The 244,590-nt window shown below is 39.2% G+C and overlaps 4 protein-coding genes and 2 long non-coding RNA genes across 19 annotated transcripts; 2 read left to right on the forward strand and 4 right to left on the reverse strand.

The window, feature by feature from the left end:
- Nucleotides 1–15,273: 15,273 nt before the first annotated feature.
- LOC138741672 (uncharacterized) lies at nucleotides 15,274–27,685 on the reverse strand. 2 transcript variants are annotated; one of them, XR_011343656.1, is made up of 5 exons: nucleotides 27,580–27,685; nucleotides 22,221–22,323; nucleotides 21,373–21,530; nucleotides 16,662–16,755; nucleotides 15,274–15,512 (listed from the first exon to the last, which is right to left on the reverse strand). It is a non-coding gene; the product is annotated as an uncharacterized lncRNA (long non-coding RNA). The 2 variants fall into 2 exon arrangements; XR_011343655.1 differs by having other exon boundaries at nucleotides 15,274–16,755.
- A 51,634-nt stretch (nucleotides 27,686–79,319) lies between these two features.
- Nucleotides 79,320–91,103, forward strand: LOC138740400 (uncharacterized). Of its 4 annotated transcripts, none has more exons than XR_011342888.1 (4): nucleotides 79,348–79,506; nucleotides 81,296–83,017; nucleotides 87,199–87,275; nucleotides 91,089–91,103. It is a non-coding gene; the product is annotated as an uncharacterized lncRNA (long non-coding RNA). The 4 variants fall into 4 exon arrangements; XR_011342890.1 differs by lacking the exon at nucleotides 91,089–91,103 and adding an exon at nucleotides 89,092–89,106; XR_011342889.1 differs by lacking the exon at nucleotides 91,089–91,103 and adding an exon at nucleotides 87,893–87,907.
- A 6,320-nt stretch (nucleotides 91,104–97,423) lies between these two features.
- LOC138741673 (CD276 antigen homolog) lies at nucleotides 97,424–121,549 on the reverse strand. 4 transcript variants are annotated; one of them, XM_069896010.1, is made up of 7 exons: nucleotides 121,389–121,549; nucleotides 116,780–116,938; nucleotides 114,646–114,696; nucleotides 111,013–111,054; nucleotides 106,003–106,116; nucleotides 104,227–104,248; nucleotides 97,424–98,594 (listed from the first exon to the last, which is right to left on the reverse strand). In XM_069896010.1, the coding sequence occupies exons 1-7, from the start codon at nucleotides 121,438–121,440 to the stop codon at nucleotides 98,441–98,443; spliced, it is 594 nt and encodes a 197-aa protein (XP_069752111.1). In that variant the 5' UTR covers nucleotides 121,441–121,549; the 3' UTR covers nucleotides 97,424–98,440. The 4 variants fall into 4 exon arrangements, with proteins under 4 accessions (XP_069752111.1, XP_069752108.1, XP_069752109.1 ...); XM_069896007.1 differs by having other exon boundaries at nucleotides 116,588–116,938; nucleotides 121,389–121,546; XM_069896008.1 differs by lacking the exon at nucleotides 111,013–111,054 and having other exon boundaries at nucleotides 116,588–116,938.
- A 9,539-nt stretch (nucleotides 121,550–131,088) lies between these two features.
- Nucleotides 131,089–202,485, reverse strand: LOC138740401 (non-POU domain-containing octamer-binding protein-like). Of its 6 annotated transcripts, XR_011342891.1 has the most exons (15): nucleotides 202,378–202,485; nucleotides 201,819–202,185; nucleotides 197,153–197,454; nucleotides 193,001–193,096; nucleotides 190,214–190,410; nucleotides 188,005–188,089; nucleotides 185,675–185,783; nucleotides 180,710–180,764; nucleotides 179,419–179,505; nucleotides 175,087–175,125; nucleotides 174,728–174,855; nucleotides 137,884–150,403; nucleotides 136,564–136,620; nucleotides 133,813–133,926; nucleotides 131,089–133,161 (listed from the first exon to the last, which is right to left on the reverse strand). XR_011342891.1 is itself a non-coding variant. In XM_069892975.1 (12 exons), the coding sequence occupies exons 2-12, from the start codon at nucleotides 202,179–202,181 to the stop codon at nucleotides 168,677–168,679; spliced, it is 1,590 nt and encodes a 529-aa protein (XP_069749076.1). In that variant the 5' UTR covers nucleotides 202,182–202,185; nucleotides 202,378–202,484; the 3' UTR covers nucleotides 167,819–168,676. The 6 variants fall into 6 exon arrangements, 3 of the variants coding, with proteins under 3 accessions (XP_069749076.1, XP_069749075.1, XP_069749078.1); XR_011342893.1 differs by lacking the exon at nucleotides 137,884–150,403 and having other exon boundaries at nucleotides 202,378–202,484; XR_011342892.1 differs by lacking the exons at nucleotides 136,564–136,620; nucleotides 137,884–150,403 and having other exon boundaries at nucleotides 202,378–202,484.
- Nucleotides 201,871–209,972, forward strand: c1galt1c1 (C1GALT1-specific chaperone 1). 2 transcript variants are annotated; one of them, XM_069892979.1, is made up of 3 exons: nucleotides 201,871–202,870; nucleotides 208,032–208,149; nucleotides 208,340–209,972. In XM_069892979.1, the coding sequence occupies exon 3, from the start codon at nucleotides 208,406–208,408 to the stop codon at nucleotides 209,357–209,359; it is 954 nt and encodes a 317-aa protein (XP_069749080.1). In that variant the 5' UTR covers nucleotides 201,871–202,870; nucleotides 208,032–208,149; nucleotides 208,340–208,405; the 3' UTR covers nucleotides 209,360–209,972. The 2 variants fall into 2 exon arrangements, with proteins under 2 accessions (XP_069749080.1, XP_069749079.1); XM_069892978.1 differs by lacking the exon at nucleotides 201,871–202,870 and adding an exon at nucleotides 207,719–207,831.
- Nucleotides 209,973–218,814: 8,842 nt separating this feature from the next.
- mcts1 (MCTS1 re-initiation and release factor) lies at nucleotides 218,815–234,882 on the reverse strand. Its single transcript, XM_069892980.1, has 6 exons — nucleotides 234,728–234,882; nucleotides 233,244–233,396; nucleotides 230,247–230,344; nucleotides 224,873–225,006; nucleotides 220,882–220,949; nucleotides 218,815–219,843 (listed from the first exon to the last, which is right to left on the reverse strand). Exons 1-6 carry the CDS (start codon nucleotides 234,736–234,738, stop codon nucleotides 219,762–219,764), a joined length of 546 nt encoding a protein of 181 aa, XP_069749081.1. The 5' UTR covers nucleotides 234,739–234,882; the 3' UTR covers nucleotides 218,815–219,761.
- Nucleotides 234,883–244,590: the final 9,708 nt, after the last annotated feature.

A 244,590-nucleotide genomic window follows, 5' to 3' on the forward strand; every position in this document is an offset into this window, starting at 1 on the left:
GTGCGATGTTGTTCAAGCACCTCGAAAAAATTAATGTGAGCGTTAAAACCACGCAAAGTTGTTCTTCTTCAAGGAACAAACATAACATCTTTTTCTTCTACTATTACTGGGATCAAAGACAACTGGTCCTCACTCCACTTCTATGGGTTCTGAAGTGACTGGACTGAAGATACCTGACATGATGGATGGTTGGGTAGCATGAGATCCTTTTATGCTTGGCTTCTAAAAGGTCTTGACACATGGATTGAATGTTCTCAGTGCCATCCCAGATGTTCCCGATTGAATTGAGCGTTCATGGTCTAGGGATTCCCAGGAGGCAGTAAAGATGTTGCATTATCTTTAAGGAAACTTTTAAGAACATCTTTCATTCCTTTTTATTGATTCAACAGGTTATGGTCAGATTCAACAGCAGACTAAATATAGTGTCAGGAGTGTGAATGGTGCGTCTTGGGCAAAGAGCTGACAGTCTCAACATTGAAGACATTAGCCTGGGAGAGAACAGAGGCATTGATTGTTTATCCTTTTTGTAAATTTGGAGAACTTATTAGCTTACTATTAGTGATGACATCTATCCAGTACATTGAGATGTATGCAGTAGTTAGTCTAAGTCTCTGAAGAAGATAGGAGGATTGGCCTTATTGGTGACCTGTATATCAAGAGATTGTGTTGGGTTTGTGGTCTTCATCCTCAAACATCCTTTTCCTTAATCAGCTCAAGACCTAAATGGCAATTGAATGTGATATGATGTCTGCCTTCACTGAGACATGACTCCTGAGAAACAAAAAGTGATCCATATTTTCAGTTTTCCCATGAAAATAAAGATTATGCAGTGGGGACAGTTTAGTAGAGGACATTTTCTTGTGAATATCGAGTTTAAGACCCATCCTTTCATCTCACAGAGTCATAGAGAGATGTATTAGGTAAACAAACCCTTCAGCTCCTCAAGTCTGTACTGACCCTACATTAATATTTTTTATTCTTTTCACATTCTATTTAAACCTTTCACATTCCACCACTCACCCACACACAAGGGGTGATTTACAGTGGCCAATTGACATACCAATCTACGTGGCTTTAGAATGTAAGAGCAAACCAGAGCGCCTAGAGGAAACACAAATACTCACATGGAGAACATAGAAACTCTGCATAGAGAACACCCAGGCCAGGTTTGAACCCCGATCTCTGGCATTGTGAGGCAGCACTTCTATTAACTCTACCACTGAGCCCACACAATGTTTCCTTCAATGCTTGTCATCTGTACAAGCTACACTCTACACAACATACACTCATGAAGGCATGATTACCATCTTTGTTTCTGGAGTGAAGGCAATGTTGGTTGAACAATTTTGCCTTATTGAGTTTCCTGCTCGCTTTCCACCCACCATTAGCTCGTTAGACCAAGGTTTCCTGTTGGATCTGCTCCTCCAGGTGCAAGTGGAGCTGATTCTTTTCCTTTCAGGCATGGCGGAACTATCAATCCTGACACACCTTGAGTTTCGAGTTACTTAGCTCTTGATTCTTGATTATTCTCATCAAACCAATTCTGCTTCTTTTTTTGGTTGAAGTCAAATGTCTCTAATTGTGGGAAGTGGAGGGGAAACGGGACTAGGATATTCCAGACCACTGGATGTCCTGCAACTTCTGTTGGCTGGGACCCAGCAGGCATTATCATGTGAATCAATGAGAAAACTATAACTTCTTCTCCTTTAATATCTGGCTGCTACTACTCCAATTTCTGGCATGAATGTAGCTTTGGAAGTTACCGTATTATTTGTTTCTGGACCACAATAGGGAGCACATATCATGTCTGTTATCTCTTGGATGTGTTATTAGATTGAGTAACTTCTGTTGATTAAAGAGGGAACATTTGTTGCATCAGCCTTTTGTCCTCTGTCAGAGTCAGTGAAGCCTTGTGGAGATGACATTTCTGGAGTGTGAGTGTGGGTGTGATGGAATGAGGTTTTCAGGTACTCATCACTTCTTCATTGATTCACAGAATTTTGCAGCATAGATACAGGCCCTTTCGCCCAACCTTTCCATACTGTAGTGGGTTCCATTTGCTGGCAACTGGCCCATAGCCCTCTAAACTTTTTCTATCCATGAGCTCGTCAATATTATCCATTATTTTTGCTCTTTGGAATTAAACATTGTCAAAAACACACTCGAATCAGTTTTTAATTGGCCAAGTCTTGCCACAAAAAAAGAAGATTTGGGAATTATCCAAAGCAAGCATCCTTTTAAGAAAGGATGAAATAAAATGAACATTGATTTTGATTTCAAGGGCAATATGTTTGATCTGGGCATAGACTTGCTTTCCAGAGAATGATCTGTAACACAGGAAATGGAACCAGGTTCCAGTCAGCAGTATTCACAATCATTAGAAAAGTATGTAATTAGATGAGTAGAAGTCAGATTGATACGTAAATCAAAATAACTTTGGAAATCCACAAAGTCAAACTGTGCTCCATTGTGAAGCATTTACAAGTGTCTTAATGCAAACAAACTCTGATAAATGTCCATGGCATTAAGTGATTTAATTTTTTTAAATTTAGAGATACAGCACAGTAACAGGTCCACCCAACCCACAAGCCCCTTCTGCCCAATTGCATCCATGTGACCAATTGACCAACTAAACCTTACATCTTTGGAATATGGCTGGAAACCAGAGCACCCAGAGGAAACTCGTGTAGTGATAGGGAGAAAGTACAAATTTCTGAAGTATTCTTTGAATGTTTTCCCATATTTTGTGCTCTCATTGTTCCAAGATCATGGAACACACTTCAGTGTTTCATCTCACTGCCCACTTGAGTCAAGAGGACAAGTATTGCAGGCTGTTTGACAAGGTTGCATCAAATTGAAATCTAATCTCTCCTTTTGGGTTGAGATATCTAAATACATCAGTTGGCAAATGATGTTGAGCATTCTGGGCAATTTTCTTTCACCTCCATCGCCCACGAAAACCTCAGGCTAATTGTAGATTAGAAGAGATTGATTTAGATTAGCACTTGACAAGGGCTTTGTGTTCTGTTTGGTTAGACTCAGCAATACCTGCCCTTGTTAGACTTTTAGTGATAACTCATTTTGTGCACATTATTTGAAAAGAACAACTTCACGAGCATTAGATACGATACTTATGCCAAATGTCCATCAATCATTTCCTTATCTTAACAACTCTACAATGACACGACAACCAAATCCAGTCTTCTTCCACTAAATACATGCATACTTGGCTTCAAGATTCAGATGTCCAATTTAATTTTCTTTGACAATTGCAGTTCATTGGCCAGAAAAAATAAATTTTATGCTTCCCTCTGCTTGTGCCAGAACAAATTCAGATCACGATTTCATACATCGCTTTCACCTTATAGCAATATACAGATGCACAAAAATTGTGTTTATTATAGGAGAAAGTCCAAAAGAGACAACTGTTAAGAAAAAGTATGTCACTCCTAGAACAAGCATGCTTTGCACTAGGACCTCACTAATACAAGTCTCAATATTGTACACCAAAAATCTCCATCTCCCTCAAAACCAAACTCTTCTTCTTCCACCAATCTCTGCCACTGATATTCCAGTCAGCCAGGACCCAAATCCCAAATCCCCCCTCCAACCCCACTCATTATCCAACAGGCCTCCAACCCCAGAACAATCCAATCATTGGAGAGCCCTAATGGAAACCCCATTCTCCATCTTTGGTAAATCTTGGATCTTCATACTCAAGAGGTCTGTGTAAATCAGAACACAAGAATGATACTGATAGATATTCCATTCAGGAACAATGGAATTCTTAAAGGAAAATGGTAAAAGGTCGACTGTAATCTTATCACATGGAATTTGTGAGGCCCTGAATAGCCTACTCCTGTTACTGTTTCTCATGTTCTAATGTTCAGCTGAATCTACAAATAGGACTTGTATCCTGGTATCTTTTCACAATCACAAAACACCATTAGAATTAAAACAAATTGGAAATGGTGTTTGAAAAATTACTTCTAAAGATTGTCCAACAATAAAGAATAGGGTGGAGAAAGCAGTAAGGTCTGATTCATGTCCAATCCATTGACATGATGCCATTGGCAGGGAAGATTGTGAGAACTGTTTTCCTGAAAGCTAAGATATGATTTGCTCTCACAAGCCCACCCTCCTGTTTCCCTCCCTCCACCTCATAGTTTGTTACTAAGCGATGCAAGTAAGTCCTGGGTGGAGTCTCTAATCTATAGAAGGAATTCAGCAGACCACTGAGTCATTCCATTCCTTTACAATCAACGTAGTTATTGTGATTAATAATTCCACAGACTATTTCAAGAGTCTTGAAGTTTTCTTTTAAGTGAGAGATTATCAACATTACTGAAGATGAAAGGAGGCACCAAACCTCAACACAGCGATCAGAGAGAAGGGAAGTGTGAAAACACATCGAAGCTAAAAATGAAGAGCTAGACATAAAGAGAAAAAAAAAACAACAGACATGTGATAGCAATAATATAGCCCTGATAGAGAATCAGACACATCGATATACAGTAGAAGTCCAAAATTCCAGACTGCTCAGGGATTGGAACAGTCCAGATTTGTGATTTGTCCAGATTGACGGGCGGTACTTCTAAAATTCAAATTTAAGGAGGAATAAAGAAGAGATGAATAAGTAAATTTTGATAGTTTATTCATTAAAATTACAGCTTGCTTTTTTATGAAAACCAGCTGTTTTAAAGAAAAATAAAGTGGTCACTTGTTGCTGCTGTACATCTGTGGCGCTTACGCATGCACACATGCACACAAAAGACCAATAAATTTAAAAACTTTGAGAGTTTTGTTGAAGTCCAGATCCTCGGGTGGCCCAGATTTCTGGCATCCAGATTTTTGGGCTTCTGCTGTAAGAATCTAAGAGAGTGCAGTGTTTCAATATCATTATGGAAAACTTCAGGGGTAGTCTCCTGGGAAGTCTCAAACTGAATGGCAAATTCAGGTTCATTGAGCATAAAAGAAAGAGAGAATCACACAGGAAAACAGTCTCCAAAAATCTGGTGACACTAAGGACTGCAAATGCTGGAAACTGCAAAAATTCATGTTATTGTGAGAAATTTTGAATGATGAGAGAAAATGTTGGAAATACAAAATTTCATGCATATTTTTCAGTGCCACAGTTGGCATAGCGGTTAGCGCAAAGCTGTTACAGCGCCAGCAATTTGCGTTCGAATCCGGTGCTTGTAAGGAGTTTGTACGTTCTCCTTGTGTCTGTGTGGGTTTCCACTGGGTACTTTGGTTTCCTCCTGTCGTTCAATTGGCTGTAATTGGGAGCCACGGGCTTATGGGCTGAAAGGGCGTGATACCATGAAGTGTGTCTAAATTTAAAAATGTACATTTAACATTTTTAAGTGCTACAAGACTAAATGAAAATGAAATAAAAGTCAGTTAACATGGTTAATGCTTCTCTGGGACACATATGAATAATAAGGAATTCATATGTTCACATCAACACAAGTGATGTGCATGTACAATAGCACACAATAATGTCAGTCAGAGAGCAATGCATGCTTGACTTTCTGCCAACCATTTCAATTCTGCACCTCTCTCCCATGCTGACATGTCCGTCCATGGCCTCATGTACCGTCAAACTAAGGCCACCTGTAAATTGGAGGAGCAGCACCTAATATTCCATCTGGGCACTCTCCAACCAGGTGGCATTATCCAGTTTCTATTAGCCTCATCCCTGTTCTTCCCCTCTTCTCCATCCCTCAGTCTTCTTTCCTCCTGCTTTCCATCCCCTTTCCTCTCCATTCGCAGAGCCATCCCTTCCTTCACACCTCCCCTCCCTCCCTTATCCACCTACTGCCTTTAGGACTGTGCTCCTCCCCCCAACCTTTTTTCCATCCCTTGATGAAGGGCTCAAGCCCAAAGCATTGTTCTGCCTCTTTATCTTTGCTTTGTAAAGTACACTGTTTCACCTCCTGAAATTCTCCAGCAATGTGTTTTTACTCTTTGCTGAGAGTATGTTTAAACATGCCTCCCCCTGAGGAGTTGAGTAGAACCTAGAGAGAGCTCACTTCGCAGTACGTCTGTGCTCTTCCACTTCTTACAATCTCTAGACATGTTGTCTGAAATATCATTATTGACCTTTCTGTACATCAAGTATTGTCAAAAATTCAAAACATTTAAAAATTTTTAACTTTTAAAAAATATGTAGACATACAATTATGCTAATCGTGTCGTTAATTTTAGTTCTGTGAACTTTGTTAAAGGAATGCTGTACTAGAACTGCACAACACTTTTAAGATTTTTTAATTAAGTCTTGTTTACTTAAGAGGACCAATATTTAATAGAATTAATTTTGATAGCAAGTCTGAATGTTAAATGGATAGTCTCAGTAAGGATATAATTGTCAGTTTCAAATGCTTTATCGTGTTCAAATAATATTATCAGAAGGTAAATGAAGGCAGAGCATTTTCGTACATTTATACTGCTATGACCATCAGTTGAGTGCTTTTGTTGTACTCTGAGTGAAGCTGAAACCAGGAACACATTGTTACAAAGCCTAACGATGACAAGTCGGAGGAAATGCATGAGTCATTGTCTCAGTATTTCTATTGACAGTTTTAGATGAACGTGTCAAAATACAAGCTGAATTAAATCTCACTGTTGGGTATAGGAAGTGTTGCATTAAAAGTAATTTGGTGTGTTGAAATTACTGGGAATATTGTATTTAAAGAGCCACTTAATGTGTTATTGGTACTGTATGTCAGAGGAAATAGAATCTATGCTTATTACATTGTTGAACTTCAAGATGTACAGATTTCTCAAAAGCCTTTATAACTCGGCAACACAATCTTTCAACAATGAACAATGCTGGTGCCTGTTTTTTGGCAAAACCTGATTGCAAAGCTATAGATACATTCACACAGACTTCATTTAAAAAATACTACAATGGGGACATCTCATATTTGTCATCTGGAAATTTCTATAACTTTTGACCCCAAACATGACCGGCAAAACAGAGGTAGACAAGGAGTTTGCAAATGCTGGAAAACTGGAAGAACACACAAATAAAGTGCTGGGAGAATGCTGGTAAATGTGAGGTTATCCACGTTGGAAGGAAAAATGGAAGATCAGATTATTTTTTAAATGGCAGACGATTGCAGCATGCTGCTGTGCAGAAGGACTTGGGAGTGCTTGTTCATGAATCACAAAAGGTTGGTTTGCAGGTGCAGCAGGCTATTAAGAAGTCAAATGAAACATTGGCCTTCATTGCTAGAGGGATTGAATTTAGAAGCAGGAAGGTCCAAGGTACTGGTGAGGCCGCATCTGGAGTACCGCGTACAGTTCTGGTCTCTCTTGAGGAAGGATCTACTGGCTTTGGAGGCGGTGCAGAAGAGGGTCGCCAGGTTGATTCCAGAAATGAGGGGGTTAGCCTATGAGGAGAGATTGAGTTGTCTGGGAAAGTACTTGCTGGAATTTAGAAGAATGTATAAAGAAATGTATAAAATTATGAGAGGCACAGATAAGATAGAAGTAGATCATTTGTTTCCATTTCTGGGGGAGACTAGAACTTGGGGACATAGCCTCAAGATTCAGGGTAGTAGATTTAGGATAGAGATGAGGAGGAACTGCTTTTCCCAGAGGATGATGTATCTATGGAATGTATGCAGTGGAGGTGACCTCAGTAAATATATTTAAGACAAGGTTGGATAGATTTTTACACAGTAAGGGAATTAAAGGATATGGGGAAAAAGAAGGTAGTTAGAGACGAGCCTATCTTCAGATCAGCCATACTCTCATTGAATGGCAGAGCGGGCTTGAAGGGCCAGTTGGCTGACTCTTGCTTGTATTTCTTCATGTTTTTCCGTAGAACTTAGCAGCCAGTAGTCTATTGCTTTCCATGGATGCTGCGTTCCTCCAGTACTGTATTGCACATGAGCAACAGAATCTTTAAGGATTGGCCCTAAGTTTACATGCCCTCAGTAGACATTATCATTACTGGCTGAAAAGCAGTGGCAATAACAGTGATGTAGACTGGTAGCAAATTATGGAGACAAATAAGCCCTAATGTCACATTAAATCATAACAATGTGCATTTTTTGTTTGTGAAGCAATATAAACATCATATATAATGGGTTGACTGGTCTCATTTCATTTTAAATGGACCACATTTCAAAGGAGTGTTGCACTTCATCCAGAAAGGATTCCTAGTATGCAGCTAGTGTGTGTCCAATCATAGCATATCACATATTCCAATGTCCAATACCTACAGCTGTAACATTCCATCATTTTAATTAAGCAGAGGATGATTACTGGGTGACACTGACTCCTTGACTCCAGTGAACAATTTCCTTAAAATAAACAAGTAACACTACATTCACCTCCACTCTGATACAGCAGACATACTCAAACTAGCCAACTAGCTGAAGCACTTTGGAGGAAATTTTCTTCATCTGCAGTACAGGACTCAAGATTTATGTAAATAGCCACGGCACTAGGGGTAATTGGCCTTCTTGACCAAATCCAAGAATTGACAAAGATGGTGAAAGAGTCTATCTCTACACTCTGGCAGGAGATTGAATGGAGTTAAGTCACTTTGACTTCATCCCAACTTGTTTACAATGGCTTACCAATAGTCTCTCCACAGAGTTGGTGACAGCTGCTGTGGGGACACCAAAGGGTCTTCACAACAGCTTTCTGCTTCAATTACATCTGATTCTGATCCAACTAGAGGTCTGGTCTCCACCTGTTGAAGGTCTACACAGGTTAGCATAGCAGTTAGCGCAATGCCATCACAGAGCCAGCAAATGTGGCACTGTCTTTAAGGGGATTGTACCCTGTTAACTGTCCGCGTTTCTGCCAGTTTCCTCCAACTCTCCAAAAACATATGGGGTTTGTCATTTATTTAGTATATTTGGGTGGCACTGGGTCATGGGCCAGAAGGGACTGTTACCAAGCTGCATCTCTCAATGTAAAAAAATATTAAATCTCACATGTTTTTCTCATTGAGTTGAGAGATGCCATTCTTGAGAAGATTTCTGATCCCACTACACTCACATGAATAGCTTTTCCAGATACAAAAGGGCTCAGTGCATAACGAGCCAATAGTTCTCTATGAGCAGAGAAATATTACAGGTCACCAGCCTGCTCTCCTGCATGGGCAGAGAGGTGCTATGTTGAATCAGATAGCATTTCTATGGGAACATAAATATACACTAAAACATATCTCCCACTTGTAAGAGCCAAGATCTACGCCTGCTATTCACAACTCTCTCAACAGCAGAGCCCGTCACATAAATGGCTGACTCTGCAGAGAAGAGTGAAGTGAGAAGGGACCAGGCACTTGGGACACATGATATGTCAGCACTGGGTCAGGAGGCTAAAAATACAATTGGGCAGTAGTGACATCTGCATGCCAGAAGATTATAGAGCCATCGTCTACTCAACTATAACATCTGACAAAGGGAGAGTCTCTTTAAGGGCTATTCCTTTCATTGATTGGTGCCCAAGAAAGTGTTGGCAGCTGCAGTGAATTTAATGTGTCCAATCAGAAACTGTGCAGGCCCTGTTTCTCTGGGTGCAAAACAGTTCATTGCTTCCACAGACTTATTTTGGAGGTGAACACAATTTATGCAAAAAATAGATTCAATCCAATCTCTAGGCTTTCCTGTGTTAAAACCTTTTGACAGTTTCTTTCCCAAGCCTTCAAATCCACGCTGTGCCTTATCTGCCCAAACCTTCCTTCCTTTTGCAGTTTGCACAACCACAACTAAGAACAGTTTGTACATTTTGTCAGCACATATAATGAACAAACACTGTTAGCGCCTTGAAACCACATCCCTGATGCACGTACCATTTTCTGCACCGTGCTGTATCTCTGAGTATTTAAAACATTGAAATGTATTTCTTCTATTTTAATTGCTTTTGACATAACTGGAGCAGAAATCAATCTCTTGGGATGGAACAACTTTGGCAAGAGAAGGCGATTGAAAACAAAATACTACCTCCAAAAATGGAGGAAGCAAAATAAAAATCAGCATAAACCAAGAGAAAGGAAATCACTCAAAAATATAAATGTTGTGAGGCTTTTTCCAATGAGAGTAGGGGAGATTCAAACAAGAGATTGAGGGGGATAAGTTTGGGGGAAACATGAGGAGGAGTTTCTTAACTCGGAGGGTGGTGGGAGTGTGGAATGAGCTTCCAGACAAAGTGGTAGATGCGGGCTTTAATATTTAAGGAAAGGTTGGATAGATATATGAACGAGAGAGGTATGGAAGGTTATGGGTTAGGTGCAGGTCAATGGGACCAGGAGGGAGAAGGTGTTCAGTATGGACTAGAAGGGCCGAACTGGCCTGTTTCTGTGCTGTAATTGTTATATGGAAAAACTTGGTTGCTGTTTTCCAAGCTTTACTCAACTTAATTGTACAGTTACAGTTAGAATTTTAAAAAAAGGCAGCTAGAAACTGGGGGAAGAAGAACAATTAAGAATAATTTGTAATATTACACTCTTCCCTCCTAAAAAAAAACACTAGCAGTATCAAGCAACACTTTATGGGACTACTCACATCCATATCAATTGGGAGGTTTTGGTACATAACCGGATCTCCTTAGTTCTCGTGGAGCTACTGTTCCATCATCCTCCACACTATGGCACGTCATATCTTTCACCTCCTCCAGGAATGGTACCACCAGATTTCTTTTACCTTGTTCCACAATAGGAGATGTGGGAATTGCCTGGGCTTCTGGACAAGGTGCCACGTCTTGAAAATACACAGTAGACTCCCGTCCATCTGCGTACCTAATGTTTGGATATGTTGGATTACTGTCAAGGAGTTCAACTTGATCTACAAGTGTTTCATTCTTGTTACTCCTCACGAATCCTCTTAGTAGAATAGGTCCAAGGGTCATTAGCCAGGAGGGCAGTGAATTTCCATGGGATGAGCAGCATTGGAATGCAAAAAGAAAGTTAATGGGGTGTAGTACTTATTGAAGTACAGCAATCTTTAGGACTGTAGTACCTCAGGAAGCACCAGTTCCCAATGCTTCTCAGGTAGATTAAGTGATCTAAGGGCCAAACGGACTGCCTTCCATATGATGCCATTGAACCTCTCTTCCTGTCTATTCCCAATTGGGTGGTATGGAGTAGTATGACTTGTGGCAATCCCCTACTGGGAGAAATAATCTTTCAGATCCTTAAACACGAAGGTGTTGCCTCGATCAAAGTGTATGTAATTTGGCATTCTGCATAGGCTAAATAGCAGATCCAGGCATCTGATCACTGTTGTAGTATGCATATTGGGACATGGAAAGGCAAAGAGGAAACACAAGTATTCATAAACTATTGTATATAGATATGGGTTATGCAAAGTTGTAGGCAAGGGTCCCTTGAAGTCAATAATAAGCTATTTCATAAGTTTTGTTGCTTTGATAAGAGTCCCTCCTGGTGGGTGGTAGAACTGAGGCTTTAGTTCAGCACAGGCCCTGCATGAAGCACAAGTCTCCTTGACATCTTCTGTAGAAAAGGGGAGATTCTTTGCTCTAACAAAATGCAACAGCCAAGTTATTCCTGGATGACAACATCCGCTGTGAATGTCAGTGAGTGTGGAAGTAATATATGTTGAATAAGTGTACGCCCAACTAAATGGCCACACTCTCTCTCCCAGGATGGTACTTTATTGTGGAACTAAATCCTGCAAGTTCCAGTCTCCATTCTTGAATCTTTGCGTTCTTATCTTTGTATGCTTTTTACTGTCAAACATAAAGGCTACTGACCTCTGATCAGTAACCAAGCTAAAGTGGCACTGTGCCAGGTAGTGGCTCCATTTGCGCACTGCCTCAATGATGGCAGTCGCTTCTTTCTCTACAATGTGGTGGTGCAATTCACTTCCTTGTATCGTCTTTGACATGAATGAAACAGGCCATCCTCCTCGGTTAAGGACAGCAAAAATAGCCACATCAGATGCATCACACTCTACCTCAAAAGGTAAGTTTTCATCCACAGAGTGCAGGGTGGCTTCTTTCAACTCTCTCTTTAGAAAGTTAGTCATTCAGGGCCTTTTCCTCCACTGGAAACTTCTCTGTGTTTACCATCGGTTGAATCTTGTTTAAACCCATGAATCTATTTGGCGTCATAAGCAAACATCCCGAGGGCCCTTTTTGAGGATCACAAATTTTCTGATGGAGGAGGCTCTTGGAGTGGGCAATCCATCAGGATCTGGCTGAATGAGACCCTTCCCCACACAACATCCAAGGGCATTAATGCATTGTTCACGTCAGCTAAAATTATAGCTTTCAAATTCAGTCAACTCTTCATCATCTTGAAAATAGTTTTGCTTAATCTATCTTAGTTTGTGACTGCCCTTTCACTTCCCTTCAATCTTCTTCTGAAATCTTCAACCCCTGACAGAACTTCAGTTTTGTTTCACACATTGCAATGGAGGCTAATGCTTCTTCCACGGGTTTGAGCAGTGAGAAAGGGCATGGTTTTAGACTCCCCACTCTAAGAGAGAAAACTGACCATCTATGCCCCTCATAATTTTGACAACCACAATGAGGTCATTCCTTTCTCCCCCGAAGTTCCAGTGAGAAAATTCCTGGCCTGTCGAATCTCTCCTTAGGAGTAAAACCAACCTTCTGGTGGATTTTTTTTTATGGTCTTTCTAATGTCCCTGCTTCCTGTAGTGTGATAACTAGAACTGTACACAATGCACGAAGTATGGCTTGCCTAATGTTGTGGACATGACCCAACACTTGTACTCAATGCCTCGGCCTATGAAGGCAGGCATGCCAAATTCCTTCACAGTGTCCTCATTTTCAAGGAGCTAGGAAATTGTATCCTCTGTTTACTCTCCACATCAATAATCCTGAGTCTGCCAGTTATTGTAAATGTCATGTTAGTATTTGCCATCCCAAAATGCAATACCTCACACTTATCTGGATAAAATTCCACCTGTCATTGCTCTACCTCACTTTCCAATTGATATACATCCCTCTGTATCTTTTCACAATTTTCTTTGCTATCCACTAATGCACCAGTTTTGGTGTCTTCAGCAAATCCTATGTTCTGATCCAATTCATTGATATATCTGACAAACAAAAATAGGTTCCAGAAACAGTCCTATGTGATACATCACTAGTTGCAGACTTCCAGTCGGAAAAAATAATTCCTCAACTACCTCACTTTACATCCTTTCCCAAATCCAATTTTGAATCCACCTTGGATCATTTTAATTTTTAAAAATATTTTAATATACAGCATAATAACAGGCCCTCTGGCCCACAAGCCCTTGCTGCCCAATTACACCAAATTTACTTTACAACCCCCTTACATTTTTGAAAGGTGGAGGAAACTGGAGCATGGGGATGGAATCCACGCAGACATGGGGAGATTGTACAAACTCCCTACAGGAAGCATGATGACCGAACCCAGGTCGCTGGCGCTGTAACAGCGCTGCACTAATTACTACGCTAACCCTGCCGCCCATGTACACCCTAATCTTTTATCAAAAACTTAGCTAAAGCCCATGCAAACCATTTCTACAGTTTTGCCTTCATCTATTTTCTTGGCTACTTCATTAAATTACAAACTTCTCTGACTGATAACTCATCCTGCCGACTCGATTGCAAATTAAAGTGAACCTTCCTCCCTAGGGTAGGTTATTATGTAATGACATTGGAATCAGGACTAGGAGGCATAACTAATGGATTGCCTGTCTTCATCCACTGCAATGGATCTGAAATTGCTTATAGGGAACCATATAGCAATTCTTCTTAAAATCACTCAGATCTTCAAACTGAATCAGGAAGATCTGTAAATCTGTTTAATATAATAATGGGTTAATTGGAAATAGGAAGCAGATTTTAAAAAAGATCATTGTAAACATTTGAGAAGATGAACTAGAAAAGAATTATCTGAATTGCTAACAGAGGAAAACGGAAAACAGTCCCACCCATCTCACATTCCACAAGGAATTTAAATTTTAAATTGTATTCTCAAACTCTCATAAATATGTGCCATTGAAAACTGTGCACAAAAGCCCAACATCAATCACTCATCAATTTTATCTACAACTATAGCAAACAGTGCCAACAATTCAGATGAAATTGTATTCTATAGTAATGTATAAATAGAAAAAAAGGTAGCTTGGCATTGTTCAAAACAAAGGAAGTAAAACAGTAAAATATTTTCAAAATAATGCATCTAACCTTTCAAGGGATACTTTCCTTTACATTTGCTTAACAAGCGGACCTTGTGAATGATAAACATTTTGATCCTGATATGTCTGCTTCTGAAAGATTCCCACTCCAAAATTCAAGCCCATGATCAAGATTGGCATTTCAGTCCAGTCCTGACAATGTGTCAGAAGTGCTGGTTTTTGGATGCCATCATAAACCAAGTGAGTGTTAATTTATTCAGAGGACATAAGAGGTGCCGTACAACTACTCAAACAAGGGCATGCAGTTTGTCCATAGAACCACAGCTGTGATATCTTCCCTGACAAGCAAAGCCACTCCTCCCCCATTCATCCCTCCTGCTCTATCACATCTGAAACAATGGAGTCATAGATTAATACAACATAAAAACAAGCCCTTCAACCACTTAATTTACAGGAAACCAATCATTCTCATTTTAGGTTATGGCTTCCTCATGGAATCATCTCAAAGTTATGGGCCCCCTTCCTTGTCAAGCCTTTTGAGCTTCTCACCTACCAACTACTTAAAAAAAAACATAAAAATATTAGTGTTACATGAGGTGAAAAGAAAACAAGGCTTTTACTTAAATGTGCTGTGAGCCCCATTGAGAATAACTGCACTAAACTACATTAATCCCCATTTTTTTCCCACACATTCTCAACAACTTGTCCCAGAATCTAACAGTCTACAGACTAGGGACAATTTCCAGTGCACAATTTTGACTGCCAACCCCTGCATCATTGGGATGTTAGAAGAAATTGGTGCCAAATGAAACCCCCACAGTCATAGAGAGAACATGGAAACTCCTCACAGAGAGTACCTGAAACCAGGGTTAAATCCAGGTCTCTGGCACTTCTTTGTGCTGTTCTGCATCTCTCAGATATCAGCACTAAAACAAAATATCTGGATGTGTATCTCATTTGTTGTATGTGGCCTCATGCTCTGGATCATTTTGCAGCAATATTTCTTCCAAGCCAATAGAGACTATCCTTCAAGAATAATAAAGATTGATAAATGCCTTGAGATGCCTGAGGAAGTGAGATGTGAGTGGGTGGGAAGTGAGATATAACCAGGTTTTCCCCCTCTTTCAAAAAGAGCTTTATCTATTTCTGGCCCAGTGCAGCTAAAACCATCCATGGTAAGAGGGAGAAAAACTGCTTTTTTTTCTTAACTTTTATTCATCATTACTGGTTGCTCATTGGCATTTGTACAGGAACTGGCTGCTAGTTGGCCAGCTGAAGCATCTCCCACCCTGGTTTGGAGAAGGACGCGTGTTTATTAGAAGTCAGGCCGTCCTGCCCAACTGCCCAATCAGCTGCTCCATTCTGGCTTGAGGAAAATTGGTTTTAAGAGGCCTACAGGGGCAAAAGCAAGAAAATTAACAGAGATAAAACAGAAAGTACAGCCAAGATTTTATTACCTTGAACAGGATTGTTATGGGAAAAGTGAAAGAACTTGTTGTCTTGCTGTAGTTCAAGTTTGAAAGATAATTATTCATTCTTTGACCTGTAACACTTCAACACCACTTGAACATGGATATTGAAAACTAAAGTATATTTACTCTCTATAGATTTTAGCTGTTTCTTCTTGGTTCAGTTATAAAATTATTAGGGTAAAGTATGTATCTAAAGATTTCATTGGGCTCAATACACACTGACTGCTGGTGTGCTTTCAGAAATTCAGCGGAGCACAAGTTTCTTCCAGGTCTTGTACAAGGCATGCTTAGTCAGCACATGGCTTTGTATGATTGGACTGGGCCACCACCACTCAAAGGAGACATCAGCAGTGGTGCCTGATGCATAATTGAGTATTGAGAGCAGTTGTGGGACCTTTCATCATAAAAACTGCTTTAAAAAACTTCAGTTTTATCTTAAATTCCTCCCAAGCTGATTGAGTTCTCTTTGAGATGACCATATATTTCAGTGTTCAAGTCAAATGGCATATGTCGACCCCCATTTATCAGCCTCATTTTAAGGGTTTTATGGTCCACATCGATAATAAAATGTCATGCTGGAAAGATTTGATATTAATTCTGATTTATTTCAAAGGTTAAGTCCAATACACAAACTCACTGTAATTTTTTCCCGGCCCTGATTCTGTCCCATTTCCTATTCCTGCAATTTTTACATAAGTCTTCATTCCAAGGGATGTGCATTCAGCTTTACTTTTTGTGTAAGTTTACCTATCAATCTAGAATTAAGAAATTAAAATTATTTTATGCTAAAATTTTATAAATTCTTTGTTGTCCTCCAATTGCCTAATTTAAAACATGATTTGGAGTTGTGGCTCACTAAGCTATTTGTTCCAATCATAATAATGTTATGGATAGGAGCTGAAGCTTTAAATAGTACTATATTATGCATTCTTATCACTTAGCCAAAGTGTACTTTGGCCACAAGCTGTCACTGCATTTTCCTGGTTGAATGTAAGTACCAACAATGAAATAATGTTCTCTTCACAGATGTCTGGATACCCAGAGTATTATCCTGAAGTTTGAACTTCACCTATTTTTTTAAACTTTTTCTCATAAGTCACATAATGGAACCTTCAGCTGGCTTTTGTCATTCAATGGAACGATGACATCATTCATCTGTTGATCTGGGGGAAGACAATCGGAGGAAGAAATGGTGAGGCAAAACAACACTGGAATACTGGCAGACAACTGGCTGCGTGGCAATCAGAACCAATAAAGAGAAAAAAGCTGGTTGTAATGATCAGAGGTACAGCATCATCCCAAAGGTTTATCAATCACCATATTATTATTGGTATTAAAGAAAAAGCATATTTATATTAATTAATAAAATTGATATCCTTCCAAGGATCCAGGAATTGAAATCTGGTCCCACTGGTGCTGTTAGATGTCTAGGAGGGGGAAAAAAAATAATCTACATAAAAAAAGAAATAAACATTTGCATGAATATGATGTCATTCTCTAGCTTTGCACTGTTATACTGTAGGAATCAATCTTCACACAAGCTCCCTCAAAGTGCAATGAGATGAAGGCCAAGCCATTTTTTTATTTTTTATGATCATATTTGAGAAGTCAGCCTTTGTCAGCATTTGTAGATCAGTTTCCTGCTATTCTGTAAAAATTGCCATGAGATATTTTTGTTTGCTCAGGGAATAGGGTGGGACCCTATTCCAATATTGTATCCAAAATCGGAATTAATCCTAGCCAGTAAGAGGATTAGTCTAGAATTTTGGCCTCAAATCTTTGGAGTTGAATGAGAATTGAAGATCTTCTGGTTTGGCGGCCACCCAGGGACCCAAAGGTATCTCTCGGCATTTGGTCCAGTGGGGAATGTAGAAAGTATTCCATTTCTCCTAACCTTGGTCAAAAAAAAGATAAATGAAACATTCAAAAGATCATATTAAAAATCTTTGATCCAGGGCAGAACATTACTAATTGGGAGACCATTTCTGACAGTTGGATACCGTTCCCTCAACCCATCTAATTTTACATGCCATGCTCAAATATTGCATGCATTAATTCCATAAATCTATTGCAGATACTAAGGAGTAGTCACCTGCTAGCAATCTGTAGAGCTGTATTACATGTACATTTGACCTACATACAGTAAAAGACCAAATATCTGGACTGCTCGGGCATTGGGTCGGTCTGAATTTTTGGATTTTACAGATTCTTGGGCAGTACTTTTAAAATTCAAATTTAAGGAGGAATAAAGAAGAAGTGAACAGGTAAATGTTGATAGTTTATTCATTAGCAAATACAGCATGCTTCATTTAACAAAACAAGCAGTTATAAAGAAAAATAAATTCAACACGACAAAAATGTTAATGTAAAAATATTTCAATGCATGTACGTGCGTAAAGCTTGAAATTATGTTTAAAAATGTAGATTGCAACAGAAAAATACAGTCTACAAATGAATTTATTTGTGATAAGATTATTGGTATTAAGTCATTTGTTGCCGCCGTTAATCTGTGGGTTTACACACGTATGCACACAAAAGCCCACTAAATTTAAAAGTTGGAGATTCCAGATTCCTGGGTGGTGCAGATTTCTGATATCCAGATTTTTAGTCTTTTACTGTATCTGAGATTCCAGATTCCTGGGTGGTGCAGATTTCTGATATCCAGATTTTTAGTCTTTTACTGTATCTTAACTCTGCTCTACTTTCATTGGGAGACTAATGAAGACACTTTTTCCCAGAAAAGTATGATTTCAAATTGGGAGCAGAGCAGTGTACAGATACATCAATTATTAGCAATTAAATAGATTTATAGGAACATTAAATGGCAAACAAAGCATGGGTCTCCAATAAAAGAGAAAATTAAATGAAGAATTAAGAAGTTACGTTAACCATGTACAGAACTTTGCTTAAATAATATTCAATGTACTTTAAACAGATTTCCTCTCCATGTTATAGAAAGGTTATGATGGACACTTGAAAATATGCTGAGATGACAGCGAATGAACTAAAATTGAACGATCAGGTCCTTCAGAAAATGTAGAGACCAAGGGGTGATGGAAGACTTTAAAATTATGAAGGGGTTTTAGAGGGTCACTTGAAAATATTTTGAGATAGCAGCCAGAACGAAGGAGCAATAGTGCAGCATTAAAGAACAGTTTATTAATTTGGATTTCCTAGATTCAGAAATATATCATATTTCTTGTTCTTTCAAACTTATTCCTCTATTTTAGAAGACAGTTGACAAGATCACATATGGCAAGTGGTCAAAAAAGTAAAAGCTCATGGGATCCAAGGAAAAGTGGTACATCTGATCCAAAATTAGTTCAGTGTTTGGTAGAAAAGAGTAATGTTAGGTGTTTATTTTTGTGACTGAAAAGTTATTACTCCTAAGGGTTCAGTGCTCAGTCCCTTGCTTTTTGTAATAGTTTTAATGATTTAAATCTTAATATAGGAATCTGCTTGCAGATGTTTCAAACATTGGCTTTTGGTTGACAGGGAGAAGGAAAGTTTTATACTGCAAGCAGATGGTCTGGTCTGTTGGGGAAGGAAAACAACAAATGGAATTCAATCCACAAAAGAATGAGGTAATGTATTTGAGTCATGAAAGGGTGATCGCTAACAGGAAAAGGAGGTGGAGTAGCTCTATTGATAAAAGATGAAATCACTGCAGTACTGAGGCATGATAATGGCTCAAAAGCTCAAGAATAGGATTATCTTCCAAGTATCAGGACAGTTCAGTGATACAGCTAATAGAAGTGCTGCCTTGAAGAGACAGAGGCACGGGTTCAAACCTGATCACAGGAGTTGTCGCATGGAATCCACATGCTCTCCCTGTGACCCCATGGGCTTCCTCTGGCTTCCATTCACCTCCCATAGACCTCCCATATGTTGTTATGTTACTTAACCTCTGTAAATCCCCCTGAGTGTGTAGGTTAGTGGTAGAAACTGGGAAAGTCAATGAAAAGGTGGGGAGAATTAAAAAAAAATAGAGATTAATGTAAATGGGTGGATGATAGTCACCTCAGACTCAGTGGATTCAAGGGCCTATTTCCATCCGGTTTCTCTCTATCACTCTTAAGTTGGTGGAGATAAGAAATAATCAGGGTAAGACGTCATTGGTGGAAGCAGTATAGAGCCTTCTAACATTTTGGCTATACTGTAGAACAGAGTATAAATAAGGAAATAATGGTTTATGTAGCCCCTGCCGACAATTCAACACCTCCAATTTCCTGATGTCCTTCCGATAGCTGGGTGTCCAGAACTGTACTCTAACTGTTGGCTCACCAATGCCTTGTAGAGCTGAATCATGAGTTCCCAATTTTTGTACTCTATGCCCCTCGACCCAATGAAGGATGAAGGTCAGTGTGCCAAACCCTTTCTTCATGACCTTATCCACTTGAGTTGCCACTTTCATGAAACTATGCACCTGTACTACTAGTCCACTCTGTCCTACAATGCTCTTCAAGGCCCTACCATTCATCATGTAAATCCTGCCCTGGTTTAACTTATCAAAGTGCAACATCTCACACACATCAGAGTTAACATCCATTTGCCACTCCTTGGCCCACCTTCCCAACTGATCTAGACCTGTTGTAAACGTAGATATCCTTCCTCACTGGCCACTATGTTGGTGTCATATGAAAATTTACTCATGAAGTTAACTACATTCCCATCCATATCATTACTCAGCCATTCTCGACATTTTTATTTGGCTGCTCAAAATTTATGGGGCCCCTTCCCTGTGAAGCTGTCGAGCTTAGTTGGTTTCTTCTGTACTTCTCTCCCACTAGCTGCATAAAAATGAGTCTTATTAAGGACTTCAATCTGCAGCCCTTTCCCCCCCCACCTCCTTAAATGTACTATGGCACCCAGGGGGAGATTCAAGCCTCCTGTTGAGAATGGCTGCTCCAAATGACAAACAGCAGTGGACCCAGCATCAACCCCTGTGGCCTCCATTGTAGAGAGGCCTCCATTCAGAAAAAAACATCCTACCATATTACTGTCTGCCTTCTTCCACTAAGCTAGCTTTGAGTCAAATGGGCCAGCTCACTTTCGATCCCATCTGATTTAGCCTTCCAGACTTAATCAAATATCTTTCTAAAGTCCTTGTAAACAACATCTATTGCCCTGCCCTCATCAACTCTTTTGGTCACCTCTTCAAAAAACTGTCAGATTCTATTTAGTATTATGTAGTGGAAAAAGATTACTCAAGGAATTGTTAGAAATCCCAAATGGTTTGACAGCCAGCTCATTTAGTGCTGATGTCCACACTCCATCACTTTTCTGTTGATTTTCTTGTCCTGAAAGAGTCGACTCCTTACTGTAGAACCTTCTTATTGGTACCACTTTCCCACCCAGAACTTTCTTGTATAATTGAGGTCATGCAGAACTGCTTAGGGGCAGAAAAAAACAGCTACTTCTTCTCTGCATGGCACTAGCTGTGACTTATTAGTGGCATGCTTCACTCAGAGTCGAGGTTGTGGGCTCAAGTCCAAAGTTTTGGCCACAGAAGCTATTGCTGTCAGAGGTATTAACTTTCAGAAGGGATATTAAATGGAAGCCCTTGCTACCATCTCAGCGAGATGGTAAAGATCACATTGGAAATATGTGAAGATGAGTTCCCCGTCACATCCTGGGTCATTGCTATTTGTGTAATCTTACTGTTCAAAGATGTTTCTCGCATGACAATACCTATTGAGCTTTAAAACTACGTGATTTGCTGTCAACCACTCTGTCATCTTCTGAGGTTGTGAAAGATTCTATGTAAGCACAAGGGTTACCTTTTCATGAACCAGGAACATGCTGACATTGGTCTTGTAATATGAATGCCTAATATGTGTGGAGACCCTCTTGCTTGCAGAAAAGCAGGCCTTTCTCTTTCAGCACCCCGCACCCGTTTCATCAAAAAGATCTCTGCCAGTGAACTCTTGCCAGTTCCCTGTAATGGATTGAATATCATTTCCAACCAAGGCTGTGATTTTATAAAAATTAGAACAGCCAAGAAAATAAACTTCTGAAGATATGTTTGACATATTACAGTCTCATTTCATAAAACTCGGTATTTATTTTAAGAACAGTGCTTAGAGAGTTCTTAAGTGAAGTTTCCCAAGCCAATCATTTGCTTAGCAGCTTAACATTCAATTGTTTTATTATATGGCTTGCCTAAAGATTAAATCTCAGTAGAACATTTCTAGAAATTGATACAAAAAGATTTGAATAAGACTAACAGATAAGATGATGAAACCAGTCATTTTAAAATAAATATTTTTCATTTTCCCAAAACTGGAGCTATTTTATGACAATTGAGGAAGTTGTGTTCATCAAGGTAGTCTATCGTAGATCACAAAAACTTCCCACTTTACGTTTCCCGTAGCAGTTCCAGTCATCCAAATTCATTAGAATTCAGTTAAATGAAGAGTAAAATGCTTTTACCCAAATTCAAAAATTATTTGCAGCATCAAAGTCAAGTCACATTTATTATCATCTGATTACACAAGTACAACCCAATAAAATAGTGTTCTCCGGTCCTCGGTGCAAAACATGCAGACACACAAGCAGACAATACACACACACAGACAAACAATACATATTCAGGACAGGTATTTAATCTATACATATAAATACCAACCAATTTTCCCTTGCAACCGTTGCAACCGTGCCTGCCTGTCCCGCATCGGACTTGTCAGTCACCAATGAGCCTGCAGCAGATGTGGACATACCCCTCCATAAATCTTCATCCGCGAAGCCAAGCCAAAGAAAAGAAAGAAAAAAGAAAAGAAAAAAATAAATACATAAATATTTGTATACAAGAATACACCGTGGATCAGTCTCAAAAGGGCAGAAAATGCAGACCACAAAGCTGTTATTCAGGTCAATGACCCTTCATCATAACAGGAAAGGAAATAAAAGTAGCGCGTTGAGGCCAAGGAGATGTTTCTGAGTAAAAACTGAGTCATGACTGGAATAATCTAGGCTTCCTCTTGGATGAGTAAATGGGAGCAGTTAAATAATAAGGACAAGAGAAAAACAACATCCTTCCCAGTTCTGATGAAATGTCTTCAACCTGAACATTATTTCTCTTCCCATAAATGCAGCCAAATTTGTTGAGTGTTTCCACCATGTTGGTTTTATTTTAGATTTCCAGCATCTGCAGTTTAGTTTATTTTCAGTCTCAATAGGGGAGCTGCTTCTTCTGAGATTTTTATATTCATCAAGGCAAATTGAGATACATCCTCTGCAGATATTTTCTACAAACCTACCAACTCCCACAATAGCATGACTACACTCTGTCCCCTGTAAGAGTCCCATTCCTTTCCCTCAATTTCTCCACCTCCATCATCTCTGCTCCCAGGATGAGGTCTTCTGTTCCAGAACATTCGCGATGTCTTCCTTCATCAACTCACCCTCTTACCCACATCTCCTCTCTATTTTTCATACATCTGTCCAGACCCCCTCTGCTCTGAAATACCACAAGGACAGGATTACCCTTGTCTTTACCCACCATCACACCACCCTCTGGAGTTTCCATCTGCAATGTGATCCCGCCACCAGACACATCTCCTCACCTCCCCTCTCCACTTTCCTCAGCACCACTCTCTCCGGGACTCCCTTGTCCACTCATCCCTTCCCACTAATTGATCCATTGGCAGCTACACCTGTGACCACAAGAATTGCTCCTCTTGCGGCCACACTTCCTCCCTCACCACCATTCAGGGTTCAAAACAGTTCTTCCAAGTGAAGCAACACTTCACCTGTGAATCTACAGAGCTCACCTACCTTATTCGGTGCTCCTGTTATGGCCTGCTCTACATCAGAGAGACCAAAACCAGACTGGGAGACTTTTTTTGAATATTTTGTTTTTCATCTTCCAAGACTTGGACAAATCCAGAACAACACAATCGTTCTCAACAATAATATATTGCATTCAGAGCCCTTTATGCCCCCCCCCCTCCACCCACCCCTCTCCCTTCCATCCCATACCCTTATATCACAAGGAAAAGATAATTTAAATTAAACAAACACAAAAAAAATCTATAGAGTTACGGACCCTTAAAGGAACCAAATATAAATGAAAACTAACATGAAAAATTAAAAAGACACAAAACAAGAGCACGTCATCTGTGCCATGATCCACTCATTTATCTCAATCGTTCCACTATTAGTACGGATTTTTACCTCTCTTCTATTTGGAAGGGGTGTAACTATATCTGTGAACCTATATGCTGCCATACTCCAATGAATGTGTCATATTTCCTCCTTAAATTATACATGATTTTATCCAGGGGAACACATTCCATATTCCATCATGCAATATTTAGTTGGGATTGGGAGTTGGACTTCCAGGTGTACATTTCCTGGCTACCGCAAAGGCAACCTTCACAAACTGAATTTGGTGCTTAGACAGTTTAAAACTAACATCCATAAAGTTTCCCAGAAGGTACAATCCCGTCCCTGTAGAAAAATCCACCTTTGTTATTTTTTTCAGAATGTCCCCCAGGTCCTCCAGGAAGGATCTCACCACAGCAAGGTGGAGGAGACCATATTGTTGAATACTTTTGCTTTGTCTGCCTCAGTAAGAGTGGCCAAGCATTTTAGTTCGATATACTATTCCCACACCGACATGTCTATCCATGGCCACATGCATTTCCCTACTGAGGCCACAGGCAAATTGAAGGAACAACAACTAATATTCCGTCTGTGCATTCTCTGACCATGAACCGATACGAACCGATCTCACCATACTCTGCTATATGCCCCCCCCAAGACTCCCTCTTTCCCTATCCCACTGTCTCCTTTCCTCTAGTTCACCACCCCCCTTCCCTTCCCTCTCTAATTCAGAGACCTAACCTTCCCCATGACTTCCCATCATTTTTTCTTCTGAGCTTCCCACCTATATCCTCTTCTTATTCATTAGGCTGTGCTCCTCCCCTGCCCCTCCCCCCACCTTTTGATTCAGATGTCTGCCTGCTTTTTGTTCATCCCTTGACCAAGGGCTCAGGCCAAAAATATTGATTATTTTAACCTCCTGTAGATGCTGCATGTGTTTCTCGGCACTCTTGTGTATTATGCAAGGAATACATCATGAAATCGAGGTAGCAAATGCATATAGCTAATTTGTTGCAAGACAACCCCAAATGCAGGGGCAAGCCCAGTTACATTTTAATATATTTTAAGAACTAACTTCAGAAATGTACTTAATGCTGTTAATTCATGCAATACTTTGAGAATGCTCAGTCCTTCCTGAAAGCTATGTGGGAGATTTTTTAGAAATGCCACTTCAATCCAGCACGTAGAAAGTCACCACAAACATATCAGAAACTTCCGGACCATCTGCAATAAAGTCACAGAAGAATCCAAGGTGCAGATTTTATTTCTCACAAACACTTGAGAATAGAGTTTTGAATGTATAAGAAGGGGAGAATTAAGGGAATCAGTTTGGGAAGATCTGCCAGAAGGTTTCAGGGTTCTAAATAATGGGATATCATCTCTTCCCAACTGTTTAGCTTCATCACGGTTTGGTAAGGGGATACTAATACCCCTGAGCATAAAGCCTTGCAAAAGGTAGTGGACACAGCCCAGGTCATCACAGGCAAAACCCTCCCCAATATCCAGAACATCCACAGGGAACACTGCCATCGGAGAGCAGCAGCAATTGTCAAGGATTCACACCACCCAGCCCATGCTCTGTTCTTGCTGCTGCCATCAGGAAAGAGGTCTAGGTGCCACAAGACTCTCACCTCCAGGTTCAGGAACAGCTGCTTCCCCTCCACCATCAGACTCCTCAACAACAAACTCAATCAGCGATTCATTTAAGGACTCTGACTCTTACCCTTTATTGGTTATTTTTCCTCCCCATATTGCATAGTTTATTTACATTTCTTTATTTGTTTAAATGCATACGTTATGTACAGTTTTTTTTTCAACTACCAGTAAGTGGTAATTCTGCCTTGCCCACAGGAAAAAAGAACCTCAGAGTTATATGTGATGTCATGTATGTGCTCTGACAATATATCTGAAATCAGAAATCAAGGGATGTCTATCAGCCAGGGAGGCAAGAACAAGGATGGCTGGGATTATCTTACATGTAACAATACCCTTAGCTCCATGTCCAGGGGCAGACCAGACTTGGAGAACTCAAAACATTTTCAAATCAGAGATAGGAACAGTTCTTGTTGTAGCTCAAGGAGTAATTCATGATGCAATTATGTAAAGAGGCTGGCTTTGGGGAGGAGAAAAATGCCAACTTTATTATACTTCCCACGAGGTACACAAGAGAACACAGGAAATAGGAACAGGGCTAGCCCATTCAGCCCATCAAGCCTGCTCTGCTGTTTAATAAGATAGAGGCTAATCTGGCCTTGGACTCCACTCCACCTACCTGCTTTTTCTACGTGACTTTCAACTCCCCTTCTTTTCAAAAATCTATCTATCTGTGTTTTAAATGTATTCTTTGAAGCTGCTTCCTCCTCTTCCCAGGGCAGAGAATTCCACAGATTCACTACTCTCAAGGAAAAGCAGTTCCTCCTCATTCCATTCTCATCATACTCACTCAAATCTTGAGGCTATGTCCCCAAGTTCTCATCTCACCTACCAGTGGAAACAACTTTCATTCCCCTGTATTATCAATAGGTTAACCCACTCATCTCTGGAATCAACCTGGTGAACTTCCAAAGCCAGTACTGTACATCCTTTCTCAAGTAAGTAGACTAAAGCTGAATGCAGTTCTCCAGGTGCATCCTCACCAGTACTTTATACAGTTACAGCAGAACCTCTCTTAAATGTCGCGCTAGATTAGTTCAAATTACAGACAAAATGCCAAATTTACAACATTCTTAGCAAAGGTAAACCCAAAGGAAGCAAATGGTAAGAGCTGATTTTTTAAAAAAAAAGGATAGAATAGATAATATTTATGAAATTTCTTTGGGACATAAGGTGGAAGGTTTGTTTAAAGGATACAAAAGAATGTAGCTGGCAAGGATTTGCAATAGAAACAATGTTGATCAGACAGAGCTTGCTATTTATATGACTACCATCAACAATCCTGTGGGATTCCACCCAGGTTAGATAATTTAAAAACAAGGTCATATTTACATAGAAATCAACCCAAGATATCTCATTGAAACAATCCAAGGAAAGTTAACAATTCTGCTTGAGTAGTTCTGGAAGCAGAACCTGCCCTGATTGCTTGTTGGATGGGCAGCCCTGCACATAACTTGGTCTCTGTGTGTGGGGAGAAACCTATACCATTATGGGGGGCACTGATTCAATGACAGTAATAAATCTTAACAAAAACAAAAGGACTTTTGAGATGTGGCTGTTGGTGCACCTAAGATTTGATATACCGGAGCAGCTTGCTGCTCCATCTCAGGGAACAATTAGACATCAACCATATTGGCGGTGGACTGGTGTCATTTACAAATACAGCTGGCCAATACCTTTCTCTTACAGGTCAATTGTAATCCTTCAAGCTGAAGGTGAAGCAAATTTAAGAGCATGCTTTTCTTGACATCATCTTTTTATTTTTTTAATTTGAAATTAAACACGCCTTCTGGGTTATGGGATGAAAATCCAGTAAAATAACCTCCTGCCACACTTCCAGAATCAAGTTTATCCGTGAACTCGCAATCTGAAGCTTCACACGAAAATATTATGTGCATTCTTGCCACTATTTTCCATCCATGAATTATCAGGTCCATATTCAAATCATTATTTCATATGCACAGCAGCACAGAGATTTCAGATACGAGGTTTAATTTGTTACTGTAACTTTAATAGACAATAACATTCAGGAAACAAAACCATCTGTACTATCCCAACAGCAAAGCTCCAAATCAGGAGAATGCATTCAAAAAATGAGTCCATGGAGAATTAATTTGCCTTTAGAACTAACCCTGTGTACAATGACCTCAAGTAGTAATCACTGTGTTCAGTGCAGTTTAAACCTGCCTCAACAACAGGATGCAACTATCACACAAGGTCTTACTCACAGCAGCTGTGTACAAAAATGTATGAACTGTGGTCGCATCCTGTAAAGCCTTCCACATGGTGTTCCAAAAATAACGAAAGCTCCTTCATAAAATTTTACAAAGAACAGATTTATCTTTGTCTGTCATAATAAAAAGCAGAACCAGATGGGATAGATTCTCACTGTTGCAAACAGGTATATTGACCAGAGACTTTAGTGTTCCCAAGACACTGTCGTCATCTCACACTGAAGAAAACGTTTTCCACAATATTTTGTAGAATGCATGCTTAAGCTATTCTTTCTCACAAATAAACTGCTTTGTGTATCATTCTAATCTAGCAATGTTTTTATTTAAAGATCAAAAAGTGGAAATGGAAATACAGCTGCTTCCTGGCTGCAGCACATGGTCTGCATTCAAAATGTTCAGTTCCTCTGAATTAACAAACATCGAGTTTCCCTGTCATTTGAAGAAGAGAAAAAAGTTATAGGGTGGCTTATATCCACATTGAGCTTTCCAGAGAAGATATACTCAAAAAAGGAAACACATGATTAAATGCCTAATATTTTAGATTTATTGTCAGAGTACACACATGACATCACATACAACCCTGAGATTCCTTTCTCCTGCAGGTGCGGCAGAATTACCACTTATTGGTCGAGCAAAACATAAATTGTGCACAACATAAACATATAAGCTAATAAAAGACCTGTAAGCAGATAATGAATGTAAACAAACTGCGCAATACAGAGACAAAAAAAGAAAATCAATAAAGTGCACAAGAGCCCTTAAAAGAGTCTCTGATTGAGTTTGTCATTGAGGAGTCTGATGGTGGAGGGGGAGCAGCTGTTCCTGAACCTAATCATGCAAGTCTTATGGCATCTATACCTCTTTCCTGATGGCAACAGCAAGAACAGAGCGTGTGCTGGGTGGTTTAGGTCTTTGATGATTGCTGCTGCCCTCTGACGGCAGGGTTCCCTGTAGATGTTTTCAATAGTGGGGAGAGTTTTGCCTGTGATGTCCTGGGCTGTATCCACTCCCTTTTGGAGGGCTTTATGCTCAGGGTTATTGGTGTTCCCACACCAGACTGTGATACAGCCAGTCAGCACACTTTCCACCACACATCGGTAGAAATTTACCAGGGTTTTAGGTGTCATACCAAATCTCTGCAAACTCCTGAGGAAATAAAGGCGCCATTGGTGTGCTGGGTCCATGAAAGATCCTCTGAGATAGAGACTCCCAAGAGTCTATATATGCTCACCCTCTCCACCTCTGATCTCCCAATGATCACGGGATTGTATATCCCCAGCTTTCCTTTCCTGAAGTCAACAATCAGCTCCTTAGTTTTGGTGACATTGAGAGCACCATTCAGCTAAGTTTTCAAACTCCACTCTGGATGTCTGACTCATCCCCATCTTTTATACCACCCACTACCATGGTATGGTTAGCAAATTTGTAGATGGTGTTATTGTCATACTGAGCTACACAATCGTAGGTGTAAAGTGAATGTAGCAGGGGGCTAAGAACACAGCCCTGTAGTGCTCCAGTACTGATGAAGATTGTGGAGGAGAAGTTCTTACCAATCTTCACTGATTGTGGTCTGGAGGTGAGGAAATCCATGATCCAATTACACAGTGTTAACTCCAAGGGCTTGGAATTTGCTGATCAGTTTTGAGGGGATGATGGTGTTAAATGCTGAACTGTAGTCGATAAAGAGAATCCTGATGTATGTATCTTTACTGTCCAGGTGTTCCAGGGCTTTAAATAGAGCCAGTGAGGTGGTGCCCACCATAGAGCTTTTAATACGATAGGCAAACTGGAATGGATCTGTGTCATTGCTCAGACAGGAGCTGATCTGCTTCATCACCAGCCTTTCCAAACACTTCATCACTGATGATGTAAGTGCTGCTGGTCCATAGTCGTTAAGGCAGGTTACTACACTCTTCTTGGGCACCGGTATGATTGATGCCTGTTTGAAACAGGTGGGCACCATGCCCTACTGGAATGAGATATTGAAAATATCCATGAATACCTTGGTAAGTAACTAGTGCCACCCAAATTGAAATAAAATGAACATTCTGTATAAGAATGAAAAGCAGAATGGACATTTATTTGCCATCCTTATGAAATTATATTCTATACAGCAATTTCCCCTTTTTTTACAAATATTTATTCCATCTATTTTCATGAACTACTACAGACACCAAGAGTTGTTCTTGGACAGCACTTTGGACTTGAACAAAGCTTACTTTCACTTCAGTTTTGTAGGTTCTGATGTGACTTATCAGGCCAATGTGGGATGGGCAGATTCTGCCCTAGCTGTGCCTCTTCCATTCTCTTTGCTGGGGTTCCATTTGGATCTGGCAATAAGATTCAAGATTCTCAGCACCATATCAAGAGCTCCTTTTCCATTCTGAGTAGTCAAGGAGATGGAATCTCATGAGTGAAGATATTACCTCTTTTAAGAAAACGTTGAGAATGTCCTCAAAATATTTCCTGTGTCTACCTGGTAATATCTCGCCACACTGGAACTATGGAAGTTACAATGGGGCCAAATGGTTTCACTGTGTATTGTAATTTCTTTTTAATGCTTGTTACATGACCTTCTGATTCTGAGTATTTGTTAAGTAGTTCAGTCTATTTTACCAGTTTTATCTGCTCCATTCTTACTCTACTAATAAGTGCTGGGAGGAATTCCGCAGGCACTGGGAGCACTTTCATATTTCACTAAACAATCATTTCCTCAGACATTAACCTCGACTCTAAGCTTGAAATGATAATTTCACCATCAAACCTACGTACGACCGATTCTGTCTTCAAATGATATCCACAAATACACAATTCTGACTGCCCTGTGATAGAGAAACAATCCTCTGGGTAATTTTACCAAACAATGAGATTCATTGTTTCTTCATCTGAGATCAGCTTTTTTGGAATCAATCCCAAGTCCTTTAAGACCATGTAAATCAACATCATATCAAATAGTGCCTGGACCCACCAGGACAATGAGGAGCTCTTGAAATTCTGTTATTTTTTTAGAACCATAGAACATTTCAGCACAGAAGCAGGCCCTTCAATCCTTCTAGTCTGTGTCGGAATATTATGCTCTTTCATTCCACTGACCTGCACCCTGACCATAGCCCTCCATACCTCTCCTATCTGTTTACCTGTCCAAAATCTTCTTAAATGTTAAAATTGAGCTTGCATTCACCATGTATGTCCTTTCTTGGTTTGTCCTTCTAAAGTGCAACACTCCATACTTCTCTGCCATTTGCCATTTTTCAGCCCATTTATCCAGTTGCAAGAATGGTGTTGCTAGAAAGTTGTTGAAGATGAATGTGCTTTCCTCTCCTGGACAGGAATATGCTCCTTCGCCAACCAACTACGTGTCCAAGATATACCCTCTTCTCATGAAAGAATAGAAAAAAATCTGAGGATGTCTTTTCACTAATCATGTCACTTGTAGGGTAGGGAAGATTAAATTCATAAAATTCCTGTTTCAAATAATCCCTATTTTATGTTCTATTAGAATGTAATATTATCATAAAGTGGACGAGGAGGAGTTGATAGTGAAAGTTCAATGGTCTGAAGAGCTTGTTCTATGCAGTATAACATTGACTCATTGAAATCTAGATTGCTGGTATTGTCTCATTGCTTATGTCTACTTGGCTTCTGCCGAGAGGCTAAAAGCTCAACGTTTGTGGTCAGGTGGCCAGGTAAACAGTCCAGATCAATTCTCCATTGCATACATAATAAAATGAGCTTCTTTTAATCTCTGATGTCCCCATCTACCTTTGAAGTTATTGACAGATTAGAGCATTAAACCAAATTGTTTGAAATATGCCGTGAATAAACAGTTCCCTTTCATCCAAGTATCTCGTCTATTTATTAATACTGATGGGCTTTTCCAATGTTCAATGACATATTCATCTTTAAACTATGTTTCTAATGAAATGTTTAGATTAAATGTGAAGGAACAGGCAATCTTTTATTTTGGAAGCCAATAGATTTCAAAAGAAAACAATGCAACAAATCCAGTCAGCGAAACTCTCAATCCCTAATTTAGGTTTTAGACCTGGAATGCCATGGTTCAGATAGATATAAAAGAAATAACTGAAACAATACTAAGAATGTAATAAGAGTTGTACAAAAAGAAACAGGAAATTAAAAATTTCAAAGTTAATTGCAAACATTTTTAAAATATGTTGAGAATAAGGGAATCATAAATAGGAATGAGGGACTATTAAAAACAGATGCTATCAAGACCATAAGAAAAGGAAATATTGTACATGTTAGGCAAACATTTTGCAAGCATTTTCATGGTGAAGGTGTATTTAAGCTGAGGAAGCATAGCCCACATTTTATGGTAATCTTAAAAAAATGTCAAGAGGAGATGATACTTAATATGTGTAGAATGCTAAAATAAAATGTATTTTGTCACTGGGAAAGTCATTGCCAGGGTCCTTCTGAATCACTTCCTGCCAATGGCTGAGCTACTCTCTGAACTGCAGTTCGAGTTCTTTCTATTCAGAGGCATGGTGGATGTGATCTTCACTTCCTGCCAATGGCTGAGCTACTCACTGAATTGCAGTTTGAGTTCTTTCTATTCAGAGGCATGGTGGATGTGATCTTCACTTCCTGCCAATGGCTGAGCTACGCACTGAATTGCAGTTTGAGTTCTTTCTATTCAGAGACATGGTGGATGTGATCTTCACTTCCTGCCAATGGCTGAGCTACTCGCTGAACTGCAGTTCGAGTTCTTTCTATTCAGAGGCATGGTGGATGTGATCTTCACTTCATGACGATCCAAAAAATGCTGGGATCTACACCCAATCATTATGCATGCCCTTTATCATTGGAAAAAGCTATGAAATGCTCTTTGCATATTCAACCACCCAAAGAAATTCATCTCCCTCTTAGATTTGTTCTGCAAGACATAACATGTCATATACTGAATATTGTGTAATGTACATATGCACTGAAATTTTTACTTGAAAAAAGTCTAAAATAGTACACATAATTTGAATGAAAAATAGATAATAAATACAAAAGATATAGATAATAAATTCACAGTTATCCTAGTACAAGAAAATAGTGACTTTGCTACAACAAACCTTTTGGGCTATTAGAGCAGTTCAGAACAAGTGGAGGTTCAAGAGCCATTTTACTAATTTACAGGTTAACAATAATCCTAATCTCACTGAAGAATGGTACCAGGCAAGGCTGCATCATTGTCGCAGCACATTTCTCAATCTTCCTCATCTCCAACAAATAACCTATGGGACTGTAGCTCATCTTGAGATGTAAATGTTCTCTACGTGAACTTTAGTAAGGCATTTGACAAGGTCCCACGTGGGAGGTTAGTCAGGAAGGTTCAGGCACCAGGTATCCATGGAGACGTTGTAAACTGGATTTGAAATTGGCTGAATGGACGATTGCTTCTCAGACTGGCGGCCTGTGATTAGTAGTGTGCTACAGGGATTAGTGCTGGGAGAACTGTTGTTTTTTGTCTATATCAATGATCTAGATGAAAATGTGGTCAATTGGATCTGCAAGTTTGCTGATAACACTAAGATTGGAGGCATTGTGGTCAACGATTAAGGCTTTCAAAGCTTGCAGCAAGATCTGGACCAGCTGTAAAAATAGGCCAGAGAATGGCAGATGGAATTTAATGCAGACAAGTGTGAGGTGATGCATTTTTGAAGGAGAAACCAAGATAGGACATGTAGAGTAAATGGTCGGGCACTGAGGAGTGCAAAGGAACAAAGGGATCTGGGAATACAGATACATAATTCCTTGAAAATGGTGTCGCAGGGAGACAGGGTTGTAAAGACAGGGTTGGCATCTTGGTCTTCTTAAATCAAAGTGTTGAGCAAAAGAGTTGGGATGTTATGGTGAGGCTGTATAAGACGTGGGTGAGACCAAATTTGGAGTATTGTGTGCGGTTCTGGTTGCCCAACAGTAAGGATATCAGTAAGACTGAAAGAGTGCAGAGAAGATTTACTCGAATATTGCCAGGTCTTCGGGAGTTGAGTTACAGGGAAAGATTAAATAGGTTAAGACTTTATTCCTTGGAGCGTAGAAGAATAAGGGGAGATTTGATAGAGGTTTACAAAATTATGAGGGGTATAGACAGAGTAAATGTGAGTAGGCTCTTTCCACTGAGATTAGGAGAGATAAATATGAGAGGACATGGCTTTAGGGTGAAAGGGGAAAGGTTTAGGGGGATTTTTTTGACTCAGAGAGTGGTGGGAGTGTGGAACAATCTGCCATTTGATGTGGTAAATGAGGGCTCAATCTTGTTTTAAGAATAAATTGGATAGATACATGTAGGGGAAAGGTCTGGAAGGTTGTCAAATGGATGCAGGTCAATGGGACTGGCAGAATAATATTTTGGCACAGATTAGAAGGGCTGAATGGCCTGCTTTTCTGTTCTGTAATGTTCTATGGTTCTAATGGGAAACTATTCAACTGACATTGGCTACATTAAGAAATGAGGACACCCTGAACCTAGTAGGTGAGCTGCAATGTGCAGATGTTGCTTGGATCTGCACACAGTCAATGGCAGAGCTCCGCGCCATTATAGACTTCATCACTGATGCTTATGAGGGGATTATTCACCTTGAAAACTCTTGAATTTGGTCAGTTTCTGGTCAGAGTAAGGCATTCCCCGTGGTAAAAACTACATTGAACAGTAGCTGAAGAGAATGGAACAGGGAAAAAAAATATGCCCAAGTCTTTTTTTTCACTGTGCCAATGCCCACAGCATGTCTTATCTGCTGGAACAAATCAACTAAAGTGAGCACAGCCATTTATATTAACATGAACCAGAATTAGGTGCAATTAATTATTAAAAATTCCACCAAGTATTCTGCCTTCAGGGGTAAAAAAAAGCAAAAATCTGAAAAAACCAAAGCAAGTTTTCATTCAACTCCGCTGCTCCACAGCCTGTGGACCGACTGGCATTTGCTGCGATATAGTTGCAATAAGTTACTATAGATCTAATCAATTTGTAGAACACAGTCAGTTTCGCCCAAAAATTTAAATGTAACCGTCCTTTTTTGTTCCATCTTCTGCTGAATCTTCTCTGTAATTTCTGGAGTTTTATTTGTGCTTTGCTTTCAGTTTGTGTTAATCTTTCAAGGAAAGCAAATTTAACTCCTTGGATCTTCCTCAGTGCATTTATAATCTCTTATATTTTTACATTTTAATTTAGAGATGCAGCATGGGGTTACAGGCCCTTCCGACACGAGGTCATGCTGCCCAAATACATACGTGTCCAATTAACCTACTAACCCTATACATCTTTGGAACGTGGGGAGGAAACCCAGGTGGACAAGGGGAGAACATACAAGCTATGTACAGACAGCGGCGGATTCAAACCCAGGTCTTAGGTGCTGTTTTAGCACGTTGGGCTAACCACTACATTAACTTTACCGCCAAAAAAAACTTTGTTTATATGTTTCTCCAAGTCCAAATTATTTCAAGTTGACCTCAGTAAAGCCAAGTGTTTAGCAAAATAAGGCTTAAAGCAATCAGCTCCATTTAGATTAATGCTGATAATATCGGCTTGATAAAATATTGTACTATCAAGCGTATAAAATGTTGATTAGTAATTTCCTTTAAAAGTGCACTGAAGTGGGTAGCCTTTCTGATTCACTTTCCAAAATTAATAAGCTTAAACTCACTGGGGTAATAGGACAAGACAGCTGCTGAAACATTCTTTCAATCTCTTGAGTCTTAGCATGACATGTTAGCTATTGAAATAATTAAAATTGGAGCTGATGCAAGGATAAAATATGTACCCCCTCCCTATAAAGGAAATGGTCAACAAGAGGAAGCATGAATAAACTACTGAATTTGCACAGTGGAATTGAAGGCTGCCCGCACAATTCCTGAACTAGGGGTTTCCTTTTCTCTGCGTGAGGTGGGATGGGGGATTTGGAGCAAGGGAGAGGTAGAGAGAACACAGAGAGAGAGAGAGAGAGAAAGGAAGATAAATAATTACTAGCTTTAATTCCACCTGCCTATTAACATTTTATTCTTTTGTTCTCCATAACACTATCTCAAACTTGAATTTACTTAATGAAAGACCATCCCTAACTCTCTGGGGCAGAGAATTCCAAAGAGCTTTAACTCAATGAGGGAGGAAATTTCTCCTCAATTAAGTCCTAAATGGATAAGCCTTTTGAGACTAATTTCACATCCCATTCCTCTTACAAGAGAAAATAGCAAATACCTTTCCAAGCCCCTCAAAACTTTGTATGTTTCAATTAATAACTCTCTTTCTTCTAAATTCCAGAGAGTATGTGCCTAATTTACTTAATCATACTTCCAGAGGTAGTCCTTTTAACTGTAGAATTATTCTAGTGTATTTTCTCTTTAGTGTCTTCAAGTAAGAAGACACTAATGTGGCCCAACAAAGCCCTGAATAGCCATAACAAGATCTGCTTACACTTTCAGTCCATTCCTCTTGCAACATCCAAAGCTTACAATATTCCTTCAGCAGGCCTACCATCCTGGTCTTAAGCAAACAGATCTACAGAAGAGAATTTTCAGAAGAAATTACACTCTGCTAATCACTCCTAACTGTCTAATGGCTAGGAACAGGTTGTTTGATATCCCAAAGTAAAACTTTGCTTTAACTGCATGCCTTAACCTACCCTTGCCATCCTGAGATTATTTTTTTAAATATTTTATTTTTATTTTTTTTAAACTTAAAAAATATTTAGACATGGTAACAAGCCCTTTCGTTTCACGAGTCCTTGCCACCCAATTACACCCAAACACCAACAAGCCCAGTATGTTTTTGAAGGGTGGGAGGAAACCAACTCACTGAGAAGAAACCCACGCAGACTTGGAGAGAACGTACAAACTTCTTACAGACAGCGTGGGTTTCGAACCTCTGTCGCTGGTGCATTAACAGCGTTGCGCTAACTGCTACGCTAACCATTCCATCCTACTGTGTAAACTAGACATGGCCTTGGCAAATGATCAAGTTCTACAGAGGACATATCTTTCTCTTTGGCTTGGCTTCGCGGATGAAGATTTATGGAGGGGGTAAAAAGTCCACGTCAGCTGCAGTCTCGTTTGTGGCTGACAAGTCCGATGCGGGACAGGCAGACACGGTTGCAGCGGTTGCAGGACATATGATAATTATTAAATCCAGTCAAGCCCAACACTTACATAAAATATTATAAAACTTGACAGATGAATAACATATCTGGAATTTATGCATAATAAATGGGTCCATGAGGTTATTTCTCAATGTTTAGGGCTGATTGTAATATTTTGCTCTGTAAGTCCACTTTGAATAAGCTTGAGGGAAATGCAATCAAAGCAAAGCAATAACAAAAAAAAGTTTCTAAACTGTTTTTATCCATTTTTCCTTTTGAAATTAATAATTCATTTGCTTTTAATATTATTTAATTTGGTGATCTGCTAATTGTGCCAATCTTGTGATAAAGTTTCTGGTGGATTCTTTGAACTTGGGGTGGATAATATCTGGATAGAGAAATAGTTATTATGGGTGAAAATAAAAATTGCAGCGGAATTATATAGCTCAGTTATTGGTCTAACAATCTCCAGAAAGCTGTTTCCAAGGGTTGCTCACAGCAAATGAACAGATAAAAGGTAGGTCACATGAAAATCACTTCTACAAACCTAATCAAGGTTACAAACCATTTCAATAAGAGCAGTCTTGGTTATTTGCAAGTCAAAATAGTGGCTAATGAAGATGTTTCCCATATACTGCTGTCACTACATTGGGCAGTGTTGGGCTCATTTATTTGGACAATAAGTAACAATTTGCATCCAATTTCATTTGCCAATTTTAAGTGCCCCTGGCAAATTGGAAAGAGTGATACCCAATGTGAATGGACAAGGTGTGTCAGTTGGTGAAGGCAATCTTTGCAATGTCAGACCTGATAAATCTGTGCCACAATGATCAAGTCAATTCCATGTTGTATTCATAAATAGAAAACACAGAATTTATCAGTGAGGTTAATCTTGCAGATGTGTTTAAAGGATCCTCATTGTATTTGCAGATTGAATTTGACTTGAGTTTGCAGACTTTGACTGACTTCTTTAGAGAGAACGGTTCTTCGTCAAGAGATAATCAAGTGGCAATCTGAAATTATACTTTTAGCCATTTATTTTATTTGAAAGGGGTAATGCATTTTTGCCACGTTTCTTCCATGGTTAGAGGGAGAGAAAAGAAACCACCACTGAGTGAATTCTCAGAAGAAGCAGGAAAAATAGAGGGAGAAGTTGCTCTTTCTGAAGAATTTATCCTGCATTAATGTTCAAGAAAACTTAGTGAATAAGCAACACATTTGGGTTTTCCTGTGCATTCCAGTTGATAGGACAGTCTTTGAACTAATCCCACTTTCTGCCCTCAGTCCACAGACTTGTATGTTAGAACACGTCAAGAATGAAGTCTGGTACAATTTAAATGTGATGATGTTTCTGCCTGCACCATTTTATCAGGCAGTGATTCCAGGGCCTTCAAGACAATAGACTGAAAAAAAACTTTAAATCCCCTCTAATTCTTCAACTTATTATTTTTTTATTCTTTACACCATTGGTATTGATGGCTGTGTTCTGATTCAGACTCCAAAACAACACTCATTCAGAGACTCAACTAAAGACTCTGACTCCACATTATTTATTACTGATTTTTTTGTATTGCAAAGTTTGTTTACATTTCTTTCTTTTTTTTAGATGTTTCTCACTTCATACCTTTCTTTTTCTTGTGTATAGTTTACAGTTACCAAAAAGTAGAAATTTTGCCTGGTTCCTAGGAAAAAGAATCACAGGGTCATGTGTGTACTCTGGCAATTTGAACTTTGAACTTTGTTTTGGGAGTTAGATAACCCCTTTCTACCCCACCAAGACCCCTACTAATTTTATATACCTCAAATGAATTTACTTCCAAGAACATATTTGAAACTAAATAACCCAGCCCCCAAACATACTAGTTTACTAAAATCTCCAGCCTCGAGACCCATTTAGGCAGGGATGGAGATGGAATGATATTGACCATATGTGGGCAATACTGATCCATGTACCAACACATTTGGGTCTTCCTGAGCATTCCAGTTGGTAGGACAGTCTTTGAACTGTCCTACATTTCCTCTGTATCTTTTATAATGCCATCACATCCTTCCTATAATATGGTAAATGAACATCAATGCAGGTATATGCTCAATGTGTCCTAACAATTATTATATTTAGTGGTTGCAATACCTCCTCAACATTGCTCTGTTATTCTCTTGATATGGGCCAATAAAGGAAAGAATTCTGTTTATTTTGTTGATCATCTTATCCAGCCAATCTACTTCAGCAATCTGAGAACATACATTGTGAAGTGTCCTTTTGTGAGTGTCCCTTTACATAATTTTCCTCATCAGAAGCATTACATCAGATTTCTCTGGCATGAGTTCCATTTGTTTCTGGTTTATCTACCTGCCCAAATTGATATCTTACTCATAATCAACATAAAACATTGATACACCTGCCTCCCGGATCTGGAAACCTGGGGAAATGGCTTAAAATTCTAAATGGTTGCACTTTATTACTTTTGTGTAGTTTGAATTAAAATAAACTTGCAGCTCTGCAGATTTGATTGATGCCAGGCTGAGGAACAGCTTCTTCTCATGGGCGATGAGAATGCTGAATGACCAAAAAGAACTGCTTACATTAACCATCCAAGTCATGAAACAATATTTGATTATGCATTGGTTTATATGAATGAATACTTGCCCAGCATATGTATTGTTGGTACTCGTTTTATGTTTGGTTTTTTGTCTTGCAACAAGGACAGGAGAACCCTGTTTTGTCAGGTTGTACATGTGAAATCAGATGACAATAAACTTGAGGCCTGGATATCACTCAGGGTGTTCATCCTCATTGAGGGTCTGTCGGTTAGATTGCTTTCTATAAACTCCTGTTATATGAAAATTGTGAAGGAACACATGGCTTGCCTCTCCACAATATTGTGGATCCCTGTCTGAAACTTATTTGGAGGTCACAACACCTGCCAATCAAGGTTGGATTCCTGTCATCCATCAGTGCACACCTCACCATTGCTCATTTAAATTATTCACTTTCGTCATTGGCCAGACGCCCAGTTCAGAACATTGATGCATACCACACTTCTCTCTCTCTGCCTCTTGCTCCAAGTCCCGGTCATCACTTTATGCCAGGACGCTCCTGTGGACTTCGCTGGAGGAGTCCTGGATAAAGTGTGCACTACACTGAGTTGAGCTGTAGTACTCCAGTGCTTGCAGAGAGCTGCAGCCCCCCTTGGTACAGGGAATCAGGACTGTGCTTGAAAGTCCCTGTCTGTGAAGTGTGTACATGTCCAGGAGAGTATGGTAGGGTAAGCAGCCACTGGTATCAGATCCCTTGAGTCCAATGTGCCTGCTTGCACCATTAGAGTTTTTGTCTCATAACATGTAGAAGATAGGTGGCTACTGGTATCGAAGTCCAACCTGAGTCCTATGTGAATGTCTATATAGTTATTTAGTACAGGTGTAATTAAGCATCTTTTGACATCTTCCCCTATTTGTCTCCCATGTGTTCACTAATACTTTTGATTGTAACATTTGTGTCCAGAGTCATCTCTCTGTGAACCCATCAAACCTGATACTTCACACCCCACCTGATGGAAACAGGAGGGAATGGGTGTTTCTTATACTGGGTTTCATTCCTCCAGATCTCTGAACTCCAATCATTCTTTTGTTTTGACTTGATTTGACTCACAGACTTCAAGAATTAGGAGATCCTTCAGCCAGTAAGTTCAGTTCCTTTGAACTTCTGAAATGTAGGTTATCTTTCACAACGTTTTTAAACCAGTTAATGATCTTAAAGCGGTTCAAAGAATAACATTGTGAAATAATTGGAAACATTCTTTGTTTTCATGTCAAGTTATATTAATGCCAGGATAAATAGCAGCAGATTATGATTTGTTCAGGATTACATAAACAGAGCCCATGTGTAAATGCTAAACAGCTAACCGCAGTAGTAACAGCTGAACTTGAAAATATAACTTCGAACCCCATTGTTGGGATAAACTAATTCCATGTTGTTTCAGGTATTTAGCTTCAGAATGTTTGGAACAATTGTTATAATAGAATCCCCTTCACGCCAACTGTTCATTTTATTTAATTTATTTTGTTCACCCTTGTGAAAACTTTGCTTCCTACTAAATTGGAGTTCCACAGGTACTGGTAGCTGTCCTAGCCTCCCAAGACTCGTGCTTCATTATACACAGCCATTGGCCTCCCAAGTAATACGCCGATTGAAGATCAAAACTTTACAATAGGTGCAAAGCACATGGTTATCCTTCTGTACTTTTCTAAAACATAGGCTGTACAGCAGGTAGCTATGCACCAGGAGAGGATCCATTAATCTTGTAGGCACAAACTTCTCCATGTCAGTGAACCATCAGGATGTGAGCCAACATTCCTAGTTTTGTTACATGTTGCTGGGGATCAAATGTTGCTTGACAAAGGACTTCCAAACGGACACCCTATCCCAAGATCGGGCATGCAAGAGATTATCAGGAGGATAGAGGAAACAAAAGGCTCCTTGGAAAATTATAACATTTCCACCCTGCCCCCCCCCACCAAAATTTCACGAATGTTCAAAGTGGAAGAAGGGCATCTGGACAAAACTAAGATCTTTGAATTTCTTGATCAGGGCCAAGCAGAAGCTCAGAGAAAGCAGTGAAAGAATTGTACCATTTCCTATGTCTCATCTGTCCACTTCATCAAACATCTGTAACATTATGGAGATCACCTAGCTCCAAAGAAGGTGATTCATTATGTAAAAACCCCAGAGGAGATCATGAAAATTTGAACATGAACATTTCACATCAAGATTCGTAAAATATTCGCCAATTTACCTTTATAACACAGTAATGATGAGGGTTTTTTTGTGGGTGGCAAAGGGGATTAAAAATGATGATAAATCATTTCCCTCCTCTTTTCCACTTATAATAATCTAAATTGTTAGTGTGGATGAAATCAAAGGAATTCCACTCACGGCATCACAGAATGGTTACAGAAGAGAAGGAGCCCATTCAACCTATCAAATCTTAGCAAGAGTAAACCAACTGGCCCCACTAATCCTCCTTTGCCAAATTTGCCATGTCATTTTCTTTTTCCTTTCAGATACTTATCCAGTTCCCTTCTGAATGGTAGATTTGAATGCCTCTACTACCACCCCTGGCAATGGATTCTCGATCCTAGCCATTCAATGAATAAAAATATATTGATTATATTTAGTTCCCTTTATAATTACATTCATTCTATGTGTTCTAATAGGAACAGTTCATTCACTCGACTTTAAGAACTTCCATTAAGTTAGCATCCACAAGTGTCCAGGGCGTCGAATACTATCACCTTTTGCATGAAGCAATATCTCAGATCTTGATTATAAATGGCCAGCCCCTTATCTTTGTTCAACAGTCACATACTGGTGAAAATATCTCAACACTTTACATACTTCAGTGAGATCACCCTCCTTCTAAACTCCAACAGATACAGACACAACCTATTTGGCGTTTCTTAATGGGATGATAATTTTACTTAGTAGAATTAGCCAGGTGAATTTCTTTTGGACTACTTCCAATCCTACTGTATCCTTTCTGAGGTAAAAGGATCAAAACCATGAGCTTACCCCAGGTGCGCCTTACGAACACCTGTACAATTGAGGCGACCTTTTACTGAGGATACAGATCAGACTTTATGTGGGACTTTAATTATGTGGGATTGAAGAAGTGAGGATTGTTCTCTTGGAACTGAAAAGATTGTTAGACATATTTAAGATCATGAAGGTTTTGGAAAGGATAAATGGAGAGAAACTTGGGAAGCCAGTATTATAACGTGCTGTTCTCTGTGTATTTGTGAGTGAGCACAGACCTAATGTTGCTGGACTGGAGAGTCATGTGGTGTGTCCACTTTGTAACATTAACACTGTCTGGAACACAGTCTGTCACAGGAGTTTGACCCATCATACACAGTAGAACTCAATCTTGCACCCTGGGGATTTTGGCGATGCGAGAACTGGCAGATTTTCCAGACTATTGGATATTTCTTCTATTGATGCACCAAATTACTTTTAATTCATTTTTTAAATTAGATATCTCACTGTATCTTAATAATTTTCTGGTGATATCGGTGTTTAAAGGGACTGTGGAAACAGGCATTAATTATTTTACAAAGACCATGGGAAATGGGTTCCCATTGTGTTTAAAGTGAGTGTGAGAACAGGTCCCTGGTATGTTTATGTGTGTGTCAGAGAGGAATCTAGGTAAAGTTAAAAGGTGCATGAGAAGCCAGTCCTGGTGTTTTTAAAATGAGTTCTGCCAAACTAGACCCTGGATTGGCAAATGAGATATAGGGAAATCAGAATTTTACTGTGATTTGGTTACCAAAAAGAGAAGAAAAAAATGCATCTACTTGATGTCTCAAATAAAGAAAGAAATCAATCCCTGGAAATACTGAGGCAGGTCAAAAAACAGTTCTGACGAAAAGGTTACAGATTCCAACCTGAAATGCTAGCTTTATTTCTCCATGAATGTTATCTGGCCTGCTGTGTATTTCCTATCATTTGTTTTAGTAAAATATTGTATGTTCAGATATATTCTCTGTTTAAAAGCTTCTGTAAGGATACTGCAAGGCCAAGCCACACCAATTCCCCTACCCCCCCCCACCTCGGAGTGGGGGATGTGGGGTGGGGGGGGGGGGGTCGTGAGTCATACAATTGACCGTCTGTATTTTTTTAATTAGGGATTTTAGTAAGACTTCACTTTACTATAATAAGTTTATTTTTAGATGGTAGAATAATGCACAAGTTGGTTGTTGGTCAATTAAAAAGGGAGATAGCACATTAAAAAGTCTTCCTGAGATCCCAATGCAATATAATAGTTTATGTTAACATAATTTTCCAATTCCATCACAAGGAGATGCAACACTTTGTCTTGGTTGTTAAGGCCATTTGTTCAATCCTACAACAATTATTCCTACTTGGGATTTCAGGAATCCTATGAATCAAAATTGGAGTGTTCCATAGTTTTGAGAATCCAGAAGAGGCTCAAACTGAAGCTGCAAAGGAATTTCAACATTACCAGATTCAGAATTTAGGAGAGAATTGAATCATTTTACAATGATATAGTTCCTTTAGTACAAATATTTATTTTAATAAGAACTAAATACCTGAAGAGTATAAAGGATTGCAAAAACACAAGGACAATGGAGCAATGTTCTCATGTCAATAAATGATTTACCGCCAAGCCATCAGGCTCCTGAACTCCCAAAACATATGAACTGTGGACTTTTACTGTCTATGTCTTAATATTTTAATATTTCAGTGTGTTTAATATTCTAACTTATATTTATGTGAATATGATCTGTGTTCCTGGAGAAATACTACCTCGCTGTACTGTGAGAATATGAATGATAAATAAAGGTGACTTGACTTGATGTCCTAAAGTAAATACATCATGGCTCAGCAGGGCAATAACACCATCTACAATTTGCTGACAATACCACGGTAATGGAATATATAAAGGTGATGAGTGAGCATACAGGAGGGAAATTGAAAACTTGGCCAAATGGTGCACCAACAACATCCTTGCACTCAATGTCACCAAAACTAATGAGCTGATTGTTGACATCAGAAAAGGAAAACCAGATGCATACAATCCAGTGATCATTGGGGGGATCAGAGGTGGAGAGGGTGAGCAAGTTTAAGTTCTTGGAAGTCACTATCTCAGAGGATCTTTTCTGTACACAACACACAAATGGCATTGTAAAGAAACCACGTCAGTGCCTCAACTTCCTCAGGAGTTTGCGGAGGTTTGATATGACAGCAGAAACCCTGCAAATGTATGGTGGAAAGTTTGCTGACCGGCTGCATCAAGGTCTGGTATGGAGACACCAATACCCCTGAGCTTAAAGCCCTCCAAAGGGTAGTGGACACAGCCCAGGTCATCTCAGGCAAAACCCTCCCAATATCCAGAACATTTATAGGGAGGATCCACACCACCCAGCACATGCTCTGTTCTTGCTGCTACCATCAGGAAAGAGGTCTAGGTGCCACAAGACTCACAGCACCAGGTTCAGGAACAGCTGCTACCCCTCCAGCATCAGACTCCTCAACAATAAACTCAATCAGGGACTCATTTAAGGACTCTTACTTGTACAGTGAATTGATTTTTTTTATTCTCTCTGTATTGCACAGTCAGTTTGTTTGCATTTGTTATCTGTTTATTTGCTTACATGTATAACTGTATACATTTTTTTTGTACTACCCTCTCCCGCAGATAGAATCTCAGGATTGTACAGTAATCTGATAATATATCTGAAATCTGAAATTGAACCACAATATGGAATTCAAAAGTTGAGTTCCAATTGAATGGAAGAATTCCTTCAGAGTCTGCCCTGTGGATCTAAATAAAATCCTACAAAATCACCCTCACCTATTTCCTATCATGTTCCAAAATCCTTTCTTTCCTTGTCAATCTGTCAGTTCTCTATTCTTCAGTTTGGTGATCTTCCCTGGTAATTCATTCCATTTTTAAAAAATTTTATTCGCTTTCACTGAAAAATTCAGCTGATATCCATTCTTACTTAATATTTAGTTCTTACTAGGTTGTATCCCTACTATTAGTTTTCTTTACTTCTCCTTGCGGGTACATTCATTGTGATTGGGGATGACTTGCGTCCAAACTGTAGTTTTTAGGCTGACAGATGAAGCCAGTGTGGAATCAACAAATTCTTTCACAGATTGGGCAAGAAGGCCACGCAGAATTGGCTTTTTATTGGTTTACACGGGATTTCTGTGTGCTCTTGCCCTATGGACTCAAGGTTCTCAGGTCCCCAATTCTCCTGCGTTTAAGTAGCCATGGCTCAGGAATTCACAGAGGTGAGAGGGGAGTTTAATGTATTAAGGGGGGGCATGGGTTCAGAACACCCTTGCATCATTTGCTCTATCCACCTTGCCATTTGTTTTGCTGTGACAGCGCCCAGCAGGGCAGAGTGTTTGCTTTGGGAGCTTGGGGACAAATGTACAAAAAACTTGGCCTGTCCAAAGGAGCCTTCTGAAAGTAATTAGGGTCTGAAGATGGAGATAACAAATTTCGTGAGATATTCATGACAATAAATTCTGATTCTGATGGTGGACCAGAAGAGGAATTTAACATTGGTTCACTTATCAGTCAATTCAATGGGCCTGAAATTCCTTGCCAGAAGCAATCCAAATCTCAGAGGCATCTAGAATTGCATGGAATTCCTTGTTAACTTTGAGTTTTATTCCAGATTTGAGGTTTTGATCTTCAAACATCCTTTATTCTCATTTGACCAAAGGTTGTGCTGGTATATTGAAGACAGTTGACCTTCATTGAGAGGTTCATGTTTCCCAACGTACATTATTGTGGGACCGTGGGTTAATAGAAGACCTTTGCCTTGCAGTGGTTGAATATCAGGACCATTATCCCGTATGTAACAATAAAGGACATGTCAACAGTTTGTACATCAGCCTCCAAGCACTCCAAATGCAAGAGCTGCAAACTTGGTTTTCTGAGGTGCCAAAAAGTTTGGTTCTGGAGTATCAAGGCATTCATCTTATTTTTCACAGGTTCCACCCATTGAATTTTACCTCTCATTTTGCAAATCTTTCATTTTATTTGTATTAAGAAGTCAATGTTGCTACTTCCTTTGATTTTCAGAGAAGTGCTTTTCAAATTGCATTCCCTGTGGCTATCTCAGATATAATTCAGAAGTAACCTGTGGGACTCAGGGCTTGATGCTGCTGTGTGATGTGTACTAAAATCGACAAGCTGCTTCGAACATGTTTTGCATATTGAAATGTGTGTCCATTTCTAAATTCTGAATGCCCAGATAGCGTGAGATTCGTGCAGTTTTTGTTATTGTTTGTATCAGATACATAATTATGATTTAGAAGTCCCATGGCTGAAGCTGCTCCAAAACTAAACCTTCTAAGGCTAACTCTATCAGTTGATAATGTTCCTTGCAGGATTATGCATATGCAACGCATCTACAAGCAGGAAATAATTAAACTCCTTTCATCTTTGTACAAACAACATCTACTTGATTTACCAATCCACTGCCATTTATTGTTGGATGACGGATAATTCCCATTGCACAGTGACGTGCAATGTCTATTTCCTGCATGTTAATTAGGGACATGCTCTAATTAGAAATTTATAAACTGCTTTAAGAAAAAGTTAGGATCACATAGGACTAAGGGCTACAATATATTTTGCTGGTTTCTCGCAGTCTTCGTACAGCATAGAAATGTCATTATTCTGTGATAACCATATAACCGTTTACAGCACGGATTTATATCTAAATGTTTTTACTTAAGCTCATTTTTAAAACTCCAAACCATTTATTTGATATAAAACAAAATATTTGAAGCTCTCAGCCTTTCAGACAGCATCTGTCCAAAAACAAGTTACCATTTTGGGTGACTCTTCATCAGAATTGGGGATCAGTGGAAACAAATGAGCTTTCAGTAGCAGAAAAGGTGAGGAAGGGACAGATTCTATCTCTGATAGAATGAGAGCAAATGAGTTCACATATCAGAATCAGGTTGTGCTTCTTGGTGTGGTGAAAATAACAGAGCCATGGGGCAGACACTGCGGGTCAATCTACATTAATGGAAAGAGAAAAACTGAGGCAAAATCACAGATGATCGACTGCCAGAAAGGGCCAGTTCTGACACAGACAGCAAGCCACCCATAATTGGAGAATTTGATATTGAGTTAAATTAAAATATGCCCAGATGGAAAACCAGATGTTATTCCTCCAGGATTTTGTGAATTGCTCCAGTTTTCCAGCATCTGCAATCTTTTTTTATTTACCTCGTTGTTTCTCAGGGTTACATTGGTTCACATTATAATGGGGCAGGTAGCCACACAAAATAAGTTAATAAGAGTGGATGGCCAATAAAAGTAACAGGCAACTGAAAGCTATGAATCACTCCTACTGTCTGGATCTCTGTAAAATGACCACCCAACCATATTTGCTTTTCTCCCATTGCAGAGGAGACCATGTTATCAACAGCAAATGTAATGCATTAGACTAGAATACATTCAAATGAATTTCTCCTTCACCTAGGAAAGGTCTGTGGGTGTTGAGAAGGAAAGAGGTGAAAGGACAGGTGTTACATTCCCTGTGGTTGCACAGGGAAGTTTTAGAATTATTATTACATTCACTTAAATTGTTTAAAACAGATTCCTGATGAAGGGCTCAGGCCTGAAATGCTGGTTACCCTTTACTTCTTATAGATACTGTGTAAGCTGTTGAATTTCTTCAGCACTTTTGTGTATTGCACTCAACCCCAGCTTCTGTAGATTTTTTTGCTTAACATGTTTATAACAGACATTTGTTTATTTTTGTCTCTTTTCCTGCAAGTATTGATTCCTTCTGAGATATTCTTCTACCAGTACTGCAGACCTTAGGTGTGACTCAAGGCAGTGATCGTTGGCAATCCATGTTTGTTCTGAGAACATGGAGACTAGCCACATTGCCAGCTGGAAATGTGAAACCCCATTATAATGCAATTGTTTGAGTCCATAAAATGCCCTTGTGAGAAAAGCAGGGTCGCGCTAAATCAGAGTTACTTACATACACAGCAGGAATATCACCAAGCAGCGTGGAACCGGGTGCCTTTGCAATTTATTCAACCTGCCTCGCATCCATTTTGGCTAAATCCCTGTCCTACCTGGGCAACCTGGCTGCACTCTGGCTGTGATACCTGGGCATCAGCTCTCTGCAGGAGCAGAACCTGTACAAGCTGAGGGAGGTGGCCACACTGGAAGAAAGTGTACTGCGGCTGGCTGTGCTGCACCTGGACAACAACCATTTCCCCATCTTCCAACAACCTTTAAAATCTCAGTCTTGATGTTAATGATTGGTCTCATCTTCTTGCCCAATCTTTTCCGTCTTACATTGCCGAATATTTTTAGTTTTACTGATACCCTTGCCCTCCACCTTGGTTTTAGAATAAACATATTATTTGCTGCAATGATAAATAAAAAGAACAGGCTGATATTAATACAATGAACAAACCCGTGATTGCAGATACTAAATGATTGTTTCCTCTTTTAAATACTTGTGCCCTTAATATCCTACAGTTTCTTCAAAACTCTGATTTACCACACTAACTTGTCTCAATATCATCATGTATTGGACGCAGACCATGCAAAACATGACCTAAGACTTCAAATTACACACTATTTAATTACAATGACAAACGTGAAGAATGATTGCAATAAACAATTTCCTTGAAAATAACAAATTTCCACCATTTGTAACATATTTGTTTACAGTCAAACAAATTTAATTTAAATTATTTGCCTAACAACAAGCATAAAAGTATTACTTTAAATTCAGATCACATGCAATAGAATGGGATTTGATTCCACAGGGTATTAATTAATTAATTAATTGGTGCTTTTGTTCAGATATTCCAAGGATTTGTATAGCACACTATACATGTTAAATACTTTATTTTCAATTGTCCATTTTTGTCCTAGACTGAGATCCAACTCTAACCAAAAAAATTGTCATTTAAACACATTTATTGCATTGAATTATTATTTGATATTGCCTTGATGTAGACCAACCCCTTGCTGCAAAACCTACCTAATTTATGGTATGGCCAATGAGATAATTAACTGTCTTCTTTCTTTCTTTGGCTTGGCTTCGCGGACGAAGATTTATGGAGGGGTAATGTCCACGTCAGCTGCAGGCTTGTTTGTGGCTGACAAGTCCAATGCGGGACAGGCAGACACAGTTGCAGCGGTTGCAAGGGAAAATTGGTTGGTTGGGGTTGGGTGTTGGGTTTTTCCTCCTTTGTCTTTTGTCAGTGAGGTGGGCTCTGTGGTCTTCTTCAAAGGAGGTTGCTGCCCACCGAACTGTGAGGTGCCAAGATGCACGGTTTGAGGCAATAACAGCCCACTGGCGGTGGTCAATGTGGCAGGCACCAAGAGATTTCTTTAGGCAGTCCTTGTACCTCTTCTTTGGTGCACCTCTGTCACGGTGGCCAGTGGAGAGCTCGCCATATAACACAATCTTGGGAAGGTGATGGTCCTCCATTCTGGAGACGTGACCTACCCAGCGCAGTTGGATCTTCAGCAGCGTGGATTCGATGCTGTCAGCCTCTGCCATCTTGAGTACTTCGATGTTAGGGATGAAGTCGCTCCAATGAATGTTGAGGATGGAGCAGAGACAACGCTGGTGGAAGCATTCTAGGTGATGCCGGTAGAGGACCCATGATTCGGAGCCGAACAGGAGTGTAGGTATGACAACGGCTCTGTATACGCTAATCTTTGTGAGGTTTTTCAGTTGGTTATTTTTCCAGACTCTTTTGTGTAGTCTTCCAAAGGCGCTATTTGCCTTGGCGAGTCTGTTGTCTATCTCATTGTCGATCCTTGCATCCGATGCAATAATTAACTGTGCCTTGGTCACATTTATACATACCAAAACAAATAAAGCAAATGCTTGAAATCTGAAATAAAAATAGAAAATTACCCAGGATAATCAATTTGAACTCTATGTAGGGAAAATAAACTACAGAGAGTTGTGAACTCAGACAGCACCATCATGAGCCCCAGTCTTCACTCCATCAAGGGCATCTACAAGAGGCGGTGTCTTAAGAAAGCAGCCTCTATCCTCAAGGACCCCCCACCACCCAGGTCATGCCCTCTTCACGCTGCTCCCATCAGAAAGGAGGTACAGGAGCCTGAAGATAAACACTGAGCAGCACAAAAACAATTTCCTCCCCTCTGCCATCAGATTTATGAATGGACAATGAACCACAGACACTGCCTCACTTTTCCCTTCTTTATTACACTAATTTATTTATTTTTAAATGTAATTTATAGCAATATTTACACTGTAACGTTGCTGCAAAACAATTGATTTCATGGCGTTCATGACAATAAATTCTGACTCACTTAATATGCTACCCAATTTGCTACTTATTCCATAATTTTCCTTTTTCTTTGCACATGCAAACTTTATTATTGAGCAATCAAAATAAAGAGTAAAGACCTATATTGGGAAAACCAACAAAATTGTAAAAAAGAAACAAAAGAACTGCAGTGAAACAATAAAGTCTGCAGACTCTGTGATTGGAGTAGATACACAAAAATGCTGGAGGAACTCAGCAGTGCAAGCAGGACCACAAAGGAACTGCAGTTTGAGTGAGCAAACAGCAGATCAATGGACTCTGCTGACCAGGAGGCATCATAGATTGAAATAAAACACAGTGGTTAATTGAAAAAACACACGAATCCTGGAGAAACTCAGCAGGTCAAACAGTGTCTTTATGTAGCAAAGGTAAAGATACATCATCAACGTTTTGGGCTTGAGCTCTTAATCAAGGTATGGGAGAACATGAGAGATGTCCGAACAAAAGGGGGAAGGGGAAGGGGGGAGGGGGAGGGGGGCGGAGAGGCCCCCTCTCCTTTGGCAACAAAGGCAACTTCCCCGTAGCCAACCATTTCAATTCTGAGTCACACTCTCACACCCCGCCTTGACCACCCGCAGATTAGAGGAACAAGACCACATTTTTTGTCTGGGCATCTCCAACCCCAGGGCATGAACATTAAGTTCATTGCATTACACTAATCAGCTTGCTTTCCCACCCCCCCCCCCCCCACCTCATCACTCTTTAACTAGTTATCCCAGTTCCTACTTCCTTTCTCTCTCCACCTAGCCTAGATTCCTCCTCCCCTCTTCCTATGGTCCTCCCCATCATCTCCCACTTTCACCATCTCCCCCCTTTCGTTCAGACACCTTTCATGTTGCCCCAAACCTTGATGAAGGGCTCAAGCCCGAAATCTTTACCTTTGCTACATAAAGACACTGTTTGACCTGCTGACTTTCTCCAGTATTTGTGTGTTTTTTCATAGATAGAAATGGTCAGACAACATTTTGGGTTAGGACCCTTAATCGAAGTTGCGAAAAAGATGTGGGAAATTAGAGATTAAATTAGATATTAAGAGACAGAGAAGTAAATAGTTTCACAGCTTTGAGGTCTTGGCAAAAAAATGTAAACTGAAAATGTTCAAGGACAGAACTAGGACCACACACCTATATAATTTGCATTACACTGATCAATGCCCTTTCCACAATGGAAACTCTGCCATGTATCATTGGTAATACTGTGTTCCAAGAAAAAGTAGCTATACGCAGTGCCCAGCGAAGCATACTATTCTTAAGCAAAAATCCATTTATAATGGATATATGGTCATCTTGGACCAAAGAAGATTTGGTGTGATGAAATGTTTATTCTAATGAACTGTGAACCCACGCTTCATGAAGTGGACATTGACAAATGTGGTCATTTTTTCTGGCTTTGGGAGAGTGACCTTTTCTTAGGTATGCACGTTTTTCATTATTTGCCTTGCGTGCCAGCCTCAGAAGCTGGAATCTTATCTCATCAACAAACGTTGATAAGATCAACAGATCACATAACCAGTCTGCTAGAATAAAGGTTGCACCCCCCCCCACTACAGCATAGGTCTCCAAATTATTATTCTGAGAATGACCACTTACTGTTCACTACTAAAGACTTGGCTACCTTCTATAATCATTAAATCAAAAGAACCAGTGGAGTGAATTTACAATTGGACAGAAAACAAGATGAAATTGTTTCCCTTTAATCTCAATTCTTTTTCCAAACTTAGTTGAGAAAGCTAAGTGTCTATTTTCCACAATGTTTTAACCCTCATATCTGGAGTACCCAGGAGTTATTGCTCTAAACAACCGTGAAGACATTTCTGATAGTTGAAGCAATAATGAGTCTGCATCACATTTTACAATTTGCCGATTTTTTTTTCACTGAACTTTGAAAGTGGCAAACAATTCTCTGTGAACACCAGATGTATCCCAGTACCTGTCATGTGAAATTCTATTGAGGACAAAGTAATGTTTCTAGAAAAGGCTTCCTTCTGCTTCTCTAGGTATGGGCGTGAGTTCATATCTCCGTTATCTGATTGGGAACTTGAACCGCCTTTGAAATGCTACAAATCAAATCATGGGCAATGGATGTCTGGCTTTGTTTTTTCCTGGCAGATAGATGTCAAAGAATGCAAGCTTTTGAAAGCCATTGCAAACCCTATGGGACAAAAAAAATAAACATTTACAAATAACAGAGCAGAAAATTTTTCTTGTAATCAAGCAGATGAGAGGAAAGGGCATGGCAGTTAAACATTCCCTGGCATTTTTCATTGCCTGTTGAGAAAGGATAAGGGTATCTTCAAAGAAACTTGTTGAGGAACTTTTGCTTTTGAGCAATGAGAAACTAAATGGATTACTTTTGACTGAGGAGCAGTGTGGACTCTTCAATTCCATTATTCACCATATTTTACTAATGTGAGAACGGTGTGGATTTATATGAAAGCCCATCAAACAAGGTTGAAAGAAAGCTAAATTGTCAAAATATTTTTTTGGGAGGGGGGTTGAACTCCAAAAAAATGAGTTAAGCAACATATTGCTACTGTCACTTGTGGCTGTATATTTTTCCTTTCTCTTAATGTAACTTCACCTGATACACAGAGATTATAATTTTTGACTTGTGGATCATCATAGATTGGCTTAGCGGTTCATCCTAAGTTATTACAGTGCCAGTGGCCCAGGTTTGAATTGGGCGCTGTCTATATGGAGTTTCTACATTCTCCCTGTGTTTGCATGGGTTTCCTCCAGGAGCTCCCGTTTACCCCCACCCTCCTAAAACATATGGGGTTTGTAGGTCAATTAGTGTATTTGGGCAGCACGGACTTATGGGCCAGAACCTGTTACTGTGCTGTATGTCTAAATTAATTTAAAAATCCAAATGTAATGAAGCAACAGATTTCCTGCAATCCAACTAATTTTCTTCTACATAAAAGTCAAAAATGATGGAAAGTTCAGCATTCTTTCCATATTAGACTTCCAACAAATGCAGTTTTTTTTTTCATTTTCATTTTCTTTTAATCCATTGAAACCAATGCAAAATAAATTGGATGGAGTGTAAAGCAATCACAAGTTTTACAAAAACAGACAAAACTATTTTTACTCCCATTGTTCGGTAACAAACTATTTTCTGCCCAGCCGTGCTCAGGAAAACTTTTGAGTTGGAAACTGATGAATTAGATTACACTTAATTCCCCACACATACAAGTTTTATATTTCGTTCATAATATTTGTAGGCTAGATTACCATTACCAAGATAAACTGCAATATTGGCCATTTTTTTTCCATTGCTTCAACCAATCCCCAATAAAATTCTTATCCATGACTTCACAATGCTCTCTCTCGTGCTGGAATTCCATCTACAACCTTTATAAACTAGGTGAATCAAAACTCTTTCAACAGCATCTTAATTGCTATAATTCATTTTGTACATCATCTTTATGTTCACTACTGTCAATTCAGTTCTGATCCAACTACATGATAAATTTAAACTTTTCATTCTTGAAATCATTGTGTGGCTTCACTTTTCTCTGAGCAACTTTTCTACCATTACCTTGCTCCAGATACCTGAGTGATGCACCATCAATAACTCCAAACGAGTGAAGTTATGTAAAACTGATGGGCTTTTATTCAAGATAGGATGGAGTTGCATCCATGATGGTTGACTGTCCTGAGCTGGGGTGGGGGTTGTGGAATAGTCACCTTTATTCAGTAGTCTGTGGGAGGAGCCACAGGTACAATCAATGTGCCCAGGCAGAAAAACAGAGTTCGGCCGGGTGAAGTGCATCAGAAGTTACATAAATTAAGTCTTTCAGGTGGTCTGATCTGCTGCTGCGACCATCGTAGTGCCGGCTGTGGCTGACTCGCTGCAGTGGGATCCTGGACAGTCTGGGGCATCGGTCTGTAGTTGTCGGCATCAGTTTGATGGATGCGTGGCAATGAGTCTGGCGTGCTGTCTGTTGGGGCTGAGGTTGGGGCTATGGCTCTGGTGAATCATGGGTGAAGATAGGAAAGGGGGTATTTATCCACCCTTATTTGTTTTAAGGCAGCAAGCACTTCCTCCTCTTTAATCTGTATAGGTTCCATGTCCTCACTGCTTGTTTTCCTTACTTCCCACAACTCTGTGCATGTTTCCTGAATGAATTATGATGAAAAAAACATTTAAGATCTCCCCCATCTCTTTTAGCTCCAAACAAAGCCAACCACTCTGATCTTCAAGGGGACCAATTTTGTCCCTTACTATCCTTTTGTTCTTAATAAACCTGTAAATCCCTTAGGATTTTCCTTCACATTATCTGTCAAAGCAACCTCATGTCTTCTTTTAGCCTTCCTGATTTCTTGAGGATTTTCTTGCATTTTTATACTCCTCAAGTACCTCATTTGTTCCTTGTTGCCTATACCTGTTATACACCTCTCTCTTCTTCCAAACTAGATCCCCAATATCCCTCAAAAACCATGGTACCCTTTTCCTGTTAACCTTGCCTTTGATCCTGACAGGAACATACACACTCCAAACTCTCAAAATTTCACCTTTGAAGGTCCTCCACTTACCTCACACATCCTTCCCCAAAAACAACATCCCATTTCACGCATTCTAGATCCTTTCTCGTTTCCTCAAAATTGGCCTTTCTACAATTTAGAATCTCATCCTAAGGCCCAGACCTCTCCTTCATAATTAACTTGCAACCAATGGCATGATCACTGAACCCAAAATGTTCCCTTACATGTACTTCTGTCACCTGTCCTGTCTCGCTTCCTAAAAGGAGATTGATCTTGTATTGTATTCTCTCTAGTTGGTACCTCCATATATTGATTTAGAAAAATTTCATGAACATATTTGTCAAACTTCAAGCCATCCAGCCCTTTTACAGTATGGAAGTCCCCGTCAATATGTGGAAAATTAAAAACTCCTATTTTCACAACGTTGTGTTTCCTGCAGCTGTCTGCTATCATTCTACAGATTTGCTCCTCCAATTCTCACTGACTATTGGTTTCTGTTAATGTTTGAAACTGTCATTCATTTTACAGACCGGCAGCATGTGGAGATTTTTTAAGGGCATGACGGATTCCACCTGAATTGTTCCATCATGAGCAAATTTTCAATAAAAAATGTTGGGATGATTTTGATCGATGAATAACCAACCATGTAGGGCATTGGATGACCAGAGTATTTGTTAGGGACTAGGTCTTTTGAGATTCCAACCTCGGTTAGATGTTCCGAATGAACTCCAGGGCAGCAAGCAGTATCAGTCCTGGTGCAACATGAGCACTTAAGACCTGACCAGGGCAGCTCTGAGCAAACTAAGGTTTGGGTAGGAAGAGTTTCATAATTGAACAACAACTTCCTTCATGCTTTCAGTAATGATGCATCAATATTCAACAAAAATTATGTGTCATATTTAATCCACTGCCTCCCAGACTCGCAGAGATCCGATTAACAAAGTACAGATGGTTTAAATTTGCACCTCTTACTTTTTCCACCACCAGCACCACAATATTTGTTCTTCGTGGTTTCAGCTTCATAGATCACTTTCTCCTAAGCTGAGCATCCAGTAATTTCCAATTAAAAAGGACCTATGTCCCACATTTGTGTTTTTTGTGGTTCTGGAGATGAAGAGATCAAGAGATTTGAACATTGCCAGGTCAGATTTGACCCACAACATGTTTGGATAATACCAAGCAATAATAAAGCTGAAGATCCCTTTCAGTATGTTACTGCTATTTTTGGAATTAGATATTTTTTACATGTTATATATAAACCTGTTGCCATGACCTAAGCCATACAAGGTCCTAACCATTGACCTTTGCATCTGGAATATATAGCAATTCACAGATGCCCTGAACCAAATCATACTTCAAACACAAAATTCACATTGGGCAAAAGAAAACTACATTCATGATGGAACTAATTTTCATCCCAATTTGATGTCAACTCAACTGAGTGGTGGCAACCCCACCTCTATATCAAAGATTATGTATTTGCATTGCTCTCAGAGATTCGAGCACACAAGATAATCTGATAATGATAACCTGATTGAAAGAGATATGCACTGTGGAAAATGTTAATTTAGCCTTAGATGTCCATCTGAGGCCCAAAATGCCATGTAAGGAAGATCCTATCATGTTAATTATAGAAAACATTTTTACATTTCTCACATAATGGATCAATATTTGCATAAAAACAAGATCATTTAAGTTTGAACATGTGAGCACCTTAAATCGTAATAAGTAGAGTCTTGCACAAAATGAGGATTCATTAATCAAGCTGACAATGGAGAATCAATCTTCATCTGAGAATGGTAAACTCAAATCTCGTTCCCAATCACTTTTAATCCCTGCCCTAGGAACTGAATTTAAATCCAATAAATTATTATAAATACATGATGTTAACCCACCATGAAAATAAAACCATAAATTAAAAAACATCAAAAATATCATTTGGAAATTTGCAGAAAACTCAAAAGCTTAGATTGAACAAAATGTCTAATTTGTAAATACAGATGTCTAACCTTTCATCCAGAATCATCAGGACTGGACACCTGCCGTTGTTTGGGATCTTCTGGATTTCGGAATCATTTTAAAATGAGAGTCCCTTTAAGTAAATGCAATGTTTCAAAATCACACAAAATTGCACAAAACAGCGGGGTGTAAAATGAATTTAGATAAATAAAGACCATAAAAGTCCATAATATCACCAGCACAGGCAGATAGCCAGTGGCAGGTGGGGGGCCAAGGGCGGGGGTACAACCGACAGACGGCCGGGGGCAGGGGGCAACCGACAGGCAGACACTTAGGGGTGGAGCAACCGACAGACAGCTGGAGATGGGGCAACCAACAGACAGCCAGGGGTGGATGACAAGGGCTAGGAACAAGGCGGTCAGGCATTTTCATTGCTGATAAATGTTCCATTGGAGGTTCCCGGTGTTCGGAATCCTGGATAAAAGGTTAGGCACCTGTATCTAAAAATGTGTCTATTGGAAAGATTAAATGTAACTGATAATTGTTTGAAAGAGGCAAAATTATCTTGAATAAAGAGATCATTAAAACTTTGAATACCTATTCTATGCCATTCCTTAAAACCTGGGTCCAACAAAAACTGTTGAAAAAGGTGGTTATCTATAATTGGACTAGCCAGTGAAAAACCATTAATTCCAAAGAATTTCCTAAATTGAGCCCAAATTCTTAATCTATATCTCATTAACAGATTGTGTGTTAATTTGGAAAAGGAAAATGGTTTAAAAAAAAAAGTCCTAAAATTGCCAACATTGAAGTTGTTTTGGAGAATTCCAATATCATTTCTATCCAAGAGGGGCGATTCACAAACTTATCAAAATGAAATTTATGTAATTCCCTCATCCATATGTTCTGGGAGTGCCCAAATTTAGAGAGATTCTGGAAAGGCATTTTCAAAACTTTATCAACGATTCTTGAGATTAAAAGGTTTAGGGGTCTTGGTGACATAAGGTACAATGCTTCTTGAAGACCATAATTAGGCTTCTTTTTATCTAAAGTTTTTGGTAGTCTTGACCATATTCATATGTAAAAACACAATGCTGGAGAAACTCAGCAGGTCAACAGCATACTTTAATTAATAAAGATAAAGATACATAATCAATATTTCAGGTTTGAGCCCTTCATTAAGCAAAATGAAGGCTGGCTTCTGAATAAAATGGAAGGGGCGGGGGGGGGGGGGTAGCAGAGTCCCGTAGGCAAGAATTAATAGGTGGATAAGGGAATGAGGGAACAACAACATTCCACCCCATCACCACCATTTTGCTTAGGTGCCTGCCTACATTTTGCTCATACCTTAACTAAGTACTCAGGGCTCAATCCTGAAAAGTTATTTATGTATCTTTGTCTTTACTATATAAAGGCAGCTTTGGACCTGCTGAGTTTCTCCAGCATTGAGTTTTTACTTCAATCACGGTGCCTGCAGACTTTCATGTTTTACTACAGTCATGTGTCAAGTTCATAGATCCATGCAATCAATCCCTCTCATGCCATGTAGATGCCAAACATGTTAAACCTCCTTGAACCGACCTGTATCATTGCCACATGACATCCAACCATCAGATGGTTCAAATTAATCAGAGTTTTAATTCCCCATTTGTCTAATTCCTCTCCTTTGAATTGATTGTTCACAAAAATCTAATTCAGGATTTAAACTCACCTTGGATACTAAATGTCAGCTGAAACTGAAAGTTCTGTTTTATGTTTGCTACTCATTATTCATGGAAAAAACTTATTACATTAATTCAATTCCAATGGTCCAGAACCAGGATGGAAAAAAATGTAATGGTGTCAGCATATAATGATTTGTTTCATGCCATCTTCTGAGACGATGACCATTTATATCTGAGAGCTCTGCTTAACACTGATAAAGAGAAATATTATTCTAGGCCTCAACAGTTCTATGTTTTCCTGTTGGGTTTTTGCAGCTGTGTTATGTTTGTGACACTGAATGTATGAAATATTTTGAGTAACTGTATTGTCCATAAACCTCAGCCAAATATTTTACAACCTTTTCATTAAAAGGTCAACAATTAAAGTTTAAAAGGATACTTGTTTTAATCTGCAGTGAATTAAACTGTTATTCTTTTCCTAGAGATCTCCACTAATCTATCAAACACATTCTTGGTGAAGAAAATCAAAATAAATTTCCATTCTCTGTTACTATCATTCCAACAAAACAAAATATTAATAGGAAAACCTCCCCCCTTTTAGCTTTGTTCAGGTATTACATCTATTTTGTGTTCTTGGAACAACATGACTTCACAATTTTATATTAATATATATTCTTTTGCTCTTTAAAATGGGTAATATTAAATGGAATTAGTGTCAATAGACATCATGGTTGGGATGGACAAGTTGGGCTGAGGAGCCTGTTTTGGAATGAAAAAACTCTTTGACAACCTACGGCTCGATTTAGGTTTATTTCACATGTACCAAGATACAATGAAAAGCTTCATGTGTGTGCCATTCCAAGATTAGCAAAGAGTTGCCATGCTCCAACACCACCTTACAAAAAGTGGAAAGGAAAGAAAAGAAGATCCCTTAAGAGGCAGTGAGTGGTTGGAGATAACACTGCCTCGTCCAATGTGGCCACTTCAGCCGTAACCACCATGGCAAGTAGATCTATAAACTATGGACATGCACTCCAAGGTACTTGTATTCCTTTATATGATTAAAAAAGTTGTTGTGAATTTCTTTGCACTAATATAGCCACATAAAATCACTTATGTACATGATTTCATCACATTATAGGAAAGATATGGGAGGTTAAGAGAGGATATTTATCAGGATGCTGGTAGAGAAAATGTCTATGTTGAGCACGCCAGTGCTTTTCCCTTGGGAGCAATGGAGGTGTTTAAAATTATGAGAGGTTATAGGTAGAGTGGACTCCAACACCTTTGCCAGATAACATCTTTTTAAGATGAGTGGAGGAAGGTTTAGGGGATATGTCAGAGGTAGGTATTTTTACAAAGAGTGTGGTGGGTGCCTGGAATGCAGTGCCATGGTTAGTGTCAGAGTGGAACATAATAGAGACATTTTAAAGACTGTTGGTAGATAGTCACAAGAATGCAGGAAAAATGGAGGACTATGGTTTGAGAGGGAGGGAAAGTTTAGATTGCTGGTGAGTAGGTTTATGTGGGTCAGCAATAACGTGAAGGGCCGAGGGACTTGCACTATGCTCTGTTGTTCTATGCTCTAGGATCACAAACTGTTTATTGCAAGTATTCATTTCTCACCATTAACAAGATTCATCTGTTTCTATTTAATTTAAAGAATGTTCTTCATTGGGTAACATGGACTACATCTATTATCATTTGCTTTCACTTGTGAGGCCTAAACATTCGATAAAGGTCAGTTTTATTTTTTTCTTGCCGAGTTGATTCTCTTTGGGTGGTTGAGCTGCTGACCCAGTGTACTCAAGTCACTCAGTTCTGTATCAACAAACCCGCGACCTTTTGGACAACAGCTACTCTCACTTCCTCTGCCCAGCTCTCGATGAAGTGGGCTTGTACTGCCATTTTCAGGGAATAATTCAATGTAAAACAATTGGAATCAAAAAGGCCTTCATCTCAGGGGAGTTTTAATACAAAAATAAAGAAGTTATGACATTGTCAGAGCCCACCAGTTGGTGTCAGATGAGATGTGTGTGTTTTTATTCTCAGTCTTTCCTTCCCTGAACGTGCTAGGGTACAATTCCATGGGCACTGTTAACAAGATGTTCAGTCAAGTAGAATTTCACAGTCAAACCAAATCCGACCTCAGGTCAACATGTAGTCAGTCATTCCATCAAAGATCATTTGGTGTTAATTAAGAACAGATGGATCAACATTGGGTTATAGAATCTAATTTTATCCCCTCACCTCTGACCAGCAATCAAACGTGAAACTTTCTCATCAGCGTAGCCCATGATTCCAACCAGCACTTTTACACTCTGAGTCAGAAGAGGAAACTAATGTCTTGCTTTTTATTGTTTGATTTATACCATCAATGAATAGCTTAGTGTGCATTTGTGATAAAATTTCAGATATTGCAGCAGAAATTTAAACTACCTTTCAGCCTTTACATCATACCATAAATTGGACTCAAATCTCCAGATTTTATATCACAGGCTGTTACACCCAGCCAGACTGGACGTTTGGTGGATGCCAATGAATTATGTCCATTTCTCTCCATGAATGCTGCCTGAACCACTGAGTCCCTTCAGCTTCTCTGTTGACTCAAGATTCCTGCATCCATAATTTCTTGCGTCTCGAGCGCACGTTTATCTCATGCTTGTTCCCCATGTTATCCAATTCACTAAGGAAAGCCGAAGCACTGTAATGAAATCTGAAATAAAATCAGAAAATGCTGGGAGTGTTCAGCAGTCAGGCAATGTCTAGAGAAAGAGAAGCAAAAATAGCCTTTCAGGTTTATGAAGTTCTACTTCACCGTCTATTTCCAGCTCTCTCTGTATTCCATTTAATTCATATAATTGCTGAATTTTTTGTGCAACTTAAATGCATCCACATCGCCAACCTATTATCTGTATGAGGCATTAAACTTAATCTTCAAGTCAAATATAAACAACCTCATGATGCTGCACAAAGGAGAGAATGAAGTGCCTCCATTGTCCAGAATGTGGGTTCCATTTTGGCATTTTAGGGTCGATTGGATAGATACATCTGCCTAATTTATATGACTGCATTTTCAGTTGTATTGGGGTGGGGAGGTGGGGTGTGATAAATACAGACTCTGCATGTTATATGAGTATTGAAAGGGATTGTATTGTTTGTTTGAATCTATGAAAATCAAAAATAAAATATTCAAATAAAAGAAGATAGGAGGAGTATGGGGGGTGCGGTGGGTAGCTATGATCGTGGTGCTGGTCAATGGGTAGAGGAAGAATACACAGTTCAGCACGGACTGAAAGGCCCAAGGAGCCTGTTTCTGTGCAGTAGAGTTCTATGGTTCTACATGACTGTTTATGCACCTTTCCAACATCACAAATATGTTTCTTTCTTAAAGCTATTTGTTTATTTTCACTGTTTATGGAGTTTGAGATCAGTAAATACTCCTACTTTAAGATAAAACATGACCATGTCTAGTTACTTACAAGAAGTCAATGTACATTTCTCTCTCCTTTAACTTCAATAATGTGAATGTTATGCACATGTTGTCAAGATACACGATACTCTATGCATTCTTGTGCTCCACACTGTGGATTAATCAGAGTATTACATCCTTACTTTGTCCTGTCATGAATAACATTTCCTTCCTAATATGAGTAGAACTATCAATGTGTGTATATTTTACAACTGGAGGAAAATGTGCACAGTTACATTTTCAATGTCAAACATCTGAAATATGTTTTTTGCATTAGACAAATGACTACACTTCAGAATAACTTAATTGGTTGTAAATGCTCTGAGTTTGAAGGGAAGTAGTTTTCCTTTTTATTAAGGTTGGGTTGAGATCATTGAAAAGTGATTTTAATGTGTTTCTTACTAAAAAGAAAGTATTATACAAAAAGTAACAGGTAACTTTAGTGTTTAAAATATTTTAAGTGCCAACTGCAGAGTTCAAATTGGATGTGAGAAAGTTACTCCGGTGAGAACTCCTTTCTTATCTGTTCTTAGAGCTCATGATATGGTATATGTGCTAATTCAATCCATGATCTGCTTGCAAGACATTGTGGAACAGAAAATCGGCCCATACATCTATGAGGAGAAGGTATTATCTTTGTCCTTTCATAAGTTCGCAGCTACTACCCATCACAGCTGAAAGAAATAACTGTGTTTAGGAACAAACTCTCACAAATTCCCAGCTCCTCCATCGCAAACGTGTCTGCCTGTCCCGCATCGGACTTGTCAGCCACAAACGAGCCTGCAGCTGACGTGGACATTTACCCCTCCATAAATCTTCGTCCGCGAAGCCGAGCCAAAGAGAATGTATTAGCCCCTTACATTCTCCTTAAGTAGCACAGTCTCAGAGAGGTTTAGAAGGAGGAAGATGTGGATACTGAGAAAAAAGTAAAGAAATTATGCATTTGGAAAGAAAGGCTTAACTTCATTAAAGAACATAAATTATTAATAATTTTTGGATTAATTAATTGAAGCATAATGTATAAAAGAGAATGCATAAAAATGAAGATATCTTACTTTAGATGGAATTGCATTGAGTTTTAGTTTCTAGACCTGCAAAAATTCAAATACTTCTATACTCTTAACTCCACTGTTTGTCTCTACTGTGTACATTGACTGCAAACAGCACATTCCCATGACTGGTATCAAAAACTCCTGCATGGGAACATTCTTTCGGAGCAAAACATGTTTCCCAGAGGAGTAGAGAGACAGTCTTCCAAACTTCCAACTGATTTCATAAAAAGAAAAGTTTAGAAAATAGGAGTGATTAAAAAAAAATGAATGCTCTTGAGATTTCTTAGGACTAAAATTTGCAAAACTATTTCATACTGCTGTCAGAGAATCAGAAGTCTGCTTCTCTTCCCACCTCATATCTTATATGATTTGTCATTGAATAACCATTATCTTAAAGTTCTTTAAAAGTATTTTACTTCTTCACGCAAAGGAAAATAAATTGAACTGTGCTGATCTAAAAGAAAATTGCCATTTATATGGAAATTTTGGTCCTGTAGAAAACATCTCCCTGAGTGCTTTTGGTTTCAGTCTTTATCAAGTACTTGACACTTTTCACTTCCTCAGCAATGAAGGCTAAATTCCTCAAGGCAGGCCTGGTCTGCCTCTGAACAATGCAGAGTTCAAGGATTATGTGCAGTGGCCTTTGTATTCCATTGTCTCTGGAGCCGTGATTTCATTATCCTTGAGCACATTGCATTCTTCCTGCTATTATCAATGAGCTTGACTTTCAGGAAAGGTGGACAATATAGCTGAGTGAAATTCAAATTCTTTGAGAATTTCAAGATAATGTTTCTGGCATGCAAAGGGCATTGGAGGTTACAGGAAATAGGAACAAAATAGGAGGTGCAGAATGTGATGTTAGAAACTCAGGGGGTTGAAGTGATGCGTAATAAAACCAGAAAATGCTGGAACACTCAGCAGGTGATTCAGCATTTTGAAAGAAGGTTCACTAGATCCATGTGTACGATGAGCGAATTTAACCATAAAAAGAGTAAAGTAGACTGGGCTTATGTTCACTAGAATTTAAAAGAATGAGAGGCGATCTCATCAGGATGTATAAAATATTTGTGTTGCTGAACAGGCTGGCTGCAGGGATAATATTTCTCATGGATGAAGTATTTAAAATCAGGGGTCACAGTTTCAAATAAGGATCTGGCCATTTAGAATGGAAAAGAGAAGAAAATTCTTCATGCAGACAGCAGACAATTTTTCAAATTCTCGACCCAGGAGGGTTACGGCGTCTCAGCCACTATGTTTATTCAGACATGTTTGGATGTTAGGTTAATGAATGCTGGCAAATGGTGCTGAAATAAATGATCAGCCAAAATTTGACTGAATAAACTATTGCTGCTTCAGTTTATTATATTTGTACGCTACATGACGGCTTCTGATACTTGGTTACCTCAATTATGCTGCTAACTGAATATTGTCCATTGTTGTTTCAGATAGAATAGAAAAAAGGCTTTTTCAGGTGCATCCTACGCCAAGAATGCGTCTGAAGAAGCAGAAGCGGCCCTTTAAATTGCCATTCAGGTAGCAGCGTTTAAAGCGCAACGCTGGCCACCTGAAGGACGCAGCTGCACCGGATGCGGCTCTGAGCCCACTCCGGCTCCTGCCTAGTGTCAGCTGTGATCAGCAGCCTGAACTTTTAGCATCTGCTTTCAGCCAGCTGCATTCAGGTGGTTGGGGGAGCAGCTGAGCTGATTATCCCTCTCAGAGGAGGGTTACGTAGCTCACCTCAAGAGCGTCTCCTGCACATTCAGGTGGCCTCAAAACAGCCGCATATTGCCTAAACATGTGGCTTTACATGCGGGGCAATTGGCCACCTGAAAGTGCCTATAGAGATGCAAGCGAAGTGGAGTTAGAGCAGTGCTCATCAGGGAGAATGTCACAGCTGCAGGCAGAGAAGACATCATGGTGGTGGGCTCAACTATTGAGTCAGTGTAGGGAGTGATCAAAAACAAGAAAGGTGCAATCACTCTGATAGGGCTAACAGGAGGGTGGGGGAACAGGTGTGTAGATGAAACATTGCAAAACCAACAGGGTTGTCATAGTGGGAAACTTTAATTTGACTGGAATATTCCCAATGCCAGAGCCTTAGATAGGGCAGAATTTGTAAAATGCATCCAGGAGAGTTTCTTGAAGCCACATGTAGATAGTCCAACCAGCAAAGGGGCCATACTATACCTGGTAATGGTCAATGAGCCTGGCCTGGTGATTGGGGTGTGGGGGAACATTTTGGGAATAGTGATCACTCTTCCTTAAGTTACTGGATAGAAACATTGAAACCCTACAGCACAATACAGGCCCTTCAGCCTACAAAGTTGCTCCAAAACAAGTCCCTACCTTAGAAATTGCTTGGCTTACCCATAGCCCTCTATTTTTCTAAGCTCAATGTACCTATCCAAAAGTCTCTTAAAATACCCTATCGTATCTGCCTCCACCACTGTTGCTGTCAGCTCATTCCACATACCCAGCACTCTCTGCGTAAAAAAAGTTACACCTGACATCTTCACTGTGCATACCCCCCCCCCCACCCCCTTTAACCCATGTCCTCTTGGGAAAAAAGCCTCTGACTATCCACATGATCAATGCCTCTCATCATCTTATACACCTCTATCAGGTCACCTTCCATCCTCCGAGCCGCAAGGAGAAAGGGCCAAGATCACTCAACCTGTTTTCATAGGCATGCTCCCTAATCCAGCCAGCATCCTTGTAAATCTCCTCCACATCCTTTCGGTAGTGAAGCAACCAGAACTGAGCACAGTACTCCAAATGGGGGGTCTGACCAGGGTCCTATACAGCTGCAACATGACCTCTCGTCTTCTAAATTCCACAATTAATGAAGGACAATACACCGCATGTCTTCTTAACCAGAGTCAACCTGCGCAGTTGCTTTGAACGTCCTATAGATTCGGACCCCAAGATCCCCCTGATCCTCCACACTGCCAAGAATCTTACCGTTAATACTATATTAATACTATATTCTGCCATCATATTTGACCTACCAAAATGAACTACTTCACACTTATCTGGGTTGAACTCCATCTGCCACTTCTTAGCCCAGTTTTGCATCCAATCAATGTAACCTCTGACAGCCCTCCACACTATCCACAACACCCCCAACCTTTGTGTCATCAGCAAACTTACTAACCTTCCAGTTCCTCATCCAAGTTATTTATAAAAAAAATCATGAAGATTAAAAATCCCAGAACAGATATCTGAGGCACCCAACCTTCATGCAGAATATGACCCACCTACAACCACTCTTTGCCTTCTGGGCAAGCCAGTTCTGGATTCATAAAGCAATGTCCCCTTGGATCCCAGACCTCCTTACTTTCTCAATACACCTTGCCTGGGGTACCTTATCAAATGCCTTGCTGAAATCCATATACGCTACATCTACTGCTCTTCCTTTATCAATGCGTTTAGACACATCCTCAAAAAAATTCAACAAGGCTCGTAAAACACGACCTCCCCTTGACAAAGCCATGTTGCCTATTCCTTATCACATTATACCTCTTCAAATATTCATTAATCTTGCCTATCAGGATCTTCTCCATCAACTTACCAACCACTGAAATAAGATTCACTCGTCTATAATTTCCTGGGATATCTCTACTCCCTTTCTTGAATAACAGAAAAACATCCACAACCCTCCAATCCTCCGGAACTTCCCCCTCACCATTAATGATTCAAAGATCATCGCCAGAGGTTCAGCAATCACCTCCCACAGTAGCCTGTGGAATATCTCATCCTGCCCCAAAACCTCCAGCACATCCTCTCTCTTAATATCTACATGCTCAAGCTTTTCAGTCTGCTGCAAGTTATCACTATCTAGTGAATAGAGAAGTATTCATTATGTCCCTCTGCTATTCCCTCCAGTTCCACACACACTTTCCCACTGCCAAACTTGATAGGTTATATTCTTTCATGTCTTATCCTCTTGCTCTTCACATACTTGTAGAATGCCTTGGGGTTTCCTTAATCCTGCCCGCCAAAGCCTTCTTATGGCCCCTTCTGGCTCTCCTAATTTCCTTTATAAGATTCTTCCTGTTAACCTTATTATCTTCAAGATCTCTAACATTAGGCTCTCTGAACCTTTTGTAAGCTTTTCATTTCTTCTTGAACTAGATTTATTACAGTCTTTGTACACCACATTCCTGTACCCTACCATAACTTCCCTAGCTCATTGGATCGTACCTCCACACACATATCCCCTGAATATTTGCCACATTTCTTCCATACTTTTCCCTGAGAATATTTGTTCTCAATGTAAGCTTCCAATTTCCTGCCTGATTGCTTCATATTCCAATTAAAATCTTTTCCAACTTGTCTGTTCCCATCTCTCTCCAATTCCATTGTAAAGGAGATAGAATTATGATCACCATCTCCAAAATCCTCTTCCACTGAAAGATCTGACACCTGACCAGGTTCATTTCCCAATACCAAATCAAGTATAGTCTCTCCTCTTGCGGGCTTATCTACATATTGTGTCAAGAAACCTTCCTGAACACACTAAACTAACTCCACCCCATCTAAACCACCTCATCACAACAACTGTTATCATTACACTTTTCCAGAATCTGTTTCCCTATCTGCTCCTTGATATCCCTATTCGTATTGGGCAGCCTATAAAAAAAACACCAAGTTATTGACCCCTTCCTATTCCTAACCTCCACCCACAGAGACTCAATAGACAGTCTCTCCATGACATCCATCTTTTCTACAGTTGTGACACAATCTCTGATCAACAGTGTCACACCCCCATCTCTTTTACCTCCTTCCCTGTCCTGACTATAACATCTAAAACCCAGTATTTGAGTCATCCAAGTGTCTGCAATGGCCACCACAAACATAGCTCCAAGTACTGATCCTTGCTCTAAGCTCATCCGCTTTGATCACAATATTCCTTGTGACCCCAAACCGTCCATCTGAGCGCGCCCCTTCTCTACCACCTGCCTATCCCCCCCTCACACACCGACTCCAAGCTTTCTCTATTTGTGAGCCAATCACCTCTTCATAGTCTCTTCAGTTCAGTTCCCACCCCCAACAATTCTAGTTTAAACTCTTCCCAGTAACCTTAGCAAATCTCTCTGCCAGGATATTGGCCAAGATTAACCTGTTTCAGAATGATGGCAAGAGCAAAGTGTATAGGACCAAAGGAACTGCATACTATCTCATCTGTGAAACGTGGCAGGGGGGGTTATGACTTGGCCATGTCTGGCCACCACAGGTACTGCCGCACTTCTCTTCATCGATGATGAAACTGGTGAGGGCAGTGGCAAAATTAATTCTGAGGTGCATATAGAAACATCTTATCTGCTCAAGTTTGAGCAAATGCTTCCAAACTCATTGGACATCTTAGGGGTGCTTCATCCTACAGCAAGACAATGATCCCAAACTTACTGCTAAAGCAACAGAGGAGTTTTTCAAAGGTCAAAACTGGAAAATTCTTGAATGGCCAAGTCAGTCACCCGATCTAAATCCAATTGAGCCTGCCTTCCATAGAGAAAATTTAAGGGGACAAACCCCTCAAACAAGCAGGATCTGAAGATGGCTGCAGGAGAGGCCTGGCAGAGCATCACCAGAGAAGATACTCAGCACCTGGTGATGTCTATGAATCACAGACTTCAAGCAGTTATTGCAGGCAAGGGATATGAAACAAAGTACTAAGTATGACTACTTTAATATACTGTACATACCTTTGGTATGTCCCAAATATTATGATGCCCTAAAATGAGGGGGCTATGTATGAAAAGTGCTGTAATTTCAATATGGTGAAACTAAAATGTGTACAAATAGCCTGAATAAAATTGGAACATGCACTTTAATCACATGTGAATTGTTTGATTACAAATTTAAAACTGTGGAGCACAGGGGCAAATAAAGAAAAAAGTGTCTTTGCCCCAAACATTTATGGAGAGCACAGTATCTCAAACTCCTTTCATAGAACTTTAAGGCTAAAAAGCGAATAAAAAAATATTAACCACACTTAAAAAAAAAAAAAAAAAAAAAAAAAATATTAACCACACTTGAAGCTTAATTTTTTTTACAGGGATAGTCACCTTCCCTCCATCAATAAACTTAACTCCTGCAGTGAAGGCATTCTTTCAAAATGTCTAATTTGTAATTAACTGCAGAAGTATATATTCTACACTCTTAATGTTAAGAGGTCAACTAATACTCCATATATGGAGCTGCCATTACTGTTTCAGTGTTGTTAGCAGTTTTCAGAGATCACAGGAAAATTATTTAATTTAGCTTAGTGATACAGCACGGTAACCAGGCCGTCTGGCCCACGAGCCTGTATCACCCATTTACATCCATGCAACTAATTCACCTGCTAACCCATCCATCTTTAGAATTACACTTCTCTCAAAATAGATTTAATTGTAAAAAACAATTAAAAATCTTTTCGTAAAAATTTAAAATATAAATTAAATGTAATTCCCTTTGTTGGTCACATTCAAAACAGCTGTTGAGTTGCCAAAAAAAAAGTGGTTTCTGCATTTTGAGGGTTTACAAATTGAATCTTGTGCTACATCGAGATCAACAAATATTTGACAATCTACTATCCATAGCAAACACATTTCCTATCTTGCACATACAGAGTGGGGAAATATTAACGGCTGATCATCGGCAACTTCAAGTATCAATGTGCAAGAACTGCCCAGTAGCGGTTACATTAGAGCTGCTACTTCCCTTTAACTATGACTTTGCAACCCAAGGCAGAATGTTGAAATAACCCTCCCTTTGTTAAATGTCATTAACTCCTAAAGTTCACGTTCATTTCAGAGACATTATCAAAGAATATAAGATAAAAATGCAGAAAGATACCTACTAAAAATATTTTATTATATTTCTCTGACCTGCTCTCCGTTCTTTTTTGCTTCATATTCCTGACAATGGGTTGCCTCATCAATAGCCTATCACTCAGAGAGTTATCCAATAATCTTGACAAACAAGGAAGACTTCTGAGTTTAGTTTCTCATCTGTGTTTTATTAGCTGACTCTACACACAATATGGCCAAAACCTGATAAGCAAAACCTTCCCATCCAGATCCAAAGCCAGAAACTGAAACCTGGCTCATAAATGCCTTCTCTGGAGTTAATGGGATGTGGGGAAATAAAATAGGGTTAGGGTAGGGTACGATTAAGGTGAATAGGTGTTTGATGATCAGTGCAGATTCAGTGGGATAATGGGCCTTTTTCCATGTAGTATGGCTCCTAGAACGCTTCCACCAGCGTTGTCTCTGCTCCATCCTCAACATCCATTGGAGCGCTTACACCCCTAACGTCGAAGTACTCGAGATGGCAGAGGTCGACAGCATCGAGTCCACGCTGCTGAAGATCCAGCTGCGCTGGATGGGTCACGTCTCCAGAATGGAGGACCATCGCCTTCCCAAGATCGTGTTATATGGCGAGCTCTCCACTGGCCACCGTGACAGAGGTGCACCAAAGAAAAGGTACAAGGACTGCCTAAAGAAATCTCTTGGTGCCTGCCACATTGACCACCGCCAGTGGGCTGATAACGCCTCAAACCGTGCATCTTGGCGCCTCACAGTTTGGCGGGCAGCAACCTCCTTTGAAGAAGACTGCAGAGCCCACCTCACTGACAAAAGGCAAAGGAGGAAAAACCCAACACCCAACCCCAACCAACCAATTTTCCCTTGCAACCGCTGCAATCGTGTCTGCCTGTCCCGCATCGGACTTGTCAGCCACAAACGAGCCTGCAGCTGACGTGGACTTTTTACCCTCTCCATAAATCTTCGTCCGCGAAGCCAAGCCAAAGATGGCTCTATTACATGTGCCAATAACACCTAACTGTCCTTTCTGAGAGCACCAATGATTGCAGGGCCATTGCTGGATGAATCTTCTCAACTTTACAAAAATATAAATCGTCCACTTTTTACCTTAAATGGTCATGTTCCATTAATGTGGCCCCAGCTTTGATATCCAAATATTTGTGGTGGGTCACCTGACCTCTAACATCTGACTTTGGGTCTCTACACCACATTCTTTGCAGACATAAGTTTCCTTTCTTTCATTTCTGGAATATTTCCAACTCACACTCCACACTATTGCCTTGGCTACAGAAACATCCATCCAGCCATTTATTCATCGCATAATCAAAAATAATTATCGAGAGAGTTGATGTGATTTGTGCTTTCCTATTCTGTAAAAAGCATGCAAGGTAATGAGTTGCGGTTCCTTTTAACAGTTGGAACCTGGTTAATGGAAAATAAAATATAAACTTTCATTACAAATTATAAATAGTAGTGAAGGCAGATACGATTTAAGAGGTTTCTAGGTGGACACATGAACATGTAGGAATAAAGGGATCTAGATTTTGTGCAAACAGCAGTGTTTTGATTTAATTTGGGCATCATGTTCAGCACAGAGATCTAGAGTGCCCTCCACAATGTTTGGGACAAAGACACTTTTTCCCCTTTATTTGCCCCTGTGCTCCACAGTTTTAAATTTGTAATCAAACAATTCACATGTCATTAAAGTGCACATACCAAATTTTATTCAAGGTTATTTGTATACATTTTGGTTTGACCACGTAGAAATTACAGTACTCTTTAATACATAGTCCCATCATTTCAGAGCACCAGAATGTTTGGGACATTTGGCTTCACAGGTGTTTGTCAGTGCTTGGGTGTGTTTAATTGCTTCATTGGTGTAGGTATAAGAGAGTTAGGCTTGCTTCTAAATTTTTGATCACCTTTGGAGTCTGTAGTTGCCATTTTTCAACATGGGAACCAGAGTTGTACCAATGAAAGTCAAAGAAGCCATTAAAACCACAAATAAAACAGTAAAAGGCATCACCCAAACTTTAGGATTACCAAAATCAACTGTTTGGAAAAACATTAAGAAGAAAGTACATACTAGTGATCTTAGTAATTGTCAAGGGACTGGTATCCAAGGAAGATCTCCCCTGCTGATGACAGACGAATTCCCATCATAATGAAGAAAATTCCCCAAACTCCTGTCCAACAGATCAGAAACACTCTTCAAGAGGCAGGTGTAGATGTGTCGAAGACTATGAACTGCAGAAGACTTAATGAACAAAATTACAGAGGCTACACAGCAAAATGCAAACCATGGCAAAGGTGGTATGCTTTGAATCTTGGGCAGTTCCAATACACTTCCACATTTTGCTCTTGCCATCACTCTGATACAGGTTAATTTTGGTCTTATCTGTCCTTAAGATCTTTTTCCAGAATTCTACAAGCTCTTTTAAATACTTCTTGGCAAACTATAACCTGGTCATCTTATTAATATGACATCTTGCAGTGCAACCTCTGTGAAGCCAAATGTTCCAAACATTATGGTGCCCTGAAATGGGGGAACTATGTATAAAATGTGCTGTAATTTCTACATGGTCAAACCAAAATGTATACAAATAACCTTGAATAAAATTTGGAATGTGCACTTTAATGACATGTGAATTGTTTGATTACAAATTTAAAACTGTAGAGCACAGGGGCAAATAAAGGGGAAAAAGTGTCTATGTCCCGAACATTATAGATGACACTGTAGGTTGAAGGGTCGGTCTCTGATCTGTATTATTGTATGTTCCAAGTTCTGTATTTTGCAGAAATGTGATTTTGTGAGGGCCTGATAAACCTATGTTATTTGACATAACAATCTTTATCTGGTGAAGGTTCTCTACTTTTGTGAATTGTTCTGGCAGTAAGTTACTGTCTCGCTATGGCTCCTTTTGAATCCATCCAAAGTTGTATTCATGCTTCAATGAAACTTTCTTAGCCATTTGATCCATGTGAAAAAATATCCATAAGTAAGAAAGAAAAGCCTCCATGGGTGCCTGAATGGCACTTCCCTGTTTCAGTCTTCTCTTCTTCAAAATATATATTGCAAAATTCTTGTCTTGATTATCAATTCAATGGCTTGGTAGATCACATAGGTACACAGTACAGGAACAATCCATTTGGCCCAATCATTCCATGCAGATATTCATGCAGACTTTAATGCCATCAGCATTAATCTCCCTCAGATACTTTCTTTAAATGCATCAATAAATGTATTCATTCAGCTCTTATTACTGAAGCAATGATTATGTAAGCAAGGTAACAGCATAGCAAATAGTCTCCTCCACTGGAAGTACTTGTAGTGGAAAGGAAGCAGAATTGGAGGGGATTGGGCAGTGGTGATAGTCCTGTCCATTTAGTCTAATTAAAAGGCTTTGTGGTCCCTTAGAAACAGTCATGGGAAAGGGAGATACTGTTAGTTTTTTTTTCCAGTATGCTTAGAAACACTTTCAATCTGTTCACTGCTCAAATTGTTTAGATTAGAAATTATAGTGGCATCACTCTTACAATTGTTTGAAACAAACACTCTGCTAATTAAGGATAAGGGTGTATATTCTGTACTTGGGGAACTTGGGGCCATCTCAGTAATTCCCAGGTCAGAAAAATGCAGAATCAAGTTTCCTCTGTCCTACCCCAGGTTTCAGCCACAGACCCAACCTCTGATGTTCTTCCAAACTGCATACAAATTACATTCTACATACTGTGCAACTGGTGGCCATTAGTAATAGGCTTGGCCAAACCACTTATAATTACAGGAATATGATCAAATATTCCAATCAACGACCAGATTACAGGATATAATCGTAATTTACAGGCAGAGCATGTGCTGAGGGCCCTGCATATTTGTACCAGCCAGTGAATGGGTGAAGTAGAAGTTCAAATGAGGACCTGCAATCTACTTATCTTTGCCTCAGAAACAAATTCCAGCTTCCATATATGAGGTCTTTCACTACCAACCCACCATCCCCACATTGCTTCAATCCTTTTCACCGTGGGTTGGCTGCTCCAGTCTAATGTTTGACACTGACAGTATACCAATGGCAGCTAATGAAACCTGAACAAGAACATTTAAGGTCTCCTGAAGCCAATCCAATTTTGGGTTTTCATCCTATGAAGATTCATATTCACCTCTTTGTTAGTTCAACCATGAGCAAGTCTCATCAATAATGGAGTTAGCATAAAGAACTCATTAGGTTATTAATTCCTCCTTTCCTGGAAGTAATGAACCAGGTAGAAGAAACACAAAACTTGCCAGATTAAGACAGCAATAATTCTTTGGCTTGGCTTCGCGGACGAAGATTTATGGAGGGGGTAAAAAGTCCACGTCAGCTGCAGGCTCGTTTGTGGCTGACCAGTCCGATGCGGGACAGGCAGACACGATTGCAGCGGTTGCAAGGGAAAATTGGTTGGTTGGGGTTGGGTGTTGGGTTTTTCCTCCTTTGCCTTTTGTCAGTGAGGTGGGCTCTGCGGTCTTCTTCAAAGGAGGCTGCTGCCCGCCAAACTGTGAGGCGCCAAGATGCACGGTTTGAGGCGTTATCAGCCCACTGGCGGTGGTCAATGTGGCAGGCACCAAGAGATTTCTTTAGGCAGTCCTTGTACCTTTTCTTTGGTGCACCTCTGTCACGGTGGCCAGTGGAGAGCTCGCCATATAATACGATCTTGGGAAGGCGATGGTCCTCCATTCTGGAGACGTGACCCATCCAGCGCAGCTGGATCTTCAGCAGCGTGGACTCGATGCTGTCGACCTCTGCCATCTCGAGTACCTCGACGTTAGGGGTGTGAGCGCTCCAATGGATGTTGAGGATGGAGCGGAGACAACGCTGGTGGAAGCGTTCTAGGAGCCGTAGGTGGTGCCGGTAGAGGACCCATGATTCGGAGCCGAACAGGAGTGTGGGTATGACAACGGCTCTGTATACGCTTATCTTTGTGAGGTTTTTCAGTTGGTTGTTTTTCCAGACTCTTTTGTGTAGTCTTCCAAAGGCGCTATTTGCCTTGGCGAGTCTGTTGTCTATCTCATTGTCGATCCTTGCATCTGATGAAATGGTGCAGCCGAGATAGGTAAACTGGTTGACCGTTTTGAGTTTTGTGTGCCCGATGGAGATGTGGGGGGGCTGGTAGTCATGGTGGGGAGCTGGCTGATGGAGGACCTCAGTTTTCTTCAGGCTGACTTCCAGGCCAAACATTTTGGCAGTTTCCGCAAAGCAGGACGTCAAGCGCTGAAGAGCTGGCTCTGAATGGGCAACTAAAGCGGCATCATCTGCAAAGAGTAGTTCACGGACAAGTTTCTCTTGTGTCTTGGTGTGAGCTTGCAGGCGCCTCAGATTGAAGAGACTGCCATCCGTGCGGTACCGGATGTAAACAGCGTCTTCATTGTTGGGGTCTTTCATGGCTTGGTTCAGCATCATGCTGAAGAAGATTGAAAAGAGGGTTGGTGCGAGAACACAGCCTTGCTTCACGCCATTGTTAATGGAGAAGGGTTCAGAGAGCTCATTGCTGTATCTGACCCGACCTTGTTGGTTTTCGTGCAGTTGGATAATCATGTTAAGGAACTTTGGGGGACATCCGATGCGCTCTAGTATTTGCCAAAGCCCTTTCCTGCTCACGGTGTCGAAGGCTTTGGTGAGGTCAACAAAGGTGATGTAGAGTCCTTTGTTTTGTTCTCTGCACTTTTCTTGGAGCTGTCTGAGGGCAAAGACCATGTCAGTGGTTCCTCTGTTTGCGCGAAAGCCGCACTGTGATTCTGGGAGAATATTCTCGGCGACACTAGGTATTATTCTATTTAGTAGAATCCTAGCGAAGATTTTGCCTGCAATGGAGAGCAACGTGATTCCCCTGTAGTTTGAGCAGTCTGATTTCTCGCCTTTGTTTTTGTACACAAAACTTGCCAGATTAAGACAGCAATAATTACAGTAATACCAAAGACGGGGAAGGGTCCATTAACACCAGCATCATATAGACCAATATCTCTACTTAACTCAGACTATAAGATAATAGCAAAATTATTACCAACACACCAATGGCATCATGAAGAAAGCCTCTACTTCCTCAGGAGTTTGCGGTTGAGCTAGTGGAGTTGTTCAAGTGAACCGGTACGGACTTGAAGGGCCGACATGGCCTGTTTCCGTGCTGTAAACGGTTATATGGTTATTAGCAAACAGATTGGCCAATTGTGCACCTAAAATAGTAAAACAAGATCAAACTGGATTTATTAAGAAAAGACGAACAGCGGACAATGTCTGTAAACTTATTAATCTAATCCACTCAGTTCAAGGAAATAAGAAACCAACAGTGGCTGTTGCTCTAGACGCAGAAAAAGCCTTTGACAGAGTAGAGTGGAACTACTTATTTAAAGTATTACAAAAGTTCACTCTACCAGAAAAATATACAAATTGGATTAAAGCATTGTATAATGGACAGTTGGTAAAGGTAGCAGTAAATGGCTATTTATCGAGTCACTTTAAATTAAGTAGGTCAACTAGACAGGGATGTCTACTATCCCCTTCATTGTTCGCCTTAGCAATAGAACCTTTGGCAGAACTGATAAGAACAGAAAATAAAATAAAAAAAGGAGAAATAGTATAAAATCATCTTATTTGCAGATGACATCATAGTATACCTAACAGAACCAGAGGTATCAGTAAAAGAACTACATAAGAAATTGAAGGAATATGGAGAAATATCGGGGTACAAGATCCACGCAAATAAAAGTGAAGTGATGCCAATGGGTAACGCAGACTATACAGAATTTTTTTAAAAATCATCATTTAAATGGCAAGCGCAAGCAATCCAATACCTAGGCATTAGTTTAGATAATAACTTAAGCCACTGTACAAACTAAATTATCAGCCACAAATAAAGAAATTGCAGGAAGACTTAGAACATTGAAAAGAATTACCACTAACGTTGATAGGGAGGGTAAACTGCATTAAAATGTTCCCAAGGATACAATACTTATTTCAATTGTTAACAATTCCTTTAACAGAAAAATTCTTTAATGAACTAAAGAGAATAATAAGAAAATTCTTGTGGAAAGGGAGGAAACCAAGGGTAGCGTTAGATAAATTAGCAGAGAGGTATAATCAATGTGCTTTGCAGTTACCAAATTTTAGAAATTATTATAGAGCTGCACAATTAAGGTATTTATCAGATTTTTACCAAACAAGGGAAAAACCAGACTGGACTAAGATAGAACTGGATAAAATAGGGCAGAAGGTACCAGAACATATACTTTATAAGTGGGATGAAAACTGGTGCAATATAAAAACTCACCAGTACTGCATCATTTACTTAATACGTGGAAGAAGATCCACTTAGAAAGGAAAAATATGAATTATCAAATACCAAAATTATTATTGATGCAAAATCTGCTAATCACTTTTACAACAGACAACCTTTCCTTTAGAGAATAGGAGAGAAAAGGAATCAAAAGAATAGAAAATTGTTTTTTGGGAAATAATTTATTAAAATTTGAACAGTTGAAGTACAAATATGGAATAACTCATGGTACAATGTTTGCAAAGCATCAATTGAAAGCTTATTTAAAGGATAAATTGGGAAACAGCTTGAGATTACCTGAAGGAAGCAGCTTTGAATATGTGATTACAGACACAATGATAATTAAAAGATTTATAACCAACATGTACATTAAGCTGCAAGATAAGGAAAATGAAATAAACTATAAACCTAAGCAGAAGTGGGAAAAGGATCTAAACAAAGATAAAAAATGAAGTACGGGAAAAGTTAAGTTCTGGAACTATGAAAAATACAATAAACACAAGGTTACACATGATACAGTATAATTGGTTACACAGGGTATATATCACTCCTCAAAAATTTTTAAAAAATGGATTCAACATTATCAGATAGATGTTTTCGCTGTAAGAATGAAATGGGAAGAACATTACATGCAACTTGAGCATGTACGAAAGTGAATACGTTTTGGAAAGAACTAAATTGGATACTAAATAAAATTACAAAAAATAACATACCAAAAAAACCAGAGATATTTCTTTTAAGTAACATAAGAAGTAGAGAATTAGGCCTCAAATTGGATAAAGTGCAAAAAAAATTCATTATGATAGCCTTAACGATAGCAAAAAAATGTATAATGTCAACTTGGAAAATGGAAGAGAGCATGAATATGGTACATGGAAATGAATAAATGTATTCCATTGGAAAAAATAACATATAATTTAAAAAATAAAGTCACAATGTTTGAACAGATTTGGGAACCATACATGGAACATATCAGAGAGAGATTGCCAACAACCTCCATCCCTAAAATGAAAATGAAAATGATAAGAAGACAAAACAACTAGATTCAGTGTGTAATAAATAGATGACGCATTTTTCTTGTTTATATTCCTTTGTGTGAAGATATTGTTTTATGGTTTTATTGTATTGTATATGTTAAATATTTATGGGTTTTGGTGGGGGGGTGGGTAGAGGGGAGGGAGGGAAAGGGGGAAAAAAAGGGAGAAAAGACCACTGTAAATTTAATGAGAAACATTTGTACATATTTTGGTTGATATGGTTCATAGTGTGAAAAATAAAAAATTATATATAAAAAAAAGAACTCATTAGGTTTATTTTCTGTTGCTATTTGCAAGGTATCATTTAAAAAAATGGTTTTGCCACACTCTCTACTTTAAGAGACCAGATGGTCGTAAGATTACTCAGGCCTGTTTTCCAAAGACATGCTACAATTGGGCTAAACAAGGTTTCCACTCCCTGTCAGTGTTGCTGTGCTGTGGGATGTGCACAGGGTAATGTCTGGCTTGATATTCTGCACAGTTGAAAGTCGGCCGACAGCCACTGTTCATGGTCATGAAGTGTAGCTAATTTGGACTAAAGACCTCTTTTACCTTTCATATATTTAAGAAATACTCCGCATGTTTATGGAAGGGGACCAAAAAACTGACCAAAAAATCTTCAGCAGATGTAATCAAAATACCTTTCATATTTGATGTACACTAAAGTACAGCAATACTCAAACACACCGCTGCAATCAGACAAATCTGCTGACCTATTTTAAAAACATGAAAGAAATATTAAATTTAACTGCTTTGCTATTTATTTTAAGATGGGAAAAGCTAAGGAAACAGTTATACTGTGTTAAGAAGACAACATTAAAGCCACTAAGACAATAAGTACAATTTTTAACATTAAACTCTTTCAACTGCAAGTTTCACAATAGGCCTTGTCATCATGTCACTTCTCATAAAGAGATTTCCTGCAAACAAAACCTCAAAGTTATCTTCCTCATTCTGAGTTTCCTGCACAGGATTTATGGGTTCGATATGACCAGCCTTCTGTATTTTAGAGAACCAATAATATTGAAGAAGTTGAAAATGTTTGCCTCATTAACCAGTCAGTTGTCTACTTGTCTTCACTGTCGACATATTGAACACAGAAAGTGAAACAGGTGCTGTCTTCTGGTAGGTTTGACTGTTGGCCACAGTCAAAGAGGTATGAACTTAATGGTTATTTCCAAAACATGCTTTTTTTTTAAAAAAATTATGATTGAAAATATAATTGTCAACTAAATGTTTTTAAAATAAATTTAACTGAATGTTAATCTTTCTCTGAAGTAAATGCTTTATGGGGTCAGAGATATAAGTGCTGGACCATGGAAAATTCCCAAGATCAGTATGAGGCATTCCCAAATTTGGAATAATGCAGGCTGGATCCGGAGTAATGTTTCAACAGCAGGCAATCGCCTTAAAATTATGCTTATAAATGAATTTTGTGGTTCACTTAAGATGGAAGTAAGCATTTATTTCATCACAGGTTCACTATAAATGGAAACAAGGAGTAGAGGTTAAGTTTTATCTGCCAAAGAAATTTAACTCAGCCCTTCACAAAATGTACATGAGAGGAAAATGAGTGAAAAGGCAACCAAAGGCTGGTACAGGCAAACTGTTAGTTTGGTTTTATCATTGCAAAATAAAACTTTTATCTTCATTTTAATATTTTAACTAAAAAATAAGAAAACAGATGATTTTTGGAAAAACAAAAATTCATTAATTGTGACACTGATGTCTACAAGATACAGAAGTAGTGACAGGTTTCCTAAACTATGCTAAGCCATGTTATAACACTGAAGTATCTATAACAGTTAAATAGGTATTAGCCATTCCTTCCATTGTAACCTATATTTTCTTCCTTTTGGAAGAGAAATAACAAACTGATGATTCAAATCACACATTAAAAAGATGATAAAAGATCACTGATGAAATTTAAAACACTTCAATGTTTGAGTTGCAATTAGAATTTAAAAGAAAAGAAACGTGCTTGACTGATAGACCAATACATAAAATTTCCATTGCCCACCGCAGAACAAGAGTTTGTAGAATTTGACAGTGTTTCCAGCAGCGTAGGCTGAGAAGTAGAACTATTGCCAGAGTCAATCCTGATCAGCTTCCCTGCTGGATGGAAATCATGGTAATAACTGAATAAGGGTGGCATCCAGCCTGTCACATTTGAATGGCCTGGCAATTCTCACAATTAAGGCTGTAACCTGTACAATGGGTGCTTTTAGATGAGAACCAAACAGCTACACACACCAAAAAAAGAATTGCTGAAGATGTTTGTAGAACTAGGGAGCATCTGTGGAAAAATAAATATTTCAGGTCAAACCAAACCACTAATGTGGAGCTCCATCCCAGTAAGAATGCTGTTTACAGAAAAAAAGAACTGGAAAGCTTCTTGGAATCAAATGATTTTCAGATCTTCAGATGATTTTTGGACTATACCAGAAAAACATTAATACATTTCCTTCGGGGCAGTACTTACTGTAAAGCATGACCAGCCAATGTGATACAGAGTGGTTTTGCATTTGCTATATAGAAACGATATAATTTCTTCATTGTTTTTAATTTATATTATTATCCATGTTTCATATGTATCGTCACATATGATTCCATATTTCTCTTCAGGATTCTTAGTTGCTACATTTTTGCTTCCACGCCTTTTTTTAAACTGATACATTAACTTGATTAATTGGCCAAATTTAATGTGTCTGTGCAAAGATTTACTCAGAATTTTCTCATAATTATATATTTTTTAAAATAATAAAATCTTTTTAAAATCAAAATTTAAACCAATGCCTTAAAGTTTAATAAAAATTCAGAGGCATGTATAAATTTGTAGGCAATCAGATTCCTACGAAGTCATCTGTATGCATCTTGCGCTTATTTTTTTTCTCTCTAAAGTTGGCAGTATGATGTATTTTACATGATTTGTCTGCTTATTTTAGGTGCAAAGGAACCAAAAATGAATTCGCTGTAGCTTGCAATGCAAGTGATCACAGTTTCTACACTGAGTGTATTTGACAAGCTGAATTCAGACACTCAATTCAAAACAGTGTCAGTTTGTCAAATACCCCAAGTGCAGAGCTGAAAAGCAACTCAACAATACTCCAGGGCTGAGCAAAGATTGAAGACACAAGCACACGACTGACAAGGTTCCATTACCTGCATGTGGGTGCATACAAGCATAATTCGAGTGTGAACTAAACATTCTATGTAAATTAGATAATAAGAGTTACATTGAGTTAATATGTTTAAATAGGAAGTCTATTTAAATTGGAGATGGCAAAAGATTGGTAGATTAAAGGGTATCATGGATGGTATAAAGAGATAAAGTTAATGCCGCATGAAGGGTGCAAAAACCCGAGACTAAATAAAAGCTCTCATTGAACCTTTCATCCAGCGCCTACCTTCCACAACCTCTGCTGCACTCAATAATGACCACACTGGATCTGTCCCTTCCCAATGAATGGCCCAAGTGGCTGAGGTAATCCCTGGCTCATCCAGTTTGGGAGAAAATGCCATCTAATATTCTCCAAATATTCTTCCCCATCTGTTGCTATCAACACCACTATGGAGAATGCGCTGGGAAATGAGCATGACAAATAAAAAGGCATTTATGTGTAAAGATTTTAAAAAAGGACATTTATTCCATTGTAGAATTTATAATAGAGAATAGTGAAAATTTAAAATATTTTCAGGGTTTTGTCTCTCAATTATCTGAAATGTAATTGCATTAATCACCTCTTGGATGATGTGAATAAAGTGGCTTTGAATAATCCTGATTATTTTTTTCCACAATCTCTCTTTGTTTAAGGCATTGATTCTCAATGTGCTGTGCAGTGAGTGTATTTAAGTAAATATAACAATCAAATTTTATTCTTCATCTTCTACTGAAGCATTCCCTATCCAACAATATGCAATGAATTATAATAAAGAGCAGGAATTTTGGTTTGATACTCCTTTCTAGCCTCTGGTACCAATTACATTGTGCCATTTGTCTATAGGCAAGTGTAGAAATCGCTTTGCACATGGGATGTTCCATGAACAGCTAATTTGTGCTTCTTAATGATGTTTGTCATAAGATAATCTTCAGTGAGACATCAAAGAACTTCACCACAAGTCTTGTATGGAATCTTTTAACAGCCAGCTGAGGGCACAGACAATCCTTCAATGTGCTTTGCCTGAAAGACAACATCTTTGAAGGTGCAACCCTCCCACAAGAGTTGGCTAAATTCTCAGGATAAATTCTGTCTTGAATCTTTTGATTGAATCCACAGCCTTTTGACTGAGAGAACAAATGTTGCTATAGAGCAAAGGCCATTACCATAAACTGGAACTGGAAACTTTGAGTTAGTCCCACTCATAGCCTGGAGGGGGTAGGCCTAGTTGTCAGAGCAATGAGGTTTTATTTTGTCTGTTGTCATCTGTTAACTTTAAGAGCTGTGATGCTATAACTGATAATTCTGTCTTTAGAAAAGATCCAGCTCAAAGTTCCAAATTTCATCTTAATCTCTTTCTCCTTCTATCCTTTTTTGCTTTGGCCAATCCCTCTGGGTCTAGTTTATGAAATGGCTGATGATGAGGGCAATTCAAAACTCATGGAAACCAGCACAAGTGGGGCAAGAGGTGCTTGATAGAACACTTGCTGAAGCCTAGGGGTCTGGAAGGTAAGGGTGCCTGTCACAACCACTGGTACACCAATGTAACCATTTGTCAATTTGGGCTCGTGTCAGTCCTGAGTCTACCCATCAATCAAGGCTCCAAAATGCCAAACCAAACTCAGGAAACCTGGGGCACTTAGTCTTTTGAAAAGTAACTGGGGCAAACATCACAGAACACCAAAAAGTGCAGTGGCCTGTTTCATGGCTGCCAGAAATACCCAGAAACTCCATGCAAGAAAGCACCTCATCTCCACTGAAGCAGCCGAGCACGCAGTCGCGACTCAGAAGTGATTTAAGGAGCAGGTGTGGTGTTCTCCAACACCCCTGACTGGCAGTGGAGGGAGCAGAGCTGCACAGTAGGAGGCCACTGCCATTTTCTGTACTTAAAACTCACATTTCCTGCATTTTCTCCTTACAAATTAAACTGTTCATCTGATTTAAACAAAGCTTCTTGTAGTTTTCATTGGCAATGCTTTAGCAAATGAGAATTAAAAATATTAAACTTCTAGATATTGCAAAACAAATCCTTATTTTATATGGAATTGCCAGTTATTGTACATTGAATGTTCGTCTGTGAAGCAAGGCATAAGATGACCAGTTCCTTTAAAAGGAATTAACCCAGGCAATTTTGCATAGACAGTACATATATTGCCATAATGTTTCTTAAATTTGTTTTTATCTGTCTAAAACTTTGTAGTTGATATCGCTGCTGTGGTAAGTTTTGGCAAGTTGTATTTGTTAAATTCCACAGGTTATGTCATGGTCAATTAAATTAGTTACTTAGGTTGGCAAAGAAGGGTAGCAGTCTAGAGAAATTACCTGTAAACTGGGTGTGTTTACTTTGGATGAAGCATATAAACGAAAATTGAAACCGAATCTTTAGGAAAGAGCTTCGTGTTTCCTTCAGCTTGCAGCAGTGTGGACCAGCCCATGCTGATTAAATGGATTCACTACTTTATTGACAATAGAGTTGCCAACACTTGTCTTGCAATTAATACAAATATAATTTGAGAGGAAGTACTGGTACTAAACGGAATAAAAATCAGACGAACATTTAATTATCAGACAAAGCAAAATATTTGAGGACTTTGGAAGTCCAAGTGACAATCTGCATCCCTGCGTTCATTCCTCAGGAACGTCCAAAGTGTGTGCTCAGCATTCACTTCAATGCTGAAAGTGAAATGGAACTAAATTGTGTTTTAGTTGTAAAATGCTGTTTGTTAAAGGCAGAACTGAAATCAAAAATAAAAGTGGCTACACATCATGTCTTTCGGAATTTAGTAGAAAACCAGACTGACAGAAAAATCCTCACTATTTAGAAGACAAGTATTGAAATACACAAACGAGTCTGCAGCTGACGTGGACTTTTTACCCCCTCCATAAATCTTCGTCCGCGAAGCCAAGCCAAAGAAGAAAGATTGAAATGAGGTGTTTTTAATTTCCACTCCCTCCCTTATACAATGTGGCCGCTGTTAAATTCCTCACTAGTTATCATTCCCCACTTGTTTATTTTGCCTTTTTTTTTTACAGAGGTGCCAGAGTGGCATTCCAATGAGCATCCCTGGGGGGTGGGGGGGTGCATGGCCCACGAATGCCCCCCTATGATGCCACCCACGAATGAGTATTTTCCCAGCACATACCCGGAGATAAATTTAGAATATGTGAGGGCATTATGCCAAGGGCTAATAAATGGAATAATTTCACTTTATTCTATTCAACGAAGGGTGGGGGCCATGGGGAAGGGGGGCCTTACTAAAACTCAGCCTAGGGCCTGGGTGGTAGTTAATCCACCATTCTGGGTGGTAGTTAATCCACCATTCTGGGTGGTAGTTAATCCACCATTCTGGGTGGTAGTTAATCCACCATTCTGGGTGGTAGTTTGGGTGATGGTGCATTCTGTTCAAGGTTTGTACCGAGTTTATGCCTGCTCCTGACTAACGTTGGACACCAAAAAATGTGGAAGATATCAGAAGCACTCAGGAGGCATCTACAGACAGCAAAACAATGTCCATGTTTCAGGCTTGACCTTTCATCAAATGAAAACTCATCAGCCGGAAATGTTTTCTTCTCCACAAATGCTAGCTGGCCTGATGTGTATTTCAGTATTTTCATATGTTATGCTCATAATGAACATAACTGGAAAATGTGACTGGACATCAAATTAACTTTAGAAAGGGCTCTACTGGGGTGCTCATTAATTAAATCATTGGGCACTACATAGGTTTACTCTCGATTATTAAAAAGTATCTTTTCCTTTCAATCATACTTACAGGGTAAATAGATATTGAACAACATCCAGTTGCTCTAATAAACACAACAGTGCTTTTGCAAAATATCTTAGGAAGTGACGGTGCAATGCTATAAATATTTCTCACTTTTCAGTGGAATTTTGTCAAGGAATGGGGTCATGTTGTTCAGTAATGCAAGCCTGCACACATACTGGGAAGTTTAAAAGTGATGGACGTTAGGAATGGACATCAATGTTCAAGAAACAAAATCAAAATCATTTATGACCATAGTCTGGGAGGCTCCACAATTTTAACCTTATCTTTTTGGAGATAATCCCAGCAAATAAAGTGTTACTTGAGAAGGAAAGAGCAATTCTTCAAATATATGTTTATATACATATATGTTTACATTCAAAATTTCATCTGGAAGGAGTTTTTTTTGACACTTAAACCTTCACTTTCATTGACCTATTAATTTACAAATTTAATTCTTGGTCGGTGATAAAATTGGAATTTTACAATCAATTTCAGCAATTGCAGACTGGGGAAGTACAAGATGAGTTAGAACTCCCACTCCTTTTGCAAACTAACACAGGAAAGTACCGACAGTGTATGTCAAATTATGAGACTAAAACTGGCGAGTTTATAATCCCATCCACCACCAAGAAAATCTTATGTAATACTTTTAACCTTCCAAGGAGCTTTAAGGTGTAGTGATATTGTAAAATATGGAATAATGTGAACAGATTGCTAGATCTGTTACAGAGCATGACTGAAAGAAAGAAGGGAAGAAAATTAGAAAACAGTTGTGCATTCAGAATTTTGCTCACTAATGCAGACTTTCAATTCAATATATTTTGCATATCTACAGTTACACTGCATGTCCAGTTGCAAATCAATGGTCCAACTCTCCAATTTTTAAATCTCATGTTAACACTTTTTTCCCCAAAATGAACTTTATTTCAGAATTAAAAAAAATACAAAGGAAAATAATCCAAAAATCCCTTTACATTCCTTATTTCATATTCCCGAGATCTAATCTGAATTTAAATTGTTTAAAGCAAGACAAAGTATAGGAAAGCTGATGTAATAAATTCAGCAGAAGGAAAAGCTGTGGCTTTCTGCATTCTGTGTAAATTGCTCAATATTTTCAATGACCTAATCCCACTGAAAATTGAGAAGTGTTGAGAGCATTGCAATCATTTCCCAAGATATTTTGCAAAAGCACTGTCGTGTTTATTAGAGCAACTGGACATCATTCAATATTCTGTGTAATTTAAGGGGCTCTTCACAGTTGATGATAACATTTATTTGTAACTTTTTCATTTTGTCAAAGTATGAAGCCTTAAACAGGATAATGCTCTCCCTTCATAATTGAGATAAACTATTTAAGTTAAGATATACCTACAACTAATAGGAAACTAAAATAAATTCCTATTCCCTGAAATGTATATGATTGCATAAGGGTCACATTATTGGACTAGCCAACCAGTTGCTTGCAATTAATAATTTTAGTTAATGTCAGTTCAAATCTCATCATTGGAACCCACTTTTATTCTTTTCAAAATTGAAAATATTACATCTGCTGAGTGAAAATAGCCTTGATGCTGTTGAGTTGGTGTTAAATCCAAACTACTTCACCAGGGAAGTAAGGCTTTTGTCCTAATTCAGTTTGAACCATATTGTTGCGTTGATAAAAGCTCACACTTGACTGGAGGGAGAACTAATGCTTTTATTAGCTTACAACACAGTTAGGGTTCATGGACAGGCTTCAGAGGGGTTCAGGCGGGAAACCAGGGTTATCTACGGGACCCCAGGGGAGGAGCTGGGAGGCAGGACCAGTCGTCAGTGCAGGACACTTCTAGTGAATCCCAGTTCACTCCACATATATGACTCCATTCTGAACCAATACAAGTGATTCTTAATGAAGTGGTCAAATAATCCTTTCCTTTTGTTCAGTGATCAACTGGAAATGAGGAACATACATGCTGAAAGAAAGCATACAGATACAGACCCAGGATAAAAACTACAAAAATGTAAGACTGCTGAAGCACTTTACTGTATGGAATCTTTTACTGCAAGGAAGATCCTGTAATCTGCAGCAGATGGCAGACATGGCAGCATCTTAACAGGAGGGAGCTAGTGTAAAGGCAACAAAATCTCCTGAATGTCTTGAACACTGAACATTCTGTTAGCTCTGAGTGAGTCTGTGGGTGTCATGAGAAATGTACAGACGTGAGGCTCTCTTCTTACTCCCTTGAATAATTTCTTCTTCCTGCCCTTAGATGTCCATGCACCCACTGCCACCACCACCCCCAGCAGCCAGTATTAGTCTAGATGTGGGTGGCCAGTATGATGACATCAGAGAAGTCAGCTCCATTCTCAATCTATGGACAACAAAACATCCAAAATGTAACAACATTGCAGCTGAGGTTCCTGCTGGTAGAATTGGTGGAAAGGGTATGGTGGGGCTGGGTGGAGAGGCTCTGTGTGACATTAGAAAGAGTTCAGGTTCAGGAGCAGGCACCCCAAAAGTGGACAGTTTTCCATGTGCAATCAAACATTTTCTGTCCCTTAGGTGCTGGCAGTATTAATACAATGAGAACTGATTTCATTTCTTATATTTTTTTTCCATTCCTGCCTACTTCCACAGTGAAGACTGAGTTTTAATACCGTGAGTTTCCTCCTGAAGATCACCATGGGAGTACATGCCATTCCTATCACCACCGATCTATCTTCTTCACCACAAATTTCCATATAAACTTCCTTCAAAATTATATTTTGGAAGATAGAATTACATAGGACTAGTTGATAAGAAAGGGCTTTGAGGACTTGAAATGAATCATTTTGACTTTTACCAACATTATTTAAAAAGTAGTATGATCCTGGGTGTTGGGACAAATAGAAGCTATTTTGGGTAGGCTCTCATGGAAAGCAACACAAATGGATAAACCCTGAGCACATATGTTCACAACAAAGAGAAGAAAACAGCTGAGAGCGTTTACCGAGTTTTCCTGCGAGTGCTTCAACCCCTTCAATTGCAATACCTTCCTGTTCTGACTTCACAGTCAAGTTAGAAGAGCCCAGAAAATACATGGTAAATTTCAAAACCTTCATTAAATTTGATGAAATTGAGTGATAGGCAGTTTGGGAAGGATAGTGTCTCTTCTGAGGAGATTGAACACAAGCTGCCTCGCAATTCAATCAAATGCAGAAGGAAAAGTGCCAGTGGTGATTTTGCCATCATTTCATCCCCTCACCTCATTAAAATTACTTCATAATTACAGCCTTTGCAAGTTGTCAGTCTTTTTTTTTTGGAATATTTTATTTAGAATCAACACGTATATAACAATTAGTAAAATCATATATCACATTATTATAAAACATAAATACATGTTGATTTATATAAAAAGGCAAAAAAAAGGAAAAACCTACAAAAAAAAACCTAAACCCTCCCTCCCACAAAAAACTAATTGCTAAAATATAGAATAAACATAATTATATATTGAATTGAATTGCTTCAGAAGATGCTCAAAGATCCAAAACAAACATTCTTCTAAAAAAAATATACATTTTAAGGGAAGACTTCACCACAAAGGAATCATTTATAATTTTAATCCTTTTTTTTTGAACAAAAATACAGAATATTGACCCCTCAAATTAAATGTAATTATTTTCTAAAAAGTTGTCAATCTTCCATTTGAAATTTATTATGGAAAATAATGTTAAATATTCTACTCTCTAATGTGGCTTAAATTAGATTTGTGGAGAACTAGTGATATCCATCGACTTTGATTTGTTAGTCTGCTGAATTCCTACTTTTGGTTTAAACCTTCATGTACCCTCGTCCAGGAAACACATTGCTGTGAATCTCCCCTCCTCGGCATCTAGATTAGTCACTACAGGGTCTGCTTCAAAGTGACAAGATAATGCCAATAGGCAAGTTATAATATTTCATGATTACCAGGTAAGATTAAGCATGCATTTCAAAAAAAAAGTGGATTTGATCAGTAATTTTTTCACCTCTTGTAACCTATTCACTTGTTTTGGCAGCATGTCCTGTTTTTTCATTTGTTGTGAGTTGCATTTCCCGCCGGTCATTACCACAAATATTCGTGTATAATGCATTCCTTGTATAATGCGACTCCCCACTTCTGAGGAGGGAAAAGTTTTACCCCCGTGTATAATACGACCACCCTCCCTTCACCCGCCTGAGTCGCACTGCCATCTCTCCGCCCGCTTGCCCTCCCGAGTCGCGCTGCAGTCTCTCACGAACCCCCCCCCTCACCTGCCTGAGTTGCACTGGCGTCTCTCCGTCCACTTGCCCGCCCAGCTGCCCAAGTCGCGCTGCCATCTCTCATGACCCCCCCCCCTCACCTGCCTGAGTCGCGCTGGCATCTCTCTGGCCCAAGTCGCAAGTTGCAGAAAAAAAAATTTACATTTTACTCCCGTGTATAATGCGACCCCCCTATTTTTGAGGGGGAAAATTTTTGCATTATACTTGAATATTTACGGTACTCCTTCACTGTTCTTTCTTACTCATCTTCAACTGAAAGGACTGTAACCTACAAAAATCTTCCACCTCCAGCAAGTCTCATTGTACTGCCGTTGTTTCTATTATTTCTTCCAGGGCCTAAAAAAAACTGTGGTGGTCTTTTCTAGCTCCTGTAATACATGGGGTCAGCAGGTTATATAAAGACACCATTCCTGAGGACTGCTCATAAAGTAAATCTTCTTTCAATGAAAAACTAATAATATTCCCCAAACTCATAATTTGAAATCTTGAGCCTTGACAGCACCTTGGTGATTGGTTGGCAGAGAGTGACTGGAAAAACCATGAGCTGCTGGAAGAGCTCAATGGGTCGGGGGTGGGGAAGCAGACTGGAGAATGTTAGACTTTACCAGCAAGCGAATTGTGACAAATGTTTGTCTGAATGGAGTCTGGGTAGAGTGACAAGTGGAGTTGATCTGCTAATCAGCACCAATACTACTGGCAGTTTAATAAAAGAAGGTGTGCACCAACGAGAGGTGGCTTAGGGTTCATTATGTTTGATCTTACCTGAAGGAAAGTTTGGATAGGGTTCATTATGTTTGATCTTACCTGAAGGAAAGTTTGGATAGGGTTCATTATGTTTGATCTTAACTGAAGGAAAGTTTAGATAGGGTTCATTATGTTTGATCTTACCTGAAGGAAAGTTTGGATAGGGTTCATTATGTTTGATCTTACCTGAAGGAAAGTTTGGATAGGGTTCATTATGTTTGATCTTACCTGAAGGAAAGTTTGGATAGGGTTCATTATTTTTGATCTTACCTGAAGGAAAGTTTGGATAGGGTTCATTATGTTTGATCTTACCTGAAGGAAAGTTTGGATAGGGTTCATTATGTTTGATCTTACCTGAAGGAAAGTTTGGATAGGGTTCATTACGTTTGATCTTACCTGGAGGAGAGTTTGGATAGGGTTCATTACGTTTGATCTTACCTGAAGGAAAGTTTGGATAGGGTTCATTATGTTTGATCTTACCTGAAGGAAAGTTTGGATAGGGTTCATTATGTTTGATCTTACCTGAAGGAAAGTTTGGATAGGGTTCATTATGTTTGATCTTACCTGAAGGAAAGTTTGGATAGGGTTCATTATGTTTGATCTTACCTGAAGGAAAGTTTGGATAGGGTTCATTACGTTTGATCTTACCTGGAGGAGAGTTTGGAGAAGGCAATGTTTCATGATGATGTGAGTTGATGGAAGCAGGCCATATTGATGTAATCTTGAAGAAGGCTTGCCGGCGGCTGTACTTTGTGAGGAGTTTGAGGAGATTTGATACGTCACCAAAGACTCTTGAAAACTTCTACAGGTGTACCGTGGAGAGCATTCTGGCTAGTTCATCACTGTCTGGTTCGAAGGTGCCAACTCTCAGGACAAGAAAACCTCCAGAGGCTTGTTAGCTTGGCCTATGACATCACGGGAACCAGTCTTCACTCCATCAAGGACATCAACAAGAGGAAGCACCTCAAGAAAGTAGCCTCTATCCTCAAGGATCTCACCACCCAGGCCACGCCGTCTTCATTCTGTTACCAGCAAGAAAAAGGTAGAGGAACCCAAAGACGAGCACTCAATGACACAAGATAGCTTCTTCCCCGCTGCCATAAGATTCCTGAATGAACAATGAATCAAAGACTGCCTTACTTTGACTTTTCATGCACTATTTTTTTTATTTCATTTTTGTAAGGTGGTTTATATGAACGTTTGCACTGTGACGCTGCCACAAAAACAACAAATTTTATGACTTGTTCATGACAATAAATTCTGATTCTGACTGCTGTACCTGAAGAGTACAGGAGAATTTACATAAAGCCAAATTTTCATATGTTCGGCCTTCTATCTCACAATTAAAACCCAGACTTGGTAGTTGGCTTACAATTATTCAAGACAACTCTATTCTTTTCTTAAGTAATAGTTCAGAATATAAGATTTTATAGTTTGGATCAAAACCAGTGATGTTGGGGGAACAAGAGCACATTTTAAAAAAGGTACTGAGCCCACAGCTGTGAAACATGTGCGAGCACACACAGGCTTTGCAACCAGCGCCCAAAAACGCTACGCCATCCTCCTCGCTCCAACCCCTCCTCGCCACCACCCTCTTCTCCTCCCTCCCTCTCCCCTACCTTCTTTCCCTCCATCCTCTCCCCTTCCCCTCTTCTAGACAGTCCTCTTTCCCCCTCCTCTGCCCTTCCTTGAAAGAAACAATGAATGACTTTCCTTTTACACCTCTCCCAACTCCTTCAAGCTGGTGAACAACCATTGGTGTTCCTGTCGAGGGCGGGAACTGAACTGATGGAGGAAACATGAGAGCAAGTTCCCACAAAAGAAAATGACCACACATGAGTGTTTATTACATTGGTCATGGGAAGCCCTGGCATTATCTTACATTGAATGGTCTATCATACAGGGCAAAGCAATCATTCTGCAGATTCCTTGAGCCTGAGGTCTAATGGGTCCAATAACAAACATCCACACAGTGTGCTTGTGCAGCAGGCCAAGGGGACACACAGGAGGGTTCAGAGTTGGGAGCTCCTGTGTCGGCTGAGGGGAGTGTTTGGAGTTGGGCATCGGGAACTCCGGTGACCAGAACTCCAGACACCCAATTCCAAACCCTCCTCTCGGCTTACCTGAACCGTGGGGCTCAATTTGCAATTCAGTTTTTAAATCAAACAAACATTTTACTCACAGCTCTCACTTCTTGGGCTCTCTGTCTCCGATTTACTGTTTGAATATAAATATTGAATTCTTTTCACACCTTGTGTTCGCGGTCATTCACATATGCGCGGCTTGCAATCCATGCCAGCTAATAGCCCAATCAGCAGGGACTGCACACAAGGAGATCAGTGGGGCCTGTTTTTGAACTGTGAGACGACTCAAGAGGTTTGAGGGCTGCGCTTTCAGCTCAGGATTAAGAGTGACGGCAGGTTGAATATTCCATTTTTCGTAGGAGATATTAAATTGAAACACTTTCTGTCCTGTTGCGTGTGCATTAAAAGATTCAGTGTTGTTTAGCAAAGGTAAGCAGAGGGGTTCTTCTGAGGCCATTGTGTGTTCCCTGGCTGTCACCTAAAAAAAGATTTATAGTTTGCTTTTTTATCAGGCCTTGTTGTGCTTTAATAGACCACAACGTTGCTACATTGTAGCTGTGAATCTATTTCAAAAATACTTCACTGGTTATACAGCATTTTAGGTTATAATGGCAAGTGTTGCTTTTCCTATTCTTTGCAAACTAAATGGGGAGAAGACAGGAGATTGGAGCTAAAAGGAGAAAAATCATCAGCGAGGATTTCAATGGCAGAGCAGACTTGATGAGTTGAATGGCCTAATTTTGTTACTAAGTCATGTGGTCTAAATAATGCCTTGCACAATCAGTCTTACCACAAAAATAATTTAATAGTTACACTTAAATACACATACAAAAACGAGTTTTTAATTTGAAGTGCACCAATTATCATATACTTCCTTTTCCTGTCAAATTAACATTTTAATGGATCCAAGAAAATTTCATTTCAGTGTAATTCATATAAAATGTTAACTGCTTCAATGATTTAAAAAAATTATTCATCAAAAAAAAGGCAGTGCTTTTATGGCCTGTTAAAGGAGCCAACAGTGGTTTATTTTAAAATCCTGCATCCATGGGGTCTGGGCCCAAGATGGTGGCGTCTGTGATCATGGGGTTTCAGGCTCCAGGGAAGTAGAGGACCACCCGTGAGAAGAACCAGCATAGGAGATGACTCTACCGGACAGTAACCATGATGGCAGGCCAGTGAGGGGCTCGACTGCTGAAGAACACACAGGTCGTTGGTGATTCGAGGTGAGGAATCAACTCAGGCTGTGGGCTGCTGGCGGCAGTAGTCAAGGGACTAACACCAGGCTGTGAAATGCCGGAGTCTAACTCGAGACTGGCTGAAGGGGCTACCATATATTGGAACCGAAACGCGAGAGGATGTGAAGTGCGCTGAGGTCTTCCCGATCCCATCCGAGGTTTTGATCTAGAGCTCAGGTTGCCAATGCTTTGTGCTGAAGGATGTGTGACTGTAGGAGGTGAATCCACAGACACTCAGTGACTCTGGGGGTGAAACTCTCTTTTGCTTTGCTTTCTCTTACTGTAAGGGGTGCTGGGCAATTTCTGCTGATGGCAAATCTTTGCCCGCCTTCTGGCAGACTAAAGTCTATTTTGTGTAATAGTGCCCCTGTTTTATTACATAATAAAGGAATCTGATAGCTGTGGCATTTTCTGTTGGCTTCAATTCCACTTTGTCAAATATATTTACATTAAAACTTACAACAATGTGTATTGAGGCAGAAGTCATGTTTGGCTTAGAACTAATCTAAAAATGTTATTTCACAATCAACCAACTGTCCCATATTATGAAAATGGCAAACAGTGAAAAAATGTGTAACTCTGCATCAGGAGCAGGTCCATGTCATAATAGTTAGTTTCTGCTATCTGTCCATTGCAGTGTATTCAGAACTTCCTCTTCTAACAAAAAAGTGTTTCAACAAAAAGGGATGTGTGTTCAACTGTTGATATCGATAGCTAAATTTGGAAGTCATGTTGGAAAGTTGGGCAATCCACAAAACAGTTTTATTTCTCCTTCTCAAAGAGGAGATGCCTGAAACTTTACATCAGTGGTTCTCAACCATTTTCTTTCCAGTCACACACCACTTTAAGTAATCCCTATTCCATAGGTGCTCTGATTAGTCAGTGATTGCTTAAGGTGGTATGTGGGTGGAAAGAAAAAAATTTGAAGCCACTGTTTTAATCGTAACTAATTGACTCGATAATGTGCACAGTTTCCTAACTCCAAAGGAAATGGGCCAATGACAATTTTTCTCAAGCAAAATATTTCAGTAACAATTGGGTCTAGAGCAGTGATTAACCCTAACCCAACCTTCCCTTCCCATCCACATACCACCTTAAGCAATCCCTTACTAATCACGGAGCACCTATGGCATGGGGATTGCTTAAAGTGGTACATGTGGAAAGACTAAGGTTGAGAACCACTGATTTACAAGTTTTCTTTTGATGTAAAGGATCTGCAAATTTTCATCTATTACACGGTCTTGGCTTTCAAATTAATCCAAAAGGGTGCCAGATTTATGGTCGTATGGCAGTTTGGTGCCTTGATTAAGTTGGTGAGGCTCCCTGTGCAAATTTAATAAATCCAGCACCATGAGCTTTTATTAAGGAATTTAGTAAACCCAGTGCTTACTTTTAAAGGCTTTTAGACTTGAAAAACTGTGGAAAAATATAAACAGATAATTCCAAAATAAAAGGCTTATGTATTTAGCAGCAAAGTCCTAGAGTTTGTGATCCAGAGGAAATGGCCCCCTGAGATTTATTCTCCTGAGAAAATAGAAATGCAAGATGATGTTTACCAATGATTGTCCAAATCTGTTGGAGGAACTCAGCGAGTTAAGGAGCATCAGTGGACAAAAAAGATTTGTCAACATTTCAGGCTGGAACCCTTAATCAAGACTGCTGTCTCTCTGGGAGCAAAGGAAGGAAGCAACCCCTAAAGAAAGTACAGGTGTCACAGGATACCCATGGTAAGCCTACCTGTCTTTATACAGTATATCAGGTTTCCTTTGAGGCAGTAGCATAGGTGGGACAAAATTAAGTTGAACCCTCGGTAATATCTGAGCCAGGCCAAAGAATGAGGCAGATTGTGAGATAATTTGCATTTGTGATGAGAAGAGGTGATTCTGCTTCTGTTGTTCCAAACAAAATCTGGAATTTGTCCATTCTTTCAACAAGCCATACTCTAACCCTCAGGAAACCAAAATTCAAAAGATTGATCATATTCTACATTGGAGAAAGATGTACATCAAAATATATAATATTCACAGCACAGAAACAGGCCACTCTGCCAAACAAATCCATGATCATGTGAGCCTCCTTCTCCCCTCTCTCTACCAACCCCAATCTGCCTATCCTCTAAGTCTCTCATGTTGATCTAACTTCCATGATCTGTGCATCTCCTCTGCTTGTCATCATATTTTCTACACTATGACCACATTCTGAATAAAATCCTCATGCAATATTTTAATCGGGCATCCAAATAACTTGCATTGTGATGTGTAGTGCTAGAATGCATGTCTTGAATGAAATGCATTCAGAACTGCAGTGGTCTCAGCGAATGAAGAACTTCATTCAGAAGTTCATTCTGAACTCATTCAGAAGTTCAGAACGGCAGTGATCTCAGCGAATGAAGGGCACAGACTGATCCATAGTGATTAACCAGGCAGCACACTGACACCAACCATCATCTAATAGCTGGCACATTTTGAAGGGACAACAGTGGGGAACCCTCTTCTCTAGTTCGATTTTCTTTTGGCTCCTTGGTGACATAATACTATTCAAAGGAAGCAATCAATGGAAATAAGCCTTCAATTTAATCTTGAAATCCTGAAAATGTCCAAGCAAGGCAAATTATTAGTTCTGTACCCGTCGTCTTCAAGAATAGAAGTCTGAAGCAAATACAGGTCATGAAATTAGATAACGTCAAATGCAAAGGCAAATTTTAAACCTGCTGTGTCTGCAAAAAGTGGAAAGATCATACCATGCAGGGATATATGACTGGGACAAGCTGCATCTGTGAAGGCAAAGAGATGGCCAAACCTTCATGTTAAGACCTTGCATTAGGACTGACGTATAGAGGAAAGATGACGAGTATAAAGAAGTGTGTGTGTGAGAGAGAGAGAGATGAGATAAGGGTTGGTAGATGAAAGGTGGAACCATGAGAGATGAGGGTTAATAGGCAGATGAAGCCAGGTGGGGATTGGGGAATGGGAAGGGGGGAGGTTTGAGAGATTCATGACTTAAAATCAACATTTTTTCATCTCATACTCACCCTTGTCTGTGTTTACTGGTATCCCCAAATGTCTCTCCTTTAAAGCTGCAGTAAAATTCCTTCAGGGTCTCATTTCTCCCTATTTCTGCAGCTTCTTCCAGCCTCACAACCTTCTGAGGATTTCACATTGCTATGATTTAGAGCCTGGTGCATCTCCAGTTCCATTGCCCTTAACATTTGTGCCTTCCCTTTCAGATTTCTTGGCCCAAAATTAAGGAATTTTCTTCCTTAATTTCTCTTCATTCTCTTCTGGAAAAACAACTCCTCTGACCGAGCTTTCAATCACCCCGTCAGGGTAGGCAACGTGTCTGGATGAGGACATGGTCATTAAGCTGGAGAGCAGCAGGGATTACAGATGAGGAGTAGTGAGAAGGAATCCCACAGAACTCCCTTCGGAAAGCAAAGGAGAACTTCTTCAGTGTTGGAGTTCTGTGGGATTCTCTCTTCTACCCTTCTTGCTATCTTTTTCTGTCTCAACTTCATTCATTACCCAATTGAGATTCAGTGAAGCCTGGTCAATATAGAGCAGAAATGTGTGCTCATCCTTAACAACTCATCCACGCTGAAAAATGTTGGCTAAGTGCACGGTTTGAACTTCACGGAAGTCAGTTAGACAACCATATAAAAACATTCAACATTGGAAAAGATGTTCTGATTTGAGAGGCAAAGTGGATAACAAATGTCTAATTTCATGCAATAAATGTGCAACTCTGGATTAATGTGTATTGATATATTGATATATATTTTACTGCATAATATTGAGGCCAGTTTTATTGAGATCTGAGCAAAATCAAATTATATTGAGTTTAATTTTAAAATCCATATGCAAAACACAATTAAATGCTTGATGAAAATGTATAAAATGGTTATCATTTCACACAAAACAGCTCATGTAAAGAAGCAAAAAAGTACTTGTTACAAATTAAGTATCAAGGTAAGAAAATAATGAATATAATAAATTAGAGACTGAATGTACAAAATAAAACAAAAAGTACTTCTCATAATTAGGAGATTAAGCAGGGTCAACGAGAGAGAAACCACATTAATGACCTTTCACCAGGCAACATTTTAAAATCAACAAATGGCCAGGATTAGACAAGGAAATCAATCACATTCCTGCTCCTGGCGACTACTATACGATAACTGCATGTTTAATACTGTGCACAATACCTGCCAAGTACACAAATCATTCTGAGTTATGACTGTAAAATAACTATTTGAGTATAACAATTATAAGGAACCAGGGTTGGCATTAAAAAAAGGGAACTAAGATAGGTAGTGGAAATTTCATTTCATTTAAATTTAGAGATACAGCACGGTCCACCCATGAGCCCATGCTGCTCAAATGCACCAATTAACCACCAAAGTCCATACATATTTGGTGGGAGGAAACTGAATCCATGCAGACGGGGAGAAAGTACAAACTGCTTACAGACAGTGCCCAATTAGAACTCACGACACTGGTGCTGTAATTGCATCTCACTGACCAAAATAAAAACAGATAATGCTGGAAATACTCCGTAAATCAAGCAGCATTTGAGTGCAGAGAAATAAGGGTAATATTTCAGTTCAATGACCTTTCATAAGAACCCAAAGGAGTCAGCAGTGTCTCCCAAGGGCAGTAGATAAAATAAGAGAACAAACAAATAGGAGAAATAGTGTGGATTGCAGAACTACTTGAACTCAGGGCTGTTTATTTGAAAACTTCAAATCAGAACAATTGTTTATGTCATTTTGTTCAGTTAAGTACTGCAATAAATAGAATGCAATATGCAGATAGATCGGTCTTCTGCAGAAGTAGCACATATTATTCTTCTTCAAACTGAAGCATGTGTTTATCCACAGGCAGATCCCATTTGTAATTCTGAATACTCAGCTGATCCAGTTTCGACATTATTTCATATTCATTATTTTCATTTGAATTCAGATTGACAGGTTCCTGCAGTGAAAATCTTTCCGTTCTAAAGTTTAAAGCAAAATGAACACATAAACTAGTTTGCACAGTTGGTAAAAAGCTGTTTATGACACAATCAGCATGAATTAAGCTCCTCCTATCCACTCAGTGCTGAAACTTAGCCAATTGTCCATCCAACTGCTAACTATAACTTCACATCAGAGAGACACAAAAGCAGAAACAGTAAAAAGTAATTCACTTTGAAAAAAACTGCCATTCCTTTCTTTATAATTATTAAATATGTTCCAGGATTGTCTCTTCCCAACTAGCTGATAATTTAGCTCTGTGGTGATCCAACCACTGGACTGTTGGTGACTGCCTGCGACTGTCCGCCCTCCTGCACTGCCCACTGCAGGCGGTAACCCATTGTACCTGCAGGGAGGTAACCTGGGAGACTGCCTCCACCAATCACAAGGCTCACATCGGCCCTTGGACAGGAGCAGAATGTGTGGAGCCAGAAGGGATACTGAACCTCGTGTGCAAGTTTTAAGCTAATTAAAGCCTGTAGTCCAGCCTTCGTAGTTTGTGCTTGTTTGTTCGCACTGCAGTGCACCACAAGCTCACTACTGAAAATGTCTATGCTCATGACAAGAGCCAGATTGTGCATATCTATAAGCTGGGCCCATTACAATAGAATCACAGTGAAAATCGAACTATGACAGATAAAGAGAGCATACGAGGAAAGATTAGTCCCTACTTAAATAAATTCAAAAGTGTTCTATAGGCTTAAATACTGACCATAACACATCACAGAGGGGATCAATAAAGGACAAAAATGGAAACCTGTACATGGTTGATATGATCCTGAAGTTCACTAATCAACCTGAATTATGTATATAAAATTACTGAGTACTTTGCATCCCTCTTCACCAAGGAAAGGTTAAATGTTCCATTATTGTCACGTAATACTACATTTAGATTGTAACATACATGAAATTCTTTAACTTTGTCAACTGAATGGAAAACAGACAGTCCCATTGTTTGTCCAGCATCCCTCACAGAAATGAGGCCCCCGCAAGGAACAAACTCAAGACCCCTGGTTTACAAGACCAGCGCTCTAACCACTGAGGTGTGGAGCTATGACGAGGGTGCTTTCAAAAGTATTAGTGAAGAAGAAATGTTCGAGACACTAATTATGTTAAATATTTCAATTATATTACCTGCAAAATAATTTCAAGCTGTAGATCTGTGGTTCTCAACCTTTTTCTTTCCACTCACACACCACCTTAAATAATCCCTTACGAACCACATCTTATGCTTATATGTTAGTAGGGGATGACTTAAGGTGGTATGTGACTCGGAAAAAAAGGTTAAAAACTACTGCCTAGACCTACTATCCCCTGCCGTTTGAAAAGCACTTTTTTTTTTTTAATTTGAAATATTTCAATCACATTATCTGTAAAATAAATAAGTAAAATAATGCCTAGTTTTCTCATAAGCAAGAGCCCCTTAGCACTATCTCAGAAACCATTCCTATGAGAACACACTTTAATGCAGAGATGGCAGTATTCATTCGGAAAGCATTAAGAGAGAAAGGCAGCTTGCTTGAAGCATTGAGTGAGAAGGTGAGTCTGAAATATTCAAAATCTATGTCACAAAATCTATTGCACTGAAACAGACTCAAAAAACTAACTAAGCATCTTTAATTTTCCATTAGATTTCCTAATTACGCAAGGGAGAATGACTAAGACACTTAATGGATGAAATAGGAACACAAGGTGCTGAATATGTCATTTTCCAGAAAACCACTAGCTAACTTTTCTCCTGGATCTGTATACTTGGAACTGACCATGCAAGTTCCACTTCCCAATTCAGCCTGCAGTGAAAGCTTCTTTGAAAACTGACATAGGTTGTTGATGCCAGGACAAAGAACTCACTGGTGAACAAAATTTCAATAGAAAATTGGTTCTTCAGAATAAATCAATGACACGTTGTTAACTCTGGCTCCCTCTAGTGCATTTTCTTTGAATCCTCACGTGGTTGTGATTTTGTAGCTTTCCTCCTGCCTTTCTCTTATCAGTGGTTATCAACCATTTTCTGTTAGATTAAACCCAGCCTCCATCCAGTCTATTCCAATAGTTTGACTGAATAATATTCAGATCTTATCTTTAACCCTTATCTATTTTAAAATAATTTCCCAAACTTGCCTCACAAGTGCCAAGTCTAAAGTTTTCCATCTTTTCCTCACTTCAGGTCTTTGGAATTAGGGATCAATCCTGTGGCTCTTCTCTACACTGCCTCCAGTATCTGAATTACTCTTATTCCTAACTAACCAGAACAGCCAGATTAGTAAAAAGAATAAATATTACTTCAAAGTCATTATATTCTAAATTTTTAGGCTCTATAATCCAACATTTCTTTGGCATTCTTGACTGAAGGCTTAAGTGAGCTGTTTAGCATCAAATCTATTCAGACTCTTGGTGGAGGACTCATTTACTATTCATTCAAGCAGCATTTTTTTTTAATGCCTCACTGTCTGCACCATTTTAGCTGCTATCATTCTACAGGGTCAAATCATTCAGTTATGTTTGAAATGGTTATTTAGATTCCTCTCAGTTTAATCTCATTTGTGTAGGGTTCCTGAAACGAGGTCACTTGTTCAAATTACTAGAAGTTTGGCACCAGCACTTCTTTGGCTTGGCTTCGCGGACGAAGATTTATGGAGGGGGTAAAAAGTCCACGTCAGCTGCAGGCTCGTTTGTGGCTGACAAGTCCGATGCGGGACAGGCAGACACGATTGCAGCGGTTGCAGGGGAAAATTGGTTGGTTGGGGTTGGGTGTTGGGTTTTTCCTCCTTTGCCTTTTGTCAGTGAGGTGGGCTCTGCGGTCTTCTTCAAAGGAGGTTGCTGCCCGCCAAACTGTGAGGCGCCAAGATGCACGGTTTGAGGCGTTATCAGCCCACTGGCGGTGGTCAATGTGGCAGGCACCAAGAGATTTCTTTAGGCAGTCCTTGTACCTTTTCTTTGGTGCACCTCTGTCACGGTGGCCAGTGGAGAGCTCGCCATATAACACGATCTTGGGAAGGCGATGGTCCTCCATTCTGGAGACGTGACCCATCCAGCGCAGCTGGATCTTCAGCAGCGTGGACTCGATGCTGTCGACCTCTGCCATCTCGAGTACTTCGACGTTAGGGATGTAAGCGCTCCAATGGATGTTGAGGATGGAGCGGAGACAACGCTGGTGGAAGCGTTCTAGGAGCCGTAGGTGGTGCCGGTAGAGGACCCATGATTCGGAGCCGAACAGGAGTGTGGGTATGACAACGGCTCTGTATACGCTTATCTTTGTGAGGTTTTTCAGTTGGTTGTTTTTCCAGACTCTTTTGTGTAGTCTTCCAAAGGCGCTATTTGCCTTGGCGAGTCTGTTGTCTATCTCATTGTCGATCCTTGCATCTGATGAAATGGTGCAGCCGAGATAGGTAAACTGGTTGACCGTTTTGAGTTTTGTGTGCCCGATGGAGATGTGGGGGGGCTGGTAGTCATGGTGGGGAGCTGGCTGATGGAGGACCTCAGTTTTCTTCAGGCTGACTTCCAGGCCAAACATTTTGGCAGTTTCCGCAAAGCAGGACGTCAAGCGCTGAAGAGCTGGCTCTGAATGAGCAACTAAAGCGGCATCGTCTGCAAAGAGTAGTTCACGGACAAGTTTCTCTTGTGTCTTGGTGTGAGCTTGCAGGCGCCTCAGATTGAAGAGACTGCCATCCGTGCGGTACCGGATGTAAACAGCGTCTTCATTGTTGGGGTCTTTCATGGCTTGGTTCAGCATCATGCTGAAGAAGATTGAAAAGAGGGTTGGTGCCAGAACACAGCCTTGCTTCACGCCATTGTTAATGGAGAAGGGTTCAGAGAGCTCATTGCTGTATCTGACCCGACCTTGTTGGTTTTCGTGCAGTTGGATAATCATGTTGAGGAACTTTGGGGGACATCCGATGCGCTCTAGTATTTGCCAAAGCCCTTTCCTGCTCACGGTGTCGAAGGCTTTGGTGAGGTCAACAAAGGTGATGTAGAGTCCTTTGTTTTGTTCTCTGCACTTTTCTTGGAGCTGTCTGAGGGCAAAGACCATGTCAGTAGTTCCTCTGTTTGCGTGAAAGCCGCACTGTGATTCTGGGAGAATATTCTCGGCGACACTAGGTATTATTCTATTTAGTAGAATCCTAGCGAAGATTTTGCCTGCAATGGAGAGCAACGTGATTCCCCTGTAGTTTGAGCAGTCTGATTTTTCGCCTTTGTTTTTGTACAGGGTGATGATGGTGGCATCACGAAGATCCTGAGGCAGTTTACCTTGGTCCCAAGAAAGCTTGAAAAACTCATGCAGTTTGGCATGCAGAGTTTTGCCGCCAGCCTTCCAGACTTCTGGGGGGATTCCATCCATACCTGCTGCTTTGCCACTTTTCAGTTGTTCGATTGCCTTATATGTCTCATCCAGGGTGGGAACCTCATCCAGCTCTAGCCTTAGGGGCTGTTGAGGGAGCTGGAGCAGGGCGGAATCTTGGACTGAGCGGTTGGCACTGAAAAGAGATTGGAAGTGTTCTGACCATCGGTTGAGGATGGAGATCTTGTCGCTGAGGAGGACTTTGCCGTCTGAGCTGCGCAGCGGGCTTTGGACTTGGGGTGAGTTTGGCACCAGCCAAAGTTTGGCACCAGCACTTAAGCTCCAAGTAACCTACCTTTCTTTTGATACAAGTCCTGAAGTACATATTTCTGCTTTCCTACCCTTGATCTAATTGGCAAGCATGCACACACAAACCATTGCAGATCAGACTAGAAATAGTTATGTGCCTTCTGTGATTTCTCCCAGATAGCTGTATTTTGAGGGAAAAATACCCGAAACTGTCTAAATAATGGGGCAGGTTATAGCAGGGACTATCGTTTTGCATGGCATGATATTGGATTGTTTTCAGAACATTATAAATAATTTGGAGTAGAGCCATAAATTCATGCAACGCAGAAACAGGCCACAGCCAATCATGTCCACATTGGGCCTTTTTGCCTATCTACACGACTCTCATGCCCCTATATTCAGTCCAGATCTTGCAACTGTAACACAAGTAACCAGAATGCAACTTGTGTCGATATTACAATATTCAATATGTTGTTTTAAATATTGTAATACAGCCATAAGTGATATTCTAGTTATTTGCAATCATAATGCAGTTCTGTTCAAGTTTGGTATTTGTTCTTGGCTGACAAGACAATGGGTCAAAGCCACCATTCACAGGGTAAGTCTTCACCAGATTTTTACTGCATCTCATATGTTTAAGAAGTGAGAGATATGGGATGAGTAAAAGAATGAGAGGAGATTCTTACAGGTCAGTCTGTATCTCAGAACATGTACAAGGTTAGCATTAAAAAGTGTATAGGAGCAGGGAGTGAAAATGAATAGTAGGATTATAAATGTCCAACAACAATGACTTGTCCTTATCAAGAAGCTTTAAAGATAGAAATTATTGCATTTTGGAAAAGGCATGAAAAATACATGCAAAATTAGAAGAGGCCGTGCAATTAAGAAAGGCAGCTGAAAATTTCAGTTAATGGGATACATTTTAAGGGGGAATATCCTGAGGAAAGTTCAAAAATCCCCAGCACCCCATTAAATAAAATAACCCCGATCCTAACTCTTTAGCAATGAAGTGAAAATGCACCTACCTTGTAAATTCATATTTGTGATCTAGAAAACAAAAGGTTCAAATAGAATCTAAAAGCAATCATTGAGCATGAAGTTAAACACTTTGGTGACTCTGTCTGCCTTAAGACAGGCAGAATCTTAAATCTTATAAGGTTCATTAAACAAGGAAAACACAATGGAATTAAATCAGCACAGAGAAAGAAAGTATTTGAGAGATCTAGGAAATTCATTTTCAGACAATTTGGCAAATTATAAAATACTGTGGTATATATGGTAGCATAGAACATTTTAGTATCTTCATGGTATCTGCGGGCTACTGGCGACTTGAGCTCCGAAAACTCACACACAGCTGTGGACTGCTGGAGACTGACTCATGAGAACCAGGTATTGGAACCCGGATTCAGGATGATGCTGAGGGCAAGGAGGATTCCTCATCGTGTCAGAAATTTGGATCTGGGCTCAGGTTGCCGATGGTTGGAACTGAATTGGAGTCTTGAGCAACTGCAGAGGCTGAAGGAGAGCTGGAGTTGAATCTGGAGGGACTCTCTTTTGCTTCTCATACTCCAACTGTAAGAGGTGCCAGCCAATGCTAATGCTGGACCTTTGTCTTATGGCAGACTAAGGGCAATTGCATGTAATATTACATTTCTGTTTTGTTACATGACAACAAATAGTATCTGATCAAATCACATTTAGGGCATGGTGACAGCATAATGGCAACTAATTGCCAGCTCAAAACTTCAATCTTACAAGATAATCAACATCAAGTGCAAAAGAAATTGGAGCTGAGCTTACACCTGCAGTACATACTCATATTTTTAGATATTTGGGTCACATATAAAATGCCCCTGCTCATAAAACAGCAGAAACCCTCATCGAGAATGACAACCATACAATCCACACTTAGCTGAAACCCATCCTGACATTTTAAAGCTATCCAGTATCATCAGCCTTGTGCACCCCTGTTAACCCTGACCATTGTATCTTCTCACTCTCTGGGCACCTTCACCCAGATCCTGTGGACTCCCCCATTATCCTCAATGATAGGAAAGTGCATGGGATGCTTTTGCAGTGTCAATGGTAAAAGGACTGAGGCATGACGTCAATCCCATTGTGTTCATTTTGGATCACCCTGGTGGACAAAGACTAGAAAAAAGCAGTGAACAGAAATGACCGCAGTGTCCTCAGGCTATATTAGAAGAAAAAAATTCATCTGTTTTATAGGAAACTAAGTGGTGTGGGATATCTCCCAAGCACGTACATCATCTACAGGAAGCTCCGTCCACTGCCAGCACAGAAGATCAGAAGGCCTGCTGTCTGTCATTTCCTATTCAAATGAAGGTCTACAACTTTTCCCCAATGTGGTTAAGCTCAACTGCTCCCTTGGCAAATCCCTATTTGAGAATTATAATCTAACCTTAAGTTTTGTCTTCCAGCCTTGCCCCTCTGAGATGTCTGATGATCACCAGGTATGGTTTCATGCACAAGGACACCTCTCACTGCCGGATATTCTTTATTCTTAAGTATAAGACACCGAGTATCAAAGAGCACTGGGGCAGACCTTCTCCCTCCCCCAAATCCAAGCACCTGCCCTTTCCATCCAGTACTGTTAGGCAAATGGACAGGGTCAGAACTCCGGCTAACTTCATATTTTCTCTTGCTCAAAAGGCCAACATGACCTGTTTCCGCTCCATAAATGGTTATATGGTTATATGGTTAAATCTGCGGAGACACACTGCTGTCCAGACTGTTAAATCAGCATTTAGAAACCAGAATTATTCTTATCAGAAATTTACCTCTTTCAGTTTTTGATCTGTACAAAATGAAGAGAATGGTAGCAGAAAAAAAGAGCACGATGGAAACAATCGTCAAAACAAACACCCACACTGGGATTTTCCTATTAGTGAATTCTAGAAAACAAAGTCACAGGAATCAGTGTTAATACATGCAAATATGCAGAAATAATTGTTAAATATCCATGGAATTCGTTTTATATAAAATAATGACTTCCTGAAGGTTTTGTAAGGCTCCAATTTCCCTCTGCAAATGATCCACTGTTTGTGACACTAAGACTGATAAAAATGAATGACTCAAGTTTCCTGATCATGTTTGTACTTTTCACTAGGGTTTCAGCAGATCTAAGGTGTACGAGAAGAAGCGTGCAGAACATGACCCAAAGGTATTCTTCTGAAAACCCTGTACATTTAAAAGGACTTGTTTTCTGAGAAATGCCATCTAGTGGCCTCTGTGAGAAAAGCACTTTGTTTTAGTGGCCTTGCCTGAAGAGCATTTGTAGATATTGTAATTAATATTTTACTTATCAACAAATATAACGTCAAAGTAGGATAAAGAGACAGTACTTATCATATACCTCTCATACTTAATTAATGCTACAGTATTTCAGGATACCTTCATGTGTCGCCTTGTTTTAGAATTGTCTACACTGGTAAATGGACTGCAATCATTTTCCACGCCCTTCATGATTTTATAAACCTCTGATGCTCGATGGAATAAAGAACCAGCCTGTCCAATCTCTCCCCAGCCCTTTCAATGAATTTGATTGATCAACTTTTTCTTCTACAGTTCTCTGTTAACACCTCAGCCAACTGTAAACAGCTGGCTTGAAAGCTAGGAACTCCACTGGTAATTCAACAAATGTGTTATTGCAACCCTCTGTTGTTCATTATCAGTTGTAACCAAGAATCCTATTTAAACATTGACGATGTCATACAGCTACCTCAACAACATCTCCTCCCACCCTGTCTTCAGTAAGGAGGTCATCCCTTTCTCCCTGTTTCTCCATTTTCACATCTGCACTCAAGATGAGGCCTTCCATTCCAGGATGTCTGTCCTGTCCTCCTTTGTCAGTCATTGCAACTTCCCCTCAAATGTGGTCTCCTACATTTCCTCATTCTCAGAGTTCTGCTCTTGCCACATTTCCCTCCAGACAGAACAGGAATATGGTTTCTCTTATCCATACTCTCACCCCATCCATCACCTCATCCTCTATCATTTCCACCAACTGTAACTGGACCCCATCACCAGACACACCTACTCCTTCCACCCCTTTTTGCCTTCTGCAATGGTCGCTCCCTCTGTGACTCCCTTCTCTGCTCATCTCTCCTCGCCCACCTCTCCATGATCTCTCGTACTTTCCCTTCCATCAGCAGGAAATGTAGCATTTTCTCTTACATCTCCTTCCTCACCACCATCCAGGGACCTGAACTGCCCTTCGACGAGAGGCAAAGTTTTGAATGTACCTCCTCCAACTTCATCTACTTGATCTGGTGCTCCCAACATGGCCCCCTCTACACCAGTGAGGCCAAACACAGATTTGGTGACCATTTCACAGAGCATCTATGCTCTGTCCACAATGACCATCCTGAACTCCCAGTTGCTGCCATTTCAACTCACCTCCACATTTCCACAATGACCTGTCTGTCCTGGGCCATCTCTAACGCCAGAATGAGGTCCAATGCAAAGTGGAAGAGCAACACCTTGTGCCCAATAGTATTGACATAGAATTTTCTAATTTCAGGTAACAATTCCTGCTTTCTCTTTTTCCAGACCACTTACGCTCTTCTCCCTTTCCCTTTTTTGTCCTCTTCCCCATCCATCTCCATCCAACCACCAATCTCCCTTCACCACCCATTTTATTTATTCTTCTTCCTTCTTCTGTAGCAGCCTCTTTCACCCCCTTCTCCCCACTGGATTCCTCTGCTCTCTGCCCCTCCCCCACTCTTCACATTGGTTCCATCCATTCTCTCTTTATACCACAGGAATGCAGAAGGAACTCAGTAGGTGTTGCAGCGTCCATTGGAAGTAAAGGTATATTAATGAAGTTTTGAGCCCTCCTTCAAGGTCCTGAATGAAACAAATAGCAGGGGTAGGAAGAGTACAGGCCATCAGGTGAAAGGTGATCATTATATATGGAGAAGAGGGCAAGGGAAAGGAAAGGTGAGAATTGATAGGGGGAGAGGTGGTTGATCCACTTTATCACCAACTTCTACCTCACCCTCTAATTTGGTCCATCTCCAGCAGTACTGTCCCCTTTCTTGTTCTCTCTGTCTCCATCTTGGGAGACAAGCTCACGACCGACATCTTCTACAAACCCATCAACTCCAACAGCTACCTCGACTGCACCCTGTCCCCTGTAAGGATTCCATTTCTTTCTCTCAATTCCTACGTCTCCAAACCATCTGCTCCTAGGACAAGATATTCCAACCCAGATCATCAGAGATGTCCTCCTCCTTCAAACAACATGGCTTCCCCTCTACCACCCTCAACTCAGATCTCACCCTCATAAACTCCATTACCCGTAGATCTGCCCTGGCCCCCTCTGCCCTCAAGCACATATCATCCACCGCCATTTATGCCACTGACTATGTGATCCCACCACCAGAATGAGGTCTTCCCTGCTCCTTCCCTCTCTGCCTTCCACTCCACAGGGTCCACTCCCTCCGTGACTCCCTCATCCACTCCTCCCTTCCCAACAATTGTCCCTTTGGAACCAACACCTGTGACTGCAGGAGATGCTTCACTTGGACCCATATCTCCTCCCTCATCATCATTCAGGGCCCCAAACATTCCCTTGAGTGAAGCAACACTTCACTTGTGAATCAGCAGAGGTGATCTACTGCATCAGTTGCTTCTGTTGTGGTCTTTTCTGCATCAGGGACACTGGCCGCAGACTGGAAGATCTTTTCATTGAGCACCTCAGATCTGTCCACCACAAAAGCATGGATCTCCCACTGACCACCCATTTCAATCCCAGCCCATTCCGTTGCTGACATGTCTGACCATGGAGTCATCCTCTGCCAGACTGAGATCATCCATAAATTGGAGAAACATCTCGTATTCCATCTGGGCTCTCTTCAACCAGGGTGGCAAGATTAGTGTAACAGTTAGTGTAACACTGTTACAACCAGGGTTCAAATCCAGCCCTGTATCTGCCTGGGTTTTCCCCGGGGGCTTCATTTCCTCCCCCCACACCCCACCCCCACTGTTCAAAAAAAGTACCAGGGGTTGTAGGTTAATTGGGCAGAACAGGCTCATGGGCTAAAAGGGCAGTCTGTCTAAATTTTAAAATTAAATTAATCAGATGGTATTAACATCAACCTCTCTGGTTCCCATAAGCAGCTCCACCCAACCCCCACATCTCCTTTTCTGAAGCTCTCTCTCTCTTCCCTTTTCCCTCTGTCTCCTTTACCTCAGCTTTGCAATCACAAAGCCAAACCCCCACCCCTCCTCCCCCATCAAACCTCACCTTTCCTTTCTCGTGGTCTCTCCTCCATGACCAATTATCACATTTTGTCTTATTCAGATGCTTCATGCTTTTTCTCAAAACTTTGAAGAAGGGCTCAGGCCCAAGATAGCGGTAATATATCTTTACCTCCTATGGACGCTGAGAGACCTACTGAGTTCCTCCAGCATTTCTATGTTTTTGCAACAATCAGAGCAACTGCAGACTTCCATGTTTCAATCTCTCTATACCACATTGTCACCTTCTTATCACTTTTCAGCAACATTAGATTATGCCCCTTAATCACCCACTTGGTCCTGTTTAACACACCTTCCTCCACCAGACGCTTTTTCTGCTTGGCTCTCTCTCCTTTTGGCACATGCCAATCTACTGCCTCTGTCCATCATGCTTCACCCTGATTCACTAATCCCACACGAGTCCATATCCCTGCTCCCAACCTGTCCTCATTTCACTAGCTTCTGTTCTCCACCTCTTAGTCTTGATGAAGAGTCTCATCCTGAATTGTTGACCAATCATTTTCTCCAACTGATCCTGCTCAACCCACTGAGACCCTCCAGCAGCTTGTGCTTAACAACTGAGCAATATTTTGAATAATTTCCTCAAGCAAAAGGATGGCAAAGAAGGGATCACATTCAAGTACATAAAGGCATAAATGGTATCATTAACAATTAGGCTGAGTAGACTGAAGCATGGGGGGCCCAGGAAGGCAGGATGGCTCAGGAAGGCAGGATGGTTCAGGAAGGCAGGAGGGCCCAGGAAGTCAAGGGGTGGATCTGTCCGAGGCTGGCTTTATGGACATTTGTATAAATGATCGTTTATGAAGACATGAATAGGGCAAGAGTAAAAACAACATTCTACAGCAGATCTTCTCCAACATTTTGCGTTTTTACTTCAACCACGGTGTCTACAGATTTTTGTGATTTAACTTTGGACAGGGCAACAGGCATTTTGACAAGGATGTGAACCCACAGCGAACACTCAACTGATTTGAGTGCCTCGAATGAATGCTGCAACTTCTCCAAGCATTCTTCAACTCTTCTTACCACCTCAGGTGGCAGCTCGTTCCACATTCCCACTACTCTCTATGTGAAGAAATTCCCCTTAAACTTTTCCCCTTTCTTTGGCTTGGCTTCGCGGACGAAGATTTATGGAGGGGGTAAAAGTCCACGTCAGCTGCAGGCTCGTTTGTGGCTGACAAGTCCGATGCGGGACAGGCAGACACGGTTGCAGCGGCTGCAGGGGAAAATTGGTTGGTTGGGGTTGGGTGTTGGGTTTTTCCTCCTTTGCCTTTTGTCAGTGAGGTGGGCTCTGCGGTCTTCTTCAAAGGAGGTTGCTGCCCGCCAAACTGTGAGGCGCCAAGATTTTGTTTTAAAAAGATATTTTATTGAAGCAAAATAGCCAAGCAGATACAAAGGATACAGGAGCTAAAAGCCAAACATTAAAATTGACAGGTAACCATGTAATTCTATACTTTACCAAAATAGGATGTATAAAAAGTACATTGACACTGCATGAATCTACAGAAATAAAATTATAAGCTTACCATTGAGGATGTATCTAGATGGAGGTCCTGTGAAAGGTAATGCTGGGGAAATAATCAACAAAGTGTTAAAGACAGAGATTCATCCTTTTATATGAAAATGCAAGGTTACAGTGATGTAGTAAAATTCCTGTTAACTGGAATTCAAGCAACCGGCAAAAAAATTGCGTAAATAGGTAAAAAATCCGAAAGTTTAAAATTGGCGACCCCAGCGGTCACTTTGACAATCTGAACACACAATTTAAAGCAAATAGCAAATTCACTTATCTAGCATCTACCAATCCCCATCGGTGCTGAGGTTTTATTCCATATGTATTCATTGATCGGGCACACAAAACTCAAAACGGTCAACCAGTTTACCTATCTCGGCTGCACCATTTCATCAGATGCAAGGATCGACAATGAGATAGACAACAGACTCGCCAAGGCAAATAGCGCCTTTGGAAGACTACACAAAAGAGTCTGGAAAAACAACCAACTGAAAAACCTCACAAAGATAAGCGTATACAGAGCCGTTGTCATACCCACACTCCTGTTCGGCTCCGAATCATGGGTCCTCTACCGGCACCACCTACGGCTCCTAGAACGCTTCCACCAGCGTTGTCTCCGCTCCATCCTCAACATCCATTGGAGCGCTTACACCCCAAGCGTCGAAGTACTCGAGATGGCAGAGGTCGACAGCATCGAGTCCACGCTGCTGAAGATCCAGCTGCGCTGGATGGGTCACGTCTCCAGAATGGAGGACCATCGCCTTCCCAAGATCGTGTTTTATGGCGAGCTCTCCACTGGCCACCGTGACAGAGGTGCACCAAAGAAAAGGTACAAGGACTGCCTAAATAAATCTCTTGGTGCCTGCCACATTGACCACCGCCAGTGAGCTGATAACGCCTCAAACCGTGCATCTTGGTGCCTCACAGTTTGGCGGGCAGCAACCTCCTTTGAAGAAGACCGCAGAGCCCACCTCACTGACAAAAGGCAAAGGAGGAAAAACCCAACACCCAACCCCAACCAACCAATTTTCCCTTGCAACCGCTGCAATCGTGTCTGCCTGTCCCGCATCGGACTTGTCAGCCACAAACGAGCCTGCAGCTGACATGGACTTTTTACCCCCTCCATAAATCTTCGTCCGCGAAGCCAAGCCAAAGAAAAAATTCATTGATCAGCCACAATAAGTGAAGCGTTAAAACAAAATGCTGTTAACGTGCATTTCACATGTCAGAATAATCGTTGATAATTAAATTTAGAAATAAGCATCATTGATGTTGGGGATGAGGTTCCAAATTTAAAAGATCAGATTTATTGTTAAAGTACATACATGATATCACAAACAACCCCGAGATTCTTTTTCCTGCAGGCCAGGCAGAATTTCTACTTAACGATAACGTAATAAACACTACTCAAGACAAGATACATACATACACAAAAGAGAGAAATGTACCAAAGAAAGAAATGTGAACAAACTGACTGTGCAACACAGAAAATAAAATGATCACTCATTACATTCTATTTCAAAGATGCTGAGGCAAACAAAATGATTTAGGCTTCCAAAAGAGGGAACAAATGACTGATGGAGTATTTGAATTTACCCTCTCAATTCATCGACAGTAACTTTGGTCTCCAAATTGAACTAATACAATGCTCACAATTCATATAACAATGAACTATAACCAGGTGTCAATTATAGTGGAGCGAAACACAAAACTACTCAACAAGTGAATTATTTTTGTCTTCTACTGTTCACCATCATTTAACAATAGGACTTTTCATGGTGGAGAAAAGATCAAGGGTAAAGGTGGATATTATCCAACTCTACCTCGCTCCACTTACCTCCAAGAATGCGACGTGTCCGCATTTGATGTGCCTCAAGAGATCCTCCCCGACTCTAGTGTCAGGGCAGAAGTGAAGGCCCTACTAGGGATTGATGAACGGGGAATCGTTTGGAGTGACTATAAAGGGGCGGGCTGATGATATCGTCAGCCCACAACCCAAGAGCCACCACTGAACTGTTGCTGGGCACAGGCGGTCCAGTGGTAGTGGTGTCCTGCTTAGCAATGTTCCCCCCCACACAAACTGTTCAGCACTCCCCACTGTTCAATCCACCCCCCAACCAAACCACTCAGCCCTCCCCACCATGCAGCCTCCCCACTGCACCACTCAGCACACCAACCCCCCCCCCCCCCACCCCGGACAAACACCGGTAGTCAGTCCCAGACCGAACACTGGAGCTATCATGAACAGCCTCTTGGCAGCCTGCTTCAAATGAGCAGACACACGTGAAAGTTTAAATTTCTCGTTGTTGTTGCTGACACATCATGCATGTTGAACATCCTTGGTGTTTCAGGACCATTTGACATTTTGCCAGGTAATGGCGGACTTTGTTATCCATAATCCCCCATGCAGCTGGAACTGTTGGTTGATAGAGCAGTTCCCAGCTGCATGGGGGATTATGGGTGACAAAGTCCACCATTGCTCGTGGCACCAATAGCCACGCCTCCTGAACACTGCATCAATGCCCCAGCCGCCTCCAGGCGGAAAGGGGACTCAGAGCAGGCTTTTCTGAGCCTGCGTGAATGGGTAGGAAATACCTTTTCATTCGGTTTCCACGCGGAGGCCAACTGAAAAGGCCCAATAACAAACACTCTCACAGACTTGCCAAAATATCAGCCAAGTTGGAGACAAACAAACTGAAGAGCATTAACACTTAATTACATGTTCCACTGTAATTTGCAGGGTTATTGACTTCTCAAGGAGGGGGCAACAGCTTACGCTATATAAACCCTGTATAAATCTTTAAAACATGAATGTAAAACCATTATCTCAGGTCTATGAAGCATTTCACTTAATTCTTTATTTCAATAGATGTTACAAGATGCATAATGATCCAACAAAGCCAACTGGATGTGGGAATGGCAGGAAGACTGGGGGATTTGTACCAATCTCTCTTTACTTTAGTCAAGGAAAATGCAACTTTTGATGATTCACTTTGAAAATCTGATTCTAAACTAAAATAATGTAACGCTTCTACTGATTATGGACTGAGGCCATTAATGGGGTGATAATTCAGAATAAAACCTGAAATGACAACTATCCAAAGCTCAAAAATTATTGAAATCTCATGAAGCCATCGTAGATACAAACTGCACTCCTATTTTCTATTTTTGTACAGCTGCTATATTATGACTACCATTATATTTTACTTGTTAAAGTTGCTTATTGAATAGTAACACACCTCTGTAACAAAAACCATGGATATTCATGTTAAAATGCAATAATGATCTAACATGGAAATGGCCCATCGCTTCACTGCTAGGATTATTTTTACTTCTCAAGTTGCTGATTCTTCAGTTTTACATGGCTCTGATAGACAGGCTGTGCACATTCTTTTGCAAGGCAACAGAAATTCTTACAGTTTTTTGCAATAATAAGGAAAGAAAAGACAGGACAGAACATTTACCTCCTTTGTTTTACCTCTAGCCATTGTTTTCAATAGCACACTAGTGGCTTTTATGCTCAGAAATACTTCACAACCAAGAATGACAGATACCCATGAAATTATAAGCTTTTCCAAAACTAACTTGTAAAACAAAATATACATCAACACCGCTTGAAACTACAGAAATAAAAGAATAAGCTTACCACTGATGGGATTAGATATCAGACTAGTTGTAGGTTTTGTGGAAGGTAATGCTGGGGAAATAATGAGCAAAATGTTAAAGTCAGTATTTAACATCTCCAGCATTTACTGTAATTCTAACTTTGTTGCCTCCAAAGTACTGCAGAAAACACAAGACATTGGTAAGAATGTAAAAGTTGCAAAGCTTCTCTGATACTCCTTACTGGTGCTATAATGGCTTCATCATTTTAAAGAAAGACAAACATATTTAGATAATTTCATCAAATTTTCTTTGGCACCAACTGCAATTAGTCACTCGATCATGAGTGACTCTAGTGAGATTTCCACTGGCTGCCCTTCCACTCACCTCCAGGCTCACAAACCCTCTCCCTACCACCATTGCACTGCCCCTGATGCTGTAGTTGTTTACAAGGTGAAAATCTCACACCTTCCAATTCTGATGTTGGATCATTGTCTTCAGACATTAACTGGGCTTTACAACAAATGCCATCTGACCATCTCACTGTTTCCGGCATTTTTTGATTCCATACCAATTTTAACATTTTTTTTTCTTTGATAAGACCAGCATTTATTGCCCACCCATAAGTGCCCTTACTTAACCTACATGACAACACTAGGGGACAATCCAAACAAGATTGGAAGTATCAATTTTTCAAATCCTTGATCACTGAGTTCATTTTCAAAGGAAATATTTCCATCCTAACGCTATGCCTTCATTTGCCCTTTGGATGCACACCATTGAAATATTACTCTACCACGTTGGCAGGTTGTTCAGAACCGACATCAGGTCTGAAATTTCTTCTTTTTTCTCAGAATACCCTAATTAGTGTAGTGATTAGCGCAACACTATCACAGCACCACCAACCCAGGTTCGAATCCAGTGCTGTTTGTAAGGAGTTTGTACATGGGTTTCCTCCCACCTTTCAAAAGGTATGGGGTTGTAAGTTAATTGGGGTATTTCAATGGCATAGGTTTCTGGGCCAGAAGGGCCTGTTACCATGTTTTATGTCTAAACATTGAACAATAAATATCACAAGAAAAATCATTTTAAAGAGGAATATAATCATATAGCATGGATATACTGTAATAGAATAATCTTGGCATTGATGGAAATAACCTCGTAGGACACATCTGCAGGAGGGGTGGTGGAAGGTAAAGTTAAGAAAATAATGAGTTAAATATTAGATAGAATTTTATCTACATTTGTGAAAACAGAAGCTAATTATGAATCATTGTTACCAAATGGTTCAACAAGACTAAAATTAGTACAATGCATCCATTTAATATGTTTTTATTCTATAATATATTATATCAATTATATTATATCAATATATTATTAACACTGAATTGTAGATGTCAGAGTTGTTGATAATTGATGAACTGATGAATTTCTCAATGGATCTGGGTCCTTGGTATTTTATAATAGAACTATAAGGAACTTCAATAAGGGAAAATATATCTGGATCTAATGCTGAATTAAAATAACCAATTTTAAAATCTTATTTTGCTTCACACAATTTGCATTTGCCCATTAATCACTCTTGTTCTCCAGCCTTTCCGAACTTTTTGGCTCATTCCTTTCCTGCACCCAACACCACTCACCACCTCCAAGACCCAAACTCCTGCTCTCCATCAAACTGCCTCATTTCACTTGGCCCTGTATCGGTTTCAAAACTGTCAACATCTAACATATTGCAATTATGATAATTGGGCAATGGCACAAAATATTTATGTTGTTTTTCTTCCTCAACAGATGCTTCCCAAACAATTAATCATTTCCATTATTTGGATTTAGTTCAAATTTCAAACCAATGGCAATCATTGTGAATCAATAAATTGAAAGTGTTACATGCTGGATCAATGTAGTTCAGAGATTCTGCTGGTCATCATATTTTGTTATTGGCTTTAGGAAGTAAGAACACCAACATTGAAAATATCACTTACCTCTGACCACGATTAAATTAACTCCTGAACTTTTCCTCTTTTCCATTATTCCATTAATGAAGAACAATTTCACTTCACAGGTATAAGTTCCTCGATCACCATAAGCAAGGTTTTTTAGGACAAGTGAAACATCTCCAGGACTCTCATTAATACTGACTCGGTTCTGATCTTTGAATAACGGAATATAATCACCTAATTTGTCTCTCTGGATAACAATGGTGTATCTATCAATGTACCAGGTGACTTCTAAATTGGTATACTGAGCAGATGGCTTGAAGATACAAGGAATGGCGACTGATTTTCTCAGCAGTCCTGTTACTTCCTCAGGAACAGTCAATGTGAGGGAATCCACTGTAAAATAGATAAACACATGATATTGTGACAGATTATGCTGTGTTTGTATTGTATTTTTGGGAGATTGGAGCAGGTTTTTTAGTGTAGGTCACATACAAACACTTCAAAACAGATCTCATTTAAAATACTGGAGTTCTGCTCAAGCCAGACAGGGCAGCCATTGCAAAAACTCTGGGGGGGTGCCCAAGAGACTTTACTTATGGATTGTTGTTTTGAAAAGCAATAGATGAAAGAGATTGGAGGAATAGTTTGGAGCCACAGGCTGACTGGAGTGCAACTTACTGTTCTAAGAGGGTCATGTGGTTTTGCAAGTAGAGAGAGTCAAACAGGCTTTTTCTCTCTGTGAAAGAGAGAGAGATCAGTTCTGCCGTGGTACAGTCAGCAGCAGCAGCTGGGACTGGAACAGGACAAGCTGGAAAGCTTGTGGAAAACCCCATTTGGAAGACAGGTTGTGAGTGCTTAGTTCAGCCTGATCAAAGCCCTTTGTGGTTCATGCAAATTCATGCATATTCACTTGAACTAAGAGAAACAAAAAGGAACAATGTGGTGACCTGAAAGAAAGAGATTATCATCTGGAAAACCCTGATGGAGTAAGTTTCTCCAGCAAGGCACTGAAGTGGCTGGTTTCAAGGAATCAGTTGTGGGTGCCCAGCGAACAACAAATCTCTCTGAAAACTGACAAGAACCTTACTGAGCAGTAACCATTTACCTTTCAAGCACCAAAGCCTGGTGAACTTAATAAATGTTAAATTCTGTGTACAGTCTAAGAATTGCCTGCAACCAATGAATTTGGAGGAATGAGAAGTGAGATTGGACTGTGAACCAAATAACCTTTCTGAACTTACACATACACAACATTCACGAGCCCTTAGAATTAGAAGGGGGCTAATTTAGGTTAAGTTCATAGTGATAAATTAAAGTGTGATCTTGTTTTCATGTTTAAATATAATTAAAAGCAACTTTTGTTTAAGTAATCATTTGTCTTGGTGAATATGGGTTTTGGGGTCCTCTGGGCTCATAACAATATAAATGATTGGGTATATGTTCCACTTAAAAAATAAATTTCTCGGAGAATAACCAGCCTGTTGCATAACAACAACCTTTCACTTAATGTCACCAAGACCAAGGAGGTGATTGTAGATGATAGGAAAGGAAAACCAGAAGTGTACATTACACTGATGATTGGAGGACCATAGGTCCTGGAAGTCACCATCTCCGAGGACCTTTCCTGGACCCTCCATATTAATGCCATTGTGAAGCAAGTACATCAGCACCTCTACTTCATCAGGAGTTTACGGAGATTTGGCATGCCATCAGAAACCTTGGCAAACTCCTACAGCTGTATAGTGGAAACTGTGCTGACTGGCTGCATCACAGCCTGGTATGTGAGCATCAAGGCCTCATGACATCATATACAACTCTGAGATTCTTTTTCCTGTGGGCCAGGCAGAATTTCCAATTATCAGAGAGAAATGTAAACTGACTGTGGAAATTCAGAAAAATGAATATTGCAATCTGACGCCCCTTCACCTTTCTCCCTCCAGATGTTAGAAGTTCTGGCTTTGGCATGTGCTCTCTAAGAAGCATTGAAGAGTGCATTAGGTACATATCTCATGCTGAAGCATCAGGTGTTAGCGGTGACGTTTTTAGTTGTGAGCAAAGCTGCTTTTATTCACAATCGAGTGATGTAGCTGCAGTGGAGGGGGGGGAAGAGGAGGAGAGGGGTCGCTGTCATGGGGGGAAGAGGGGTTGCTGTCGTGGGGGAGGAGAGGGGTTGCTGCCATGGGGGGAGGGGTCACGAGTGCAGGGGGAAGAGGAGGGGGTCGTTGCCGCAAGCAGTGGTGAGGGGGGGGGGAGAGTGGGGTGGCTGTGAAGTGCCGCTGCTGTGAATGGCACTTTAGTTGTGACAGCTCAATGTTCGTGGCAGCCGGTCGTTGCTGGGGGGGGGGGGGGGTGGGGTGTGATTGATGGGGTAGGTGTTAATTGATAGTGGGGGGGGTCATGACTGATGGTGGGAGGGTGACTAACTGAGGGTGGTGATTGACAGTGGGTGGCGACTGACAGCCAGTGGGTGGAGGGGGGGTGGGCAGGGGAGACTTACCGATGGTTCCCCTGAGTACATGAAGCATCACTTACCACGTCATCACTGGGGTGGGATCCCCCTTAAATCGCCGGGTTGGAGATTTCATGGGTCAATCCCCTGCAGCTTAAAAGGTGCTAGAAGCACCTGGATCCCAGGAGGACTACCCAGGTGCTGCAGCTTAAAAATCCCTATTGAGTTGTTATTGTTAAAACTACTCTGTTAGGCGTGAGCATTTACACACTGTGCTTGAATGTTATCTATTTTTGGCATGTTTGATTATGTTTGGCATGTGTTTTGAATAAAATCAAATTTGGTGCCTGCAGTTTGTTTGGAAAAACTTAGCTTTCTCTACTACTTGCATTTGGAATATGTGTATGTGTGATAAAACAGGCTGGTTATCCTGCACAGGTGAAATTTCCTACTTGCCCAGCGATATCTACACAAACCAACGTGCTATAACCTGTAACTGAATTCACAGTGATAATCATTGAAGAGCATATTCCACGAGGGCAATAGGTCTGCTGAATGTTGAATGCGATCTTTAGGTCACCTACATTGCTGACACTTCAGTACCAGGTGCTTATAGATCACCACTGCTCTGGTTGCTTCAGTTTGTTTAAAATCAGATGTACACTGGTTTTAGACACCCTTTGTGGTTAATAATCCAGGTGTAATGCATTCATTCTGAGAACAGAGAAAAAAATTCCAGCCTGCTGTTAAGCCCACTGTGATTTCCCCATTCTTCCTTCCCATTCAAAGCTCTGATCATTGGGCCACCTCGCTGGATAATTTCTTGCCACAACTAGAAACAGCAGGTAAGCACACTCATTAATTTGCCAAAAGTCAAAATTTTTCAAGTTTATCCTAACAGATTAAATAAAATTACCATGGGGAGTCATGGACATGACAATTCTATCCACCCATCAGGTTTTCACTTTGCAAGTGTACAGAATAGCAAACATAAACCAACACCAAGACAGGGGACTCTTTGAGGAAACCTAATTACAACATTTTCTACTTTCTCCGCACAGACCACAAATGAACTCATGACTCTTTTATGTTGAAGACCGTGTGATAGTACAGAATACTATCACCAATGTATATATTTACATATAGTAGTAGTGATTGGCTGAGAGCCGTAGCCACGCCTAACCAGACCCAGGTCAGTCTGGACTAGTCGACTTCGATGTAATACGCTCCAGTCTTTTGCTAATAAAAGCTTTGGTTCGAGTCAACAAGTCTAAGTTGTTCGAAGCGCTACAGACCGCAAATGCACTGAGACATTGGTACAACTGAAAGAAAAATGTAATTCATCATTATTTCTGGAATTAAAGCTGTTTGGACTCCTTACTGGTATTTGGTTATAGAAAACACTTAAAATGTATTGTCCAATGAACTAAACTCATTTCTGAAGATAACAAGATAAAATTGAAATAGAATACATTTATTGTCATTTTTTCAAGAGATCCATAACCCTTTGGTTCCTCCTCATGGCATTCCATATTTCATAAATAGCTCTGAGGTTTGTCAACCTATTTTAGTGCACTGGAATTAATATCATATGTCATTGGAAGTTCTTTGACTTGAGCCTGCTATAGTTCCCTTATCTCTTTTCTCAAAATAAATAAATCTTTTTTTCTTTGACAATAGAAGGTAAGATTTTAATGTCATTTCCAATAAATACACAAAATGTTGTGACTTTGCAAATGTATTGGGTCACGGAACATAAAACAGACCCTTCAGCTCATCTGTCTGTGTAAATCATGACGCCAAGCTAAACTAATCCTTATCATCCTAGCACATGGTCTCAGACTGTTCATATATCTATTTCAATACAACTTAAAACATTGTCTCTGTTTCTACTACTAGTACCTCCCCTAGCAGACATTTCCACTGACTGTGGATATAGCTTCACACAGCTTCTTTAAACATTCCCCATGTCTCTCAGTTTTATATACATCTATTAGGTCACATCTCCATCTCTAATGCTCAGAGAAAGCAATCCAGTTTGTTCATTGAAGTCTGCTGAAGGCACCCTCTCCAAAGCCTCCATAATGTGACGACTAGAACTGCACATTATCCAACAAATGAGACCTCATCTAAGTTTAATACAGTGCCACAGCAGACAGTGCTTTTAGTTTGATGAGCCATTCACCAGTAATATTTTCAGATATATTACTGATACTTTCAGTTCCATTTCTTTCTTACACAATTCAGAATAACAGCTCCAGGTGGATAATCGAGTTCATTGGAGGGCCCATTATTGAAAATGCTAAAACTGAAATAATTATTTTGGAAGCATTTCATGCAAGCACATGTCACTTTCACTTTAGCAAAGAAGCAAGATTAAGTTAATAAACTTACAGAAATCCAAGAACAGAAGCAAAGCCAGAACCGAACACAAGTGCTTCTCCATCTTGCAAATAACTCCTTCTGTTGAATTTGCCTTCAAGATTTGCAGTGGAGTGTTACTTCCTCATTTTTCCTAAAGATAATCACATCATGTAATTCATCAGCCTGATGACTTTCCCCTCCAATAATATTCTCCAACCACAAGGGTATATTTTCTGCACATCATTTGTAATATACATAAAGGAAGAAATAGCACTCTTCTGTCCAAAATTAGTAAGTAGCATAAAATTATAGGATTGGTTCAAAAATAAAATGGAGAGGGGATTAAAAAAGAGGAGTAAATGTGGAAATATTGATTGACGTGAATATCGCAGAAGTGAGAAAGAATACAACAGTAGGATCATCAAATGAGGCTTCACAGATTGATGAAGAGACAAAGAAAGAAGTAATCACATTTCTGCATCTGTACAACAGATCTCCAAAGAGTCTGACGTGGTTAGAAGTACAAATTTTAAGTGTATTTTTGACAGGGTGTAGAACAAACAGTAATAATGAGGAAGCACAGAAACTACTAGGGACAAAAACTAGCATCAAGCACCATCAGTGAAAAGAAGACCTTTCAACACTCTGTTGAAGGGAAGGGCTGCAGGTCAGAAAAGTCCCCTGTTTCTTTCATCACAGTTGCTGCCTAACTTGCTGAGCTTTTCCAGAATTTTCTACCTCTGCTTCAGTTTTCCAGCATTGTCAAAAATGCAGCGGAAATGGCTGAGATCAAAAAATTAAAAGCTTTGCTGATGCCAGAAGTTTGCGATAAAAGCAGAAAATATTGGAAACACTTTTCAGGCAGTAGCTGATGATTCCGTTCATCAGACCTGAACAGGAGAGAATACAAATTAGTTTTCAGTAGCAGAAAGGTTTGGAAGATGTTTGTAGAATAGACCTGATGTAGGTGAGGAAAAAATGCATGGACACGTTTCACAGTTACTGAACAATCCAGTATATCACAGGCAAATTTCCCTCCACCATCGAGCAAGTCTACATGGAGCGCTGCTGTCAGAGAGCAGCAGCAATCATCAAGGATCCACACCTCCCAGCACATAGTCACTGTTGCCATCAGAAAAAGAGGTTTAAGTGCCACAAGACTCACACCACCAGGTTCAGGAACGGTTGCTATTCCTCCACCATTAGATTCCTCAACAACAAATTCAATCAGAGACTTATTTAAGGGCTCTAACTTTGCACAGTATTTATTGCTAAATATTTATTTTCTGTATGTCAATTTGTTTAAATTTCTTTCTTGCATTTTGCTCTTTTGTATGCGCATCTTTTCTTGAGTACAATTTTTGCCCTACTGATAAGTAAAAAATTCTGCCTCGTCTGCTTGAAAAAGTATTTCAGGATGTACGTGATGTCATGAATGTACTCTGATAATAAACCTGAAATTTGAAATATAAGATAGGAAAAATGTAGTAAAAGAGGAAGCGTCAAGGAAACAGAACATCACTGAAGGTGGATGTGACAGCAAGTTACACTGAGCAAGGGAAGAAAAGTTCTAACCACTCCTAGTTCTCCCAGGTGACAGAAATATTTGCCACTCAATGGGAATGCAAACCTTGTACATTGTTTAAAATAAGATAATATGAGTAATTGCATTTTAAATTTGGTGGAGGGAAAATTTTTAATTAATAATAGTATGAATTTACGGGAAGGTCAAGTGTGATTAACTTGATTGAATTTTTTTTCCACAAAGTAACGGGCGGGTCATTGGTAGCATACATTTGATTTTACTAGTGCCATTCACCCTACATGCAAGTCTACATGAATTTTTAGCAAAGCACTTGATAAAGTCTCACATGACAGGTTGATCAATGGTCAAAGCTTCATAGGACCCAAGGAAGAGGCAAGTTGAAACCAAAGTTCAGCGCCAGGAAGTATTTCAGAGCATTCTGAGCAATTGCATCACCACCTTGTTTGGAAACTGTACCATCTCAGACCATAAGACCCTGCAGTGGATAGTGGTTGAGAAAGCAACATTTTACCGTTTGTAACTGGAATGCTTTGATTGGTGTGATTCCACAGGGCTTAGTCCTCAATAACTTGATGATAATCGTCAACTTCTATGGGTTAAACTGAAATGGGCATGGTAAAGAGGTTTACAGATTATACCATAAAAGTGAAAAAGAAACTCTTTAAACTCCAGAGGTCCAGTTTGTCAACAAAACAGCAAATCCCAGGAAACATTCAAAGGGGCAGGCAGTTTCTGTGAAAAATAAAGATCATCTTTCCAGTTAATAACCTTTTGTCAGAACCATCTGTGGATGGGTGTTTAACAAGAAACATCTCCAACTTTTTCGGTTTCTATTTCAGATCTCCAATATCCATGGGATTTTTTTCTATTTCTGGTCAGTCAGAGAAGTGTCAAATGAGAAGTGTGAGGTAATGCACTTGGGGAAATTCCACACGCATTGTGAGTTGTAGATATCCATCATGGAATAAGGCACCCTCCAACCAGATGGCATTAATATTGACTTTGCTGGCTTTCATTAAACCCTCCCCACTTCTTCCCCTATCACCTTTCCCTATTTCTGTCGCTCCATTCCATCTCCTTTCCCATAAACATGATAAATTCTTACCTTTCCCTTATCACATTGTTGGTCTGTATTTCTCCATCATGGTTTGAATTCTGAGACTTTCTGAACTTTTCATGCTTGTTCCTTGAAGAAGGGCTTAGGCCTTATCAGGAAGAATGATGAGTCAGTGCACAAAGCTGAAATGCAGTTGCTAAAGTACTGGTGCAGAGACAACAACTTGTATCTGAATGTTAATAAAATAAATGGTTGTCGACCAGGAGGGTCCAGAGGATCACTCTCCGTTGACTATTGACGTTTCTACCATTGAGATGTCAAGAGTACCAAGTTTCTTGGTGTGTATTTGGCAGAGAATCTCAGCTGATTCCTCAACACCAGCCCAGTAGCCAAGAAAGCCCAGCAGCTCCCCTACTTCCTATGAAGGAAGTTCATCTCCCACCCTCCATCCTCACTACATTCTACAGAGCATTCTGAGCAATTGCATCACCGCCTTGTTTGGAAACTGTACCATCTCAGACCATAAGACCCTGCAGTGGATAGTGAGGTCAGCGAAGATTATTGGGGCCTCTTTTCCGACTATGATAGATATCTACAACTCACAATGTGTGTGTGGAGGACAAATAACATTGTGAAGGAATTTTTGCACCCCCCTCTTGTAAACTTTTCTCCTTTCCCCCATCTGGAAGGAGATGCTGTAGCATTCGCGCCCACATGTCCAGATTATGCAACAGTTTTTCCCAAGCCATTAGGCTCCTCCATTCCTAAAACATACTTGCACTAGTATATTATGGATTTTTATTGTATTGTGCTTCATGGTCCTGGAGAAACACTGTCTTGTCCTTACTGTGCGTTGCATTAGCAGTTATGGCGTGAATGGCAAATAAAGGTGAGGTCTTTGAAAGACCACAGTCTGTCCAGGTTGGTAACAGAGTGTCATCCTGAGCACTGGCCCACCTCAGGGCTGTGTGCTCAGCCCCCTCCTGTTCACGCTACTGACCCATGACTGTATCGCCAGATCCAGCTCCAACAGTGCCATCATGTCAACAGTCGTTGACCTCATCAGCAACAACGATGACTCTCATGTCAGAGAAGAGGTGGAAAATCTTGTGATGAGGTATGAGAGTTACAATCTGAATCTCAACATGGACAAGATGCTCTGTGAGAGGAAAAACCCAACACCCAACCCCAACCAACCAATTTTCCCCTGCAACCGCTGCAACCGTGTCTGCCTGTCCCGCATCGGACTTGTCAGCCACAAACGAGCCTGCAGCTGACGTGGACTTTTACCCCCTCCATAAATCTTCGTCCGCGAAGCCAAGCCAAAGAAGAATGTGAGTGGAAAAAAGAAGGTTGAAAACCACTAATCTAGATTATCTCTATTGAGCAAGATTTTAAACTTATAGATAAATTAGATGCATTCTTCACAAATACAAATCTGCATGAATTTTTTTAAAATTGCACCTGAGGAAATCTTATTGTATAAAACTTGTCAGAGAAATTATTCCTGATGAAACAGCAAGAATGTTTCCTTTCTGCCTTTTCCTTTACTCTCCATGAATTGCATCATGAATGACGTTGAGCCATGTGCATCATATCCTATGGCCAATTCAATCTGTGCTGAGCAAGCCAATTTCATCCAGAATTGCTACTTTGGGGCTGGAAACATGAAAAAAAAATTAGGGCTCCTGCTCCATTTGCTGCACAGAGATGTGCCTTGTAAATGTTAGATATGTACAAGACCACGTGCAAATACAGCTGTAGACTCTGATTCTTGTTTCCAAACTATTTTAGAATCAGCCTATATCCTCTTTTCAGAAGGAAATCAGTTACACAACTAATCCAAATCAGATGATTCTGAGTAACTCCCCATATTATGCATTGAGTATTGTGTGCAGTTCTGGTCACCATACTATAGGAAGCATTGATTATACATTGAAAAAGAAATGTTGATTATTATATAATGGTGTCAAAGTCAATAATTTACCCTTAGAACCTATCATTCTATTTTTTCTCGTCCATAACTTCATTAAATGTTTTAGTATAGGCACATTATATTGTTGTAATAAATTTAAATTCCACCGAAACAAAAATTGATGTATTTCAAATTCAGAAATATTCGCCTTCTCAATTTTAGCCCAACTAAGGGGCCGTTCCAAATCCATTAATAAACTAATAAATTTAAATTGAGCTGTTGGATGAGTTGAATCCTTTGAAAGATTTAGGATTAGATTTTAGTAAATATATTTTAGTTTTCTTTTCTCTTTCTTTGGCTCTCCTAAAGAGAGTTGGCTGAGAGGGGGAGGGGGGATTCTTTTGTCTTTTCTTTTTTTATATATATATAAGAAAAAATTTTTATTGTTCATAATATGTATTTTTCTTATTGTATGTAATAACTTTGAAGAACGAATAAATAAAGTTATGAAGAAAACCATACTACAGGAAGGACATGTTTAAGCTCAAGAAGGTTCAGAAAAGGTTCACAAAGATGTTACCTGAACTGGAGGGCTGGGGCTATTATATAGAGTAGGAGACACACGGAAGACTGCAGATGCTGAAATCTGAAGCCAAATGCAATCTGCTAGAAAATTTCAGTGGGCAAGTACCATCCGTAAGAACAAAAAAGACATTTTGAATCAAAACTCTTCATCAGGACTGAGAGAAGTTAGTACAGAGTTAAGAGGGCAGGGTGGGAGAGGTAAGTCAGGGGTCCAACTTGGGATTAGTGAACAAGACAGAGCTAATTAGTACAGAGTAGCCAAAGAGAGATGCAAGAAAAAAAACAAATAGGTCAGGTGGGGGTGGAAAGTGGGAATAGAGCAGGTAATAAAAGGGGAGATGGAACCAGAGGAGGGGAAATGAGAATGGGTAGGGTGATTGGGGACAAAAGAGAGAAGGAAAAGTGCAGAAGCAGGCTCATTGCTTGAATTCAGAGATATCTATGTTCACACCATTTGGCTGTAGACTGCCAAGGATAAATATGTTCTTCTAATTTGTGTTGGCCTCTGGCAGTGGAGAAGGCCCAGGACTGCTCACTGTGGGAAAGGGGCGATATAAATAGCACGCAGCCAGGTCAGGATGACCACTGCAGAATGTAGATGCTCTGTGAAACAACGCCCAAGTCTGGTTTGGTCTCACCAATGGAGAGGTGGTTGGGGAGGGATGAGCGGACATGGGACACAGGAAGAGTGGTCCCTGCGGAAGGGGTAAAAGGGTGGGGAAAGGCAAGCCAGGATCAAAATACCAGGGATCCGGACTGGCATTTGACTGTTCAAGACATTGATGGGTATGGAATTAATGCAGACAGGGGACTAGCCTCAGAGGCATGAAGCAGACCTGTTTCTTTGTTGCGTGGCTCTATGAAAATATCACAAAAGATCAGTGTCTGTTCTGGAAAGAAAAGTTCTCATGTCATCTGAATATTCCTGCATCAAGTAATCCTGGAAATAAGCTTTTGAAAATTAGTACCATCTGCCAACAAACACAAACACAACAAATCTAAGTAAAGCATACAAAAATTAGCTAAAGAATAAACTGATAATTTTTATAAATGACATCAATTTTAATGTATCACTGAGCTGGAAAACTAAGTTCTTGATTCAACAATGGACACAAAAAGCATGAAACAACCAGCCTGACAGTTTAACAATGTCACAGAAAAAAAATTTAAGAAGCCAGGATTAAAGACAACATAGCAGAGAAAAGCTCACATTATTTTGTGATTGGGTGATCATGCTTATCAATTTATAAGAGGCCTTTGAAGTAACATGTTCTCTGGATAAAAGAAACTAATAAATGCTCTACATTTGGATTTCCAGTAGGCACAGTAAAACCCCTGGTATCCAGCACCTATGGGGATTGATAGATGCCCGACAACTATATTTCCCGGTTGCTTGAGATTGTGAGTTTGGCAAATTAACTGCTAGGGGGTGCCAATTTTAAACTTTAGTATTTTTTCCAGTTTTTTTTTGCCGGTTGGTCAAATTCCGGGTAATGGGGATTTTACAGTAGATAAGGTGGCCATATCAATGGTTGTTGTAGAAAAAAAAACTGTTGCTATAGGAGGTAATGCAGTTTTGCAAGTACAAGTTTAACTAATAGGAAACAAAATTTGCATTGTTTTATTTTCCAGTTGCAAGATGCAAAAGGTGATGTGATGCACAAGGATTGGTATTGAAGCCTCAACATTTTTCTAAGTATATAAATGATGAGCGACCTGACAGAGGTGGACAAATTTACAAAGGATAGATAGGATAGGAAGGAGTAAACTTTACCCAGGAGAAGTGTCAGTAACCAGCGGCCACAGGCTTCAGGTAAGAGGTTTAGAGCAGTGGCTCATGCCATAGGTGCTCTGTGGTCAGTAAAGAATTATGTCGGGTGATGTGAGTGGGGGAAAATGGTTGAGAACCACTAGTTCAGAGGATGGAGGAACTTTTTCCACCCAGAGGGAGGCTGGAATTTGTAATCCACTGCCTGAGAGGGTGGTGGAGGTAAATATATCACATGTAGCAACTAATAATTTAAGAAATTGAACATAAAAATTGGGGGGGGGGGGATTCTTCATCTTTTTTAGCTTTTAGTTAGTGTAAAATACTGGTCTCTAATCACTTTACACCTATGACTGTGTGGCTTGAGGCACCATCATGTACAAATTCACTGATGGTACCATGGTAGTGGGTTGTATAAAAAGGGGTGATGAGTGAGCATACAGGAGGGAGGTTGAAAACCTGGCTGAATGGTGCACCAACAATAACCTCGCACTCAATGTCACCAAAACCAAGATGCTGATTGCTGACGTCAGGAAGGGAAAACCAAAAATCATTGGGGGAAATCAGAGGTGGAGAAGGTGAGCAAATTCAATTTCTCAGATCTTTCCTGGACTCATCTCACTAATGGCACCATAAAGAAAGCAATTCAGTGACTCTACTTCCTCATTTGGCTGTATTAAAAGGGGAGATGAATCAGCATACAGGAGGAAGATTGAAAACTTGACTGAATGGTTCACCAACAACCTCACACTCAATGTCACCAAAACCAAGATTAATATCAGAAAGTTTGGCAAATTTCTACGTGTGATGGAAAGTGGACTGACTGGCTGTATCAATGTCTGGTATAGGGACACCAATGGCTGAGTACAAAGCCCTGCAAAAGGTAGTGGACATAGACCAGGACACCACAGGTAAGACCCTCCCCACCACTGAGAATATCTACAGGGAACACTGCTGTCAGAGAGCAGCAGCAATCATCAAGGATCCACTTCACCCAGCACATGCTCTGTTCTCACTGCTATCAGGAAAGAGGTCTAGATGCCACAAGTCACACCACCAAGTTCAGGAACAGCTGCTACCCCTCCATCATCACTCAACAAATTCAAATCAGACTCATTTAAGGACTTACTTTGACAGTTTAGTGCTTTCCTCATGTACAAGTTTGTTTACATTTCTTTGTTTACATGTGTATGTTGTGTAATTTATTTTGCACTACAAATAATGCCTCACCTACTGGAAAAAGAATTTCAGGGTTGTATGTGATGTCATGTAGGGACTCTGACAAGGACAATAACACCTTGAAAGCAGTTCAGGCTTACCTGGAATGAAAATAATATCTTGAATGGAGAGGTTGTTTGCGAGGGTGAGCTTGACAATAACAATCTTGCATCCATCAAGTTTAGAAGTGTTGAGGCACCTTGATTATAACATTCAACAACAAAGATTTTGCTTCCTGAACACTTTTGGGTTTATTTCATGGATTTTCAGCTGCTGATCACAAAATCACTTTGAAATGATCCTCTCACATACTGTTTTTTTTTTAAATATAACCTACTTTTTGTGACTTCCTTCCAGTTTTAAGACTACCTCAAGCATACAAAACCAAGTGCAACATATCATTCAAAATTAATCTTCTGCATTCACACTTGGACTTCAAGTTTATTGTCATCCGATTGTACAAATACAACCCAATGAAAGTGTTCTCCAGTCCTTGGTGCAAAACATGCACACACACAACCAAATAGAACACACACATAAACAATACATATGCAGGACAAGTATTTCAATGATACAGATAAATATTCATGAATATGCGAGTCTCAGATTTCTCACTACCCTTGGGAAGAAGCTTTTCCTCAGTCTGGCGGTATTAGCTCTGATACTCCGTATCTCTTCCCTGCTGATCTTGGTGCAGTTACAAACATGAAAGATTTCGCCAGGACCTTGCGATCATTGAAAAGTGGTATTGGGGGAACTGGAATCCATCAATGCTGGCCAAATATTGTTACACGAGAGGCATCAGATGTGGAGTACAAACAAAAATCGATGGCAAATTTTTAGGTCAGTTGAACTAATGCAATGTGTCATTATGCAATTAAACATGCTCAATTCAATAAAAGTTCATTTAATGTTTGTCCAACTTCCTACATAATATAGCAAATCCAAAATTATCTTTATGCTCAGCTTGTGGTTGTCTATCATAATCCAATTTTTTTTCCAGGAAGCAAACCTTTTAAAAAATGTTTTCTAGAGTAATTATAAGATTCTGATGGTGTGTGGAGAGTAGATTTCCTCTTGAGAGAATCTGGAACTGATAGTCACAATTTAAAAATAAAGTTGCCCAAGCTAGAGCAAAGTTTTTTTTTCTCTTGGAGGTTTGCAGTTTTAGAACTATCTTTCTCAAAGGGTGGTGTAGGAAAGTCTTTTTTTTTTAAGGTTAGTTACTTGATGAACAATTGTGCAAAAGTTTTCTGTGAGCTGATAGGATTGCAGAGCTGAGAACAGTAATCTATATGAACTCAACAATCAGAAAATGTTTAATCCCGCAGCTCCAATAATTTACTAGTGATTATCGTATATTCACAGAAGGGTTAAAATCCTTTATTTTTTAAAACAAAATTAAAATTCCTGAGCATTCTCTCCATTATAGATTGGAAGAATCTTGGCCATTAGATATTTCCTGCTCACTGACCATCAACACTGGGATACCTCAAGGCTACATGCTTAGTCCCCTGCTCTATTCCCCCTACTCTCATGATTGCATTGCCAAGTTCAGCAACCCTGTTATCTACAATTTCTCTGATAAACTTACCATTGTTAACTGGGTGTCAAATAAATTATCTAATTGGAGACCTCTGGTATTGTTTCTCAGACTTTATTTCACATGATACATCATGGAGAGAAGGTGGCAGTCTCCACTGCTTACGGACTCCAAAAGTTACTTCGACAAGCGTGTTTATTTATACAGAGAGACAAACATCATGGAATAAAGCAGCCAATTTATTAAGATTTTAATATACAAAAGTTGCAGTTTTTTCAAACATGAAGAATGCATCCAAAACCACTATTAGCGTCCTTGACTACGGTTAAAGCTACAATTTAGCTTAATCATGTCTTGCTGAAGAGGTATTGTATTAAAACTGGCTGTGTGCCAACTGTACGAGTGTCAGTGCCAATTCTTTCTTCAAAATAATTTCTTCCACTCTGAGTAATGGGAAACAATGAGTCAAAATATAGGATGAAGACGGAGAATCTGGCTGTGTGGTGAACCTTTCTCTACACGTCACCAAAATCAAGATTATTGTGGTCTTTAGGAAAGGGAGGCTGAGGGACCATGCATTGACATACTGGTGGACCGCTTCTGGAACCAGCACATCATGAAAAAAATCACACCATTTCTCCTTTCTAAATAGTCTGAGGAAATTTGATATGTTGATAAAACCTCTATTGAGCATCCATAGGTATATGTTGATCAGTTACATCACGACCTGGTTTGGAAATTTGAGTGCCCAAGAATGAAAAAGGTAAATAGAAAATGGCAAACATAGCCGTCTAATATTAACCCAAGGTACATAGTGATTTCAAAGAGCCCAACTGGGACAATCCAGTCAGAACCCAACCAGGTCTCTGACTTGCCTCAGAGGTGGTCAGGAACCTAGTAAAACTTACTTTGGCATCCTGCTCCTGCAGGATGGCTGACCTAGTTACTCAGGTGACATCAGCACTTGTGTGTGTGCATCAGTCACGGGGAACCCCTCCCTGGCTGAAAGGTTGCTGCCACGAGCAAGGGAGAAAGATTGCTGCTGTGATCGGACGGTGGGGGAGGTGAAAGAGTTAGGGTGCACGATGTGCCGCTGCTGCGAACGCCATTCCAGCAGCATGGGGGGGGGGTTTATGGGTAAGAAAGGAAGACAGCCATTGTTCCCACACTCCTACATTGAGCCATCGCCACAAACCGGAGCAGCATATCATGGCAGCAGAGGGTTGGCAACTGACGGGGATGGGAGTGAGACTGACAGCTGGTGGGGAGGCTACTGACAGCCAATACTTCCCGTGAATGCATGGCGTGTCACTCACCCACATCATCGCGTGGCGATATCCCCCTTAAATTGCCAGTTGGCAATTATCAGATAGGTCTGGCTGTGATTTGAAAGATACATCCTGCACCCACAGCCCAGTAATAGCACCTCAATTTGAAAGCACCTTTTGGTATCCACCTCCTGTCAACTAAAGACATTTGTGAAGCACTCTCAGGAAGGAAACCAAAGCACTGGTCACAACCTCTCCTTGCTGCTACCATCAGAAAGGAGGTACAAAAGGCATCCAGCACCTTCATTAAAGCTCTTTTTCTTCCCTAACAATGAGGCTTCTGAATCTCCCCATATTATCCTGGTCCCAACCTAGTCCAGACCATCGAAAGAGCTGTCTGTATTAGTGAACTGGCACATTTTCTTGTAGTAATTGGAACTGTAAATATTTACCTATATTTTACATTTGTTAACTGTTCTGAATTGGCATAATGTAATTTATACTTCTATAGTTGGTTCATTTTGTGGCTGCAGCAGAAATATTGATACACAAGAGCAATGTAACAATAAACACTCATCTCATGATAGTCATCTCAATAAAAAACATCCCAGTGTATAATTCAACTCTTCAATCTTTGACATCTATTTTGATTCTCGTCGTGCCTACTGCAGTAGTATTTCACCTGCATACACCCGGTTGACAAGACTGCCTGCCTCCAATTGCCCTTGAAAGGTGGTAAAGTGCCTTCTCAAAATGCTTCAGTTGTGAATGTTAGGTTAGGAATTCCAGGATCTTGACGCAGCAATGTCTTGATCAGGATGATGCGAGAATAGTAGATGGTGGTGCTCCGTGCAGCTGCTGCCATTGCTCTTCTGAATGTGGAAGTCACAGACTTGGCTGAAGCTGTTGGAAGAAAATATATTGATTTTTGTTTTGCTTACACACACTTACAATATTACATGTTGTAGTTCAACCATGATTCTTCTTCAAGAAACACATACTATAATAATACAGAAATTTGAGCCACAAGACCTGTGCCATCTCTTAAGGAAGCAATTCCAAGAGCCTCATTCTCCTTTATTCTAAACCATGGCAACTTGTTCACTCTCAAACATGCCTGCCAACACTTTTGATTCTTTGAACCATGAACCAACACAAAGGATTAACTTACAATAGCCAATCAACCTACTAGCACATTTTTAGGTTTGGAAGGAAATCAGAACCCATGAAAGAAAACCATGGGAACATGCATACCATCCAGGAATCTCAATTTCCTCCATAGAATCTCCTTGGGACCCTGAAGTTGAGAGGCATTAATTGCTACATCATAATGCCTTCAGCACCACCTCCATTTCAGATGTTAGCTGATTGGAGCCAAACTGATTTGGAACCAAGAAAAATAACATTCCACATCTGCCATAGTAGGATTTAAACTTCAATGGATTTGATAGTCCAGGCCTCTGGGTTACTAACCCAACAATTCAACTACCATGCCACCACTGTACCCCTCACAAATTCAAATTTGTCTCATGATTTACCACCGATTTTACGTACCTTGAGTCATGCATTACAAGATCTGTAAAGTAGCCGGTACTGTTTTTATTTATCCTTGAGATTTCCCAGATCCATCTCCAGTCTGGATTTGCAGCAATGAAACCAGCATCAAACCTTGGAAGTTTAAAAAAAAAGCCAGATTCAATTTAATTTTCATAACTTTCACTTATATCTTCAGGGCCTAAATGCCTTGTTCTACTCCTGCTGTACTTATGGTTCCCTGGTCCTCTCCCACTCCAAGTTTGTTCATTCCATTCTCACTGCTGTTAGCCTACCAAAGTCCAAGTCATCACCATCAGCCTAGCCCAGCTTGTTCATGCTTAATTGCAACTCCTGCACCCAAGGCCAAAACACCACTGGTCTTCCAATCACTCCTCTACTATTGCACAGTTTGTATTCCTGCCACCGAGTTTATGGAACAATAATCAAAAATAAATATTTTACTTCATGTTCTGGTGATTATATCCTTTGCACAAGATCTACATGCTGATTTCAAGTTCTATCAGACAGCAGGATTCCATCAATAGCAAGTAAAATCTCATTCTTTTGGCTGGCCACAAGCATCCATCACAAGCCTAATGACTCCCACAGATACCTTGATTATACTTCCTTCTACCCTGTCACTAAGGACCATTCCATTCGTTTTTTTTGTGTCTTCATTGCATTTGCTCTTGATCAAACATTCTTGTCAGGGACCTCTGAAACATCCCCCTTCTTCCCAAACTATGAATTGCCATCTACCAAAGTGGCCACAACTCTTGATCAAATTTCATCTCTTTCCCACATCTCTGCTTTCACCCCTTCTCCTGGGCAGAGTAAGATAAAAGTTCCCCTAGTGCTGAGGAAGGGCGAAAGGTTCAATGTTGATTGCATTTGAATTCCTGTAGATGCTACGTGACCTTCTGAGTTCTCCAACACTTTTGTTTACTTTCCCCATCCTTACCTTACGCTCACCAGACTTCACGTTCAATACAGCATACTTCCAACATACTTTTCCCACATCCCTCACTCATTTCCAGTATTTCTGAGGGATTGCTCCCTTTGCGACTCTTTGGTCTCCAACCACCCACCATTTTTAGCACTTTACAATATCAGGGACCTAGACAGTCCTTCCAGAGAAACAGATACACTTGCAATACTTCTAATCTAGTGTACTTCAGTCTTCACAATGTAAACTCATGTACAGTGCAGAATGCAGATTGGGTGATTTCTTTAGAGTGGTCAAGTTTCCAATTGCCAGCCACTTATAATTCACCATTTCACCCCTATTCTGACTTTTCTGTCTGGGGCTTTCAGCAATGTAAAGTGAACCCCAATGCAAGCCCTAAGAACAGCAGCTTATTTTCAGCCTGGACAAGTTGCAACCTGCAACCAATTGGTTCGAATTCTCTAATATTAGGTAACTTGCACTTTTTGGTCTGGCCTTCTCTGCTTGTCATAATTTTGGCTCAATTTTTCTTTTTCAATTTGATTAGCTTGGTCTGCTGAGCATGTACCCCAGACTTTCTATGAGGAAGCCATTACACAAACAAATTTTAACCTGATTCTAAATGTCATCTGATTTGGTTTTCCCCATGAGAGAGAGGTGGAGGGCCAGGTAGTGAGGAGGGATAGGTTGGAGAGAGACAGATAGATAAGAGGAATGAGCAAAAAAAGTGGCAAATAAAATACAATGTCAGAGAATATATGGTCATGGACTTTGGAAGGACTAAAAGGACAATTATTTGGATGGGAGAAAATTCAAACTTTGGAGGTGCAAAGGGACTTGGGAGTCCTTGAGCAGGGTACCCCAAGGTTAACCTCCAGGTTAAGTTGATGGTGAAGGTGAAAGCTATATTAGCATTCTTTTCTAGAGGAATATGATACAAGGTCTGGGATGTGATGTTTTATAAGGCCCTGGTGAGGCCTCACTTGGAGTACAGGAACAGTTTTGGGCTCCTTGTTTATGAAAAGATGTGCTGGTATTGGTTAGGGTTCAGAAGATTCACAAGAACAATTCCTGGAGTGAAGGGATTAGCATGCGAGGAACATTTGACAGTTCATTATAGAAACATTTTGAATGTTGAAAGAGCAGATGTGGCATAGTTGTTTTCCATATTAGGGGAGTCTAGAACAAGAGGGCACAATTTCAGGGTTGAAGACCGCTCATTTAAAATAGATGCGGAGGAATTTCTTTAGTCAGAGATTGGAGAATTTCTGGAATTTGCTACTACGGGCAGCTGGGGAGGCCAAGTCATTGTGTGTATTTAAGGCAGAGATTGAGAAGTATTTGAATAGTCAGGGTATCAAAGGTGATAGGGAGAAGGCAGGGAAGTGGTGCTGAGTAAGACAATGGATCTGCTCATGAAGGAATGGCAATTGTCTTACTTAAGATCCATTGTCTTACTCAGCGGACTTCATGGGCCGAATGACCATTTTGTATGGTCTTATGTTCCCTTGGTTCTAACCATCCCTTTCCCAGATTTTCTGTGACCCAAAATCTTCTCCTCTGGGTATTTCCTATTTTTATCTCACTCTACACATCTCTTCTAAACTATGAACACTTTCATGATTCTAGCTATTTGATTTTCTTTGTATTAAAGTTTTAACAATACTTCTTTTGTGAATCTCATTTTAATTTCATTTTCCTTGTTCATCAAGTCCATTCTAGGTCCATCTCCACACCTTACTTTTTCTCAAAATGGTGGAGCTTTGACGCATCATTAATATCTACCAACATTTCAAGATACAAACACTTAGGAATTTCCTCACATGCATAGTTTATGGTGAAAATCCCCAAGTTGCTCCAAGTCATTCAGTCCTCCTTTACTGCCATTGGAACCAAAGAAAATCAGTTACAATTATACAATTTTAATGTGTGAACGTATTCTTCTTCAAAATAGCCCTAAAAATCTTTGTGAGTTTGCCTTTCTATGTAATATTTTAATGGTGTATTAAGCCTCTCATAATTGTAGAATAAATTTGCAGGAATTTATGTAGGTAGACTATATTTCCCTCAAGAAAAGTATTTCAAAATGACCTGGATTTCACTTTAAAATATTTTTTAATTATTTGAATTATCTAAACTGTTTAAAATGCTGACATTTTTTGATCTTCCGGGTTTTGTTTCTGAACGTTCTTTAATATGACTTGAATATCCTGATGATAGCACACCTGCTGGGTGCCAAGCATCCTGATGAACTGACAGTAACCAACAATGGAAAAGGGGAAGTGGATGCCACACATACATACTGCAACTATTCTCTCTGGTAATAGATGAGGAAAATCAGGCACAGGATGTTTATTACCTTTTTTTTAACTGGCTGCCCTATTAAACTTCATTCCAGGTTTTCCACTCTAATAGTTGAATATTTTGAAATTTAAAGGTACATTACAAATATTTTAATTGATCTAAGGATTTGGAAGCCAAGGACAGGGAAGTGAGGCGGTGGGATGCACATTATCAAGTTTCCTATAATTTTGTTTTAAGGGTATACAAGGCAAACATCCCCATTAAAAGAATGGGGAAAAAGAAAGAGCTTGCAGTGGTATCAAAAAAGGCTTGACTCGATATTGGCAGAGGAGACGGCAGCAAAATGGTGGTGGCATGCTCCTAGATGCAATGCCAAAGGTCGACTAGAAAGTCTAAGCAGCAATGGCTGGAGGGACACCTGAATTACCTACTCATTCTGCCATCTCAGCCTTCATCTGCATCACTGTTTATAACTTGTCTTGCAAGCATCACCCTTTTCCATCCATGCATTTTTGAGCACTTGAGCAACCATTCTTCATCAATGTCTTTCCCAAACACAACAAATATTCTTCATCTGGTCATTCTGTCATTCCCCCAAATGAGCGCAGAGATCAGCAATCAGGGGCAGAAATGTGGTGCCAGCCTTTGAGCCATTGTGACTTACATTTACAGGGTCTATGACATTAAAAAATATCCTGAAAATCCAAATGCTTGGCAATCTAGCCACAAAATTTGGTACTATTTACTCCCATTACATGCAGTCATTATGCATCCTCGCAAAGTCATCAACAATCATTAACATGATCAAAGAGCAGAAGGATAATCTAAATTATTCTTACCTTGATAGTCCTAATTCATGTCTTTATACACAAGACGTGCAGCAGAAGAACGTTGAAGACTCCCCAGAGGTCACTCATTCTGAGGATCTACAGTCACTAGCCTTACACGGACTAGGCACCAGTTCAGATACTCACTCCAATGTGATTGCTAAGAAAGTTGGTTGGCATAGGTGACTCACACAAGGAAGCAATAGCACATGATGAAGACAGAGTCAGAAGTACCACTATGCAGAATCTGCTACGTGCTGACACATCTCATGAGTAATCAATAGAATATTTTTCAAGCAGTAGAAAACAAGGGTGATCAACCACTGACTGACATCTCAGTCACACAAGACATACTGGACTTGGAATACTTGAAGACTGGGAAGGCCATCTCAAGCCTAAAGCAGCATGCTGTCACAGCAATGACATTAATGGTTATTTTCTAAACTCTGGAATAGTTTCATTGGATTGGAAGGCAGCTAATAGAACTCCACCATTTAAAAGTGTTAGAAAGAAAAGGGGAAAATATTGATAGGATAGCAATGAAACAGTAATGAGGAAAATGCTAGAGTGCAATATAAATGTTATAATCATGGAGCACTTGAAAGATAGAATCAGCAAGGAGCTACAAAAGGTAAATTTTGTTTGATAATCCTACTGGCATTTGAGAATGCAAGTAGCAAAAAAAGATTTGGAGAACAAGTAGATGTGATGTACTTCTGGAGACTTTACATCATGAAATCAACATACAAATCAAGGGTACTGTATCTGTTATGCATGTACTTTCATAGACAGGGAAATGGTTGGTCATCAGTAATGAAGATTATAAATATGATTTCGAAAGTCATGATGCTTCAGATTAAAGGAACATTGGCCAATTGGATTAAAAACTGGCTTGTCTGCAGAGCAGAGGGTAGTAGTAGATGAAACATATTCTGCCTGGAAGTTACCGACGTGGCATTCAGCAGCTTTTTGTATGATTTGGGTCATAATGTTTGCAAGTAATGCAAAGGTTGTCATCAGTTACAACAGGATATAGATCAGATGCAGAGTTATGTGGAGAAGTGGAAGATGGAGTTCAATCCTGATAATTGTGAAGTGATGCACTATCAAAGGTTAAAATTAAAGACCAAGTACATGTGTGGAGGAACAGAGAGAACTTGGGGTTCAGATCCATTGATACCCCAAGATAATCAGATGGTGAAGGCAGCTCAAGAAGCATGCTGGTTTTCATTTGATTGGGACCGAGTTCAAGAGCCATGAGGTCATGTTGCATTCCTACCACACTGGTTTGACCACTCATAGTATATTGTATTCAGTCTGGTTGCCTCATTACAGGAAGGATGTAGATGCTTTACAGAGGGTGCAGAGATGTATCAGGTCATTGCCTGGATTAAAGAAGATGTCTTACGCAGCAAAGCTGACAGAGATCAGACTTTTTGCAGCAACGAGGGATGAGGGGCGACTGAAGAGATATACAAGATTATGAGGGACTTAAGATAGGGTGGACAGCCAGCAATTTTTCCTGGGGCCACAATAGCAATTACCAGAGAACATCTGTTTGAAGTGAGTGGAAGAGAGATGTCAGAGATGGTTTTTTTTTTAAATATACAGTTATGATTGCCTGGAATCCTTTGCTTCGGGTGGTGGAGGCGGTTAGTATAATAGGGACATCCAAAAGACTCTTGAATAAACTCATGGATATAATAATAAAAAAATAGGGATGAGATAGGGAAGGATTAGATTGTTGTGGAGTAGATTTATATTGGTCAGCACATCATGGGCTGAAGGGCCTGGACTGTGCCGCAATGTTTTATGCTCTATAAATAAACAGATCTTCCTGAAGCTCCAAACAGTAGCTTGTGGGATAATATATAAATAAATGCTGGGACTCCTGCTATTCACATATATTAATGATTTAAATGAATTATCTCCAAGCGTGTAGACAACAAGGGGATGGGGTAGGAGAGTACGAGCTCAAAGGATACAGAAAAGCTGCAGTGTGCTTTGGTTGGGTTAAATGAGTTGGCAAAAAGTGGCAGATACAACGTAATGCAGATAAATGCGACTTGATCCACTTTAAAGACAGTAACAGGAAGGAGGCTTATCTGAACAGCCATATATTTGGATAAAGTGCAATGAGACTTGGGCATCCTTGTGCACCATGTGATGAAAGGTAGCATAGACAGGCAATTGAGGCAGCAAATGGTATGCTGACCTTCACAGCAAAAGAATTCAAGTTCAGGAGCAGGGATGTCTTGCTGAATTTCTACCAAGGTGATTGAGTACTTTGTGCAGTTTTGGTCTCCTGATCAGAAGTTGGATATTCTTGCAATGTAGTACAGCAATTATTCAGCAGACTGATTCCCAGGATGGCATATGAAGACTCAGTGAGTAGATTAGGTTGATATTCATTAACCTCATAGAAGCCTTCAAAAATTCCACCACGACTTAATGCAAGAAGGATGCTCTTGATGGCTAGAGAGTTCAGAACCAGAGGGTCATAGTTTAAGCACAAGAGATAAGCCATCAGCTTCTCACTTGTACAAGCAACCAGTGGGGGATATAGCAATATATCACTTCCATATTATACAGAAGACAAGGAAAAATTGCTTCTCTCAGTAATGAGACTCTGGAATTTGCTACCATAACAAGAAGTTGTATAAAAATTAATCAGCATTTGAGTGAGGTGTTTTTTTTTTTAAAAAGCTAGATGGATGAAGAGACAAAGAGGGAAAGCAGAAAGGGGGAGCTACAAGCCCTACTACAATTTATGTATCTCTCTGTTTACCATGATGACCTTTCAATGAAGCAAAAGCCAACCTCCATATTTCAAACATAGAATTTGAAGTGCATAAATACCAAGGGTGTTCACAGAGGCACTGTCATCTTGGGACTGGAAACACACCACTTCACAGGTCAACAAAAAAATTAAATGCATATCAGCCCAAAGGAAGCTGGAAAGTAAGGACCACAAGTAGGTCAACCATAAACAAATTGGGGTGGTGTGTGGAACTCTGCCAAAAACAATCACTTACCAGTCATTACCTCACTTTTTAAAAAATATCAAACATGCACATATTTTTTTTAAAAATACTTAGGCAAATGCTGGAATCTAGACCAAAAAAAATTATAAACTGGTGGAGGAAAATCAGCGAGTTAACCAGTACTCAATAGGAAATAGCAGGTTGATATTTCCCTTCATGGATGCTGCTTGACCCAGAGTTCCTCCAGCAGTTTGTTTTTTCCCCACTTGTATAGATTTAGGTGTAGCAGCCATGATGAGATGTCAAAATCTAGAGGATATTAATTAAATTCATCTCTGCAGTTAGAGCAAAGAGCAAGCTAAATCTGATGAAGTCACAGAGATGCAACACAAAGAGATCTCGATGAACTATCTGCACCACTTCCTGATTGACAGTTTGAAGGTTTCATCAATTACATTTTAAGAGGCATCCAAAGAGCCAACCAGTTTGCTCATTTCAGGAAAGAATTTGTAGAATATGGACTGCCACAACAGCATCATGGCAACTGCTTGAGGACGTTGCCGCACCTGTGTAATATTTCAGTAATTTCACATTAGCTGGGTAATCTCAGGTTACAAATTCCTGAAGCCGATGAACACTCTTGGCACATCAAAAGGTGCCTCAAGCTGCCCTGCAACTGTGGAAGGCCAGCCAGAGCCACAAACCCAAGCATTTGGTCATTCTGATAGCACTCATCAGAAACAAGATGAAACTCTTGACGTTGTGTGACAGTAAATGGAGATTCAGTGAAAAGGTTGTGCATTAATAAGGTGCAAGGAAACAAATTGCTCCCATGTAAACCATTTCCCGACTCCATCCACATACTAAGCTACATTAGTCATTGTGCATGTAATATGGCCACTTAGTTAAAAGCAACATCTGGTGCTACCACCTTCAGGAAATAACCTTTCCGAAAAGAGAATGAGCATCCTAATAAAAGTTGTAAATTATGAATGTATTTGATGAAGCATATGTAGAACATAGGTATCCATTTACTTTGGGACTATCAATATATTGGACTGTAAATAAATGAAGATTTAAATCCACAGGGATTCAAAAATATCTTTCATACCCAAAGAGAGTACATGGAACATTTTACTTAGCAGAATCGAGATGAATAGTACAGTTGCAGTTTTGTGGAATGGTAGAAACTATCATTTAGATCACAAAAACAAATAACAGAAGGCAGCTGAGCCACTGGCCAAGAGTTAAGTTGCAGAGAGGGTAACATTTCTGGATCTAACTATCAAGACAAATGTGATATGAACTAATGAGATAACTAGTTTGAGAAATTCTGTAGGTTTCAAATATAGCAGAAATAAGAATTGTCCAGTGAAAATGCATCTTGGTCATATAGTTGGGAGCACCAATCTAGGAGTAAATGGAAATTAAATTTTACAGGGATTCAACAAACTATGTTTGCCAAAGCCATCACTCAATCCTGCTGACCTTTAAACTAGCAAAACGAAAACAATCAACTCAGGAATGTCCGATATTGTGCGGCTTGGAATCATGACATGCAACCAATCCATATCATAACAGATCAGCAAGACTAATGAGACATTGATTTATAAACTACTAGCCATCAGCTTCTCACTTGTACAAGCAACCAGTGGGGGATATAGCAATATATCACTTCCATATTTGTTGCTAAATTTGTAAATCGGTGTTCTACACTTCCTGTAGATTGTAATTTTTGACAAAAATGTATGCTCAGGAGAAAATTAAGAGCCAGCATGGATTTGTATATAGCAAAGTGTTGTGTGCACTTGACAATTTTTTTTTAATAGGGTGGATGAGGGTAAGGTATGCTATTTCATATGGATTTTTGTAAAACTTTGGATAAGGTCCCACATGGTTAGAGCACATAAGATAAACCTTGGCAGCTTTCACCCAAGCTATTCAGCTGACCCAAGAAAAAGTCAAATTTTTTTTTAATTGGCTGTGAGTCAGAGTGGTTCGAGGACAGTTTTCAGATATGTGTATGGGCAGTGAAGTTATGTTTGTGAAGCCACATGGAATATTTGTGCATTTTTGGTCACCTAGTGATAAGAAGGATATTTATAAAAGTTGCAAAGAGCAGAGATGTTAGGATTAGTAAGGTTTTGAGTTATCTATGAAAAAAAAACTAGAACATTTTTCTTAGCATGCAAGAGGTTGAGAGCTGATTTTATTGGGGTTTCTAAAATCATAAAAACCAAGGTAAATAGTGACAGTTTTACCAGAGCGAAGAACCCAAAACGAGAGGATACAACGATAAGCTGAGGGTGGAATTTGTAAAAATGATATTCCACTCAGATGATGTTAGGTGTATGGAATGTGCTGCCAAAGTGGTGGAGAAAGGTATCTTAGCTTCCTTTAAGACACTTTGATAACTACTTTGACAGGAAGGGATGGGAAGGGTATGGGCCTAATGTAGGCAAATGGAATTAAAGAGGCCACATTTCTTTAGCCGGATCCATTTCTATGCTTGAGGTCTCAATGGACTTTTCCCTGCAGTTGAAATCATGAGGTTTTGCAAAGCACTGCAGAAATGGATATAAAAATTCATCCTTAACTTTTCCGCTCCACTAACATTTTCATTGGATGATGGATGTTTTCTCAGATGAGCATCATTGATGCAGAATAGCCAGTAGTTGGAGGTGAGCTTTGAGCCACACACAAGATTGTGCAACTTTCAGCCTTACTGGCCAAACTCTGCTCTGAATTTCCTTGTTCTGGACTGTGAATGGCCTATCCATGGAGGAACAGGAATTTCCGAAGATTCCCTTCCATTCAAAGGCAAAGACAGCGAGCTCAGACAACATCCCATTCAAGAAATTGTGGAATTTTTCTGTTGGAAATAATTTATAATTACACGTAACCTGATTAAAAATACAAATGGTACACTTAGCAGCATAGGAAATGTACTGGAAAAAATGGAATTACAAGTATGGTATACTTCAAACATCAGCAACTCCATAACACTTAATTATCCAATTTATAAATATGGTAACATGCAATACAGTCACTAAATTGAGGTGCATCAATTCATGTTCACATGACTTATGATTCAATGCTATAGTTCCCACCTTCTGCTTCCTTTATGCTGCCATCGTGAATCTTCATCTTTTGCTCAACATACAGACCATGCCTTCTTTGCCTCAACATTTGCAGAAGCAAATACAATTTGCAGCAGATCACAGATGTGTTCCCCACTGAGTGGAATTTCATCCCCTTAATTGTTCTGCAATGGTCGGTTATTTTAAATGCCTTTAACTCTAAATCCTGAAGCAAGACATTCATTCTTATATGAAACGTTCATACCTTGGCAGCTTTCACCCAAGCAATTCAGCTGACCCAAGAAAAACAGTTAATCTATTGGAACACTCTCAAACATCTTCACAAAGACTACTCCGCGAGATTTTTCATTTGAGAGAAGCTACACTGTAAATTTCATGTGTTAAATTCTTCACAATATTCCAAATATAAATAGTTGAGTTGAATGTGCATGCAGGGAATCAGCAGAAAAAGGAAAAAAGTGCCCTAACTAAACAACAAAATATGACTTAGGAATATGGTGATCTACAGGGTTTGGTGCAACAAAGCACACAATACAACACAAAATGAGAAATTAAATTGTTTTATAATTTGTTATTTTAATAGTTCTGTTAATTAAAGTTTAATTCTGTACACTACTTAGCATTTACAATTTCACATATATCAATCTCCATTTCTTAAAAATCAAAATTAGATAAGATGAAGTAATCAGCATGAAGTATGATTAGAATACCTTTTACATATTAGAATTATTATTTTCAATTTCAATTGCAGGTATATTATAGACAGTTGATGATTTGGAACATAACTATGTGCCACCATAAGTAAGATAGACAAGTAACGTTTTGACACGTAACAAATTATTAACCCAAACACGATGAGACTTTTGCCAGAATCACTAATTTTATTCACAGATATGTCTATAAATTTAACACCTCGAGCAATCAGTAGCACATCAGAAATGACTGGTTGATGGTCATTACATAATCTTCCATCTAATTTGGTAATTTTAGATAAACAGAGAGATATAGAAAAAAAAACATGATGCAGCAAAAGTAATGAAAAGGATTATAGAGACTTCCACAATTACAGTGGAAGGCCATGGGTAGAGAAAGCATACAAAGATTATAGAATCACATCTAGAGCTTATTCACTGGGTTGTTTATGAGATTTGGCAGTAGCTTTATATTGTGGCAATGCACAAGAACGTCCCACCTTACAAGTTATGTGAGAACAAAGAACCAAAGTTTGAAGCTTTACTGGGTTTCAATGATAAGGAGGCAATATTGAACTTGCATCATTCTCACATTAACTCAACCTGGAGCCAGTTTTGAATACAAATTACACTTACGACTCTGCTATTATTAATTCTGTAGTGTTGCTCTAAATAGGTTTACAATTAGAATCAATATTTTGACTGTTTTATAAAATTTAAGCAAAGAGAGAAAATAACATTGAAAAATGTAATTATCACGAAGCTCTTCCCATCCAGTGCATCAACGAATATCTTTAATAGTGCGGGGAACTGTGCCACTTTCAAAGAAAGAATTTCAATTCATTAAGCTTCTTTCTCAACCCCAAGATGCTCAAGAAGCACATTTGTAGTGTTAGAGACAGGGAAAATATGATATTCAAGTATGGTTCATGATAAGAGGCAGTTAACAGACATTTCAGGAATGTTAACCGAGAGATAAATATTGGCCAGCACATTGATGTCCAGAAACACTATTACCTAAACCAAAGACATACCTCTAATCAGGAATAATATGTTCAATACTAAAATGTCATTCTAGATTAAAAGTGTACTCAGATGCATGACCTCCTGACAGTGCTATCATTGATTCAGATATTGCCAAAATATAGAAAGTTGATAAAAAGCTACATTAACCTGGCATTTAAATAAAAAGACAATTAGCCTCACCCTTATTGACATGAAAATTTGGGCAATGTCAAAGAATGAAGGCAATATTAATGCTCAGAAGCAAAAATATGATCGATTGAAAACACACTTTTACAGAAAAAGTCAAGCCTTTGCTTTTGAAATAGCTCTATCTCGATGTAATATGAAGGTATTAAGATGAGCACATTTAATGTCTTAAGTATTCCTTTACATTGGTAATCTTTATATTGAACAACATACATTTTAGATGCTAAGGAAAAATGCTGCAAGTTCTAACTCAACTTGTTAAAAATCTGTACAAATTCTATGGACTTAGTTATTGTCTAATCTTTTTCATTCCTTTGATTTGTACACTTCTGACCTTATTAATTTTGATTTCAGCTATGTGAATAAACCAGATGTCGCATAGAAAAAACCATGAAACTTGTATAAAAAGTGTAGTATTTTACACGTACAGTGCTAAAGCATATTCGTACTGCCTGGTCATTACCCCCTTACAGGTTTAATAGCCTGTAAAACAGGGCTGTTTTAAAAACATTGGCAAAACCATGGAGGTCATGCCAACGAAGGAAGCACCCATGCTTAGCAGTCCAGACCATGAAGGTCGCAGGCTCCTGAAGAGCAGACCAGCACAGGGCACCAGAGATCACCCTGCCAAAAAGGAGACGCCTGGGATGAGAGCCAACTGGGTAAGCAACCACAGCAGCAGAATAGCAAGGAGCTCTGCAGCCAAAGGACTTCCCACCAGAGTGTGACATGTTTTCAAAGACCAGCTCGTGAAAATCAGTTATTGGGACTGGGAATAATGACCTCAGGTGTTAACAACTTCACTCAAAAACAAGGGGTCAAGGAGCATGTCTTGAAGGTGCACAAAATCAATGCTGAAGCTGACAGGAGGCCATGTGACTATGAACATTATAGGAATACAAGAGGCAGTAGAGGAGGTGATGGGATCCACAGACACTTGACGTTTGAAGGGACTCTCTTCATTCTTTTTCAGTTCTACCTGAGGGCACCACAATAGTGTCATCTCTTTGCCATCAAATACTTTTGGGTATTTATGTAGCCAAATAAGAAACAGTGAATCTTAAAATCTCACCAAAAAAGTGTGCACCAGGAGCTGGTCTTCTTTTAAAATGGGTGTGCAGAGACCACACACCGATGTGAACAATGATTTTAAGTTTAATTGATGTACTCTAAAACCAGTACACAAGGACCACAATAACAGCCTCCAGAAATTTAGGTCACCCAAAATGCAGAACATTTTAGCTAACTGGTACTACTTGCAATTCCAAATTCATAGCTTTGCAGTGGTATCTGGTAAAAAGATTTCTTGCAAGAAGGTGTTTACAGCTGGCCAGGAAATGACCTCAGGTATGCACACATCCACAGTAGAGTAGCAGTTATTACTCAGGAAGAACAGGTTGCAGCTCCTCTTCATTTCTTGGAGTTTTACGACGTACACAAAGGAACTTTAGTACTACAGGTAGCACTTAATAGGATCACCAGCTTAGACATGGATTACTGTATATTAATAAGACTGATTATATCAACAAGACATTAAAAAAAACCCAAAAAGATTGGGAATGCTACTGAAAAAATATACATTTCAAAAACCATTGCAATAGCCTCTTCAGTACTCCTCAGTAGCAGGATGATGATATGCTACAAATAGAAGCCTGACATTGTTTGGATGACTCAAAATAGTTTAAAATTGGAGACAAAATATAGTATCAGATTTACAGTTAGTTAACATGAATGACAGATTTACTTCAACATACTCATTAAAATGTCCCATACTGTATTCAGTGGACAATTAGCCACCAAAGCTGCTTTCATCTGGCCTAAAACTAAGATGGAAACCAAATACAAATTGATAAAAGTTGTGGGGGGGGGGGGGGGGGGTGGCGCGGGGGTGAAGAAAGAATAAAAGCATGAGGTGGAAAAATAAATATGTGGTGTCAGTTGGGGGAGAGAGAACACATGGAGGGAAAAGGGGGCAAATATAATTTTTTTCCCATTATAATTCTAAGAATGTGTTCTGAGGGAATACTCTACTCAGAGTGGAAAAAAATTCTGACCTTAAAGGATATCAGTTGCTTCAAGCACAATGAAGGCGAACAACCAATTTGCCTACAAAGTCTGCATTTCTGAAATAAATGCTCGAATTTGATTCAATAACAATTCAAGTAATTTACATCTTTTATGGTTTTAACTTTCACCAGAAAAACGTGTGTACTCCTCTATAGAAAAAAAAATCCATTAATTAATTGATTCTTGAATGGGTAAACAGGGATTTTATTTTTATGAACATAAAAGTGAAAGATTAAATGTGAGAGGAAAAAATGAAAATGTAAAAACTGAAAAGAAATGCCAATGTTCTAATTTGCCCAACATCTGAAATTTTAATGACGAGTTCTTATATTCTGGCATAATGCGTACAGTTTCAATTCTTTACTAAAAGCATCTTGATTTCAGTTAAAATTATTTTCATCACACTCAACTTCATTCAGTAAGAACAAAGGAATTTATCAATTGATGGCTATTTGAATGAAAAATATTTTGGCTACTAGTTTTTATAAAAGCATCACCAGTTACATTTTTACAATCATTAATGCAGGATATACAAAATCAAAAACGCCAAAATGATCTTCTCTCAAATACATTTTCTATTATTGAAAATGGGTATCTTAGTGCTCAAGGTATTTAATGAACATGATGTGGAATATATAGACCTGGAACTGCTATGGTTATCAGAAATTCTCATTTCAAAAGAAGAATGTGGCTTCATTCACCAGTTAAGGAAAAGAAATGATCAATGATAGAATAAAACATTTCCTAAAATAGTTTTTTTCCTAGTCAGGTTATTCACAATAAAATACAATACCAAATGTGCTTTCTGTCGCCAAAGTTTGGATACTTTGATCCTTTTTCAAACTACAGAGAGTACATTTTGTCCAATGCACAAATCAATACAAGCAAAATGTCTAATAATTAACATGCATATATATTTGCATCACCCCTAAGGAGCATTATCTGAAAGGAAGTCCTAGATTTTTGGGGGAGAAGATTTATCAAGTCAATGGGATGTTACGAAACATTGTTCCACCATGATTCATGGAATGGCAATATATTGGCATTCACGTGGGAATGGTTAATGATCAAAACGAAAGTTAGAAGAGAATATTTTCTAGCTTCAGCCATTTACATGACTGCACTACTGTTCTTTCAGTCACTGATATCACAAATAAGGTGGGAAATTGCAATAACATGAAACCCGGCAAGGAATTTACAGGTTGTTTAAGTGAAATGTGAGAGAATAAAGTCCATACAGAGTAAAAAAAAAATCTAATATCATCCATTTTGGTAGAATTAAAAAGTGTATTATTTTAATATTGAGACACCAATGGATTCTAATGCTCAGAACATTCTGGATGTAAGCATTCAAGAAACATTTAGAATACAAGTACAGCAAGTAGTTCAGAAGGAAAGTGGAACACTGGTGTTTCTTAAAGGAATCAAATGCAAAGTTAAAACAGCTTTATAACATTGAGAACACACCTGTAATATTGTACACAATGTTGGTCTTCCAAAGGTATAATCACCATGGAAGTACTGAAGAATGCTCTTTAGATTGATGTCTGCAGATGCTGTGATTGTAGTAAAAACAATTGCTGGTCAAAATCAACAGATCTTTCAACATCCAATAGGAAATAAAGATATACAATCCATGTTTCAGGTCCGAGTCCTTCAAGTTTGAGTAAAAGCAGGCAGACGTCTGAATTAAAAGGACAGGTGGAGGAGTACAGACCAACAGACAAAATGTGTTAATTAGATTTGGATAGGACAGGAGAGAGGAAAATAATTGATTGGGGAATGGGGGAGGAGGTTGATAGCTTGAGGGCACTCAGATGAAATACGAGATGGTCTCAGTCTGGCAGTGCGAGACCGTGGACAAATATATTGGCAAAGGATTGGATGAGGAATTGGAATGGGTGGCCACCAAGAGATCCCCACTATTGCAGAAGAGTTTCTCAAGAAAGTGATCTGCTCGTCTGCATCCAGTCCCTGAAGTAGAGCACTGATGCATCTATTCATCTACTGCATCCCTAGTGCTCCTGTGTGGTCTCCTCTACATCCAAGAAAACACCTCTGATTCTGCCTGAGCAATGGATAGCATTAATATCAACCTTGAGTTTCCATTAGTCTCCACCCCATCTACCAGCATTTCTCCTTTCCTCAAGCTGTGTCCTCTTCCCTTTTCCTCATCTCCTTTCCCCCAGCTCCACATTCAACTCTCCCCACCCGTCCCCCACAATCAACTCTCACATTTCTTTTCTGTCCTCTTATACAGATCCAATTAACTACTTTTTGTCTGGTGGCCTGTGCTCCATCCCATGCCCTTTCTTTTAATTCAGGCATCTTGCTTGCTTTTTACTCAGACGTTGAACGGCTCAGAACTGAAATGTAGGTTGCAGCATCTTTTTCTTCCTATGGATGCTGCGACACTGGAGTTCCTCCAGCATTTGTTTTTATTTCTTTGTTTTGTGCCTGGGATGCAAGAGACACACTGTGAAGAGATTAGACACAATGAACAGTACTTAGAAGAAATTGCAATCTTATTTAAATGTAATATTTTCAGGACACTTCACAAGATGGGCTCTACAATGTTTCTTCTGGAATGGGAAATACAGTGCCTGCTGATATTGAGCAGGCAATTTCTTTACTCAGAGGATTCTGAATCCTTAGAATCATCTAGTCCAGAGTTATGGACACTGAATCATTGTTAATGAATAGCGATGATAGATCTTTGGTCTATAAAGTCATCAATGAGTTCAGTCATAATCCAAATCACAACAGATTCAAGTTACTCTTACTTCTCGATCTTCAATTTCTACAAAATAAAACCACAAAGGAAATGCTTGAAAGCCTTACCTGTTATCAACTATGACAAAGGAGAGGCATTGTGGAAACATAAAATTGCCTGAACTAGTACTAGTTACCTTGTACTCCGATGTCACTGGCTATCACCTGCAAGGAATGTAAGCGGGTAACACTTCCAGAGTACATGCTTTACGTGTTGGCTATTACAAATACATGATCCATGAAGGTTCACCATTGACAAGGATACCCAACTTACAAAGTACTAATTCCACAATATCACTCAACATTTAGGGTAGAATGCTTTACATTCATGCAGCAGATATCATAATTTTGCACACCTAAATGTAACCATTTGTTTTCATATCAAAACAAGGGACTATGATTTCTTGTATCAGGTATTTGAAAAGATGGATCCTTATAAAAATGACAAAATAAAGTTCAAATAAAAAAGGTTTATGCAAATGTCATAAAAACTGGTGCAAAAAGCCCAGCTTTGCTATTTAAATATACAATGTAAAATCCAGTGCAATGGGAGTTTGAAATGTTAAATTTTACTGAAAAATATACAGAAAAAAACCAGCACCTTTAACATGAAGAGCACCTCATTATTGTTGTTAGTGAAAGCATCTTTTTGGCTTGTCAAAATATTACCTACTCGAATCTAAAAATGAAGGTCATGTAAACCTTTTCTCAAGGATTACATCCCATTTTCTTTGTTAGTTTGGATGTGAAATTCGCCCAACTGGCGGCCTTGCCCACACCCCCAAATGTTTATGCTTATTTCTATTACAGCACAAAGTTTGTACTCTGTTTAAAGGAATGTTTGAAAACATTGTGAGGTCATCCATAATTTATCACCATCATTAATCACTAAACATATCCAAAATACAGTAAAGCACCCTCCTACCACCCCGTCTGCTTTTGACATTATTTGGTTGTACCCTTTGTACCCCTGTCTTGCACTCATAGGCTACAGCAAAATCCATCAGATTATTTAGGCTTATAGCTAAAGATAGGCCATAACCCAGTTTAATTGTATTTTTTGACAATTTTAAATTAATCTATACACTCATTAGTTCACCATAACTATTTATTCCTTTAACACTCAAAGGCATGTGGTCAAAATACACAAAGCGTTATTGTGAAGCATGGGAGAGAAGCAGATTTTAAGGAATGGATGCAGAGCGTCAGATGATGCTACAAAAGCATACTACAAATACTGCTGATGCCAAATTCATTCATAGGGACAACTTGATACCGCACAACTCAACTGAAAAGCAACTCCGCACTGCAGCACCATTTTCCAGCATGAGAAATAATTTTGATATGGGTTGTCATCAAAATAGCATTAAAACTTTTGAACTAAAATTAGTGGCACATAATGCTTGCCAGTCAAGTATATCAACAGTGGATTACCTAGAGGAATTAGCTCAAAGTATATTTGGAAAAGACTTGGCAGTCCTTCGTACAAAATGCACTTCTTGGATTCACCATTTTCTCAGCCTATTGATTCAGGAAGATTTATTGCAGGATGACACAAACATACTCGTTTATCATCGGCAAAAATATAACAGAGAAACAACTCTGCATCGTGGTTTTTTTCTGCAGTTCTAGGATGTGTAAAGTTGTGAAAACTTTTCTGGGTATGATTTTGGTTAAGGTTGGAATAGCCATGGCTATTTTTTACTGCATTAATGAAATTCCTGTCGTGACGTGCATATGGGTGTAATACAAGTTCAGTCATAATAAAGTTCTGAGAGATAAATCCAACAGTTGTTCATATCAAGTGTATTTGCTATTCTATACAGATATTTTCATCATAAGTTCTTAAAAGTTATTCCTCAGTATAGAATTTATGGTGTCTGAAACATACAACTGGTTCTCTCATAGTACTGTTCACCAAAAGTATAGAAGTATCTATTCACGCATAAATGAGCCACTGAAGATCTTGAAGTTGTCTGATACAAGATGGCTTTCAACTGCACCACGCATTCAACACATTTTTGACCAGCATGAAGAACTAAAACTTCACTTTCAACTAGTAAGATACAGAAAGGAATTAACACAGAGCTGCTGTTTCAGATGTACTGTGCACCAGAAAACAACCTGTATCTTGTATTTCAACGGTCCATACTAAACCAAGATGTCCAGTGTGTGGCAAGTTGAAAAAGGTGATTCATTTAAATTGGTTGAATATTTATGGGCTTGTACACCATTAAGGAACAGATGATGCGACCAGCTACTGTTAATACATTGACAGTGGTACTAGCTTACAATATCAAGCCAATCATCTTCCAATTGGTGCAGTTAATTTTGGGATCGAATTTCATGTTATTGCTAGCAGACATGAATATGGAATGCTCTCCAGAAGCAGAGGATATTAAGATACTGAGATTATCTTATTGAGTTATTGAACCAGATGCAGAAAAGACTTCCATCAAATGTCCAGCTGTTGAAATCTTTAGCTGATTTGAGCCCATCCATCGTTCTCAGTTCGAATAGACCGCCTTTGTCTGAGCTCTTGTTTTTGTCACTGTTTACTAGAAAAGAAAACCTTGGGTTGTTAGAACAAAAGTGGAACAAACTTCATTTAACGTCATGGTCAAACATATGACTTGAATGTTGAACAATCCTGGATCGATGTCATTAACCATACAAATGCAGCAGGTGAGCATAACTTGTATGAAATAGGTAATTTCGTGTTAGCACTCTTGGCTATTGCCTTTCAGCAATGCAACCGCTGATAGAACTTTCTCTCAGAAGAACCTTATCAAAATAAAACTGAGAAACAGAATGCAACAAGGACTACTCGAAGCAATATTAAAATGTCCGTGCATACATGTCCAGAAACAATTTCTGCTGTAACAGTTTCAGTTTTCCATCAGATGTGTGTATATATATATATATATAATTACAATTAACATGATAATGTAATTTCTAGATTTTTATAGCCTTGTTTAAGACTTTTTAATATCCATAGTTATTAGCCACAGGATTTTTTTTGTTAATTTGTCTGCGTGCAAAGCAGGACTTTGTAGAGAATCTTCCATAATTAATTGAATTGTGTAATTTCCATTTTGGGCAAGATTTTGTGACTGGTTGCACAAAAATTTTGGACATCTGGTGTAGGTCAATTGTGTCATGGACTTGAGGCTAAATATTGTTCTGTATGTCTAAATTTGAATATTTTCAATGAGTGAATTGTCAGATACATGGATTTGTTATCCACAAATCTGTGTTTCAGACCCTCCATGGGAGAATTAAAATAAATCTGAAATAAAGAGAATATCAATTATGGGCCAAAACAGGATCGATTTAGTTTGTTAATACCAACCTGGATGGCCAATGCAGTTAGGAAAATAATTCCCTCCTCACCTTGTCTGACCTGCATGCAACTTTAGATCTAATGACCAATGATATTGTGTCATCTGCCTTTAAAGATTTGGCAAACCACTCTGTTCCAGCATCAATGAGGAATAGACAACAAATTTAGTCTGCCTGTAGATATCCTGAAATTCGATAGCCAGGGGACATCAGCCAAGTAATGTGAAAGCTTATTTTAGTTTTAGGTTCCTAATTTGTTTCATTGAATGCAAGTCATCTTGCAATATTTTGTATAATGACTTGCAAGAAAATTCACCAGCTTTGATTTCCAATCAAATGATTAGGTGCATCATGGTACAAGACATCTCAAAATTAAACAAATTAAACGAAAAAAGTTAGAAAAAAGCTTGTTTGTTGAAGTAATTGATGTAAAGTGGAGAATTAAATGTCAAAATAAATTTCTAGAATATTAGTTTTTGAAGGAAAATGCATTTTGTTAATGCAGAACATCACTTAATCTTGATAATGATTTATTCCACTTGTGGCTTGCTCCCTTCATTTTCCTTGATTCTTGCACCTTGTTTCTCACGAGGTCTGAAATTGCAAAAAAGTCTTCCCAGAAAGTTAATTTGTTTTGTTTGCTTAACTAGTATTTTAGTTGTTTTACTATTCATCCATAAAACTGCCCCACCCCAGCACTAAATTGGCAAAATTTCAGTCCAAGTCAATGGAGATGCACAAATCCTATGCTGAGAAGTGAAAAAATGAAGTCATGTTCAGAAGACAATACTGGTCAGTTAGGGGTACAAGTATTGAATGGAGAAAGAAGAAAAGTAATCATAGTTCCCCAAAACATTATCGAAATGGTGGAGTATTTCAAAAGTATTCAGTGATAGGTCAAAATTTATTAATTAAATGAAACAAAATGAAAGCAAAATATTCACAAAAAAAAACTCACCTTTTCAAAAGAATACTGGAATGAATTTAATGTATTCTGTATCTACTTAATCACCCACCACAGGAAATTCCACATGCTGGAATAAGAAACAAGCTTCTCCTCTTGTAGCTGAAAATCACATTGAAATATCCACAAAATAAAAATAAACTAATACAAATAAGGTATGTTGATGGGTTAAAATAAATACCTTATATTAAGAATTTACTCACATTTCAACATTCATGCAGATAGAAAGATTTCAGCTTATTTGTCAAAAGAGAATGAAATAGGACAGATGGCTAAGTTTTAAATTTTTCTTGCAAGGGTACAAATGGAAGAGAGATGGGGGGGGGGGGGAAAGGAGGAGAGAAGAGCAACCAAATTACAGAAAATCAAATCAGCTCAGAGTTAAATGGGGGTAATAATGTTGCAGCCTGAATTATCAAAAAGAACAGTGGAATAAATTTAAAGTGTAAACATATTCTGGAAAGAAATACAGGAAGAGTAATCAATGTTTATTTGTTGGCAGAGGTCAGGAATACAATAAGGATAGATAGGAAGGGTTTAATTTACCACTCTCTTTGATTCCAAAGTGTAGTGTACAATGTAAAAATTCTTCTGTAACTCTGTGTGTGTGTGTGTGTGTGTGTGTGTGTGTGTGTGTAAAATATAGTCAAATTATTCCATTGAAGTCAATAAAAAAAAAGCATACATTTCAAGACAAAATACCTCCAACTGAAATTGGTAGGAGCATTGTGTTCTACAAGTTCAAAACTATGTTTCAATCATGGGTACATTCAAAGAAAAATACAACACAAATTTTGGGAATATATTAATTTGTTTACTTGTTATCAAGCAATGCTACTGAAATTTTAATAGCTACTTTAGAAAGCAGCCAGGCCACAGTTGATTGCAAATTGATGCTCTTTAGAATATTTAGATTTTTTCTTTTTCTTTGGCTTGGCTTCGCGGACGAAGATTTATGGAGGGGGTAAAAGTCCACGTCAGCTGCAGGCTCGTTTGTGGCTGACAAGTCCGATGCGGGACAGGCAGACACGGTTGCAGCGGCTGCAGGGGAAAATTGGTTGGTTGGGGTTGGGTGTTGGGTTTTTCCTCCTTTGCCTTTTGTCAGTGAGGTAGGCTCTGTGGTCTTCTTCAAAGGAAGTTGCTGCCCGCCAAACTGTGAGGTGCCAAGATGCACGGTTTGAGGCGATATCAGCCCACTGGCGGTGGTCAATGTGGCAGGCACCAAGAGATTTCTTTAGGCAGTCATATTTAGATTTATAGAAGGCAAAATTATGCATTGCAGAGTTGAAACGTGGAAGTCTATTAATTCATTGGTATGTTGAGTCTATTAAAATACTTTGTGTTAGAAATCTTTATCTGCTCTGATAAACAATGGAATCAATGTTTACACAGAATACTTCCCAATTTTATTGGGAGGCATGTACTCTGGTTTACTGTTAGCCCTCTCCACTGGCAGCCAGGAAATTAACTGACAAAAACATTCTGTACAAGATGTCACACCTTTTTCTTCTTTTACCATGCACTTTTCTAAATCGTGAATAGCAAAAACCATCTCCATGATGTTGTATAATTATTTTTTTTAAATAAAATCAGTACTTGTAGCATAATGAAAAGCACTAGTTTATGTTGTAAGAGCATTCCTCAGGATTCACTTTTTCTTGGAAAAGTGTAAAATAGCCAAATGGTTATTAACAATCTTACACTGGATCTTTGATATATGTATAGTATTTTTTTACATCAGCCAGCAGCTAGTCCCATACACTCATGGGTTTATGTACTCAACACTGCACAACCATTGGACACAAGCACCCAGCTGAATAGACATCGCAAAATCAGCTGGAGAAACATTTGAGGCCTGCTTATCAAGAATTAATGCAAACATACTCCCATAGAATTATACATTTACAGCAAACAGATTTGATGTTAAATTTTCCACCATCTGAATCTGTTCCTAATAGTGGTGGTCCATGCTATGCTTTTAGTTATATTATACAAATTATGATGATCGCTTTGGTGCAAAAAAGTTTGATTCATTTTCATTGTTGAGTTTTATATTAAATTACAAAATGTTCAATATTTTAATATTTACTATGAAAATAAATTCCTGCATTTTGGACTTTCACTTTAAGATCAAGACTCATCCCAAATACCCCAAAATATGGGACAAAACACTGCAATTTTTGTAAATATAAAGTAACATGTTGATGTGGTCAGTTAGTATCTGTGAAGTGAAAGTATCAAGATTTCAGATTGCCTTCAATGTCATTTACCTGATGAATTATTCAAAAAGATTTGATGTTTCTTTTTACCGGTGCTATTTGATCCAATTTAATTTTAAGCTAAAAATGTATGATCACCCATCTTGCAATATATTGTGCACAATTACAGATTCTGATTAAAACTAAATGAAAACTTGAACTGAAAGGCACATTACAATTATTAAAGGCTTCAAATTGGTAGAACATCTCATAATCAAAAACCTATTATACAGCCCTCAAGCTGTAAACAATGGGAAAAAATATTAATGACGACAAAACTCGCTTTTAATAATTGTTTCAGGGTGTTGAATATTCATTACTGCAGTGCTTGCTGATAGATTAATCATTAAATATATCTAACCTGCAGCTCAAACAACATTCAAATCAGTATTATTTAAATTGTTTTTCTTCTCCACAACTTGTTCATTGCTGAAGGTTTTGCAAAGGACAACGGAAGTAGAGAATATCCAGATCGCCTGCTGGCCATGAGTAAAATAACAAAAGTGTGTTTATGAAATCAAATTTCACATTAGAAGTACCTCGTAAAGAAAAATCAGGAAGAAAAATTAAAATGACACTATGGTACAGCTCATCGAGCTGGTGCCTCACAGCTCCAGTGACAGAAATTCAATTCTGACTTCCACTATTAGATGAAGTTCACACGTTTCCCATGACATTCAGTTTCTTACGCATTCCAGACATGCTGATTGATAGATTAATTGCTCATTGTAAATCTCCCATTGTTAAGGTAAGAGAGGGGCACAGTTAAGGGGAATGTGTTAGAATTTGATAACACATTTAGTGCAAATGTGTACTCGATGGTCAGTGCAGATTCCAAGGCAGAAAGGCCCATTTCACGCTGCATTAATGTCTCTCTCAAACATGAAAATAGGATACATTGAATAATTTAGGATGAAACTTCAGCATAATTGAGACTAATACTGCAACTTTCATGTTCCAAGGTTCCAGAAATTTAAGTCAATTAAAATCTTCTGTTGTGCACTTGGGTGTTCTTTTAAGAAATTCAAGTTAACGAACAAAAATAACCAGTGTTCTTTTATGAACCCATTGATGACATTGATCAGGATAAACATAAACCAGGACCAAAGAGAAAACGCTTGTACTGCAAGTAGTTTCTGACAGCCAGCTAAATAGTGTAACCGTCCAATTAAAATTTCATCCAAAAGATGGCACTGGTTATAGCTAGTTTTAACCTCAATTTATGTTCAAGTGCTTGGAGTAGGGTTAAAACCTACAACTCTTGGACTCAGATGTAAAGGTACTCAGCTACAGTTGGTTCCCTCTTGCTGGCAAGAGAAAAAAATTGCAACTACGATATTAAAATTAAAGACAAAACAGAATGAAATATTGATTAAAGAAAAAATGAAACTTCACAGGTCAATTTTACTGTGATCAGTTAATTCTGAATATACTTAAAAATAAATCTCCTGAAATCACTATAAAGTTCTAAGAATAATCCATGTTCATCCAGGGTCAAGTTTGATAAAGAGTCAACATTAGAAACCTACAAAATAGTTTAACTAAGCCTATTTGTAACATACATACAAAAAAAGCTTGCAAGAACTTCACTCCTTTCCAGTAGTAGTTCTTTCTGAAAATGTGGCCTGCAGTCAAATTTGTCAAATGAGAAAATATTTGCTTGAGGAAAATGTGCAGCATGAGAAAGTGCACAAGTGGACGCAGGCATGGTGCACAGATTGCTGGGGAGGGATAGCTTCAACTCCCTCTCCCTGCCCTATATTCTCACTTATAAATATACTGCTATAAACACACATTATACACTGTTAAAGTAATATGGCCTTCCAAAGATAAACAAGTTTACAATTCTGCACAAAAGTGGTGAGCAATATCATAATGCCTAATTATGACAAGATTTAAAAATCTATATGCTATGTCAAGATTTATTTTCAAGCTGAGAGTTATTTATCCAAACTGATAATAAAATGAATAGCAGGCATATTTGAATGCTAATTTACATACTTAGTTTACCTAAAAGTCATATTAGACCGCTAAAAAGGATAAACATTTGAGGTCAAACTCAGCTGGGACCTTTCCTGACCACTGAAAGACTAGGATAATGTTCCACAATCTGCAGTGGTTTCCAGGTTGCAACTTGTCCAACAAATGGAATTAGACCCTTCAGTCAGATCCCCCCATTTCAGTTTTGCATTTGTAGTATATTGGAGGCTCTTTACAGCCAATACCCACATTACACACGTCTCCCAATATTTTCCATGGCATTTCTCCATTTATCCACACGTAGTTTGCATTCGAGATACTGTACAGATAATTAAAAAACACTTTTTGGGTAAATTTAATAGCATCACCATCAAATTCTGAGTCTACTTCACTTTTCTTCAAACTGAAATCCCTGATAAAAAAATATCTTAAACAAAATCATTGTAAAACATTAGTCAATTTTAAGACATTCAGGTTACATCAATTATGAATCTTACAAAAATCAGAGGCTTCATCACTACTGAGGGGTGAGCGTCATTCTGGAATCTAAAATAAGAAATCAGAAATAGTGAAGAAACTGCTCCTCGACAGAATAATTCATTAGCCAGTGATTTTACCAACTACAAAGGCAAGTATGACAAGTTATAGCGTAATAAGTTTAATTTTCATACATCGTATAACGCAGAAATGGACCCACCTCATCCATGCCATTCACGTCTATGCTAATTCACATGAGCCCCACATGCTTCTCAACCTTTCCTTTCCAAAGTCCTATCCAAGCACCTGTTAAGTTATATCTGCAGCCATTACCCTCTAAGGAAAAACGTGCCCCACAAGTCTCTTAAATTTCTTCCCTCTCCTAAATCTTGTCCATTCTCCTGCCCTTTGATTCCATCTATCCTATCTAACCCCTTCAAATGTTATAATCCTTAAAGGCTTCCCATCAGTCTTCTAAGCTCCATTGAAAATAAACCCAGCCCATCCAATCTCTCCTTGTAACTCAAGCAACCTGGTGAATCTCATCTGCACTTTGTGTTGGAAGTCTTACGCACCGCACCCTCCCTCAACTGCTACCACATCATTTGTGCAGTTCAACACCAGAACTTGAGATTTGCTGCAGTTCAGCAAAACATTGATCAGACTACACAGTGTGTACAAGTCTTGTACTCAATGCCTCAGCTCTTGAAGGTAGGCATACCAAATGCCTTTCTTTCCATTCAGTGGTGTTTCCTTCTATAGGGAGCTATGGACTTGCACGCAAGGTCTCTGTACATCAGTGCTGCCAAGATCCCTGTCATTTGCTTTACTTGTTTTACCAGTTCACCTCCCTAACTGTATTACTTCATATTTCTCAGTTAAGTTGCATCTATCCATCTGATCTTTAAATAAACTTAATTAATTTATGACTCAAATTGTCTCGTCTGCAAACTTACTAAAAGGACGGACCACCTACATTAATATGCCAGTCCTGAGTACATACACATAAAAGGTCCCACCACCAACTCCTGTGGAATATCGTTTGTAACAGATTTTCAGGCAAAAGAAACTACCAACTCTGCACATCACGAAGCCAATTTTGGTCTATTATCAATATTTTTCAGGTATTCGCTGTGTCTCAACTTCTGGACAAGCCTACCTCGTCAAAAGCCTAACTAGCTAAACCATGTCTATTGGTCGGCTTTAAATTTCTTTGTTGTCTCCTCAAAAAAACTTGAGACATGGCCTCTGTTGCAGAAAATCTTGCTGATGCTTTGATTTCCTGCAGAAGGGTTCAGGCCCAAAGTATTAAGTGTTTGTTGCTTTCTATGACATGTTATATTCCTACAGCAGCTTTCTGTGTTTTGTTGCTGACACATAATTCCCTCCATTTCTAAATAATCATAAATCTCAGAATTTTCTCCAACAATTCCCCTTTTTGAACAAGGAGACAAAATGAGCTATCCTCCTAACCTGGTACCTCAAAGATGCAAAAATATCCATCAGAACGCAACAATCTCCTCCCCTGCTTCCCTTAGCATCCTGGGATTGATCCATCAGGCCCTGGGGATTTATCCATCTTGCTTAGGTGCTCCAGTATTTCCAGCACTTGCTCCTTCCTGAAAAAGACATGCTCCAGAAAATCAATTCCCTTAACCTTTCAACCGCCTCAGTCTTTCCCTTGTGATGAGAAGTATTAATTTAGTATTCTCTTTAGGTTCACGGGTGAACCTATTCCATCTTTCATAACCCTATTGCTTCCAATATATTTATGAAAGGTTTTCATATTCTCCTTATGGTCTTTACTGAGACCATTTAATGGCCCTTTTTTGCTCTAATTTTTTTTTTTCTGGTTTCCTCCTTCACTCCCATTAAACCCTGTAACTTAGTAAGAACCAATTTCGTGTCTTACTTTTACTTCCTTCTTTTCCCTGATCAAACCACTGATAAATGCATTTTACTTGAATATAAAGTAAAATCCCTGTTATCTGGAATTCAAGACCCAGCAAAAAAAGTTTGCTTTAAAAAAAGTTTAAAAAAAGTTTGCTTTAAAAAAAGTTTAAAATTGGTCCCCCTCGTGGTCAGTTCCCCAATCCCATAACAAACAAACTCAAGCAACTGGCAAATTCACTGATCCTGCATATACCAATTGCTATAGGTACCAGATAACAGGGTTTTTACTTATTAAGAGACTGAAGTTAAAAAAAACTCGCGATAAAGAGCAGCCCTATTTTGAAAAGTAATATGGTTGGAGTATAACAATTATATTTGTAGCTTAATTTTGCATTTATTTGGCATAATATAGATTTTTGTGGACATTCAAATAGCTTGAAGCTCCTATGGCAAATGAGCACTGGAGCTCAAAGATCTACTTAAGATGTTTATGACATAGGAGGAAGACCAATTCTAGAAAGTGAGAAGAATGAAAGCAATGATCATGTATGTATATAAGAGGCAGGTGAGGAGAAAGAATTCAGACTACATTGGAAAACAAAATAACTAATATCTGTTGATCTGCTTTGTCCAGCATATTGGTAGTATAACATCTTTCATCATATCCATGACTTCGGGCAAAAAAACCCAAAATATAGCATAACATGGTGGAACCTGCAAGAAACAACATCCAACACACTATTAATTCACATTTTTACATAATGTTATACAGTAATATAAATTTTCCAGTGAACCCAGTTTGAATTGCAGAAACTGGGGCTCCTATGCCTAGAGTAAGCACAGGAGTCAAGGCTGGGGAAAACAAGAGATCCGAAGGGCAACACTTCTGACAACCAGAGTAAATTCTCATGAATTTTATAATTATGGAACACCAGACCAGATTGCAAAAAGAAAAATGTTTGCAAAAGGGAAGAATGGAGGCAATGGCTCATACATGAAAAGGTTTGGAATTCAAGTCTGCAATGCAAGCATACAAGAATTATGTTTAAAACTAGTTGGGAATATACATATGCAAAGAACCAGGTAGAAATCAATAGGTTAGGATATAAACAGCGTAAACCAACCCTGTCCCTTTTTTCATCACCTGCCAATGCTCCTCTGACAAGTGTTTCATCCTTGCATCCATCAAGTTCACTCATTATTTCATTGCTTTGTAACCAAGTTTACCTTGACCAATATTCTGAATCCATTACCCATCACTTTTAAGCTTCCTGGCCAATAATCAAAACTTTCAGTTTTTATATTACAATTTTATCACATTGCTACCACCTTTCAGCATCCTCACCAACTCTGCTTACCCAATTCCAGCACCTCATGCCTTCAATTTTCAATCTTCTCATTACACCCACCCAACTATCCAACACCCAGCCACCATCTGGCATCTCAAATGGGGCAAAGAAAATAATTTTCTTTGGTGGCACAAAAAGTAACACCTTTAATTTTGCATACCAACATCAAAGATGAAATACTGACATCTCAAATGTGGCCAAAAGATGTAAAATGATTGTTACTTTCTTGAAAATAATTCAGGTGTTTGAAAAGGTTCCAGTAAATGCAAAACTGATTTTAAAAAAAGCAGTAAGATCAGCAAAATTGTTTGCACTTGTTGCACATCATTTGATAAGCAATTAAAGGGGGGGGGGGGGGGAGCTGCTGTGGAAGAAGGGTTTAAGAAACAATATAATTACATTTATTCAATTCCAATACAGTAACTAACAGGCAATTTTAGAATAGTGGCTCTGTTCACCCTCCATGAATTGCTTTCATTTCATGTCATTTTTCTGTCATCTTCCAATCACCTATTTACCATAAATTGATACGGTGAGATTCAGCAATTATGTCTAAAGTTTAATTTCGTCAAAACTACTACAGGTACAAAAATGAGTAGCAGTGTAGTCTCAATGGAAGATTATCAAATTAACAAAATTTAAAGGTGGAAACAAATTTACGAATTAATGTTACCGATACACTAATCAGTTTTTAAAATGTTCAATCATTGTGACATCAGATTTTAAGTATAAAATGTTACATAATCGCATAGAATTAAAAGTTCATCACAAAGACTGAGCACAACTTCTCTGCCACCTGTTCTACATCTCAAAACATCCTCATTCCCTGTTTTCTTATTTGATAATTGCTTTTAAAAAGGTTAAAATAAAGATTGTCACTAAGAATAAAGTTTGTTTGTATATTTAAGATTGGAAAATTCAGATTTCTTTTTAAAAAAAAATCAATAGATAAAATGGCTTGCCAGAGCATTTTGGGTATTATAAATGCAATTTCCCGTAGCATATTATTCTATCCTAATTAGTTAACAAAGGAATTTCTAGCACCAGGCTTTATTTTAAGCATTACCACTGGTCACCAGTTCAGATTGATGTTCTGAGTAATGTTTAACTTAAATACTCTCATTTGCTCTCGGTGTACACATTCCATGGACAATAGCATTTAAACCCAAATTCCAAACAATGATATCCCACCCATTACACCAAACTCCTAGATTAACATTATACATGATTTATAATTCACTTCTGGTTGATTCATTTATTAAAAGCATCAAATGAGCATCCCAAAGATGGTGGCCAATTCTATGGCTGCCATATTAATCTTGGTGCCATTTTATAACTGTTGTGGATAAAGCCACCTTGTACATTCCACACCAGGCATTAAGAGTCGAATCCACCTTTGAACCAGTAAATGGAAATTTTAATCATGTCAAATGTTTCCTTTATTCTTATATGAGCTCAAGATGTCCAGCATGTCTGACTTTAAAATAAGATGAAATTTTAAAAATTATTTCTCAAAGGTTTTTTAAAAATGTAATTTAGACATACAGCATGGTATTTATGAGCCATTTCGGCTCATGCCAGTGCAGCCCAATTACACCCAATTAACCTACAACCCCCCAGTACATTTTTTTTGAATGGTGTGAGGAAACCAGAGCCCCTGGGCAAAATCCAGGCAGACAAAGGGAGGAGGCACAAACTTCTTAGACAGCACAGGATTCAAACCCCAGTCCCAATCCCTGGAACTCACTGTAAAAGCATTGGGCTAACCACCATGCTAATCCTGACACGCTTTTTGCAAATTCAATGTTCCCAGAACAATCATTACCATTTCAAAAGCTGATGTAAAAATTTTAACTCTAACGATGTTTCAAAGGACAACTTATTTCCTGCCCTAATTTTAAAAATGAAAAAATTCCTCACTATTTTGGTCCAGCATTAGCTTACATTCCCACTTGGCTGTTTAATCTTCCTTTTCACTTTCTTCCTCTTTTCCACTTGAATAACCCGTTTTACATGTGTGTTAATCTCCAATTATTCTGATAAATTTATATCATGGAGATCATCACTCTGTACGTGGTGCATTATATTGTAATACTTCCTACTACTCACCAGGTCACTATTTTTGTCCAGTTACTTTGGACCAGATCCATTTCTCTTTGAAATTTGCCTTGTTCACATGCTAATTATTTCTTTCTATTTGCAGAGCACATCATTTCACATTTTTCCTCCCAATGTAATTTGTTCCACCACTTGATTTCTTGGAACTATAAAACAATACTTAATTAAATTTTTTAATTATCTATGCATTCCCCGCTTTAAACACATGCATTACCTTTACCACAGATAAACTGGTACAGTAAAAAAAATAAAATCACAGATGAGCAGGTTGCTGGGATACAAATGGTTTCTTCACATCAGCTGGCACACGATTGCAACCTCCTGTAACAGTAAATGTACTTCAAGCCATAACAAGTTTATTAATAAAAAATGTAGAAATGAAAAGGATTATTTCATGAAATTGTCAGTGAAAGATCCTTGATGAAATAGCAATAAATAAATCTGGTTCCTGTATTCAAAATGAAAATCTAGCAAGTAACTGGGTCAATGAATATTAGAGATAAATTTCTCAATAGTGTTCACAGAATGAATCCGAACATAGATATCCCTTTGTTTTTTTAAGACAATACAGCTCAAGTCTGGAATAGTTACAGCCAAACTAGAATTAAAGATTGTGAGCATAGATAGCAACCAGTTTAATTGGATCATCAAAAAGTTTCTCATCTGCTTTGTCAAGAATGCACATAAATTAAGTAATAATTGAATAAATGACTTGGTCTTACAGCTTCTGCAAACCAATATTTATCTGTCTGGGACAGAAAACACCATGAGATTGCCAAAATTCAGATTCTCATAAATCCTCATTTATCCAATTTTTTAAAAATTCAGATAAATAAAGATATTCAAAACAAATCAGAAATACTTATTCATCCGAAATTTTTCCAGAGACGAACTGACCTCACAGGCCAACATAAAAATCACTTGACATGAAATTAGAATGATTGCCCTCGTTTCAGGTAACTCCCTTTCTTTTTTTTCCTTCCCCTATTGACTTTTCTCTCCAAACCTCCCTCACAAACTGTGCCCCAGTCTCCCAGCCGCAAGAGTCCCTTGCCCTGGCATTATTGTGGAGAGCAGCCTCCCGTGCAGGAGAGAGACCTCAGGCTCAGTGACATTCCCTCCCCTTTCCTCCTGTCCCCTTCCCTTCCTCCTCGACATACCCGAGCTTCCAAGACCAAGGAGACAGGAGCTTGTCGACTCGCCAGTGAGTGATACATCATCTCGGGAAGCCTCCCCAGGGATTGGCAGCAGTGGTTGGGAGGTCTTGGCGATCGGTGGCAGCACTGCAGCCAGCATTCTTTTGGTGAGGATTAAACAATATTTTAATGCTTCAAAAAGCATTCCCTTGCTGTTTGTTGTTTAAATATTGATACAAGTGATTTGCTGTTGCTACTGGGCCATTTTTTAAAAAAATGACAAGTTATCCGGGAAAAAAACCATTTATTCGATATAGGCCTGGACCCGACCATTTCGGATAATCAGGAGTTGTACTGTAATTTGAAATTATGAAACAATACAACTGCAATGACATTAAATATGATCAGAACACAAGCTTATATGGGGCAGCTCATGTTTATATCTTCAGAATGATTTCTACCAATTATGTAATTATGATAGATTGTATTCCTCTCTAGTCATGTTAGACTAAAGTTAAAAATAACATGTAAAGACCTTCAAAATCCAGGACAAATAAAGAGCAATTAACTATAGTTTGCCCATTAAAACACCTGGTCTATGCTTATTAAAATAAGCAAAACAAGACAGTGACTGCATCTCAAAAGCACTTAATTAGCTCCAGGACATTTTTGACTTCAAAGCTGCAAAATAGGTTTTGTATACATGCTAGTTTTCAACATGCCTGAGTGAAAACAATATGATCCATGTCGCTAATTTATGAGAATTGCAGTGGAAGCATCACAAAAAAGTTATCCAAGAACCTACAAATCCTTTCAGATAAAGGCTTTAAAAAAAAAAGTAGGAAAACAAGTGAGCAAGCCTTTAAATTAACTCAGACACTTCAGGAACAATACAGGCAATGCATGGAGCTCATCTTTGATTGAGTCTATTATTACAGGACTAATTTTCAAACTTTCTGCAATTATAATTTATTTTAAATAAAATCCCACTTGCTACTTTAAACATTTTCAGGAAGCTTTCAAGTCTCTGATCCCACTATTATTTTTATCCCATACATGGCTTCGTTAGGCAACCTGTGACAAAGAGTTTTACAAAATTGAAGTGTATCAATCTTTGGTCTCACAAAGAATGCAAAGATGAAGATGGGGTTAAAAGATCCAAACCACCATTAAGTGGATGATGAACATTCATTAAACACATTTTTGTTCACAATGTAAAACACTCACCTTTGAGAATCAAATCTGGAGAACTACATAGCAAATTTAATCATTTAGTTTTGGATGGACCAATCTGCTGACTACTAAGAGTATTTAAACTTGGGATACAAAAAAAGTGACTAATTTATCTACAAATCTTGGGACAAAAAAAAATGGAAGAACTGAATTCTCTCTCTCTGTGACAACTTCAAACAGGATAAGTGTGGTTTCATCTATAAAGAAATTTAACATTCCTACCAACTTTCATTACTCGTCTAAAATGTTCAAAATCAAAAGGCAACATTTTCTTCAAAAATTGAATAAAATGCTGCTTAGAAATAAGCAGTGTTATAGATTTGTTTAAAAAAACCAACAGGGCTGTAAATGAATACATTACAATACAGGAAAGATTGCCGAGAACTTTATTTGCATCTTAAAGCATGTATTGCAACGTATACCAAGCAACTGTGAACAAACTGGAGGGTTTCAAGTTCAAAAAGGTGGGTTTATATTTGATTTATTTTCTTGCAAGCCAGTCATTTTTTTTTCCAGGGACCAGTTGAATTTTAATTCTAATGTCCCATCCCAGAAATACAATTCATTCCTGTTAGATATGGTTAGTAGTTTCAAATATTTCAAGCTTAGACTGACCAAAAACAGAATTCACCATATCCTTCAAAAGTCAACACAGCATGGTATGGTCAATGAACCTCAATTCTGTCTATTTCATGAAAATAAGCTTAAGCCCATTCCACGTTCCCACAAACTCAAATGCAAACCCACCTATTAGCTATGTTTCTTCCCCCAACTCCATCTACTATATTTAAAATACTAAACACATCATTACAAAGCCTTCAGCAATACAAAATAAAAACACACAAGCCATTTGAGATTCCAATTTTACTGTCTGAAATCACTTAAAAAAAAACAAAAATCACAAAAGACGAAATTGTTCCAGAAGACCATTTCATTAAAGGTGGTGCTAGAGTAGCTAAACAAATATCAAAATAGTAACATCTCAGTGAGACTGGTTTTTCCAAATTCTCTGCAACTTGTGCATTACATTATGTACATTGTGGATTACTGAAACATATCATGCACATTCACTAAATACATCCAACAGGAAGTTAAAAGAATATTTGAAACAGTAAAATACCAAAAGACCTTGTGTACTAAAGCTCATTACAACTGATACAATCTGCAAAAATACTTGAGGCAATTAAGTGGAATGGCTAAAGGCTACTGTATTTTTCAGGTCTGTATTTAGTATCTACGGCGTTTGTTTGCACCAAAATCTCCAACTTGATTTCCACGGGGAAACCCAGCAGGGCTGCCAACCATCGGTCCGCCCATGTTATTTGCTTGACCATCCATATTTCCAGGAACAAATCGATCATTAGGCTATAATTTAGTTAAAAAACGTAGGATTGGACATGAGAGTTCATTGCAAGTCCAACGTAGATTTAACATTAGGCAGGTTGAAATCCCCCATTGGAACGATGAATGTCAGCAGGGTCCAGAAGTACCGATAAAAAAAGGGAAAGGGGTAATCACATTAGACTTAAGATAATAATAAACCTTGGGAAACATTTCAGCACCTCCCACTTTCCATCTGTGCACAGCACTTATCAAAACTGATAAAATACACATGTACAAAATTAAATAAAAATAGGAAAACAAAATGAAAGTCAACTTTCAGACAACTGTCGCCCTTCAAATACGAAATAGTCAGAAGTTATCATTTTTATAGAATGGTACATGCTCCTACAGTACCCCGATGATATAATGAAGTACGGTCACAAAACAATGTACACAAAAACTTTCATTTTCACAAAATTAGTCAGCGTCTACACACCAACAGATTTCAAGTTTTACTTCTGCTTTGTGCCGTTAATACATCACTGAACTGGGAGATAACTACTTTCTTTAGAAGCATGCTCAAAGACCTGGGATCAAAAAACCAAAGAGACAGGATAGGCCCACACGTGAAATGGTAACAAGTTAAAAATCAACTTCTCCCGAGGGGATATATTGGAAAAATAAATGCTAAATGTGCTTAAAGCAAATTATCAAAGCAAACTATTCGACAGGCAAGATAAATTAAAACCTATTGATATGAAACATTATGTTAAATCCAATAAAAAGATTACTTTCTATTGTCCACGTCACTTTTTCCTTCCCTCTCATAATATTTATCAAAATCGATTGCGCCCTCACATCAAGTGTTCCAAAACTTCTATGTTTAAAAATTACAGAATGCATTTTAGAGCAATTTCAGCTCTGGTACCCTTGTCCGGGAAAGGGTGAAAGAATGAGTAATCAGACACCCCTCCCAAAAAATTCACATACCCACTCTATCTATAAAAGATCTATAAAAAGCCAATGTGAATATTTGATGCAATTTATGCATTAGGTCTTCCCCCCCCCCCCCCCCCCCCACATTAACTATCCAAAACACATGGCAATGGCTATTTCAGAAAGGAACGAGAAAGGAAACCTACGCAGAATACAAAACAAGCAATAGCACAAAAGCTTACCATATATACTTGTGTAATCAAATTTTTTGGACTTTTTTTTTTAAAAAAGATCTAATTTAGGAGAGGAGGGTCAACTTTTACACAAGTCAAACTTTTGACCACAGTAAGTACCCACATTGAGTGCTCAATGACCAGGACCAGGTGGTGAGTCAGTGTTTGGGGAACTGGGAGCTTGGATGGGCAGTGTCCAGGGCAAGTTTCTGTGGTCAATAGCTCCAGGGCTTCTGGAGCTCCAGCGGGGCAGGTGGCGAAGACGAGAATCAGTGGTCAAGGTGTCAGGAGCTTGGATGGGCAGGCAATCTGGGCCAGAAAAGTGGTTGGCTTTTACACGAGTCATACGCTAACGTGATTGGGGGGGGGGGGGGGGGGGGGGGTGGTTTGACAATGCAAGGTTTCAATGATTACAAAAGTAGATACGGTAAATCCCAATTGGTACATTTTCTTAGTAAGGAAAGGAAAGTGGGGTTTGTGGCTGTGGGGCAGAGGATAAAATAGTCATCTGCTCAAATTTTTTAAAAAGTGATTGAAATTATAATTCTACACTAAAAAAGTAAACAATAGTTTCAATACTTTAAATTCCAAACAAAAGCAAATGCATGCTTGGTCCTCAATCTTACAACCTCTGGAACTTCGTCTTCCAAATCAAAATTTCAACTCATTTTGATGCAATTTTTGTTGCAAGGCCAAAATTGTAAAAAGACATTGAATGTTATTTTAGGTAGAACATTCTGCAATCTTCCATTTTAAAATTAGAAAGCAGTCAGTGAACATTAGTATTTTACCATGTTCAATCGTTCAGTGCTAAGAAATAAATTGGTATCATCTGCAATGAATAACTTTCAAGGCAGGTAGAGGTAAGGTAGGAAAGGGGTAGGATAAATAAGGAGTTCTTATGCACGATTCTCTGTATTGTGGTCATCATTCTAATTGATATTAATGGTCTGGATAAAAGTAATGTCAAAAAAAAATCCACAATCTACTTATCGATCCCTGTCAAAATTGCATGTGGTTTTGAGCAAAATCTACCATTTTCCCAAGCTTACTCCTACATAAAGAAAGATAAAACTACAGAAAACTTTTAAACAAAAAGATTTATGCAAAGGTACAAAAGAACCAGTAAAATGCATGTTTGAAATCATGGCAATATACATGATTAAAGGTGTCTTATCAGTAATAAATGCAACTACTGTAAAGAATTATTGCAAAAGTTGACATTAGTAGGACACTGAAATCCACGAACTGCATTCACCATTCTTACTTTCATGACCCAACAATTTTTGCTGGCAGACATGTGGACTGGCAGTCAATACATTTAAAGGATGATTAAAAAGCTGTTGAATAACTCAATTTTTCCTTTTCAGTTTACAATTCCATTTCACTGAAAGAATTTACATAGTTTAATAATTTTCAGATATCAAAAATTATTTCATCCAGTTGTAGTCAATATTCAAACTAAGCAACCTAGAAATTATTGGACAACTTGAATCTGTAAATATTATTGACATTGGTCACCAAGAGATTGAAAACATATCTATGAATGAAGAAATAGCTGTCAGAAGGACTAATGATGGATCTGCAGATCTACCTCTGACGCACAAACTGCAACATCACGATCAGCACATGCATTTAGCAGATTTAAATGGTTGCATTACATATTTTTCCATAACAAATAGATTGCCCTCCTGGGTCACCACATAACAGGCTCAAATGAGCAGACATTTGGCGGGGACAGGGCAGCAGCTTTGGTTGTCATAATGAAATTGAAGAGATTCTTAGCCATTTCTGAATGTGCCCAAAACTAACAGTCACAAAATTTCTCTGCAGGAATACAATCTGCAGTTTGAAAAGGTAATTTTTAAGTGCTACTGGTTTACAGCTTTTTTTTTCATACAAAGCTACAGACTAGTAATTTTAACTTAATTTGGCAACATTATATGAAATTTTCATCAACTTGTCACTGGTCCATTTTGTGCTGTAAATTTCCAGCCAGTGTGAGATTAAATTTCACAAAAATCTGCTGGAAAACATAATTGTGTATTTAACATACAAATGATATGTCCTGGAATATGATTTGTGCTTTTGACATGTAAATAGGTAAATATTCAAATCTATTTTTCCCCTATAATCCACCCAATTACTACGTTTTTCTAAAACAGATGGAATTCAAGCAACTTGTTACATCATTCAGAAACTACAATTTCAAAAAACTAGCCAGTATCAGGAAAAATAATCCAGTAAATAGTGTGTATGTATGTCATCACTGTAACTCACACTACTGAAGACTGTTCTGTAATGCAAGGTTATAGTCAAAAATAATTTTACAGAATATATTCAAAAATATTGTTTCACATTTCTGTTGACTTCCCCTCTACATTATTAGCCAAAATTAATGTATTTGTTAAGTTTTGGGACACAATTTAAAGAATACAAGATTAGTTTGAACTGATAGCATATTGGCATCTCACCTAAAACAACAATAATTTGCACTGCCTAATCCATTTTAATTCTACAATTAAAATTCTTCATTAATTGCTTAACTTTTTTTAAAATCAACCAATGAGATTTGCAGTCATATAATTAGGTTTAGATTTGCTTCCATTCAAAATAGAAAAATTATTTCCAAAGGGGGGGAAAACAACAAGAAACACGACTAAGGTGCAACTAAAATACTGTGATTGATCTTAAGATCACAGTATTATAATGCGTATATATACACATACACACATGTATACTGTGTCTATATATATCACACACACGTCATGACTAAGTCAACAAGTTTTGAAAATTTTCATTTATACAAGAGAACAACTCTATGAAACAAAACTCCACAATGCCCCTTCCAAATGACAACACAGGTCACTGTATAAATTGGTCATTTGAGTTATGAAATTGAATAATTTGGTTACATGGCAGGTTGGTTGGAGTGTCTTTGAAAAATGGCCTGTTGGGCCTCTATAGTTTCAAGCTTCTAAAATGTATTTGCAGTTGTTGACACAATGGCGATTTGTCACAAACTCCTTGTACCATCAAAAGTAATTTAAGTATCTAGGTTCCATCATTGCATCTAATTTCCATATATTATCTGCCTTTACTCACTATGTACATAAGCAAATGCTTTGGCACATACTGTTCAAGAACAAATAGTGGTGTTGCTTATGGAATGCATGACTCGAGAGGTTTAGTACACGCTTGCTAATTATGTATTCATCATAATCAAGCTCCTGTGACACTTCAGAGAATAAAACCCAAGTGCAATTTACACAACACAAGGCTTAGCCCCAAAGTTCTATTCTGCTCGTAATTTTTCATTATAAATTCCTATTTCCACATTTAAAATGGAAAATGACTATAGAACTTAGCATAAATATTCACATTCCAGTGGAGAAGCTACAAATACTTTCACTGGTGGGGGCCACGTAATTTTCTGACATGAAGTGATATTTTGAATAAGTGACATTTACAGACCTGTCAATAGTACATGTTATTGGAACATATTCCATGTTAAAGATTATGTAATAACTTGCTTTTCTGACAACTGAGGAGTATTAAACAGTTAAGTGTGCACAAAATTAGATCAGAATACAAAAAATGAATTTCAGAAGTTTCTCCAAAAGTATTTTCTTCTAAGGTTAAATTTTACTCATTCAAACTCAAGCCTCTTCCTCAACATTTCCAGGAGTCTGCATTGAAATTTTCCCCTTTAGCTTTACTTCAACTTTTTTTTAATCCATTCCAATATCTCATGGTCACCATAAACATGTTATTTTACTAAACTTCATGTTAATAGTTATGCAGACATTGGTCCAGGAGGATGCCAGTCATAATTTATCCCGATCTATTCCAGAATGCAAGTGGAAGTAAAGTAGTAAATTGAGAAACCAATTAAGAGCCTGAATATGATCAGGGATATTATTGAACATTAAAAACAAAAAAAAGCTGCTGAAGAATAACATTCAAATCAGTGGTGTCAGAGAATTTACATTCCTAGATGGCAACTTGCTGATTAGAAAGTAACTGGGAAGTCATAAATTTTCAACTTTGACACAACTGCCTTGCAACAATGTATTATTAAATTCACCAAAAATCATTCTCAGCATTCAATGTAAATATTATAAGAATTTAATGGTCGAGTACCTATCAATGCAATCCTAGTACAATGGGGATCAGATGAAAAAGAGTCTCATGAGAACTTAGAATCTAGAAAGCTTCTACATCTTAGAAGCTATGCAATATTTAAACGCGTGCAGTCTACGCCACCTCCCAACATTGGACTAACTCAACAGTCATTAAGCCAAATACACAATGAGAAAAAATGTTGATAGTTAATATAAAATACAAATTACTAAAAATTGTACAATTTTGAAATATTGCCAACTATGGAATTACAAAGACAGATAATCCGTCACTGCACATTTTAAAGTATTGCCTTCTTTTTGTCCTTAAAAACTTTCATTGAGGACATGGCTGAATCTACAAAAGAAAAAACTATTTTCTCTTACAACAGGAAAAAGCACCAGTGGTGACAGTAAACATTAAAGTAGGCAACATTTATCTTTTGAGTATTCAAAGTGCTCCACACCTTGCAAATAGTTAGAATTTCACAAAAACCTCAGTCTAACTTGTGTGTACTGTTTGATCTCACTTATATTGTTTTCCCCCACTAGCATTGAAAGATTAGAACACCTTAAAACTTCAAGTTCCATTATTTTTATTCTGATATTCACAACTTTAGTCTAAACATTGTTATTAATATTTTACAATATGTTTAATACATTACCAATCCAATGTTGTTTTCTGGCATTTGGTTTCCCAGGCTTCCAGGTGGGCCTTGAGGTGGTGGTGCATTAGTATTCACAGTGGGTCTGTTCATTCCCATAAGTGGCTGCGGAACTTGGTTTGCAGAAGCTGACAAGTACAGTATTTCAGTAAAATATTGACTGAATTTGCCATCATTTGTTTGAGTATTATCCCCAAAAAAAATAAAACCAAATTCTAACTCTTTACAAATGAAGTTTACATTATTTTGTTTTGATTAAGCTCTAGTAGTCATTTGAAAGCCTTTCTGGCATTGTCACAACTGTGTTTTAGGTTCTTTCACCAAGTAGTGCAAATATTGCAAAGTTTAAAATTCCATACCTGCTTTAAGATTTGAAAAATCAGCTGCAGTTAGTCCCACTAAAATGAATAGATACAGAAAACAAAATTAAAAAGGGTCTAAGCTTTTCAATTTCAAATAAAGATTGAACAATTTCATTCATATATTTGAAGGATTTCCACAAACTGGATTACGATGACTGAAATTGAAAACTTAAATCATAAAACACAGGGGATGAACATAAACAAGTCCTTTACATTTCATTGTGATTGAACACTGGAGAAAATCCTGAAAGGAATGTTTTAATAGTAAGGCTTCAAATGTCCCAACAATTCTTCCTTTTACTCACTGATTCTGTCCTCCTGCCCAAACTACATATTAATCGAATTTTGGGAATGTTTCATCTTGGCTATTAGTTCCATGAAGATAATTTAATTCAACAAGAAGGAAAGGAAGATGTTTTTCTGCCTTTGTAAAAATCAACAAAAACTGTCATTCTAATAATAATAATATGCTACAATGTTCATCAGCAAACAGGATGCATAGAACTAAAATTAAAATTACTTAAATATCCACATTTTCCTGCTTCAGTCGACAGCACAAGATCCAGTAGATCATGTGGATCCCCAAAACATTCAATAAGACCATGACATCAATTTGTTGGAAGAACACAATAGCAAACAGACTAGCACAATTATTAAAATTTAGAGAGAACTCAACACTAAGTTAATAAATAGAATGTAAATGATTTGGTTCCACAATATATTTCAACACCTTTATTTAATTTTTTTTCGTGAGGAATGTCACATTTGGAATCCTTAAGGGGTCAAATTTAATCTTAAAACATAAACCTTTTGCACTAGAAAAAGAAAAGCACATTCTCATTGAACAAGGTCAAATACAAACAGCTTTCATGATCCGACAAAAATAGGTATAATCTTACTTTTAATTAATATATTAACAAACAAAATGTGTGTTGAAATGAATGGAGCAAATGCATTTCCCTGCAGTAGGGGCTGAAATCCTGAATTAAAAATATGCATGTGGGAGCTGTTTATTTTATAAAATCTTCTTGATCTACCACAGGCCCTCTGATGAAGGCATATTAAGCATTGAGTACTTGGACTTAAATTTAGCAATGAAGCTAGACTGATAATCAGAAAGCCAGTTTGTTGTACAACAGGTTGCTTGCTGCTCTCATTTTTTTTTGGAAGATTTACAGGGTCTTTCTTAATAGTGCAGGTATAGTGGATAATGCAGATTATAGATAATACACACTAAAGTCCAGGCTATTTAGAACAACTAAAGGGATATTACTTAATAAAGTTGCTTTGACTGTGACTGTCGGCTTGAACTTGCTGCAACTAATCAATTCAATTCCTCACAGCATTCCCACACTGACACGCTCTTCCATTGTCGGGGTGAGGCTAAATATAAACTTGAGGAACGCATCATATTCCTCCTTCACAGCCTTAAACCAAATGGCATGAAGATTGATTTTTAATTTTAGGTAATCTCCTCCATTTAGTTCCACTGTTTGTCCCTTTACATTTTTCTCTCTAATTTCTCCCTTACCCCACCAATGGTCTCTACATTTTCCCATCTCTACACCTGTCCCACCTTTCATCTATTACCCCATCACCTTTGGGCCCCTCCTCAGCTATTTCCCCCCCCCCTTGTGTACCAAATGTCACCCATATTTTAAAATTTAATTTTGATAAAGGTCAATGCTCCCTCTAATTTTTAGTCGTCAATGTGCACAAGAAACTTATGTTGTGCAAATTTTTTTTCCTGTGACAAACGTATGTGCGTACTAAATGCTTGTGCAAATGTAAACCTGAAATTGTTTCAAGATAAGTTTGGCACAACCTATCACTCAAGGCGAATAAGACTGTATTGGCATGTTTTAATATCATACAAGTATAATTGCATTCTACAAAGTAACATATTATACTATTATATATAACTACATTTTAGGTAACTGAACTTTTGTGCACACCTTAATTTGGAACAGTTGTCCTGACCAAAAACAATGAAGGACTATTTTTACCCATGGATGCTGCCTTACCCATTAGGTTTCTGCAGCAACTCATTGTTTGCTCAAGATTTTAGTTTCTGCAGTCATCGTGATTCTTTGTCTTGAACAGTTTTGAGCTTCAGTCAATGGAGCTGTACAATCCAGGCAAGTAAAGACTATTTCAGCATCTTCCCCAGTTAATGCCTTGTATATGGGAGAAAGGCTTTATGCTGTCAGGAGCAAGTAATTCAACCCTGAATACCAAGCCCTTTCCCTGGTTTTAAAACTAGTTGTTCTTTGATCAAAGTTGGGACAAAGAATAGCAAACGTTGGAGGCAACATGCAAAATTGTCTTGGTACATCCTATTCAAAAAAAGAACTAGTCTCATGTGGCCAGAAACAAAGCGATGGAAAGTGTCAGCAACACTGCCAGCAGGTGGCACTAGGCCCAACAATTACCTGCTCGCCAATGCGCGGTTTGAGTTTTACTAGGCAGGGCCACTTGACTTCATACATCCAACCTTTGATTCAAAGTAGGAAGGAAGAACCAAACGCCAGAGGTGAAGAAGAACAAGACATTTGATAGTATGTGGCATCCATTGGTAAAATCAATGAAAAGTGAAAGAACACCAGTGGTTGAAGCCACAGCTCATATAAAAGAAAATGGTTGTTCATTTGCGTGCATGCAAATAGGCAAAATGCAAGATCCAACCACATTTTTATGCTTCTTCAATGGCTCATTTCAATCAAACAATCAGAACTACTCCCATGAAGCAAGACATGAGCAATTCTGCTTAGGATCAAGAGCATCTGCAATTTTTTTTTGCCTTCCACAATATTAGATTTAGATTACATACGTAAAATATTGATACATGCCAGGTATGAATTGGCTTCACTTGCACTGGGTTTTACTTTTAGATCTAACCAAATTTTTTGACTGAAGGGTTTATAATTTTGAAAATGGTTATGACTCAAACACCATTGATCGTCATTTCACCACCTCTACTGTAGAAAAACAAAAAAATATGAACTGCAATGACTCACACAAGCTACCCAACAATAACTCAGAAATCTGCAAATTCTATCAACAAGGTAAACAGAGATTCTGGTGCTTGGGAACCTCCTGCATATCTCCTTCCAAGTTGCACATCCCAGTAGATATATACCACTGTTGCTTCAGCTTCATTCTCATTCACAATCCTAAACCAGCTTCCAAGAATACTGCGCATTTCTTCCCCCTCCCCCCGCCCACCCCACCCACCCACCGGCAGGTCTGCAGCTGTTCATGAAGGTTGTTCATTACCACCTTCAGGCCAATTACAGATGGGCAATAAACACTTGCAAGTGACGATAAGGCAACGAAAATAAAAATAAAAAACCCTGCCCTGAAAATTTGGTTCATTTTAAAGACTAGCATCATTGTTTCATTTTCTGGGGTTACTAATGAAATACTCTTCCATCATCAAACATCGCAACCTCTCATTCTAAGATGGAAGGATATACTTAGTGCCAAACGACCTGTTAAGTCAAAAACTCCAGATGCCAGAAATGCAGACACACAAGAATCCATTTTTCGAAAACTCAGACTTTTTAAGTTTAGCAGTGTTTTGTGTGCGTGCCACAAATGCACTGCAGTAACAGTGACCACAAGCAGTGCAGCAGACACAGAAGTCATGGAAATGAATGAATAAACACTTATTTTTTAAAGACTGTATTTTATATGAAAATGTTTCATTAATAAACTAAACCTAGTTAATTTATATGAAATAACCTGCTTTTATTTGTATACTCTATTTTTTGTTACAATGTTCATTTTTAAACATAATTTCAAGCATTATATACTTTTTTTTGCAGTGAAATGTTTTTCTACATTTTTGTCAAGTAGTGACTTTATTTTTAACTGCTCATTTTAATAAATGGACATTGATGAATTTGCTAATGAATAAACTTAAAATTTACCTGTTCCTCCTTAAATTTGAATTTTAAAAGCACTGCCCAAGAATTCAGACCAACCCAATCCCCGAGCAATGAAGATTTTCAGACTTTTACTGAGGAACTCCCAAGGTAAGGGCTACCACGATTAACCACTCTCAATTACCAATATCTTCTTTTGTATATGCTACAAAGCTTTCCCCAGTAGCACACTAACTTCAAGTTTACCAGGACATTTTCTGACATCCTCACAAAATGTTGTCTTGATCTTTAGGTCAAGGATGTTGAGGTTTGGAGCCAGGTGAGGAAGTTATGAGCGAGTGACGATCAACAATATCATCCATTATATTGCTGAGAACTAACAACAGACTCATTGAGCAGTAATTAGCCAGAACTTGATTTGTCTTCTGTGGGTGCGACATACCTGGGCAATTTTCCATTGTCGGATCAGTGCCAGTGTTCTTACTGTTCTGGAACAGCTTGACAGGAGGCGCAGCTAGTCCTGGAATGCCTCAATAGTAGAGACAGTAAACTCACAATTAAGAGCCAGTCCAAGAAAATTTGCTTTCTCTTAAAAGAAATGGTCTTACAAAACCGATTTAAAATCATGAGGTGTCAACATTGTGTGCATGAAACTAAAAACAATGAATCCACTGAAATATGCATATAAAAGTATACATCTAAAAAGTAAACATTTGAATATTGTAGTTGCAATGACAACTTATGCAAAAATTCAGAAAGTTGACAATGATTAACAAGATTTGTTTTACAACTTTCCAGCATAATCTCATAATTCAGCACCTGATGACAATTTCAGTTAATTATGAATATACTCAATATTTAGTTGCACAAGATGAAAGCAATCTCGTAAACGGCATGCTGCATCCTATTTACCCTTAAGCAATCACCCTTAACACAAAACTTGTACATATGGTAAGTGTCTCAGAACAACATTCTACTAGAAATTATTCAACATTTTACTTTCTACCACGTGCATGCGACAATTTGAATTTTTTTTTAAACATAATTTGATTACATTTGGCAAAATGGCACTACTGCCTCAGTGCCAGAGAACTGATGCAGGGTGCTCACTGCATGGAGCTTGCTCATTCTCGTGACCACCTGGGTTTATACTATCACAAGAATGATGCTCCAGTATTTCCCCCACCCCACACACCTAACATATGCAAGATGGTAGACTAAACTAGCTGTTGCAAATTAGTCAGAATGTGGGGCGGGGGGGGGGGGGGGGGAAACAATGGGAATGTGAAAACAGCAAAAAAAAAATTTAAAAAGGATGTGCACATGGGTGAGTGATGATCAGTGTGGACTCTGGACTGAAGGGGCTTATTCTGTGCTATATATGGCTATATGACAAATTCTTAAATCTGACAGATTGAGCCAGATATCTTCATTATTTTAGTCACAAGGAGTTGCATAGACTTGATGCCTAAACAGCAATCAACATTGTAAAAAAAACAAAGTAAAAATTTTGCAATATTTCTAGTCAACAGAAAGCACCATTCCTACACCAGTGAACACCAAATCCATTATTTCACTATATCTACAAATTTCTTCATTTTGTTCAGCATTTTCACCCAATTGAAACAGCTATTGTTATTTTTTTTTAAATTGGAGTTAAATAACTGAAGTCAATTTATGCTTCAAGAAAATATTGATTTAATGACCATTATAAAATGTTTTTTATGCCTCACCTGGCATGGCCATTCCAGCTCGTTGAGCTATTTCTTCCATCCTCATATTATCTCTCTACAAAAAAAAATGCAGTGAAATCTTAAACCTGTGCTCTTCCCTCCACTTCAGAAAATATTTACAATATGTTTAGATTGCACACTGATTTCTAATTAATTTCCATCATCTCATGAATCAGCAAAAACTTAATTATCAGGGCCTTGATATTCATCAGTTATATCAAGGTATTCAACTGTCAAAGATAGGTACCTCAACCAATCACGCACACTTTCACCAGGAAGCAGAAATACTGCTTTTCCAATGCTAATGTCCTGAAGAGAATTTTACAAGTAGTTCAAACAATAACAATCTGAAATAAATAGCTGGACATGAATCCAATTCAGAACACACCACTCACGTGCCCACCAAACCTCACCCCTCCTCAAAAAATGTCAATGAGCAAACTAGCAGGGAAACTACAGAATTTGAGTCTCTGATTTAATACGTCTTCACAAGAAAATTCTTCTAATGCTAATTTTTTTTTTTCTTTAAATAGCATTGACAAGTCTAGAATTTATTGTTTTCTAATGCCCTGAAAAAGTTGATTGCAAGCCACCTTCTTCAAACATTGCAGTGCCAGTAATGGTTCTCCCTTTGTGCCATTGGACAGAACTTAAAGATCCAGTAACACTAAAGTACAAATGATTTCCAAGTCTGAACAGCATTCCACTTGAAAGTAAACCTGCAGGTGACTATATTCCATCCACATAACATTCTTCTTCTGTAGTAGAAGCTACTAGTACAGTTGAGGTATCCAAACGGAGTAAATGAAGTGTATTTTGTACCAGATCAAGTGCTGATTCAGTAGGCTGCTTTATTCTGAGCAGTGAGTGCCATGCTACCCAAGTGATGTTAATGCAGCATTCATCAAGAACTCCATTACACTGATCATGTGTCCCTTGAATATGATGGGGTTTCAAGTGGCAAGTCACCTTTATGTGCTCTTGTGGCCTGTTTGCAAGGCTGATCCATACAAGTTTCCAGTCAATGGCAAGGTTTTTGGCTATGGATGAATTCAGCAACGATAATGCCATGATACATAGAAAGGTGATTAGACACTCCTATGTGGAAGACCTTTGCTGTATTAATGTTACTTGCACCACCACATTCTCTTGCAAACAGACTGCTTCATTTGATGAGGACTTGCAAATAGAATGGAATATTAGGAATGTTCATTGATTATTGCACTTTATAATCTTGTAATGCAAGATACAGTGGCCTCCAAAATATTCACTTTTTTTCTTTATTTGCCATTAAACACAAATTTAAAACTGTGGAGCACAAACATTTCACATGTGATTAAAGTGCACATTCCAGATTTTATTGAAGATTATTTGTATACATTTTGGTTGACCATGTTGAAATTACAGCACTTTTTATACACTGTCCCCTCATTTCAGGGCATCATAATATTTGAGACATAGCAATGGTATGTATATTAATCATGTTTCATACTTTGAATATTCCTTGCATGCAATGACTGTGATTCACAGACTTCACCAGGTGTTGAGTATCTTCTTTGGTGATGCTCTGTCCATCTACTGCACCCATATTCAGCTCTTGCTTGATTTAGGGGCTTGTCCCCTCAAGTTTCTTATTTGGATTTAGATTGCGTGACTGTTATCTCCATTCAAGAATTTTCCAGTTTTTACCTTTGAAAAACTCCTTAGTGCTTGCTTGATATCATTTTCTTACTGTAGGATGAAGTGCCATCGAATGAATTGAAACATTTGCTCAAACTTGAGTTGATAAGTTGTTTCTATACATCTCAGAGTTCATCTTGTGACTGCCTTCAGCAGTTACAATGAAGATAAGTGCACCAGTACCTGTGGCAGCCATACGTGCCCAGCCCAAGCATCCCGACATTTTACAGATAGGGTGGTATGCTTTGGACCTTGGGCACTTCCATTACACCTCTGCACTTTACTCTTGCCATCACTCTGATACAGGTTATCTTGTGCTTTACATTTGGAGGGCAGCCTCTATTTCTGCTCATGAAGTCTTCTGCAGACATCCACACCTGCCTCCTGTTTCTGATGTCATACAGGAGTTTGGGGACTTTTCTTCACAATGAGAATTCTTCTGTCATCAGCAGTGGTCTTTCTTGGCCAACCAATCTCTTTGTGATTAGAGGTCACCGGTACGCTTTCTTCTTAATGATGTTTGAAACAGTTGATTTTGGTAATCCTAAGGTTTGGGTGACATATCTTACTGTTTTATTCTTGTTTTTCAGCCTCATCATGACTTCTTTTGACTTTCATTGGCACAACTCTGGTCTTCATGTTGAAAAATGGCAACTACAAAGGGACCAAATGTGATCAAAAGCTTAGAAGCTCTCTTATACCTGCACCCATGAAGCAATGAAACACACCCGAGTACTCAGACACCTGTGAAACCAAATGCCCAAACATTATGGTGTCCTGAAATCAAGGAACTATACAAAAAAAGTGCTGTAATTGCAAAATATGTACAAATTACCTTAAATAAAATCTGGAATGTGCACTTTAATTACATATAAATTATTTGAATACAAATTCAAAAAATGCAGAGCAGAGGCAAATAAAGGCAAAAAGTGCCTTTGTCCAAAACATTGACTCTGTATGTCATTAATGAATTGGCTAAATGGTTAGGCCCAAGACACTATCCAAAATAACTTAATCCCCTAGGCTTGAACTCTTACAGCCTAAATTCCATGATGCCCATTGGTTTTAACTAAGGTGCTTTGATGCCACACTCCACCAAATGCTCCCTTAATGATAGGGACAGTCATTTTCCTTTGATCTGTGGAATTCAGCATTTTGGTTCACATTTTGAACAGTTCTGGAGCTGTGTAGCAAAATCTAAACGAGACATTGGTATGTAGGCAGCCAGTAAATGCTGCTTGATACTGAATTACTGACTGTTTCTAACATTGCTGATGTAGATAAGACTGCCTGCATAATAATTAGCTTCAATGGGATTGACCTGATACTGGCATTTTGGAAATCTACCATAACAGTCTGCCTTGAAGCGTGACTGATTCTGGAATACAGATTAATTATGCAGTTTTGCATTTGCGTTGTTACGGAAGTGTCCTCTTTCATACTCACATGCAGTCCCTGATAAGAACGGCAATTTTCTTGAAGTCCCCTCCCTCCATTATCCATTGACTTGACTGTAGGTTGTGAGATTGCAAAGCTGTCTGATCCAGGACTATAACAGGCACAGTCTCCATGTAATAGGTCTTCTAATTGAGCTATCATCATTTCCAATTTTATTTGTTGAACTAGGCTTGGTAGTAACAATGAGAGCGAGGGATTATGCCAGACCACAATATTAAAGATTGCAGCTGTGTTTAATTTGACTGTTATTGATGGATCAAAGCATCTTATAGATACCCTGATTTGAGCAGTTAGATTTGAATGGATATTTTTGGTGAAACACAAGACAATGGTAGGCATTCCAAGTGTGAAGAACAGACAAATTAGAAGTAATCACTTCAAATAAAGCCATCATGGAGAGATTCACCTTCAGAAGAAGGGGGCCAGGAGGTCATGAGGTTTCTCCCTGTGGTTGGTTAACATATTACCTGCCACAGACCTAATCTGACAGTCATGATCATCAGGATTAAGTGCATTCAAATCTGTCACGGTGCTATAAACAACTTGTGTCCAGAGTTGTTCAAATTGGAGCACGTGAATATTCATCACTTGAAAGATGGCAATACATGCAAATGAGACTGTTCTCACATTTGCCATGAGGCTTTAAGGGATCAAAATATCAGTGCTGCAAACTACTTGGCCTATCTGAATTTATTGCCCACATCAGAGAGGGTAATCCATGCATTTTATTCCTACTATTTGAATGTAGCAATAATGATAATACTTAGTGACTTGCTTGCATTTAACAGTTGAACCATTTTGAATTAAAGACACCTATAGAGCACAGCACAATTCTTTTCCTGACAGAAATTACTGAACTATTGGCTTCAACAAATTTAAAATGATCCACAACATGACTCAAAGCTTAATTGTGCATTATACTTCAACATTTTGAGTCATCATACCTCAAGCCAGCTTGGATTACCTTTTTATTTAATTTAGCATCAAAAAGAAAAATATTTCTCTCTTATTACTCTTCAAATGATATGGGAAACAGCTAAACCACTCCCAGAGCCATTTATTTTGCTCAGGGGCACCAACGCTTGTAGTGCAATATTTAAGGCCTAAGTAGTGATGGAGCAATACAAAATCGTTGACAGCTTGTGGAAAATGGTTGATTTCGTGTTATCAAGGAATCTTGTCAAAGCAAACTGTTTTGTTTGCAAACCAGCACAATAAAATTTCCATTTTATGAGTTACAACTCCTTAAATTACCATGACTGAAAGAATATTGGAGTGACATTCAGCATGCAGTCAGGTTATTTGGGAAACATATGTACACTTTAATCTGTTTTTGGGTGGAAAGGGTAAAGCAGTCTCACTTTCTGGTAAGCCAAAATTGTTGAGCAACACAGATGAAAAGCAGTAAATTTCAGACATCAGTCCATGACAGTATTCCAAATCTCGAGGAAAGGCAAGTCTGCAAAATGGTATTAAATGCTTGTTGAGTGTATTTACCTGCAAAGTCCTTTCCAAGGATGTTAACCCAGGTGGTAAAACACTAACACATTTTTGATTAGGTAGTTATTATTGTAATTATGTCAACTGTTCATGAATCACTCACAGGAATATAATTGGGGATATAAAACAAAACAAAGCTTCCTACTTTGCACCATCCTGAATATCATGGCTAAGTAAATCAAAATATTACACAGTAAAAAAAAATGATTTGAGTTTTTTTAAAAAAGCTAAGATGAGTTTTTTTTTAAAAAAAGCTAAGAATCATCACATTTTGCCTCGAGTACATTAACAACATGCCTAATCTACATAAGTATCTCAGATTCTTACATTTTCAAAGTTTCCTCGGAATCCCTCCTGTTGTCTTCGCATCATTTCTTCTTTCTCCCGTTGACGCAGCAGAATTTCTTCTTCACGTCTTCTGCGTTCTTCTTCTTGCCTACAATCGCAAAAAAATCATGTTATCATATTATTCAATATTTTTTCACAGGGCACATTTTTAAAAAAATATCCATTAAAAAGAAAGGCAAACTAATTTGCTCGCATTGACAAACCCATTCAAATTCATTTCTATTTTCAATTTTTTAAATAATTCTTACCAAATTTTCAATCAAGCATGATATCCTCCGGGTTTTTAAAAAAAATGCTTGTCCTTTGGACAATAAAATTAGGTTTATGCTAATTGTAAGCAAGTATTTAGCTATTTGTTGCAACCTCTTTTTTTTCCAGCATTCAAAAATCACGCTGCATCCTTTTAAAAGGGTTTAAATGGCCAAAATATTTTGACTTTTAAAAAATAAAGTTAATTTGTTAAACCAATTAATCTAATTAAACCAGTGGTTGGGAAGATACAAACCATAAAACTGAAAAATTACTGTTGACTGTCCAACCTGCTGCTGGAGGTAGTACCATTCAAGAAGGAATAAGTAGATGCTACAATTTGCAATGGTCACAATCATGCCTTGCAAATTAAGTTTCTGTGTGTAACAAAGGATCAGTTTACTGTTGGATACAACAGAAGTCCAAAATGTACACAAAGGGACAGCACAATGATGTAACCGGTACAGCTGGTGCTGCACAGCTCAGCAAACCAGGTTCAATCCTGATCTCTGCTGTTATCTCTATGTGACCCTGTTGGTTCCATCTGGATGATCTAGTCTCCTCCCATATGCTAAGTGGGAGGTTGCTAGTAAAATGTAAAATTTCTCTAGCACAGAGGTGAATGGAAGAATTTGGGAGCAGAATTTTTTAAAAATTGGAGTAAATGGATGCTGATAGTTAGTGCTGAAGAACTATAATATTTCAATAGTTTTTAAAAACCTGATTCCATGAGGGCCTTGATATAAATGTTACATTATTAAATCAGCTTTTCTTTAAAGTGACATCTTGAAATTATAACACCAAAACAAATTAGTATTTTGACAGTTGTGAAAGGAGAGTTGTCCATTCACAGTTGTCCTGAGAGTTGGCACCTCCATACCAGGCAGGGATGCAACCAGCCATGATACACCTGCAGAAGTTTACGAGAGTCTTCAGTGACATACTGAATCTTCTCAAACACCTCACAAAGTATAGCCACTGGTGAGCCACCTTTGTGATTGCATCAACGTGGAGACTAAAGGACAGATCCTCTGAGATGTTTAGACCCAGGAATTTGAAGTTCTTGACCTTCTCCACTACTGAGCCCTCGATGAGAACTGGCTCTTGTTCCCCTGACTTCCTTCTGGTCCACAATCATCTCCTTGGTTTTGCTGACGTTGAGTGCAAGGTTGTTGTCATTACACCAATCAACGAGCTGATCCATCTCCCTCCTGTACGCTTCCTCGTTGTAGTTTGTGATTCTGCCGACAACTGTGGTTCATCAACAAACTTGAAGATAGAATTGGAATTGTGACTGATCACACAGTCATGGGTGTATAACAAGTAGAGCAGTGTGCTAAGCACACATCCTCCGAGTAGGCCTGTTGATAATCAGTGAGGAGGAGACATTGTTTCCAATTCATACTGACTATTGTCTTTTGAGTAGAAAGTCAAGGATCCAGTTGCAGAGGAGGGTACAGAAGCCTAGAGTTTGTAGTTTTTTGACCAGTACTGAGGGAATAATGGTATCGAAGGTCAAGCTGAAGTCTATGAAGAGTAGTTGTATGTATGAATTGCTGTTTTTGAGATGATCCAGAGCCAAGTGGAGAATCAGCGATATTGCATCAGCTGTTGAGCTATTGTGACGACAGGCGAATTGCAGTGGATCCAGATCTTTGCTTTAAATCAATTCTGGCTGCGATCAGCCTCTCAAAGCATTTCATCACAGTAGAAGTCATTGAGGCAGCTCACACTGCTCTTGTTGGATACCAAGATGATTGATGCCTCTTTGAAGCAGGTGGAAACCTCTGACTACCACAAAGGAAGGTTAAAAATGAACACTCCTGCAAGTTGGTTGTCACAAATTTTCAGTACCATGCTGTGCAAAGGTTTTAACCCACATCAGCAGTTGATTCTTAATGCAATCTTCTATACATTATTTATCACATCAAAAACAAGATTTCATCCATTCAATTTGATTGAATGTGTGCAAGTTGACCATTACAGGTCAGAAAGTTAGTCTTTATAAAATATCTTGGACATTTACTTTCTAAAATTTAACACAATAAGAGGATCATTACCTCAGTTCCAACTGTTTACGTTTCTGCAGTTCCTGATTATGTAATTCTTCCATACGCCTCAGTTCCTCTTGTCGTCTCATTAAATCTGTTAAACAAAACCTTGGTTTATCAAAATGCTCTAATTATAATTTTCCAAGAGCAATTTTTATAGTTGTTCAAGATGCTACATTGTTCTAAAATATGCACATGCATCTTCAAAACTTCAACTTCATTTTCAACAGAATTCAAAGAGTGTGTCATGCATAATCCATTCTTATAAACATGACCATTAGACCAAAATTCTGTAACCTGCCTATACTTATATTCACTTGTGCAAAAGAATGATCATCAGCCTGCTTTTATTTCCCATATGAAAAAATCTTTCACATGAAAGTGGGCCAGAGTGGCAGATGGAATCGAACTCTAAAAAGTGCAAGATATTGCACCTATGGCAGAGTGGGACTTAAACTATGGAAGAGCCCTGGAAAGTATTGTAGAATACTTGGATGCAAAGTTTCATGGTTCTATGAAGGTGGTGACACAGGTCGACAGAGTAGTGAAGGAGGAATTTGGGAGCTTGCTTTTATCTGTCAGGGCATCAACTACAGGAGCAGGGACATCATGTTGCAACTGTACAAGACGATGATAAGACAAATTATCATGCACAGTTTTGGCCACCCAGCCATGGGAAATATGAACCTGGAAAGGGGGTCGAAAAGTTTTACAAGAATTTTATCAGAACGAGTAGGTTTGGGTTATAATTAGACTGAGACTTTTCTACAGTTGAGGATGCTGAAGGGTGACCTTATAGAGGCTTATAAAATCATTAGGGGTCGCAACAATGTAAATAGTCGTAGCCTTTTTCCCAAGGCAGGCTAGAGGGAATCAATTTAAGGTGAGGGGGAAAGATTTAAAAAGGATCCTAAGGAGTGGTACATGTTTGGAACTAGCTTCCATAGGGTGTGCTAGAAACTGGGGCAAGTACAATGTAAAAACATTTAGATAGTTATATGGATAGGAAAGATTCAGAGGAATCTGAGCCAAACTAGGTCAGACAGATTGGGGACCATTTTCATCCTGCAGAACTCAGACTTCCAGTCCCAATTATACAAAGCAGAATTTTGCTTAACAATCATTTTGCAGCTGGAATTTAAAGCACCATGTAGAAATCTTAATTTTATTTCCAGCCATAAGGAGCAAGGAAATAGGTTCAATTGTGAACATGAAAGATGTCAAGACCTGAAAACTACATAAATTATCAATCTTCTACAGGAAACAGACATCTCCAATTAAACACATGAATATGGAAATGTTGAGACTGAGCAGAAAACATTAAGGGAAAGATATGATGTTCAAAACAGAGTAATGCAAGTAATATGTGAAGAACAGTTATGATAAACTCCCAATACATTACATAAAAGGATAAGGGGTGCAAATTTAATAATTTGAAAAGGATTTAAATCAGCCATTCCCAAAATGGATGGTGCTGCCCCACTGGGGTGGTGAGGAAAAAAGTGGCGGTCTAAATATTTCTGGCAAATTCAGCCCTCAAAGCTCACCATGCACTATCCCATCAAGTGAGCAGGGGGTGGGGACAGGCGACTGCTCGGAATGGTGACTTGATGGGACCGTTCGGGACGATGACCAGTCAGGAGTGTGAAAATAGTGAAGACAATGTAGTTACATTAAATTTACCCTTTCACATTGATAAATAAATTGATTTACTACGTTTTATTGGCAAAATACACATGCTTGTTTAGTGTTAGATTAGTTCTTTTAAATTTGCAGTAGACTTAATACAAAGAAAAAGGTGTGTGTGTGGGGGGGGGGGTTCTAAGGAGGTGGCCTAGGAGCCAAGGGGAATGCAGCCCTAAAAAGCTTGGGAACAACTTATTTAAGTAAATGGTCTGAGGGAATTAAATTGCAGTTATAGAGAGAGACTTATTGAAAGTTCTTTCAAAGGAGAGGCAACAGTCCTCATTCTCTCTTGACAATAAAAATCCCTTCAATATCTTACCCAATGGAGCAACAGAAAATCCAGTCTCAGCAACACAAACAAATCCTTATTGTTATGAATTGGTTAGAATGGGTTGAGGTGGCCAGACACAAAGAGTAAAAATGGGAAAAACTAGAATAGATTCAAGATACAACAAATATCTATTATTTACATTCAAAACCAGTCAATCCCTTTAAAAGCACAGGAGGAAAGACTTGGATCACTTGAACACACCTTGCCTCATTAGCATGACTTGGTGTTCATGACGTGCAGCTTCCAATTCGACTTCCAGTTTTTCTCGTGCTTCTTTCACATTTCTGTCCACTTGCTCTTGTTGTTGTTTTTCCATTTCAAGCAGAGCTTTCCATCTCATTGCATATTCATATTCAAATGTCCCATGCTGGGCAAATCGTGGTGGCTGCTCTCGTTCCCTTAAAAGATTGTCAGGTATGAAAAAGTTACAATTTGGTATATGCTAGGAGACTAGAAATAAAAGTGACCATCATATATTCCTGCCCAAATACATAAGTATATAGAAAACATGGATTATAAATTTGAATTCCCCACCCCTCAGAGTTTTGCTCACTTAACAGGTAACCATGAGCAAAGGGAAAAAAAAATCAGTGTCTCAAATGCAAGGAAATTAGTAAATACAGGTACATGATCCTTTATCCGGAACCCATGGGGGGGGGGGGGGACAGTGTGTTCCAAATTTCGGATTTTTCCGGATTTCAGAAGCTCACCCGAATTGTGCTGCAGTGTCCACCCCCACCTCCTTCCAGTCGCCTGGCAGTCTGCCCCGACCACCAACCAGTCCCATGGCCACCCATCAGTCTCATGGCCACCCATCAGTCTCATGGCCACCCATCAGTCTCCTCCGGCCGCCTCCCCTGACCGCCGGCCCCCACTTGCCAGATTTTGGAGCTTTCCAGATTTTAGGTGTCTGGATAAAGGATCGTGTACCTGTACATTAAAATGCTGAAGTCAACTTAGAATGATTTACAGTTCAAAAAAAATCTTGGCATTAAAATCATTTTCACTTTGATCCATTTTTGAGTGGTCAACATCTCAGAAGCACAAGACTTACTCTCCCAATCTGTTACCAACCCATGGCAAGAAGAATGGCTCAGTTAAATCTACATACATGTTCCTCACCTTCATAATAATAAACAATTCTGAGGAATAAAGCTACTGCACATTGCTGAACTTACCATATACGACAGCATATAGGACTCACCCTCCTTGTCTTCCCCCCACACCAAAAAAATTTGCCTCAAAGATCACCACTGGTCTTTGATGCAAAGGACATTTCAAAGCTGACATTTTGAGCATTGTAGTGGAGGCTTTTATCCATAAGATGGCGACAGGAGGCAAGCACTTAAGCTACACTTGCATACAAACTAAATACATATACTAAGGACTACGATAATAGAGTGGCAGCTGAAGTCTTTGGAGCGCCACCTACAGCAAAATTGGTATGATTGGAAAAGCAAAAAGAAAACTGCGAGAAGCTGCTAAAAAAGGTAAACATAACCTTCATTGTCCAGCCCCCATTGGCCACAACTTGAGTTTAAAAAAATGACTGATAAATGAAAGAAAAGCACGGAAATGCGGTTCTACCAAGATGATAATACACAAGGCCAGGGGCTTAGAAGAACAAAAGCATAAGGTTTTTAATGGAACAGAAGGATGGTGTTACCAGTTCATGAAACAGCAGTTTATTAATGCATACAAAAACATTGATTGCACAGAAAATGCCAGAGGATTATGAAGACAAAATATTAGAATTTCATAAGTTTGTAATAAATGCACAAAAAATGCTTGTTTGAACTGAGCCCAAATAAGGAACATTTGATGTACAATCCAAGAAAACTGAGTGCTAAAGAAGCTAAAACTGTGTCATAGTAAAAACCACTGGTCATGAAAACAAAACTGCCACCATTGGTAATATTTAAAAGACTCACCCCAAAGAAAAAATATCATGCAGTGTGTTTGTTCATGATCATCCAAAAGGCTGGATGGGTGAAGTTGGAATCAAAATATGGCAAAAGTTTCCCGATGGAGTAAAAAAAACATTCACTTCTGGTCTCAGATCAGTTCAGGGCGCACAGAACTGAAGCCATTAAATAAGTGTGCAAACTGAAAACCCAAATGAAAGAGTGAAACGTCCCACCATTAGACAGGTGTATGAGTGGGTGAAGACTTCTTGGATTACTAAGAGCTGGAATTATTGTTAAGACTTTTAAGGTGGAATTAGTAATACCTTTGATGGCACGAGGACAATGCATTATTTAAAGACAGTGATACCAGATGGACTGATGCTGAGTTTTTGGGCTTTGATATCACTGTTAAGACAGTGAAGATGATTGAATTTTTTGTTATAGAACAATGATTTTTTTAAAAATTGGTGTTACTTGTTTTAATGTTCTCTTATTAAAGGTTTTCTCTTGTTAATTACAGCAGTATTACTATTATTATTAAAATGTTTTAGTGAGGTCCTAGTTGCATGTTCTGTCCAAGTTTTACCTGTAAATTCATTAAAATTAATTTTTGCTAAAATTTCACGCTAAAAAATGGGGGAGGGATCTTTATATGCAGTTAAATATGGTACTTCAATAAAGATAATATGACACAGATAAGGATCATAAAGAATACTTTCCACCCACTAAATTTCGTAGCTTTAGTGCCAACTTACTAGCATTTAATTGGACTTCTATAATGTAATCAAGAAGCACAACTTCATTTTATGAAACATTATATTCTTTTATCTAGCAGGTTTGAAGCATAAATTTAAACAAGTTTAATGAGAAAATAAATTAATGTATTTTTTCTACACCCCAAGTCACTCAAAATTTACTATACACACCTATATTTTAAGTATGTGCTTGGCCAAAGCAGGCCCAAAACAAGAAATACCCTCCAACACACTGCTTAATTAAAGTCCTATTTAAAATGTTTACAATACAAATGTTAAATGAAGAAATAATAAAAGGGCTGATGCTAATTATGCTTCATCCTTACTTGTGGTAATGTTGGTTTTTCTGAACCAGCTTCTCTTGAAGGCCATCTTCATCGTCACACTGGTCAAAAGGTTCAACAGTCACAGGTCTTGGAAATCTAAGGAAATAATAAAGATAATAAAATTATGTCCTGAGGTTTATCAGAAACAGCAAGCTGAGAAATTGATCTGAAATTATGATAATCATAATGAATTCCACTCTTGCTAGTCATCTCAACCAGATTATTTCTACCAAACTTGAAAGTATGAGATTCATGAATCCCAGACCTGACATGCAAAAACACTTTATGCAAATTCTGACTCCAATCTCTTCATCACAAAGCAATGCAGATACCATTCACAGAAAAAACAAATACCCTCTCCAGTCTACCCTTTAAAAATCAGTCCTCAAGGTCCACCAAGATCAAATATTCCATACTAAATTTGGAGGAAATTCTTTCCAATTTAAGGAAAATTCAATGAATGGACAGTTCTCAGTAATGGACCTTTCATGTTTCCTGGGGATTCCCTGTATATTGGCAAGGAAAATTCAAAATTTCAAATGTTGGTTAGTGAACTCATGTCATTTTCCACCAGGATTGTGGATGGATTGTTTTCTATTAACCACTGTACAAATATACATCTATAAATTTCTGATGTTGAAAGCTCCATACAATTTTGGGATCAAGGTTTTTACCATTTCTCTTATAGATTTTTAGTTTTCTCACAAATAACAGCAAGGCACAAAATAACATGCCTTATATTCACCAAATGCTAGCTACTCAAGTGTGCAATATAGAACACAAATGGAAATGGCTCCTCAATTTGAGAAGTCTGTTTGCATTTGTTACCTATTCCCTCCTCTTCTTCCTTTCCCCCTCCCCACCCGCACTATGAACAAAATTCAATTAATATTGTTTGCTTAATCTTTGTTCCAATGGTTTAATTTTAATTCAAAGACTTTTGCAAGTGCTTTGCAAGCATAATCAGGGCTTCTACAGATTGCTGGTGACAGACTGAAAGCATCCTTTACTGCCTATAGGTAAACCAGCCAATGTAGTGCACAGAATGAAAGTTCAAAGGAGGAGAGATACAAAGTGAATCTATAGACCATTTCATGTCAGGCCTCCACCTTGAGGACAGCTACAGGAGCAGATGGAAAACTAAGAAATATGCAGCATAGCAATGGCCGTCTCTCCTACCCTTATCTCCCCGCCCCCCCTCCCCCGGCAACTGGAACCTCTGTGTTTTCCAGAACAGTTCCAGCTGTGTGGGGATTTATAAGTAGGGAAAACCGCCATTGCTCTGTCACGTTGAGCCACAGGAAGTGGTCCTGAAGATCAAAGCGCCTTGTGCCGGAGCTGCCAGCAGGGCTGTCGCAGCCCACACCAGCCACCCACTGACGCCCTCCCGCAGAGGGCTGTCAGGCACATTCAGAGTGGTAAGTAATTATGCATTTTAGCGGAGTTTTTTCGCCTTTACATTTAGACTTTTGCCCTATCTGAAAGTGTCTTATGCCTCCGTTCAGATTTATTCCACAAAATTTGAGTCAACTGAGAAACTTCTGGATGGATCACTGTAAAGAAAGCAGAAATATCACACAGGAAGGTCAAACACTAAGGGAAGCTTCCTCTGCTTTGTCTTTGATAAAGATTTGATTAACTCTGCAGATAAAGAATTAGCATTAGACATTAAGACTGAAACCAAGGCTGCATAAACAAAGGTGCCTGATACATCTTAAAAACAAATCCCTCGAGAAATCACCTTAAATATTATGTAAGGACCAAAATTTAAATGAGATTAACTGTTCGATGAGATTAACTGTTAACGTGATTAAATTTTTGACTTAATTAATTTACAGTCCCAAGAGAGAAAAAAAATCACAAAGACACACTGTAATGAGGAAACAGGAACAATCCACCTCAAAACAAGCTGTGTAAGAAACTTGTGAAAAATGCTCTGCCAAAAAGGACGATACAAGGTGTGAAAAAATGTTATATACTTTGAGTAAGGTTCAGTGCAGGGAAAAATAAAACTGTCTACCCCTTGCTCTCGCTAGCATAATACAAGGTTGGTCGTATGCTCCGTGGTTCTGCTGTTTGTTCCGTTAGAGTGTGGGTTGACTATCATATTACTACTTTAAGACAATTTGCACACTGCCCAAATGAAATGCAATTACCAAACTAGAAACACACAGGAGGTGCATTTTGCACCTTTAGATCTTTTAGGTCACAAGATTAGAAGATATGGAAGAACAGGGGAAGCCAACTATGGAAATAAAGAAACAATATTTCAATGCTATTTTTCACTGGAGAAACCCAAATGAAAAGTTCTTCCATTTGTGAGCAAAACAAAAGTAAACCCAAATTAGTTTGGCTATGGTATTATTCAATTATATGGACATCACTCTCCAAGGTAGTCTTTTGTAGTTAGAAAAATAACTAAACCAGCAGATTCTCAGTTTACCACTAATAAACAAAACTTTATCCAGGAGTAGAACTTCCGAAGAAAGTTTTGATTTGCAAAATATTGGAGACAGAGACAAAAAGTGAGTAAATTTGGGCTTGCCAGCCCTTACCAGCAACTTATTAACCCAGGCTTGAATAGAAACTTCCCTGGTGGCATATTTTATATAGACTATGATGCTGGACCCATTCACAAAGTGTCCACAACAATTGACAAAGCCATGCTCTTGCCTTTTAATGCTTAATAAGTATCTGATATCGTTTAATTTTAAATATTAAAAAATGAATTTAATTAAATGCAACACCTTTGCCTATATCCTGAATTTTTGTCCAGCAATATCCAATATAACTAATGCAGGGGAAATTGTAGAAGGATTGGATTCTGCTCCAAGTTAGCTGCACTGATAAATCCAAATGGCTGATGCAGTATCAGCAATTCCCAGATTACGGTTTCATTACACATTATCAAAAATCCAATACCTTTAAAGTCTGAAAATAAAATCATCTGTCACAGTAAAAAAAAATCACAAAATAGTGGAGGACATGAGGTACACATCAGACATTTATTTTCAAGAAGAAAGCAATTATGTTTGTGAACTTTTGGATTAGACTAGCTGATAACAAATCTCTGCCAATTGCACCTAATTTGGGTTCTATCCTCAGTGTCACATTGCCACATACCCCATTCATCCATTTAAGGATTACAACAAAAGATAAAGGAACAGGACATTGAGCATAACTGACACACGCCAGCAATGCTTCACATGAACTCCCCTCCCCCCCCAACCTTCTTTGCTCTGACTTTTTTTAACCATTTATTCATTTCTCCCACATGTCACTATCCAGCTTCTTCCTAAATGGATCTATATTGAGTACTTTACTCTGGCAGTGAGATGCACCTTCTCAACTATCTTATAGCAGTGGCCTTTGTATGTAGCCATTTACTATGAAGTCATTCCAAATATTTTCACTGGAGGAAGAAAAACTAAGTTTATTCTTTTTCAAATGATACAGAAGGTGCATATCCATGTAAATCATTTCTGCATTCTGTCCATTTCCTCTGTGCCTTTTTGATACGACAAGAACAGTTTGCAGTACTGTGGTCTAACCTAGGTTTAAGGTAAGTTTAACGTGATTCCAAACCGTTCAGAGTAACCTTAAATAAAGAAGCCATAGCATTTCACATTAATAAAGTTCATTCTTCCTTTTGTGTGAATGCAAACAAAATTAGGTTGTTTGAAACAATATAAACAATGTAAAATAAAATAAAAATAGAACACATGGATTGTTGCACCCAAATCTTGCACACCAAAGCTAATTTATGGCAAAATTCTTAATATAGTAAAAATTTGGTAAATGAAGAGAGGCGGCTGATATGTTCTCTATAGCTCCAGTAGAATTAATCTATTCAACATCACACAAGATCGCAAGTTCCTTTTCTTCTCCCTAAGCAATAAATATTAAAACTAGTTCACAACACAAATTGAAATTAGCTGACAAAACAATTACTGTAACTGGGCAAGACTCCACACCAAAGTAAATGATCTTTGAATCATTTACATATTTAAAAATGAACCAAAAATAATTTACAGAAGATGGAATTGGAATAGACAAAATTCCAATTTAAAAGTTAAATATAGAATCCAATTTCTGCTGAAAGCTGAACACACCACTCCTCTGCCACAATAATGCTTTATATTTATGACTTACGCTGTCAGCAGGAATGCACCATCTGTGCATCTGTCCAGAGCTTTGCGTGCAGCAGGTTTGGCTGCAAACTCTACAATGCCTTTTCCAGTTGGTTTCCCACGGTCATCCACGATCACTACTGCTCTTTCCACTGGCCCAAAGATAGAAAATGCCTCATCCAATAACTCATTTGATACAAACTGAGGAAGATTCTTTACTGTGAGAGCAGCACCATGTGTTGCAAAGCGAATCCTTATCTGCCTCCCCCTCAGTGTAGTATCATCAAGTTCTGCCTTGGCAATTTCTGCCAGGGTTCTGGTTTCCTGCAATCAACACAAGCAGGAATTAATTTTCAACCAATTGTGATAACATTCTGTACAAAGAAAAAAAATCAAACCACTACAATCCTTTTCATGGACAAATTATATCTCCAACAATACAGAAATGTTTAAAGGTTTGGGTAGGAACAGGAAATTAAAATAAATAAGCATTTGAACTTGTCACCTGGCTTAATACTTGCTCAGAGAAAAATTATGCTCTCTTTACCCCAGATTATTAAGCTTTAAAGTTCTGATTGAGCACCTTTATCCCACATAGATCATAGGAATTATGTGGGGGGGGGGGGGGGGGAGGAGAGGAGGGGTTTACATTTTATCAAATATCCAAAGGAAAGAAACTATGCCTTGATAGCACAGAGATTTACAAATTCCAGATCTGCAGCAATCTCGGCAAAATATACAAAAGGAATTTACAAATGTCTCAACAGCCGGAGGTAATGAAGAGACGAGCTGGAAAACTGGAGCAATACAAAATGCTGGAAGAACTCGGGTGGTGAAGCAGAATCCATGGAAAGCAATAGCCAATATTTCAGATCATAACCTTTCATCAGGAATAGCAAGAAAGGGGCAGAAGCATAGACTGGTAGGTGGTATGGGGCGGGGGGGGGGGGGGGGGGCGGGGGGGGGGTGTGTGGAATAAAGCAAGAAGGTAGATGGTGATAGGAAAGCAAAGGTTGTGGAAGGAGGAAAGGTAGTTGGAGGAAAAAAGGTGTGGGTGGGAAAGAGGAAGAATGGGGCCAGAGATTAGGAAAAGCAAAGGAGGTAAGAGGTATGGGGCGGGCGGGGGGGTCGGGGAGGAGAACATTAACAAAAACTGGAAGAGTCAATGTTGATCAGAATTATTATCAGAGTACATGCTGTCTGGTTGGAGACTGCAAAGACAGAATACAATGTGCTGTTCCTCCAACTTGTCCATGGCCTACTGTACCACCATTTCAATTTGGGAATGGGAAGTGGAATTAAAATAGCCACTGGGAGATTCTGGCTGTTGTACAAAATGAGCAGTCATCCAATATGGATCTAGTCTCTCCGATGTAGAGACTGATCGGATGCAATTCAAGACCCCTATAGATTCGCAGGTGAAATGTGGCCTCATTTTCAAGAGGGAAGAGCTGAAGGTACAGGCAATGTAATAATCTGACAAGTGAAAACATTTTTAAAGATCCAGATATTCATGATGTTGTAATGATTTATACCACCAGGATCATTTCAACCAAAGTCATCAGAATCTCTCAGTTGAAACACACAAAATGTCAGTGGAACACAGCAGGTCAGTGAGCATCCAATGTAAGGCAAAAGACAGTTGACATTTTGTGTCAAAACCTTTCTTCGGGAATGGCAAGAAATGGGCAGGTGCCCAAGTAATTGAAAAATACACACATCCATTTCTTATTTACCATCAAAAATGACTATGGAGAATGTGCATCGAAGATCATAGTGCAAATTATTTTAATTTTCCACAATCTAAAACTGTACACAATTTGTAACAATTAAACATAGCAACAACTACTCAAATTAAATGCAAATGCATAAAGTAATCTCTTACTACAAATGGCCAAAAAATAGATTACAGACTAGATCTTGTCTTTATAATTCACCCAACTCCAAGATAACAATAAACGATTAAGACCTTCAAATAAACAACTGTCAAATATCACAGCCCAAATACCTTTTAAGCATCAATGAGCAGAAAGTGAGCTAATAAAAGGGCGGGAACCAGCAGTAATAAAAGGGCGGGAACCAGCAGTCCATGTAACCTCATATCAGAATGCATGGTTTAAAGGAAAGAGATTATGTAATTCTCAAAGGTCTTAAAACAAATCAACTATTCTTGCTTATTAAAAAAAACTGTTCAAGGAAGATGACTGCATTTCCAAGTAGGTAATTTAGTGAGCAGAACAGATGAAATTAAGAAATCTAACCCTCACACAACTTTAATCCAAAAATGCCACAGCTCAGGAAGTCGCAAGAACGTGGATCTAAACAATAAGCCTCTCCAAACTCTGAATCAGAAAATAAATGTGCTTTCCTTTAAACAAGTTTTTGTAACACATCTTCAGTGAATACATTTTCACACACTTGAATAGATAGAACTAAAGTTGGAAAAGAGCACTGTATCAAAGAAAAATTATAAAGTTCCCAGAAATAACAAGCAGTACGTTTAGAAACATTTTATATTCAGCAAATGAGGACCAAAAAATTACTAAAGATAGAATGAAAAATAGAAAGATTACATGACCTGCTACAAGTAGGTAAAGGAAAAGACAACTATAGTCAATGTTAGTCCTTTATAAAGAGGGAGAAGAAAAATTTACAAAGGAAATATGAAAAATGGCACAAAAGTTAAATAAATTCTTGTTAGAAGTACCAATCTGCTTACCCAACATCAGCATTAAAAATGCTCAAAACTAAAAACACTTCACAAAGAATAGAATAGAGTTGTCAGCATTGATTTTCCAAAGGGAATGAGCGTAAACAATCTACTGTAATATTTTGAGGATGGGACATGTAAAATAAAAGGGGAGCCCATTAATGTTTTATATTTAGTTTAAGTTCCCAATTGGAGGTTAGAGCATATGAAAGTGGCAATAACAAACCAGTATGGATTGAAAACTGGTTAGCTATCAGAAAGCAAATAATTTTCCTCAGATTGGAAGGCTATGAATGGATAGGTATGTTCCAGCTACACTCAACAACTTTCCAAAGGAAATCAAACATTCATTATATTTGAAAAGCTCATTGGGATCTTGAGCAGGGAAAGACTTCAACAGGATACAAGCAGTTGAAAACAAAGCAGATTTGATACGATATAGAAAATATACATTTCATTGCAATAAAAGGAAATCCAGTATAATTTTTTATAATTTATTATATTAATATACCAAAAGTTTCCAACCCGTTATTTCTCTAAACTTTATACTTATATAAACCTGTTTGAAGGATAGAAAATGCAGTTTAAAGGACAGAGTTGTTTGGTGTCAAAATCTCAATATGCAAGTGTAGCGAGGAGGCAAATAATGCTGACCTTGATCGCAAGAGACTGGAGTTCAGGAATAAAGATGCCTCACTGTAATTAGAAAGAGCCTTCCTTCTTGAGATCACACCAAGAGCAATGAGAACCATTCTGCTGCCCTTGCATAACTTTGTCTACTTAAAGAGTGCGATAAAGATTCCTGGGATGACAGTTTGCAGATCAAAGAGACTGAGCAATTAGATCAATGTTCTGTAGTAATGAAAGGCAATAAGCAGAAGTAGATATCAGGAATACAGGGTTGGGGTGAGAAGATGGTACAGGGGTAGATCAGCCGCAATCTTGGCTAATGTCAGAGCAGGCAACTATTCCCAATTCTTTCATTCTTAAATGTTTATTCTAGAATACTTGAAATCAGATCAAGGCTAATAATGGAAAGCATTAGATCAATGTTCTGTAGTAATAAAAGGCAAAAAGCAGAAGTAGATATCAGGAATACAGGGATGGCGTGAGAAGATGGTACAGGGGTAGATCACACCCAGAGAAATGAGAACCGTTCTGCTGCCCTTGCCTAACTTTGTCTACTCTGGCCTTAAAGAGTGCGGTAAAGATTCCTGGGATGACGGTTTGCAGATCAAAGAGACTGAGCAATTAGATCAATGTTCTGTAGTAATGAAAGGCAATAAGAAGAAATAGATATCAGGAATACAGGGATGGCGTGAGAAGATGGTACAGGGGTAGATCAGCCGCAATCTTGGCTAATGTCAGAGCAGGCAACTATTCCCAATTCTTTCATTCTTAAATGTTTAACCCTATAACCGTTTACAGCACGGAAACTATTCTAGAATACTTCAAACCAGATCAAAGCTAATAATAATGGAAAGCACACACTCACTCTCTCAACTTCAAAAACTGTCTCAACAAGAACCAAAGTTGATAACACCAGCCCTCCTACGCTAACCATCTCGGTTATTCCGTCATTCACGTGGGACTGTTTTTTTTTCCCCTTCGGGACCGATTAAATCAGTCAGTGACCAAGCAGAAGATGTCAAATCGCACTAGAAAAACACAAAAATCTGCAGACACGGTGCTTCAAGTAGAAAGGCAATGTTAAACAGTGCCCAGTCTCGTTAAAAAAAATAAGAAGAACTGCTTTGGACAATCGGTACACCAAATGGGCTATGGCCAGTAACTATTCGGGGTTTTTTTTTAAACCCCCAATTTGCATTCCCACCACGTATTTTAAAGGGTGAAGATACCATGAATGTGTGCGAGAATGCATGGAAACACCCCAAATGGGCTCACACAGGAAATGGTGGGGAGGTGAGGGGGGGGGGGGGGGAGGGGCAGAGAACAAAGGCCGGGGCGGCTCGCTCACCAGTCGAATGAAGCCGAAGCCTTTATCCTTGTTGATGAAGATCTCGGACGGTTCCCCGTACTTCTCGAACATCTTCTTGAACTCGTCGTCGGTCACGTCGTTGGGCAGGTTGCCGACGAACAGGCGGCACCGCTGCGTGTACGTCTTCTCGCCGGGCTTGCGGAAGTTGGTCATGTCCACGGTGATGCCGGGCCCGGTGGGGCCCCGGTCGCCATGTCGCGAGCCCTGCTGCTGCTGCTGCTGGTGGTGGTGGTTGTTGGCCGAGCCGGGCCCGGAGCCGGCCTCCTGACGGTAGTCCCTCTTGCGCGGGCTGGTGTTGTCGGAGCGGTTCCGGCCGCCGGATTTCTGAATGTGATCCTGCATGATGCTGGAGATACGGATAAAGGGAAAAAAAAAATTAGCGGAGGCGGGAAGGGGGGGGAGACCCCGCCAATGGTTTCCGACGACGATTTCTGAAGCCACTCGCTTCAGATTTTAAATATTTTTCGGCGACCGGTTAACGAACCAAATCGGTGCAGATTGTCAATCGGAGCGGGTTTTTTCGGTCAATTTTTTTTACCTCAAGACCAGGCCGCTGCGCTTCGCACTAACACACCGAAGGGCGCGAGCCGGGCACACTGGGAAATATTATTCGCTTCAACCGAACTTTGCGGGCTGCCTCGCTCGTTGATTGGTCGCTCCCCTTAGATCGGGGTGGGATGTTCAGGCGTCACAAAGGCAAGACGCCAGGGGCGCGGATGCGATTGGTCGGGCGGGCTGCCACTTTACCTCGGGCCGCTGGCGTCTCGAAGCATGTGCTGCGTTCTCCGCCGGTGCGGGCGGACACTCGACGATATTATTCACCGACTTGTTCGGCCGGGGAAAAGTGAAATAAAACGAATCACCGCCAGAAAACTTGTCGTCGGGATTCATTTCGAGATGGTCGACAGTTTCACGAATGCGATTGAGCCAAGCGAGCATCGTGTTGAAATTGAGTCAAATGCAAATAAATTCTTAGTTTTGCAGTGGCGCGAGTTCTACTTTTTCACGCGAGGACGGTTCATGTTCCGGAGGTGAAAATCTTTTCAAATTCCTTTTAAACGTGCGCAGTAAGGAAACATTTTTCGTATCTTTCTTGATTTGCAAAATAAAGTCCGATATAATTCTCTCGAGATTTGTGTGGATAAGGAAATGCTGCAGGACTTTTTTTTTCCAGCTAAAGGGCCTTCCTTGTACCTTTCAATTCTCGATTTTTATTCCAGGTTTCTCAAGCAAAAGTTTACAAAGGCCAACCTGACTCTAGTTTTGGTTGCTAAATTTGCTGCAGAACGTGTTTTCCCTTCGGAGATTTCTTTGTGTCTGTAAAGCTGTAAAGTCTGGTTGAATCAGTCTTCATCTGTTTTTCACTGGGACTTTCTTGTAATTCCCCCCCCCCCCCCAAGTCCATTTGCTCCAAATAATTCCTACTTCACAATCTGTTTTTGATGACTAACAATAATTGTGATGCTTCAAAGTTAATTCTTGGAGGGGATCATGGTCACCCCCATGTGACCAAGGGTGAGCCACCTGCCTTCAGAAGAATCAACATTTCTTGCCTTGAATGTCACAAAATTTGTTGTTTTGCAGCCCTATTACAGTGCAAACATTTTATTAAACCACCTTCCAAGAGAACTAAAAGTTGTGCAAGAAAAAGATGAGGGGGGGGGCTGTTTGTGGTTCTTTGTTCTGGTGGCAGAGGGGAAGAAGCTGTTCTTGCGCTGCTAAGGGCCTGTCTTCAGTCTCCTGTATTTTTTTTTCCCTCATGGTAGCAGAGTGAAGAGGGCATGGCCTGGGCGGAGGAGGTCTTTGAGGGGAGAGGCTGCTTTCTTGCTCGGCCTCTGGTGATCCCCTCGATGGAGCGAAGACTGGTTCCTGTGATGTCGCAGGCTGAGTTAACAGCCCTCTGGAGTTTTTTCTCGTCCTGAGAGTTGGCTCCTCCAGACCAGACAATGATGCAAGCAGACCGAATGCGCTCCACACTTCATCTGTAGAAGCTTTCAAGAGTCTGATGACCTATCAAATCTCAAACACTTGCATACCTTCTGGTAGCACTGCAGTCCTGGTGAAAGTACATTCATGCTGTTGGTAGAGGGTTCCTTGATTTAAGCCTCTGTGATAAAGAAGAAGCAGTGACGGTGTAACTTGGAAGGAAACTTGCATGTCCTGGTGCGCCTTTTGCCAAGTTTGGGACATCTTGGGCGAGTAACTGCAAACTATTTTGTAGGTTACTCATTGTTGATGAATGAATGTTTGGAGAGAGCAGGCTGTTTTGTCCAAGATGGGGTCAGGTTTTTTTTGAGATTTGTTGAAACTGTATTCATGAAGGAAAATGAAGAATGCTACATCCCACTCCTGATTTGTGCTTTGTAGATAAAATTGGGAATGTTAAGGAGGTGAGTTGCTCACCTACTCTTGTGGCCATAGTATTGATGTGGCGGTCAAATTGAGTAACAGATTAATGGTGACCACCCACACCCTTGGATATTGATGGTGGCTGACATGACAATGCCATTTCAGGTAGGTTAGAAGTTCTTTTGCAGGAAATTACCATCCAGGCATGAATGATGCTTAGCTTCCCATTACTGAATGTTGTCTTTAGTCTTGCTGGCTATATACTCAGGATACTTCTTTGCTGAGGAGTTTCAAAACTGTCATCAATAGCCATCTTCTTAGCTGATGACAGAGTAATTGATGAAGCAATTGAATATTAAGCTTTCTTCATACACATTTTCTAAATTTGCAAACGTGAAATATATTTTGTATGTACAAGTCAAATCAGAGTAAGAAAACAAGATTCAAAATTCCATTCTAGACACGAATATTCAATGCACAAAATTTATTTTCCTTTGTTTGCCCTGTAAAGCCACTCAAAGGGATACCACTTGTCCAGTGCCACTATCAAAATGAGAAAGCGAAGCAAAAGTTAATTCAGAGGCATCCCACCAATTGCTCCAAAGCTGCTGCCTCCTGCAGTCCTGTAACCTCCACAGCAATTTAATTGCAAGCATGCAGACTTCATTTAGCTAACCATAAATTTTAATGAAACTACGGTTTTGATAATCAGGAGAAGGTTTCATCTTGTATCTTGAGTTTGAATTGGAGCCCCACTGAGTAAACTTTGATAGCGAAAGCACTTGGACAATTCAGAAAATCCAAAAGGAACTTGCCACTCTGGCGTTTTAGTGGAAGCTGGAAGAAAGGAGCTGAGGTTTATAACAAAAAGGTCAGAGGACAGATTGTGCACATACCGCGAGCACCCCAACCAAAAGCTGTGAATGAAGTCAAAAGATGTGCATCCTGCTGAGAGCTGTCGCTATGTTTAACACCAGTGATCCATATCTCCATAGGAAATCCAGGTATGTCCCTTAGAAAGCTATCTTAACAGCAAAGAGGCAATTCTGAGGGAAGTTAAAACAGAATTAAATGGGCTTGCAGGTCATTGCATCCTCCAAGGCAATGTCTGTGATGCTTCACTCACTGATCAGCTTTTGTGTTTGCTTTGAAAAAAAGAATTCAGTGGTACAATGGTATCCGTCGCTGAGGCCAATGTCAGAACATCTTTATAGAGGATTAACCCTGGCCAGGCATCAGGTCCTGATGGCATACATGGCAGAGTACTGAAAATCTGTGCCAACCAATTAACTGGAGTGTGCATGAATATTTTCAAATTTTCACTACTGCAATTGGAGGTTCCCATCTGCTTCAAAAGGGCATTGATCAAGAAGAGAACGGTTAGCTGCCTCAATGACTGTCACCCAGAGGCACTCACAACTCCTGTAATGAAATGCTTTGAGAGGTTGGTCATTGCCAAAATTAACTCGTACCTAAGCAAAGCCTGGACCCACGCAATTTGCCTACTGTCAGAATAATTCCACGGCAGATGCAATATCACTAGCTCTCTACTCAGACCTGGATCTGGACAACAGCAACACCTACACTTGGGTGCTTTTCATTGACTATGGCTCAGCCTTAAACACTGTCATCCCTTCAGTTCTGGTCAGAAAGCTTCAAACCCTGGGCCTCTGCAATTGGACCTTAAATTCATCATCGAAAGACCACAGTCAGTACAGATCGGTATCAACTTCCCATTGACAACTCGGGTGCACCACAAGGATAAGTGCTTAGCCCACTGTTCTACTCTTTAGACCCATGACTGTGTGGCATCTACAAATTTCCCAATGAAACCACAATCATCAATGAGGAGCAAGATAGATCAGCTCGTTGAGTAGTGTCACAACCGCCTTACACTCAACATTAGCAAAACTAAGGAATTCATTGTGAACTTCAGGAAGGGGAAACCAGGAGAACAAACCATTCCTCATCGAGGGGTCAGCAGTGGTGAGGGTAATTCCTGTGCGTCAACATCTCTAAAGATTTATCCTGGGGTTATCAACTCGATGCAATCATGAAGAAAGCACACCAATGTCTATTTTTTTTCAGAGTTTGAGGAGATTAGTATGTCACCAAAGACTTGCAAATTTCTACAGGTGTACTGTGGAGAGCATTCTGACTAGTTGTATCACTCTGGTATGGAGGAGCCAATGCACAGGACAGGAAACGGCTGCAGATCGTTGTAACACAGCCAGAGCCATTCATGTTTTTCACTCCATTGAGGACATCTTTTAAGAGGAGGTGTCTCAAGAAAGCAGCCTATATTGTCAAGGACCATCATCATTCAGGCTTTCTCACTGTACAATCAGGAAGAAGGTACAGGAGCCTGAAAATACATACCCCATATTACTTTCTGATGATTGTTCATGCATACTCCAAATGGCCTATTGTGAAGACAATTGAGAGAGTATGACGTGTGTTGGCAGATCATGGATTATCCATAGAACTGGTTTCTGACAATGGACCTCAATTTGTATCAGACGCTTTTAAGCAGTTCCTGTGAAACAACAATGTGCGACATATTATCTGCACCCTACCATCTGAGTATGAATGGGGAAACTGAGCACCTGTTCAGATCTTTAAACATGCGATGAAAATAAAGAGTTCATTAAAAGCATCATGGAATCACAAGATTTTTATAATCATACAGAATAAAACTGCACTGAACTAAAAACACACGCCTGCAGAAATGATGTTAGGATTCAACCTGAGAACCCGACTTACTGCAGTGCACCCAAATATCGGTCTTTGTATTCAACTGTCGACATCCCCAAATAAGGCAACAAGATCTCTGGAGATCAGAGAACAAGTATTAATGCGAGATTACAGGGAGAGTAAAGAAACATGGATAAGAGGCGTGCTTCTCATAAGTCCATGTTCATATTCTGTATTAGTTGATGACATGATGTGGAAATAACAGATCGATCAGATAAGAGCATCAAGGACCCCATTTCAGTGCCAATTTTGGATGATTCCTCCTGACATTTCTTCTTTGGCACAAACCAATCCTATTTCCTCAAAGATAACCCTGTTATCTGTTGCAGAGACACCATCATTGCCAAGATTCTAGCCAAACGCTGGATACACAGCCAGTCGGGTCAGCCCACAATAAGATGTTCTCCACTCGAGAAGAGTCCCAAGTTTGTGCTTCCGTTCCGTGTTCTTCATCCCAAAGAAGATCCAAAAGAGAAAAAAACTTCCTCCAGTGAATCTCAAAGACTATGGGCTGTGTGTTTTTAGTTCATTTTCAAGTTTGTTTCAAGTTTAATGTTGTTGAAGTTGTGTTTAAGATTCACTGTAGTGCCCACAGTATTAACAGATTTAAGTTGAGCTTTATCGTCATTTTAAAATGTGCAGTCACTGTAGGAAGTAATTTGTACTTAAAATTATAAAGCACAAATTCATTTGGTGGGCAAAGAATGGGACGCGAACGCGCATGTCCGCGTGACGTCATGTCAAGGGTTCCATCCCGTTTGGGTGGGCGCCATTTTGGAACGAACGACCAGACTGCTGAAGCTCTAATAAAGAGTGAAGCACGACGTGTTCAACTCCAGTGGCAGCAGAACAGCACGCAACAAGCTCCAAGGCGGCATTCTGCACCTTGGTACATGGCAACTTAAACATATTAAAAGGAATTCAAAGGTTTTTTTTAAAAAAACACCATTAAGCCCATATAAATAAACATACAATAGTATAAAATAATACATCGGATTTAAATAAAATTACAAATTTGGCCTATCAGTTACAAGCTATAAAGACAAATATTTCCAATTACTAATCAACCAATTATTTCTCGCTCTTCAGTTTCTTCCGCCAATATCCGGGAGCAGCCATTTTTCATACTGGCAGGATCGAACTTCCGGGTGAGTTGGCAGCGACCGGTTGGCGACCAGAAGAGTGGGGCCACGATTAACAACTGCAGGTGAGTTGGCCCAAACCGCGCTGCGAGCGGGCGGGCGGGCGGGCCGGCGGGGAAAGCGGTTGGACTGGGCGCAGCATTTGTTAGTGTTCGCGACTCCTCTTTTTTATTCTTGCCCGGGGCCCGGCCCCAATGCTAGCCGCCTCCTTCCGAAGAGTTGACTTGATGCACAACTTTGTGTTCCCCAAACCAGAGGTGTCTGTTGAACAGCGTTCCCATCTCCGGTGGCCTCCTCTCACCCTCCTCGCCAGATGCAAAGATGATGAAAGAGAGCAGTTCCTTCCTGAAGGGTATATTTCTGGGCGGAGTGTTTTGTTTGTGCTTCACACTCCTCAACACGAAGCTGGACGGCCAGATGCGACCCCCAAGTCACGAACACCACCACCTCAAAGCCCCCAACAAGGACGAACTACTGAAACTTACAGAGGCCAAGCGAGCCGAACTCAGCCAAAGTATACGCGTGTTCTGTCTGATTATGGTTCAACCGAAAGAAATCGGTTATTGGGCCTCTGTGGTGGAAACGTGGAGTAAACATTGTGACAAGGCTGTCTTTTACAGCTCTGAAACCATAAAACCCTTTCAATCAGTCAGCCTTGGAACCAAGGACAAATGGATCGGGATCAGGAAAGCCTTCAAGCATGCATATGAAAACTATAAGGATGACTACAACTGGTTCTTTCTGATAGAGGCAACGATGTTTGCAATTATTGAAAATCTTAAATTCTTTTTGTTAAATAAAGATCCAGGGGAGCCTTTCTACATTGGTCATACAATGAAGTCAGGAAGTTTGGAATATGTAGATATTGCTTCAGGTGTAGTCTTAAGTGTAGAAGCATTACAAAGGCTCTATGGGGTTTTGGATGATCCTCTTAAATGTCCAGAAAAAGGGAATTTATTGTGGAAAATGTCTGAAGAAAAGGAACTTGCATCCTGTTTGAAATACACAGGAGTATTTGCAGAAAATGCAGAAGATATTGAAGGAAAAGAACTGTTCAATTCAAAAAGTGTAACTACCCTCATTGAGGAGGCAATGTCTAACAATCAAAATGAAGTTGTGGAAGGATGTTGTTCTGATGTGGCTGTAACTTTTCATGGAAGTTCTCCCAACCACATGCACGTTATGATTTATGGTGTTTACCGGCTACGACCATTTGGCCACACCTTTAATGATGCATTAATTTTTATGCCACCTGCAGGTTCTATCAATGATTAAATTTCTTCTCACTTCGTTTCCGCTACAAGGGTGCTGTATGTCTAAATTTAAAATATCCCAGAGTATGGTATGAAGACTGTAAAATAAGATACTCCTGTTGTGTTACAAGCTTTGTAGAATCTCAAGGAAGTTTCTAAATAAAGATGTGCCTTCAGTGTTAATCAGCTTAAAAATAAATTGCCAAGCAAATTTGTTGTAAAAGATGCTATGATTATACTATGAGTCTTCAATTATAAGGTTAACAGGAAAAATCATAATTGAATATTGGACAAGGCAGTGATATGGAGAAACAGAACATTTTTCTGAGCTTTGGAAATTTTGGATAGATTGCTTTGAAAAACAATCTTTTTTTATTTTGATGGGAGTTGCATTTTGAGCTGGGTAACTTGAGGTGCTGGTGTTTATGACCTTGAGATGTGGTAGATGGTTTGAATTTAAACAAAAATCCTGAAACTTTTTACCTTATACAATTTTTAGTCATGTAAATTTATGGATTTCAATTGTATTGCTAATTTGGTTATTGTACTATATTAAGAATTGTTTTTAAAAAGTGTTATATTATAATTTTTCGTGAATCTGGTCAATCCCATAAAATTAAAATGTAAGAACCCTATGTCTCTTGATCTGTATTTTTGCCTTATTACCTGACAATGACTTGTTCTTTGGAAAAAATTTCGCTCATGCTCAACCGCAGTTAAATTTTTCATCTGCTGTAACTCTTTTCAGCTGCTTTTACTAAGAACTCAAGCCAGTTTTCCTCTGGCTTTATATGCTTCATTTACCAGCATGAACGCACAAAAGGTGGATTGGCGGGTCTATTTCACTCTGTATTTCAGTGTTTTCTCCACCAAGGGACCTAGTGTCAGGTGGAGTGAAGTCACACCACCTCGTGCGTAAACTGATGAGTGCTGAAATTGGCTTGAAAGGGGGGGTGGATAATGATGTCGCGATGATGTCTTCAGCCTGCGACCGAAGTGTGCAAATTTTGAAATTGACCATCTGCGAACTTCCCGGCGCATGGGGGGGAGAGTGCTGAGAAAGATACATACTACTGGGTGAAGGGAAGGACGTGGGGAGCTGGAAGAAGGAAGTGGATGTTAGGTAGGTGGGGGAGGGAAAGAAGGGAAGGGGCCCGAAAGACCTGGGAAAGCAAGGAATTGGAGGAGATAATGTTGATGATGTCTGATTGCTGTAAAACATGAGGTTCCATTGGCTTCTGAATAGAGTATTGCTATTTTTCAGATGGAGGTTCTTTCATTAGAGCTTCAATACTGGTATAAAATAAACAATCAAACCTGTTATCATTTAGACTTACTCATGTTTTTTTTTTTTTTTTTTTTTTTTTTTTTTAAATTTTTTTATTTTTCACACCATAAATCACATTAGCCATGATATACACTATTTCTTTTCACACATATACAGTGACTTTTTCTCCCCCCCCCCCTTTCCTCCCAAACCACCCCCCCACCCCCCCCTCTCATCCATTTTAGGTATACAATCTAGGTTGCATTAAGCCAGTCAGACAATGTTGTCATTCAACCAAATTACACCAGAAATTCTACTGAGTCCATTCTTTTCTTTCCTTCTCCTTCCATCAACTTAGGTAATGTTTGTCCCCGGTAGGTTTTTGCTATTGTATTTAATGTAAGGCTCCTATACTTGTTCGAATATTTCAATGTTATTTCTTAACCAATATGTTATTTTTTCTAATGGAATACATTTATTCATTTAAATTTGGTAGTTTCTTCCTTTTAATTTGGTTATGTATTCCATTAATATTTAAAGACATATAGTTCAGCGTAGCCCTTTTATATTTTGTTTATCTTCTCTTTCCGTTTTTCCATCATTACCTTTCCTCCTTTTCCATTTCTGTTTTCTTATTTTCAACTCTTTATAAGACAACATTCCTACAACATCTAACATTTTCCTTATTCTCCTATTTCTATCTTATTTATCCCCAATCTCCCCTTCACCTCCTGAGTTGTCCTTTATCCCTAGACTTACTCATGTTAATAACATTTTGTCCAGCATGTTCATGGAAAAATTATAGAAGTCACTCAAGTTGTATGTGCCACTGAGGAAGCACAGTATTTCCAAAATGAAAGAGTTGGAACCAAAACAGGATAACTGACAGGCAGTTCCACAGAAATTATTGTATGTGAAGAGATTAATTGTTCATAGCAAAAGAAGACATTATTTGCATTGAAAAATTTAAGAATGTAAAAGAGGTCACACAGGAATGACAAACATTAAAGGACCCACTGCCTTGTGTATACCTCTGTTAGCCTTGCAGATAGAAAATTACCATTAATATAAAAGTATGCAGGAATATCACGCAGGAATGTCAAACACTAAGGGAAGCTTTCTCTGCTTGGTGTGTGATTATAGATTTGATTAGCCCTGCAGATAAAGAATTAGCATGAGACCAGACTACATGGAGAAAGGTGCCTGATACGTCTTAAAGACAAAACCTTGAGACATCACCTTAAATGTGTAATGATTGAAATTTAAGATTAATTGTATGATGTGATTTGCATTCCAAAGGGAAAACAAAACCACAAAGGCTGATCCTAACAAGAAACAGGAACAATCCATCTCAAAACAACCTGTCTAAGAAACTTGTGAAAAATGCACTGCCAAAAAGGACCATAAGGTGTGCCAAAAATGCTGTAAACTTTGAGTAAGGCTCAGGGCAGGGACACTGTCTACACTTCTTTGTATTCCTTGCTCCTGCTGGTGTAATATAAAGTTGGTTGTCTGCTCCGTGGTTCTGCCTTTTGTTCTGTTGTTACAGTACAGGTGGAGGACCACCATGACTACCAGCCCCCCCACATCTCCATCGGGCACACAAAACTCAAAACGGTTAACCAGTTTACCTGTCTCGGCTGCACCATTTCATCAGATGCAAGGATCGACAACGAGATAGACAACAGACTCACCAAGGCAAATAGCGCCTTTGGAAGACTACACAAAAGAGTCTGGAAAAACAACCAACTGAAAAACCTCACAAAGATAAGCGTATACAGAGACGATGTCATACCCACACTCCTGTTCGGCTCCGAATCATGGGTCCTCTACCGGCATCACCTACGGCTCCTAGAACGCTTCCACCAGCGTTGTCTCCGCTCCATCCTCAACATTCACTGGAGTGCTTTCATCCCTAACGTCGAAGTACTCGAGATGGCAGAGGCCGACAGCATCGAATCCACGCTGCTGAAGATCCAGCTGCGCTGGGTGGGTCACGTCTCCAGAATGGAGGACCATCGCCTTCCCAAGATCGTGTTATATGGCGAGCTCTCCACTGGCCACCGTGACAGAGGTGCACTAAAGAAAAGGTACAAGGACTGCCTAAAGAAATCTCTTGGTGCCTGCTCCATTGACCACCGCCAGTGGGCTGATATCGCCTCAAACCGTGCATCTTGGCGCCTCACAGTTTGGCGGGCAGCAACCTCCTTTGAAGAAGACCGCAGAGCCCACCTCACTGACAAAAGGCAAAGGAGGAAAAACCCAACACCCAACCCACCAATTTTCCCCTGCAGCCGCTGCAACCGCGTCTGCCTGTCCCGCATCAGACTTGTCAGCCACAAATGAGCCTGCAGCTGACGTGGACATTTACCCCCTCCATAAATCTTCGTCCGCGAAGCCAAGCCAAAGAAGACATTACAGGTTGACTATCACGGTACAAATAATAAAGGTAATAATGTCATTGCTTAGGCTGAGAAGTAAAATGAAAAGAAAGCAAGAGGAAGAATTCATTCATGACTGGTCAGACAATGGGATTACAGCTAATTGATGGTCCATTGGTGAATGTTTAATATTACCAGGTGCATCCCAACTTTGCACCACATTTGCCACAAGTTTTTGAAAATGTTTTGAGATGCATAGCCAGCAGTTGAGTAATTTTTTTTTAATATATTTTTAAAAAACCCACTAAATTAATAAAATCTCAAAGGTTACATGGATGATAATCGTAGGAACATGAAAAATTATTTAAGAGCCTTTATAAATATGCAATTCCTTCCCTTTAACTATTACTTGAAATGATTCTTCAACAAGCTTAAAGAAACTAATAAACTTGGAAAGTTGATCCTTCCCATGATCAAAGTGTTTTTATAATCAAAATGAATGATCTACCAACTCGTACCCCTGGCAAATGTTCCCTACCTGAACAAGACAATAAATTTCAATTTCTCATTATCAGTTACTTGTCCAGTTTGTCAGGAGCTGAAAGATGTCGTAAAAATTACCAAGGGAAAGTCTAAAGACAAAATAACTTATTCTGGTAGATTCATAAATAGCTCACTGTAATCCAGTGTTTTTTAAAATGTATATTTAAGGGTATTAGTTTAATAGTCATTTTCAAAATGTTCAACTGTGTTTATTGAAACCCTCTAAATATTAGTGGAATAATATTTGATTGTACCAGTTACTTAATTTTCATTGCTTATTAGGAGATGAATTCATCCTTTTATATTTAGACAAATTGAAATAGGAAGATATGAGAACCTCTGTGGAGACAATTTGGGAACAAGAATAAACCATAGCCCTTCAATCCTGCACAACCAATTGCCATCATTGCTGATCGATCTGTAAACTCAGTTCAGCATTGCCATTTGGCCATGAAAACTGTTCACTATCATGGTTGTTAAATATATGCAGGAAAAACTGTAAATTTCCTACTCATTTCTGCATGCACTAAACTGATGATTTAAAGTGAATTAATACCACCTTGTGTCACAAGTTCCCTGAATCACTTGATCTCTATTGCCTAATCACTTCCTGCTGATCTGAGCTTTTCCAATAAAACTGGAGTCACCTGACTCCAATTGTCAGGTGCAAACTTCAGATAAAATCCCTGTTGAAGTCTGCTACATCTATCTACCTCAATGATTCAGCTTCCATCACCTTTTAAGAGAGTTTCAAAGCATCTGGGAAATTAATTTGATTCCCCCATGAGAAACCTGGGGCTGAAGGTTCATAGCCTCCAGAAAGTAATGATATACATGGATAGGATAATGAAGAAAGCATTTGGTATGTCTGCCTTCATAGACTAAGGTATTGATTATGGGAGTTAGGACATCATGTTGTAGACTTACATATCATTGATTAGACTGCACCTGGAGTGTTGTGTACAGTTCTGGTTGCCACCCTGCAGAAAGAATATAGGAGCAATAGAAAATGCAGAAGAAGTTCACCAGGATATTGCCCAAAATGGAGGGCTGTAGTTATAAGGATAGATTGAGTTTATTCTCACGAGAACATGGTAGTTATCAGGAACAAGCAACCAGAGGAGTTGGAAGACAAAAATACACTCAATATTTAAAAGGCATTTTGGACTGATACTTGGTTAGGAAACGTGGAAGGATGCAGGTCCAATACAGGCAAATGAGATCAGCACAGCTGAGATTGGCCAAAAGGGCCCATTTCTGTGCTGTATGATTCTTTAAATAATTTTATCCTTATTTTTGCTTCAATACCCCTAGTTCTATTTCTCCCACATGCTGTATTCATCTTCACATTCAAACTTTCTAGACCACAGAGGTTACATTTTAAATATCTAACACTTTTAATGGATACGAGACAAGTCTGTCAACTTTCCTCCTAAAACTTCATCCTTTTGTGGTATTAGTTTCAAGACAAAGTTAAACATGGTAATCTAATGATCTAACTGTTCTGTGTGAATCTCACAATTGAAGTTCTCTCCCTTTTTGTCGCTTTGCAAACAGCAATGTCATAACTTCCAGCTTTTTACACCAAGAGTGTGGATTTCAATGCTTGCATCTAAATATGAATGATGGGAAGATGTGATGATTGTACTTGGAAGAGGGCTGAAATTTTCTTCTGTACATTTATAAGAGCTGCTTTAACTCAGTCACATTAACATCTTTCCCTGCATTTCCATTAGCAATCAGCTCTTTGAGCTTGTTGCAGACTACTTTGCCATTAACTTCTTCCATACTGAGAGGCTATTTAGCAGGAGGCCATATGCCACAACTGAACCTTCCACATAAATACCATAGTTGTGGTTGCAATAAAGAGACAGAAATAGCTCTATCCACAAAGTTGCTGAGAAACCATTGACAGGTTATTAATGAATAAACCTGAATAATAGGTGGATAATTATACCTAGCATTTGGGTTCCAGGACCATTCACCTCCTTGCAGGTGTCATTACTTAGGTTTTCAGTAGATTTCCTTTGCTTTAAAGCAAGTAGTCTCATCAGGTGAGTTATTTGAATATAACAAGGATTCAGATGACATATGTTAACTGCTCAGAAATCTTTCAAATATATGAAGAGTATTTTTGTCACATACTTTAAACATTAATGAAAATTTGAACACCTTTGCCATTCCATTTGTTTGCATTTTATATACTTTGGAGGTAACTCAGTGGCACAAACCTGATCAACCGTCTTGACATTTCTGTGATCATAATTGACTGAAAATGTCTCTGACACATCATTTTCTTTTCTTTTTTAATTTTTTATTTTTCACACCATAAACCAGATTGACCATGATACATACATTTTCCTTTTCAAATATATACAGTGTCATTTTCTACCCCCCTTCCCTCCTCCCATCCCACCCTCCCTACCTCCCCCCCATCCATTTAAAGTACAAAATCTAAGATACATTAAACCAGTCAAACAATGTTGTCATTCAATAAAAATAAACAAGAAATTCCACTGAGTCAATTCTTTTCATTTCCTTCTCCTTTCGTTAATTTAGATAGTGAATGTCCCCGGTAGGTTTTCTCTATTGTGTTTCATGTAAGGCTCCCATATTTGTTCAAATATTTCAATATTATTTCTTAAACTATGTTATTTTTTCTGATGGAATACATTTATTCATTTCTATATACCATTGTTGTATTTTCAAATTATCTTCCAATTTCCAGGTTAACATAATACATTTTTTTGCTACGGCTAGAGCTACCTTTACAAATCTTTTTTGTGCACCATCCAAATCAATTCCAAATTCTTTGTTTTTTTTGTTACTTAGGAGGAAGATCTCTGGATTTTTTGGTATATTGTTTTCTGTAATTTTATTTAATATTTGGTTTAGATCTTCCCAAAATTTTTCTACTTTCTCACTTGTCCAGATTGTATGAATTGTTGTTCCCATTTCTTTTTTACATCAAAAACATCTATCAGATACTGTTGGGTCCCATTTATTTAACTTTTGAGCTGTAATGTATAGCCTGTGTATCCAGTTATATTGTATCATATGTAACCTCGTATTTATTGTATTTCTCATCGTTCCAGAACATAATTTCTCCCATGTTTCCTTTTTTATCTTTATATTTAAATCTTGTTCCCATTTTTGTTTAGTTTTACCATTTGTTTCCTCGTTCTCCTTTTCTTGCAGTTTAATACGACACATCATTTTCAATGTATAATACTGAGAGCCATGAAAATGACTTAGGACATTGAAATTAATGAAAATGGTCACTTTTTCAGCCAATTAGTAGATTATATTGACTGCATCTGGAAAACCATATTGCCAAAAAAAAAATAATCTACTGTAAAAGCCAAATATTCCTCAGCCACCAGGGTTTTGTCATGGCAGAAAATTTCAACCACTACCTGTAATTCTGTGTGCGTGGCATGGTTGCTCATCAGTTGTAACTCCCATGATTCCCTCTCACATGCAGCGAGTTAGCTGAGCAAACTAGTCAGTCTAAAGTGAGGGAATTCCTCTGGTCCTAATGGAATGCCAACCATGTTACTGAAATAAATGGTGAAAGTTATAATAGATACAAACGTGGTCATTTACAAAATTCTCTGGACTCCAGACAGGTACCAATGGATTGGAAAACCACAAAGGTCACAAAGCTGTTTTTTTAAAAAAAAGGATGCAGAATGCAGGTAACCATGGTCCGGTTAGCTAACATCTCTAATTAAGAAAATGGGTGAAGTGATCATGAAGGAAGAAATAGTGAAATAGCTGGATAGAAATTATTCCATCAGGAAGTCACACCCTTGATTCAGGAATAGGTCACGTATAACAAATTCACTGAAGGTCATTGAACTATATGATTGTCATGGATAGAAGGAACCAGGTGGATATTATATGCATAGATTTCCAGAAGATATACCCTCAGATGCTGCATAAAAGCCTTATTTATAAGCAAGTATCGAGTTGGGAGCTGATGTATTAACATGGCTGGAGGTTTGGTTAAGCAACAGAAGGCAGAGTTGGAATAAATGGGTATTTTTCTAGTTGGCAATTAGTGGTGAGTGAAGTACCACAGAAGACAATACTAGGAATGTAACTGTTCACAATAGACATTAATGATTTAAAAGAAGGGACTTTGCATAGTTTATCGAAGTTTGCTGATGACACTAAAGATGTGCAGATATAGATTGGTTGAATGAGTGGGCAAAGGTCTAGAGTACAATGTTGGTAAATGCAAAATTTTGGAAGGAAAATGAATAGATCAGATTAAGTGGTGAAAGTTTGCAGTATGTTGCTGTTATGCAGAAGGACTTGAGAGTGCTTGTGCAAGAATTGTAAAAGTTGGTTTTCAAATGCAATAGGTAATCAAAAATATTCTCTAGTCTGTATTGCTAGAGAATTTAAGAACAGATGGGTTCTGATGCAACTGTACAGGTACTGGTGAGGCCGCACCTGGTGTACTGCATGGAATTCTGGTCTCTTTGCTTGAGGAAGGATATTCTGGCTTTGAAGGAGGAGCAGAGGAGACTCGCCAAGTTGATTCCAGAGATGCGGAGGTGAGTAGAGATTTGAATCGCTTGGGACTACACTCAAATTCAGAAGAATGAGAGGGGATCTTATAGAAACATTTAATTATTAAAGGTGGGTAATATTACAGTCAAACAAGTAATTTCCATTGTTAAGTAAATGAGACTAGAATGAAGGGACATTGCCTAAATATTCAGGGTCATAGATTTGGGACGGAGATGAGAAGGAAAAACTTTTCGCAGAGGAGTGAATCTGAAATTCACTTTCCAGGAGTGAAGTAGAGGTTACTTCATTAAATATATATTTAACACAATGTTGATTTTTGCACAGTAGGGAAATTAAGGCAGGTAGGTGGAATTGGCTATGATCTTAATGAATAGCAGAGAAGGCTTGATGGGCCAGATGGCTTCCATCTGCTACTGAAATTACAGTGAAAGAGCAATTAGCATATTTAAAATGCAGAGCTTAAGCCAGTTCTCCAACTGCAGCTTGATCTTCTCAGGTTTTATCAAAAGTAGACACACTTCACTCTGAATTATGATGAGTGTCAACTTCTGTAAATTTCACTTCCTGATTCTCTCCCAAACCTAATTTTGAAGGACTTGGGCTCTACAGATTTCCTTGTTTACCTCAATTTGCAAGATGTAAAGGAGAGCTGTCACAATTTTCAGATTCATGTTATTTAATGTGATTAACAACTAATTAGCAAGCCCTGGACTAGGTGCTGCACAATAACTTGAATAAAGTGTGAATATTGCAATCCAAATTTAATGAAATAAAAATAAAGTGAACACTGGTCAATACAGCAAATAGAGACATTAATATTTTAAATGCTTGTTTCTCCGATGAAGTGAAAAAAGATGAGGGAAGCTTTTAACAAAATCAGAACAAAGAAAATATGGAATAAATTATTGGCATAGAAACCGGATTGCTGGATGATTCGATTGAAATAACTTCCAGCTACATTTTTAATTTCCAACTACTTTATCATTATTTTTGAATCCTCGCAGGGTTACAAGTTAATTAAAAAAATAAAGCTGCTGTTCATTTACCAATATTGTCCATTTGTTAATTTAATAAATCTGCAACTGAGTTCATATCACAGATCTAAACCAAGCTTTATCATCCATCCTCCAACCCAAAATTATCATCTACCTGGTTTCAATAAATCTTTACAAGGTTTAAATCTTTCAATTCCCAGGCTACTGAAATTCACTGGTTTTCCCCAATAGTGAGGTGAAATTAGAGAGCATGAGAGAATTCCTAAATGAAGTCAAAAAGAAATCTCTTCCAAAGATGGAATTAAAAGACCCACAACTTTTAAAAATTATATCTTGAGTATTAATTTAATAAACATTTAGAAATTTTAAACATGCATTCATAATTTTATGTCTACTTCATACGCTAATGACATGTGCATTGATTTGACTTCACAACTGAAGTCAGGTTGTTGTCAAATAATGCATGTCAGAAGAACTTTTTCACCATGCCCTGAAGTGGTTACAACTCCTTTCCTAGTTTAGACAGATTTAAACTAAGAGAAAATGCCATCAGATGAACATAAAATCATTTTTCTCTGTAACATCAGGTTTAGGGAAATCAAAAATACATTATTTAAAATTCAATGTTCAAAATGTCTTCGTATCTTGATGGTGTCTGTGCATTTCTCCCTTGGAGATTAATATTGAATTTCCTTGTTATTTGTATGTCTTCATGTGCCAGAGACCATCATTTAAGTAATGCATGTTCTCAATTCCAATACCTTTGTTCACTTGTTCACTGCATAGAAAAAAGGAGCAAAAGATTTGACTGCACATAAATAGTTATTCAAACTACTTTTGAAAAAAGTCATTTTAAATAAATACAAATTTCATATCTACTTCATTCTGTTAATTATTGGAATTAAAAAATACAATACCATGACTGAGATCAAAAAACATTTCAGTGACATGTTTATCATCAAGTCAATCAAAAAGCTATTGTGAAAAGATTTTTTTAATTTAAACATACAGCCCACAAATCTGTGTCGCCCAATTTACACCCAATTAACCTACGACCCCCACCCCCAGAACATTTTGAACAGTGGGAGGAAACCAGAGCCCCCAAGGGAAAACCCACACAGACACAGGGAGAACATACCAACTCCTTGCAGACAGCACGGGATTCAAACCCCAGTCCTGATCACTGGCATTCTAAAGGCATTACACTAACCACTACAACAACCATCAAATGATGGAAGAATTCTCAAAACTAATGCAACCTTTTGATATATCAAATTGTTTAAATGATTACTGCATGTATAAGCATTTCCTTATATCCAAATGACTTAAGACATTACACACAATGATTTATTGTCAAAGGTGCAATAACTGAGGCAAGCCAATATCCTATATTATAGAAAGGTCACTGGTGATACCCAAGGGTGAGTATGCCAGGTATCCTTTAATAATCAATATTACACTCTTTGCTTCTTCAGTTGAAAACAACATATTATCAAATAATTAAGTTGAGCTACATTGTGCAGAGCCTTTTTCCCCCCTTCAAATGAACATCTCAATTCATGTTACTACAGGGTACTCTACACCATGCATCAAATTCATAACCTTAAGCCTCAAAGTGCTATTGTCATGTTAAGTGCAATTTTTTTTTAATTTTTAAATTTTCACACTATGAACCATATTAACCAAAATACACACAAACATTTCCCTCTTGAATATACAGTGTCATTTTCTCCCCTTTTTTCCCCCTCCCTCCTTCCCACCCCCCTCCCTACCCACAAGACCGTTCAACATATACATTACAAAGAGATATATTTACATTTTATCTGTTGACATCTTCATGACTCCCACTGAAAGGGCATGTTGTTTACCTTCTGCCATAATAGCCTTTAGAATTTTGAGTTAAGAAAGTAAAGCAAAGATGAAAAGAATCATAGACAAGGTCTAAAAACATTATTTTCAAATAGAAAACTGAATTTTCCATTATTTTCACAGTGATGGCGTTCCAAATTACATGACCACACTGATGTCATTAGCTACACAGGCCTAGAATTACCTGTCTTATCCCTACTGCACTTCTTGAATAATAGGACATTTGTTGTTCCTCATTCACCTCCTCCCTTACCCATGGCCAACAAAGATCAGGGTTCCAACCAAACTCCTCTTGTGGCAGACTCCTATCCATTTCTTCAGGCGCTGGAAATTAAAGCCTGGTAAGATAGTTAATACCTCCTCTTTTTCAATGATAATGAGTCTTTGAATTTCATTATCACCTTCCAGAATTCTCCAATTCCTATACCTTGCACCTTCATGAATACTGGTTGCCACTTTAGACTCCAATTACCTGATACGTTGAAGAAGAGCTCAGGCCCAAAATGTCAGTCATATATTTTTACCTGCTATGGCCATGGAGACTGGATGGGTTCCTCCCAATTTATGTTTTGACTACAATTACAGCTTCGAGAGACTTGTGTGTTTCACTTTTAGTCCCTAATATACCCCTACACATCTTATATTAGCTTAAAAATTCTTTGGAACAGTTTTTAATATTGCCCTGCAATGATATTTCATGCACCCACTTTGCCCTCAGAAATGTCTGTTTTAAGCATCTCATACACTTTGATTACACCCGAAGGCACCTTTTCCACCTCTCACCCCCACCAACCTCAGCATTTACATTTCTTGGTACTTAGTTTGCTTTATCCAGCACTGTGGCTGTCCAATTTAGATGACAAAAAAAATCATCAAGCGTGAAACCAGAACCAAGGAAATTACACCTTTGCAGATTAGTAGTACCACTAAATTCTAAAAGGATAATGCTGATAAAGATTTTTAATGACAAATCCTGTTTAATAAATTTGAAAAACATTTTTTGATGAATAACTAAGTGCAGTGATGAGAGCATTACCATATATGTGGTTAACATATAGGAGACTAATGCAAAAGGCCCAGGGTATCTAAGGAGAGTTGGTAAATTGGATCCACAACTAGGTTAGCAACAGAATACAGAGTGATGGTAGAGAACTGCTTTTGTGATTGGGTGACTGTAACCAGTGGTGTTCCACAAGCATGATCTGTCTATTTGCAGATGTCACAAAGATTGATGTAATTTCTGACAGGGTAGAGGGTATCCTTATACTGCAGAGTGAAATAGGCTGACAAATGCCAGATGGGGTTTAATCCAGATAAATATGAGGAGATATATTTTCAGAGTTCCAATGAGTCTAAAGCATGTCTTAAAGAGTATGGAGGAACAGGGGACCTTGGTATACAAGTTTAAAGATCCTTGAAGGTGATAGTGCAGGTAGGCAATGTGGTTAAGACATATATGATACTGGACTTCATTAGCCAGAGCACTGCATAAAAGAGCAGGGATGTAATGCACGCATTTCATAAAAGGATATTGAAGAATGCATTTGACACAAGTGCCTTTATCTCTCAGGGCATTGAATGATAGTCATTCTACAACTGTACAAGGTGCTGGTGAGACAGCCATATTGTGTGTGGTTCTTATCATCCAGCCATGTCATTAAGTTGGAAAGAGTGCAGTAAGGATGCAGTGACGATGTTACCAGGACCTGAGGGCTTGTTTACAAGGAGACATTGGATAAGATGAGGGGTTTTTCCCCCTGAAGCATAGTAGGCTGAGGGGTGACCTTTAAGAGATTTATAAAACCATGACTTACATAGAAAAGCTGAATGATCACAGGGTAAGAGAGTCTAAAACAAGAGGGCATGGATTCAAGGTGAGAGAGGCGAGATTTAAAGGGAACACTAAGGACCACTTTTTCTGAAGAGTGGTGGATGTATGGAACAAACTGCCAGAGGAAGGTACAAATACATTTAATAGACATTTAGACACAGGTGGGAAAGGTATGAGACAAGCTCAAATAGAAACTTGGATAACTTGCAATGGTAAAGTCAAAGGGCTCCAACACTGGTCATCCTTCAACTGAAGGACTGCATGTAGTCTGGTCTACGCACTACAGAAAAGATGTGACAGCGTTGGAGTGGATGCAGAGGAGATTCACCAGGAATGCCTGGGATGAAGCATTTCAGTTATAAGACTAGAGGATAGATCTGTTTTCCATAAAACAGAGAAGGTTACCAGAGAACATGATCGAGGTACATAAAATCATTAAGTGTAGAGATAGGGTACACTGCAGGAGGCTTTTCCCCACCATATCTGAAGTAGATAAAACTAAAGTACAATGATATAACAAAAGGACTAAGAGATTCAGAAGGAATCTGAGGGGGTCCTTTTTCACTCAGAGTGGTGAGTACTTGCAAAAAAAAAAAACTGCCTGAGAGAGAGGTGGATGAATTTTAGAATCACCTGGTTATAGAAGTCTATGGGCCAAGTGCTGAAAGATGGGATTAATACAGATGGGTGTTTACTAGGTAATTTGGTGGGCTCATGACCTGTTTCCTTGTACTAATATAGATTTTGGTTAAGATTACCAAATGCCTCGTTACCTTGTTTGGTTCTTTTCAGAAGTAACTACAGTTTTTAGGAAAATATAACACATTATAAATTGTGAAGCTCCACATTAGCGTTGTGTGCTCAATTTGTAATTTTTTTAATAATATGATAATGTCACCATATTCAGGTCAACTGTTCAAACACAATGGTCTACAGTTTGACAAGGAAAGAAAATGCATCGACATTTTGCACTCCAGTTACAAACAAGTAAACCCAGTGCAAAATACATGAAACGGGCTGCCAGAGGAATTCAAGGAGGCATTAAAGAGACATTTAGACAGGTATGTGTATGGGAAAGGTTTTCAGGGAGACAGACCATACACAGGCAAATGGGGCTAGCTCAAATAGAAATTTAGCTAATATGGTTTGGTTAACTGAAGGGCCTATTTCCATGCCATCTAACTCTATGGTTCTAACATTGGTCATCTTTCAACTGAAGTACTCAGAAAAATGGAACAAGCTGTCAGAGTAAGTCATGGCAGCAGGTACAATTATATTTAGGAGACATTTAGACAGGTACTTGAATCAACTTTATGTGAGGGCAGAATCTAGCAGTTCTGTCATTCAAATTGAACAACAGTTCAATATGCACCATCAAGGATGACACACAAATCAGATAAAAATAGCAGCAGTAGACCATACACCCCTCAGCTGCTCTAATCTTTGACAAATACAATTTCCTGGTCTGATCCTATTCAATTTCCAGAAATACATCTCAACCTTCAATACATTTCATGACTGAATATCCAAAGATAAAAAATTTCCAATGATCCACAACTCTTCAGAGGAAACAACCCTTCAGCTAAATTTCAATTAACCTTGGATTATGGCCCTTAGTTTTAATGCCATATTTCCCTACATTATCAATTATTTAAGTCTTTTGACAACACTCCCACAATATATTCCACAAATGAGAATCCACGGCTATTATGGAGAATTCCAAAAATTCACAACTATTGAATAAAGAACTTGCTCCTCGTCTGTCATTCTAAGACTGTGATCCCTTGTTCCAGCCTCATACCACGGGCATGACTTCATCGAACCATAAGGTCAACCCAGCCAAGGAACTTCTGTTTCTGAGAGATAACAATCACAAATCAAATGTGGGAAAGATACCTGTGCCCTCGATCTCTCTACCTACGGTTAATGGTTTTAGGAGGGTCATGGTGGGGGTTCAGCCAGAATGAAGAAAAAAAAAAGATATAGCAAGTGATGCCAAATTAATCAGTTTGTAACTCGTATTAACTCATTTTAGCTTCACAAATAGGTCTTTGAAATAGAACCTGTATTTGGTTCCTTGTAAATTAGAAAGTCACCACAAGGATACAACAATTGTGTCACTGTCAGCTGGGTACAGCTTAGCTCCAGGGGATGTTAAACCAGGACACATGATATTGGCTCCACTAAGCACAAACTTGATTGCTCCTTTATCCACCTGTTGATGTGGCAAGATAACAGGATCTGTAATGAGAAAATAAAGATCATTAATTAAATTAACAGTAACATGACAGCCTCTATTTATCACAAAATACACGATTCAAGTCTTGTATAACTTACAGTTAAAGTATAATCCAGCCAAATGGCCTTCAGTAACTTCATTAAGAAATCAGCAAAAATAATTTTCATTGTACCAAACTTAAGACAACTACTCTTCAATTCTGTCTCATCCTCCTCTAACCATTTTGACTCTTGACCTCAATCTGACTCATTTCATCATTGTTTAGACAGGAGTAAAATGGCAACATAGCTCATATCCTATCTAGTATTAAAAGGAACAAGTCCTATTAAGTCATCAATCATGATCTCCCATTTGTTTGATGCTTTAATGTGTACAATGAGAGGTAATGGGATGAGACTGTTGAGATGTAATGAAAAGATGTTTTTACACCAACCCATTTGGATTGTGGTAGAACTCCTTAACTTTGGTGAGAAAGTTTTGTGTTCAAACCTCAAAACAGGCCATCTTGGGCCTTGGCTAACCTTCTACTGTAGTACACAGAGCTTTGTTGTATTGGTTTTATGCACAAAATGAGATGCAAAACTCAAATCTTTTCTGACTGTTCAAATAATGCAAAAGTTGTTTACATGATGTAAACAATATGCCAAAGAACCAGAATCTTTTCTCCATACAAACCAACTGAGCTTTTCATCAGAATAAATAATCCCTATTTTCCAAACAGAAGCTAATTTTATTGGTCTGGTCTCTCCCCAGGAATCTGGTAAAACTATCTTGACATGAAAGGAGATCTGCGTCTGTTTCTAGCTCATCCCATTTTACTGCTATGCTCCCTTCGTATATGTTTATACAAGCTGCAGTGGATCAGTCAGTCCTTTCAGCCTGCTCCACCTTTCAGATGGTTAATTTGATTACAAACTCAACTCAACATTCCTACCACACATTTTTACTCCCTTATTTATTGAGGATGTATCTACCATTGCACAGTAATGGCAAGACAGAAAGGTGCACCAAATATGTAGTTGGTGAAGCAGTGAGGGCAAGTGAATGAAGCAATGAGTGGACCAGTGAGAATGGTGGCCCTTGGTTCTTCGAACTAAAATTATGAGAATCTGGTTTGACGATTAACATGAAATATGTTTTTGTGAGCAGCCCTTGGAATATTTCATAGATCTGACTCTCTCCGTGAAGTCGTGGATTGCTACCGTATGGAACAATCATTTGCCTGGAGGATTTATGACCAGCAAAATAGTCATCTCCAGAAGGGGGGTATATGGAGACAGTTATCATTAGTACCCAGGAAAGAAATCCTGAAAGGAAGATGAAATTTACTTTAAAATTCCTTCCCAGTCAGTCTTTTGCTATATTTAAGAATGTGGCAAGCAGAGGAATTCTATTTATTGCAGCATACAGGGCAAAGTTCCTCAGCAAGGCAATCTTCCAGTCTACATCCAATGTAAAGAAGACGACAACAGGAACATGGGTTGCAGGAGACGACTTCTGCAGATTCACAAGTGTTGCTTTACTTGGAAAGACTGGGGTTCTGAGTGGTGGTGAGGCATTTCCTGTAGTTAGAGGGATAGGTGCCAAGGGGACGATTGAAGGGAAGGATTGATCCCTACGGCAGGTGAGAGGGGAGGAAGTGTCTGGTGGTGGGATCTCATGGTAGGTGGCAGAAATGGCAGTGGATGATAGGTTTGATGACGTTTGTAGGGGAGAACAAGGGGAATCCTGACCTTGTGTGTGGGTACAGAGGAGACCAGGGCAGACTGAGACCACATGTAAATTGGAGGAGCAACACCTCATTTTCCATTAGGGCATCCTCCAACCAGGTGGCATTAACAATGACCCCTGGTTTTCTTTGGCTTCCCCTCCCCCCCAGTCTCTTCCTATTCTCCTTTCCTCCAACTCTCTCTTCTTTCCCTGCCTCCTTTCCTGCATTCACAGAGGTGTAAAGGATCTGGTTTGGAAGGGGCAAGGTGTGCAACAAAAATTGGTCAGAATGCTATTCCAAAGGTCTGCCAGAAATTGGATCTCTGGGCACGGTGCTCCCTCTCAAATACAGGGAAGAAATGAGGTGCTCTCGGTACTGCTATGTGTGGTGCAGGTGTGACCCATCCCCCACACCTCTGCCCTGGCAGTCACCACTACAGTCTTCTGGTTTCTATGGGGATCCAAGATGGAAAGGGTCCAAAAATGGTCACCATGTAAAAGTTGGCAGACACAGGGGCAAGGGTACACCAAACGTAGTGCTCATCCTGATAACCACTTTCCTACGTGGTTGCATCAGGCTGTATGTGAAACCAAAGTATGAGGGCATTGAGTCCCAAGGTTCTACCTATCCCAGGTGTGGCAAAGGATGGGTTTGGCCCTGTTGCCATGCAATGTCCCAGTCAGCTGGGCTTTGTCACACCACCTATCCTTCATGGTAAAATGTTTCCAGATACTTCTGACACAAGGCCATCAGGCAGTGGTCAGCATGGTACATCCTGCAAACACTAACAGATGATGATTCAGATTTCTGATTTATTGTCAGAGTACATACACAACATCACATACAACCTTGAGATTCTTTTTCCTGTGGGCATGGCAGATTTACCACTAAATGGTAGTCCAAAAATAAACTACACAGTGTAAACATAACAAATGTAAACACACTACTGTAGAACAAAAGAAAATCAATAAAGTACACACAAGTAAGAGTCCTTAAATGAGTCTTGGATTGAGTTTGTCGATCAGGAGTCTGATGGTGTAGGGGTAGCAGCTGTTCCTGAATCTGTTCAGCTCGCTTTCCACCACAACTCTAGAAATTTGTCAGGTTTTCTGGTGCCATACCAAACCTCTGCAAACTCCTGAAGTAGAGGTGCTGATCAACTTTCTTCACGATGCCATTGGAGTGTTTGGTCCAGGAAAGATCCTCTGAGATAGTGACTCCCAAGAACTTAAAATTTGCTCATGATCTCTGGCCTTCCTTTCCTGAAGTCAACATCAGCTCTTTAGTTTGGTGGCTGTTGGTGCACCATTCAGCCTAAGTTTTCAATCTCCACCCTGTATGCTGATTCATACCCACTACTGTGGCATTGTCAGCAAATTTATAGATGGCATTAATATCGCACCAAACCACATAGCCTGAGATGTAAAGTGAGTAGAGCAGGGGAACTAAGAACACAGCCCTGTGGTGCTCTGGTATTGATGGAGATTGTGGAGGAGATGTTCTTGCCAATCTATACTGATTGTGGTCTGGAGGTGAAGAAATCCATAATCCACGGTGGGATGTTAACTCCCAGGTCTTGGAATTTGTTGATCAGTTTTGATGGGATGAGGTGTTAAATGCTGAACTGGAGTCAAGAAAGAGCATCCTGATTTATGCATCTTTGCTGTTCAGGTGTTCCAGGGCTTTGTGTAGAGCCAGTGAGATGGCATCCACCATAGAGATGTTACTATTATAGGCAAACTGGAATGTATCCATGTAACTGCTCAGACAGGAGCTGATCTGCTTCATCACCAACCTTTCAAAACATAATTACTGTTGACGCAAGTGCTACTGGTCGATAGTCATTTAAGGCAGGTTACTAGGGCACTGGTATGATTGAAGCCTTTTTGAAACAGTTGGGTACCATACCCTGTGGGAATGAGATATTGAAGATATCTGTAAGTTGGTCAGCACAGATTTTAATACTCGGCCAGGTACTCCATCCAGGCCGGATGCTTTCCTCGAATTCACTCTCCTGAAGGTAGCACACACACCATCCTCAGATATGGACAGGATGGGATCATCAGGGGACATGGGAGTGCGGTGGGGTGGTTCTTTGCTGTTACTGTCATCAAATCAGGCGTAGAAGGCATTGAGTTCCTCTGGGAGAAAAGCTTTGCCATCTGCTACTTTACCAGATTTGGTTTTGTAACAGGTTTGTTACATTTTGTCCCTGCCACAGCTGTTGGATGTCCCTCGTTTCCATTTTCATCCAAAATCTCCACTTTGCCAGGGAGATAGCTTTCTGCAGGTCATACCAAATCCTGCTGGTATGAACACACAATAGAGTGGTCTAGAGCAAAATGTCCAAATCATCTGGCAAAATGCTTCATCACCAGTGCTCACAAACAAGCTCCAGAACTTGGCTTGGCTGGTGTGAGAGGAGCCCTCCCAGTCAGATCCTTCCTATACAACTGGAACATCATCACAATTCACTTTGTAGCTAAGATGGACTGTGGTGGGGTGGAGATAGTTGCCCACCTCTTTACAGAATGCATGGAGAAGGATGCAGATGCAAGGGCCCTTGTCATGGTTCATCCCCAGCAGCAGCATGAGAAGCCTCTTTGTATGGACAGAGAGACAGACATGCAATAACTGCTGGAAGACCATCGACTCAATGAAAGACGCACTTTGGTCTGCAAAAAAACAAACTGGCACACTCCAGGCTACAGGAGTATGTGCTGATAGAGACACTGAGGTTTGGTGCAGCCAACCCGAGGGCGCTGTAGGAAGGACCACAGTCTAGAGTCATTCCATTACCGGGCATTGCGGTGTGGAGACTGAGAGGAAGGCCCTCAATCAACAAAGGAGAATAACACAAGAAGTCACAGTAATGGTAATGGTGTTCATAGAAATGAATGTAACAATGTACAAGAATGGAAATGTATGGATACAAAAATAAAAGTGAGATGAGACTTTCAACAGCTTTCCTTTTGTAAGTAAAGTCAATTTTTGGTGTAAAATAAAGTTGGTTATAGATCTTTACCTCTGATGATGGTAGGAGATCTGCTGAGTTGGTCCAGCATTTTTGTGTGCTTACTAATGTTAAATACATCAGAAGTCCCAGGGGAGTAGATTAAATTTCTTTCATACTATACTGTTTAGGAATCTGCATATTGTGGGCGGCACTGTTAGCGTAGCGGTTGGCACCATGCTGTTACAGCGCCAGCGATCAGGACCGGGGTTTGAATCTCGCACTGGCTGTAAGGAGTTTGTATATTCTCCCCTGTCTGGGTGGATTTTCCCCACGAGGTCCAGTTTCCTCCCACTATTTGAAATGTACCGGGAGTTTAGGTTAATTGGATGTAATTGGGCAGGATGGGCTCATGGATTGAAATAGCCTGTTAACTACAAGTAGCAATGATCCATTCTCCACTCTATCCTTTGGGATGTAGCATTTAAATATAACTAACTCAAAATGAGAAACAGCATAATATCCATTCAGTAATTATTAATGACCTTATCAGTCCTCTAAAAACACAATCAACCTACATTTGTGAAGTAATCGCAAGGTGGGGTAGAATGGTCCTTCCCTCTGTCTAAAGAACAGCAATTCTCCATTAACCGTCAGGATCTCTACATGTTCATGGCTTCAAGCAGAAAGGAAATTGAAATGCAAGATTATCATATTGAAAAAAATATCTCCAGGACATTTACATTGTCTTGCCGAGTGCAGTGATTTATGCACCATACGTTTCCTTCAGAAAATAGCAGCCAAAAATTGTTTCATGTACTTAACTCTGATATTTAGGACAGATTTTTCCCAACAATTGGTTTCCTACATTAACAACAAATACACATTTTTAAATGTTTTAGTTTAAATGTAAAATTTATTTTCAGCATGATAGAAACCAATTCTGGCCACTTAAACCAATGCCGCCCAATTTCAGGCAAATGAACCTACAACTACATAGGTTTTGAACAATGGGAGGAAACTGGAGCAACTGGGGAATATCCATGCAGACACGGGAGAACATACGAACCCCTTACAGCCAGTGCCAGATTTCAACTCGGGTGGTGCTGTAATAGCGTTGTGATAACTATTATACCAACTGTGCTGTCCAAATAGTGAGTCAAACAGCCAGTTAAACATGATTTTTTTTTGTTGTTGAGAAGGAAGAATGTTTGTCAGAGTACTTTTCTGGTCATCAAAAGATATAGTTGTGGGATCGTGAATACTGGCTACTAGATGGTTAGGAGTCCATTGCAAAATCTCAGCTTCATCTTTAACAAATTCAATGTTCCAATATCACTGCATAACAAAATAGCAGCCTAGATTATGAAAGAAAATATCAAACAAAAGACCCATGGAACTGAGCATTACAAATTAAATTAAAACTTTCATATGTTGCTACTTGGATAATTTAGTTCAACATTGTTAAGATAAATGATGATTCTTAAACATTACCAGTAACCTTTGTCATTGATCCATGTTGATATTACAGCCAAGAAACCATACTAATCCCACCACTTTTTCAGAAACCTATGGAAATTCAGCATGTCCCCCAAATCCCCTAACAATGGTTTATAGATGCACCACAAGAAGAATCCTGCCCAGATACATTACAGCTTGTTATGGGACCTGTTTAGTCCAAGATGGCATCAAACTGCAGAGAATTGTGAACCCAGCACAGGCTTTCATGCAAATTCTTCTACCCTCCTCTTCCCTTCAGGCAGAAGGTACAAGAGTTTGAAAATATATACATCCAGATTCAAATACAGTTTCTTTCCTACTGTTATTAGACTCTTGAATCTCCCTCACATGAGTAAAAGCACTACTTAACTGTACTTTCCTGTTTCACATCATTCCCTGAACTCATTTTTATTCTTGTACCTCTTGACTTGCCTGGATAGAACACAAAACAAAGCTTTTCACTCTATGTGTGATAAACAATTCAACTACACAGAGAAACCAATCCTCACATTTTATTTTTATCATCAAGGTGGAAATAATGTGTAACGAAGACCTTAACCTTGAAAAAGTTTGTTTGATAAATCAGGAAGGATTTTTCCTTTGCCTTGCAGCACCATCTCTCACTGGGATAGATACATGATCATTGAGAGCTTTCAAGTACAAGCACAAACATTTCACCAAAGTTATGCTCATCAGATGGAAAGACATTAATAAATAGAACATTTTGCATTAGAATCATATGATCCAACTGACCATGAATAATATGTTCAGGCAGATAGGACAGAGTTCTGTTCCACTAATTCTACATGCAAATACTTTCCAATCAACTGATTTTCCCTTTTCCTTGTTCAGAATTAGAAATAAACTGCAGCATCCAAATGTTTGTCTTGACCAAGAGCAACAAAGCTAGAGTCAAACATGGGAGCCTTTTCACATGGGAGCCTTTTCACATGGCATGTTTTGCCAGATGACATCTAATCCATTTAATTAAACAAAATAATTATTTACCTCAAAGAATAAATAAGAACATTTAGCTCTTTGAGCCTCCTTCTATTAATTATTGAATGAATATTGCAAATGGAGACAGAGACAAATAATGCATTACTACTTAAAGAGCATCGACTGAAGTTCTCGGTGGGTTTTGCTAAAATATTGGCCAAATAACAGGGGCCAATACAAAGTCACAGCAGTTAGTGTTACTTCAGTAACCTAGGAGTGATTGTGCCCTCTGTGTGGAATTTGCACATTCTCATTCTGATCGCCTGGCACTCTGGTTTCCTTGCACATCCCAAAATGTTTGTTTATTGTCACATGTTCCAAATGCAGTGATAGAAGTTGTTTTGTGAGCAGACATGTTATACATAGTACAACAACTAAGACACAGTATAAAATGCAGATTTACATAGCAATTGGTTGAGCAAAGGCAAAATAATTTTACTATTTTGTGTTTCATTCACAATAGATTATAAAGGGAAAGAAACTGTTCTTGAATCTTATTCCTGACAGGAATGGGTGAAGGGGGTGTAGCTAAGATGGGATGAGTCTTTTAATATGCTGCTGTTTCTCCAAGGTAGTAAGAGTTATAAATGGAGTTGATGGAAGGGAGGAGAGAACGAGAGATGGCCTGAGCCATGTTCACAACCCTCAGCAGTTTCTTGCGGTCTTGGGCAGAGCAGTTCCTATACGGTTAGCATAGCAGTTAGTGTAATGCTGTTACAACGTCAGCAACTCAGGTTCAAACCCAGCCCAATCTGTAAGGAGTCTGTATGTTCTCCCCGTGTCTGCATGCGTTTCCTCTGACTGTTCTGTTTTCCTCCCACCATTCAAGATTGTAGGTTAATTGGGTGTAATTGGGCTGCATGGACTCGAGGTCCAAAAGGGTCTAAATTTAAATTAATTTTATTTAAACCATACTCAATGAATCAAATGATCTTTTATAATGCAAAGAATTTTTTTAAAAATTGACTGCAAGTAGATACAACACCAAACACTTAAGCAGAAAAGGCATAAGATAAATGAAAAAAAACACAACTTAATGTAACTGCATTTAAAATTAAAAAAAAGAAAAATTATACCATTTTACTATCTTTACGGGGTCCTTCTTTGGCATGATTTGGTTCAACCATGGCTCAATTGTCGGGAATTGATCCACCAGCTGATTCTTAATGCCTTTAATAACAGATGTTTTCAGCTGGATGCAGTTTGAAACATTTTCCTTTTCATCAAATCTAATAATGTACAAAAGAAAACACATGGATCATTTTCAGCACTGTTGATTAGAAACCAATTGATTTCTCCAAGCAAATGCAATTCTTTGGACACGACATATGCATTTTTTTTAGCATCCAGGATGCTAAACCTTTCTCATGTTCCATAACCAAAAATGGTTTCACTAAATTGGTTTCATGAGCCAGCTGGCGAGTTGTCATGAGAGGCCCCACTTTCGAGCCCAATGCTGTCTGTATGCACAGGCAAAACTCGGCAGCAGGGATGCTGAGTTTCCCCAGCACCTTCGTGTCCAGCAGCAGGTACTCTTGGCAATCCTTTCTGAACTGCTGTAAAAGTAACCCTGTCCGAGTCTGAGGAACTCCTGAGCTATAATAGGTTGAATGTTTTTCTTTCAGTGCCGTAAACTTCTTCTCTTCCTCGATCATTAGTACAGATATGTAACATCAGAGGATATGTACGATCAGTGTTGTAAGAATTGAAATAGTGGTTCTAATTACTGACTCAGGCAGGTTCATTAAATCTATTGAAGAGGGAATTAGATCTATTTCTTCAGTATAAGGGTATTAAAGGTTACGGAGAGAAGGCGGGGACGGGGTACTGAACTTTAGATCAGCCATGATCTCGTTGAATGGCGGAGCAGGCTCGAATGACCTACTCCTGCTCCTATCTTCTATGTTTCTATCCGCACGACGCTCATGTTCATTTGGAACAGAACGCTACCGATTAGCGTCAGCTACTGGTGGTGCGGGTGCGGGGTCGGGGACGAAACGGGACGGGACGGGACGGGGGGGGGGGGGGGGAACGGGACGGGACGGGGGGGGGGGGGGAACGGGACGGGACGGGGGTGGCGGGACTGGTCAAGACTTGCACGGCTCAGGTGTGCCCTCGAGTTAACGCAGTCCATCCTCTCGATGGGTCAGACAAGAACCGCGATTGCAGTTCACACCAAAAATAAAACCCAGCCCAGCCACGCAGCGCCCTCGATGTCACCAAGATAAAGCGTTTCGGGGCCGTGTTTCCCCGACGGTTATTCATTCCCACCCGCTCCATCTTCACGGTCCCTTTAACGATTCGGGGGGAGAGAGAGAGATGGGGTTTCCTTGAATTAGAAACAACTAACCCGCCCGCAACTCGAGCCGGTAACAACCCAGGGGCTGGCAGATCGACCAATGGGGCCGGTTCCCACAATGAACACCGCAAATGCCAAATCCCCGCTGTCACAACCTTCACAGATCAGTGGAACAACCTTGGAGAATCTGCGCATCCGTCGCCGGAAAGGGGGGAGGGGGGGGACGACACCAAAACAAAAAGGCGAAAGGAAGATACCCACTTCTTAAACATTCTGCGGCTGCTGCAAAAACGTGCCGACTCTCCACGAGGGCCCGACAGGAAATGTCAAGTCTTACGGCAGGTCGCAGCCGTTGCGGTAAAGTGAATCGTCATTCCAATGGCCGAAACGGGCCGCTCGGAGGCGCAGCCCCCGCCCCGCCCGCCCCGCTCCGGGCCACGTGCAGCCGATCTTCCTCCCGATTGGACAATGGATTGTTACACTCCTCCGTCGCCGCGCGAGCTCGCCCCTTTGCCAGACGAGGTGGAGGGATTGAATGGCATAATTTCGCTTCGAAATAGATTATCAGAGCCCCCCCCCCCCCCCCACATCACAGAGCACCCCGAGATTCTTTTATCCCTGCAGGTAAAGCAGAATTGGTTGCGCAAAAAAAACCCCCAATGTACACGTGTGAACACATAATGTAAATATATTGACTGCCGTGCAGAGAGAGAGAGAGAGAAAATCGATAAAGTGCAAAAGTGAAAGCCCTTAAATGAGTCCCTGATTGTGTTTGTTGCTGGTGGTGCTGTTCCTGAACCCGTTGTGTCTTGTGGCCACCTCGACCTCTTTCTTTGCTGAGCACAGAGCGTGTGTGCCTGGTGGTGTAGATCCTTGATGATTGAGGCTGCTCTCCAACGGCAGCGTTCCCTGTAAATGTTCTGAGGGTTTTGCCTGTGATGTCCTCGGTTCTCTCCACTAATTTTTGCGGTACTGGAGCAGCACAGGGCTGTGTTCTTATAAATCTGAATCCGGATTTACCCTTTAACCAAAAACAATTGCACTGGAGTTCTTTACAGGGTGAAGTCACGCCAGACATGAACTTGGACCCATTACATTGAGTTGACTGTAGATAGCCACCCAAGAACTAATCTGAAAGACCAAGTTAACAAGATCTCCTTCAAACAGTCTCTTACCAATGTCAGAACATCTGTTTGAAGGAGAAGATCAGAGTCCAAAACTCAAATCAGTGTCAATTATGACACCAAGGTTGTGAAAGGTCTTGTCAGATTGTCTGAAAGAAGGAATGAATTTAATAGGAAATGAATTTTGGGACAAGGTCCAAAATAAAAGATTTAGTTGGAGATTTCAGGTCATATAAAATCCAACATGGATTTGTTAAGGTAAATTGTGCCTAAAATTCTTTGATGATGCAATGAAGTGTGTATTTGGACTTTTACCAGGTGTTTGACCAAGTTCCTCAACATAGAAACAACAGCATATTTGAAAGATTGGGATTCAATCAATAATGTTTGAGAAATGAATTTTGCAGAGTAATGGTGAATGATTGATTTTAGGACTCAGATCTTGGGTTTGTCTTTCAATCCTCTACTTTGTTTTAATCCATTAATGGCCTGGGCTGACATACACAGTACAAAATAACAGCTTGCATACAACATTAATCTTGGTAGAATGGTATAAACTTTGGGAGGAAGTACATATGTCAATTAATATGGTGGATACATGATTCATGAAATTTAAGTGGAACATGAGGAGAGCCAGAAGGAATAATATTCCACTTCAAAAAAAAACAATTTAAAGATTAAGAAGGAACAGAGAGAAACAAATCTTTGCAGGTGGATCAACAAATTAAGATGTTGCAAAAAAGATTGGAAATCTCAGTTCATAATACTCATATCAGTGGAGAATGAGAGTACAGGGCTGACCCCGGTAATAAATTAAATACAAAACTTCCCTCACTTCCATGAGCATCATCTACATCTCCTGTTGGCTTGGAAAGGCAGCCAACAAACTGAAGGACCCATCAATCCCTGGGCACATCCTCTTCTCCCTTTTCCCATTGGGGAAGAAGGCTCAAGATGAGACCAGCAGTTTTAAAGACTGTTTCTTTCCCCAGCCAATGAACCCTACAACAGTGTTTCCATGCTGTCTTTGCTTTGCTCTAAGTTATCCTATTTTCCATTGCAACTCTATACTCAGAATCAGAATTTATTGTCATGAACATGCACAAAATTTGTTGTTTTGCTGCAGAATCAGAGTACAAATATTTCCATAAACCATATTTCAAAATAAATAAAAATAGTATAAGAAAATGAAAAAGTTAAGTAGTATCTGTGGGTCATTGTTCAGTCAGAAATCTGATGGCAGAGAGGAAGAAGCTGTCCTTGTGCTGTTGTGTACTTGTCTTCAGGCTCCTGGACCTTTTTTCCAATGGTAGCAGAGTGAAGAGGGCATGTCCTGGATGGTGGGGGTCCTTGGGGTTAAAGGCTGCTTTCTTAATGTTAGGAATTAAAGTACCTTTAAAGAAATTGCTCGAGACAAAAATTGAGAACAAAGAACATTTATTACTACAACAGTGCAAAGTTGGGTGCTTCCCCTTACCCTGGGAATACACACACATACTGGGGCTCACCCAACTTTTATACAGTCAATTTCAGTATCAGAATGCCCTCCCCCTTACATTCTTCTGCCCCCTGGATGGGTTTGGCATAGGTAATTCTTCCTGCCTACGTGCAGTTTCAGTACACTTGGAGGACCAGGGGGGGTATCCTGTTGGTGTCCCTTCATGTCATTGTCCTTATTCACACCTTCCTGATTCTCTGGGCTACAGTCTCTTGATATGCAGAGTTGACTCATTCTATCTAGGGTTGGCTAATTTCATATGTATAAATCTGTGTATGGTTAGCTAATTAGAAATGTATGACTTGGTACTTCTGTCCAGGGCTAGGAGACCCTTATCTGATCCAGACTACCTCAACTTCCTACATTCTATTGTACCTTACCATTCCTTATCTTAGTCCTATGGTCTTGTCACAAAGGATAGAAGATTCTTATGTTAATCGTGCTGACTCTGCTTTCCTGCATCCTAAGCCCCAAACTTATCCTGTTTGAACTGGTTTCAGCCATTTTACTGATGAACTTTAGTTTCTTCCATGTTCATAATTTTAGGTCAATTTTCCCATCTCTCACAATCCTCACTTTTCTTTTAGATCAGTAATACTGATCTTTCACCATGATCAGTGTTACTGATCTTTGGTTACTAGTGTCAGTGTGACTGATCCCCCCCCCCTTCCTCACTTTTCTTTTAGATCAGTAACACTGATCTTTCAAGTGTAAGGTGTAGTTTTACCCAGCTGGTCAATAACCGAATTGTAATGTCTGTGTAAAGTCTTTAGGTAGGGGAGCACCATGAAGGTCAGGGGAGTGAGTCCAGCTGCTTATTAGGGTTTGGAGTATCAGGCTCCAGTTCTCAGTAAAAAGTCTAGTCCATCCCATACGTTGAAATATTGAAGCAGTGTCTTTGAAGCACACGACCTTTGTAAGTGTTGTCCCGACGAAGTCTGTGAGAAGCGCTGCCTTCAGCAGCGAACGAGTCGCAGTCTATGAGAAGCGCTGCCTTCAGCAGCGAACGAGTCGCAGTCTATGAGAAGCGCTGCCTTCAGCAGCGAACGAGTCGCAGTCTATGAGAAACGCTGCCTTCAGCAGCGAACGAGTCGCAGTCTATGAGAAACGCTGCCTTCAGCAGCGAACGAGTAGCAGTAGTCAGGCGGTTCCGTTTGATTGTGGCTAGTATCTGATGTCCTCTTCAGCCCCGAACCCTAGGGCCACCGATCTCCGAAGGCTGTTTGGAGCCTGATATTAAAGTGTCAAGCAGCTCACGTTGTTGGAAACTGGTGCTCCCTTTCATGGGGTGATGAAAAGAGACCAAGCTGGGGGGGGGTTGTTTCTTGTGATTTAACTGTGTGTTGCAGCTTGTCTGCTAACATTAGCATATGTGTCAACTCTCTCTCTCTCTCTGCTACATGTACAATCCTGACTACCATTCTGTCTGTCTTTGTCCCACCATGTCCTTTGTGAGGATTTTGACACCCTGCACTCTACTTCGCTCCTTTCCACGTTATATAACCACCAGATGAGCAGCAGCTCCCTGAAAACAGGTGTTCCCCTTCAGGGATGATCAGAGAGAGAGAGCCAGGTGGGGGATTATGTGTCTCGTGGCTGTGTTTGTTTTGCGGTTAGCTTGTTAGTTTCCCCCTTTGTGTGAAATGTACATTGTTTGTTTTGCGGTTAGTCTGTGTACACAGGTGCCTCACTGTGTGACTGCCTATCCCCACTGTGTTTCCCTGATCCGTATTCTAAATACCTTGCCTCTATGCCCTCTCTAGCCTGTAAAACAGTACAATCTGTAACCTCTGCTACCCCTTCTCCAGAAGTACTTAAAACATCGAGAGTACTCCACTAAAGCTGTTTAATTCCCCTGGTCCGTATTGGGATCCCTTATATCCCATTATGACTATACATTAAATCTATGCCCTGTCTACATTCTAAAGGAGCTGAATTGTAACCTCTGCTGCCCCTATTCCAGGGGGGCTTAAAACATTAACGAACAATATTCCAAAGAAATTAGTAAACAACAATGAAGAATACATGTAAGCTCATTAAAATACAATAAGAACTTAATAAAACACAAAAAAATGTAAAGCTCATTGAAAACTGCAATAAAATGCAAGAACTGAATAAAACCACAATAAATGTAAAGCTCATTGAAAACTGCAATAAAATGCAAGAAGAACTGAATAAAACCACAATAAATGTAAAGCTCATTGAAAACAGCAATAAAATGCAAGAAGAACTGAATAAAACCACAATAAATGTAAAGCTCATTGAAAACTGCAATAAAATGCAAGAAGAACTGAATAAAACCACAATAAATGTAAAGCTCATTGAAAACAGCAATAAAATGCAAGAAGAACTGAATAAAACCACAATAAATGTAAAGCTCATTGAAAACAGCAATAAAATGCAAGAACTGAATAAAACCACAATAAATGTAAAGCTCATTGAAAACTGCAATAAAATGCAAGAAGAACTGAATAAAACCACAATAAATGTAAAGCTCATTGAAAACAGCAATAAAATGCAAGAAGAACTGAATAAAACCACAATAAATGTAAAGCTCATTGAAAACAGCAATAAAATGCACAAAAACTGAATAAACCACGATAAATGTAAAGCTCATTGAAAACAGCAATAAAATACACAAAACTGAATAAACCATTAAAAAAACGAATAAAATTGTAACATTATGGCACTTTGTCATTAATTCTTTGAATGTGGGTCCAGCCTTTCTCTCTTGTTCTTACTGCTGTGTCTGTAATTAAAAGTACACAGAAGGGACCATCCCAGGCATGTTTTAGTTGATCCTCTTGCCATGCTTTTACATATAACCAATCACTAGATTTTAATAAAATGAATAACAATCTGACTTTCCTTTGTGTTAGTGTAAAAATTGTAAAATGAAACACAAACCATATTTGCATGGGTTTTGAATATGTTAGACCTTATTAAAATGCAGTTGGAGCTGCTTGTCTGTATGGGGCACAACCCTCCAATTTGTTAGAGTGAGTACATAACAGACATTGCAGCACAAGAGCCCCTGCAAGAGAACTTGAAACATATTCAACCTTTAGTTCTGCCTTAAGTAAAATGCCTTGTGCCACAGCTCACAGGAGCTGGCCTTATTTAAAACAGTCTGTAAAACAGGCACCAAAAAAAAGTTAAAAGATGTTCTCATGAAGATTGCACACACAATAATTTAAGTACAGGCTAGTTTCTATTATATTCCACTTAAAAGTTCTGCTGCATGAATCCTGGAGCTTGTGGAGTCATTATTGAATCAAGAAATATTGGTACCATGCCAATCTCATTCTAACATGCCAATTTCTCCAGTCCTTAAGTCAAGATGTACTGAATAGCATCTGGTACAAGATCTGTGAGTTCTTAATGATATTATTATTCTTATGCACCCAATTGTTCTGAACTATGCCACCAATTTAAATCATATTCCACCTATTGCAGTACTCACACAGCACCATAGACCAGTTCGCAGGTTTATTTCTCCATTAAGCTGAATCCAGTTGCGCAGGATTTACCTCCGTGATTATTTACAATGTAACTTCCGCACTACCGGATTTAAATATAAACCTGATGAATGGGGGAAAGTTATCATGAATTAAATAACAGCGGCAATACAGAGAAATTGTGCTGGGGCATTAATTTCACTCCGGAGGAAAATGCACCAGAGAAATGAATGATTAAACTTATAGGAATCCCCATAGGAATCCCCAGAGGTATCTTTATTCTCCAGAGGTGGATGATCTTTAAACTCACGGACCTTGACTGCTGAATGTGTAGAAGAAATGTATTAAATGTGTTGATAGGGCTCCATACCTCTAACTGCAAGACAAGAGCCTGAAGCCTCAATTTCAAGTGCCACAGTGTACTTAAAGGGACATGCACACTCCCCCTTCAACTGGCTGATCCAGCCACTTTACACATCAGATCCTTTCTTTATCTCACATACACTTAAAGTTAAGATGTATAGAACTCACATCACTCAACTCTCAGGTACTCCTTGTGCAAAATCACATTTAAATACAATTTATTTCATAAATTGGAATTAACTGGTAGTTAAATTCGCTAATTCTACAGTATTGAAAAACGATCATTTATGACATTTAATTTTTAGCATGAATTTTAATCAATATTGGTCAGTGACTGAAGTGGGAAGTCGTGATTTATGAAATTATCTCTGGTCTCTACTCTCCCACTCCCTGCACTTCTCCCAACATTCAGGAGCTGGCACACAGTCCCTGCCTTTTCCATGTTACTCATCTACTATTACTTTAACTGCTTGCATCAAAATGTTAGCCTTTGCTTTCTGCTTATCCTCAGATGTCTGGACAAATGCTTTTTGTGTGATCTGTAGAAGCTGGGTTATTCCCTGCTCATGCCAATTTTCTGTCTTTTGTAATTTTCTCTTAATGTCTGGGGCTGAGTTGGTAACAAAACCTGTTAGTACCAATTGTTCCCCTGCTGGGGATTCTATGTCGAGACCCCCATATTGTATATATATTTGGTCCCAAAAATTGGTCTAACTGTTCGGCACATCCCTGGGGATCTTCTATCAGGGAGGTCAGTTCTTTCTTAAAGTTACACACTTCAGTACTGGTCAGGGGCACATTTACGAAACCGAGACCCTCTCTCATGGGAACTTCCCGCAGTGGTCTCATCCAATTGGTTTCTGGCTTATTAGGTCTGGGTTCCTGCTCCCTGGGAAATGAATCAAAGGGTTCTGCCCTTTCTTCCTGAAGAGTCTCACGCTGTTCTGAATTAAAGTTACCTCTCTCTCCTGCCAACAGAGGTGGTAATCGAGTGCTTTGTGAGCAAGTTATCATACCACTCCTGCTCTCTTCTCTCTTCTCTAGTGGTGGGGGAGGTGGGGAAGGTGCAGAAGGGTAGGTCATAGGAGGGGAAGGAAAGATAGGAGCCGGCATAGGAGGAACATAGGGTGGAGGGAGGGAATGTAACACATCCCAACCCTGTGATTCAGGGACAAGAGGTTCCTCCTCTCTCTTATCCCTGGATTCTTTCTCATTCAAAACCAGCTGTTCAATGGATCCCTTGAGCCAGCAGGCTGCATATTCCCTGCTCTCAACATTGTCTGGCTGGTTTTGATAGAGCCATAAGTTCAAAGCTTCACACATCCATTCATCCTCGGATCCGAATTTTGGCCAGTACACGGAGCTCCCTTTAACCGGGTATCCCACCCATTCATTACAACAATATCTGACCGTCGTCAGTTTGTCTTTACCGCGGGTCTTTCCTGTGCCCCACTCAGATAACATCATCCCAAGCGGGCTGTACGTAGCTATCTGGTGGTCACGTCCTGTGTCAGGACTCTCATCTCTACTGCCCGCTAGTCTGTCTTTACCGCGGGTCTTTCCTGTGCCCCACTCAGATAACATCATCCCAAGCGGGCTGTACGTAGCTATCTGGTGGTCACGTCCTGTGTCAGGACTCTCATCTCTACTGCCCGCTATTCCCATACTTAGGAACAAGTAAAATACTCTTACCGAGTTCTGGCAGTACTGCTCTAGCGCGCGTCCTTCCGCCGTTTGTTCTCAATGCCTCTTCTCGGATATCACTCGCTTCTTCCACTGACCAGCCACCCGTCGCCCGTGAGTCCAGCTGAATCAGCCGGGGTGCACCTACTCTCGTCGTCGGGGTACTCTGTCAGTGGAGGGAGTGTGATCCCGGACGAGCCCCCATTTGTTAGGAATTAAAGTACCTTTAAAGAAATTGCTCGAGACAAAAATTGAGAACAAAGAACATTTATTACTACAACAGTGCAAAGTTGGGTGCTTCCCCTTACCCTGGGAATACACACACATACTGGGGCTCACCCAACTTTTATACAGTCAATTTCAGTATCAGAATGCCCTCCCCCTTACATTCTTCTGCCCCCTGGATGGGTTTGGCATAGGTAATTCTTCCTGCCTACGTGCAGTTTCAGTACACTTGGAGGACCAGGGGGGGTATCCTGTTGGTGTCCCTTCATGTCATTGTCCTTATTCACACCTTCCTGATTCTCTGGGCTACAGTCTCTTGATATGCAGAGTTGACTCATTCTATCTAGGGTTGGCTAATTTCATATGTATAAATCTGTGTATGGTTAGCTAATTAGAAATGTATGACTTGGTACTTCTGTCCAGGGCTAGGAGACCCTTATCTGATCCAGACTACCTCAACTTCCTACATTCTATTGTACCTTACCATTCCTTATCTTAGTCCTATGGTCTTGTCACAAAGGATAGAAGATTCTTATGTTAATCGTGCTGACTCTGCTTTCCTGCATCCTAAGCCCCAAACTTATCCTGTTTGAACTGGTTTCAGCCATTTTACTGATGAACTTTAGTTTCTTCCATGTTCATAATTTTAGGTCAATTTTCCCATCTCTCACATTAAGATGCCCTTGAAGGAGTGAAGACTGGTGCTGTGATGCTGCAGGCCGATTTAACAACCCTCTCTGGAGTTTTTTCCTGTCCTGAGTTTTGGGACATTTGAACCAGACAGTGATGCAACCAGCTAGAATGCTCTCCAAGGCACACCGTAGAAGTATTTGAGAGTCATTGATGACATACCAAATCTCCTCAAACTCCTCGCAAAGTTTAGCCATCGATGAGCCTTTTTTGTGATTTACATCAACATGGAGGCTCCAGGTCAGATCCTTGGAGATGAAGACACCCAAGAATTTGAAGTATGAAATGAGGTAGTTGACCCAGGGAATGGCTCTTTCTTCCTTCAGTAACAACAGGATTCCATGCAAACTCTACTTGATAGAAGTATCCACAATACCTTTCCAGACCACAAGTGAAACTTGACAGATTTTTTGAGTGAAACAGGAAAGTTTGCAGATGCTGTGATTGTAGTAAAAACACACTAAAATGCTGGAGGAACTTCGTCAGTCTTTCAGGATCCAAAGGAGACAAAGATATATTGCCAACGTTTTGGGCCTGAGCCCCACTCCATGGAATAAGCAGAATGAGCAAAAAAACAGGGAATCTCACTATACAGGCAGTGCTGGCTGGGGGAGGAATCCAGACCAAACAAAAGGTGTTAATTGGATGTGATAAGTGGAGAGGTGAGAATTGATTATGTCTGTGTGAAATGATAGGAGGGAAAAGGGAGATAGACAGAGCTAGGAGAAAATGACAGGGGAAGAGGTTTTTAATGAAAGCCAGATAAGTTGATATTAATGCCATCTGGTTGGAGGGTGCCAAGACAGAAGAGGTGTGTTCCTCCAATTTTCAGGTGGTCTCAAGTCTGGCAGTGCACGAGACCATGGACAGATATGTCAGCAAGGATACGGGGTGGGGAATTGAAATAGGTGGCCCTGGGAGATCTGCGCTATTGCAGTGGTAAGAGCTGAGGCGCTCAACTAAGTGATCTCCTTGTCTGTGTCCAGTCTCTCTGATTTAGAGGGGGCATCAGGAACACCTGTGCAGTAGATGACCCCTGTAGATTTGTGTCACTGGGAGATTAATGCTATTGCAGCAGACAGA

The sequence above is a fragment of the Narcine bancroftii genome, chromosome 8 (assembly GCF_036971445.1).
Source record: "Narcine bancroftii isolate sNarBan1 chromosome 8, sNarBan1.hap1, whole genome shotgun sequence".
Classification (NCBI taxonomy): Eukaryota; Metazoa; Chordata; class Chondrichthyes; order Torpediniformes; family Narcinidae; genus Narcine; species Narcine bancroftii.

Bases quoted from the DNA above. Each gene is read 5' to 3' on its own strand.
- c1galt1c1 (XM_069892979.1), top strand. From the start codon at position 208,406: ATGATGAAAGAGAGCAGTTCCTTCCTGAAGGGTATATTTCTGGGCGGA.
- LOC138741673 (XM_069896007.1), bottom strand. From the start codon at position 121,440: ATGGAGAAGCACTTGTGTTCGGTTCTGGCTTTGCTTCTGTTCTTGGAT. The intron at 116,939-121,388 runs GTAAGTTTATTA...TCTATTTTACAG, and splicing joins GCTTCTGTTCTTGGATTTCT to TGGATTCCCTCACATTGACT. The intron at 114,697-116,587 runs GTAAGTGATATT...TTATTTCCCCAG, and splicing joins TAATTTAATCGTGGTCAGAG to CATTACCTTCCACAAAACCT.
- mcts1 (XM_069892980.1), bottom strand. The intron at 220,950-224,872 runs GTATCCTTGTGG...AAAATTCTAAAG, and splicing joins CTGACAGTGACACAATTGTT to GCTATTATGGCAGAAGGTAA. The intron at 219,844-220,881 runs GTAAATATATCT...TTTTCTATGCAG, and splicing joins AAGATGTCAACAGATAAAAT to TGAACAAGTGAACAAAGGTA.
- LOC138740401 (XM_069892974.1), bottom strand. From the start codon at position 202,181: ATGCAGGATCACATTCAGAAATCCGGCGGCCGGAACCGCTCCGACAAC. The intron at 174,856-175,086 runs GTATGGAATTTT...TGTACTTGTCAG, and splicing joins TTTTTCAAATCTTAAAGCAG to CTTCTGCAAACCAAGTTCCG. The intron at 168,815-174,727 runs GTAATGTATTAA...ACTAAATTATAG, and splicing joins CAGAAAACAACATTGGATTG to CCTAATGATCGATTTGTTCC.